This window comes from Esox lucius, chromosome 3, assembly GCF_011004845.1.
Source record: "Esox lucius isolate fEsoLuc1 chromosome 3, fEsoLuc1.pri, whole genome shotgun sequence".
NCBI classification, from domain to species: domain Eukaryota; kingdom Metazoa; phylum Chordata; class Actinopteri; order Esociformes; family Esocidae; genus Esox; species Esox lucius.
The window spans coordinates 15,462,319-15,750,676 of NC_047571.1; the positions used below are offsets into that span (position 1 = coordinate 15,462,319).

Sequence of the window (288,358 nt, forward strand, 5' to 3'; positions counted from 1 at the left end):
CAGAGCTGGCTTGCTAGCAATAAGCGCCAGTAGCATTTCAGTTGGTGTCACTCTGAGAGCTCCAAGTAGTTGTTTCCCTTTAAGGTGTGAGGCAGTTGTGGCACAATGTTAACGATGCTTCATGGGCAACCGTTCTCTGTGGGTTCCAAAGAGGTCTGGTTGACGACTCGCACGTGTTGGACACATAGAGGAGGAAGCAGAACTGTTACATATGTATATGTTCCTGAGTGTAGTGTACATGCATGAATGAGCAACTGTGTGTGTGTGTGTGTGGTGGCAGGGTAGTCACAGATAAGTTAAGTAACTGGTTGGAATGCCAGAGCATACATGGTATAAAAAAAATGTAATATGTTGTGGTGCTTTTGGGGCAAGGCACTGAACCCAAAATGCTCCTGTAAGTCATTCTGGATATGGTTGTGTGCTAAATGACTAACATGAAGGCCATAAATGCTTAAATGGTTATTTATAGGCCTGTGTGTTTAATTCAAAGAACGAGTGAGGGAGGGAACATTTTCATTCAAGGCTATGTTGTCTTTAAAGATAAAAGTAGTCATGTCTAAAAGAGCAGGAGAGCATTTTAGAGAGATCTGGAGAGGCAGACTAAATGCACTGACCTGATTCCAGACCACAAGTGGAGCAAAATATGAAGCAGCCAGGCAGTGGGAGGCATGAGCACAGGGCCAGGTCTAGGCTCTTAGGGGCCCTAAACAGAGTTTGATTTCAGGGCCCCCTCTGACGTCATAAAGATTTACGTCATAAACGTTTGTATGATGACAACATGTTTAACCAAACATACAATGTACAAATAAACAAGTAAAGAGAACATTTCTACAAAAGGCCCTGTTACAGGCAACATAATCATATATTAAACTAGAGAGTAAAAGAAGTCTGGAACATTATTGTAACACTCCCTATACATGATGATGTTTAACTTTTAAGAGGCCCATCACCTAGAAAAGTTATGTGACTAATGAACACTACTGAACCAAGTAATTACGCTGTTAAAACTAAATTTTTATTAAAACTTAATTATCTAAACCCTACTTATAATAACATTAAATAACAAGATAGCTTATGGTCCTCATCAGGAAAATACAAAATATTTTCAAATAAGTCATTTAGCAATGTATTTAGTGCACTTTGTTGCTCTCTGACAGTTTGCAACAGGGCTGCCCAGCCCTGTTTCTGGAGATCTACTGTCCTGTAGGTTTTCTCTCCAACTCTAATTCAGCACACTTGATTCTAATAATTAGCTGGATGAAATGCTTAATTGGGTTAGTCACAAATGAGTTTGAAGAGAAAACCTGCAGGACAGTAGATCTCCAGGAACAAAGTTGGGCAGCGCTGGTTTACAACATCAACACAACTTTCCCATGCAATTAATGCAAAAAGGCACAGAGGGACTTGTGGGCAGCAAATATCTCTCTTTCTAACCAGCATCACTGGCAGTAGCAATAGAAGAGGTAGTCTGGCTGTTATCTCCAAAGATGTGCTTTCATTGCTAGCAGTGGAGTTAAAGGATAATGAAATACAAAACTGTTATATTCTGAATGGAAAGGTCTCTCACTTTGTGTGGCATGCTTTAAATTTGTCATTAGAAATAACGTTTTTCAAGTGCTGGATTATGCCTGTGTACTTGCAGTAAGAAATCTCAGGGTTTGTGGTATATGATTATATGATATATGATGTCGCAGCTTTATGATGTCACAGCTTTATGATTTAACATGGATAAGGTCTGTAACCAGGCACTTTAGCGTGGTACCACACTTCTTGTCTTACGCAAATGCTAGCTATTTCATCATACCCACATTATATAGGGTCTTATAAGCATTCTGGATACAAACCGGGTGGTTTGAATCCCGAATGCCAGTTGGCTGATAGCTGTAGTATATGCCACATATATGTTTATTGGAACCTGAGGATTAATAATATTTCACACCCAAATCAATTATAATTAGACTACTTGAATTTTAGGCCTGTTATAGCCTAGTTCTCTGCAGGAATAATCTACCTTATTACCATAGTATCAAATAAGATGGCAGGATATTCATTCAAAAAATGTGTTGCTGTTATTGCTATCCATGGCCAAATACAATAACAAGGGATATGCTGTCTAAATTACATAGTAATGGTTAGAAGTATTCGACAGGGGATTTCTGTTGGCCCAAAAAAGCAAGTGAATGCTTGCACTGCATGCTGGCATCAGTGCGACTACGAAGCTGGAAAAATGAACATTCTACCTGCCAATTCAAAATATGGCAAGGGTTAATTTTAGACACTGGTTTTCATAACAACAGCACTTAAGCGTGGAACCACACCTCCTCATATCGATTTGTCCAGTAGAGCACCTGGCTTTCCCCTCTGCCTAATTTCAACGATATAAACCAAGCAAAACCAAATAATACAGTACCTTTCCATTGCTGATGATTTTCTTCCTCAGCTTCCTCTCCTTTATCGCTGTCCTCATGCAATCCTCTATAAAAGACACTGACTGAATATTATGTTTCACCCCAATAGTCAGATTCATTGTCCATCATAATCATGGTGTGAGGTTCCGTTTGTTTTTTAGATTTTGAATGTAGACTTGTTATGTTATGTTTTTGCTGTTTTTCCTTAATGTAGTCTGTCCTTTTTGTTCTGATTGTTTACACCTGTTTGTTGTTTAGTCTTCGTTAGCACGCTATTTAGTTTGCCCTAGTCCATTTGCCCTTTGAGTCATTCAGTCTTTTTGTGCCTGTATCAGTCTGTGGTTTTGCCTGCCTGCCTGTTTTCCTGCTGTTTTTTTTTTTTTACCTGTCTCAGTTCCATAAGTCCACACTTGGGTCCTGCTAAACTCAAAATGTGACACATGTCACTTCTGAACATGTCAAAATCTGTAGACCTTCATATTGACTACCACTTTGCACTGTGATCATATATGAAAATAAACTGGAAGATGGCCCCTAAGAGCCTGGGGACCCTAAGCGACTACTTATGCCTGGAACCAGCGCTGATAGGAAAACTAAAATATTGCTTTGTCATTCTTCCTCTTTGGCTCTCTCCACTCTTGAACTAAAACAGACTCAACATTGTAGAGCTCACTTAGACCGAACCCACAGATTCTCCTGTAAAACAGTCCAATGTGTGGCTATCTTTAGGTCATGCACATTGACAATCCTACACACATAATAATTCATATGAAACATTTTGTAAACTCTCGGTTATTTACTATAAATACGGTATATATATAAAGCCTTCTGTTTCCACCATTTCTTAGACACAAGATCTAATGCATAACATCAGCCCCCCTTACAGTCTTCCTCCTGCCCATCTCCTTCTCTTCTTTCCCTTTTACTCTCCCTCTACCCTCATGCTCTCCCTATCTGTCACCCTGTCCCTCTCTCTCCATCTCTTCCGCTTGGCATTCAGATGGTAGCTTCTCCTTAGTCATTACCAGGAGAAGATTAGTCTTTCCGCCAGGCAAAATGACGGCCGCACATAAACGTGCCATGACCTGTGTGTGCCAGGGAGAGGTTGCCGTGCCATGGTTGTGAGATAGCCAGCCTTCATAAAGCAGAACTCTCAATGTTTTCACCAAAACCAGCAGTCCACTGACTACATGGCTGGTTATCATCAAAGGAGTGATTATGCCACAACAAACACCGAAAGATGGGAACTGTTATGCTACGCTAGATGGAAGAGAGGAAACAGTTGTTTTATTTGTAACTGTACTGTACAAGGATGGGGTTTGTGTAACATTGACATTTTGATTAAATCCCTCCACTGACAGTAGTTAAATGACATTGACCTTAACCCAGGAATATAATACATCACAACCATTATTCAAACACTCCCATAACCATGGTCTATTTGTGGTTTGCCATCAAGCCTCAACTCCTTAGTATGCCTGTGAAAAGCCTTTGGTGTGTCCCAGATTGTACTAAATGACCAGATGTACAGTACAAAGTAGAACCCAACATATATATCGTGTTGTGATTTGGGATAGAACCAGAGTGTGTATCTTGAAAGACGTCAGTCTACAGTAAGCCTCCAGGCTCCTTTCCCAAAAGGGCCTAGTCTTGGCCTTGCTTTTCATCAGTGACATTTCAACATCTAGCTAAACCAACGGGGGGGGGGCACAAAGTAGGGGGACACAGGATGTAGGCCACATATCAGTAAGAGCCTGAAATTCACTCTTCTATGTCTTGACCATAGTGTTGCTCACTAGTGGCTACTCTATATCCTCCTTTAGGGTATCTTACTGACTCATACAAGAGAGGACAATAGACAGACAGGCAGGTAGACAGAAAGCCAGGTGGGAGCTAACGGGTAGGGGAACGGCTGCAAAGAGGAAGATACCAGTGAAAATGAGCAGTTTGTTGCGGTGTGTCTGCTAGATGATTTACTTGGCTGTTTCTGATCTCAGTTTCTCATTTGAGATTGGCACCTGGATAGAGACATACATGAGAAACTCCTTCTGAGAAAGGTTTTTTATTTTTAGGCCGACTAGTTGTCTGAGCTGCCTGTCACAGTCCCTCGAGCTGACACTCTGAAAACATCCCCCGCACTTGAGTAGGCAGGAACACATGCGTACACACAAACATTTTATGTTTTGCCATCTTTGTGGAGACCTCAAACATTAGTTCCATTCAAAATCCTATTTTCCCGAACCCAAACTACAATTTTAACTGTTAACCTAAACCTAACAACCAAGTCAAAAATTGCCTTTTTCTTAATGGGTGCTGGCAATAATGTCCCCATGCACAGACAGACTGACCCCACCCACAGAGACAAACACACAGTGAGGTGGGAAGGAATGAGGAAAATGGAATACTAGGAATAAAGCCATGACAATAGTACATTTGACCGTGGGCTAACTCTGTGTTTATGCTAGCTGTCATCAAGTGATCATCAGTGATTATAGCAGAGCAGGATACATGTCCCACTGGTGTCCAGGCAAGACAGAAGCAGAACTAGTCTGTTTCTATTGCCTACCTGTTGCAGTACTTTTCATTAGAGCCAAAATGGATGTGGTTAGCAGTAGTAGAAAATCGGGTTTCCATTGGGACACAGCTCTGGCGTAATCCAAGACAGCTTTTCTCAACACTATCTTTGTGAAATAGTGCTGGAAAGAGAGAGGGTCTGAATCATAGTGCAAATCAGCCGATGGCAGCCATTATTAGATGGTGGTGAGTTAAAACCACTCTTGTTTTGGTTCTTTCTGTCATCTCAGTAATAGTAAATGGAAGACTTGAACAGAGAGAGAGAGAGAGCTCAGTGTCACAAAGGCAGAGGAAAAGCAGCATGATTCAGCCATGCGCAACAAAGGGCTCTAAAAGCCAGATGCAGAGATTAAAACCAACTGTCATTATATCTGAGAAAGAGCACTAACACAGCCAAAAGCCTAGGTTACTGTATTCTTAAAAGATATATTTTCTTGACAACCGTGAAGTCTTTAAGTGTAAATACAAACTGAAAGTACCTGTCACAAAGTCTCCCCAGTGTGAATGTCAGAGTCTTCAAACTTGTCTGAAATTAATATACATTTTTATTAAAGATGCCATTTGTAAGATTTCCACCAAACAAACAGAGAAAAATGCAAATTATAGGAGAAAAGGTATCGGGGTAGGATGTTACCTGAAATGTTCTTCATAAATAGTTTGTTGTCGGTGTCCTCAAGCTCAGAGACTCTACATCTTCCCGAATATTTTCTCTAGTTTATTTTGGTCCTGTCATTGTGTAGCTTTGCCAGTCTCAAAGACACTGGGATAAATCTCTAGAGACAGCTCAAATAAACACAGGCATCACATTCAAGTGACAGAGGAAAACACAGCCTGGTTGGACCTGAAATGTGAGCTGTTGGCTATATTTCTTCTGTAGGTAAGCATTCCATTTAAGAAGCAAGCTAGCTACCTAGTAGCAAGCTACCCTTACATATATGTATGGTGCTGCAACAATAATAAAAAAAATTGTTTGTTCACACAGCTATTGAAATGCTATGGCCAGGATAGGCTACAAAAATGGGAATTCCAAACCACACGTTGTATAAGATTATTTAAAATGCCAAGCAAGCTAGCTGTTATCTAGTTAGCTCCTATAGGCTTAAGAAAGGAAACTTTGTCTCTCCTGTGCCACTACAATAGGACACATATAAAACAGCTTTGTTTGCTCACTTATCATTATACCAAGCAGTATAGGCTATAAAAACAGAATTTTACAACCAAGCATTGTAGCTAGATAGTTTTTATAAGTTGCTAAGACTATGTTAGAAATATTTTATACAGCGCATTTTCCTAGAGGAAGGAGCTTACCAATTTTGACTTTTATATAATGAAATGTGTGTGTCTGCTGAACATATACTATCACACCAGAATAGTGTTATATTTCACATAAGTACTGTACCATTTATTTACCCCATATCCAAAAAAGTTGAAATGCTGTGTAAAATGGAAATAAAAACAGAATGCAAAGATGTGCAAATAATTGTAACCCTATATTGAATAGAAAATAGTACAAAGACAACATAAAATGTTGAAACTGAAAAACATTAATGTTCCCTGAAAAACATATGCTGATTTGGATTTTGTTGGCAGCAACACGTTCAAAAAAGCTGTGACATGGGCAACAAAAGATTTGAAACTTGTGTTATACAAAAATAGAACCTGGTGGAAAATCACACAACTTTTTAGGTTAATTATCAACAGGTCAGTAACATGATTGGGTATAAAAACATCATTCCAGAGAGGATGAGTCTTTCAGAATTAAAGATCGGGAGGGGTTCACCACTCTGTGAAAGACTGCTTGGACAAATAGTGAAATAACTTAAGAATAACATTTCTCGACGTAAAATTGCAAGACTTTGGGGATCACATACCCTACATAATCACATACGCTATAATTTAAATATATTTAGAGAATCCGGAGAATTCTCTGTATGCAAGGGTCAAGGCTGAAAAACAGTATTGGATGGCTGTGATCTTTGGGCCCTCAGACGGCACTGCATTAAAAACAGACACAAATCTGTAGTGGAAATCACTGCAAGAACACTTCGGAAAACCATTGTGTGTGAACACAGTTTGTCACTGCATCCACAAATGCAAGTTAAAACTCTACCAAGCAAGCAAGTTTATTTATATAGCACAATTCATACATAGAAGCAATTCAATGTGCTTCACAAAGGAAAAATAAAACAAATAAAATTGCAATAGAATAAAAAAATTCAGATTGTCATAAAACCACCTGCCAGGGGGACTCTTCACCCCAGTATCTCAATCCTTGGACTCCAGCGCTTGGATGAACCTTTGTGAGATAATCTCTGCCCCGATGTCTCCAGGGGGACATTTATGGCATGTCTTTCCATGAATTTTAAATTCATCCTCAATAAATTACTGTTCCAAAAACTGTTTACTGCACCACCCCGGTATCTCAGTCCTCGCCCTCCAGCGCTTGGATAAACTTGTCAGTCCTTTTGTGAGAAAATACCCTGCATCAATGTCTTAATTACAGCAGCAGCACAAGAACCTGCATTATCCATCATCAACAGATTGTTACATTTACACAGAGGTTATTCTTCTGACAGCACCAGAACTTGCATTTAAGAAAAATATTTTAACGATTGGTAAAACATAGAAAAAGTAAATAGAAAAAAAATTTAAACCAAATAAAACATAACTGGTCGATTCCGTAGTAGATTCCATGAGGAAGCTGTAAAAGCTGTACAGCTAACAGTGTGGTGTTAAGTTTAAGCACTCAGTCATAGGAATGTGAAAAGAGATTTAAAAATTGGATTGTATAATTTTTTTTACTCAAATTGGATTGTATACATTTTTTACCTGGATTAAAAAATTGATGCATTTAGATTACGTCTAAGATCTTCTGGTAGTTTATTCCAGTTGTGTGTAACTGACCTGAGTTCATGGATCTAAGAGCCCTGCTCGGTTTATAATCTTCAAACATATCGGAAATATATTCTGGGCCTAAACCATTGATTAAACACCTCTTTAAAATATATTCTGTAACTGACTGGAAGCCATGTCAAAGATTTAAGAACCGGAGTGCTCTTGTCACGGTCGTGGGAGGAGAAGGACACAGGCGCAGAGTAGAGGTATTGAAGATAATCCATCTTTTAATGAAAACAAAACTCAAACAAAACAAAAGGCAGCAACCAGTGACGTGGGTTTAACTGAAAACATGCAAACCAAAATGAACCACACCAACCTGGCCAACAAACTGAACTTAAATAGGGTCCCCAATTGGAGACAATAACCAACACCTGCCTCCAATTGGGGAAACCAAAAAAAAGGATGGCTAGGGGCACAGCCAGGACGTGACAGCTCTGTTCTCTTGGTCCTGGTTAACATTCTAGCAGCAGCATTCTAAATGAGTTACAGCTGTTTTACAATCTTTTTGGGCAGTCCCAGTAAAGAGGCCATTACAGTAGTCAACCCTATTAGATATAATAGCAGGGATGGGCTTCTCCTAGTCTTGAGCCCTTGATTCTGGCTATGTTTTTATGGTGACAGAATGCTGTTTTGGTGACCGCTTTGACATGACTGTTGAACGTGAGATCTGAACACCAAGATTACACACTTGGTTCCTGGTTTTTAGGGCCTGATAATCCAGCTCTTTACTAATACTAGTTCTATCTTGGTTTAATTGTAGACAATTTAGGTTTATCCAGGCATTTATGTGCTCTATAGAGTGACACAGTTAGTCTATTGAGCGGTAGTCATACGGTTCGAGAGCCATATATATTTGAGTATCATCTGCATAGCTATGGTAAGTAATGTTGTTGTTCTGTAGAATTTGGCCCAGAGGTAACAGGTAGAGATTGAACAGAAGCAGTCCGAGATCTGATCCCTGGGGAACTCTGCATGTCACTGTCTAAGAGATCCGCTGGATTTCACAAAATTGCTGAGTTGATTGAAGACAACCTTTTCAATGATATTGGGTATAAAAGGTAGATTTGATACAGGTCTGTAGTTGTTCAATATAGATGCATCCAGTGTTCTCTTTTTAACTAGAGGCTTAATGGCATCTGTTTTTAGTGATGTTGGGAAAATGCCTGATTGCAGAGAGCCATTAACTATTTGCTGTAGATCCTTTGTTATAGTTTGAAATAGTAAAAAAATAATAATTCAGATGGCAGCGTGGAGGCTTTAAGATGTCAAAATGTTTCTTCTAGGATTTTTGATCAGTGTCAATGTTTGACTGTGTAGTTCTGATGGTCCATCTATTACTTTGGATTTTTCAACGAAAGAAAAATTAATTACATTTCACAATGAACAAGAGTTCCAATCCTATCTGCTTTAGGGGGCTTGTAAGCTTGCCATGCAAAGATGAAACCATATATAAACTAGATCCCAAAACGCTTTTGTGTTCTCTAGTCCTGAGCTCGTTTAAGATGGGCTGAGGCAAAGTGGAAAACTGTCCTGTGGTCTGAAAAATCTGACAAATTGTAAAAAGGTTTTAGGAATCATGGACAACGCATCCTCTGGGATACAAAGGAGAGGGACCATCCAGCTTGTTATCAGCGCACAGTTCAAAAACCAACATCTGTGATGGTATGGGGGTGCATTAGTGCACATGTCATAGGTGACTTGCACATCTGTGCAGGCACCATTAATGCTGAACAATATTATTCAGGTTTTGGAGCAACATATGCTGCCAACTTTTTCAGGGAAGGTCTTGCTTGTTTCAACAAGAAAATGACAAACATCATTCTGCACGTGTCACAATAACATGGCTCAGTAGTAAAGTCTGGGTGCTAAACTGGCCTGCCTGCAGTCCAGACCTGTCACTCATTGAAAACATTTGGCCAATTATGAAACAAAATATATGACAAAGAAGACCCCGAATTGTTAAGCAGCTGCAATCCTACATTATTTTAAGCAAGAATGAGAATACATTTCACTTTCAAAACTCCATCAATTTGTCTCCTCAGTTCCCAAACACTTAAAAGTGTTGTTAAAAGAAGAGATGTAACACAGTACTAAACATGCCCCTTTCCCAACTTTTTTGAAATGTGTTGCTGGCATCAAATTCAAAATGGGCATATATTTTTACTATATCTCATAGAGTTATGTGGCATTGTGATGCAATGGCATGTGGGTAATATGTCGGTTATCCGACCGCCAAGTCATTACATTTTATTCCGTTTGCCAGACCCTTTTGTAGAAATCCTGACACAACCAGGAATTCATCCGTACATCTGAAGGTATGACTAAACTAGGAATTCGTCCACTTAATTATATAGGCCTATAATGTTATTTAACGCAGTTATTGATAATTATTTATTCATATTTATTAAAAAGCACAGTATTTTCTTTGTCATTCTTGAAATATATCTTAGTGAGGATGAATGATTTAGAACACAGTAAACGTACGCTGACGTACTTAATATGAATGATTCAAACACAACATGTCACGCAAACAAGATGGTGAATTTGTTTTGGTCAGGATCGAGGAAAGATATGCAAAAAGCTGGGGTCAAGTATCTTGCTCAGGTCTGTGCCAGCCGACCCCTCCAGGTCCACACAAGTAGCATAAAAAATTCTGTTGACTAATGCGTTCACGTATTTACATGTAAGTAACAAGCATTTGCGTGCATGTGGGACGCAGATCTTAAGAGTTTGCACAGATTTTTCCAAAATCAATAAAATTTCTCTGGTTCAATATTTGGTCATTGTACTTTCAATTAAATAAACGGATTCAATAATGAGCATATCATTGCATTATGTTTTTATTTGCATTTTCTGCAGCGTTTTTTGGAAACAAGGTTGTATTTTGTAACTTCATTTTCCCAGGTTAGTCTCAATGACATCAATTTGAATCACAGAGACACCTGGCACTTTCGTTTAAAACAACAACAAGTTTTACACTACTGTTCTGAGGTAACATGGGACACCTTTCTGACAGATACTCCCTGCAGTCACTGAGATCAAAATACGATATCTTGCTCAATGTGTTTTCAAGTGGAATGATCGGTTAAGTAGGTATTGCATTGTGCAGAAAAAAAAAAAAAAACGTCTCACACTGGGACCAGAATTTTTTTCCTATCACCATCAAAGCACTTGTTCAACGGAGAGAGCCATGTTAGTTACCAGGTAAACTGCACAGTAATTGAGTTTATACCCCGTCCAAGTCAGGGGACAAAAAGCCGCCCATACCTCCACTGCAACAGGGGTTTCTTGTTGCTAGTGTGAATAGGACATCTTTATTTACATATTATGTAAATGTTATCTAAATTAATTCATTGCCACAAAATATTAGTCTAAGCAGGCATTAACGTAATACGTTACACATTGAGAAAGACAAGATTCACTGGAGAGGTGTTGTTCACTATGTGGTGGAAACTGCCAACCCACTTCATTGAGACAAGCTTATGTAATGTGATGCCCTCTCACAGTTAGTTCCAAGCAGAAGGGCCAGAAAACTGGATTAAAAAAATAATATATATATATAATACCCAACACAGTATGTGTCTTACACACAGACAGCAAAATACAGGTAATCGTTTTTTATTTGTCTGCTACACAATAGGTACACAGATAAAGCAGTAGCTGGCTCAGTATCGCTTTATAAATGAAGATTAACAAACGTCTCTGTAGAACTAAGACAATCCACTTTTAAATAGAGTGAGAATTTGTGAGTTTTTAACAAACTCCAGCACATATGTTAACAAACAGGTTGTGTCTGTAATCAATTACAGGCAAAAAGGTTGCTAAAACAGGTCTTTCCATTTTAAACAAAAATATCAGCTTTGTCTTCTCAGTATTTAAAAAACATTTTCAGCTGACAAAGCTTAGCCTGTACAACAGTGTAGGCACAGGCTTTCACATGACAATAACTTACCATCTCATCAGCATAAAAATAAAATGCATTGGTCACATTTCTCCCGACTCTGTTTATATACTGCAGGTCAGTGGTGTAAGAGTAATTCCACATATGGGGTATTGTCTGCTGGTTTCAGATTTTCAAGACCTAAAAAAAGAGATGAGGGGAGTTAGTAAATAATTAGTGACCTTCAGATTTAACCAGGTACAAGACACTCAGCCCTTCATGGAATAAATTTGACACATGCTCTAGATAGTAAACAACAAAGGCCCAAGTACAGAACTTTCTTCTGGAGAATTAACATGACAAATGTCTTTCCATCAAAGTGAACACACTGAGATCTATCGGACAGGTACTTGTGAACCATAAGACTGCCTGACCATATAATCCTAAATTCCTGTATGGATCAGTCTTTACAACATGATGTCATGATCAATGTTGTCAAAAGCCTTAAACAGATCAATAAAAAGGGAGCCCCAGTAGAGTTTCTCATTTATAACATCAATTTGATAAATCACAAGTGTTATTCTTCATTCTGTTTCATGAAAACTGTCCGACACATAGAACAATGTCACATACATGCAAAAACCCTTTCAACTGAGTACAGCACTAGCCTAGAAACTGTTCTTTAGTTTTGAGGGTGCATCTCCATTAAACAGGGCTAGACAGTAAGATAACTTCCAACACAAGGGGGATTAAATGGGTAGATCAGGGGCTCAGTGATGAAGTCAGCTGCAAGTTTCAAAAGACATAGTCAGGATCAGTTCCTTTAAAAAAAAATCTAAACTCTAAGAACCTAATGAACACCAGGAACAGAATAGGGGGAAACAAAAACTCCAGCCATTTTCACTTTGATATCAACAAAGGTATGATTTTGATGCATTCTTTTTTTTTCAGAAATCCAAAAGAAACAAAAACATTGAACAAATAACTTCTAAATTAACATGCAGCATCTTGATCGCAATATATTACAGTACTATATAATACAGAATGCTCTAAAGGGTTGTTATTTCTGGTAAGACAAGTGTTGGTTTATAATACAGTGGATATAAAAAGTCTACACAACCCTGTTATAATGCCAGGTTTTTGTGATGTAATAGAAGGAGATAGAATGAGAAGATAAATCATGTCAAAACTTTTTCCACTTTTAATGTGACCTATAATGTGAACAATTCAATTGAAAAACAAACTGAAATCTTTGAGAGGGAAAAATTACAAATAAAAACCTTACAATAACCTGGTTGCATAAGTGTGCACACCCTCTTATAACTGGGGATGTGGCTATGTTCGGAATGAACCAATCACATTCAAACTAATTTTAAATAGAAGTCATTACACACCTGCCATCATTTAAAGTGACTCTGATTAATCACAAAGTTCAGCTGTTCATTTACACACCTGCCATGGTCCACAGAGAGCTTCCAAAGTATCAGAGGGATCTCAATGTTGAAAGATATCAGTCAGGACAAGGGTACAAAATTATTTCCAAGGCATTAGATATACCATGGAACACCTTGAAGACAGTCATCATCAAGTGGAGAAAATAAGGCACAACAGAGACATTACCAAGAACTGGACGCCCCTCCAAAATTGATGAAAAGACAAGAATAAAACTGGTCAGGGAGGCTTCATTAAAGGAACTGCAGGAATTTCTGGCAAGTACTGGCTGTGTGCTACATGTGACAACAATCTCCCGTATTCTTCATATGAATGGGCTATGGGGTAGGGTGGCAAGACAGAAGCCTTTTCTTAAAAGAAAAACATCCAAGCCCGGCTTAAGTGTGCAAAAACAAGTCCCCCAAAATGTTTTATGGTCTGATGAAACCAAAGTTGAAGGTTTTGGCCATAATTCCAAAAGGTATGTTTGGCGCAAAAACAACACTTCACATCACCCAAAGAACACCATACCCACAGTGAAGCATGTTGATGGCAGCATCATGCTTTGGGGCTGTTTCTTCAGCTGGAACCGGGGCCTTAGTCAGGGTGGAGGGAATTATGAACAGTTCCAAATACCAGGCAATTTTAGCACAAAACATTCAGGCGTCCGTTAGAAAGCTGAAGATGAAGAGGAAGTTCACCTTTCAGCATGACAACGACCTAAAGCACACATCCAAATCCACAAAAGCTTGGCTTCACCAGAAGAAGATAAACGCTTTGGAATGGCCCAGCCAGAGGCCAGACATGAATCCAATTGAACATCTGTGGGGTGATCTCAAGAGGGCTGTGAGTGCTTTTGCAAAGAAGAGTGGGCAAATATTGTCACGTCACGATGTGCCATGCTATTAGACTACTACCCAATTATGACTGAGTGCTGTAATAAAATCAAAATGAGCTTCAACAAATTAGTTTAAGGGTTTACACACTTATGCAACCAGGTTATTGTTGTTTTCAATTTTTCGCCTTCAAAGATTTCAGTTCATTTTTCAATTGAATTGTTCACATTATAGGTCACATCAAAGGTGGTAAAAGTTCTGACAGGATTTATCTTTGTCTCTTTCTTTCACATCACAAGAACCTGGCATTTTAACAGGGGTGTGTAGGCTTTTTATATCCACTGTACATTAAATGAACCCACTTCGAATACAGCTGTATCCAACATGAAGTCCTGAACTAGTGTGATCATACATGTCAGTCAGCACCATAGAATCAAGACCCCTTATTAATGACATGGCCTATTCTTAATATGTACTTGCACTTGTGTTCTCTCACTTATGAACATATACACACAGTTTTTTGACAGCACCTTTTCCACTCATATGGACGGCTGTCTCTAAGGGCTGACTGATTAGTTACTGTTGTAACTCCTGAGCTGTTCACACTGGGCTTCTTCTGTGTGCTCCATTCTAAGCACAGCCCCGCCTCCTAATTCTGCAGGACATCTGTCTCATCAAGGCCCATTATTCATAAAGCATCTCAGAGGAGGACCGCTGATATACCATGCAGTCACATTCGTTATTCTACAATCTAAAAAGCAAAATGTGTCCCAGGTAGACACATAGTTTATATGAATGCAGGCCCAGATGTGCACTCTAATATGGACACAGTGACTTATATTACATTGAGGGTATACAGGTGTTGTATAAATGTACGGTTTTTAATGTATTTTACTTATTTATTAATACATGTCCAAAAAAGTTGTGACGCTGGTTAAAATGCAGATAATGCAAAGATGTGCAGATCATTTAAACCCTATATTCAATAGAAAATAGTACAAAGACAACATATGTTGAAACTGAAAATGTTTATCGTTCCTTGGAAATACTGTATATGCCCATTTCGAATTTGATGCCAGCAACATGTCTCAAAAAAGATTGGACATATACACGACTGGAAAAGTTGTGTAGAACAAAAAAAAGAACCTGGTGGAACATCTCACAATTTATTAGTTTAATTGGCAACAGGTCAGTAACATGATCGAGTATAAAAAGAGCATCCCAGAGTGGATGAGTCTTTCAGAAGTAAAGATCTGTGGAAAACTGTGTGGGCATATAGTGCAACAATTTAAAAATAACGTTTCTCAAGGTTAAATTGCCATTGCAAAGAGTTTGGGGATCTCATAATGTATGGTACATTATTAAATTCAAAGATTAAAAGAACCCCGAAAATGTCTGTATGCAAGGGACAAGGCTGAAAATTAATATTGGATGTGTATGATCTTCGAGCCCTCAGGTGGCATTGCATTAAAACAGACACGATTCTGTAGTGGAAATCAGTCCATGGGCTCAGGAACACTTGGACAATGGAAGACCACTGTCTGTGAACACAGTTTGTTACAGCATCCCCAAATGTTAAAAATCTCTAGAAAAGGAAAAGGGTTTGTTATCAGTGCACGGTTCAGTTCAAAAGCCAACATCTGTGATGGTATGGGGGTGCAGTAATGCACAAGGCATCACATCTGTGAAGGCACCATAAATTTTTTGGAGCAACAAAATGCTGCCGTCCAGACAAAAATTTTTTTACGGAACATATATTGTTCATTAATGCTGATACAGGTTTTGGAGCAACAAATGTTGCCATCCAGACAACAATTATTTCAGGGAAGGCCTTGCTTATTTCAGCAAGCCAATGGCAAACCACATTTTGCATGTTTTACAACAGCATGGCTCAGTAGTAAAAGAGTCCAGGTGCTAAACTGGACTGCCTGCAGTCCAGACCTGTCACCCATTGAAAACATTTGGGCATTATGAAACAAAAAATATGACAAAGGAGACCACAAACTTTTGATTAGCTGAAATCCTATATCAAGCAAGAATGGGAAAACATTTCACTTTCAAAACTACAGCAATTACTTTCCTCAGTTCCCAAATGCTTACAGAGTATTTTTAAAAGAAGAGGATATGCAACACAGTGGTAAACATGCCCCTGTCCCAATGTTTTTGAAATGTGTTGCCGGGATTATATTCAAAATGGCCAATGTATTTTTCCAAAAACATGGCAATTTTGAATATAATCCATGTATTTTTCATGTATTTTTCATGTATTTTTCCTGGTTGAACATTTCATGTGTTGTCTTTCTACTGTTTTCTATTAAATATAGTAATTAAATAATTTGCACATCATTGCATTTTCTAAATAATTGAATTTTATGCAGTGTCCCAACTTTTTTGGAAACAGAGTTGTAGATGATGCAGTGAGGTTATCATGAAGGAGATCAGTGTGTAAACAAAGTGACTAGCTAAAGACTTTAGAGGGGCTAAATAAAGCTGCAGTTTTTCTTTCCAGAGAAATGTTTGTTCCTCATAACAGGCTGTAGATTAGTGACTGCCAGGAGAATTTCAGTCCAAAAAGCCATTCTTGTGTAACAGCCAGAAAACTGGAGTTATTAAAGTCAGCCTTTTCTACATCAGTCTTTGGAATTCCAGACCTAAAAGCAGTAGGCTGTTTCCAAACATATTTTTGTAACTACTTAACCTATTAGTACTTGAGTAAGTGTAACTGAGAGAACTAAGCTCCATATAATTACACAACATCTTCATGGTTACTATAATTTTATTTGATGGTCAAATATGCCCTGCCTCTTTGTCTCTTTATACACATATAACTATACATAAACTCACCTAAAGGATTATTAGGAACACCTGTTCAATTTCTAATGAAGAACCTGTGCACAAAAAAATTTATGTTGCTGACAGAATTATATTTGAAGCAGATTTCATCAAGTTGCATGAGAGCAAAAACACAGAGTAGCCACAAATTGTTGTAATAAAAAAGTACAAATACAATCGTAATATCGAAGTACATACTACTTCATTCAGTATACAACATTTTCAGCAACAAAGTGATTGTGCGTGATTAGGCAAAACCCTTTTAAAAGCTGGATATACACTCACCTAAAGGATTATTAGGAACACCTGTTCAATTTCTTATTAATGCAATTATCTAATCAACCAATCACATGGCAGTTGCTTCAATGCATTTAGGGGTGTGGTCCTGGTCAAGACAATCCCCTGAACTCCAAACTGAATGTCAGAATGGGAAAGAAAGGTGATTTAAGCAATTTTGAGCGTGGCATGGTTGTTGGTGCCAGACGGGCCGGTCTGAGTATTTCACAATCTGCTCAGTTACTGGGATTTTCACGCACAACCATTTCTAGGGTTTACAAAGAATGGTGTGAAAAGGGAAAAACATCCAGTATGCAGCAGTCCTGTGGGCGAAAATGCCTTGTTGATGCTAGAGGTCAGAGGAGAATGGGCCGACTGATTCAAGCTGATAGAAGAGCAACTTTGACTGAAATAACCACTCGTTACAACCGAGGTATGCAGCAAAGCATTTGTGAAGCCACAACACGCACAACCTTGAGGCGGAGGGGCTACAACAGCAGAAGACCCCACCGGTTACCACTCATCTCCACTACAAATAGGAAAAAGAGGCTACAATTTGCACATAATTGGACAATTGAAGACTGGAAGAATTTTGCCTGGTCTGATGAGTCTCGATTTCTGTTGAGACATTCAGATGGTAGAGTCAGAATTTGGTGTAAACAGAATGAGAACATGGATCCATCATGCCTTGTTACCACTGTGCAGGCTGGTGGTGGTGGTGTAATGGTGTGGGGGATGTTTTCTTGGCACACTTTAGGCCCCTTAGTGCCAATTGAGCATCGTTTAAATGCCACGGCCTACCTGAGCATTGTTTCTGACCATGTCCATCCCTTTATGACCACCATGTACCCATCCTCTGATGGCTACTTCCAGCAGGATAATGCACCATGTCACAAAGCTCGAATCATTTCAAATTGGTTTCTTGAACATGACAATGAGTTCACTTTACTGAAATGGCCCCCACAGTCACCAGATCTCAACCCAATAGAGCATCTTTGGAATGTGGTGGAACGGGAGCTTCGTGCCCTGGATGTGCATCCCACAAATCTCCATCAACTGCAAGATGCTATCCTATCAATATGGGCCAACATTTCTAAAGAATGCTTTCAGCACCTTGTTGAATCAATGCCACATAGAATTAAGGCAGTTCTGAGGGCGAAAGGGGGTCAAACACGGGTATTAGTATGGTGTTCCTAATAATCCTTTAGGTGAGTGTATATATCTCTTCCGCTGTCATTTCCTCTTTCCTTTTTTCTAAATCTGTGGAAGAGATATGCTATGTTCCGTGGTCTAGAAAAGTATCCACATCGATCCAACATTGTAAAGTCCACATATTATGTATCATATTGCTACACTATCTGTGTTTTGTACTTGTTTATTTGCACTTGTACTTGAAGTGTGAAATATTCCTGGAGACAAAGATTACATTTACCGGTGAAATTGTTAGCATACATTAGCTGGTTATGAGTGGGTTACGGTTAAACTGGCTCACAAACTGCTAGATTAAAGCCTTCTATAACTGTCTTTCAGTGAGATTGGGATTGCAACTTTTAGCATATTACTCACCAAGAAAACAGTGTTTCCATTATCATCAGAAATAAACAAATTCCAATCGAGTCAGCCATCCTCAGAGTTGTTTATCGAACAGCATAATACAGATGCAGAAACCGACCAGTTACAAAAGGACTCCTGGGTGAAGCACTATAGTGCTAATATTTATTACCCAGTAGAACAAACTCCATGACCAGTTCCACTGGCTACACAGTGGGTGATCCACATCCATGTGTACATTTTGGGGACCTGTTGTCCCCGCAAAGATAGTAAAACCGGAGAAAATTGTATGATTCCCCACAATGCAATTGTCATTTATGGAAATAATAAATGTTGGGTGCAGTTTTAGAATAAGGGGTAAGTTTTAGGTTCAGCCATTTTTAGTTTGGCATTAGGACTAGGTTCAATGTAGGCACACAAGTTAGGTCATTGATGTGTTAAGATTAGGTTAGGGATTGGGGAATAGGAAACAATGCAAATATACAGTACGTGTGTGTGTGCATGTGTGTGTGTGTGCTCCAACAGGTTGGATCAACAGCCAAGGGTCCTGTGAATGTTAAGAGTAGTATGGACAGTGGAATCCTTTTAATGCTGCTGATAGTAGTAATATGAGAGAGGCCAGCAACTAACTGTGTGTCTGTCTGTCTGTGTGTGTGTGTGTGTGTGTGTATGTGTGTGTGTGTGTGTGTGTGTCCATGTTCCCTATCAGCTCACTCCAGGGCTTTTCTCTAGAGTCTCACGTGCCCTCTGCTGCTGGACTAAAATACAGAGTACAAGGCTGGGTTTACCCTTAACATTGGCGGCTACACACTCAAGCACCCCCTCCCCCCAAACACACATACACACACACATACAGTGGGAACTATTTGATACTTACAAAGCATGTAGTAATTTTTATCATAGATGAACTGTGAGTGACGGAATCTTAAAAAAAAATCCAGAAAATCACATTGGATGATTTTTAAGTAATTAATTAGCATTTTATTGCATGACATAAGTATTTGATACATCAGAAAAGCAGAACTTAATATTTGGTACAGAAACCTTTGTTTGCAATTATCATATGTTTCCTGTAGTTATTGACCAGGTTTGCACACACTGCAGCAGGGATTTTGGCCCACTCCTCCATACAGACCTTCTACAGATCCTTCAGGTTTCGGGGCTGTCGCTAGGCAATACGGACTTTCAGCTCCCTCCAAAGATGTTCTATCGGGTTCAGGTCTGGAGACTGGCTAGGCCACTCCGGGACCTTGAGATGCTTCTTACGGCCCCTCCTTAGTTGCCCTGGCTGTGTGTTTTGGGTAGTTGTCATGCTGGAAGACCCAGCCACGACCCATCTTCAATGCTCTTACTGAGGGAAGGAGGTTGTAGGCCAAGATCTCGCGATACATGGCCCCATCCATCCTTCCCTCAATACGGTGCAGTCGTCCTGTCCCCTTTGCAGAAAAGCATCACCAAAGAATGATGTTTTCACCTCCATGGTTCACGGTTGGGATGGTGTTCTTGGGGTTGTACTCATCCTTATTCTTCCTCCAAAAACAGCGAGTGGAGTTTAGATCAAAGAGCTCTATTTTTGTCTCATCAGGCAACATGAACTTCTTCCATTCCTCCTCTGGATCATCCAGATGGTCATTGGCAAACTTCAGACGGGCCTGGACATGCGCTGGCTTGAGCAGGGGGACCTTGCGTGCGCTGCAGGATTTTAATCCATGATGGCGTAGTGTGTTACTAATGGTTTTCTTTGAGACTGTGGTCCCAGATCCCTTCAGGTCATTGACCAGGTCCTGCCGTGTAGTTCTGGACTGATCCCTCACCTTCCTCATAATCATTGAAGCCCCATGAGGTGAGATCTTGCATGGAGCCCCAGACCGAGGGAGATTGACCTTCATCTTGAACTTCTTCCATTTTCTAATAATTTGCACCAACATTGGTTGCCTTCTCACCAAGCTGCTTGCCTATTGTCCTGTAGCCCATCCCAGCCTTGTGCAGGTCCACAATTTACAGACCTCTACATGCTTTGTAAGTAGGAAAACTTGAAAAATCGGCAGTGTATCAAATACTTGTTCTCCCCACTGTACACACACGCAGAGTGAGACAGAAAGAGAGAAATTGGGGGAGATAGAAAGAGATAAATGGAGCTGAAGCAGAAAGAGAGAGAAGGGGATACTTGTCCATTAGTGTCTGATAGAACAGGAGAGGTAAAACCTAGGAGTCAGACATGGGTTATTTATACAGTGGATTTACTGTGGACCTTGACCAGGGAGACAGAGGAAAGACTGTGCAGTTAGTTCTAATACTTACATACATACAGCCGTGTCAATAGTCATCAAGACCCTCTGAGAGGCAGCTAGACTCTGTTTTGCATTCACTAAAACCAGATAGCAATGAATGCATATAGAATATAATAAAAATATATTAATACATAGTGTTATTACCCATTTATTTAGTCAGGGGTGAGACCATGGTCTTATTCTCAACTGTGCCTTGAGGGGAACAATATAACAAACACAATGATTTAAAATTGATTACCGCTATAAAAAATAAATAAACAAGTTAAAACAATACAACATCTACACCCAAACCAATTATCCCCATAATCAATCAAAACCATTCTCAGCTGTCATCTAACACCACAGAGCTTCACAGCCCTGAAGACACCGGGCATCAAGATGGAAGGAGCACTGTATGTTCCTGCAGATGTGAGGAACATTAAAACTAAAGACCTAACCTAGATATAGGGACCACAGGGACCTCAAGAGTTACAGGTTTGGTGCCTTGTGTTTTTAAAACTTAAAAGTGGAGTGCAGCAGCTTGTGCAAAAAGGGAGGGGTGAGGTAATCTTAAGGACTTTAGTAAGGTCCAGCCGACCTTCTGGTAGAGGATGCAGTGATAAGTACTACATTTGTCACCTGTGATAAAGTGTTTTCAGAGCAGTGGCTGCTGCATTCTGATAGGTGGTGTCACCACAGTGTAGAACTGCCAGGGAGGCTGATGGTACCATCTGCTTCCTGCTGTTTAGAGAGGAGCATGACCTACTTCTGAAAAAGAAGAACACCTGAAATCTCAGCTTCTGAACATCTATATACTGTAGTTCATCTGTATATTTTTTCAATTGAAATAGCCAAATAATAATAGGTAAGAATTTGATAAATGACAGAGCCAGACAATGTATGACCGTGTTGTCCATCTCAAGACATATTTTGAGTGAATGACATACATTTTATATCAAGTTTAATATCAATAAGGCCTGTCTGTAAGGTAACAATCAAATACCTGACGTAGAACAGCCTGGTCATCAGAGGGAGCAATGGCATTACTGTAGGGTCTGCATACATATATGCATGCAGATTTTAACAGACAGATAAATTGTCATCATATACAATAAAAAGCATAAAGAACAGGTGTCACCGTGCTTGTTGAGAACTGTGAGAGCCCCAGTCGGTACAGAGACGAGAACAGATCATGTACAAGTCCTTTCGAACCCGGGCATTTTATCGATAACAGGTGTCCTGTGTTCTCCTCTTATCATGTCTCCGGGCTGTGCCCGAGGCAGGCCAGGGCATGTGGCCATGATCAATAATCAGGTGAAAGTTGCTGCTAGCCTTAATCCTAATTAGCCTATCTTTAGAGGAGATTAGCCTGCACCTGATCCCCATTCTCAGCCTGTCTTAAAAACAACTCCCTCCCAATCAGCCTAGCCTCACTACCCAGAACGCCTAGCAGCAGCCTAATACAGGGAAAAGCATCCGGGTGGGCAGGGACAAGACACCATCTTCTTCCACACCAAATCACTCTCCTTCTCTCTGTGCCTGTCACCCTCAGTTTCTCTCTCACGTGCCTGCTGTGTTTCCCTCTCTCCCTGCCATCTCGCTGTCCCTCCCATTTTGACACATGGAAGAAGACAACTAGAGGACAGTAGAAAACCCCTTGATGTTTCTGGCTGGTAAATGTCATGTAAAAAAAATTGCCTCCAAGGATAAGTAATATACCGGGTTATTGTTACCTGATAGGGTGTACACTAAAAACAAGGAAAGGGTTCGAGCAGGCAAACAAGAGATATTGCAGCATTTTTCTGTGTGTGTGCGTGTGTGTGTGTGTCTCCCTGGTAGAGAGAGATAGACCGGACACAGCCTCGGCTGCACAGTTGCAAGGCTGATTGATAGTAACTATGAATAGAAAGGAAGTACATAAACTTCATCATGTCTGTCAGGATAGTTCACAGCAACGTTGAAATGTAGTTCATTACCCAGAGTCACTACTCATGTAGTTGATTCAAATGAGAACTATCTTTACTCCATATCTATGGGCTGTTGTTGCTGACCTGGATAGCTCCAAGAGTCCTGTCAGTCTGCATAAACAGAGACATGACTGGTCCCCCTCCTTAACAATCCCTGGCAAAGACACATACTCTGGTATCCACTCATTCACACACAAACATTGATCCCAAAATGCCACATTTAATGATCTCAAAACATACATTAAACTAGATATGTAAGTCAAGTCAGTTTTCTTCACCTGATCATACATGCTTGGTTTGTCTCACACACACACACACACACACACACACACCCTTTCAGATCACCCTGTCCCCTGATCAGTATATTTCTTTCCTTTCAAAGAAATACTGACACCTGCAGAACGGATGGCAGTGATGATGGCTCTAATAACCTACAGGTAACTGGGTCAGACATGTACCCCTGATCCCATCCCACTTGCATTCCTGCACAAGCTCCAGTCCCTGCCAAAAGAACCTCTCACATCAGGCCGGCTCGCTTGGGGCTTCAACCCAATGTATAATACTACATCAAAGCATTGAAAATGTTATCTTCTCCACTATTCATGGCTTATATCTGTGATGTGAAAAATGGAAGCGTGTTCCCTCACCTCTATCTGCCACTAGACACACGGTTTACAGAAGAAGGTAGCGAGGACACACTGAAAGGAAAGACGGAAGGATAGTAGAAGAAAGGTTACGCTGTTATCGTCATCATCAACATCATCAGTGGATTAAGTAGAAGATTCAATGTGGTGGCCACCAGGAGGATGTCATTTGGCCTTTAATTGTGGGTAAAGAAATGAAGCAGAGAAAAGCCATGAAGAAAAGGGAATTACTCCTTAATGAATGGGAAATGGGACGGGCTATTTTTGGACTAGATGAGTCTAGACAGGATTGGGATGTATGTGTTTATTGTATTTTGCTCCCTCCATTCCGTGTTCGCATATATCTGTGTTTGTGTGTGTGTGTGTGTGTGTGTGTGTCAGACACTAATTTGATGAGAGTGGAGGAAACACAGTGGGCATGATATGAGCTGGCCGTGGTTGAGTCCCTCGAGTCACCAATGATGAATCACCTGGCCTACACACACTCACACACACACATACACATATAATATCAATGTGTTTAAGATAACAGCCAGCCTGTTCAGATTAACATGTTAGGAACATGAACCAGTGGGGCTACAACTGCATTATAACATTAGTGATTGTGTTTGATTTCATGGAGACAAAGCCAAACAATGAACATTGCTATGCATTTGCCAGGTTTAGCTAGTAATCTCAGGAACAAACATTAAATTTGTGCTTACACACACAGTAATGCTTTGTCATCTCACCACATCAATGTCAGGTTCTGCCATGATAACCATTTGTTTCAGATAAATGATTATGTATCTTCAGACCTCTTTCAGTCATGATTATAGAATTAGAAGCAGTACTAGAAGTAGCATAGGATTATTATTAGTAGTAATAGTAGTAGAGGCCGTGGTAGTAATAATAGTAGCAATAGTAGTGTTAGTAATACTACTAATAGTAGCAGTAGTAATACTGAAAGCAACAGTAGTGTTAGACATACAGATGGGGACTCAACTTTAGCAATCAAACACCCAGTCAAGTCTCTCTGAGAAGCCAGAGAGACTCACCTGTTATTATGGAAAGAGGTGTTGTTGTTTTCTAACTGAGGTCATGCCCTCTGCACCAACATTTGATCTTGAGAAAGGTGTCTTGCTTGGAGCTAAGTAACACAACCCAGAAAGAAAAAAATCTATTTGGTGAAAGCCTAATGGTGGTCCTTCTGTGAAATTGTGTGGTAAAACATCGTAACTATATATTCTTGTGACTGAAGATGGGAGATAACACGATCACTATCATAATGCTTTGAAATTGTTACCTGCACTTTGCATCACCAAATAAGCCAGTAGGGGATATGGGCAGACTTTTCTAGAACACATCCATCTACAGGAAAACTTACATACTTTCTTAAAATTTCTTTAAATTACACACTGTGTAAAAAATGGTTTTAGAGCATTTTGACCAATTTATTGAGGTCAAGTAACGTTTGTCTCATTGAAATGCTTACTTTGAACCTAACCATGTTGATTGATGACAAAGAGTTACCTTATATTTGAAACAGGAAGCCACTGATGACCAGTTAAAAGTTCCTAATGGTTCAGATTTTACTTGAAACAGTGTCCATGAATTCCTTGTTGTTGCTTGCTTATAGGGGTTTAAGGCTTGGTATATTTGTATTTATATATATATTTATATTTGGTCTTTACAAAATAAATAAGATTTGTATATACTTCAGTTAGTTTGTTCTATAAGAGCATCTAGGGTTACCAATAATTTTGACATGTTTCTAACAAATACTGTTTTTTGATTAATTGATTCGTTTCTTCTTTGAACTATGTTATTAGTGTAGATTTTGCTCCGATCAAGCTGTATACACTGTACTATATTTGTTTTATTTACAATGTATCATTATAAAATGATTTTTTGGGGTTTTGGGTGTATTACCCCTTTAACAGCAAACTCCTTCCCTCACGTCAATGCCTCCAACTATTGCTCTCTGGTTTTATCCGTTTTCTCAGTCACTCAATAGATCAATACAATACGGAGAATAATTAGAGAATGTATAGAGGACCAGACAAATAGCTAAAATAGCGATTATTTAAGGATCGGTTATCTAGTCACATATCTACAGCATTGCTGCTGGTGTTCCCTTCATCTCAGAATGTTTGCCGGTTGTCTGTGCATCTTTATAGATGTTTGGTATTGAATCTACAGTTAAGCAGGTAGCTATATACTGGCACCTACTGTCAGCATTAGAAATTCACACTCTGATGACTCATAGCATATTATGAAGAACCTGTGCACAAAAAAAGAAACTTCCATAATGATACCAATGTGAAGTGAAAAGAGGAAACAAGTAACACAAATGTATTCATGTTGCTGACAGTATTATATTTTGAAGCAGATTTCATCAAGTTGCATGAGAGCAAAAACAGAGTAGCCACAAATTGTTGTAATAAAAAAGTACAAATATAATCGTAATATCGAAGTACATACTACTTCATTCAGTATACAACATTTTCAGCAACAAAGTGATTGTGCGTGATTAGGCAAAACCCTTTTAAAAGCTGGATATACACTCACCTAAAGGATTATTAGGAACACCTGTTCAATTTCTCATTAATGCAATTATCTAATCAACCAATCACATGGCAGTTGCGTCAATGCATTTAGGGGTGTGGTCCTGGTCAAGACAATCTCCTGAACTCCAAACTGAATGTCAGAATGGGAAAGGAAGGTGATTTAAGCAATTATGAGCGTGGCATGGTTGTTGGTGCCAGACGGGCCGGTCTGAGTATTTCACAATCTGCTCAGTTACTGGGATTTTCACGCACAACCATTTCTAGGGTTTACAAAGAATGGTGTGAAAAGGGAAAACATCCAGTATGCGGCAGTCCGGTGGGCGAAAATGCCTTGTTGATGCTAGAGGTCAGAGGAGAATGGGCCGACTGATTCAAGCTGATAGAAGAGCCACTTTGACTGAAATAACCACTCGTTACAACCGAGGTATGCAGCAAAGCATTTGTGAAGCCACAACACGCACAGCCTTGAGGCGGATGGTCTACAATAGCAGAAGACCCCACCAGGTACCACTCATCTCCACTACAAATAGGAAAAAGAGGCTACAATTTGCACAAGCTCACCAAAATTGGACAGTTGAAGACTGGAAGAATGTTGCCTGGTCTGATGAGTCTCAATTTCTGTTGAGACATTCAGATGGTAGAGTCAGAATTTGGCATAAAAAGAATGAGAACATGGATCCACCATGCCTTGTTACCACTGTGCAGGCTGGTGGTGGAGGTGTAATGGTGTGGGGGATGTTTTCTTGGCACACTTTAGGCCCCTGAGTGCCAATTGGGCATTGTTTAAATGCCATGGCCTACCTGAGCATTGTTTCTGACCATGTCCATCCCTTTATGACCACCATGTACCCATCCTCTGATGGCTACTTCCAGCAGGATAATGCACCATGTCACAAAGCTCGAATCATTTCAAATTGGTTTCTTGAACATGACAATGAGTTCACTGTACTGAAATGGCCCCCACAGTCACCAGATCTCAACCCAATAGAGCATCTTGGGATGTGGTGGAACGGGAGCTTCATGCCCTGGATGTGCATCCCACAAATCTCCATCAACTGCAAGATGCTATCCTATCAATATGGGCCAACATTTCTAAAGAATGCTTTCAGCACCTTGTTGAATCAATGCCACATAGAATTATGGCAGTTCTGAAGGCGAAAGGGGGTCAAACACAGTATTAGTATGGTGTTCCTAATAATCCTTTAGGTGAATGTATATGACATGAATGACAGGACATTCCCAAGACATGTAACCACAGTATCTTTAATAGACATTCAGATGGTACATTATGTTGCCACAGGGAGGGAATTCAACGGTGCATGTTCAAACTCGAAAACTAAACTCTTGTCCTATCTAGTCCCGCTCCTTCCCCCAGCAAAAGCCACCTCAGTCACCTTGGTTGAATCCCTCTCTGAGTCGTTGCAATGTAGTTCAGGTTTAAAGCCTCCATTTGGTCATGGTTGTGTGAACGGTTTACCAGGCCCAGGGATTAGGTGTTGTACTGGGTTGTAGTTCCCATAGAGAGTAAGAAAAACATCTGGTTCTATGATTTGATTACTACACATACGTGATCTGACACACAAGATTAAAGATATATTAAATACTAGAATCTCTTCTCAAAAGACACACTAACAGGTTATGATACACTGTACAGAGCAAGGACACCCTGAAAGCTGTCAAAGGAATATCCACTGTGATAGACACTGCATACAAAGAGTTTCAACCAATCTCAATGCTTCTTTCAACCAACCATTGGAATTATGGTCCTACTTTCAGCTGAATAAGCAGTTAGTCCCCCCCATTCTGCTTTTAAAGAGACAATAACCTAAAAACCATACTTCCAGTTTAGTTAACCTAGCATATCAAGTATCCAGTCAGACGACCTCTCTACTAATCAATTTTTGGCAGCAGGCCGCAACACTTTTCACAACCCTGCATTCCTAGTTCATCAACATTATACTTTTTAGATAAGGGAGTAATGACCATGGCACTGAACAGCCCTGGAACGGATATGGTAGCAGCCCACTAGGTGAAACTCCATCAGACCTTAGTCCCCAACCCTCAAATGACTTCAGACTCATGACGTGCCAAAGCAATGGGCAGCGTGGTCCCACAAGGCCCCGGGAAGTGGTACCTGCACAGGAGCATCACAGACACACAAACACCAGTGTAAATCATCTACATGCTCCTGACTGGTTCTAAATGTGCATACATACACATATATATATATATGTATGTATGTACGCATGTATGCATATATTAAAAAACACATTCATAAAAAAAACAATGTACATTCTTCACAAGCGTTCGAGTGTAACTTACGTGAAGCGCGTGGTTTCGGGGGTGGTGTTAATATTAAACTCTGCCACTGGGACGCCCCTGGACGCCACCTGGGGTGCAAACATGGCCGCTGGGTAGACTATGGACGAGGTGCCGACCTGGGGGGTGGAAGGTGGACAGTCAAATCACTGACGTACACCGGGCAAGCGGCCATCAGTTTAGCCGGCTTGAGATCAGACACTACCTGCCCTGCGTTACAACACCTCACTACGTCATCAGATGCGACAATGACCGAAGATGCACCAGGCCGACGCTGAAGGAAACTTACCACCAGACAGAGATCACAAGTGTCCAGCACCGTCTCTACCTTGGTCAGGACGTGTGAGTCCAGAGTTTCCCCAAACCAGATGACATTGGGCCTTAGCAGACCGTGACAGTCATTTTTCTCACACCTGTCATATGCAGGAAAGCATTGTCACACACAGCAGGAATGAATGATTAGGACTGAGAAGTTTGCATGGAAATAACACTCTACTGCCACCATGTGGAAAACACTACAACACTTGGAATGTCTGGATTTTTTTGAAAAAATAACCCGGCAAACCTTGGCAGCTCCTCCGGTGGAATCTTAGCATCACTGGCATCTGTGTCCGGTGACCTGCAATAAATTAATAGTTAATAAAAAATGAACACAATAATACATTTTCAAAAGTCAAGTCACAGCCAATGTTCCCTCTAATTCTTTGAGTTACTGGGCAAATATCTGGTCTCCTGAGGGGAAACCTGCAAATTGGGAGAATTCTGTGCAATTACTGCCACTCAACGATGAGGTTTTAAAAATAGGCTATATTTGACTAAACATTTCAAGACAGAGTAAGGCATTCTCTGCAGAATAGATTGACGTGGTTCAATAAATTATGAAGATAATTCACCAATAAATTGCTAGGTAATCAAAGAAAAAGACATCAGGTTGTAAATAAAAGTCTGGTACATTTGCTGCCTGAAACTAGGGATTGTACACAATTCGTAACTAAATCACAAAAAAATTAATCTGAACAGTAATGCTTATTCATCAGTAATAACGCGAGTAACAGATTACATAGCTAGCTAAAAACAGAGCCCAGCTAGGAAGAATCAGGTTAACATTTGGATGGAATACTTTTTCTTCCCATATCTTTTTTGGTGGCTATAGCTAGTTGTGGTAGGCCCTAATATGCTGCGAGATCTCCTAGAGCGTAGTCTAGATAAGCAGGTAATATTTGGTTAACTAGCGAAATACTAGATTTTAGCTATTTGCTCTGGCCCCCAACTGAGAGAGAGCCTATGTCAAGGCAGTTATTTGATCAGGACTGATAAGTTCCAAGATGTAAAAGGACTTGTGTGGTATTAACGTATTTGCAGTGAAACAATCAAGGGAATTTTGTGGTTTTAACAATGGTCTTTTAGACAAGTATCGAAATTAATGTCTTCTTTTGCTACTGCCAAATGGCATATTTGCCTATAGCCCTACTGTAGCTCTTTATGTACTACAGTGAATTCATCGTTGATTATGTTGAAAGAGAAAGAGGAATGTTTCCACTGTGAGCGGCTGATTCTACTGTACCGAGGGCCTGCAGTGCTGCAGCTTACCCTTTCCCCTGTAAGGCATCACATATGGGGCTGCGCTGATTCACAGTCACATCTCCACAGCTTACACAGCGGGTCTCAAACAGACTTCCTGATGATTCCAGGGGAGGAAAACAGAACAAGAGTCGAGTAATTTCAAGAGAAACCATCCATTTCTCTATCAAAACACACCGATAACGACAACATCTGTCTAAGAAGAATTTCCTTTCAGGACCCATAAAAGGGATTCTCTGTTAATTTACCTTCTTTTGACTGTGGCAATGGCAACCACTACTTGAGCGATGGCTAATTCTCTGACTATGGCGTAGGTTTGTATTTTCCAGGGGGGGTCAAACTGACCTGTCTGTAATATTGGTGGGTTGATGACCCCCAACCCATGTCTTCTAAACTTAATCATGGACAATACAGCCTCTCTCAAACATACTGACCCCTGTGGCCATGTCTACACCGAGCCCCACAACTCCATCAAAGGCCTCTCCCAGCCCCACCCGGTCGCCCTCACCATGGATTTTGAGGACCTGTTTGGAACCAGCTTGGAAGTGCAAGTCATCTATGACCTGGGTGATGACTACGACAGAGCGGCCCTGCTTCCTCAGCCGAGCCTCGCACTCTGCTATGGTCAGATGAGCAGCGTTGGGCCTCTTACTCTGCATGATTTCTCTGCGGTAGTGATAGAACTCCCACACCAAGGAAGGGTTCCGGAAGAAGGCCTCAGGAGTGGCCAGGTCCTGAAAAGAGAGATGATGGGGTTAGAGTTCACAGTTCACAGGGCAAGAGGTAGAGGCTAAAGACAAAGGATTGAGAAAGAGGGGTCAGGTCAACAGCGTTAGTGACAGGATGGGTTGTGTTATTATTGTTAGGGTCAGGGTGGGCTGTGTTATTATTGTTAGGGTCAGGGTGGGCTGTGTTATTATTGTTAGGGTCAGGGTGGGCTGTGTTATTATTGTTAGGGTCAGGGTGGGCTGTGTTATTATTGTTAGGGTCAGGGTGGGCTGTGTTATTATTGTTAGGGTCAGGGTGGGTTGTGTTATTATTGTTAGGGTCAGGGTGGGTTGTGTTATTATTGTTAGGGTCAGGGTGGGCTGTGTTATTATTGTTAGGGTCAGGGTGGGCTGTGTTATTATTGTTAGGGTCAGGGTGGGTTGTGTTATTATTGTTAGGGTCAGGGTGGGCTGTGTTATTATTGTTAGGGTCAGGGTGGGTTGTGTTATTATTGTTAGGGTCAGGGTGGGCTGTGTTATTATTGTTAGGGTCAGGGTGGGCTGTGTTATTATTGTTAGGGTCAGGGTGGGTTGTGTTATTATTGTTAGGGTCAGGGTGGGTTGTGTTATTATTGTTAGGGTCAGGGTGGGCTGTGTTATTATTGTTAGGGTCAGGGTGGGCTGTGTTATTATTGTTAGGGTCAGGGTGGGCTGTGTTATTATTGTTAGGGTCAGGGTGGGCTGTGTTATTATTGTTAGGGTCAGGGTGGGCTGTGTTATTATTGTTAGGGTCAGGGTGGGTTGTGTTATTATTGTTAGGGTCAGGGTGGGCTGTGTTATTATTGTTAGGGTCAGGGTGGGCTGTGTTATTATTGTTAGGGTCAGGGTGGGTTGTGTTATTATTGTTAGGGGCAGGATGGGAGGTCTGGGTTAGAGGGCGGGCAGACAACGGCACGGCAAAACGAGAGAGAGAAAAATAAGCATGTTATTTTCAAATATTTAACAGAGTAGGAACAAGCTCCTGTATTAATTGAATGTCACCAATAAATATTTGGGGCACTCAAACTTGGTTTGCCTTTGTTTTGATTCTCTCAAAGGGAATCTCAACGGAGAATGTCCTAGTTAGATGAACTGATACTGGCTCCAGTTACTTTGCTCTTTCTGGGAACCGCACAGAGTAACCGTGGTAACGCAAGTCCACCCCCACCGTTGTTGTCAAGATAGATCCGTTGACAGGGATACGGCACAGAGCTGTTTTATGTAAAGAAAATGGACAGACCACTCCTACCACAATGACCCGGGGGTCATCCTGACACTGAGATCAAAACTAAACTTAACCCACAACAAGAGAGAAAACATGTGTACAGATAAACATGCACACACCGGACCAGTGACTACATTTTCTAGATGACCTATTGGGTAACGCATAATGTGAAACAACCACAATGCATCTATGAGTTTGTAGAGACACAAGCTTGATGCATTGAGCATTGTGTGGCAGGGATATGGGAATTATGCCCATGAGAACCTACTGCGGCCTCAGAACTACTTGGACAGCAAACATTATTTTCTTCTTCTGGCTCCCTACTACAAATGTATGGAGTTAATAGACTGAGCTTTTAACTGAGGATATTTTTGGACTGGTTTCACCATTTAAAAATGACAATTGCATACATTGACCCCCTATATCAGGGCACCAAAGGTTTGAGATAATGTTCTAATCATGCCCTTACATTTAGTGTTTGCTTGCATATCTTTTGCAAGCAATAACTGTGAAGTCTGCCACCCATAGACATCAACAGATGCAGGGGGTTTGCCCTGATCATGCTCTGCCAGGCCTGTACGGCCCCCATCATTCAACATGTTTCTTTTGAAGTATTTTTGCCTTAAGTTTCCTCTTCGGTGAATTATTTTACAATTAATCCGAAACAGGAACTCCCCTCTCTACCAGTCAATGTTCGGCAAGCAGGCCGAACACACAGTGGAGATTGACTCATCCAGTCAAGAGCTTTCCACTTTCTCGCCCTGAGAAGCCCCCTAGCTGCCACGGCAGCATGCTTGGGGTCATTGTCTCACCATATGATACACCGTCCAATAACTCTGGAGGCATTTGCTTGTAATTCAGTACACAATATGTGGCTGTACACTTAAGAATTCATTCTGCTGCTACCGTCAGCAGTCACATCATCACTGAAGACAAGTGAGTCAGTTCCAGTGGCAGCCATTCATGCATGAGCCATAAAACTCCATTCACTATATTTTACAGATGAGGTGGTGAGCCGCCTATCTTAGGCAGGACCTTATTTCGCTATACTTTCCTCTTGCCCGCAAGACATTTTCCTCTTGTCCAAAGACTGCAGGCTTATTATGTACTTTCTGGCAAACTAACCAGGACAACTACTGTGCCTGTTGAAACTAACCAGGACAACTACTGTGCCTGTTGAAACTAACCAGGACAACTACTGTGCCTGTTGAAACTAACCAGGACAACTACTGTGCCTGTTGAAACTAACCAGGACAACTACTGTGCCTGTTGAAACTAACCAGGACAACTACTGTGCCTGTTGAAACTAACCAGGACAACTACTGTGCCTGTTGAAACTAACCAGGACAACTACTGTGCCTGTTGAAACTAACCAGGACAACTACTGTGCCTGTTGAAACTAACCAGGACAACTACTGTGCCTGTTGAAACTAACCAGGACAACTACTGTGCCTGTTGAAACTAACCAGGACAACTACTGTGCCTGTTGAAACTAACCAGGACAACTACTGTGCCTGTTGAAACTAACCAGGACAACTACTGTGCCTGTTGAAACTAACCAGGACAACTACTGTGCCTGTTGAAACTAACCAGGACAACTACTGTGCCTGTTGAAACTAACCAGGACAACTACTGTGCCTGTTGAAACTAACCAGGACAACTACTGTGCCTGTTGAAACTAACCAGGACAACTACTGTGCCTGTTGAAACTAACCAGGACAACTACTGTGCCTGTTGAAACTAACCAGGACAACTACTGTGCCTGTTGAAACTAACCAGGACAACTACTGTGCCTGTTGAAACTCCCTGTATTATAGCCGCTGCATTTCTGACTTTTGGTATAATTAAATAAGGGAAGAATATCAAAAAGTGTTGCATTCTAAATGGTTAAACTAATATGTAAACACATTCTCAAATAAAAGCACTGTACTTGGGGAAATTGTATTTATTTGGTAGTTATTTTGGAGAGCCGATCCTCATGGTTAAATTTTGCCACCATAAGCCTTGCTCTGGTCTAAAAAATTTAAACTCAATGGAGAATAATCATTGAGCATCATCTTTTTGTCCTGGACTAGGCTTTATCTTTGTCTGTGAAACCAGACCCAAAAGTATATTAGGTAAAATTTGCATTAACCATAAATTTTGATTTAAACTTTGAGCCTGTGTAAAGGCTGAAAAGAAAAGGTGTTTAATAGCTACCTATGGACAAAATAATGTAGTTTTCCAGTCCTTTAAATTATTAAAGCTATATTTACCTGTATGTACCTATTACTAAATGTGATGCCCATTAAATTGTAACAACCATGTCCCTATACCACCAGCAGGCGACCATTTTGGAATCCGTCACCAGGTGACAATGGTCAAACAAAAGAATCTTCAAAACATGTCCTAGCTTTGTGTGACATTTGTTGAATCTTTAACAAAGTCCAAAATGTATAAATGTAACCTACGGACTATGATCAAAATGACCTCAATAAGACCCACATGATGGTCTTGAGAGTATTTGGTTTTATGAGTAGTTTTTTTCTAGATTGTCTTTCAGGGTTATTTAGACATTACAAAGTCCTTTTGGTATTGTTCAGGATGACCTTCCCATATTTTATTGAAATGGCTGCCTGGTTGGCTGACAGCTTGCCAGACTGCCTCCCATCTTCAAAAAGTTCCTTACAATTTACACACCTAAAATGTACAATGTTCTGTATATTTAAAAGCATCTGAATAGCTCAAGTTTTCCTAAATCACAAAGTAAATTCACTTTTAGAGATTTGACGCATTTATATATTTTTTTGTCCATGCTGTGAGACACAAAAGTTATGATTATGCATGCATAACACAGATCGCCTGTGAAATACTTCCTGTAACAAATGTATTTCATTTGATCATTTCAAAATGACACTGATCACTTCTTAACTCAGGATCATAAAACAAGGATGTGTTGAGGCACGAAACTATGTTCACAGAAATGCATGACTATAAAATGAATGTTTGTTGTCTCTTTTACATTACCTGAGATTGCCATTTCCTCCAGTAGCCTGCAGAACCCCTGAAGGTAGGGATTCCACTCTCAGCACTCACACCTGCCCCAGTAATAATGGCAATGTGCTTGGCTTTAGAGAAGACATTTCGGAACGCAGACATATCTACAGAAGAGAACAATTTATAAAACATGAGCTACACTGTTCAATGACCAGCTACTTAACCCATTCATTTAACCATAGACATCATGCAAGCCATGCCAATGTGTGCGGAGTCACGTGCTGGTATGGATGTAGGTATTTTGAAAGTGAAGAAAAATATAAAAGCAACATGACAATTCCAAAGATAGGTTGCAGTTCATATAAGGAAAACAGTCAACTAAAATACATTAATTAGGCTAATCTAATCTACAAATGTCACATGGCTGGGAATACAGATATGCATCAGTTGTTTACAGACTCCTTTAAAAGGAAGGGTCATGGATTAGAAAAAAACAGTCATTATCTGTTGTGATCAGCATTTGCCTCATGCAGCGCAACACATCTCCTGTGCATAGGGTTGATTAGCATATTGATTGAGACCTGTGGAACATTAACCCACTCCTCTTAAATGGGGCCATCCATTATCATTCAGAAACATGACGTCATGGCAGCGACGAGTGGCACGACAAAGTTGAAATTAGCAAGGCAGCGACGCTTGATATTATTCAATATGTCTGGTACAGCTGAAGCTGGTATTGAACCATGAAGGGCCTACTTCTACTGCGTGCCAGGGCAATGCCAAACTGAAGTCAGGTCATGACAGTGGTGAGGATGATGACCCCGCAGGTCATATAACCGAGTTTACGCAGAATTTCTTCTGACCGGTCTTTTGTCAGAGGGTCCTGCAAAATGTTTATGAGGCTGGTTGGCTTTTATGACAATTTCTCTAAAAATATGTTGGAGGTGGCTCGTGGTAGAGAAATGAACATTGAATGCCAACAGCACACTTCCTCAAGAAATCAGTGTTGAGGTTGTGTTGTGTGACAAAAATGCACATTTTATGTGCAACCCTGTTTCCACAAATGTTGGGACGCTGTGTAAAATGCAAATGAAAAAGAATGCAATGATGTGCCAATCATTTATCCCTACATTTAAATGAAAATAGTACAAAGGAGGCATTAAATGATGAAACTGAAAAATGTTATTGCTTTGGGAAAAATACATGGCCATTTTGAATTTGATGCCAGAAACCTGTTTCAAAAAAGTTGGGACAGGGGAATGTTAACCATTGTGTTGCGTCACCTCTTCTTTTAAGAATTCTCTCTAAGCGTTTGGGGGAAAAACAAATATAAATGTATTTGTCTGACTATAGTCAATATGTTCATATAGAAATCTGACCAAACACTGCTTTTTTGTCAGAAAATACAGATTTCCCTTTAAGGGGCGTTTTCCCCCAAGTTACCCTACATGCAATAATCATGCTGTTTAATTAGTTTCTTGAGATAACATACCTATAAAGTGAATGGATTATCTAAGCAAAGGAGAGATGCTGATTAAAACTGATGTAAAGAAAATTATTTGTGCAAAAAATCTTTTGTGCATTTCGAACATTTCTGGGAACTTTATTTTAGCTAATAAAACAAGAGCCTTTAAACTTTTTGTTGAGTGACCAGTGTCGCATGCACTGTAATTCGCTTTGGATAAGAGCATCAGCTAAATGACATTTTATTATTATTATAATAAAACCAAAGTTTCAACATCCATCTATGAGCTTAATTACCTGAACTGGCAGACCTGGTCATTTCTACCAAAGGTCCACGAGTCACTAGAGATGATACGCGCTGACCAAGTCCAATAGCAACTAGCTGTCGAAGAATCATTGTTGCTTCACTTCTGTAAAATAAAAGGAGACATATAAGATAATGATCTACATGATATAATTACATTATTTAAAATGTAATAAAAAGTCACATTTGTACATTAGCCAATCACTAGTCTACAAAAGTTGAGCTATCTTTGAAAAAATCCGAAATGTTTATAATATGTTCGATATGACATACACTAAACAACGCTGCTTTTTGAGAGACACTGCCCCTTTTCTCAGCAACTTCTAAAACTGACAAACTTAAACTCTAAGAGTATTGTCGACGATACTCTGTACAGTTATACTGGTTCAACAGACTGCCATATTTAACGCAAAAAGTCAGGATAAAAACTGACATACGGTCAAACAACTTTCGCAACGATCGCATTGCACTAAACAACTTTAAGAAACACTTCAGTTCATACATACGTAAAACTAATATCACGTCCATACCAGCAGTAAACAGATACTAAAGTCGACTATTCCGTTTTTCTGAAAGAATACAGGAACCGAGATAGCCACTCCGAATCTCTAGAATGTGTTATGTTTCCATGGTGGGCCACTCTGGTCTTCTTATTGGCACCGCCCCGAAGAGGGATACTCTCTCCCACTGGCTAGTTGTCAGGCCGAGAGCTTTGGGACGACCGGAAAGGGGACTCTGTTCCGCTTTTCACCCTAACGTGGTGGCTCCACCCGGATGTAATAAAACAATTGAGGAGTGTTTTCAAGTGGACTTTCTCAAGGAGACTACTGTCTCTGCCTACAGATTTAAAAAACATTTTAAACCCGTAAAGACTTCCTTGCTGTCGCAAATTTTAGATTTTTTTTAAATCCGATGTAAACTTCCGCTCTAAAATCGAGAGATGTTTTACCATCATACTTTATCTTCATATTGTTTTTCTTCATTTTCAATTTTCATATTGTTAGAACACTCCACATAGCTAATAATATACCATTTAAAATAACTGAAACGTGTGCGTAAATTTAGGATTTCCAATAATTTATCTTTGTTAATTTTCATTTGCTTCAACAGTGTAAACAAATATACATATTGTCATACCAATATGGGTACATCTAATTTAAATTGTATCAGTAATTAATATATTGATGAGTTCTTCATGTCTCAGTTGTCATCAGTATTAGATACTCTTCAGATTTGGCGATGGGAATATCATATATACATCAATAAACTCGTAACAACCTAAGCATCACCAAATTTCCATTTGGATAAATAGACACAGTCACTAACCCCAATACAAAAACGAACCACTTGGGAGATCTGCCAAAAAGCTATTCGAAGGTTCTCGCTCCGCCTCTTCCTCTCGAGGGTTTTACTCTTGCCTGCTTTAATGTATAGTGCCCTCTAGTGGACTCAACAAATCTAGTAGCGTTCAACCCACCTACCCTTAAAACAGTTGCGATTCTTTCTTTCCACTTTGCTGACATACACGTAAAGTAGCCTTTTAATCTCCACATAATCTGAAATTAATGGACCGTTGTAGGACCATCTGCCATTTTGGTTTGAAATAACTTGCATAATCAAAAAAAAAATGCTAATGTTCTCGTAATGTTTTCACATAGTCATCAATAAGTTCGTACAGGATATGCGCTCACTGGTCTGATATTTCTATTTATTTGATTATTTATTTTCATTCCCCTCTGTATGCTGTTGAGTTAAGGAGCTCTGTAGGAGCGGCTCCACACCTCGCTACGAAAGTCTCAACATCTCCCTCTCCCGTTCTCCGCGTTCCATTTTTCTCCCCAACAATTACTCCCCGTGAGCGGCCGTGGCTCTGTGTCTGTCCCAACCCGCCAGTCGTCACTGGACGCTGCTGAAATTGATGGCGGCATCTCCGGAGGACAATTTAGACCGTCGGCCGATCAGGAGAGTCCGGTCCAAGAGCGATACCCCATACCTCGCTGAAGCCAGAGTCTCCTTCAACCTCCACACAGGTAATTGCTTCTCACGTGTGGCCATTGATTCCTGATCGAGGATTCGCTGCATTGTGCAAACTAACATTTTTGTGAAACTGGCTTCTATTAGTCTGCAAATTGTTTTTATTATTAAGATGGTAATCAATCTGTTGCGGTGAGCCTTTTTAGCGCATGTAGAATGTGGAACTTTTGCATTACCCATTTGCAATTGGTGTGTCTTTGGACCTGAATTGTCTTGTTCTTGAATTAATAATTTTCGAGTATGCTTTAAAATATATTAAGGTATATGGTATTTCTTGAGAGATTCTTGAGAGAATGGAGCTCCGTTTATTCACTTCAGTTATATAATAGATAGAGCATTCGAAAGGCAGTCAGAGCCCAAGGGATCGGGATTACACAAGAGATCACTGACAGAGAACAGATTCGGTGCTGCCTGTTATGTATGCTGCAACCAAGTCATAACATATTGTATGGGATATTGCTTTTTTTTAGTTTCTGGGTTGTAAGAAACGTGCACAAATTGCTCCCCTCGGCGCGTCTAGGTCTAGCCTATTGCATCTCTTGTTACCATGGTGACTTAGCATAATTTTCGGCCTGAGTCAGTAGCCCACGAGAGGCGTCTTGCAGGATTCAAACTAAAGCAAATTATGTTATTCATATTTGGTTATCATGTAATTATGATCTGTGCGGTTGCCATAGGCCTACTGAATAGAGAAGTGTATAGCTTTGTAGGCTATCGCGTGTTTTTAGTTGGAATTTATTTTATTATAATCAACGTATATCTTTTTTTTGTTGCAATGTTTCTGTTAAGCGGCCGGAGAAGCATGTGGTCATGAATCGACTATAGGTACACCTTTCCTGCCATTGCTACGTGGAGAGACTTAGAATAACTTAAAGTATCATGCAGTCTTTGTAATTAGACTTAAATCTTCAATTTATCACAATTCATGTTTAATAAAGCATTTCAGTGCACCTTATTTGGCCCATAAAATACTTATCTGATTGTGTGTGGGCATTAGGAAAGTCATTTGAAGGACTATGATTGGCTGGTAGGATTGTATGGAACTCACCCCCACCAGTAAACCATCTATTATAATAAAATATGCTTTTTCTGGCCATAAGTTGGCCTATCATCACTCCCAAAAAGGTTTTTCAAACAGCACAAAAAAGAGCGTTGTAATCATCTTTACAATATCAAAGTGTTATTTCAACCTTATATTGTACTTTATATAGTTCTTGAACCAAAATATATTGTTACATTTCAGTCATCCTCATCCATTTCCCATCCAGCAGAATTGCAGTTATTGGTTGAGTCCCCCCACTGTGAGTATTCTTCTGTGACTAAACTGCAGCACCCGTTCCTAAAATGTTTAAATAAACTTTACTGTGATATTTATTAACAATATTGACCACCCTCTTGTAGTAATATGTATTGTTTTGGCATGGGAATAAATACTGTGATGACTTGGCACATTCCTGCTGGGTTTATAATCTTTTGACTATATATTTACATGCTCTTTGTAAAGTATCAATATCATTCATATTTTACCATTAAATTCAAGAAATCTAAAGATGACCATTGGAGCGAGTTACTTTATCCCCTCCATTCTAATACAGTGCCCTCAATCAAATAAGATAGGCTAAAAATATCGTATGTGTTGTGAGAGGTGGTGAGTGGTGGAGGAAGAGAGAGATGTGGTGAGTGGTGGAGGAAGAGTGGGTGAGAGAGAGGTGGTGAGTGGTGGAGGAAGAGAGAGATGTGGTGAGTGGTGGAGGAAGAGTGGGTGAGAGAGAGGTGGTGAGTGGTGGAGGAAGACTGGGTGAGAGAGAGGTGGTGAGTGGTGGAGGAAGAGAGAGAGGGGGAGAATCAGAGAAAGACAGGGACGTAGTGTGTCCGTGTGGTTTAAAAGGTCAGCAGGAGGCCAAGCAGAGCTGTTATGCGGAAACAAGGTCACCAAGTAATTATGCCCAGATGAGCCCTGAGGTAACCTGGACCTGATTCACACTGTTGGTTCTACTGAGCCTGTCGCTTTGTGGAGGGGAGCGTGTTGTGAAGGGTATGACTTTGGGCGTCCCAGTCCTCCATTTCTGACTACTGGGAGGTGAACTTGCTGGAAAGGGGACATGAGAATGGGGACCTGTTTTACTGCTGCTCCTACAGGAGTCCTGGTACAGGCCTGAAGCATTCTGTAACTGGATTTGATCACAGTCAGTCTGCAGCAGACACCACAAATCCCAATATGGTGTCAGATATCACACACACTCACACACACCTCAAATCTGATGAGCTGTCGGCGGGTCACAGACACAACATTAGAGGGGTCAACAGCTCAGTTAGGTGAGGACACAGTTCAGAGTTTGATGCATTGATTCAGGGTCAACGTAGAAAATAATATCCAGAACTTGCAGCATTTGAAGAAAGCCCTATGTGATGTGCTCTGCTGCCATTTGAGCCATTCACCATTTTGTGCTGCAGAAACTGCATCAATGTTCTTCTAGGATTTCTTACAGGTTCCGATTAGGTTAGTTTCACCCTGCAAGGCTATGGTGCTTTAGCATACTGACACATTTTTTAAATATATATAAATGATCCCATATTGGATTTAGTAATGAGCAATAAGAGGTCAGTATGACAAGACATTGAACTGGCTTGTTTATAACTGTGTGGCTAATTTGATTTATGTCTTTGATTTGATTGCAGTGAGTAGAGTCTTTTTGCTTGCAGCCATGTGAGTCCATCCCAGAGGGATGCTTTGTGTGGTTGACTCTCACTTCATGTGATGAAGCACCGGGTGTTTTGTCTCTGAATGACTCACAGACCAGGGTTCTATTTCAAAGTAATTCCAAATACTTTGACTCAAAATAAAAAGTTAGTTCCTAACCAACGGTACATAACCCCACTTCTCCAGCTACGGTATTGAGCCTACCTAATACAACTGAATGAAGTGGTGTCCCTATTCTCAACTGGATTACAAGGATCTGTGGTTTTTTGTTAGGTGAGAAGTGACATAAGGATCAGGACTGTAGCAGTTTCTGATTGGTTTGTAAGTCATAGGAGTTGTAACTATGGAAGTGAAGGTAGACTAGCTGAATGGTGTAATGGTACATAGAATCTCAGATTCATCAAGGTGAAAAATAAGTTGTTCTGTCCCTGAGCAATACATTTAAACTTAATTGCACCCAGGTTGGCCCTTACAATGAAATTGTTTTACAAAACTCATTTCTTTTCCTCCTTTCATCCCCCAAACTCTCTCTGAACTACCCTTCCTCCCTCCTTCATTTGACATTTGAAGTCATTCAACATTTTGGAAACACAAACCCCTATCCCCACACATACACTATCCTGGAAGTTATTTCAACAGACATCTCTCAACGTATTCTGTATACATTCAATACCGTTCAAAGTTTAGGTTCACTTCGCCATTTACTTTTTTTTCAAAAGAAAAGTACAAAGTCCATTAACGTAACATATTGATCAGAAATACATTGTAGGCATTGTTAATGTTGTAAATGACTATTGTAATTGGAAACGGCTGACATTTAATGGAATATCTACATAGGCGTACAGGGGCCCATTATCAGCAAACATCACTCCTGTTTTCCAATGGCACATTCTGTGTGCTAATCCAAATAAAAAATGTTATAACACTATGTTAGAAAAAAGTTTTGCATTATGTTAGGAAACTTTTGTGCTGAATAAAGAGTCAATACAACTGGCCTTTAGACTAGCTGAGTATCTGAAGCATCAGCAATTGTGGGTTCGATGACAGGCTCAAAATGGCCAGAAACAAACAACTTTCTTCTGAAACTTGTCAGTCTATTCTTGTTCTGAGAAATAATGTGAGAAATTGGCAAGAAACTGGAGATTTTGTACAATGTTCACAAAACAGCACAAACTGGATGTCGGCGGGTCACAGACACAACATTAGAGGGGTCAACAGCTCAGTTAGGTGAGGACACATTTCAGAGCTTTATGCATTGATTCAAGGTCTAACCAGAATAGAAAGAGGAGTGGGAGGTCCCGGTGCACAACTGAGGACAAATACATTACTCTAGTTTGAGAAACAGAAGCCTCACAGGTCCTCAACTGGCAGCTTCATTAAGCTTCATCTTTTTTATAAAAAAAAAATGTAACCAGGAGAAAACCCCTTGAGGTTAAAGATGTCTTTTTCGATGGGGACAAGTCAGCAAGAAGTAGCAATAGTCAGCATGTATATACAATACAAGCCCACAATACTTCAAATTAATTGAGAGATACCAGGTCCTGCTGCTTAAAATATTTGCAGCTCATTCCAAGACCAAGGATTGTTATGGGAAAATGATCATCCCGGACGGAGCCCCTTCACTGTTGACATTGAGACAGTTTTTTTGCGGTTATTGTTCAATGTAATGAATACAACCCTATTTCCAAAATTTGGGGCGGTGTGAAAAATTTAAATAAAAACAGAATGTCAAGATGTGCAAATCATTTAAACCCTATATTCAATAAAAAATAGTACAAAGACAACATATCATATGTTGAAACTGAATTTTTTTATTGTTCCTTGAAAAATACACTCACCTAAAGGATTATTAGGAACACCATACTAATTCTGTGTTTGACCCCCTTTCGCCTTCAGAACTGCCTTAATTCTACGCGGCATTGATTCAACAAGGTGCTGAAAGCATTCTTTAGAAATGTTGGCCCATATTGATAGGATAGCATCTTGCAGTTGATGGAGATTTGTGGGATGCACATCCAGGGCACGAAGCTCCCGTTCCACCAAATCCCAAAGATGCTCAATATGTACTGCCATCTAGACAACATCTTTTCTAGGGAAGGCCTTGCTTATTTCAGCAAGCCAATTTTCTATTATATATGGGGTTTAAATGATTTGCACATCATTACATTTTGTATTTACATTTTGCGTGGTGTACCAAATTTATTGGAAATGGGGTTGGAAATACTTTTGGATGATCTTCCCAAAGACCCCTTGGAGTATCTCCTAGTTGAAGAGCCCTAATAACGGTTATTCGGTCGGGCCATTACTCAGCCAGGTCTCTACTCAGTAAGGATGGAAGTAGATGGAAAAGCAGATTTAAAAAAATCCAAACAGAAAATCACCACTAATCACCACTAACTTGACTTACCTATCTTTCATTTTACACTTTATACAAACTGAGTGAATAGAATCCAGACCCATCTGTACCAGCCAATGGAGGATTAGACAACGTAGTGAATGAGCTGTGTTCGTGGTCAATTTGCACAGCCAATGCATAGATAAGAAAAGCTTATCTATGCATTCGTTTTCTCCAGAATGTATTAGAGGCATGCAGTATCTGGGGCTCTGTCTTGATTCAACCATTGTGTTCTGACCCCCATTGGCTTCTTGTCGCTATTTAACTCACTTTTAAATTCTTGTCTCCAACACTGTAAATGGCATGAGATCTGCCAACCCATCACACCTACTCTTCCGCTTTAAACCTCCACACACCCTACGGTCAAGCCAAACCAAAATGTTTAATAATCCAAGATCCCAGCTCCAAAAATGTGGGGATTGTGCCTTTTCCACCCATGCACCACTCCTGACAAGCATAGGGCTAAGTCATTTGACTTTTGCAATAACTATCAAATGAAAACTGAAGAATGAATTACTGTTTGTCTGTGCTGATATACTTTGTTCAGCAAGAGGAACCATCGATCATTAAAATTATTCTTTGACGGTTAAACTTTTTTTGAGAGGTATTTCACATGCATTTAACCTTAAAATCTGACATAAACTAATGCATGTGTCAAATACATTATTAGCTACATCACTATATAATTTCAATTAAATTGTGCTAACTCTAAACATATTGCAGTACATAGCACTTTTTCTAAGTCTGCATCCATGCCAAGTGCCAATTGGTGTCAAAGTGCCTATATGTGCCAATGTGTCAAAGATTCTAATTATGCCCAGTATCCTTGAGTGAAGAACATATGCATGGAATTAATTATGATGATTTTAAATTGTTGCTTTATGTGTCAAATAATAGAGAACATAATCTGTGTCAATCAGATATAGACTTCTAGATGGATATATTTGATCTTACACAAAAAAATTGAGATACAGTAAATCTAACCTTTAATTTAAGTTACATTTTTCAAAGATAAAAACTAATTCCTAATCTATAAAGTATATTAATTAGTCATTAGGACATGTCACCTTGGTTTTTCCTGGGGACTGAAATGGTGTTCTCTTTTAGCCACGTTGCGACTACAGGTTAGGACAGGATGAATATACATGCCAGCTGTTTGGCAAAGACTTTTAAGATGCACACAGGGATGCCATCTGGGTTGACAGCATTGTGAGTAGTCATTCCACTGAGTGTCTCTCATATTTTCTTTAGAGAGCTAGAGCATCTGATCGTCAGGAGCAACGAGAACCTACCAAAATTGCTCATCAGTGTTCACCTGGAAGCAAGTATAGAATGTGTTGAGCCTGCCTAGGAGGGAGGCATTGGTTGGCACTCAGTTTGCCATAATGATAGATAGTGTAATCCTTGCCATTACAAACACATTTAATGAGACCCTGATATACATACACTGAACAAAATTATAAACACAACACTTTTGTTTTTGCCCCCATTTATCATGAGCTGATCTGTGATTCTGCAGACGTTGTAAATTACTGTCTCAAAACTGAGGTCATAAAATTATATCATGATATCTAATTATCTAATTAAATACTAAGCATTTACATATGTGTACATATTGTAATATCTATGTATTACAAAGTAAGTGCTTACACACCTATTTTTATTGTTCCTTTATTTTTAGAGGTAAATTATTCCTTATTCCTATGTAGGTACATATTAATTACAGATATCACTACATAGTATTAGAAAGGTTTTTATGTTTAGTTTCACTATCTCAAAAGTTAATTAGTCCTATCTCAAAAGTTAAGGTTTTTATGTTTAGTTTCACTAAGTTAATTAGTCCTAGGTAAGTAAATATGAATTACAAATTAATGACATTGTTCTTGTAATGTTGGATTGAAGAAAAATTATAGCCAGGCAATAAGCATGGGAAATTTGCCTGTAGCATGAGTTAATTAAAGATGCATTCTGCAATTTTTCACAATTACCAAACAATATTTTAAACATATTTGGTTTAGTTATTTATGGTGCAACAATGCCGAAATTTTTAAATTCCAGTATGTTTTATTTACATGTGTAACAAGACCTTGTGTAATTACTAAAACAAAAATAATGTGCAATTACACACTTGGAATAACACCTAACAGGATGTGTTGTAATTACCTCTTGTTTTTCCACAAGTGTAATAATCTAAACTGATAAATCATTATACTATTGTAATTACAATGTAATACCTATGGTAATATATTATTGTTAATACAGTTGTTAATATGTATTTACACAACAGTTACATAGTAATTAGTATCAACTTAAGGGAAAGTGATACTAGATAGTTTGTTCATTAACATTTCCAAATGTATTTTAGTTACAATGTAAGGTTTTGCTCTCTGTCTATTGACATCTGTGATTCAAGTAAAACATTTTTTTTTTACTGATACTTGATAGAAATGCAAAAAAGATAAAGGTGCCCAAAATGCAACTGGGAGGCACTGCTGCTGATGTTAAATCAACTATACCCATTCTTTAGAATCAGCCAATGAAGGATGAATATTAGATATCAGCATCTTAAACATAATACAATGAACAAAATTATAAATGCAACACTTTTGTTTTTCCCCCATTTATCATGAGCTGAACTCAAAGATCTAAAACTTTCTCTATGTACACAAAAGGCCTATTTCTGTCAAATATTGTTCACAAATCTGTCTAAATTTGTGTTAGTGAGCACTTCTCCTTTGCCGTGATAATCCATCCCCCTCTCAGGTGTGGCATATCAAGATGCTGATTAGACAACATGATTATTGCACAGGTGTGCCTTAGGCTGGACACAATAAAAGGCCACTCTAAAATGTGTAGTTCCATCACACAGCGCAATGCCACAAGTTTTGAATGAGTGTGCAATTGGCATGCTGACTGCCGGAATGTCCACCAGAGCTTTTGCCCGATAATTGAATGTTCTTTTCTCTACCATAAGCCGTCTCCAAAGGTGTTTCAGAGAATTTGGCAGTACATCCAACCGGCCTCACAAACGCAGACCACGTGTAACCACACCAGCCCAGGATCTCCACATCCAGCATCTTTACCTCCAAGATCGTCTGGGACCAGCCACCCGGACAGCTGCTGCAACAATCGGTTTGCATAACCAAAGAATTTCTGCACAAACTGTCAGAAACGTCTCAGGGAAGCGCATCTGAATGCTCGTCGTCCTCATCAGGGTCTCGACCTGACTGTAGTCCGTAGTCGTAACCGACTTGAGTGGGCAAATGCTTACATTCTATGGTGTCTGGAGAGGTGTTCTCTTCACGGATGAATCCCGGTTTTCAATGTACAGGGCAGATGGCAGACAGCGTGTATGGCGTTGTGTGGGTGTGCAGTTTTCTGATGTCAACGTTGTGGATCGAGTAGCCCACGGTGGCGGTGGGGTTATGGCATGGGCAGGCGTGTGTTATGGGCAGGCGTGTGTAATGGACCACGAATACAGGTGCATTTTATTGATGGCATTTTGAATGCACAGAGATACCGTGACGAGATCCTGAGGCCCATTGTTGTGCCATTCATCCACGACCATCACCTCATGTTGCAGCATGACAATGCACGGGCCCATGTTGCAAGGATCTGTATACAAAGCTGAAAACATCCCAGTTCTTGCATGGCTAGCATACTCAACGGACATGTCACCCAATGAGCATGTTTGGGAAGCTCTGATCTGCGTATACGACAGCGTATTCCAGGTCCTGCCAATATCCAGAAACTTCGCACAGCCATTGAAGAGGATTGGACCAACATTCCACAGGCCACAATCAACAACCTGATCAACTCTATGCGAAAAAGATGTGTTGCACTTTGTGAGGCAAATGGTGGTAACACCAGATAGTGACTGGTTTTTGGACCCCCCCAGACCCCCCTCCCCCCAATACAGTGAAACTGCACATTTTAGAGTGGCCTTTTATTGTGGCCAGCCTAAGGCACACCTGTGCAATAATCATGCTGTCTAATCAGCATCTTGATATACCACACCTGTGCGGTGGATGGATTATCTCGGCAAAGGAGAAGTGATTACTAAAACAGATTTAGACAGATTTGTGAACAAAATTTGATAGAAATAGATCTTTTGTTTACATAGAGAAAGTCTTAGATCTTTGAGTTCAGCTCATGATAAATGGGGGCAAAAACAAAAGTGTTGCGTTTATTATTTTGTTCAGTGTATTATGTTTAAGATGCTGATCTTTCATATTCATCTTTCATTGGCTGATTCTAAAGAATGGGTAGAGTTTACATAACCAAGGTGGAGTTGCTTAAACAGCAGTGCCTCCCAGTTGCATTTTGGGCACCTTTATCTTTTTTGCATTTCTATCAAGTATCAGTAAAAAAAAAATGTTTTACTTGAATCACAGATGTCAGTAGACAGAGAGCAAAACCTTACATTGTAACTAAAATACATTTGGAAATGTTAATGAACAAACTTTCTAGTATCACTTTCCCTTAAGTTGACACTTATTACTATGTAACTGTTGTGTAAATACATATTAACAACTGTATTAACAATAATATATTACCATAGGTATTACATTGTAATTACAATAGTATAATGATTTATCGGTATAGATTATTACACTTGTGGAAAAACAAGAGGTAATTACAACACATCCTGTTGGGTGTTATTCCAAGTGTGTAATTGCACATTATTTTTGTTTTAGTAATTACACAAGGTCTTGTTACACATGTAAATAAAACATACTGGAATTACAATTTTTCTGTTTGCATTGTTGCACCATAAATAACTAAACCAAATATGTTTAAAATGTTGTTTGGTAATCGTGAAAAATTGCAGAATGCATCTTTAATTAACTCATGCTACAGGCAGATTTCCCATGCTTATTGCCTGGCAAAAATCTTTCTTCAATCCAACATTATAAGAACAATGTCATTAATTTGTAATTCATATTTACTTACCTAGGACTAATTAACTTAGTGAAACTAAACATAAAAACCTTTCTAATACTATGTAATGATATTTGTTATTTATATAATGTATGCCCTCAATTTGGAGACAGTAATTTACACAACGTCTGCAGAATCACAGATATGTTATTGTGTACATACTTTAGATTTCCTGGGTAAATGTTCAATCAATGCAGCGACTTCACTCGGGCAATCCCTTGTGAAGTGTTGTCGCCTTAAAATTCATAGACAGAGCTATAGATGCAAGGACAATAAAAAATGCTCCACTACTAAGACATGGGCTGAATGTAAAGAGCCTAGACCCTGCACAGGGCTGCATTGCAGGGGACGATGGGTGAACAAAATGTAGTGTTCCCCCCTGGCCACGCGCCAGAAGACTGACTTAACCCTTATAGATCTTGGCCGAGTTTAATAGACTTGGATGGCAGTACATTCATACACAAACACACATGAGGATGCAAGAATATTTTCACATTCACATTTCAGTTATTTAACTTAGCGACTGTCTGCAAAGTTAGTTCTAGAAGGAGCAGCAAACGAAATACATTGTAAGCATTAGCACATGTGAACGCGGGCACACACACACACGCATGCATGCACGCACGCAGGCACACACACACACACACACACACACACACTTACAGTAGAAACTCTCAAAAACAAACACACATTTTGTCTCACACATGCATGCCCGGGTATTACTACCATTTAACATATTCCCCTCCACTGCTCCAAACATTTTCTGACATCCACTTCATAATGTTACAAAAGCGTTCATCCATATCCCCGGCATGCGGCGGGAACATATTGCAGTTGAAGTACCATAGTAATGCTATTACTAGAGTTCTCCCTCTGCCTCACCCTCTCCGTCCATCTTTACCTTCCTCCTTCTCCCTCCTGTTCTCTGTAATCACTCCTGTACCAGAAAGTAGAATCAATACGGCCAGACAGGTGGGGGCGGGAAGTGGGACAAAGCCTACTGAGCAGTGCTGTAGCCTCAGGGCTCTACCTGCCTTGCCTGGGCCTTTCTGGTGGGGGGGGGGTGGAAGCCAAGGATGCAACTCTCACAGCCGCTGACCACACAGGCCCAATTGACCTGCTGCCAGGCAGGATTTGATCTCTGGTTGCCCTGAGCATACTTTGCTTTTGTCAGGATTCTTGGACTGCTTTGCAGGGTGGGGTTTCATACAGTGGTTATGGAGTCCTTGATATGGGCATCTACTTAACTAACACATGACAGTTTCAGTTTAACACCAGTTTACAGATCAAGACATTTAATTACTCTTTAAATCAGTCGCAAACCCGGATTAAGAGTCCTGCCACAACCAGATAAGATTATCCCCCCTTTTTTTAGCCCCAGTATGAGTTGAGTCATATAATCTGTGGAAGTGTTTGCAAGGTCAATATTGTTAGGGAGCCTTTGCAGGTGGTCGTCAGCCCTAACAAGTGGTTGTCTGTATCGTTTATTTACAGCATCTGAAATCGATTGCCTTGGTAAGAAGGGTAGTCTTAACACTTTGGCTGCAATGCACAAGGCTGCTTACTCTCAACACGCATAGATCTTTTCTATTGTAAAGAGACAAACTGTCATCACACATTAACCTCTAATTTAAAGCACAACGTGAGCCTCAGGACTTGTCTTAAAGGGAAATTTCACCGCTGCAAATTTTACACAAATAGTGTTTTGCGGTCAGTTTTTCCTTTAAGCGACACACTTGTTGTCAGAGCAGTCCATGTGGACCAGGGCAGGTTGTACCCTGTACCATCACTGTCTGAATAAAACATGAATATCATACAGTATTAAAAATAGCTGAATACTGTAGATGTGCTGCAGAGAGGCGACTGATGATGCCACCATTCCGTTCAGCTCTCCGAACCAACCACCTGACCGGGAAATCATCCTCAACTTCAGACCAGAAAATCATCCTCAACTTCAGACTGAAGAAGGAGACAAGCAGGTGTCAATGATGAAAGCCCTGAAGAGATGGCACTTCCTTCTCCCCATCTCTCATTCTCTGCCCCCCACCCCTTTCCTCGCTTCATCTAAAAGTGTGGGAATGGCTCTAGCTCTAATGTGCTTTCCACGTCACTCCACCCCCCCACCACTCTTGTGAAATAACGCTTTCAGCAAAAGCTCTCCAAGGTGGAAAAAGCTGCGTGACAATGCGGTTATTGATCATATTTATAGTCAGTGTGGCAGAACGTTGGGGAAGGGGAAGGGGTTGGGCTGGTAGGAGGGGTTGAGAGTCACTGCATCCCAGTGACAGCTTCACCACTTCCAAAAGCCAATTTGCTGCCTGGAGGAGGAAGGCGATATAGGAAGTTAACTCTAGTACATTGCAGAGTCTCTTTTGTACACTGCTTGTTTTATTTGATTCTATCTGCAGAATGCCTGGTGGAGCACAACGTATTTTCCTTTGAGCTGATGAAAGACAGGCAGAACAGGCTGTCTGGTCGGTAGTATCACGCTACAGTTGCCACTGCTTACCAAAGCCAGTTCTCCATGACGTTTCTGCTGACTAGCAGACAAGAGCTTACAGACTGAACTGGCATCCCAATTCCAATGCTAGTGTACAGCAGTCAGTGCTTCACTGCAGTATTTACACAGTGCCTTTTTGTTGTTGTTGGTTCAGTGATATCCAGTTCCAGATTCTGGCTTTGGCGCGTTGCAGTGGCTCCACAGCAGGTACGGGAGGGAGGTTTGAAACGTGCTTTCTCCAAGCACATCTTGCCCAGCCGGTCTGATTCTTGTTGCACTGCTCGCTCAGCCCGGAAACCTACAAAGCTGGCGCACGCATGCTGAGGAAGTGCATTCTCCTCAGTCATCCTCCACCACAATTCAGTTTGCAGTTGCCCAACATTAACACATGGCGTCACCGCAGGGTAATGTGAGTATCCACCCGTTTGCACCTGGGCAGCTATGTGCTTATTTGCAGCACCCTATGCTGGAAAAAGTACAGTCCGATTTTTAGGTAAATGATGTTGTCTGAACGAATAATGTCAATGGGTATTGCCGTGGTCATATGTAGTCATTGCCCACTGTCTGTCAGAACGGTGAAACCTTACCGCATTTATCCCAAGTAGGCCAAAGAGTAAATTCCAGATGGGTTTTAATTGGAACAAAACTGGAACCACCAATGGTTTCTGTAGCTCACCCATCCAGAAAGACAGTTACGGCAAATTAAGTCTTCACCATTCATATATTTATGTAAGCCTAATTTAAGCAAGGCCGTAGAAGAGGAAAAGATTGACTGTAATAAGAGGCAAGAGAGGTTGGATTAAGTGCTTATGTTTTATTCATTTTTCCGTATGAGGCTCTTACCTGGAGCAATGCATGAATCAGGGGATGGGCTACACTGATATGGAATTCAGCCCACGTACATTACTACTTCACTTCCCCCATGCAAGGTTGAAATTGCTCCATGCTTTACAATGTGTTGCTAGAGCTGTGTCAGCATTACATTGGGAGTGGTTACAGCCATCTAACCCCACCCCCACACCCCCCTTTCCCTGATCCCCTTGGGACCTTCGGGGACTGGAGTACTGTTCGATTAGCATAATTGTGGTTGGGACTTGGCAGAATGTTCTGTCGTCCATGAAAACTCCTGGGTTTAAGCAGTTCCATAAAGCAATGCCACCCGCCCATGAGATCCTGAGCAGAGCTGCGTGTATACTCTCTAAACTTTAGCTGAGTCATCACAGGCCTGTGGAAATGACCGGGCTCCAAGAACCAGCAATCCATTCACAAAAAGAGAGAGTGGGGGTGGGATTTAGAGGAGGTAAAAAGAGATTGTAATATATAAATGAATGATGTTTAAGTACACATCGTGTGGTACACGTTGTGTTTGTGGTGTGTGCGAGAATATGAAAGATATGATCGATAGAGCGAGGAGGCCCAGCTATCTGTTATGCACCTCCCAACTGGCCATGGTGTACCAAGCTGCTGTCAAGATTTGAGCCTACATACGTATATACCTGAGAGTGGTGTTGCTATGCTTTTCTAACCAGTGTCTTTCTGCTTTCCCTCATCTGTCTGTCCGTTCTCTCATTTCACTGGTGTCTTTCTACTCTGTCTCATCTCAATGCCCACATAGCAACAGTGCACTGAGAACAGATTTTCTGGAAGAGTGTCAAGCTGACAAGTATAGGTTTCTCATTCTCTTTTCTTTCAAATGTCAAACACACTTGGCTCCTTTTGTAGAACTGGTCTGAGTGTCACTTCAAAATACTTTTACACCTGACAAATACACCGAAGAATGAATTAAAAGGAGCACCCGAAGTACAAGGAACGCTTTCGCCAAGCGTACCACAGAGGAAGCGAGATTGCACAATGGTATAATTAAGTGCACAGTCATTTCATTTATTTTCATGTTTGGGTTTTAGCAACGCCGAAAATGCCGGAGACAGCCTCTAGATCTACGGTAACGTAACGCGGGTAGATTGTTCCGGCTGTGTCAGCTGCTGCTGTAAACAGCTGATCGATAGCATAGCAGAGACGTTGACCTATGGACTGTCCTCTCTCCCCTGTGACAGGATGACCACTGTGACATGGTATCCGGAAAGCATCGTACAGGATGACAATATCATCAGTCAAAGCCTGCAGTCCCGCAGGTCGCCTGGCACATCTTCAATATGTCTTCATCTTTATTTCTCGCTCTTTGGATGCCACTACCATTTCAGAAGAATATTCAACGCGCAGAGCGGAAGAATATCATATGATCTGCTGGTACTGAACTGAGAAAAATATAGATTTGTGACCCAAAGAGTTGCAGAAGGTTCTCTGACTATGGGGGTTAACACTTTACTGAACCTGAATTAGGACTGAAAACTTTTCCTCCAGCTATGTACTGTTCCTTACACACAAACACACATATGCACCCACACAAACACATCCCTCAAACACCCACCTCACACATACAGAACACTCACACAACTGTAGCGCATCCTTGCGCACACACAAACACGCAAATACACACCTTTCTCCTTGGTTATTAAATCTTTGTTAGTTTAAAGCTGCCTTCTGTCTGTCAGGGTGTTGTTTCTTCATTAGTCCGTAACGATGTTTCTTCATTAGCACAGTAATGGAAAAATCAAAAACAGAGCAATTCGGCTCTGACTCTGCTGAAGATGCAGTACTCCATAGGCAGACAAATAAAAACACAGTGAGTAGACAGGCTGATTATAATGGAGCTGGTCAAACTCCAGGTGTCATGAAAACTAAAAGGGTTATAGGGCCCAGAGTTGGACTAAGTTCAGAATCTTGCTGTTGTGTCCACTATGTCCTAGCTTGGTTTAGACTGATTGATTCTCATTGTTCCCTGTTGGCCTAAGAATCCTCGGTTTCCCGGATGTCATCCACCTGTCTACGGCAACCGCTATGGTGCAAAGGCCTGCTGTCCCACAAGCATGGCCAGACCCAGGAGCCATGACCCCATGGAATATCTTAGTGGCCCCTGAGTGGGCTAAACATTCAGAGAGGCCTGCCCATCCAAAGGTTATTTGGCATTAGATGTTATTTGAAAAGGGTTACTTTGGTCCTGGTTTTGTGTGTCACCCCCTTACCCCAGACCCTCCATGTTTGATACTGGCAGCGCCCGTCACCTACTCTACACAGATCCTGCTCCAGCCAAACCATCAACAGTATGATGAAAGGGAAGTCTCCAACTCTCACGTTGGAGCAGTACTGTGCAAATGTTAGAGCAGTACTGTGCAAATGTTAGAGCAGCGCCGCGCAAAGTAAAATAAATTGTGACCAGTTCTGAAGAAAATGGGGGAAGGATAATACCTGGGAGAAAACCTGAATATAGAGCTTTAACCTAAGCTAACCTCTATAACAAAACAGGTTTTGACAAACCCTAAACCCAAACTATAAGCTTACCACACTACTCTGTTTAGGATCACGTTTTTCACTCACAAACCACCCACATGACAACATTCATTAGATGAAGCAGATACTGTATGTCTGCAGACTATGGTTGGGATTCATCCGATTGAGCTTTGTTAGCTACGTGCCTTTCACGGCATATGGGGCATTCACGGCATATGCTGCGTATGTTGGCTCAATTGAAAATTGCCTTTAAATGTAAAGGGTGCGACAACATACTGTTGATTGGTTTAAATCTTGGAGTAATACTATACAAGCACTGTTTGTGTCGAGGCAGACATGGTGGACTGTATTCTGAGCATTCTGAGAACTTAAAAGGAAAACCAATTTCAGGAAATATACTGATGTATACATACTGAAGTAACTACACAGACCAACCACTACTGCAGTTCAGTTTAGTTGTCTGCAACATTGAGAACAGTTGTCATAAGTTTATTTGATACTTTCCCCAGCCAGTAATTGTCTGATGACCTTTACAACCCTTTTTCCTGATATGCACTCGTATATATACAGGGCACTGTGTATCTACAGTGGATATAAAAAGACTACACACCCCTGTTAAAATGCCAGGTTTTTGTAATTTAAAAGAATGAGAAAAAGATAAATCATGTCAGAACCTTTTCCACTTTTAATGTGACCTATAATGTGAACAATTCAATTGAAAAACCAACTGAAATCTTCTAGTGGGAAACATTTTAAATAAAAACCTTACAATAACCTGGTTGCATAAGTGTGCACACCTTCTTATAACTGGGGATGTGGCTGTGTTCAGAATGAACCAATCACATTCAAACTCATTTTAAATAGAAGTCATAACACACCCGCCATCATTTAAAGTGACTCTGATTAATCACAAAGTTCAGCTGTTGTAGTAGGATTTTCCTGACATTTTCTTAGTTGCATCTCAGAGCAAAAGCCATGGTCCACAGAGAACTTCCAAAGTATCAGAGGCCTCTCATTGTTGAAAGATATCAGTCAGGAGAAGGGTACAAAATAATTTCCAAAGCATTAGATATACCATGGAACACAGTGAAGACAGTAATCATCAAGTGGAGAAAATATGGCACAACAGAGACATTACCAAGAACTTGATGAAAAGACAAGATGAAAACTGGTCAGGGAGGCTTCCAAGAGGCCTACAGCAACATTAAAGGAACTGCAGGAATGTTTGGCAAGTACTGGCTGTGTACTACATGTGACAACAATCTATGTATTCTTCATATGAATGGGCTATGGGGTAGGGTGGCAAAATGGAAGCCTTTTTTTACTAAGCCCGGCTGAAGTTTGCAAAAACAAACATCAAGTGCCCCAAAAGCACGTGGGAAATGTGTTATGGTCTGATGAAACCAAGGTTGAAGTTTTTGGCCATCATTTCAAAAGATATGTTTGGTGCAAAAACAACACTGCACATCACCCAAAGAACACCATACCCACAGTGAAGCATTGTGGTGACAGCATCATGCTTTGGGGCTTTTTCTTCAACTGGAACCGGGGCCTTAGTCAGGGTGGAGGGAATTTCGTAATACCAGGCATTTTTGGCCCAAAACCTTCAGGTGTCCGTTAGAAAGATGAAGAGGAAGATCACCTTTCAGCACGACAACGACCCAAGGCACACATCCAAATCCACAAAAGCATGGGTTCACCAGAAGAAGATTAACATTTTGGAATGGCCCAGCCAGAGCCCAAACCTGAATTCAGTTGAACATCTGTAAGGTGATCTGAAGAGGACTGTGCACAGGAGATGTCCTCGCAATCTGACAGATTTGGAGCGATTTGGCAAAGAAGCGTGGTCAAGATGTGCCATGCTAATAGACTCCTACCCATAAAGACTGAGTGCTGTAATAAAATCAAAAGGTGCTTCAACAAAATATTAGTTTAAGGGTATGCACACTTATGCAACCAGGTTATGTTTATTTTTTTTCCCCTCAACCATTTCAGTTAGTTTTTCAATTGAATTGTTCACGTTATAGGTCACATTAAAGGTGGAAAAAGTTCTGACATTATTTATTTTTGTCTCATTCTTTTACATTACAAGAACCTGGCAATTTAACAGGGGTGTGTAGACTTTTTATATCCACTGTATGTGCAGTTTAGTGGAGCAGTCAAGGACAGGCTTTGGTTTTTAATGAGACGTGAGTCCTGGCTATGGCTTTCTTTCTTGTGCACCATCCTTCTAATTTGCATATCACTCTTTTGGACACTTATGCACTCGGTCATTTCAAGGACACGAGGGGGATGTGTATGTGTCCTAATGTTCAGTAGAGTCCACAGAGTTCCAAGTTACACTGGTGTTGGAAGGGCTTAGGAAAAATGTATCTGGTCAGTATGATAAGAGCTTACAGCCTAATACTTTTCTCCAAGAAACTGATTGGGATGCATAAAATGTTATGAGCCGTAGGACTCTTCATTACCATTAGGACAATTAATAGTTCTTCATTTTTATAATTTGAAAAACACGTTTTTGGATTGGGTGAGTATCAATTTTGTTGGGTTGTGAACATCATTAAGAAAAAAGTATTGAACCGTTAAAAGATGTGATGGGGTTTCACAAACTTAGAGGAGAACAATCACACCTGAAACCTCTGCCACATCTAGCCGGGTCACCAATCTGTCTGCTCCCACCAAATCCATTGGTCAAAACAACCATAGGAGTCAGCAAACAGTACAAACAAATCTGGGACCTGGCTATCTGCCACACTGAAGATCACGAGAGACTGGATCACTCGCATTGTTTGATCATCTTGTTCTTTATTCAAAATGGATTGAATTTGATGAAACACATAATGTAATACTGCTGCCACCTGGTGGGGAATGTGTTGACACTGCAACATCAGTGCAGTGAGAAAAATGCAGATGCCTCTATGACTAATACATGTTATCACTGGACCAAGCTTAGAGCTAGTTGATTTTGAAGTTGTTCCATTTAGTAAGTGATTCCAATTTGTGAATAAACAGAGTGTAGTAGATGGCCTAATGGGCAAGAGTGTTAGGTCACTAACTGAGAGGTTGCTGATTCAAATTAGAGCTGACAATGTTTTTACCCTAATTGTTCCTGCAAATTGCTCTGAATAAGACCATCTGCTAAATGACAAAAAAAATAATTTAAACAATCATACTGTTATTTTGGCACAGATCGTTAGATGAATAGTGCGTAGCTTCTCCTTTTTGCTTCATTGAGAAATCACTGAAAATGTTTGCTTTTTTTATCAATGCATTCTATTTCATTTTATCTCCTAAATTAAACTGGCGTTAGTTCCAGCTGACCCCAAATCTGGACTGGACAGGTATAAAACTAAACCACAGAAAATGGTCACAATGACCATAAATATTTGAAGTCCACAGATTAGGAAGGGGTTGATGGAGCACTAATTAGAGAAGGTCATGACAGAGATGGATCTTTTTTAATATATTTTTTATTAGGTTGGTCTTTTTGTCATTTTTAGGGTATACCCCGACCAACATGGTGCTAGAGACATTCAGGTGAGTTACATATAAAATGAATGGCACCCTTCAAAAACATACAAAAATGGCATAATGAAGGGTTGTGTAAAAAGGTTGTATAACACCCCCACTCCCCAATATGGTCTGTGTTATTGTTCACATTTATTGTTATCCTCGAGCCATGAAATCAGAAGGGCGGTGTAATGGGCTCGGCCTGTTCCTTCATTCATGTGTCACAGGCAGTGTCTCCGGTCCTACTGTGACTGTTTGACAGAATCCGGGTGAATGATGTATCCTACTAATCCAAGCTGCTGTGAGCTCATTGGTCAGAGCAGTCGTCTCTGCATACAAAGGTTGTGAGTCTACGGCTGAAATGAGCCAATAGAACGGTGCTACTCATTCAAAACAACACTTTCGAATTTAAGAAGATCTTAAGATTTAAATGTATTTCCCCATTAATCTTATAGAGATGGTTACCAAGCTACTATGGAGAGTTATCATTTATGAGCGAATGCATTGATGTTCTTGTTATGCTGTGCTATACTACAGTATGCTATTCAGTTTGGTTCTGTAATGTAGCACATTGTGAAAATATTTTTGGTGAAAGATGTGTCTTGTTGTTAAGGGATGGTATTTTCAAAAGTATGTTGATTGGCATAGATAAAATTAATCCAACACGTGTGCTTATATGTTTGTATATGGAATATAAGCATTCCGCGCCAAGCTGCTGCAAAGCTTAGTGGCCAGCCTTTTTCTGTACTACATTTTGCAGCACATAAAAACCAAGTCTGTCAGTTTGTTTTTATGTACATCTCATTCTTGCAGAATTTTATTGTGGCCTTCCATGACTTCCTTTTCACTTGGGTATGTCATCTATCGGCATAGGAAAGGAGTTGCCAGAAGAAAAAGAAACATATTTATAGGACCCTGGAGGTGAAGCACTGTTGTCACTTAAACTAAAATCGGGTGCTATGGTCAGATAAGACAGAAATAGATCTCTTTGGCAATGCAGAACCGCGGTGGATTTGGCTCCCTTCCAATGTGTTCTTCTCATGAAAAATGAAGGGAAATGGTTTGTGTTGTTTTCATTGTGAGAGGACGACACATTCTGTATTGAAAGCAAGTATCCCAGTAATATTTACACAATGTTTGGGAAAATATATTTATCATTTCAGAAATGTGTATTTATAATATATATATATATAAAAAAGTTTACTTTGAATCTTAAATTAAGTACAGTATATTTCATGTTGGTAAATTTGCAGTATATTTTGTTTTGGGTAACAATTAGTTGTATAGCATATATATATATATATATATATATATATATATATATATATATATATATATATACTGTTTTGCAGACTGACAGACAAATTAAAACATTTTGATTTGGCTAGTTATGGCTATTTAGTTTTGAACAAAAACATTAACTCATTGGTTTCTCTCTGCACAAGCATGAACGGTCTCTATCCTTAGTAAAGTAGAAAGGTGTGTGTTGTTTGGTTAACAACAGATGGTGTGCAGCAGCTAATGTTAACATGTGTCATCTACTGTATTATCCCACTTCAAACCAAAGCTGTCACTGAGACCGCACTGAAGGAGCTGCATAGAGAACATTACGAATATCACATCCAGAGTGTGAATCCTTTTTGCCAGAAACTGTAACATAAAAACTGACATAGGTTTAGTCTGTGTGCCCAATAACTCAAAGACACATCATCCACTAGTACTTAAACCTCTAGCCAAGAAATACTTTGCAATGTTAGATCGACTTTGCACCTAAAACATCCACAGAGACAACCCAATCTTCATTCTGCTCCACAATGAACCTTTCCCGCTGGACAAACTGAACATTTTGTAGCTCAGCATTCAACACCATAATACCCTCTGAGCTTATCACTAAGCTCAGGACTCTGGGATTAAACACCTCCGCCTGGATCCTGGACAACTGTCACCCACAGGAGGTGACAGTTGTTAATAGCACATTGGTCAGCCTCACTCTTGACCGAGGGGCCCCTTTAGCGGTTTCGGCACTCCAGAACTCATGCACGTGGCTGTGCACCGTTAACTTGCAACACCACCACGGTAAGACCGGACCGCCGATGACAACAATGCAGCTTATGTGTATGAGGTCAGGGACCTGGCGGTGTTGTACTGTGACAGTAAGTCAGATGAGCTGATCATGGAATATTTGGGTATTCCCCCATCCACTTCGACAGGGCTGAAGTGGAGAGGGTGGAGAGCTTCAAATTCCTCAATGTCTTCATTGCCAATAAACTAACGTGGTCCACGCACACCCAGACAGTTATGAAGGTGCCTCTTCCCACTGAAAAGATCTGGCATGGCCTCTCAGATCCTGAAAATGTTCTACCGCTGCACCAATGAGAGAATCTTGACAGGATGCTTTACCATTTGGTCTGGCAAATGCACCGCCCTCGATCACAAAGCCCTTCAGAGGGTGATGAGAACGGCCATGTTCATCACCGGAGACAAGCTCCATGTCTTCCTAGATCTCTACACCAGGTGGTGTCAGGGGAAAACCCAAAATATAGTTGAAGATTCCTGCCATAGAACCCATCTCTATAGGCATGCATGGCAGGCATGAAATCTGTAACCAACATATTTTTGCACTGCTTTTACCCGCAAGCCATGAGACTGTAAACCAAGACTGACTCATGATTATTAAAAGACTACAGCTACTCTGAACCCTTTTTGCACATCTCTTTAGTGCTGAGTCTGTTCATACACACTAAACACTACCCACACACACAAACACACACTCCAAACACACACTTTCATACATAACAGTAAAACATAATATACTGAAGCCACACATCTTGAAAAAAGTAATCACATATGTTCTTACTGCTACTTTTAACTATCCACTTTTACCCCTACCAGAATGTAAATTATCCATATATTGTTTGTTAAACATGCTTGTGAAGCTTGTTATTCTGTGAAAAGCCCTGTAATAAGTTCTTAAGTAATTCATCATAATCATCATCTTCCGCTTATCCGGGGCCGGGTCGCGGGGGCAGCAGTCTAAGCAGAGATGCCCAGACTTCCCTCTCCCTAGACACTTCCTCCAGCTCTTCCGGGGGGACACCGAGGCGTTCCCAGGACAGCCGGGAGACATAGTCCCTCCAGCGTGTCCTAGGTCTTCCCCGGGGTCTCCTCCCGGTGGGACGGGACCAGAACACCTTCCCAGGAAGGCGTTCCGGAGGCATCCGAAACAGATGCCCAAGCCACCTCAGCTGACCCCTCTCGATGTGGAGGAGCAGCGGCTCTACTCTGAGCTCCTCCCGGGTGACCGAGCTTCTCACCCTATCTCTAAGGGATCGCCCAGCCACCCTGCGGAGAAAGCTCATTTCGGCCGCCTGTATCCGGGATCTTGTCCTTTCAGACACTCTCACCTATGGTCATGAGCTATGGTCTTAAGTAATTATTTTCTATTATCATGTGAATGATGTGACCACTAGATGGCAGTGTTAAGCCAAACATTGAAACACATTTCAACATAGCGTTTTCACCATCGATCTTTTATGTACTGTACAGTAGACACCAGGTGGAACCATTTTCACATTGCTCACAAAGGATAATCTGAAGAACAGTTTACGTCAGCTGCTTTGTTTGATTACATGTATTTCAGTCAGAAAGTGTATGCTGTAATCGTCATAGTACACTCCCACAGGAAATCAATATGTCTTGTGTCACTCCATTCATGTTTATCTCTTTGTGTAGCCAAGGACCTGCCTTATGGTCTCATATGGGCCGTTAGTTGCTGTAGCTACAACAGTTTAATAGTTTTCTCTTGGAATGTGATAGTTAACCTCTGTGGTGATCCTATCAGTTCTCCCCTGTATCCTGACTCTGTGCTAATTGAATTTCCACCTCACACTGGGTCCTCAATGCTCTGATCTGTTCCTGATTCCAGTCAACTACACCTAGTACTACACCTAGAATTAGTTCTATTCTGGGACACTTTGCTGTGTGTTTTGTGTGTTTGTGTTTGCATATGTCTGTGCATACCCCAGTTTCAGTTTTTACTATTGAAGTGGGGACATTTTGACACTACGGTTATTCAGGCTTAATCCAGTTCTTAAAGTTTAGGGTTAGCTTGGCTAAATAACTAGGTGGCGAGTTACAATAACCTAGTGGGTGCATTCAAATCATTGCTTGCTTCTATCAGATAACTCATTTGAAATAGCTGTACTTTACTTAGTCAATAGAGACACCATCTATTGGGTTGAAGTTCTTATTATTTTAGTCAAGTCAATCTGGCCAACAAGTCTATCTGGTCAACAAAAAAAGTATAAACTTTTTTTTTAGGGTATGGGTCCACTCCAGATTCCATGTGTGTGTGTACGTTTATGTCTGACAACTCAATATGGGCACACCAGCCCAGTCCAGATATGAATGGGTCCAGTTAATTAGCTTGTCGCTGTGGCTGCTTGAAGGAGACTAAAGTTTGTGACAGAGTCAGAAGGATGGGAAGATGACCGGCGTTCATGCCTATCCATGTATAAGGGTACCTGACAGCAGAGGTCACTGGGAGTTTAAGAGGCAAGTGTATGGTACCCCTTCATGTACAGTTGGGGGTTGGGTGGTGCCAACTACAAAGGTTAAAAAGCTGTGTTTGAGTCACGGGCAGGGATTTAAACAACAGTGTGTGTGTGTGTGTGTGTACTGAAGGTATTTGTACATACACATGTATCAGAACAGGAAGGGCTTAAGTCTCTGGCTGAGACCAGAGACTTAAGGGGCCTTGTTTATCTTTTCATTCATCTCAGTCAGACTTTACAGAAGCGATTAACTTATGTTTTGTGTCTTCTCAAGGGGAAGATTGAGCTTAGCTTCCAGGGAGGAGCCAATAACTAGAACTAAATGGAGGACAAATAAATTCCTCCCCGATTATAATCAAGTAATTATTCAACAGCACCAAAGCGGAGGATGAGAAGAGAGTAAAAAAGTAATCTCGCCTTTATAATCTATATTTTCTTATCTTTAAAATGTATGGGAAGGGAATAAAACTAATCTGTCCCTTATGGAAAAAACACGTTAATTTCACATGTGAAAGTTTTCAATGTGTTTTTGGAACATTTCACATGTGCTTAGTAGCTTTAACATGTGGTTTCTCGTGGACATTTTTGGGCATCATGTGCAGATTCTGGCATTTTCATGTGATCACCTGATTCACATGTCAATGTGAAATTAGTGTTTTTTTTTCTGAAAGGATGTGTTACCTGTCGGTGTGTGTGTGTGCGTGCGTGCATGCATGCCAGCCTGCTTGTGTGTGTTGGAATCTTTGTGTTCGTTAATGCACATGTGAGAAAGAAGGAAAGAGAATTAGGGGATAGGAGGTTAAACATAGGGAACTGGAGTAACCAGTGACAAGTAGTAATGACATTTCTCCACCCTGGTGGTTGTCTGCATAAGACTCGTGCCCCCACAATGCCCTTCTTCACAACACAGCAACGGGACTCCAGACAGCATGCCTAGTGGGCTGTTTCAGTACTACAGTAGCAGTAGTACAGTAGCATCAGTACGAGGTCAACCCAGAGAGGGAGAGGACTGTTTTCCTCTTGAACAGTTCATGTACCTCACGTTCTGGATGAGTGACTATCCAAGGCACTGCAGCACGTCTCTACAGAACAGGAGGTTTTCTAATACTGATGGTTTTTGGAGGGAACATATTGGTAGAAACCTTTCACCAGTAATCAGTTTAGGGAAACTAAAGAAGCTGGTAAGAAATTACAATAACACATTCCTGTGAGGTAAAAAGGAACAGAGACAATAAACTGTAATATTCGACCATTATTTAACTATATAGACCACGCTAAATAACCAAACGTAGACTAACATGATAAATAATCTATTTCACAAAGTTACATAGGTGTAGAATATTGGAGGCTTTAGCTGTAATGTTGTACCGCAGGCTGAGAGTGAGTGAAGTCCGGAAAAAAAACAACTCCATACTGCTTTCTGTAGAAACATTGACCAAATGCAGAATTCCCCTCGGGTGAAATAAACATGGACCTTGTCTACAGCCCAGTAGAAAATGAACAGTAAAGGGTAAATCTAATCCTAAAATATTTAAAAACAAATGTGTGTGGCTAAAGAAAACACTGACAAAAAACCAATCCCCATGAATGAGCACATGTAATGCTGCAACCTGTAGTTACATAAGGAAGCGGGTTCTCATCATGTGAGCCAACAGCTAATGCTGGAACTGCCCACATTGATAAGGTCTGGCATGCAGTTTTGAACATGTGCTGCTTAAACGAATCATTCAATCAAATGTATTTATAACGCCCTTTTTACATCAGCAGATGTCACAAAGTGCGTTTACAAAACACTTGGCCTTAAACCCCAAGGAGCAAACAACAGTAGTGTTGAATTTCAGTGGCTTGGAAAAACTCCCTAAGAATGCCACAATTTAGGAAGAAACCTAGAGAGGACCCAGGCTCAGAGGGGTGACCAGTCCTCTTCTGGCTGTGCTAGGTGATCTCATTAAAGTTCAAAGTAGGGATGGTATGCGGTACCTTGTTTTCGCCAGATGTAGAGCTTGACATTCAGACCCGTAGTTTGATTTTGATGTCATCAGACCAGAACAATTTTCTCCTCTTGTTCTCAGGACATCATATGCTTTATACTCAGGAGTGGCTTTTGCCTATGCACTGTGTGTACCCCAGGCCTTGTAATCCAGACCAAGAACCTAAAGGCCACCATAAAGGCCTGATTGATGGAGTGGTGCAGAGATTTTCCTTCTGGCAGGTTCTCCCATCTCTGAAGCTCTGTTACAGTTGCCATTAGGTTCATGGTCTTATTGCATGGTCTTACACTTCAAATGTGAGAGACGGAATCAAAAACTAAAATCCAGAAAACACATTGTATGATTTTTTTTAATAATTAATTAGCATTTTATTGCATGAGATGAGTATTTGATCACCTACCAACCAGTAAGAATTCCGGCTCTCACAGACCTGTTAGTTATTCTTTAAGAAGCCCTCCTGTTCTCCACTCATTACTTGTATTAACTGCAGCTGTTTGAACTCGTTACCTGTATAAACGACACATGTCCACACTCGATCAAACAGACTCCAACCTCTCCACAATGGCCAAGACCAGAGAGCTGTGTAAGGACATCAGGGATAAAGTTGTAGACCTGCACAAGGCTGGGATGGGCTACAGGACAATAGGCAAGCAGCTTTTTGAGAAGGCAACAACTGTTGGCACAATTATTAGAAAATGGAAGAAGTTTAAGATGACATCAATCTCCCTCGTTCTGGGGCTCCATGCAAGATCTCACCTCGTGGGGCATCAATGATCATGAGGAAGGTGAGGGATCAGCCCAGAACTACACGGCAGGACCTGGTCAATGACCTGAAGAGAGCTGGGACCACAGTCTCAAAGAAAACCATTAGTAATACACTACGCCGTCATGGATTAAAATCCTGCAGCGCATGCAAGGTCCCCATGCTGAAGTTTGCCAATGACCATCTGGATGATCCAGAGGAGGAATGGGAGAAGGTCATGTGGTCTGATGAGACATAATTTGAGCATTTTGGTCTAAACTCCACTTGCCTTGTTTGGAGGAAGAAGAAGGATGAGTACAACCCCAAGAACACCATCCCAAGCGTGAAGCATGGAGGTGGAAACATAATTCTTTGGGGATGCATTTTTGCAAAGGGGACAGGACGACTGCACCATATTGAGGGGAGGATGGATGGGGCCATGTATCACGAGATCTTGGCCAGCAACCTCCTTCCCTCAGTAAGAGCATTTAAGATGGGTCGTGGTTCTGTCTTCCAGCATGACAACGACCAGAAACACACAGCCAGGGCAACTAAGGAGTGGCTCCATAAGAAGCATCTCAAGGTCTTTGAGTGGCCTAGCCAGTTTCCAGACCTGAACCCAATAGAAAATCTTTGGAGGGAGCTGAAAGTCTGTATTGCCCAGCGACAGCCCCGAAACCTGAAGGATCTGGACAAGGTCTGTATGGAGGAGTGGGCCAAAATCCCTGCTGCAGTGTGTGAAAACCTTGTGAAGACCTTGTGAAAACGTTTGACCTCTGTCATTGACAACAAAGGGTATATAACAAAGTATTGAGATTAACTTTTGTTATTGACCAAATACTTATTGTGAAGCAATTATAAGAAAATGGAAGACATACAAGACCACTGATAATCTCCCTTGATCCGTGGCTCCACACAAGATCTCATCCCGTGGGGTCAAAATGATCACAAGAACGGTGAGCAAAAATCCCAGAACCACACAGGGGGACCTAGTGAATGACCTGCAGAGAGCTGGGACCAAAGTAACAAAGGCTACCATCAGTAACACACTACGCCGCCAGGGACTCAAATCCTACAGGGTCAGACGTGTCCCCCTGCTTAAGCCAGTACATGTCCAGGCCCGTCTGAGGTTTGCTAGAGAGCATTTGGATGGTCCAGAAGAGGATTGGGAGAATGTTATATGGTCAGATGAGAACATGGATCCGTCATGCCTTGTTACCACTGTGCAGGCTGGTGGTGGTGGTGTAATGGTGTAGGGGATGTTTTCTTGGCACACTTTAGGCCCCTTAGTGCCAATTGGGCATCGTTCAAATTCCACGGCCTACCTGAGCATTGTTTCTGACCATGTCCATCCCTTTATTACCACCATGTACCCATCCTCTGATGGCTACTTCCAGCAGGATAATGCACCATGTCACAAAGCTCGAATCATTTCAAATTGGTTTCTTGAACATGACAATGAGTTCACTGTACTGAAATGGTTCCCACAGTCACCAGATCTCAACCCAATAGAGCATCTTTGGGATTTGGTGGAAACGGGAGCTTCGTGCCCTGGATGTGCATCCTACAAATCTCCATCAACTGCAAGATGTTATCCTATCAATATGGGTCAACATTTCCAAAGAACGCTTTCAGCACCTTGTTGAATCAATGCCACGTAGAATTAAGGCAGTTCTGAAGGCGAAAGGGGGTCAAACACAGTATTAGTATGTTGTTCCTAATAATCCTTTAGGTGAGTGTATATATATCCTATCATCCTATTGCAAAACCATTGGCATTAAAATGGAGTTGTCCCCCTCCCCGTTTGTTTAACAGCCACCCCTCTTCTGGGAAGGCTTTCCACAAGATTGTGGAGTGTTTCTGTGGGAATTTGTGCCAATTCATACAAAAGAGCATTTGCAAGGTCAGGCACTGATTTTGGATGAGAAGGTCTGACTTGCAATCACCATTCCAATTCATCCCAAAGGTGTTCAGTGGGTTTGAGTTGGGATCCTGCGTTAAATGTAAATAAAAACATAATGCAATAATGGGCAAATCATTTATCCCTAAATGTAATTTAAAATAGTACAAAGACAACATATCAAATGTTGAAACTGAGAAATGTTGTTGTTTTTGGAAAAATATATGCCCGTTTAAAATTTGATCCCAGCAACACATTTCAAAATAGTTGGGACAGGGGCAAGTTTACTACTGTTTTGCATCACCTGTTCTTTTAACAATGCTCTATAAGCGTTTGGGAACTAAGGACACCAATTGCATTCTTGCTTGATATAGGATTTCAGCTGCTCAACAGTTCGGGGTCTTCTATGTCGTATTTTTAGTTTCATAATGTGCAAAATATTTTCATGATTCCATTATGTGTCCATGATTCCCAAGAATAATTAAACATTTTGATTCGTAAGACCACAGGACAGTTTTCCACTTTGCCTCAGAGTAGGGGGCAGCATTTCTGAATCTTGTTTATTTTTGGTCTCATCTTTGCATAGTAGAGTTTTCACTTGCGTTGTGGATGTGGCGACGTATATGTGTTCACAGACAATGATATTCGGGCGTGTTCCTGAGCCCATGCAGTGATGTCCACTACACTTCCTGTCTGTTTTTAATGCAGTGCTGCCTGTGGGGCCAAAGATTGGTATTGGTCTTGTCTCATACACCCCAATTTTTTTTGGAAAGAGCGTTGTAAAACAAAAAAACAGGACATGCTCCTGACTGTCGGTCATGTTGGCGAGTGTGTAGAAAACCTTATTGTCCACCCACCCAATGGCCAGTGGGAATAATAGATGGTGACATTTTGTAATCGTAAAAATGGCCAAGGGCACTGACTCCACCGCATTGCGCTGTGGCGTCGGTTGGAAAGACAGACGCCTCTGTCCATGATTTTGGATTAGACCTTTGATGTCACTGGAATAAGCCGCAGCTCAGTGAGCAAACATCAAAGGCACCACACAGATGCCAAAAAATATGCTCTGTTTAAAAATATTAGCACAAAAAAAATCATAAAGACCTTCTAATATCTTCCTTATGTCAACTCCTCAGCCTTATTACTGCCACGACCCTCTGTGGGGATGGAGAATCGGTGTACAATGGGAGAGACCGAATGGCTATGGGGTGGCTTGGATAGTGGTCAGCCACATTACACCCAGCCTGCCTATTGACAGTCCACCCAGATCTTCGTCATGGATATTTAACTAGTCTCCTTCAATTATCATTTAAAGTCACGGACGCCAGTGGGTGGGTAACTGTATTGGCCTGGCTGTACTATAAAGCTACAGATATACAGCTCTCCAGTCCCAATAAATATGCCGTTGTCACCAGAAATCTTAATGATGCTGTGCTGCAACTGGGCTTGTAATGACTTGATTGTTCCCATTGCCATTCTTCCATGACTAAGCATCATGAATAATGGAGCAAAGGTCATCTTTCATTGCTATCTACACCTAACTCTCTTAAGTGATAGGCTTCCTCAGGAGGAGAATCTTCAGGAAGTGATGTTGCCCCAACCTAGGAAGTGAGCTACTGGTGACTATTTTATTGATAAAAAGGATGAGGTATATTCCTATTTAATATTCTTGTCAGACCCATTAGGACTATAACCATCTCTTTATGCATATTAGAAGGATAGTTAGCACATGGCAGATAGATTCAACAATTAAATCAGGCTAACATTAGTAGATTAATTTCCCCCTAAAATGACAAGAAAATTGTGCTCATGCATAAAAATTGTCGGATCTCTATTCACAGTGTTTGTTTAGCTTTGAGGGCAAGACGTATTACCATCCTGTAGGATGAGTTTTTGACACTACAAGGCTGTAAGAGCAGACGTGAATTGCATTCGCAGCAGTCTATTCAGAGTCCGTAGTGTTCAACTGGTGTTCTGTTGGCTTTCTTATCCAGCTCTCTGTCTAAACCATCGTGTAGCTGGCCCTATAACAATTATGTAATTGTCAGTCTAATGCCTGCCTAAACATAAGACTGTTACCATGGTTACTTGATGGATTATCACTTTCAAAGACTTCCTCTACAAACCGTGTTAAACAAAATATTTAAATTAGCCTATTGTTTTAATATTTAGAAGTCAGAACTATTTATTTCTACAGACAGGCATATATTATTGAAAATGTATTATTGTACTAACTGTCCAGTGGATGTTTTATGTCAGATTACATCCTAAAGTCAGAATTGGTGACGACAGGTGAAGCGCGTTTTAATTACATGCATTTGACATTCTGTCTTGTGATTGAACTGTTTGCATAAAGCAAAATATGCCTCTAGACCAGAATGACGTCTTCCACTATATTCTAAACGGAGCTATTTAATTTGACGTGCGCACTGGGTAGCCAATCATATACCATATACACATTTGCTGAGAATCCTAATCGCGGATTAATTTTGCAGACGAGAATTGAGACCAAGGGAGAGGCGGAGGCGCTGCAATCCGTTCACTCTATTTCCGTCAGTCCTTCATTTGGGACAGGCTGTGAAGTAGCCTGGTATCACTGGTACATCATCATAGCGTAATAGCCTGGGTTTCGACTTCTGCCCTTGGCATTGCGGAGGCAGCCTGGTACAAGGGAGCCGATTCTCAGGTGCAGCTGGGGAATTGACAATCTTCTATTTTACGTCGCTGGTAGAATAGGAGGTTCAGCCATCCGGAGCGAAAGCCTCCTGATTGGTTGAAGTGGGGAGGTCAGGTAGAAGTCTGGAAGCCGTTTCTTTAAAACCCCCACCCGGTATGCCGTGCCTATAGACGCAAATCCACTTTCGTGTCTCTATGTTCAAGACGGCCAATTACCCTATGGCGGCGGATCCCACGCCTACCATCATGCATGGGAGTTGGTTTAACAACACGGGATACAGGGAAAACAATATACCCGTAGTGGTGGAGAAACCGAAGAAGGCGTTTTACCTGGTCAGAATGATGTCTCTCAACAACAATAAGAAAGAACAACAAACCAACCGTCAACATCAGCAAACCAATCATCAGAATAATATGCCCTTCATGATTCACTGTCACATCGGGAAAGAGATCAAGCACATTTGCAGCAACTGCAGCCGGGGGAACGATACCCAGGACGGTGAGTAGCGGCATATGGATATGCATGCACTGTGTCACACTTATTTTGGCCATTATAATAATTGCATAATTGACCACTTTCAGTCGTGTTCCATGAGTTCGCTATTCTTATTTGTCCATTACGTGAATATGTCCTGAACTGTCCTACGTCTATGAGATCAAATTTGTTTGATGAATTAATCATTATAACCATCTGAAGAGTTTACTAATAGCCCAAATCATTCCACCAGAGGATTGACTCTATATGTTTAATATATAGTCAGAGCCTACACAATTGTAATGATGTGATACCGTCCTTCCGAGTTAGGCTCCAGTCAGCAGTAGAGACTGACGGAGAATTAACAAAAATGTGCGAGTACTTAGCGATAGGCTAGTTAATTCAGCAAAATATGTCAATTTTAGTTTTCAGGTGGTGCGACAGAATTGACTCAAAATGTTTTAATCCAGTTTGTGAATCGCGCAAGGAGATTCCTCAGCCAATTTAGCTGCCACACTTCTAGCATTTCCTAGAATCTTTGCGATAGAATTATGATACACAAACTTCGTGGATCACAACATGATTAAAACGTTTTCGTCTTCTCTGGGTATTTTTTAAACTATCTGCAATTGGACTTCGCAGAATCGAGAATGGAAAACATTGTCAAATCGAGGTTAGATGCATAATCTCTGGCACAGTTTTCAATTTGTCAGTGGAACTGGAATTTGAAATACAATGTAACTTAAAAGCAGTACAATTAGAATCTATTGCAATTGTAGCTCTACAATCTGCTACACTATCACTTTGTATTCCCCTAATGGCGTACGATCCAAAAGCTACTTACCATATTCTTAAAAAAAAGTACAAATTTAGGTCATTCTGCTGTATTTGGTGATACACTTCGCAATTAAACAATTTGTAAACATCACTTCGTTTGGTATAGGGTTAATGGACCACTTAATTAAAGGCTATATCATGGTAAATACAGTATAGCAATGTAATTGGTCAGCTGTTTGCTTGAATTGAGTTTTATGTTCCCTTAGTCACTGATTGTTGTCTCAATTGACCTTTCTATAATATTTTAGTTTCAGACTACCATAGTGACCAGATATACAAATGTAAATGTTTACCAAGTTGAACATGTTTTAAACTTCTTAATTTTAGTGCAGTGTAAGCAATTGTACAACTACACAAGCTAACCATTTTACATACTGATAATGGGTTTTGGATTATTGTATTGATCTGATTCTAATTACCTATATATATTTTTAAATAAAACATAGTGGTTTTGGGTGGAAATCGGTTAAGTGGGGTGTTTAATGAGGTGAAATGGAAACTAGAGGTGGAATCTGATTCTGGGTAACTGACCAGAGGAGTACAAAGTGTTCACCATCTTTTGACTTCCACATTTTATTGTGTTACAACATGAAATCAAAATGGTATTAGTTGGGTTGATCAGTGGAAAGAAAATCCTAAGTCCATAATGTCCAAGTGAAAAATAAAATCTACTATCATTCTAAATTATTTACCAATACAAAACAGAAAATAATTGACTGCATATGTAATCACTTCCTTTAGTCAGTATTCAGTAGGGACACCTTTGGCAGCAGATACAGCCATGAGTCTACACCAGCTTGACACATCAATTTTGGCTTTCTGGCAAACTATCCAAAATGTGATATGAGTTCTTTTCTTTTTGCCTCTCTCCCATAAAGGCCACCCTGGTTATTGTTGCAGTGTGGTCAGCGTCTCCCAGCTCCACCATGAGAGAATGTAACTTGTTTAAAGTACCCATAGGCCTCTTGTTGACCTCCCTGACAAGTGCCCCTCTCGCCTGAAGGACCCCCTATTCCAGACAAATTTACAGTCGTACCATATTCTCTCCATTTCATAATAATGAGCTTTTTGCTCCATTTCAATATCTTGGAAATTTTCTTATATCCTACTCATTAATGGTGCTTTTGAAGAAATATATTCCGAATTTGCTTTTAATATAGTGTTTGTTAGGAATTGTACTAGCCAACTGTGGGACCTCCCAGAGACTGGTGTACTTAACTAGAAATCATGAAACACCTTAAATGCACACAGGTGGACTCCATTCAACTAATTACGTGTCTCTAAAAACAATTCACAGCTCATTCAGGTGTTTCATAGAAAGGGGTTCAATACTTATGCAATCATTGTTATTAATTTATCCGATTTCACTTTTGACATTATGGAATTTTTGTGCTGAACATTGGCAAAAACTCATTACTGAATTCATTTTGTAACAGAAAATGTGGAAAAGACTAAGGATGTGAATACTTATTAGACCCAGTGTATGTGTATATCCATGACTAGCCTTCATGCTAGCAAAGAAATGTAGTTCTGTAATAGCCTACCGTCATCCCTTCTGTGTTTCACAGGCTTTATAGCTTTCTCTAGGGTATGTTGGGTTTGGAAATAGGTATGTAGGTTTGCAAGTATGTTTTTATTTATTTGGCTGCTGATCACGCTTGATGTATTCTAAAGGATTTTCCAGATGTTTGTCTTCTTTCTGCTATGGGACTAGGAATATCTTTCAATGAACTCGAGCTGGCAAAATGAAGCATGTCACTTCTAATTTATATCTCTGTCAACAAAACTATAAGTGTGTGGCTGTCTGTCTTTGTACCGTACCATAGCAGTGGAATGTGCTTCAAAATAGATGTTGCAGATATTGTTGCATGTAATAATGTAAAATGTTTAGGTTCTTCCATTAGGTAGTGTTGTGGAAATTTCTCTAACCAATGTATTCTCACTGATTAAAGGACTGAGTACCCTTGTTCAAATTAGAAAAGGAATGTGGGGGATCTGGTATTTGCCTAGGGGGCATTATTGACTGGTATCAGCAGATGAAATGGTTACTTTTTATCTGTGCATCTATATAACTCATCAGGGCATCTATTGTCTGTCCATATGCTGTAAGAGCTCTTTAGAATTCTATAGGTTACCCATGTGTGGGGAGGACAGTTTTCCCCTTGTGTGAAGACTAGGTAGTTACAGAACAAAGGGAATGTGTTTTATTGACATAAGACAGATGGGCAACAACTTACCACACCCCTTTAATTGTAATAAATACGGACTGTTCGTGTATTAAGTTAGAGACTCCTCTGACGTTTATGTTTGTAAGCGTTTGACGCGTCTCTTATTTGCAAATAATAATAAATGGTTAGATAATTCTGTCTCTGTTCTTACTCCTTAAAGAGTTCTGATCGACAAAATTGCCATCACAGTAGTCTTACTTGTCACAGCCCCAAGGTAAAAAAAAAACCCCAGCTGGGATTCAGTACTTCATGGGGTCAAATCTTGCATCTGACAAAAATCCCCAAAATATTATTGTCTTTGTCATCCACATACATGTGCTTTCACAATTAAGGAGGCATAACAATTTCACATTTTAAAGAAAATGTAAGCGACACATCTATTTGAATGGCTGAATATAATGGTTACTGTCACTGTCAGGTGGTTGTACAGCACTAAGGACTGGGTTTGACTGAAACCTGGCTCATACCTTTGTTTATTCATAAAACGGTGAAGCATACATATCTATATGTCTGTAGACCAAATAACTTAATATTTGCAGTGGACTGAAAAGGATTCAGATTCTCAGAAATTGTACAGTATTTTGTTCAAAATGTTTTTGAGGCACTGATTGTAAAACAAATTAAAACAGGATGGAAAATGCAGCATTCCTTCAGCTATAGGTGATTAATCATCTTCTATAGTGTTTTTTTACCATATTAAAGTCCTTAAGGAGGAAAAACAAGCATCAAATCATTAGCATAACAGAATATTGGTCTGAACTTTGATAATCGTCAGAGTTGAGTGTTGGGTGTTTTAAGCCTCAAGCAGATGAGGGGCCAGAAAATATTTGTTATGGTTTTAGTCTGTGGTTAAATGGCATCAACATGCATTAGCTTGAGCAGAGGTAGGAGTGGATCAACATAGTAAAACTGTGGCTGGAAGGCAGCCCTGTTAGATGCTTGGTAACTCGGGTCAGAAAGTTGGAGCTGTAGGCTATTGGTAGAGCTTCCAAGTAGGAATGCTGAGGTGGATGACCTTCAAAACAACTTTTCCCAGTTAGAGCTGGTTCTTCGTCAACTCCAAGAGGCCTTCGTCAACATTTCTGTTGGTTTATGCAGGGTTTTTCCAAGGAAGCAGTCAAATTCCTTTATGGTTTTTAGCATAGATCTTAGTTTCCTGATGAGAGTTGTGTCAGACATAGACAGGTTTCCTGATGATAGCAGCTCAAATGTAGCAATGTATGTTTCAGTTACTACTTTCTGTTGATTGTTTAGGGATTGTAAGGCAAATCAAGTACTCTGTGTCCTAAGGCCTGGAATTCACAACTGATTTAGTGGATTATCCATGAATGTGTTTAATTTCAGGTGTTTGCTCCCCTTTACCACTCCTGTCTTCGTTTTGTTTTTAGACTCTATTCAATGAAGTGATTTGAAACACCACTGGATTGAATTAGCGTTGATTCTATTTATAGCCGGAGCTGTGGCAGAATTCCTAAGATGGTTGGCCGTGAGAGGCTGCCGGCAGTGCGTTTGAGTAATGGTTTGTGTCGCTGGTTTCACTGCATTTTCCATCTTGGTTCACAAGATTCATCATGCTGTAGCGTGTTACTGTACTCCCATTGTCCAGGCTGCCTGCCTGCATGCAGAGTGCTGTGTGCACGTCACAAGTATGGTGCATGTCAGCCATCATGACGATGACGAATGCGCTGATGTAATTTTATTCGGAATGCTGTGGTCCGTGGTGGAATGACACAGACACACTGCCACTCTGTCTATAGTCGTAAATCTGTTGTCATATTTGAGCTGAGGTAGGAGTGTAGTGATAAACTGAGACAGCAGATTTCATGGCCTGTGTCATGGCAGACCTTGGCTTATATTATTTGTATAAGTATAATTATCACTAAGGAACTTTTATAGGGCAAAGACCTAAGTTGGATATCTGCGGTCTCAATTATCAACTGCTTTTGTAGCCTTTTCTGTGTGGCTAATCTGTTGTAGCCCTAACTCCAATTTTTTTTTAGATTTGCTAAAGGCTATTCAATTCCGGTCCTCGAGGGCCGAAACATTTCTGGCTTTATCCTCTACTAACAATATGGGACTGATTCAGACCTGAGATGCCAGGTGAAGGCAATCGACTAGCAGGTAGAACCAAAAACCATACGTTTTTTGGCCCTCAAGGGCCGGATTTGAATAGCCCTGGCATACTATATAGGCTGCTGGCTCCCAGTGGCAAGATTTCTTTTGGATGTTCCATATTAAAGGACACTTCCCTGCATGCTTGCTGGGGCTACATGTTGCGTCCTGGTTTTCTGAAGGGGCTGAAAACATTTTGCGAAGTTTGTTCATATGGCAGTTGGTAAAATTGCAGAAATAAAATGGAAACTAATCTGGATGGAAATGACACAAGTCAGTTGTACTAGGTGTGCTCTAAACACATTACTTTCAGCTAATTGATTGGTCAAGATTTGAATGAGCTTGTCTATTGCTTTTAAAGTGCATTGAATAATGATCGCTTTGCATTTGTCAAATTCATAATCTCATACAAACACTTGCAAGACGTCAAGTTAAGGCTGCTACAATCTTTCAGCCGCAGTGTTCAGTGTGTGATTTAAAAAATAAATAAATGTGCGTGTGCATGGGATGCTCTTCATCAGGATCCTGGCATCTCGCCCCTCCTGTTGTGTTGAAATTAATTTGGCATGCTTCTTGAAAGCCTTTTAAGTGTTTTTAAACATGCAACTTGCACGACAGGGGAATTCTGGCCCCCTCTGAAGAGTTGTGACATAGTTACTGTTCTGTCTTGTTTATGTATTTATTTCCCCCCAGAAATGTGATACTTTGGATTTTTTCGTAAATGTTTGTTTACGCTCATAGCGGTTTAAAAAAATCATCCTTATACCCATTTTGTCATCCCAATTTTTATACCCATATTGTCATCTTTTTTGCTAATTTTGAAGCCTCTTGTGTACTTAATTGACATTTCCCCAATTTAGCTTTTACATTTGTGAACTTACGACTACTCTTTGTGAACATATTACTTGTTTTAAACCACATCTTTCTGTGTAATGTGAGATTTTGTCATAGAAATGCGTGTCATGTCATGTAGGTGGTGTGTAATGACTGTCATATATTGGAATACTTGTTACAGAGCAGGCTATTCCTAACCCCTGAATGCAGAGTTTACCAGTATGCCTCTGGACAAGTTGACCTGCTTTCAGAAATGCCATTGGGTGTGTAACCCCAGAGGCTAGACTAATCCTGGTCAGAGGTGATACCTACGGATTACTGAAGTCGCACATGTCTACTCTCTCATCAGGACATGAGTCTGTCATCGTTTCTACATGCATGTGTTGTCACGGATTCTTTTGCTCTTAGATCCTAGATTTTTCTCTTCAATTTCTTCTGTTGATATGAAGAATTTCATGGAAGGAGAAGAGAAACCCTACTGACTATAAAGAGCTAGTAGGCTAAAGGCTTCTGCCTGGTTTGATATGTGTGCCTGTTCCTGGGCAAGCATGTGTAAACTAATCCCCAGCATGCAGCTTCCTGCTGTTCAGATCCTGAATATATCCTGCATTATGCTATGTGATAATACTTAGGTCTATGCCAGGTCCATGACTGAGGAAGGCCAGTTACCACAGATGTCTTGGCTTCTACCCTGGATTCCTATCAGTGTCGCTTCACTGTGGCTATAATGTGGTTGAATTTGATTGTTGAAGTAGCAATGGGCATGGTTGTAAAGGTTAAAACATATTTTCTTGGGCAATCGATCAAGATGCTCTGTTTGTTTTTTTTAAGATCTATAACGTTGCATGTAGGAGGCAGGACACAAGCGAAGGGAGACAAGCATATAACAAAACTGACACTAAAACTCAAGCATTAACAACGTTAAAATGGAACAAAACCAAACGATGACCGACAGTACCCTAGCAAACTTGAATAGTGACAATGATATGGAACACAGGTGAAGACAAATGAGGGAGAGACTGTGTGTGTGTGTGTGTGTGTGTGTGTGTGTGTGTGTGTGTGTGTGTGTGTGTGTGTGTGTGTGTGTGTGTGTGTGTGTGTGTGTGTGTGTGTGTGTGTGTGTGTGTGTGTGTGTGTGTGTGTGTGTGTGTGTGTGTGTGTGTGTGTGTGTGTGTGTGTGTGTGTGTGTGTGTGTGTGTGTGTGTGTGTGTGTGTGTGTGTGTGTGTGTGTGTGTGTGTGTGTGTGTGTGTGTGTGTGTGTGTGTGTGTGTGTGTGTGTGTACCAGGTTATTGTAAGGGTTTTCCCCCTTGAAGATTTCAGTTTGTTTTTCAATTGAATTGTTTACATTATATGAAACATTTCTGACATGATGTATCTAATGTATCATTATTTTACATCACAAAAACCTGGCATTTTAACAGGGGTGTGTAGACTTTTTATATCCACTGTATATATACAGTATCTCTCAAAAGTGAGTACACCCCTCACATTTTTGCAAATATTTTATTATATATTTTCATGTGACACTGAAGAAATAACACTTTCCTACAATGTAAAGTAGTGAGTGTACAGCTTGTATAACAGTGTACATTTGCTGTCCCCTCAAAATAACTCAACACACAACCATAACACCAAATTTAACACACTGCTCCCCATTCACACCTGAGACATTGTAACACTAAGTCACATGACACCAGGGAGGGAAAATGGCTAATTGGGCCCATTTTGGACATTTTCACTTAGGGATGTACTCACTTTTGTTGCCAGCGGTTCAGACTTTAATGGCTGTGTGTTTGTTATTTTGAGGGGACAGCTAATTTACTGTTTACACTACTTTATATTGTAGCAAAGTGTCATTTCTTAAGTGTTGTCACGTGAAAAGGTAACATCAAATATTTATAAAAATGTAAGGCGTGTGTGCGTGCTCTATACACATTATAGATACTGAATGATGGCATAATATTCTGTATTCGCTAAGACAAATAATGTGTAAGTTCAGGCGTTTTGGTTGGGATTACATGTTTTACATTATTGTAAAATTGTACTACATTAATGCAGTTCTATTTACTGTATACACAGTTAATATGAGTCGATTATTGTGATTTGTGGATGATTTGCATATACTTTGGATTTATTTAGGGCTGTAATGGTACACATTTGTAACCATACCATAGAGTATGGGAGCCTTTTTCACGCTTTAATATTATTTCATTTTCAAAATGCCAACTACACTGTTGAATCATTTTTAAATACATCTTAATTAATAGTAAGCTTTGCTGTGTTGAATAGTTTTTAAATAGATTTGATTAAGCTGATTAAAACATGAGGCTGTTCGGGGTAAATGGCAGCCTTTACAAATAGAATCAAAATAATAATACATGTTGCCAAATTTACAACTGTTGTATCAAAGATGAACAGTTGGTTCTACAGTGGTGAGTGGAAAGTGTTGATATTGTAGAATTGATGTTGTCCTGGACCTTCAGCTTCTTACAGCATTTTGGCATTCCAGTAGAATATAATAGCTATGGACCAAGAGGTGTTGGTAAAAACACCTGTAAATTGCCACTGCTTGACATAAGTAGACAGACATTTCCTATTCTGTTTTCCAGACCGTAATGTGGTTTTAACGCGGTTGTGCCCAATAAATTGCATTTCTCATGTGTGATCAGTGATTTGTGTGAGGTTTGACCAACCTAACCAGTCCGTCTCGCGTCCTTACAGCAGAGGAGGTTGAGAGGCTGTCCGCCATGCGTTCCGAGTCCCTGGTCCCCGGTACGCACACCCCACCGATCCGCCGCCGCAGCAAGTTTGCCACTCTGGGCCGTCTCTTCAAACCCTGGAAGTGGAGGAAGAAGAAGAGCGAGAAGTTCAAGCAGACCTCTGCAGGTATGGGCCCGAGAAGTGAGTGCTGCATAAACACACCACATAGCCTGCTGTCCCCAAATAGCGCTGAGTGTCTGCTCCCTTCTCTACCTCCCTGTCATCGCCCTAGTTTTTAAAAACGTTACAGATAAAGTTGTAAAGATGGTCAGATATGCTTCTCTCCAGCTGTTATATATCATTTGTCTAAATGAATGAGGATATTTTGGTTTCCCATTTCTGCTTAGGCCAGTCTAGGAGACAGGAGGTGTCGATTGAAACAGTGGCTGATTCTACACCAGCAGGAGCAAGAAATATTTCTGGTATCTCAGATCGTTCTTTGGGAGGACAGGATTCTTTTTTCATTTGTGTCACCATTTATTTACAAAATAATTTGAACCTGCATGTGCCTTCTGTAAGACCCTATGGTCTGTGTATTGTTAATAAAACAGACCTCTTTCTGTCCTTTAAGTGAGCTTTAAAGTAAATGTAAAAAACGAATTCCGTTTATTCAACACAAGCTCTGGGGGCACAAGTGGTTTTCGTTTTATAATATTTTTTCATCAATAATTCTCGCAGTAAACTATTTATGTTGTCCAAAATTATACATGGTTCAGTCATATAGTATTGTTTTCATGCATCTCTAGCCTATTTCTGCTTCCTCACTTAACTAGCAATTAACTTAAAAATACTGACTTGAGTAAGGTTGGGCTTGGATGGGGGTCTGTGTGTTAACAGACTGGCTGGACTTGTGTACTCAATTTACTGTGCATCATTTCAAAAGAGATGGCTAATGTAAAATGGACTCTGAACACAGCTTCTTTTTCCAAGTTGTATTTGCAAATATTATTTGGTGTATTTCAGAAAGGCAGACCACCAACAAAGGTATCAGAACTAAGGAATCTTAGGGAGAAAGGAAAGATTGTTGAAAAAGGGCCTTTTTCATAGGGCTAGGCATACTGTACATAGGTTTTCCTCACAGTATAACTCAAAGTAAAAAAATTCTGTCCAATTAGGAAGCATAAGCAATTGTGAATCAATGTCACCTGTTTAATGCAAATTAAAATGACAACATGTGCACTGGAGAGGCCACAGCAAGATACCCCCAAAAAGGGAATGGTTTTGCAGGAGGTGGCCATGGTTAATTGCTGTCTCCTTATCCTTTCTGACTGATTATTCCCTAGTTTTACCTGCACCCCATTCAGGTTGCACAGGTAGTCCAGCTCCTCCAAGATGGCACATCCATACGTGCCGTCGCAAGAAGGTTTTCTGTCTCCCAGTACAGTCTCAAGAGCATGGAGGAGATACCAGGAGACGGGCTGTTACAAGAGGAGAGCTGGACAAGGACGTAGAAGGGCATCAGCCCAGCAGCAGGACCTGTATCTGCTCCTTTGTGTAAGGAGGAATATGAGCAGCAATGCCAGAGCCCTACAAAATGACCTCCAGTGGGCTACTGGTGTGCATGTTTCTGTCCAAACTGTCAGAAACGGACTCCATGAGGGTGGCATTAAGGGCCCAACGTCCTCTAGTGGGACCGGTGCTCACAGCTCAGCACCGAGCAGCTCGATTGTCATTTGCTAGAGAACACCAGAATTGGCAGGTCTGCCATTGGCGCCCTGTTCTCTTAACAGGTGAGAGCGGGTTCACACTGAGCACACGGTTCAGATGCCGTGGTGAACATTATGCTGCCTGCAACATCATCCAGCATGACCGGTTTAGTGATGGTCTGGGAAGGCATATCCTTGGACGACCGCTGTTAGGTACTGTGATTTAAATCAGACCATATACGCTGGTGCAGTGGACCCTGGGTTCCTCCTGGTGCAGGACAATGCCCGGCCTCATGTGGCCAGAGTGTGTAGGCAGTTCCTGGATGACAAAGGTATTGATACTGTTGACTGGCCCTCACGTTCCCCAGACCTGAATCCATTTGAGAACATCTGGGACGTTATGTATTGTTGCATCCGACGCTACCAAGTAGTGCCACAGACTGTCCAGGAGCTCACTGATGCCCTGACCCTCGTCTGGGAGGAGATCCCCCAGGACACCATCCGCTGTCTCATCAGGGGCATGCCCAGATGTTGTCAGGAGTGCATATAGGCACGTGAGGGCCATACACACTACTGAGTCACATTATGAGTTGCCGTGATTACATTTACGGTGATTTTGGTTTCCATTGACTGTTGTTACTTCATCCTGTTCTCAACGAATTACACAATGTACAGTAAAGATTTTAATCTTTAATATTTTCCTTTTATCGGGACCCGATGTGTGATTTAAGTGTTCCCTTCATTTTTTTTGAGCTTTTTATATAGTTGACCTAAAATTGTTTCCTTTTAGAAATGGCAGGTTAAGCTGCTGTTAAAGGATTGAGAAATGGTTTCATCCAATTATTATACTGTGTAGTCCATGGGCTAATCAGTGCAGTAGTGGTTGTAACTCAGCTATTGGATCCAGGGTTGTGACTAACAAGCAGTATTCTCTGTGACTAAACAGATAATCAAAATATGGGGAATTTATTATTTGGGGAATAACCTACATGCATAAAAGGCCAAATGTAAAAATGGGTGAACTTTTCATAGTTTACCATTGGATTTAAAAAATATTGTGCATAACAATTACTAGAGTGGGCTCTCATACTTTTGAAGTTATGATCCATTTAGGAGCACCACCAACACTGTGAATGCTTGGTAATTGCTAGATATGCAATGCTAAAGGAAGGTTGTGATGGGTTATTAACCAACGTCAATAGGGATCACATGAGCCCCCACTCTACATTTTTAGCATCGCATTTCCACAACATTACCGGTTATTGGGCTTGAAAACATTAAATGGGTAAAAAATTATAATTGCCAAATTATAAAAGATATTAGGAAATATATGTGCGAAATGTTTTGTACTTTAAACTTCTCCAGGTAGTGTTTGGGAATAAACCTGATTTAGCCTCTTAAACGTTTGGAAGCACGTAAACTAGTGGTTGTGTAAGTGTATGATAATTATTAGTCTTTCACTGCTCAAAATCATAATTGCTTAAGTAAGGCAGATGTCAAATTATTTGTTTTATTTTGAATAATTGACTGTGCAGGACTGACATACTCCTTAGTGTGCTTTATGTAGTAAACTGTTTTTGTACTGTTTATGGATCATAGGGTCTTACAGGCGACATGCTATAGAAGCTTCAGTGGAAAGAATGATGTTTGATAGGCTTTTCCTACTTTTATCACTGTATTTTTAAACGCATTAAGAAAGTGGCTATTTTTGGCTTTGCTTACGTTTTAAGTAATGCCTAAAATAGCCTCTTTCGTTATGAGTTCATGAAAAAATGTGATGCAGTTGTGAGAGGCTTATCAAACATCCTTCCAATGAAAAGAATTCCCAGAACAATCTGTGATAACAAAAATGTTCCGCTCCCTCTGGCATGGAATTGCCATAGTGGTAAATTGATTGTGCTAAAGTGCAGAGTGCGGTAATTCGGCAGCATGAGTTATCTTTACTCTTCTTCTGATCCGGGAGTCCATAACAGTCAGGGCTAGGTGAAGGGCACACTGACTTAGATATTCTGCACACGTCCCTGGTTTGTTATGGCATTTATTTACAGCTAGCCTTGGTGTGAACTCCCTTGACTATCTCACCTCCTCCCCTGACAATCTACTGCCTTTGCCTGACTATCTACTGGACATAAAGAGATTGAAAAGATGTCTTGTCTGAATCAGCTTTCTCACTCTGACTTTACTCTGGGCTAGTGAGGGAGATGGCTGAACTCCTGTGTCCTGTCTATATTTATGTGCGTGCTCCTCCAGGCCATGCTGACATTGTTATTGTTAGCCCTTTTCTCTGTTCCCAAGTGTTGTCTTCCCTGTGCTGGATATTGGAGGGTTTGATGGGGGCATTCTTTAAGTGTCAAACTTCCTATGACTGCAATTGATCGTTGATCAGTCAATGTTTTCAGTAATTTAGCTTCACAATTGTCTTTTTTTTTATCTTGATTGCTGCTTTAATCTGTCACCTACTAATGCAGTTATCTTAACGTTGGGTCTGGGTTTTTTTTTACTGATGGCCCAACAATTGCCTCAAACCCTACGACCTTCGACCAGCGGTTTGGCTTTGTGGGATTTGTACACTATTATTTTAGGATGTAGCTCAGTCTGAGTTGTAAACTGAACCAAACTGAAATAAAATTGGACAAGTCTGTCACATCTGTTGGAAGTCCCAATCATAGGTATTAAGTAGATTTCACTGTTACTAAATATTTTTTCACAGAAAAAGGAATTTTGATTAACATATTTAGGGTTTTTACTCAATAAGCTCAGGTGATTGATGTTGCGGGGGCCGTAGCATTAGGCAAGGTTGGCCTGTCACGCTGCAGAATTGGTACACATTTCTCCATGAAGTTGTCAGAAATGTTTGCCACTTTATGGCTAATTTTCCTGCAATTCAAAAAATATTCCCACGGACCTGAGGACCATGGCCCTTGAAAAACATTGCACACGTTCTGCATTTAAGATCACCTCAGCTATCCTTTGAAACTATTTATGGAAGAAAATGTTGTGACAGTAGCATGTCCCAATGTGTTGGATATGTCCGTTTCCTATGATTATTATGATAAATACATTAAGTAGTTCCCAAGTATAGGTCAGTTCATCATTGAAATACCAATCATGCCAGCTGACAACCAGGGCTGGATTGATCGGGATTTCATAAAACAATATCCTGTCTAGCTGACCTAATAGGCATAGGCATAGGCATCCTATCCAGGGGAGAAGTTTTCTGTGTTTATGGAATGTTTGTGGGATCTTTTTATTTCAGCTCATGAAATGTAGGACCAACACTTAATCATATGCATATATATATTTGTGTGTTTTTAAGTGTAGCCAGGGTTAGCCTTTAATTAGCCTTTAACTAACCATCCTGGCGAATGTTCTTAATAGTGACAGTGGAAATATGAAGGCCATTCCAATTAATCCAAATACAGAAACCCTCTATACCCTATTGCTCTACCAGGTATTAGTCACTACCAGACACTTCCACCCATGCATCTGGAGACGAGGTTGGGACCATGTTGGTTGTGGATTGTCAGGCGTTCTTCGGTTGTGTTTTCTAATGGGGAGATTACAGTATTTCATCAAATGCATGCCTGTTTTCTCAAAGTAATATTTTCATGTTTTTAGGGATTTTAATTCATTTTTCTCATTGGGTGGTTCAAATGTATTTGGTTGCCCATCTACGAGTTTCTGCGGTGGAAATCCCACTTTGATTTGATTAGGTGTTACTTTGATATAAAATGTTCTGCTGACTGAACACAACTCTGTTTGGCTTGACTGTGTGTTTTCCTGTGCTTGTTGTTTGTGGTTCTCATCATGAGGCAGCCACTAGGCAGGCAGGAAGGAGACCAGCTGCTGGGCAGGCAGATGTTCCAGCCAGGTAATTGTGAATGTGCACAAGAGGATTATGCTCCATAGTCGGTCAGATGAAGGCCGACGCTCGGGGAGGGGGGTTTACTCGTAACTCCTGGAGTGAGCTAGCTATGGTGCTCAAGAGTTCTGGAAGCACATGCAGCTGTGCCTCCTGTCACACCTGTCAGTCCTGTGGTCAGTCTTGTCACCATGTTCATGTGACACCAGAACAACCTAAGAACTATTGTAACGTTCCCAAGACGAGTTTTCAGAATGAAGCTGATTTGAAGCTGTCCGTTTTTGATACCACTGAAAATACATTGTGTGCTGATACATTTGATTATTTCGTTGTGTATGTTCACTTCTTTCTTAATGCTTTATGCAATGTCTTTGGTTTGTGCTTCGGATGAGCACTGGTACTCAAGTTGTATTTTAATAAATACTCTGAATGAGTAATAAAGGCTAGTTGTATCAAAGATACCAAGAACTAAAGGTAATAACGCCAAAGCGATACCTTAACAGCCTTATTTAAGTCATGGGTGTACAAAAACCCTCTCCTGCTCTTCCTCACAGATGCTTGCCTTAACTAGATTCCAGATGTGAGTGCCAACATCTGTCTCCCAGTGATACTACACCATATGAAAGTCTTACTGCAGTTTTGTGAGGCTAACGGGTGAGTGAATTGCCTCTCTTTGTAGATCCCATGCTTGATGCCCGGGGCTTGTGCTGTAGAGAACGTTCTTCTCCTATCTGGGTCACTTCACAGCCGAGTAGATTTAACTCTAAAACTAAGTGCAGCATTTTCAAGTCTATGCAGCCAGTGTGTTCAGCAATGCCAGTTTAATTTAGTATGCTTTGAGAAAAGTCCCCCTGAATTCATTCATAATCTCTTATCTTACTGACTAAATTAAAATTGCACATGTGCTTACTTTAAGTCATGTCGCCACAGCAGTATAGGAGTGTGTGGGGGGAGGGGTGTTTTTGAAGTCTCCTGCTCAGCAAATGAAAAGCTTGTTCTATTGGAATAGAATCTGTACATTGACTTGGCCAGGAACTTCCACGTGTTGGCTGCAAACCTCCCTAGTTGTTATGGGAGTATCTTGACGGTGCATGTTTTCATTGTCATGGTTTCCTTTACTTTCTTTGATACCTTTGGTCATCATGTTGACCAAAGAGCCCAAATGCAAATCCTACAACTAAGACTAACCATTGACTGGTTATTATGTGATGGATGTACCAACAGTGACCTTTGTCCAAGCCAAACAGGTCGGTATAATTATACTTTTTTCAATCAATATTGGGGTGAAACCCAGTACCTCAGTGTTGCATGGTTATTCACACCCTTTCTCTGCAGGTATACATTATTTTGGGAGTCAAATCCCATGCTACATTGACTCACAGTGTGAAATAATAGGGATTCAAATGTATTTTTAAATGACTACCCTTTTCCAAGTCCCCCATACATCTGTACATTTCCAGCACATATTAATCTACAAAGATTGTGAAATGGACTACAGTATGTATAAAAAAATAATTTCTAAATGGTGAAACCAATATGAACAAATCTCTTCAAATACACTATGAGAATCTATACTTTACCCACTTAGTAATTGTTTTTTTGAATCAAACATTTACAGTGTCCCAATAATTAGAGGACACTGTAATTTCTGAAGAATGAAAAAAGAAATCCACCTTTTAAGCGTGACAATATTTTGGTCATGTTAATGTAGAAGGTGTCATACAGGAAAATAGAAAGGAAATTAAGGTGTCAGGGTCAAGTCCAGTATGTCGAACAATCTCATAATCCAACCTCCACCTCCGATTAGGCCATGTGCTCTGGTGATGACCTCTCTACTTGGCAGCAGTGTCATCTTCTCTCTAGCGACTTTTTGTGGTGTGTCAGGTGCATGCATGCTAACTGGTCATTAGCTGTAAGTGTTCTCCAAGCACATTGGTTCTGACTGACTTCCTGATTTAGCAAGCAGGGTTATCAGATGCCACCAGGCTTGGTTTCTTCTTAGGTTTCATCTCAACTAGGGAGTTTTTCCTAGTGTCTGTAAATCAATTTGTTATTTATTGCCCCTTACGGTTTTCAGGCTGGGTATCTGTGTAGGCACTTTTTGACAACTGTTATAAAAAGGGCTTTAAATTTGATTAGCATATTGAATGTCACAATGTAGTATAAGGAACCTAAAGCCCAAATTTCTTGTAATTATACATGCTGTATATGTTTTATCTAATCCTGGTGTAGATCATCAGTAACTAGCTCTGCCGTGATTGCTGTGGGATTAACTATTCTGACTTCACAACACCTGTTCACAGTTGCTGTTTTAACTGTCCTGGTGGACCTCTATTGCAGCCTAATGTTGAATTTCAGGTCACAATTCAATTCTGGCACAGAATGGAGTGACCGGTTGTGATTCACAACCTGCCGTGGTTTTGTTTCCAGTGAATGCTATAAACATCCTGGAGTCTAATGTCCATTCTATTTTGTAGAACAGCATGTTTGTGACAAACCTGAAGACATAGCTGGTGGAGGCTTAATGCAAGTCAGTGGAATTATTGCATAACTGCGTAGCTCATCGCGGCGTTGCAAACATAGTTATGTCATAAACCTTTTGGTAATTACTTTTTCATTTTGATCAAATTGAAATGCAATCTCAGAGCACGTTATGACATTCTGACAAACCGCAACCTTCTGAACCTATTTATCTTCAATATTCAGCGACTTTGAATCATGGGAAATAATTTGTTTTAGCCTTTGTCTCCTTGTTTGTTTTGACTTACATTGCTACTCCGATTAGTACAAGATATCTGTTGAAATAATTTAGGTCTTAAGGAAAAGAGAATTTCCAATGAGGTCTTAAGGGAATTTCCAATAAATTGTATTGTGCTTTTAGGCTTAGTTAATCTGACCAGGCAGACATTAAAGACATCCTAGAAAAAAAATCCTCTGTACTGATCTTGAGGAGACAAGGGAAAACTATTGTGAGGTTCACTTCTGCACTGTTCAACCAATCCTGTAAATGTGAAGGAATTGTCACCTTGTTAATGTCCAAAAAAGAAGTTGTTACATTCCTACACACTTTTTGGTGAGCCCACACAGGGGGTGGCATAGTTGGCAAGAAAACAATACGGCCACCGGCCTTTTTAATGTAAGTTTTAATGGCTTTGAATTGAAGGGACATGATTAGTGCTTTTATTATGAGGCCATATGGAATCCGAAGTCTTCTACTCCCCTGGCCCCCTCATACCAGGAGAGAGGAGATTATGGATCACCACCTTCAAAACACACTCACAGACATGCAGCATCCTTCTGAGTATTTGGAGTAGGGTTTTGGAGAAGGTTTTTTAAAAATCAGCTTTCCTCTTTGGCCAGACACTTTATTAGTGATGTAGGTGGATATCCTGGATAAAGCACATGACGTTATATCTTTGTGTAGTGCTCCAGTTCTGCAGAAGCTCCGGCAGACAGGTAATGGCGTAGGGAGGTTTTGTTCCGGTCTACTTCCTGAGCTACCTCCAGTTGACTTTGCAGCAGCCACGCATGGCTTTCAGCCCATCAGCTGCTTCTCTGTGTAGCATTTGAAGTTGAGACGGTGTATTAAAACTCTAGGAGTTCCTGGAGGAATGAAGCATAATGAAGCATAAGGTTGAGATGATAACCTTATTCACTGTGACATTTTATAACACCGGGGTTCGCTCTAAATGCCTGCCCCGGAGGCTTCCAACAGTTTCTGACATTTGAATGATTCATATGTATGCCTGCGTTCCTTCCCTTTTCAGTTTCAACCATTAGTTATAATCCAGGTGGTTTATGGACTGAGCCGAGGGGATGGAGAAAGCCCCCTGTGGAGGTGATTGAGGAGCCAAACTAGGACTTTGACTTCTATTCATTTTGGCCAAAGTGTAATAGCACTGGCCCTGGGATTGGAGCCGCCATGTCATGTTTTTGAGCATGCCGTATTAGCCGTTTTGATCTATGAATATTGCTTGACTTTCAAATGTTTCTGTTCAAAACATTTTCCCCAGTTTTTTTCCCCTCACCTCTCGAATTTCATTATTTCCTATTTCCAATGACGCCCTTGATTCATCTGCATTAACTCACACCTGCTTCAGGCGAGTCTAAGAGTGAGGCATGTTCTCCGATATATATCTTGCCAAGCTCTTCTGCTTCGTCACACTTCACCCAACCAGGCATTTGCCAACCTTAATACCATGGCCTCGACCGGGGTTAGAACCCTTGTCACGATGAACAAAGCTAAACTGTCACCCTGAACAAAGCTAAACTGCCACACAGGCGCCCTGAATTCATTTTCCCCCCCAACCACACTAGGAAAATACTCAAATGTATATTTTTAGCACTGTATAAAGACACTGTTTTAAATATGTATTAAAAAAACACTGTTTTTAAGGTTTTTTTTTTATAACTCCATGTGGATCTATATCATGTCCCCTTTTGCGCGCGTACACACACACACACACACACACACACACACACACCTACCTCACTTCAACAAGAGTCTGTGGCCTGCAGGGAAATTGTCACGCAGTACGCTGCTCAAGTCTTGCTGATCCTCATTTCACATTCTTAATTGGTTCTTTTGCAGGGGTAGATTTTTAAATTACTAACGTGATTCTAAACTGCCTCTGTTCAGCCCAGCGATAGGAAACGTCCCTCAACTGCCGAGATCTAAAAATAGAAGTGTTAGCTTTGGGACATGCCTGCACCATGGGCTGGTACATAATGCATTACCATAGCAGATGTTGTTGCATTACCTTTCTATTGTTATACTAAAATTCTTGCAATTAGGAGCTTACAGTCCCCCTTTTTCCCTTTGACAAGATGTCTTGGGTTAACTTACTGATTTACAACTGCATTTCTTGTTGGAATTTATCTATTTGGAGGACGTGCAATTTAATGCCTTACTGTATTTGTCTTTAGGCTAATTCCTAAAATATTAGACTTGATCTTTAATGGGCAGTTGGGAAGCGATTCACAATCTCTTATGTTGTTCCTCAGGTCCACACAGAGAACAACTATCCTATGGGGGAACATAGTGTGACATACTGGAACCATGACCAAAGTGCTCCCCAGAGTGGTGTCTAGTTCCTAGTGTGCAGATTACTGTTTTACATGGATGACACTAATCCCAATATAATCCTCATCCTGCCTTTCCTAATGTTATGATTAGCTCTACAACTACAATGATCAAGGATTACATTTGAATATGATACATGTTCATTAATACACATGCTGCTGCATATCAACATCTGAACCGTTGTTTCATTCCATAACCCTTTGGCGTTCTGTGTTTTTTCTTTTAGCGTTGGAAAGGAAGATGTCCATAAGGCACAGCAGAGAGGAACTGATCAAGAGAGGTGTGCTGAAGGAGATCTTCGAGAAAGGTGAGAGGCTTTTCTAATTAACCAGACGAGAAGAATCAGACCAACCTCATTCTGTGCTCTTCATTTTTGGCGTAAAATCATGAAATGAAGTGGGATGATTAGGTATTGAACAATGTTATTCTTGCAAGTCTTATGGGATCCCATTAGTTGCCCCTTCATGTCTGATTCAAAGTCCCTCTCACTCAACACTGTCATCTTAAAGGAAAATTTGATTAGAGAATCAATTCAGAATTGAATAATCGCACCAGTCCCCGCCCTGCAAAAACAGGTTGCTAGGGTATTATCTGTTTTTTAACTGGCTGACGCTGAGGATTGGTCCGGCATGTGTCAGGATTTCATAGAAAACACTAACTGTCCAATTCCACACCCTCCTGCACTTGTACCAACAGGAGGCTGTTGTTGGTTGATGAGAACAAGACATGTATTGGAGTAAAGCTGAGAGGGACTACAAAATCTTGGATTGTGGAAATCCTGATAATGTTACAACCGTTGTTCACTTTAATATGAACATGTGTTCTTGTATTAAAACAGTGGTTCCTCAGACTGCTTTGGCATGCCCTAGTATGATGTAGGTGATCATAAAATACTCTACTTTAAACTGGAATTTGGCAATAATTCAGGATCTATGACATTCTAGGATCGTGGGTGAATCTGGACGTCGTTGACCAAAACGTTATAGGTTGCATAATGTGAGCTGCTAAAAGAAGTGTAGTTCTCTTAACCCACATATCAGGTCCCTATTTATAAAAATAAAAATGTTGGTTGTGTCTTTTGTAGTTATTCATTCACAATGAGAGTGCCCTCACAATGTGAAGATTGTTTTTTTTGTTGTTGTGTAAAACCGATTTCCCTTAAGGAGCAATGAAATTATCTGAAGGTGCATGAGAAAAAGTCTGAGTATTGCAACTTTTCTTGGATGACTGTCTGCTGTCAATTTACGGTGACAAAGGTGATATGTGTCAGACATCAGTCTTTGTCGCTATGGGGTTTCCCAGCTACACCTCCAGGGACTTCATGCAGTGCTTGTCATTATGCAACCATTTTATAAAATTTCTGATGTGTTGAGGAACTTGTCCATAGACTCCATCTTATAGAATGTCTTAGGATTCATGAGTCATTGCTTCTCTCTCGCTGTGGCCTCCTGAAGGGTATGAGGTGCTACGGTTTGTTTGAGTTCAACAGAAAATGTGTGCGTACCATAGTTGTCAGGTTCCCACAATGCATCACCTCTGTAGACCTGCCGTTTCATTTCATGTCTTCTGTAAATGTATAGACAAGTTGGTGTTTCTGTCTCTCTCCAGCCACAGTGGAATTCCGGTCCTCGATGGATAGTGGAGTCTGCGCTCAGGAGAGCTCTAGTATGAAGTCGTCCATGAAATCTGTTGGTTTCCCCAGCGACGTTCAGGACAACCCATCCAAACCCCCCGGGTACCACAAACAGCCTCCCGCGCTGCCCCCGAAACCTTTCAACAGGATCCCCAGCCACACAATCCCCAACTACAGCACAGGTAATCCCATACGCCCTGTCACTGTCAGGTCGGACTAATTCAAAAGCCAGTGTGCCTAACACGTGATATCCCACAACCAGATTTTCTGATCAGCTTCAACAAAGGGAATTTGGATTTGCATTCAGATTTGCGTCGGGTTATTCTCTCCCCTGAGGGTGTTGAAGGACACCGTTTTTTGTCTGAGGCTCCGATGTGTTACAGGGAAAAGTGGTTTATATACAGAATAATCATGTTTGGCACTCTGCATGCTGAGCACCGACACTCGGATACAGACACGCGGAGAACATTCGTTCAGTTACTCAGAGTTTAATAACCCTGAACGTGTTGTCAGTAGACACTTTGTCCTGTGTGCAGAGGGTGAATGGAGAGATTAGTGTCATTAGGTCTCAGTCTAGCCAGTTAAGCTGTACTCGCTCTCCCCTTTTGTCTGTCAGGGCCCAGTTGTCAAACAGCTAGAAGTAGCAATAGAGTAATGCAGTTATTTTTGCGCAATCAATCTGGGGCTCAATCTGGGGCTTTTACTGTATACTGTATCTGATGGTCATATGTGTCCTCCAGTCATGTCATGTTGATTGAGACCTGGGTTTCCCTGGCCAGGAAGTTATGCAACGCCCAATTTGTTCTGATCCCTTACCAGGTTTGACATGGTGGAACATTTAACTATTCAAAGACCCTGTACTCCACAAAACATCTTAATACCTCTCTGCTACTGCTATTCAAATGAAGTGACATTGATATTTCGCTGTTTCTGTCTCTTTGTCCAACTGTGCTCCCTGGTCCCTGTCCAGACTCTTGCCAGCAGATGAAGCTGCCTGGTATGCCAGGCCAGGGAGGGAAGCTCTCTCCTCCACTACCTCCTAAGAAGGTGATGATATGTGTGCCTCCAGGGGGGTTGGACACTTCCTGCTCCTCGCCCTCCCCGCTCAGCAACTTCTCCAAGCAGAAGTGCCCCTCTCAAGGCCACCCCCCCCACCACAGTTCTCTACTCCCCTCGCAGCTCGCAGCCCTGGCCAACCTCCACCAGGGGCTCCTGGGGGGCGGAAACCACCATAGCTACGGACACACCTACAGCCACAGCCACGGCCACCCTCTCCAGCTGCAGTACGGTTCCATGCAGGGCCACACCCCCAGCCGCATCATTGAGGAGCTTAACAAGACGCTGGCCTTCAATCTGCAGAGGCTTGAGAAGTGAGTGGTTCAGAATATTGCATAAAAAAAAAATGTAGCCTTCTTCCTGGACATTACTGGTATAGATGTTATAGATGGCACTACATAATGATGGAAGTACATCAGTAACAGTAACATCAGTTCTGTCATTACATTTACATCTTATACACCCCATGTAAAACAAGAAAAGGAACCAGGCAAGCTTAGATCAGCCTACCCACGATTAGAAGGAAGTAATGTTGTTGCCCTCGCTAGCTTCAAACCGGGGTCTCATATGTGACAGGCTGTGACTTTAACCACTACGCCACTAATCTATTTGTGTGCAGAGTGTTCTGCATTGTTAAACCAATTAGTTGAAACTCCACGGTTCTCAAAAATGTTTCCCTACTTTAGCTGACATCCAAACCAACAGCAGGTATAACAGTGATACACTATATTCAATACGTTAAATTTGAAAGATATTACTGTAGGGACCGATTGGGACATACTTCCTCGTCATAAGATTGCGCCTCGACATTAGATAATTTTGTCATGCATTAACGTCATGCAAAATTTGAATATTTAGCTGGACACTACTAAGTATTGTGTTAAAATGACTAATGTTCCTTATTAAGTTTACTTCCCCCACAATAGCAATCTATGAAATGTATAGCTTTTGCCACTGGCCATTTTTAACAGCTTATTAACCAGTAATAGGCCTACTAGTATCTACTACCTTACTACTTGGAGTAGAATTTAGCAATTGCTAGCAAGACTGAAGATGAAATTTACACCACCAAAGCAATTTCATTTCATGGCACAACAACATTTGTTTTTCTTTCATTCGTGAATCTGATACAATAACTATCCATATGGGTCACGATAACTGACTTTTTTTGTCTTAAGAAAAGATGAGAGATTTGTGGAAACCTCTCTTACTGCGCAAGGGGTTGTGGTCTATTTTACTCCAAAAAGCATGTACCGATGCACAATATAACTGTAAACAGTAACTACTAAAGCTTGTAGCTAGAGAAGTTTTTGCCTATCCTGAACAAATCCTAATGCATACATTGTTCTGTCACAGGCGAGGATCGAACACTGGTCGCCCACATGGCAGTCTGCATCTCTAACCACTACACCATCAATGGGTAGTCAGGCAGGCGCTCAGAGACATTCGCTCTTGGTCGGCTCTGCTTACTTGGTCCGGCAAAAAGCCATATGGAGACCTATGTGTTGATGTCTCTTTGTGTCCACTATGAAGTAAATATAAGGTCTATGCAGCCTTATTGTGTAGGGGCAGCTTTTGTTGATGTAAAGGCTGAAATCAAGACAAATCCTCTTATCTAGACACATTTTCAATAAGATTGTAACCAACCATATTGAAAAGAAATGAATCAAATCTCCGAAGAAAAACACTAATTGCCTTGGTTACATAAGTGTACATGTCCGTAATAATGGGGTTTGTAACTGTGTTCCGATTTAACCCATTACATTCCAAACAAAAGCAATTTGCTGTCAGTTGACATCAATTGAAGTGATTCTGACTAGCCCTAAATGGAATCAACAGATAGCCATGGTCTACATTGTGCTAATGAGGAAAAAAAGTGAAAGCTCACCAGTGAGGCTACATCGAGGTCAATGGCAACCTTAAGGTAGCTGCAGGAATATCCAGCAAGAACTGGGCACTCCCGGCATGTTCCAACAATTGTACATATTCTCCACTGAGCTATTGGGTACAGTTGCATGTTGAAAGTCATTTTCACAAAAAATGATATCCAAGCTGTATACATTTAGCAAGAATACCAATTCAATCTCCCAAAACCGTGTGGGAAAATGTCTTCTGGTCTGATTTATCTATTTGGTACAAAACCAACCAACAAAACCAACAAGGCTCATCATCCAGGGTACACACGTTGTGGCATCAGGTTTAGATTTTTTGGTTTTGGAGAAAAGTTTGGTTACAAAATCTTATTAAAGATATTTTTTTTCATTCTTTGCCTTTACATCAACATGTAAGCTGCATTTTTAAGAAGGTGTCTAGCCTTTTGATATCTACTGTATGTTCGCTACAGTATGTGTTTGGTGTGGCAGGTCTAGCTGTTTTGTAGGTCATGTCACCTCTGCCTGGTGATTCAGGTCTGGGTACCCCCATGTGGCTCTGTAGAAATCTGCCCCAGCTCGCCCTGCCCCACTTTGACATGTGTGGTGTGTGCACAACCTGGCCCACTTTGAGGTGTGTGGTGTTTGCACACAACCTGGCACCCAGACCTCCTCTGGAGACAAGCCTGTCACAACTGATGCCACAACTGATGCCACAGTCTGTCCTCGTTCTCTGTAGCTTATGTAACATTTTACTGCAGAAATCGCAAAATGGAACAAGAAAAACAAGAGTTAGACAGTCTTTATCTCCCTTACAATTAAAAAAAAGTCAGTGATATCATTTGTATAGACTGGATTCCAGTGTGTGTACTAGGGCTGCACAGTATTGGAAAGAACTAACATTGCCTTATTTAGTTTTTCTGCGATATATATTGCGATATGAAGAAATATAGGATGTCTTCAGAAAGAGCTTTGGCTATCAACCTGACAGTGTGTATCCTTCATTCTTCCCCAGGCCCATCCTCTACAATTACAATTTATGAAACTCTTAATTATATTTCACAACAGGTTGCTAGGTATTAATATGTAATAGTATAGCAACTGTAGTAAAATAGAATGCGCAATTGGGCATAACTTCCAAAGCACTGCAATGTGGTCCACTTGTTCAGGTGCAGCCTTCACCAAGTTCCCAGCATCGTCTGTTGTAATACACACTAGATGACTCCTCTATTGGCTGCAATCAGCTAAAGCTTCTGGGAAAATGTAGTTTGCAAACAGCGACATTTCAGGTGGAAGTCCTCATTAATAAAGTGTAGGTCAGACTTATGTAGGGCTCCGTTGTCCGGCTGGAGCACAAGTCTGTTGTAGCTGTGTAATATTCCACTTGTGACAGCTCTGTTTCAACTTGTGTCTTGCATTTCTCGTACAGCTCTGGGATGGCAAATTGAGAAAAATTGTTGCGTGATGGCATTACATACCGCTTGTCAAGCAAACGGATCATGTTTTTAAAACCCTCTTTGTTTACCGTGTTAATTGGTGTCTTGTGAAATGTTATTGAATCTGTGATTTCTCTCTTCCGTTTGGAACCTTTCTCGTACGGTGTAATACTGGCAAAGGCATTGAGATGCTTTGCAACAATTGCAAGGCACTCTCGACAAAGTACCTGTTTTTGGTCAACATTATCCTGTCTAGCCAAAATATTTCCATGTAATTGATGATGCATTTCTTTTTGCAACCAAATTCTCCATTTCAGTCTTTTTTGCCTGTTCATCGCTCATCATTTCGTCACGGGCAAGCAGAGCCTACATGTCAACCAAGTGCCGCAACAAACCGTGTTTATAATAATAATAATAATAATCTGTGTATCCAGTAACACATAAATCTGAGTAAATTACCTTATATCAGACAGATATAATGCTAGTTTTCCATTTGATAAAATATAATATATATATATATATATATTGGTGTATACACAATTGTTGTTACTTAACCCCCTATTTGTGTGCATGAGCGTGATCCAGCCTCAGCTGGGGTCCTCTGAAGCAACCCCACACACAGCCTCTGATTGTTTGCTTTGAATGTCTCTTATGATGTCCTGAATGGTCCGAGTGGGCTCTCCCAACAGCGGCCTGTTTTGAGTCAGTGTCACAACTGTGAGCTGTCTAATATTTGGATTAAACCACACTTTGTAGAGTTTTTTTTTTTTTTTGGTTTGTTTTTTTTACTCGCTCAATAGCTCCAAGTAAATGCCCATGATTTAGAAAAAGATACTGCTAGCTTCCAGCTTCACACTTGCACCTCAAGTGTGTTGAGGCAGTTCAAGACAGTTTGGCATTTCTCAGAGAAACACACAGGAAATGGAAATGAGTCAACCACTTTCAGATTCGTGGTCATCGCACATTCAATGCACATTCAATGACGGAACGGTTCGTTTCAGACTATGAAGAAGATGCTGTCTTATCCACTGTTAGCACTAACCCCTGCTCTTTCATTCTGCTGCACGCAGCAATGCAATGCATTCCGGTCAGTGTAGTCTGCTGGACAGAACTCAAACGCCCTCTGTGGTCATCGATGAGGATGACAAGGAAAACATGCCCAATGAGTCTGATTACGAGGACCTCCCCAGCATGTACAAAGACGAGGAGGACGATGATGATGAGGACGATGACGAAGATGACGACGATGACTCACTCTTCACAAGTAAGGGGTTCCCATGGCATGCACGGTAGAATAACGGTTCCCTTTCTTGGAGGGATTGCGAACATCTATTGTGTGGCTGTCCACCTAAACCCCATGGCTCAGAGGGTTCAACGGATGGCATTTCTGCACTGCTGGCACCCAGGGATCCGGTCACCCTAACTATTGGTATGTGTGTAGGTACACTGGCTCTGAAGGTGCTGAGGAAGGACTCTCTGGCCGTCAAGCTGAGTAACCGGCCATCCAAGAGAGAGCTGGAGGAGAAGAACATCCTGCCAGTGCAGACAGACGAGGAGAGACTGGAGTCAAGGCAGCAGATTGGTACCAAGCTCACACGGTGAGAGGACATACTTTTCATGAGCTTTCTCGAGATATGAATGTTGCCAGGTAGACCAGGTTCTTCTCATTAGTGCTGTTCCCACGGTCTTCGGTATGTTTTCATGTATCGAGAGCGGTGTCCAGTCTGTTAAATACCTATACAGCATCTTTAATGTACCACTCATGTTAGTATACCATTAGACTGCTGCAGTGCCAACAGCTCTCTGATTTAAAAGGCATGTTAATTTCCCTTCCACAGTCTGTTAGAGCTGCCAGGTTACTGTTGTTAACAGCCAAATGTGGAGCACTTTTGGAAAATGGTCTGATATCCCTCCTAACATAACTAGCTATGACTCATCGTCCTTAAGTAGTTAGCTCCCTTCTGGTGCTTTTAAAAGCACAATGTAAATCTTTTCCATCATTTTAGTATTATTGTCTTTCCATCCGTTTAAAGATTAGCCCTCCATTTCGGCAGGAGGGGTGCTGAGAACTGAGCTGACCTAATTTCAGCAATGCATCATGGCTCCGTCTCTCTCCCTCACTCTTTCTTCCCACTGCCTGCCATCCTCCCTCGCTCCCTGAATCACCACATTGATATGTGCCAAGCCATTACCACCCCACTCCTCCACTCCTTCGCAATACTTTCCCTCACACACCGATCATAGTACTTTGTACTATCCTTGTGGGGACCACAACGTTACTCACATTAGTCAATATCCTTTCTGCCCGAATTCTTATCCCCAAAAAACAAATCCTAACCTTCGCTCCTGTTATAATCTTTAATGTAAACCACTGCTGAAAATAATATTTTTTGTTTTGTTTTACGGGAACCGGAAGAATTTACAGTATCAAGCTAACACTTTTTTTTTATTTTAATTTTATTTTTTTACTATCCTGCAAAATGGGAGCATACACACACCACATTGGTTACTGGCTGGCCCATACAGAGTGATATCAGAGCAGAAACACTCAGTGGATTCATATTGCATTTGAACATAAACAGAGCAGTTCTTTTTATTTCAAGGAGAAAATGGCCTTGCCCTGTTTTTCAATTCTGTGGTTTGAGTGACTGTGCCATCAGTGAACCGGATGCTGCTTGGATCCGACAGAATAGGGAGTATGGCAATCTTAAAACAATTCTGTCCATTATCTCACTACTTACTGTGACAACTTTCCAGGGGATGTACTTGCATACAGTCATGAGACAGAAGTTTGTTTACATTGAGTATAGTTGCATCTTTAGTTGATGGTTGATACAGCTTTTCACCATTAGCCAAGTAGTGTTTATCAGGGATTTTAAAGCATGTCAATGTATTCGATTTGTATTCATCACGCCACAACTGGCATTTGGAATGCAGCATTAAATAAAAGGAACATCATGGTTTGATGTGAAAGAGAAGGCGTCCTCCGTTGCTGTTCCCTGTTGGTGATTGGCACATTGTTGTCCCCAAGACATGTTGCCGTGTTCCCAGAATTCTCCCTGTCCTTTAAGCAATGTCATTGTGAGTCCCAAAAGACTCCTAGATCCTTTAGTGCACTACATTAGACCCACACTCATGGGGATTTGGTTTTGTATAGTGTCTTACATGAAAGATAGGGTACCATTTAGGAGCCAGTCTGCATCTTAACTCCCAATTTCATGCTATTTGCCACATGTGTTGTTTTTCTCTGAATCGGGCTCTGTGGCAGACAAATGTATGGTTGTAATCTTGTGCGGTTGGGGTCATGATGACCTTTAGCATCTCTGCTGTGCTTATTGTCAAGGACACCAGGAGAGACATCCTGTAATAAAAATGATTGCTCATCATTGTACATTTTGGTCATTTTGGAACTATCGTAATTCAGTATGTAATATCATTACAGTTAAAGCGATGCATGGAACAGTGTACTATTAGAATAAGGATTATGACAAGGACAGTGATGAACATAATTATGATGGTTTGGGGCGAGCGTGAGGTCATTCATTGTTGGGTTGAAGTCAGCACTGTGCGAGTCTGGGTGTCATCAGAAGGCTGTGAAGAAGAGACTACTGTTGTCAATGACAAGACCTCAGTAGACAAACCAACCAGTCCCACTAACTTGATTAACTCTACGTAAAAGAAAGTATCCAGTTTTTATTTTATTTTACTTTTTTTGAATCTTACATCTTATTTTTTAAGCAGGCAGGATATTCTGATATATTTGATAATTTGTCTTTTACCCAAATAAATGCTATTCAGTTGTTAATAGTATGTCTCATTCATAAAAATGGATTTAATACACCGGAAGAAGTGGAATAATAAAATGAGTACACTGCAAAAACCATTCTTTAAAAAGAAAATGAAATATTCAAGGCATATTTTCTAAAGCCAAGCACTATTATCTAATATAACTTTAGCTTGTCAATTTTTTTTTCTCCTTCTTTTAAGGTGGGTTAGATTTTTAACCTGAAAACAAAGATAAATATACCTGACATTGTTTACAGTGTATAGGGAATAACAGTGGTTTTCTTGCTGACAAGCACACCATTTCCCATATATTGTAGCCCATTGGCAAAGAATAAGAATTATTCTACTGAACAAGATATAGTACATGGATAAAAGACAATATTGCATAAATATGCCCCGACACCATAAGGAAATCCCTATTGTTTTTATTATCCCTGGCTTGAATCATACTTTCATTTTGTTTGGTTCAAAATATGTTGAACAAAACAATTTTCAGATTTACAAATGAGTTCTCTGTCAAACTTCCCCACTGACAAGCAGCAGGGTTTGCCACACTCTGCTGGTTTAGCATAGGAAATGCCAAAGTGTGGATTAAATTAACTTTACTACTCTACATGCTGTAAAAAGGCAGCATTTGCAATAGTAATGGGAGTAACAGAAAACCATTTTGTGAGATTGATTCATGCTATAGTATTATACTGTATGTATTAGTTTTAGCCATCAGTTCATAAGTAAATGTTATCTCAGTGCAGAATAAGAAGCTGATATGTGTATTCTGACCTTGAGGAGACTGGTGCTGCTCTAAAGAATATCACCCTGAGAAAGGAATGAGCACAGCACACAGAATATTCCTGAAATGTCTCTGCTCACTGCTTTGAATTCAGTCACTTTCTATTAATGTCTGGCAGAGACTAGATGTAGATTTCTGTACTGACTGAAATGCCACCCGTCCTGACGTGCCAACTGGTCCATAGCGATCAGCCTGGCACTAGCGCTGTCAGTCAAACTGTCACTTAGAAAACACTGGCTGAATGGAGTCTGTTAAAAGCAAAGTGACAGCATGGGAGTGACTAACTGGCTAGACAGGTATGAAAAGAAACTAGCCTTTTTCTTCATTTGATTTGGCTCATGTCATTTCAGGCCTTTGCCTTGCAGTACACACGCTTATCCATGTTTTCACTCGTATCTGTAGAATGATGATTTTTCCTTGAAGTCATTATGCATAGTTTTACTGACACCATGTAGGTTGACACTGATTGGGGACAGTTTGCTGCTTTTGTTGCACAGGTGGCTTATCGTGTTTGGGTTTGAAGTTGACTTAGTGTCTGCTGTACGGTTGACCTGACGATGTGTGTCGGGTTTTGTCTGTGTCTTTGTGCAGGCGATTGAGTCAGCGACCCAGTGCTGAGGAGCTGGAACAGAGGAATATCCTGAAACGTGAGTACTGTATGTACCGCTCTTCCCTAACCCATCATTACAACATCCACATATACACATGCACTGATGATGATCACCTCAGTGATGGTTTCCATGTGACTGCTTCTGTAACTAACTTGAAACTTGAACCCCTTTGTAGTGTATTATTCAACGTTTAATACCAGTGGTTTACGCAAGCTGCCTCAAACCACAGCTACCCTGGTTATTTCAGAAGCCTACTTATTCCACAGCCAGTGGCACACATCTGGCCTGTTTTCCTTCCTTCCTGTGAGGAAGGCGAGGCAGTGTGGTTCCCTCAGGGATCTAGCCAGGCCCAGAGAGGCTGATTTTCTCAGCTCAAACACATTATCCAAGAGAAGCAGGCAGTAGAGACCGGTTTGCCACCAGTGCCTTGGTCCCCCAGTGGTGTGCGTGTGCGTGCGAGCAAGTGTGCGTGTGCGTGCGAGCAAGTGTGCGTGTGCGTGCGAGCTTGCGTGCGTATGCCCTGCAACTATATGGATCCACAAATGGAAGCCTTGAATTCTCCCCAACAACACAGTACTGCTGGAGATTAGATTAATAAGGCATGCCTTTTTCAAAGCAACATTCTGTTGGGAATGTTCTCCAAACCAAGGGTAGAGGGGCATAATACAGGCGATGAGGAATCTCTTGTGAGATGGCATCATTTCTTCAGAGTAACACTGTATGTGATTTTTAGTATGAATATTCCAGATGTTCCGTAGAAGCAAGCCATTTGTTATTTTAATGTACCTTAAACGAGCCAACCAAACCCACGTTAACGAATGAAAAAGAATGAGCCATGTGGGAATAAAGGATAGAGCAAAACACAATTTCCCATCTTCCGTTTCTGCAATGCAAATAGTTTGATATTACAAACTGGCAAAGATATTAAACAGTTTAACACTTTGAGAAATTTGATGAGGTGGAAATTCAAGAAGCTGCATTTTAATCTTCTACATTATGTAAATGAGGTGTTTATTCTCCTTCCAGTTATGCTGAATTGTTTCTTAAGCAGCTCAGCCCACTCACCATGTGTGCCCTGAGACATGGGCTGAACCCTGACCTCTTGTTTCCCACAGCGCGCAATGAGCAGGAGGAGTTGGAGGAGAAGAGGGAGATTAAACGACGGCTAACGCGAAAGGTAATGCAGGAGAGGGGAGGGTCCAAAATGTAAGAGCTGTGGATCTGTCCGTTTCATCCAGACTATGAAAATAGCTTTAGAAAAATGCTGCATTCCCCTGTGGGCGCACAACGCGCCAACTGCCAAGTCTCATTTTGGTTCTCTTAAGTTGTTGGGACAGAATATTCACACAGCAACATGAACAGCACAACAATGACTCAGGGAGAGGGGAGAGGAAACAAAGGTGCGAAAACAGTGGTGTTCACTGCCACAGCACTACATATCCCAGGTCACCCCAGGAGAAGATTGTGTTCTGTGTCCTTGGCCTATCAGTGGCCCAAGCCAGATTCTCCGTCCCTCTGTGAGGTGTTGGGTGTGTTCCTATCACCTTAGATTGCAAAGCAGCGTTGCCTCCTGTGCCTGCTGTCTCTACAAACACCTTGCTGTTGTCCCAGAAATGTGCCATGGCAGCTATAAAGTATACATTCCTGTACTCCTAGACATTTGTGAACATCCACAACTCAACGACACATTTTTCATTATGTAAGCCAAAATGAAACCATATACATATTTTGCATACGGGCCCTGAAATCCATTTTGCATACTGATCATTTGTTCCTTTGTCTTGTTCCAGCTGAGTCAGAGGCCCACAGTGGAGGAGCTGAGACAGGCAAAGATCCTGATCCGCTTCAGTGACTACGTGGAGGTGTCTGACGCACCAGAGCATGACCGGAGGGCAGACAAACCCTGGACTCGCCTCACAGCAGCCGACAAGGCATGTTGCTGAATTGATGTTTACTCTGCGCTTTGCCGGGCATCAAATGGCCTTTATGAAGCTGTGTAGCAGTTATGTTATATGTATAGCTTCTTCTGAAGTCAGTCAATCCCACAGAGAAAATCGCACAAGGCTTCTGTACATACACACAGCCCAGGGGAGCACAACTTGGCCTCACAAAGCTGATCTTCACATCACTTATTCCTCCATATCTATTAGTCAGTCTTCTTTGTCGTGGAATGTAAGGCTTCAGCATAGCACCTGCCGATGTTTTTTTGGAAATGGTTTTCCATGACTGGTTACTTTGTGTCCGTTTTCGTCTGGATTGCTGGTTGCTAACCTTGCTATCTCAGTAGAGAAATACTCCCTTTCACTCTTTTTTTTTTTTTGTATGTATGGTTTTCTTTTCATACCATTTTAAAAACAATTGGGAGGGATGTGTTTGCCAGAGTCAACCTTCTCTTGCATGACAGATTGTCTGCTGGAACGTATTGGGTGACGTGACTTGCGTTATCCAGGTCTTCCAGGGTAAAAGTGCATTTGTCAGGGTCCTTCATAATGCCAATCAATAACACAAAGTCATGCAGTAGAACTGGCAAATCCATGGCTGTGGTTTTGGGGAAACATACGTTTATTTCAGTCATTAATAGTAGACTCCACAACAAAATGCAGACCAAGTAAACTTTTTTCACTGTTATATTTTTTTGCTCAATGGCGTAGAGTTCTGTGCCACCAGTCAATACTGTATCTAAAACATTGGCTATCAAACATTAGCTAGCTACTGTACTAATACTGTACAGCTAGATTACTAAGAGATGTCTATTGCTGGACCCACTTGTGCATTTAAGTGAATGGGTAACTGTGTCCAAAGTTCTCTGTCAGGGCGACGGGCAGCAGCAGTAGCTGGGACGCATCATTGTCAGATTTGTATTAAATATCTAGATCTCTTTGTAGGACGAACACACTACCCCTTAATGGAATGAATAATGAATAAAGTGAAAACACATTTGTAGAAATTTAGACAAAATTTGAGAAAATCATACACATACATTCACATCTTTTTCAATTAATAAAAAGCGGCCAGTTGCCAAATATGTCTAAAGCCTACAATTCCCACTTGGACAGCTTTCTGCCATTGTCGTCATCCTCATCATTACTAGGTAAGTGGTGTGAGTGTGTCACAGTCACACGCGCACGTCATGGGGTCTGAAGCCAAGGGTGCCAATTCAAGGTTATCATCCATGGAGAAGTCCATAGGTATTATTTTGATCCCACACAGTGGAAATCCACTGGTCTGAGGCCTGCAGGTTTGTATTGCTGTACACGCCCCTCTGCTGTGCTAGCAGTAACTACAACTGCATTCCCGTCAGCAGCCCCTCTCTGCAGATGGCCCTGGATCAAAACCCTTCAGTTCAGGGCATCAACAAAAGCATTATGCAGGAGTATGATGCCAGGAGATACATTCTGATCTCCTCACAGCAGTTCCAGTGCTGCTGTTTGTTTTCCCCTGTTTTTTATATTTTTATTATTTTTTATTTAGTTTTTTAACACTCCCAAGTGATCCTAACGTACTGTCTGAATGTGATTGTGACTTTTAATGAGCACCGCCTTTGAGAAGAGCTGGCAATTCTGTCCCTCCTTCCCCACTGTGACGACACTGGCAGGTCCGGGACCCAAGTGTCCAGTGTCAACACGAGGACCATTTCAAGCAGGGGGGAAAGAATGGCAGCTAATTAATTATAATGATAGAAATGAAATTGATTTATATAGCTTGTTCCTACCAACTGGGGTATTGAGAGCACTTTACGCACATGGCAAGGTGGGAATTTACCTTATCGCCACCAATGTTTGGCACCCATCTGGTGCCAGACTGTTCACCAGACATTAGGTATGAAGTGGAGAGGTCTGGGAGTTATATGCTAATTTGGAATGAGGGGAATTATTCTGCCTTCTGTTACACAATGGTCGCTGTTGTGAGAGATAACAAGGAGATGGGCAGATGGCGCCTGAGGACCCCTCACCCTTAACTAACTGCTCCATTGACATTACATTTGTTCTCGATGTCTGAAGATACCAGAGGTGAAGGCTTTTGTGTCACCTTTTTCAGGTTCGTTGCACTCTACTCTGCCCAGGGGACGAGACAATGGGACATTCCCGCGCCATCCCAACTAATTAGATTTCACCGGCCTGTGTTGGAGGGGATTGTCCCAAAGGCCGAATACTCCCAATGTTGTTACTGGCGATGAGAGAATTTGAAGCGTTTATATTGTTTAATCAGAGGGGCTTGTTCCAAGGCTGTCCGAAGCGTTATACGTGAAATAACTTGAATTATTAACGTGAATTGAGTGAAATTCTTGTATATTGAGTTTTGTGCAACAATGTAACATGCCACTGGCCATGTGTCTTGTGGCTCGACTACAACAGCAGGGCAGGGGCACTAGAAGGCCACTGATGCTCCGGCACATCTAATACCAAAGGCCAGGGAGAGGTCTAGACCTGTAGTAAACTTCTGATTGAGACACTAGTCGCAGGACAGGCCGTCATCAAAAACCGAGAGATGAGGGCGCCAAGAGGCCTATGGCAACTCGAAAGGAGTATAGCCCAGTCAAAGCCCGTACCTCAATCCCGTTAAGAATAGTGTGGAAAACGTTGGGCCAAGAAGAATGGGCAAACATTGCTTTGTCTAAATGTGCAAAGCTGGTAGAGACTTGTACAAAAATCTTAATGGCTGTCATTTCTGCCAACAGTGCCTCGAACGAATATTGAATTAGGGGTAAATACCTATGCAGTACATTTTTGGATATGTGTTTGTAGTTAATTTAGAACAATTTGTAGATTTTATTTTTCTATTTGAAATGATGGACATTTTGTGTTGATCAATGGCAAAACCTGCCAATTAAATCCATTTTGATTTCATGTTGTAACATAGAATGTGGAAAGATCCAAGGGGGTGAACATTTCTGAGGGCCACTGTGGGTGACTTTATATGCCTTGCCAATAACCCTCTTTTTCTTTACAGGCAGCCATACGGAAGGAACTCAATGATTTCAAGAGCAATGAGATGGAAGTGCATGAGTCAAGTCGCCATTTAACCAGGTAAAAATATGTTTTAGCATGTTGACCAGAGCAGTATGCATAACAACATGCCTGAATGTCAGTGTGAAAACAACTATTCTGACTTGGAATTCTTTACATGACCTGTAATAATGGAATTTGTATCTTTTGGAATGGGTACAAACCGCATTCTTTCTGCTCTTTTCTCACTCAGGTTTCACAGACCGTAGACCATCACTGTCTATTGGAGCGCCAGACAAATTGTCTGTTTTCCTTCACTGAGAACCATAAGTGCTGGACAGTAAATGGTGCCCGTTTCTACAATAAGGCCATGTCTTCTGATCTGAAATGCCTTTTCAATACCCTGCAACTGAGTCGATCGGTAGCTTCCCCCCAGAGAAACAGTAGATGGACACCTGATTTAGTAGCACATAATGTAAGCCCCAACTCTCATCCGACCGTCTTTAACATGCATTCTCTCTGTGCGACGGACTAGCTGGCTCCTCCCACACCCTACTGCTGAGCTCTCAGGAAGGCACTCAGTGCTTCGGGGATGGTGGTAGTGGGATGGGCTGGTTGGGATTGGACATCTGCCATCTTCATCAACTGGCTGTCATGGTACCTCTGCCCCTCCCTCATGGTGTCACTGTTGGATGTGATTGGTCTGTTGCTCCTGGTGGGAGGAGCCTCCACTTCCTAGTGCTCTTTAAAAGGACCGCGTTAACCCATCTACCTGATGGACCTTGGGAGAGGTGGACTTCATTTGGAGAATGTTATCCTGGGTCTGTTAAGATGAACCTATTGCTGTTTGGAGATTCATCTGAAGTGTTTGAATGGTTAAAGGGAAAAAGAGGTGACCGATCCATGATAAAACACTCCAGAATAATGTGCAATATATTTCCTCTGCTCTTCTTGGGTAATAGCGCCCTCTGGGGCTCACCCTGTGTCATTACCATGTAATTCTACCTTCTGCCCAACCTGCACAGTTCAGCTCCTGCTCAATCGACAATGTTGAACTATTGTTAACTGTGAATTTGAGAGTGCATACCATAGAGCTGGAAAGAGTTATTTAACCTGTTGGTGGACATTGCCATTGAGTGCATGTGTCTTTTTAAAGCAGTTACCTGGGGGAGACTTCCAACTTGACTGACTGAACGTCCGATGACCCTGTTGGAGTCATGTCCAGCCAGGTCATCAGGAGGGATCACCCAAATGCGAAGAAAATGGAGGGCCTCAATTGCGCTGCCCTTGTCGTGTCTCATGTGACCCCCATAACGATACGGACACGAGACATCTTTCCATTTCTATGGTGTAGACAACGTTTTGTTTACACTCTCTCCAAATATACATTGTGTTTATACAGAGTTCTAAAAGTACCATTTTGAGAGCATCACGATTCCGTGCTGTCCATTTCATGTTGGGATCCTGAAAGGGTACATTTATTGAAAAACGCAGCTGGCAGAAAAAGCACTGACTGTGTACATGTTACGGTTGAACAGCTTTTTCTATACTTTTTACAAGTTTTTGTTTTTAAGTGTCACTTTCATTTGAAACTGTGGGTTATGTAGCTTTAGGAGATACCGCAGGGCTCTAATGTTGGAATGTAGAACCCGTCAGAAGAGCTATACTGCTTTCCAAAAAGGCACAATATTTCTTATATAGAACACCATGTTTGACCTTGCCCAAAAGTAGTGCTCTAAATGGGGAATAGTGTGCCATTTATTATGGAACCCTTGGCTCACCATCCAGGGATACTTTACGGTTTTTATTATTTATTGTTGAGAATCAAGCTTCTTATTTTGCACTTTTGTTTATTAAACTCTGCTAATGTGGGTGAACTGCACTTTTTTCAGATTTCTTTCTATCTATATTTAGGAACAAGCAATATAATTTTTTTTGCTAATTGTCTGAAAGAGTTGTCTGTTTTTGTTTTCTTACTGTGGATATATAATACCAGAGTATTTTTATTTTTTACTTTGCTTGTAAATGGACTTAATTTCTTATTGGGATTGGATTCTTAAATGCCTCCATTTCGAGTTTTTAAATGTTTAGCATTATTTGTAAAGTTGCAAGAGGAAACTTTTTGGTTGTCATAAGATGTATATTAGATATGGTGAAGAGCCTAATTGGCCAGCAACTATGTTTATGTACCTGCACATGAAAATTCACCAACTAAAAGACACTCATTTTGAGTTCTAATAGAAGTTCTAATAGAAGATGCCCCAATGAAATATATGAAAACATTTTGGAACATAAAAGATATCGCACATATACAGTACCAGTCAAAGGTTTGGACACACGTACCCATTCACATGAATGGATAAGTATGTCTAAACTTTTGTCTGGTACTGTATTTGGTTATCAGGTAATCATAGGCCATTCTTTTATTTAATATTTATTTAGTGTTTGTTAATTTTTTTTTTACACTGGTTGTTGTCATTCACATTATTGTTCCAGTTTGTCCTCATTTCATTGGGGTACCTATAAGAAGTAGAACCTTCAAGACATAATGGGTTAATGGTTTCTGCTAGAACAAACTTCCTTTTTGATTCCAGCATCATGCCACCCATATCATGTTTGCTTTCAACTTGTTTTGGGCATTGTGAAGAATTTTAAAGCTTTGGTCAATCGAGGTGGCCCCTCTTTGTGTACTTATTGACAAACCAATTAACTGCATAGCATGAGGGTGGTGTAATGTTGAAATCAAGGAATATGAATTCAGCAATAAACAGTTACATTTATGTGGAGAGAATTGATTTGAATAGAAGCTTTTTCCCCCTCTAATGTGTAAATATGAATTCCTTTCAATTTACCATGAGTGTGAAAGATTGCCATGTTTCTATTTAATGTAATTGTCTTGCCATCTGTGTACTATAATTTATTAAACATGTCTTGTCTGGCAATATTACCATCAGAAGCGATTGGGTCTCTTACAGCCACCCAAGGTTTTTAGTTGTCCTTGCTGTTGGTGTGTGCGTGCAGGTTTTACTATCCTAGTCGGGACAAGAAATCCCCACAACGTGCGTAAAACATTGAAAAATGTGACCTTTGGCTACTTTAGGTTTAGGTGTTAGGTTTAGGGTAACAATTAACATATAAGTAAGAATCAGGGTTAGCAGTTGAGATTTGGTGTTTGGGGGGGGGTTAAGGTTAGGTGTGGGTGTGGATTAATAACTGATTTCAAGCACTTGCTTTCCTTTTCGACATGGTATATCGATATGGTCATAATGGCCCTGTCACCACATTGGCAATGTGGTCTATTCTTTCCATGTACATGTTCACGCTAACTTGTTTAAATATATATCATGAGTCCTATGTCTACTTCAAGGTCCCCCGTTACACTAATAGTCATAACTACCTATGTTCAGAACTACAGGATTCTCCAATAGCCTAACCTCTGTCATGCTTTACTTTGCACATCTGGGCAATGCATGTAACGGGTAGACTGATTTGTATATGTCTAAGAAATCTTATTAAAATGGTTTTTCCAGCAATCGGCTTTCACTGGTGTATATTATTTCAGTACTTCATTCTCCATTCGTATCCAAGGATTAAACCTGGAGGGATGTCCAGGCAGAGATAACAAGAGCAGAGTACTACATGGAAGACATGTCCCTTGTGAGTCTTAAGTCATGACGTTTTATTACGTCAAGCTTATTTATTCCATTGTGGCCCGCACACAGTTGGGTATAGATTAAGGGGTGGGGTTAGCATTAGATACAGTGGGTATAGAAAAGGATTGCCCCCCTTTAAAATAATCACATTTGGTTGCTTTGCAGCCTGAAATGAAAACAGACAAAAAAAATGTTTTATTCAGCTGTATTTACATCTTATAACATTCAAGTGAAAGATATAATACCAACTTGTCAGATTCTTTTTACAAATTAAAACACAGAATCACTGAGTTGGAAAAAGACTGAAGAAAACAATTAATTATGGGTGGCAAAGTATTGTCAAAAGATCTCTGGGATAAAGTTGTGGACAGGCACAAGTCAGGAGAAGGATAATAAAAATGTCAAAGGCATTATCAGTGCCTAGAAGCACAGTGAAGTCTATCTCCGAAATTGGAAGGGTGTTCCATGATAATCATGGTATGCCCTTATCAGTTAACGCCCACTGGACATAAGCCAGTCAGACCATATTCAGTCCCCATGACCAGATCATCACAAATCCAAGAGAAAGCTCCACTAGGTGGCAGAATAGGACAGTATAATATTATTGAGGACAGTTGGCCGGTCTTCGTGGCCTTGTGAAATGGCGTCCTGATGAGATGGTGCTCAACTTATACCACCCCCATCGTCACCAATGATTGTTCCTGCATAGTTTATATAGTAGGCTATAACAGGTCGTCAAGGACCAAACATTATTTCAACGTATAGGCCTATAACTAATGCGCATATCCTAATAAAATTAATTGGCTGGCAATTGCTGATATATATTGAATGCCCAGTCCATTAATATTGGGAACAATGTTGTGTTCTATTCTAGCATGCTGACATAAACTTAATGATTTTATGCTTGATACACACACCCGATAATTTAATTTTTCTGGTAACTTCCTACTTGCCTGCGTAGACGGAAGGTTGAACAACGCTTCAAGCGGGATTTCGAATGGTCATTACATATAGAAACATCGTCAACCTGAAAAGGACTGACGAACCTAAATTCTTTACCAAATAACAAGAGATTTGTTTCTGTTTATTACATATCTATTTCCACAATTCGGATCCTCGCCCCTTTGGTCTTTCATGGGTGTTGGACTTTTTGGGATATGTAGTTCTTTACACTGCAATTTAAATATGACAGACGTGTTCGCAAGCCTACATTTCCCACAACGCTATACAACGGTTGTTGCGCCCCCATTTTGTCACCTCATGAATATATATCGTTCTGTATTTGCCTAAGAGGTCGGCTGACGTTCATTTCATATTCGACCATAGTATTTTGATCTAAATGAGACGTAGGCTATATAGTCACGTCTCCGCCCTTGTAAAGATCTCTCATTTCGAGTCCGGCCTCTTTTTAGAGGATTTCCTCGGTAAAATGTTTTCGGGAACGGCAGGAGAGATTCCAATTGGAGCAAAGGCAACGAAGTGAATGAATAGCGGGATACGTATAGCCTACCGCCCAACCGGCGGATATATAGTGCATTGGGTTAATATTTGAGATTTTTAATGTAGAAAACTGATGCCGAGCCAAGTACGCACGGAGATCTAGTGTACTTTTCATTTGTCGAAATGGAAAGTGCGTGGGCTGTCGTTGACGAAGGCTTGGCTGTTGGAAGTGCGACTAAGTTTAAGAAGCCTATCGGACTCTCTGTCGCCCAGGGGACGCCAGTTGATGATGGCGGTGGACATTTGGAAGCCTCTCGTCTAGATATTAGAAATGGGAACGACATCTCTCAGGCTGCGGTGGGGTTTAGTGCTTCGGATAAAAGTAATGGAAACACGAATGAACGGAGTTTACCCAGTAACTCCAACGCGCTCTTGTTGCGACGGAGGAGGCTGAAGAGGAACCTCTCGGCTGCAGCTGCAACCACTGCCACCTCAGCTGTCACTGCCGCCTGCGGCGCCAAGATGAACTCGGCCCTCTCCTCTGCGTCTCTGCATACTCGGAGTCTGGATAGGAAGACGTTGCTGAGGCATCGACAGAACATGCAACTGCAGCCTTCAGATAGAGAGTGGGTACGGGGGGATCTTCACAGGGGATCCATACATGTCCATGACAAGCTCACATCGCCATCATATCCTAGGCCGGTGTTGTGCACGATGGATACGACGGCCGGGGAGATTGCGCTCCGTATGAGCAAACTCTGCAGTAAGTCGAGCTCTGTATTGCGTATATTTTGCAAAGACAACAACCTAAAAACTGATCAAAATGGCAACTGTAATGTTAAATATACGTATGACACCCAGTGCAAACTAAATACGGATATTACTGTCAAGTGCAACCAGTCGGAACCCCTAGAATTCAGGAGCGGCCTATCGGATCAGCCAAGTGACAGGTTGAGGCTACTTCTCATGGAGAACGGCGACGAGAGGCAAAAGCAACAGGATTTAGATGGAAAACTTTTTACTCCGGACTCAGAGTCGCAAGATAATATAACTAACTCATCTGACCTAAATTCGAACTCCAACCTTAATACGCATAACGACGATGATTCAGAAACTAGGCTGAACGGAGTGGACAGTTACGGGCATAATTCTGGCTCGGACGTGGAGAGCAGCAGTGCATTCGATGACCTCAGCAGCTCAGGTGCCCGGCTCAGTGAGCACCGGGACTCCCTCAGTGACGACATGATCCTGGGCACCGACGCATCCATCCTGAGTCCTACTTTTGACAGCGCTACGGAGGGCCACGACACTTATGGCAGCTCCTCAGATGAACTGGAACTCGACTGTCCTACCACTAGTATTGACCCTATTCTCACTAAAGGCAATACTGTTTCTGCCAACTACACGTTTAGGAACGGTGGGCATTTAAACAAAGTGACAGATGATACAGGCTCAGGTAACGGACTCGAATCCCTCTGTCTGGGCAGCTTGCCACCCAGCAGTAGCGGTTGCTCATTGTCCCGTGCCTGTTCGACAGTAATTAATATGCCGGACATCCAATTACCCGACAATCTCCCAGGTGCTTTGAAAAAAGGGTCAGCTGCGGTCGATCACAACAGAGACGCTGCAGATGACACAAATCCCACACTTTACGTTCAGTTCCACGGTGAAGCGGTCAGGAGGCTTGGTCAAGACGAAAGGCCGCTCCAGATCCAACATGACTTTCTCTTTAAACTGGGATTTAAGGACCCATGGCGTGTGCAGGAGGAAGGGATGAATACGGAGATTGGGTCTCTGTTACGGTTCTATGCAGGTAAAAACCCACTTGTTGAATTCCTTTCATGTGGTGTGAAAGATGTACGAATGTTGTTAAATCAGGTTGACGCTGTCGAAGTTGCTTACCTTGATAAATAGGTTACAGTGTATGTTGTGTTCATCAAGACAGTGGGGCTTATATTTTTGCTTTGGTGTAGACCTGTCAAAAAATCTTCCCAAGCCAGTGGGGGATTTGCATTAGTCTACATGGTGTAGCCTATAATGACAGGTTTGTTATGTAGTTGTAACAATGAATGACAATACATTACCAGACAAAGTTATCCAGAGCTACACCCCTTGCCTTGCTGGATGAATAATTGTCAATCAATTCATTTTCATTTTCTTCCTGTTAAAATACAGTTTATGTCAAATGACATATGAATGTATGAAACACAGACTAAACCCCAAAGAGAAAGTGGTATACTAAGTATTATATTGTAACTAAGATTTTTTTTAATGACACTCTTGACAATGAGATGTGCTTTTCAAGAGATTTCAGACACATTTTAAATAGCTAGTTAAATGTAGAAGCCCATACAAAAAACTCCTAGAGTCAGGAACCTTGCAGAAACCTAGAGGGGAACTGGGCTCAGCCTTGGTGGCCAGGACTCTTCTGGCGAAGGCTAGGTGGAGATTCTAAATGGCCATTATTCCAGATTGTACCATGGATGATCTTTCAGGGACGCACAGTAATCCAACAGTTCATCACCTTTGAAACAAAGGGGTGCACCAAGCATTTAGATATGATAGCAGGTCTATGCCAAGGTAGCACCTGGAGTGACCAGGTCAGGACACCTAAACAGAACAGCCAAAAGTGGATCAGCGGCAGGAAGAACCAGGTGGGCCGAGGGCTTTGATAATTAGCAAACACTTCCCATTCACATGAAACGTGTTGAGTTGTTTTCAATGGGGTGATCTTTAAGTACCGTACTGTACAGTACACTACTACAGTAGCCAGCAGGTGCAACTCACTTCTCCTCATCCCTGCCCAGTGTAGAGACCATCTGGTTATGTCCGTTGGCATTATGGCCTGCAGAGTGTCTTAGGCTGATCTACAGGTCTACTCCACTACCTTTAGGGCACCTCAGTATGCTCTATACTGCTGCTGTACAGTTTGGGATTATTTCTGGCCCACTGCTATTTCAGCACCATATCCTTATCTTTTCCTGTGTGTGTCCTCCATCAATAAAAGCCTATACTGCCAAAAACATACATTTTATAATGTTCTGCGAGTTTAAATATAACACACACATCCGTCCATGTTTGACAGGTAAACTCACCACACAATAACTTTAGAAAAGCTCCCCGTACAGTAACTTTGAAAGGTAAGCTCCCCACACAGTGACTGCCTGTCCAATATGACATAGTGCCCAGAGTGCTGACGCATTTTGAACACCGTCCCTTATCATGCCTAGGCTTGCAGACAAGCACCCATATCTGCAAAGCATTTCAGAAATGTTCCTAGGAATCCTGTTAAAACCTGTTTTAAGACAAATAAAACTCACAGCACTGACTAGGTTTCTAGACAATTTTAAGACACTGCCCTGACAAACACTGAGGCAGGAGTAAAAGTGGGAATAAGAAGTTTCTCGCCTGGCAACCCCTACAGTTCAAGGTCCTGCAAATGGAAGATGTTGATGACTTTCAATGACATTGTTACAAACGATGGTGAAAAACCATTCGCAATGAGGCATCACTGTCTGCCAAGTTATGTACCCCACGTTATGCAAAGTATTGGCATATGTAACCCTTTTACCAGTTTGAATCATTTGTATGGTGTTAGATATGCGGCATATGGGCAGTGAAGTATAGTACTATTTTGACACTGCTACTGTTATGTCAACACTCTTGCCACACCCATTTTAAACTGTAAATGGCTTTGACACAGTTTGCCTCAAGTCACTTGCCATTTATGTTTCAAAGTGTATATAAAGGGTCAATATTGTATTAGGCTTGTTGTAAGTGTTTAAGCATGTTGTGGGAATTAATGGTCAAGCCAAAATCATTGTCAAAAGTGTGAGAGATTCTCTTGGTCATTGCTTGTCTATGGTGAAAAATCCCCTGAATTACTGATGTTCTCTATTACCAAGACATGTGCTGGCAACTCACAGGTAAGGACATCTCATCAGGTGTTCTTGATACAGTGTTTGTTGACTGGTGGATGTCATATGACTAAAGTTACTTAATTCATATAATTTATTTTTGCCTATAAGACTGTTAGTTAGATGTGTCTGTTCTCAGTACTTGAGACCCATTTTCTGCTCAGAGACTCTTTGTGGATACAGGCTGTGTGTACTGGAATGGGGTAGGCTGGGATTTACTGAGAAGCTGTGGAAGATAAAGATGCCTAACTGAAGGCAGTTGGGACAGTCTTTTGGATTTGTATGCATATCTTTTCCCTCCTCTAAGTCCATATTTATTGAACGATGGCAGCATGCTCCACTCCCATGGACACACATATGACATGGCCACAAAGCCAGCACCACAACTTATGGTGCACAGTTCCGGCTTTTGTCCCATTATCATGGCAGTGAAAGGCCTGAATGCCTGTGGGTGGATGTTGGGAGGGAGATGGGGAGGCATAGGGGAGTGGGTGGGTAGAGAGAGGGATGTAAGGGGGTTTGGGGGCGCATAAAACCCCAGCTCTTTAAGTTATTCAGCGAATTCTGGTCATTTAGATGCTGCACAGGCCTTGTTCTCCAGGCACCCCGCATCCTGGTCTGTCACACTAAATAACTGCCTGCCAAGCTGGGTTTGCATGCTCCTTTCCCTGTCCCAATACCAGCCACAGTCCCCTGTCCCATCCTCAGTCTCCAGTTCCAGCCTCAGTCCCCTGTCCCAGCCTCAGTCTCCAGTTCCAGCCTCAGTCCCCTGTCCCAGCCTCAGTCTCCAGTTCCAGCCTCAGTCCCCTGTCCCAGCCTCAGTCTCCAGTTCCAGCCTCAGTCTCCAGTTCCAGCCTCAGTCCCCTGTCCCAGCCTCAGTCCCCTGTCCCAGCCTCAGTCCCCTGTCCCAGCCTCAGTCTCCAGTTCCAGCCTCAGTCCCCTGTCCCAGCCTCAGTCCCCTGTCCCAGCCTCAGTCCCCTGTCCCAGCCTCAGTCTCCAGTTCCAGCCTCAGTCCCCTGTCCCAGCCTCAGTCCCCTGTCCCAGCCTCAGTCCCCTGTCCCAGCCTCAGTCTCCAGTTCCAGTTTCAGTCCCCTGTCCCAGCCTCAGTCTCCAGTTCCAGCCACTGTCCCCTGTCCCAGCCTCAGTCCCCAGACCCAGCCTCCAGTCCCAGCATCTGTCTCCAGTCCCAGCATCTGTCTCCAGTCCAAGCCCAGTCCCAACTCCATCACAACTGGAAGCTACCTAATAATACTGTCTGTGCTGTAGTCAAAACCCCACCACCACTGATTTTGCTTAAGCGGGGTGAAGAGGCTTCTGGGTGGGCAGTGGATGATAGCACAAACACTTCAACTGTCTGTCTGCCTGTCTGTCTGTCTGCCTGTCTGCTTGTCTATCTATCTGTCTGCCTGTGTTTCTGTCTGTATGCCTGTCTGCCTGTCTGTCTGTCTATCTGTCTGCCTGTGTGTCTGTCTGTCTATCTGTCTGCCTGTCTGTCTGTCTATCTGCCTGTCTGTCTATCTGCCTGTCTGTCTATCTGTCAGTTTGTCTGCCTGACTCTTCCTGTTTCTGTAATGTTTGCAGGGTACGTGAAGGTCTTAGAAACGTGAAGGTGAACTTTTTAATTTAGGAGCCTGATACTGTATGTGACCAGAGGCCAGCACACACACACACACACACACACAAAAACTCACTGTGTCTGTCATCCTGAACTTGTCCTCTGTCCTTCCCTGACTGAGAGCTTATTGTTTGTGAGGGGGCTGTCATGTTGTTATAGTCGCATTCACCTTCACGGTCACATGGGCCAGTCTCAATTGTGTTTTTGTGTGTGTGTGTTTGAAAGGCCCACAGTGGCTTGAGTGGACACTAGAATTAGTTCATTCAGATGCTTTTATATGATAGGGTAAACAAGCGTGAATGTGGGCAGTTTATGAGGCGGAGAGAAAGAGAGTGCGAGTGTCTGGTTGAAATTGTCGATTAACTGGCCGGCGCAGCCGTAAGAGGCAAGCCAGTAAGCCAGTCTGCTTCTTCTCTGTTTGACCCCACCGCCCACCCCCGGGGCGCATCTCAACACCCAGGACTGGGGTCTAAACACCTAAATCAGCCCCGGGGTTTAAACACGTGTCGTCAGAGTAGCTGCATGCAACAAGGACGTCAGTAAGAGGGCACAGCCCATATCCCCTTTTCAGGGCACTCCCACTCCTGTCTGGAGGCATGTGGTGAATGTACAGCGGCTCCTGTAGAATGTCAGGCATGTCTACTGGGAATGTAGTGGGGTCAGGGTCAAGGGGTTACTACCTCTCTGTAGTGCCCGTTGGCTGTCGGTCTTTGAGTGATGGTTCATTTCAGACAGCGAAGAGTAGGGGATTGACTGGATCCGGGTGACTTCAGGCTGCTGGGTCACAGAAGGACTTTGTGTGTTTTTCGGCGTGTGTTACAGCAAGTCCAGAAGCCCAAATGTCTCTACTTCCTTGCGTTGATGTCTCCACAGGCCTGTCACACAGCAACAACTGTTTCACCTGAGTAATATGCCTGTTATAGAAATAGGCCAATACGTCGTTTAGGAGAAGTGAATTGAATATGCGCTGTGAAGATAGCAGTTACAAAGAAGAGCCATATATGGACACAAGGCTATGGTATGCTTGGCTGGTGACATTTATTTGGAGAATCACCACTCTAAGCCTCTGGTTTCATTGAACCGGAGGCTTTGGTTGTTGACAGGACATTGGTCAGCTCAGAGTTTTTTGAATAGGTCAGGTCAAGTCCCTCTCTTCTTCAATGACAGAGGAGTGACCAGAGAGATCACACACACACACACACACACACACACAGCAGCATGGCAGCTCAGATCATAGAGTGAGGAGGAGGAGCTCTTTGATGGTGTGCAGAGTCCTCCAGCTCAGGCCATTTCTATAACATGTCAGCCGTCACTGATGGCCTGCCCATCTCCCTGAGTGGACCAATGGGAACAGAATAAATCGTATGTTAATAATTGTTAGTAGCAACACTGAACTAGGATCAGCTCTTAGTGCTGAGCTACAGGAATAATGTAAAAAGAAATGATTTTCACGGTTGTGTAATTGGAGCAGGATAATTTTCACTGGTTTGCATGTACACATTTCACTTTGCTGGACAACCACACACTACATATATGGTGGAAGTGGCCTCTACTGCTCTCTAAACACCCTCAAGATCAGATGGGCTGAATGAGAACTGAAACCTGGAAACTGACTAGGTCTATATCCTCTTACATAGCCTACTCTTAACTCCTAGAATGAAGCATTTCCTGAAGTAAAATTATAAACCAATTATAGTCAGGAACAATAGTGGAGAAGTACAATTTCTTTACCTCAGGCCATCAGTGGTTAGAGACCCTTGGCTATTTTGATATACATCATAAAAGTGTGTAGTATTTCAACCATATAAAATAAGCATCCAAACTGAACTATTATCAGAGAAAGGTTGTAGTTTTCCCAGCTGTTAATTTCCTTATACTGTACTGTAGTCTAACTTGTGAAATAGATGTCATGAAGTTTAAATCCATGCAGATGCAAGCAAGTATCACTTCAAAGGCGTGCCACTTCTGCTTTCAGCGTAGCATGTCTCATTGATCGCGGTGTGTTGGTAAACTGCCACTGACAATACAGTGCCGTGATCACATGGCTCTAGCTTGGGCCTTAGATTTCCCAGGAGAACCACCGAATGAAGTTCACCCCTACCAGATGGAACATTTTCCCAGCCAACAGCCTGTGTGTGAGTTTATGTGTGTGTGTGTGTGTGTTTGCATCAGCAGTCCAAAACCCAGCAAACAGGGATTCCCCAGAGATTGAGAAGCCAGAGTGCTTCATACAAACTCTAAATTATTTACTTTTATTAGCCTACTTCTTAGCTTAGCAAAACAAACACCATACCCTACAAGTTAGGATTTTATATATATATATATATATATATATATATATATATATATATATATAAACACCTAACTCTGTATTTTGCAATCCTTTTCTCAGAGTTGAACGACATGGTTTAGTTGAGTCAGCATCTACATTTAGTTGCCTGTGAATTGCCATTTTAACAGAGGTTCACTGTCATTACATTAAGTAAATAAGAATGTGAAGTATTAAGTCACATAAACAATTCATTGCTTGCCTTGTACTTTTCGGCTTCTGCTGTTTCCACGTCAGACAGTAGATTAGTACAGGTAACTATGACTACATGAGAAAGACAGGGTTAAGAACCACAAAAGCTTTTGGAATGTTGCTTCTTCTTCTGTGTTTAAGGCAGCATGTGTTGGTGAGGTGCAGAATGGAAATGTGTCGCTCATACGGAGCTGAGGCCACAGATATATCTAACGCAGCCAGCCAGTGTCAAAGCTGAAGGACCCCATTGTACACGACACTTAGCAGGCAAATACATGCCCGTTCAGAAAATGTCACATGACCATTGTAAGTTTGAAATTCAAAGACTAATCAGTCCGACTTAGCAGTCGTAAAACATTTTAATCCAAGCAGTTCACACACACACACACGCACACACATGCACGCACGCCTGAATGCCTGTGGAATGCCTGAATGCCTGCACACACATGCACGCAGGAAAGAGAATGCTTTCAGGTGATGCTCTTGGTGATATTTGCATAGAACATTTACCTTACATTAATTCATTTGATTAGTTTGTGCATAGTCCACACACATTTAAATACAATTAAAATTCTTCCCTGTCACATAGCTGGGTAGTGAGCAGGAATGTGGCGTTGTGGTGACTTTAACCAGTCTGCAGCTAGCTGGAGGTTTAAAGGCTTAATGGAATTCTCTGAGGTCTTGATGACAGCCATCAAGCCCATGCAGTAGGAGTCTCTCCAGTCTCTGTCCTCCTTGCCACTCAACACACCAGATTCAAGCTTCTACAAATATTTTACATTGTATGTGTCACCTGGTTGTTGTGGCTACAATTCAGTGCTGTCCAACTCTTACACAATTGCAGCTAGTGCATTTGATTTCAGGTCATAGCATAAGTTCCAATACATTATCTCCAGGCACAGTATGTTATCTGATATCCATAATGTAACACTTTTTATGACTCAATGGGATTAGAACAGGTTCAATATGATCTTAAGCATTTTTTGTAACATATTCTCATAAATAAAAGTCAACCAATACTAAGGATAAGTGCTCTTCTCTCCCGCCTGGAAGCTAGTGATGTGTTCATAAACAACCCGTCGGTGAGTCATTATGTAACAGTGTAATCAGATTTCACACGTTCCGCGGCTCAAATCAAATGGATTGTGTATGTGCACCCAAGGAAAGGCAGAAAGGGGTGCGGGGGGCACTTAAATAATGTGTTGTGTTGTCTCCTCACAGGAGAAACACACGGTTACATAAGAGGTGTGTGTGTGTTTGTTGGGTATGCTCTGGTATTTCAGGATAGTGGTTCTTGCTCAGGCTGGTGTGTGTGTGTGCGTGCATGTGTGTGTGGATAGTGGTATCAGGCTTCAGAGCCAGAGGACCATGTCTGTTTTCTTTCTAGTATAGATCTCCCTCTTGGCCGACATCCCTCCCTACATTTCTCTCTCACTTTACTTTATCTCTCTTTCTCTCCCTCTGCCTCCCTCTCTCAATTTCTCCTTCAGTCTGTCCTTATCTTTCTCCTCTCGTTTCTCACATTTTCTACTCCCTCGGACCATCTGACAGATTCTATTTATCCCCGTATCTCTGTATCTCCCTCCCAAGACCGGCTTTCTTTCTTCTCCATCGATTCCACTCCTTCCTCTCTATAGGCTGTCTGCTTGTCCCAGTCACCCCTGGTCCTTCCTCTCTATAGGCTGTCTGCTTGTCCCAGTCACCCCTGGTCCTTCCTCTCTATAGGCTGTCTGCTTGTCCCAGTCACCCCTGGTCCTTCCTCTCTATAGGCTGTCTGCTTGTCCCAGTCACCCCTGGTTCTTCCTCTCTATAGGCTGTCTGCTTGTCCCAGTCACCCCTGGTCCTTCCTCTCTATAGGCTGTCTGCTTGTCCCAGTCACCCCTGGTCCTTCCTCTCTATAGGCTGTCTGCTTGTCCCAGTCACCCCTGGTCCTTCCTCTCTATAGGCTGTCTGCTTGTCCCAGTCACCCCTGGTTCTTCCTCTCTATAGGCTGTCTGCTTGTCCCAGTCACCCCTGGTCCTTCCTCTCTATAGGCTGTCTGCTTGTCCCAATCACCCCTGGTCCTTCCTCTCTATAGGCTGTCTGCTTGTCCCAGTCACCCCTGGTTCTTCCTCTCTATAGGCTGTCTGCTTGTCCCAGTCACCCCTGGTCCTTCCTCTCTATAGGCTGTCTGCTTGTCCCAGTCACCCCTGGTTCTTCCTCTCTATAGGCTGTCTGCTTGTCCCAGTCACCCCTGGTCCTTCCTCTCTATAGGCTGTCTGCTTGTCCCAGTCACCCCTGGTTCTTCCTCTCTATAGGCTGTCTGCTTGTCCCAGTCACCCCTGGTCCTTCCTCTCTATAGGCTGTCTGCTTGTCCCAGTCACCCCTGGTTCTTCCTCTCTATATGCTGTCTGCTTGTCCCACTCACCCCTGGTCCTTCCTCTCTATAGGCTGTCTGCTTGTCCCACTCTCCCCTGGTCTTTTTTCTTTATAGGCTGTCTGTTTGTCCCAGTCACCCCTGGTCCTTATAGACTCAGATCACTGCTGTTCCTCCTCCCTCCCTGAGTACAATAATGAATCCTTTATCTCAGCTTCCATCGATCAGTTAATCAGTCTAACAGTCTAGTCTTGTGGCCAGTAGACAAGAACAGGGCTGTTACTGCTGCTTGTTTAGATGGACCCTTCCCTCCCTCCCTCCCTCCCTCCCTCCCTCCCTCCCTCCCTCCCTCCCTCCCTCCCTCCCTCCCTCCCTCTCCCTTTCTCTCCCAGTCTCTTCTCCTGTGCTTGTGAACTACAATGATCAGTGATGCCCAGTACTCATGGTGACCATGGAGATTGAGTTTAGCCCCAGGTGAAACTGAGAAAGGCATGGGGTTTTCAGACCAATACTCTGTCCCTTGTATACCAAGATGTTTTCCTCCTTTTGCACCAGCCATGGTTATGGTTGTGATAATGTTCTGCCTACACGTTGGTATGAACTGTAGAAATACTACTGAACCATGCATTCAAGGCAAACAATTTCTCACTTCAAATATGCCACTCATGGCATACAGTTCAACTAAAGTGTGCTCTCTAAAAAGAAGACAATGACACACTTGTTTAAAATGGACCTTATCTTGAAGATCCCTCGTCCTGCTGTGCCATAATGGCTCAAATATGTTTTCTCTTCAGGTGCTTATGTATCACAGTCACGATCCCATGCTGATTTAGTTTTTTTGCTGATTTTGTGGTCATTTGTACTTACTTAGTATAAACGTATTCCGTAATTTAGACGACTTGGGTCATGCACAACTTTGCCAAAGGTCGTACACATCTTTCCAAATCTTTCCAATACCTTCTGCTAAAACATGAATCTCTTACTTACATTAAGAGTACATACGAAAAAGTATCTGGGAACAAGTATATGGGGCCAAGTTATGCTGCAAAATCGAAATTGACTCCCAGGAAGTAGTAGCACTTGGCCAATGAAAACATATTAATGGTAGGCTAAATCTGATTAGCTTAAAATAAAGAGTTACATAGATGAAACAAACAGATCGGTGGGTTTAATAGTTACAGTTACCCTGCATAATGTGTCAGTGTGCATGCTTTTGTGTGTGTGTATGTGTGTGTGTGTGAGAAATAGAAAGAATGAGAGAGAGTAAGGGGGGGTGAACATAAGAGGTAAAGAGTAAGTGTGTGCATGAAAGCCAGAGGGAGAGAAAGGCATGTTTTTGAAGTGAAAACTGCTTTGTGGTAAGCAGCTCAATCTGGACTAAAGAATGTCATGCTGATATGTCATTTTTCGTCTGGCCTGTCAGCATTTGCCTGCCAAGGGGGTGAGTGTGTGCATGTGTTTTTATGTGTGTGCGTGTGTGTGTGCGTGCGTGCGATCGTGCCTACATTGCCGGCCTTCTCAGCTGTCTATCCAACTGGCCTGTAGGAAAAGCGCTTTTGTCAGCATAGCCTTGGAGGAATGGGAGGGGTGCTGTAGGTCCACAGGCACTAACATGGCTGGAAAGGGACACAGGGGCTAACATGACAGGGAAGGTTGGTCCACAGGGGCTAACATGACAGGGAAGGTTGGTCCATAGGGGCTAACATGACAGGGAAGGTTGGTCCACAGGGGCTAACATGAATGGGAATGGGCGGGAACACAGGGGCTAACATGACAAGGAATGGGCGGGACCACAGGGGCTAACATGACAGAGAAGGTTGGTCCACAGGGGCTAACACGACAGGGAAGGTTGGTCCACAGGGGCTAACAGGACAGGGAAGGTTGGTCCACAGGGGCTAACATGACAGAGAAGGTTGGTCCATAAGGACTAACATGACAGAGAAGGTTGGTCCACAGGGGCTAACATGACAGGGAAGGTTGGTCCACAGGGGCTAACATGACAGAGAAGGTTGGACCACAGGGGCTAACATGACAGGGAAGGTTGGTCCACAGGGGCTAACATGACAGAGAAGGTTGGTCCACAGGGGCTAACATGACAGGGTAGGTTGGTCCACAGGGGCTAACATGACAGGGAAGGTTGGTCCACAGGGGCTAACATGACAGAGAAGGTTGGTCCACAGGGGATAACATGACAGAGAAGGTTGGTCCACAGGGGCTAACATGACAGAGAAGGTTGGTCCACAGGGGCTAACATGACAGGGAAGGTTGGTCCACAGGGACTAACATGACACAAACAAGTTTCTTTATAAAGTTGTGATTTCATTCCCCTAAAACATGCCTACCTGTCAGCATGTTTACTCAACAATAGTTCCTTTTGATCAGCTGTGTACATTCCAGCAGTAGGGAGATTCAGTTAGCTAGCTAGCTAGCTTTTCGTTGCAAAATTATACTTTTTATGCTGCACTGGTTATACCTAATACTTTTTTCTTTGTTTAATATAAAGAGGGACTGGCTGGCTTAGCTACATTGTTAGCTTGCTACTTTTCATGACAGTCAAACTTATTAGAAAATATAGCTGCTTGTCGATGGAACAGAGTTTTGTTTTTGTTGTCCAATAACACTATTTGACTTGTCATTTAAGTTTTTTATTTGATTTGTGTATTATCAATGGGAAAAGGGTGGCTTGCCCACTTCAGGTTGGTGGAGAGTGCCTGCCTCAAGTGGAGGAGTTTAAGTATCTAGGGGTCTTGTTCACGAGTGAGGGAAGGATGGAACGGGAGATTGACAGACGGATCGGTGCAGCTTCTGCAGTAATGCGGTCGATGTATCGGTCTGTAGTGGTGAAAACACGACAATCGATTTACCGGTCAATCTACGTTCCTACTCTCACCTATGGTCATGAGCTTTGGGTCATGACCGAAAGGACAAGATTCCGGATGCAGGCGGCCGAAATGAGCTTTCTCCGCAGGGTGGCTGGGCGATCCCTTAGTGATAGGGTGAGAAGCTCGGTCACTCGGGAGGAGCTCAGAGTAGAGCCGCTGCTCCTCCACATCGAGAGGGGTCAGCTGAGGTGGCTTGGGCATCTGTTTCGGATGCCTCCGGAACGCCTTCCTGGGAAGGTGTTCTGGTCCCGTCCCACCGGGAGGAGACCCCGGGGAAGACCTAGGACACGCTGGAGGGACTATGTCTCCCGGCTGGCCTGGGTACGCCTCTGTGTCCCCCGGAAGAGCTGGAGGAAGTGTCTGGGGAGAGGGAAGTCTGGGCATCTCTGCTTAGACTGCTGCCCCCGCGACCCGGCCCCGGATAAGCGGAAGATGATGATGATGATGATGACGTGTATTTTGTCAAATGACTACAATCGATAATAGAATGTTGTCATATAATATCCGTTATAGATGTATGATTGTGTTATCTTTTGCCTGAAACTGTAGTCATTTTCAATATGCTTAGGATTGATTCTAATCAATGTGACTGTATTCACTTGTTCTACTGAGATCAAACTTCAGTTCATTAAAATACCCAGTCCTGTAGACATGTTGACCTCAAGTTAACAGATCATATTTTGTCCTGTCATATTTTGACAGGACAAGGAGCTGTGTGTACATGTTATCGACAAACTTTGTGAACGGAACAATTTTTTCCGTACATTCAAAATTGTTCTATGTAATATCATGGTAATGTCATTTAAATGTAATTGTTGTAAAAAATTGTAATCTGAATAGGCCCGAAGTCAGGCCAGTCCTTCAATCCCCAATTCCACCTGTATCGACTCCCGGTCTCTCCTTCCACATCCCCAATATCTACTGTCCTCAGCCCTCCTCTCCTCCCCGGCCCTCACCACCCTCTCCCCTAACCCCTCTCCTTCCCAACCTTCTCCTCCCTCCTCGGCGGTGCTCCTCAGACTCACGGTCAGCAGGAGCTCCCTCTCTTCAGCTTTGATCAACAGCAGTCTGGCCTAATGTCAGCCAGCATCTGCAGTTCACAGCATTCAGGCAAATGAAAAGCCCAAACCAGAACCACTCTTATTTGGGACACACTGTTGTATATCTGCCTGCCTGCTCTTCTGACTGCTCATTAGCTTTCATCTTTAGAACTGATACATTGGAGATCTATTGGATATTGTGGGTTTAAATTAGATTTCATCTTGGATACATATTTGTTTGACTAGTTATCAATATGTGGCTGGCATTCTAGCGGTTAGAGCTGACCAATAATTGAAAGGTTTCTTGTTCAAAACCCTGAGGGGGCAAAACAAAAAATATGATGTTATGTCCTTGAGCAAGCCAATTAACCTAATTTGCTCCCTGGTTGTTGGTGTAAATGACAATGTGTTCTTAGTCAACATACGTGGTACAAACAACAAACATGATTGTTTACCATATGTTGTGGACTGAGTGATGGTTGCTATGGGTTTGTTTGGTCCAGAGGGCAGTAGATAACATGGGTTTGGGTGGAGTTCAGACTTCTGTCTCGGTTGAACAACTAAGGGTCACAGTGACTGATTCAATGACTGAGTATGCTAACTTCCTTATGTGTGGCCTTGGACTACATGACCCAGCAAATAAGCTTTTTGCTTACTGATAACAAGCAGGTATCCTAAATAAAGGTGCTCAGCCCTGCCCAGTCCTGTTTTTCTTTTCCCAGCTCTGCACTGCTGCTTCTCCAGTGTTACGGCTCAGGGCTCTGCTCAGTGGTTAGTATTGATGTGCTCGTGAAGCAGTTCAAAGTGAGAAAGAGTGGAGGGTCCCTAGATGGTCCTCTGCCTTCCCTTTCCTCTCTCCACAGTGGAGGGGCCCTAGATGGTCCTCTGCCTTCCCTTTCCTCTCTCCACAGTGGAGGGCCCTGGAGCAGTGTGGAGCTTGTCTGAATCATTCCAGCGCGGCAGGCTTAATTGTTCTCAGCTGTGGCCTCTGATAATGAGCCATGCCATAGGAAAGGAGAACCGGTCACCTGCTGCAACAGCATGGAGCAGGAGGTCCCTGTCTCCCTAACACTCTCCGACTCGCTTGGTTTCTTTTCTCTCTTCCTCTCTGTCTCCCTTCTGTCTCTCCCTTCCTCTCGTTCACTCTCTAGATTCACCTTTTCTCCCTCTTTCTTCTTTCCCTCTTACCTTTGCTCTGCCTTACCCTCACTCACTCTCTGTTTCTAGCTCTCTCACCCTCTGTCTTTCTCTCTTCTGCTTTGACTTCCTTTCTCCCTGTGGCCCTCTGGTTAAAGACTTCCCCTCTTTAGTTATTTTCCCCCTCTCTCTCGCCCTGGTCCCCCTCTCTCCCCCTCCCTCCCGCTCCCTCTCTGCCTTTGCCACTGTGTTCCCATGGCGCCAGCATGTGACAGGGATCTGAGCCAGAACACCCCGGATGCCACACCTCCCTCCCACCCTCCCTCCCTCGTTCCGACCGGGCCTCGTTAATTTTTAAACGAAACAAAAGAAGGAACGACCGAAAGAAAGAGAAAAGAGAGAAGAAAGCGAGCGAAAGAGAGCGAAAGCGCCCCAGAGCACGTGTGTCCCACAGAATGTGCACCAGCATCACAATCTCATTCATTCACTCCTCCTTGGGTTTGGCTAGCCTCATTGCCACATCTAGAGAAGTCCTCTTTTTAAAACTCCTTCACTCGCCTCCTCTTTGTCTATTTCTCTTTCGGCCTGTTTCCCTCTCTCTCTCTCTTTCTTTCTCCCTGTCTGTCTCTATTTCTGTCTTCCACTGTCTCTGCCTTTTCTCTCTCTCACTCTCTCGCTTATGTGAAAGTCTTTCTGTTTCTGCTTTTGTTCACTATTTCTCTTTACCCCATGTCTAAGATCAGATTACCCAAGTCTTCATCTCAACCTGTAGCATTATCTGATCCTTTGTCAGTCAGCCTGGTCCCTGTTGAATATGCAAACAAATATTTAACCTCTTTACTGCCAGCTCGTGACAAAGTCCTTATGACACCCAGGGTTGAGACAATTCATTTAGGGCAAACTGTTGCAAAAACATTTTGCAACAGAAACATTTCCTTTAGTACGTTTTCCCAGCCAGTGTTTCATATGGTACGTCTTCCCAGTTTGAGCACGTTTTCTTCCGTGTGATGTCTAATGAATGTGACCCTGATGACTCCAGCTATCCCCTTCCCTGCCTCATCCTCCAGTCTCATCAACTGCTGCTAATGAAAACCATTAGTGGAGCTCAAATAATGCCGGCCAGCCAGACAGACTCTCACATACCGGCACTTTGAGATACAGTGAATAATGGTTTGGGAAAGCTGTCGCTCGCTTGTGATTTTGATTGAGTCAATGGGTCTGTGTGACACGCTGCATAATAAGACTCCCAGGGTTTGTATGGAGAGTGTTGTGGTTACAGTATTAATACTACAACGGTAGGCTAGGCAACGTATTCCAGTGTATCTCCTTAAATAGCAGACTTAGATACGGTATCAGTGCCTTAATTAACCTTTAGATATGCGACCTCCTGCCGGTCTGATATCGCACACCCACACACACACAAACTCACACAAGATAGAAGATTGGAGTGGTTGGGAGCAAACTGACCTCTACTCCCAGATCAGAGAGTTCATACAGTAGTAGTTGGTTGTACTGTGGTACAGTGTGTGAGTTCGACAGCCTGGAGGAATGACACACGGGCAGAAAGACACAGACAGACGGACGTCTCGGCAGAAGTAGGCCAGTGTCGGCAGCCATTACTAACGCTGCACCGCTGAGTAAACCGAGGACTCTAAGACCACTAACCATTGCAGACAGTGTGGAGTCACCCAGGGCAAGCCTGTTTCATCACTGAGCACACCCGCACAGGGAAGGATGTCCGCACGTATAGACACGCAAACACAGGCGTGCACGCGGGCACAGACACTGCAAAAAGTGCTTCCTCATAAAGGAGAAAAACATGCCTCAATCAAGCAAAAACACGTCCACCAATGGGTGATGACCATTTGCTTGTAACTAGACCCACACGGAAGTATTATATATTGACATATCTTTCGAAAACATGTATTTTCAATATGTGCCTATATATATTTATTTTTTACATACATTAATGTACACTATAATATGTATTATATGTATTACTAATGTACGGCCATATATGTCATACATATATTTACATAGATTTTGGCCGTTATTCAAATATGTTTGAATGTGTCTTAAACACATGTAAATATATTTACATAAATGACAAAATTATAGTTGGTAATATGCATTTAGCATTTACATCTAACTGATATATTTCCATATTTTTATTGTTTCCTGTCATGTGTTTATTATGTTATTTAGTCGTTTCTTTGAAGTACTTTTACAGAGAGGAATAGCATTCATTATACTGTGTTAAAATGGATATTGTTTTCATAATGAGTCTCTTTTTCTCTGGAAAATAAGTTAGGTTAATTCCATGATGTGTTGTTGAGAAAGGTAATTTTTATCATAGGTACACTTTAACTATGAGAGACAGAATCTAAAACAAAAATCCAGAAAATCATATTTTAAATAATTAATTTGCATTTTATTGCATGACATAAGTATTTGATCACCTACCAACCTGTAAGAATTCCAGCTCTCACAGAGTTTTTCTTTTTTTAAGTTTTTCTTTAAGAAGCCCTCCTGTTCTCCACTCATTACCTGTATTACCTGCACCTGTTTGAACTCGTTACCTGTATAAAAGACACCTGTTCATACACTCAATCAAACAGACTCCAACCTCTCCAAAATGGCCAAGACCAGAGAGCTGTGTGAGGACATCAGGGATTAAATTGTAGACCTGCACAAGGCTGGGATGGGCTACAGGACAATAGGCAAGCAGCTTGGTGAGAAGGCAACCAATGTTGGTGCACATTTTAGAAAATGGAAGAAGTTCAAGATGACGGTCAATCTCCCTCGGTCTGGGGCTCCATGTAAGATCTCACCTCGTGGGGCATCAATGATCATGAGGATGGTGAGGGATCAGCCCAGAACTACACGGCAGGACCTGGTCAATGACCTGAAGAGAGCTGGGACCACAGTCTCAAAGAAAACCATTAGTAACACACTACGCCATTATGGATTAAAATCCTCGAGTGCACACAAGGTCCCCCTGTTCAAACCAGCGCATGTCCAGGCCCGTCTGAAGTTTGCCAATGACCATCTGGATGATCCAGAGGAGGAATGGGAAAAGGTCATGTGGTCAGATGAGACAAAAATAGAGCTTTTTGGTCTAAACTCCACTCGCCGTGTTTGGAGGAAGAAGAACACCATTCCAACCGTGAAGCATGGAGGTGGAAACATCATTCTTTGGGGATGCTTTTCTGCAAAGGGGACAGGACGACTGCACCATATTGAGTGGAGGATGGATGGGGCCATGTATCGCGAGATCCTGGCCAACAACCACCTTCCCTCAGTAAGAGCATTGAAGATGGGTCATGGCTTGGTCTTCCTGCATGACAACGACCCGAAACACACAGGGCAACTAAGGAGTGGCTCTGTAAGAAGCATCTCAAGGTCCTGGAGTGGCCTAGCCAGTCTCTAGACCTGAACCCAATAGAAAATTTTTCGAGGGAGCTGAAAATCCGTATTGCCCAGCGACAGCCCCGAAACCTGAAAGATCTGGAGAAGGTCTGTATGGAGGAGTGGGCCAAAATCCCTGCTTCTCTGTGTGCAAACCTGGTCAAGAACTACAGGAAACTTATGATCTCTGTAATTGAACAAAGGTTTCTGTACCAAATATGAAGTTCTGCTTTTCTGATGTATCAAATACTTATTTCATGCAATAAAATGCAAATAAATTACTTACAATGTGATTTTCTGGATAAAGAAATTGCAGCGAACATTCTTTGTAGGTGGGAAAACCTTCAAAATCAGCAGTGTATCAAATACTTGTTCTCCCCACTGTATGTGTTGCATGTGGGGACAGAAACCTCTGAAAAAAAACAACATACAGTAGTCTATTTCAGGCACGACTTGATACTTAAAATTAACCAAGAAGATTTATAAGTCTGGAAACAAGAAAATTAGGCTGGTTCGATTTTTGTTGCCTGTATTAGACTATGTAGCTTTTTTTCAGAATATTCTGTATTGTTACAATCAAAAAAGTTTCACACCATTTCTTTTCTTATTTTGTGATTTGTTCAGTGTTAACACAACAAAAAGTAGAGGAAGTGAAGGGGTCTATGTTTGCATTAGGGACAGTGTTTGCATCAGGTTTTCGGATGACCTGTTAGATACTGTAGGTTATCTTATATAGGGATTGGAAAGACCGGTCTGGCCATCCTTCTCCCTCATCGCTCTCAAATTACATCCTCCCTTGGGGGTTTGATGCCACTGGGGAGAGCCATGACCACCCTGTGCAAGGGCCAATGTAGGGCGCCACTAAGGCTGCACGATATATCGTTTCAGCATCAACATTGTGATGTACCCATCCGCAATAGTCACATGGCAGAACGTGCAATTTTTATAAGGTAGAACATTTATCAGTCTACAATATTTTTTTTTTCAAATGGAAAACCAGCATTATATCTGTCTGAAATAACGTATTTTATTGGTATTTTCTTTATGGGTCATTGGATACACAGTTAATTATAATAATAATAATTAGTTTGTTGCTGCACATGGTTGACATGCAGGCTCTGCTTGCGCATGACGAAATGATGAGCAAACAGGCAAAAATGGCTGAAATTGAGAATTTGTTTGCTTATTAAATGCGTCAATTATTTGGAAATATTTCGGCTACAGACATGATGTTGTTGACCAAAAACAGGTAGTTGAGAGTGCCTTGCAATTGTTGCCACAACACGAGGCAACATGACCAATTTGTTGGATCATTTAAGGCGGCACCATCAAATCTTTGTATGACGAGTGCAAAGCATCTCAATGCCATAAGTCTGACCGTACACTTTATTAATGAGGACTTCCACCTGAAATGTCACTGTTTACAAACTGCATTTTTCCCAGAGGATCCCAGAGAAGTGAGAACATCGCAACAGAGATGAGAGAAGCTTTAGCTGATTGGGGCCTAGAGGAGAGTCGTCTAGTCTGTATAACAACAGACAATGCAGCAAACATGTTGAAGGCTGCCCCCCAAGTGGACCAGATTGCAGTTCTTTGGCCTGCATCTTGCAGTTGGGAAGTTATGCCCAATTATGCATTCTATTTTACTACTGTTGCTGTTGCTATACTATTACTGTTACATATATTATTACCTAGCAACCTTTTCTGAAATATAAAATGTTTTGTAAGTTTCATAAATTTAAATTGTAGAGGATGGGGCTGGGGAAGAATTAAGTATACAGACTGTCAGGTTGACAGCCAAAGCTCTTTCTGAATACATCCTCAGTTTTTTCATATCACAATATATATTGCAGAAAAACAAAATATCTCAATGTCACTTATTTCCAATAACGTGCAACCCTAGGTGCCACCCACTCTGCCTGACAAAATGTGCAAACATTTTAAAATAAAACATCAGACGTTTCATTAACATTATATCCAAAAAGGATATTGTAAAACATTCAATAATAAACTCTTAGTTCTTCCGTCAGAGTGGTTCAAGTTTCTCACAGCACTTTTTTTTATCATTTGACATATTATTTTTTTTCAGTCACCAGAAGCTTAATCAGCATGGCACAAACTAAGTTAAATCTGAAAGGCTTTAAACATTTTCAAAAATGGCACATGCTCATCTGGTTGTTTTTGTGTGCTGTGTTTGAAAATGAACAAACTTTTCGAATGAATATAAAAAAGCATTTCATAGAAATTTGCAAACCTGTCTCAAATGTGATTTTTTTTTTTTTCTGTACTATGCTGTTTAACTACTATTGGGACTGTTGAGTGACAGGATGTGGATGGCGAGTTGACATAGGACCACTGCTAACTAGTTGCTGAGGCTGAATGGTCCAAATGGCCTGTTGCGTTTCAGATCCTATGTCAATCAGATGTTCTGAAGGGAACCTCATATATATATACACATATATATATACACTCACCTAAAGGATTATTAGGAACACCTGTACAATTTCTCATTAATGCAATTATCTAATCAACCAATCACATGGCAGTTGCTTCAGTGCATTTAGGGGTGTGGTCCTGGTCAAGGCAATCTCCTGAACTCCAAACTGAATGTCAGAATGGGAAACATTTTGAAAAGGAAAGTTTTGAGTGAGGAACAGAAGTGTTCAATTTGCAATGGTCTCTTAATTTTAACCCTTCTGTTCCTCACTCAAAACCTTGAGTGAGGAACATATTATATACCGATCAGCCATAACATTATGACCACTGACAGGTAAATAACTGATAATGTGGTTTTCATGGCACCTGTCTGTGGGTGGGATATATTAGGCAGCAAGTGAACATTCTGTCCTCAAAGTTGATGTGTTAGAAACAGGAAAAATGGGCTAGCTTAAGGATCTGAGTGACTTTGACAAGGGCCAAATTGTGATGGCTAGACGACTGGGTCAGACCATCTCCAAAACCGCAGCTTTTGTGGGGTGTTCCCAGTCCGCAGTGGTCAGTACCTATCAAAAGTTGTCCATGGAAGGAAAAGCGGTGAACCGGTGACAGGGTCATGGGCGGCCAAGACTCACTGATGCACGTGGGGAGTGGAGGCCGGCCTGTGTGGTCCGATCCGACAGACAAGCTACTGTAGTTCAAATTGCTGAAAAAGGTAATGCTGGTACTGATAGAAAGGTGTCAGAACACACAGTGCGTCCCAGTTTGTTGCATATGGGGCTGTGTAGCACAGACCAGTCAGGTGCCCATGCTGACCCCTGTCCACTGTTGAAAGCACCTACAATGGACATGTGAGCATCAGAACTGGACCATGGAGCAATGGAAGAAGGTGGTCTGGTCTGATGAATCACATTTTCTTTTACATCACGTGGATGGCCGGGTGCGTGTGCATCGCTTACCTGGAGAACACATGGCACCAGGATACACTATGGGAAGGAGGCAAGTTGGCGGGGGCAGTGTGATGCTTTGGGCAATGTTTTGCTGGGAAAACATGGGTTCTGCCCTTCATGTGGATGTTACTTTGACACGTACCACCTACTTGAGCATTGTTGCAGACCATATGCACCCTTTAATGGCAACGGTATTCCCTGATGGCATTGGCCTATTTCGGCAGGATAATGCACCATGCCACAAAGCAAAAATGGTTCAGGAATGGTTTGAGGAACACAACAAAGAATTCAAGGTGTTGACTGGGCCTCCAAATTCCCCTGATCTCTATCCAATCGAGCATCTGTGGTATGTGCTAGGCAAACAAGTCTGATCCATAGAGGCCCCACATCGCAACTTACAGGACTTAAAGGATCTACTGCTAACGTCTTGGTGCCAGATACCACAGCACACCTTCAGAGGTTTAGTCGAGTCCATGCCTCGGCGGTTCAGGGCGAAAAAAGGCGGGACCTACACAATATTAGGCAGGTGGTCATAATGTTATGGCTGATTGGTGTATACATGTGTATATGCATATAAATATACATACCCTGTTCTCCACGGCGTATGAATGGTGCCTGCACGCTCTGTTGTACCCCCAAGGTTCTCTCCATATTCATATTACGTTCTCTGTGCAGTGTTTCATGTTGGTGTATGTGTATGTCCTGCATCATTCATGAGTGTCAACCTCTCCCTGGAGTGCAGTGACCCATGACTGGCAGCAGCGTATACTGGGCCCTGACACTGCCTGAAATTGTGAAGAAACAGCTGAGGCTGGGAGGTTAGGACAGAGTCTAGGACAGAGGCTTGGACTGGGACAGAGGCTAGGGTAGAGGCTTGGACTGGGACAGGCTAGGATAGAGGCTTGGACTGGGACTGAGTCTGAGAAAGAGGCTTGGACTAGGACAGATGCTAGGATAGAGGCTTGGACTGGGACAGAGGCTAGGATAGAGGCATGGACTGGGACAGGCTAGGATCGAGATGTGGATTGGGACTGAGTCTGAGATAGAGGCTTGGACTGGGACAGAGGATAGGATAGAGGCTTGGACTGGGACAGGCTAGGGTAGAGGCATGGACTGGGACAGAGGCTAGGATCGAGATGTGGATTGGGACTGAGTCTGAGATAGAGGCTTGGACTGGGACAGAGGCTAGGGTAGAGGCTTGGACTGGGACAGAGGCTAGGGTAGAGGCTTGGACTGGGACAGAGGCTAGGATAGAGGCCGGGACTGGTTTGCTGCTGCTGAGAGACGGGAGCAGTTAGAAGAAGAGGACAGAGAGAGGATAGGAAGGAGAACGAGAGGATAAAGGGCAGAGAGAGGAAGAAGATGTCAGAGAGTGGAGCAGGAATAAGGACAGAGAGGAGGAAGATGTCAGAGAGTGGAGCAGGAATAAGGACAGAGAGGAGGAAAAGGGCAAAGAGAGGAGAAAGAGGGAAGGACATTTGTAGTAAGGTAGCAGAAGGAGGGAGGAAGATAAAATGGGTTCAAGAGATAAATGAGAGAGAGCTGTAAGAAGTGAGTCCATATGTTAACACCCCTCAAACACTTACTCCTCTAAAATATGCAGAGACACAATCAGGGCTGTTTCTCAAAGCCAGGAGGTCTGCTACTGGAAACCCAAGGATGTTTAAACGCTGTCCTGTGAGTGTGGTTGTACCATTTATATAGTTGAATGAAATGTCTTGGCCTGTACTAGCATGGGATTGCTCATCCCTGTGACCTTACACGTCATACATGTTATGACACACTCATACACACAAACTCATATGACTGTTCACAATGAATCGGACTAGAGCCTTATGGAGGATTTAAATTCGACACAGAATTCACCAGGCTCAGTAGCTCTATCATCTCAGTAGCTTTATCATCTCAGCAGCGCTAACATCTCAGTGGCTCTATTATGGCTCTATCATCTCAGTAGCTATATCATCTCAGTAGCTCTGTCATCTCAGTGGCTGTATCTTCTCAGTGGCTGTATCTTCTCAGTGGCTCTATCATCTCAGTAGCTCGATCATCTCAGTTGATCTGTCATCTCAGTAGATCTGTCATCTCAGTGGCTGTGTCATCTCAGTGGCTCTATCATCTCAGTAGATCTGTCATCTCAGTGGCTGTGTCATCTCAGTGGCCTTGTGGTTGTTTTACCCTTAGATGGAAATGTTGGAGTTCAATCCTCATACCGAAGGCAGTAGAAATGTCACCCAATGAATTCCTTCTTGGCAATCTGCAATGAGGAATATTTTGCATGATACACCTGATTTTCCACTTCTTTTACAGTTGTAGCATGAGTCAGACAAGATGTTTTTCAAGCGTAAAGGGTGCATAGTTTGAACTGTGTTTATGTCAATCGTCCATCCATCCATCTTCTTCCGCTTATCCGGGGCCGGGTCGCGGGGGCAGCAGTCTAAGCAGGGATGCCCAGACTTCCCTCTCCCCAGACACTTCCTCTAGCTCTTCCGGGGGGACACCGAGGCGTTCCCAGGCCAGCCGGGAGACATAGTCCCTCCAGCGTGTCCTAGGTCTTCCCCGGGGTCTCCTCCCGGTGGGACGGGACCGGAACACCTTCCCAGGAAGGCGTTCCGGAGGCATCCGAAACAGATGCCCAAGCCACCTCAGCTGACCCCTCTCGATGTGGAGGAGCAGCGGCTCTACTCTGAGCTCCTCCCGGGTTCTCACCCTATCTCTAAGGGATCGCCCGGCCACCCTGCGGAGAAAGCTCATTTCGGCCGCCTGTATCCGGGATCTTGTCCTTTCGGTCATGACCCAAAGCTCATGACCATAGGTGAGAGTAGGAACGTAGATTGACTGGTAAATCGAGAGCTTCGCCTTGCGGCTCAGCTCTTTCTTTACCACGACAGACCGATACATCGACTGCATTACTGCAGAAGCTGCACCGATCCGTCTGTCAATCTCCCGTTCCATCCTTCCCTCACTCGTGAACAAGACCCCTAGATACTTAAACTCCTCCACTTGAGGCAGGCACTCTCCACCAACCTGAAGTGGGCAAGCCACCCTTTTCCGACTGAGGACCATGGCCTCGGATTTGGAGGTACTGATTTTCATCCCCACCGCTTCACACTCGGCTGCAAACCGTCCCAGTGCATGCTGAAGGTCCTGGTTAGAAGGGGCCAACACGACAACATCATCTGCAAAGAGCAGAGACGAAATTGTGTGGTCCCCAAACCTGACACCCTCCGGCCCCTGGCTGCGCCTAGAAATTCTGTCCATAAAAATTACGAACAGAACCGGTGACAAAGGGCAGCCCTGCCGGAGTCCAACATGCACTGGGAACAAGTCTGACTTACTGCCGGCAATGCGGACCAAGCTCCTGCTTCGGTTGTACAGGGACCTGACAGCCCTTAGCAAAGGACCCAGGACCCCATATTCCCCAAGCACCCTCCACAAGATGCCGCGAGGGACACAGTCGAATGCCTTCTCCAAATCCACATGTGGATTGGTTGGGCAAACTCCCATGAACCCTCCAACACCCTGTAGAGGGTATAGAGCTGGTCCAGTGTTCCACGGCCCGGACAAAAACCACACTGTTCCTCCTGAATCCGAGGTTCTACTATCGGCCGTATTCTCCTCTCCAGAACCCTGGCATAGACTTTCCCGGGGAGGCTGAGAAGTGTGATTCCCCTATAGTTGGAACACACCCTCCGGTCCCCCTTCTTAAAAAGAGGGACCACCACCCCGGTCTGCCATCCCAGAGGCACTGTCCCCGACCGCCACGCGATGTTGCACAGGCGTGTCAGCCAAGACAGCCCCACAACATCCAGAGACTTGAGGTACTCAGGGCGGATCTCATCCACCCCCGGTGCCTTGCCACCGAGGAGTTTCTTGACCACCTCAGTGACTTCAGCCCGGGTGATGGACGAGTCCACCTCTGAGCCCTCATCCTCTGCTTCCTCAATGGAAGAAGTGACAGCGGGATTGAGGAGATCCTCGAAGTACTCCTTCCACCGCCCGACTACATCCTCAGTTGAGGTCAACAGCTGCCCACCTCTACTGTAAACAGCGTTGGTAGGGCACTGTTTCCCTCTCCTGAGGCGCCGGATGGTTTGCCAGAATCTCTTCGAGGCCAGCCGATAGTCCTTCTCCATGGCCTCACCGAACTCCTCCCAGGCCCGAGTTTTTGCCTCCACAACCACCCGGGCTGCAGCCCGCTTGGCCTGTCGGTACCCGTCAGCTGCGTCAGGAGTCCCACAAGCCAACCAGGCTTGATAGGACTCCTTCTTCAGCTTGACGGCATCCCTTACTTCCGGTGTCCACCACCAGGTTCGGGGATTGCCGCCTCGACAGGCACCGGAGACCTTACGGCCACAGCTCCGAGCGGCCGCTTTGACAATGGCGGTGGAGAACATGGTCCACTCGGACTCAATATCTCCAGCCTCCCTCGGGATCCAGTCGAAGCTCTGCCGGAGGTGGGAGTTAAAGATCTCTCTGACAGGAGACTCGGCCAGACGTTCCCAGCAGACCCTTACAGTACGCTTGGGCCTGCCGAGTCTGTCCAGCTTCCTCCCCCGCCATCGGATCCAACTCACCACCAGGTGGTGATCAGTTGACAGCTCCGCCCCTCTCTTCACCCGAGTGTCCAAGACATACGACCGCAGGTCAGATGAGACGACAACAAAGTCGATCATCGACCTGCGGCCTAGGGTGTCCTGGTGCCACGTGCACTGATGGACACCCTTATGCTTGAACATGGTGTTCGTTATGGACAAACTGTGACTAGCACAGAAGTCCAATAACTGAACACCACTCGGGTTCAGATCAGGGGGGCCGTTCCTCCCAATCACGCCCCTCCAGGTGTCACTGTCGTTGCCCACGTGGGCGTTGAAGTCCCCCAGTAGAACAATAGAGTCCCCAGTCGGAGCACTTTCCAGCATCCCTCCCAGAGACTCCAAGAAGGTCGGGTACTCTGCACTGCCGTTCGGCCCGTAGGCACAAACAACAGTGAGAGACCTATCCCCGACCCGTAGGCGCAGGGAAACGATCCTCTCGTTCACCGGGGTAAACTCCAACACATGGCGGCAGAGCTGGGGAGCTATAAGCAAACCCACACCAGCCCGCCGCCTCTCACCATGGGCAACTCCAGAGTGGTGAAGAGTCCATCCTCTCTCAAGGAGTGTGGTTCCAGAGCCCAAGCCGTGCGTAGAGGTGATCCCGACTACCTCTAATCGGAACCTCTCAACCTCACGCACTAACTCAGGCTCCTTCCCCGCCAGCGAGGTGACATTCCACGTCCCTAGAGCTAGTTTCCGTGTCCAGAGATCGGGTTGCCTAGGCCCCTGCCTTCGACTGCCGCCCGATCCTCTTCGCACCGGCCCCTTATGCACCGGCCCCTTATGTCAATCAATCAATCAAATGTATTTATAAAGCCCTTTTTACAACAGCAGTTGTCACAAAGTGCTTTAAACCCCAAGGAGCAAACAACAGTAGTGTTGAATTTCAGTGGCTAGGAAAAACTCCCTAAGATGGCCGAATTTTTGGAAGAAACCTAGAGAGGACCCAGGCTTAGAGGGGTGACCAGTCCTCTTCTGGCTGTGCCGGGTGAGATTTTAAGAGTCCAATTGGAATAATTAATAAATTTCTCTGGGCTAAATCCAGAGGCTATTTGATTTTAGACTAGGTCAGACGTATGACCAGGTGGACAAGGACAGGGACAGCAACGGGCCCCCCAAACCAGGTAATCCGCAGGTGTGGACCAGGACCTCATCTCCTCCTAAAATTTAAAACTGGAGGAAACTGAGAAAAGTTAGAAGTGCATTCCTCATATCCCCCAGCACAATAATATAGCAGCATAACACCTTGGAACTGAGACGGGGGAGGTCCGGCGACACTGTGGCCCTACCCGGGGGATGTCCTGTTTTGCTCTTTCTTTTGGATAGTTGTAGTTATACAGTACACATGTAATAGTGGAAATAGTGTTTTCACACTGTGTGCATGTCCAGCCGGCCAACAAAAACATGAGACGGCTGTACGGTTTCTTGTGGGGGAATTTTTTGTTGAGCACATTCCTGTGTGCTTCTTTGTGACTCCTTCTGCGACCACTAGTATTACTTATGAAAGTCTCTGTACCAGACAAGATGCTCAGTAATGGAATCTGGGAGATGCTACAGAGCACTAGAAGTAGAACATGAGGTTTTAAAAGACCCTAAAAAACATAATCTTTAATACCATACCCTCATTAAATCGTCTTTGGTTTTATCAAAAGACTCGTGCTCCACAGACAATGTTTTGCTTATTGTTTTATCAAAAATATCACTTGTGCAACACACCTTCTTTACTACTTGAAACATTTTAGATCCACCCTTATAAATCTATTTTGCTTCCTCAAGTGTGGAGAAACACAACTAAATTGATCAATGCTCATTTCTGTCCACGTGGACTGACCTCAATGACCTCAGAATCTGAATTGCCTGAACTCACTAGACATACTTACACAGAGTCGGATTTTGTGTTGGTGGAATCGTGCTCCTAATTGCAGATGGTGTTCCAGAACAGAATGCACAAAATGTTATGATTGCCATTTAAAGCCCGTCTGCCTTTTGCCTGCTGGAGTTGAGTGTATTAAACGTGGCCCTGGAGTCATGTAGAACCTTGATGAGGGGGAGGTCGCAGCCGATGACCCTTTCTGCAGACCTGACAGTGGTGTTGAAGTGTACATCTGTGACATGCAGACACAGACCAGATGGGCATGGGGGAAGTGAGGAGGGTCTCTACGATGGATGCTTAAAGCCAGATCAGGACTCACTCTGAGGTGTTTCTGTTTTTAGATGCTGAATGTAGTGCTGGTGTGTCTTCTTGATTATTGTGGGATATGATGGTCCCTGGGAATTTGACTGACTCTTTTGGACAATGTCACGGGTTAGAGGTGTGGACTATGTCTTCAACCACCACTTTTAGGTTTTTGTCAGTGTTAGGTTTCAGGTTATTTTGACTGCGCTGTCCACGGTACGTGGGTGTTAGTGATGGGTCCGGCCAGAGGGGTGTGTCATCCGCGAACTTGTTTTTTGAACAGATTCATTGTCACAGTCGTTGCTGTAGAGCGAGTAGAAAAGGGGTGCCTTCTCAAACTGATCAGGTCTGAGGGAAAAGGGGTCAGATATCCACTTAGCCCACCTGTCTGCTTGGTCAGGAAGTGTGTGTTCCACTGACAGATGGAGTTGGACACATTCAGCTGGAAGGGTTTGTCTTGTATTTAATCTGGTGTTTAATGCGGACCTAAAGTCCACAAACATTGTCCACGTCCTCAGGTTGTTGAGGTGCTGGAAGATATAGTGAAGGTTCATGTGGACAGCGTCATCTACAAATGCCCTATAGGAAACCTGTGTAACATGTTGGCAGATGACTGATGCACATTCACATACATTTAATGTTCAGTACTATTAGCCTAACTTGGGACTCATTTTCTTTAGGCGGTAAAATGCGACTTTACCTCGCTCTCAAACACATGCACATGCACACACACACCTGTTTCTCTCAAATCAATTGCTTCATTGGCTTGACATAGAATGTGTTGATATTGCTAACATTAGCAGGGTATTTGTTGAGCATTTCATTAATTGCATTACATTACAATAAAGACAGGTTTTATACCTTTTTAGTATTTTCTCTTTATCCCATAGTTAGTCTTTCCCTCTGCTCTTTGCCACTTAATCTCCTCTCTCTTTTCCCTCTCTGACTCCCCCTCCCTGTATCTCTCCCTCTCTGCCTCCCCCTCCCTGTATCTCTCCCTCTCTGCCTCCCCCTCCCTGTATCTCTCCCTCTCTGCCTCCCCCTCCCTGTATCTCTCCCTCTCTGCCTCCCCCTCCCTGTATCTCTCCCTCTCTGCCTCCCCCTCCCTGTATCTCTCCCTCTCCGCCTCCCCCTCCCTGTATCTCTCCCTCTCTGACTCCCCCTCCCTGTATCTCTCCCTCTCCCCCTCCCTGTATCTCTCCCCCTCCCTCTCAGTTCTCTGCTCACACTCCCACTTCAAGACGCAACAACCTTCTCTCCTAGTTCTTGACGCCCGTACTCACAAACCCACTCCCTGTGCATTGCTTGTACTGCCCTTTCTATTCCACACAGATGGACGTCCATTACACCCTGTCGTATAGTAAATACACCGGCCGTGAGGGTTTGTACACACAGGCTTCTGCCACTGAAGACACTGTTTCAAACAGTGTGTGCATGTGTGTGTAATTTCCCTGGCTCTGGGCAGGCAGATCAAAAGAGCTCGTGTTCCAATGTAAGGTTTCGTAACGTGTGTGTTGCATAACGGAGGAGAGGGGAGCGCACACACACACACACACACACATCAAATACGTCAACCTCCTACAGGAAAATCCTGTTTCTCCATTTCTTTCATTGTCTTTCATTCCCTCCATCTCTCTCCTAGTCTGTGTGTCAGGCTCCGTCTCTCTTCTTCCTTCTTGTTCTTTAATCTATGACATCACGCATTTAATCATGTAGCATCCACAAAAGTATCAGACAGATCAAAATATGTGTTATATTGTTGATTCTTCAAAGTAGCCACCATTTGCATTGATGAAAGCTTTCCAAACTCTTTGCAACCAGCTTCACAAGGTAGACACCTGGAATGCATTTTGATTGAATACTATGATGTAGCTGCCTCTCATGAGGATGGCCACATAAGTTCATAAGAGTTACCAGCCTCAGTAATCGACATTTATCTTCACCTTAGATTGCAGATCTAATAAATGCTTCACAGAGTTAAAATTGACAAACACATCTCAACATCAACTGTTCAGAGGAGACTGCGTGAATCAGGCCTTTATGGTCAATTTGTTGCTGAGAAACCACTACTGAAGGACACCAACAATAAGTGACTTGCTTTGGGCAGGAAACACAATAGATGGACGTTATACATTAGTGGAAATCAGTCCTTTGGGCTGATGAGTCCACATTTGAGATATGTGGTATATAATAACCTCATTGCTATTTTAGACTGTGAGCAACAGTAACACGTCAAACTTGTGATTATACAGTCTGATATACAACAGCTATCAGCCAATTAGCATTCAGAGTTTCTGACACCCAGTTTGTAACACTATATTCACCTAACTTTCAATGGAACTATGGGCGGGAATTATTGTCTATCTCTCTTTTTTTCCTCTTACACAAACACACGTAGAAATACACTCACACCTGCTGTCCCAGTTGGAATACTGCACATGGAAAGCGCGGCTATGTCAGTTTCTCAGAACATTTATCCAGTCCACATGCAGAACTGTTTCAGTTCAGACCCTCTCAATTAAAAATGACTTAACAATCTAGATGGATGGTTACTGAGGTCCCCTTAACACTTTGGAACCTAGCCCCAGTCCAAGCCTCTATCCTAGAATCTTGGGACCAAAGCTTTAGCCATAGGCCTGTCTGAAGTGGGTCTGAGGTGTTACTGGTTACTAGGTTTTTCCATCGATATTCCCTCCCTCCATGACATTTCTCTATGACATTTTCACATGGCATTTCATGGTAACCCCTCTCTGTGTGGAATGGAAACCCATGAGATGTCTGCGTTGTCCAGTTCAACTAATCCGTCATGATTCCTAGTTTGACTTGGCTTTCTTCTGTCTATTCCTTGTAAATGGACATAAATGGTTACACACAATGTCATGGAGGCTGTGGCTGTGTGCGTGTGTTTGCGTGCGCACGGTAGGCAGCTGCTTTGTGCCCACTGCTGTGTGTTACCCTTGCTGTTACATAAACCCACAGAACAGTGTGAAAGTGGGCCAAACACTGGAGTCAAACAAAGATTATTCAGCACTACACAACACTGACTGGCTGTTCCTCCAGGTCCTGCCCCAAACTAAACCCATACTGCCCCTAGTGGTCGTGGGCGCTAATGCGCTGACTTAGTGGGAAACCTTGACCTCGTGCAGTTCTGTTCTGTAATGTTCAGTTCAGTCTGTTTCTATTTTCGAACGCCGTCTGCGATATCTTGATCAGTTGACAAATAGGGTATCTACTTCTGAAATGCAACATGGATGGTAACAAGAGATGCATTTTCTGGTGGGTGTGGCTTGTCCGTGCCTAGTGTTGTGTGTTTTATCGGTGCCAATGTTTGGATCTCGCTTCCTCATCAAACGCTGGAGCTGATTCACCAGGATATAACCTGGGTTAACACCAAATCCTCCCCCTCAGACTCACCTCAGTCCTATTTTACATGGAGGTTTCATGGTCACCTGTGCTATGGCGGCAGATTGTCCCTCCCCCCAGCACCTGTGGTAAATGATCAGTGGCGTACAGGGACAGGGAAACGTTGTTACAGGGATCATTGACCAGTGATCCCTGTAACAGACCCAGACTGAGAGCTGGTCTTTGTATACTGATGTTGTCTGGGTGAAAGTAGTGATATTTCACAGCCTGGAGGGACTTTGTCAGCACTCTCAGAACTCTCCCCAAAAATATACACAAAAACACACTCTCTCTGTCTCCCTCTGTCACTCACACAGACGCACACACACACACACACAAACCAAATCCAGAAGATAGCACTAGTGGCAACCCCCAGTAAATCTTTGTTTTAGGCCAAGAACATCTGGGAACTTTTAAAGAGGATGCTTAAGGGATTAAGCAGCTACTAATGAAGGATTAAGCCTTTCAGAAACTGTGAAAGTGTGGATTTAAAGGTTTAAAGGCCTTCAGACCCTTTTGAAAGTCATTCCCTATGTAAACAAGTGTCTTCCAAACTGTTGCTTGTCTGCTTACATACATACACATGTATAATATGTATGTATATATGTATGTGTGTGTGTCACACACATACATATATACATACATATTATTAGGATTTGGATAAAAATATTTAATCGTGATTTTTTTGACAAATATTGCAATTATGATTTGTGATTTTCAGACATGGTTGTAAACAACGTAAATAATCTCACTTAAAAATAAATATAATCGACTATATAATGTGCTATTAAACTGAATAAAAATTGAGTTCAGTGTTTTCTATCTTACACTTTTTTTACTACATCTATTTTACACAATATCAATTCGAAGGTGCAGCCTGTGTCAAACTATTAATTTAACTGCTCAATTAATGCAATGGCATTTGCTATGTTTGTGCCATTGTCATAGCTGGTTAGGCAAAACCTTTCAACCCTTGGTATATTTTTCACCTTATTAAGTTCGAAATGTTTAATAATCATGGTGTTTTGTAGGCTATGTGGGACAATATCTTGGTGCCACTCAATCATTTGAAGCAGACGACTCCGCTAGCAGTTGCAGTGTTAACTCAAACTAACATTGAAAAACCATCAAGTATTTAAACAAAATTTGTCCAGGAAAGTTATCTACAAAAATACCTACATCAGCCGCAAGAAAATCAATTACGGACATACGATGCATGCCCGTTGCCTCGCGCGAAGCACATATCACCCCAAAACATTTTTAGACCTGAAAATCACGTAAATTGGCGATTTGGATATTGCACATGTCAATATTGCAGTTTAGATTATAATTTGATAAATCGTGCAGCCCTAATATATATGCAAAAGACATGGTAGCACAGAGTATGGAAAGGCTGTAACATGGTTGTCAGGAGGTTGTCATGTGGTTGTAAGATGGTTGTCACATGGTTGTTGAAAGGTTGTAATGTTGCAGAAGCCAGGCCCGCAGATGGGAGGAGACAGCATACTAATTGTCCCCAGCAGCAAGTCACCATGCATGGTCCTCACCGTCGGTCTCACCTACTTTAGAGGACACACATTAACATACTCCTGTCACCATGCATGTTCCTCACCGTCGGTCTCACCTACCTCAGAGGACACACATTAACATTCTCCTGTCACCATGCATGGTCCTCACCGTCGGTCTCACCTACTTTAGAGGACACACATTAACATACTCCTGTCACCATGCATGTTCCTCACCGTCGGTCTCACCTACCTCAGAGGACACACATTAACATTCTCCTGTCACCATGCATGGTCCTCACCGTCGGTCTCACCTACCTCAGAGGTCACACACATTAACATACTCCTGTCACCATGCAAGGTCCTCACCGTCGGTCTCACCTACTTTAGAGGACACACATTAACATACTCCTGTCACCATGCATGGTCCTCACCGTCGGTCTCACCTACTTTAGAGGACACACATTAACATACTCCTGTCACCATGCATGTTCCTCACCGTCGGTCTCACCTACCTCAGAGGACACACATTAACATACTCCTGTCACCATGCATGGTCCTCACCGTCGGTCTCACCTACCTCAGAGGTCACACACATTAACATACTCCTGTCACCATGCAAGGTCCTCACCGTCGGTCTCACCTACCTCAGAGGACACACATTAACATTCTCCTGTCACCATGCATGGTCCTCACCGTCGGTCTCACCTACCTCAGAGGACACACATTAACATTCTCCTGTCACCATGCATGGTCCTCACCGTCGGTCTCACCTACTTTAGAGGACACACATTAACATACTCCTGTCACCATGCATGGTCCTCACTGTCGGTCTCACCTACCTCAGAGGACACACATTAACATACTCCTGTCACCATGCATGGTCCTCACCGTCGGTCTCACCTACCTCAGAGGACACACATTAACATACTCCTGTCACCATGCATGGTCCTCACCGTCGGTCTCACCTACCTCAGAGGTCACACACATTAACATACTCCTGTCACCATGCATGGTCCTCACCGTCGGTCTCACCTACCTCAGAGGTCACACACATTAACATACTCCTGTCACCATGCAAGGTCCTCACCGTCGGTCTCACCTACCTCAGAGGACACACATTAACATTCTCCTGTCACCATGCATGGTCCTCACCGTCGGTCTCACCTACTTTAGAGGACACACATTAACATACTCCTGTCACCATGCATGTTCCTCACCGTCGGTCTCACCTACCTCAGAGGACACACATTAACATTCTCCTGTCACCATGCATGGTCCTCACCGTCGGTCTCACCTACTTTAGAGGACACACATTAACATACTCCTGTCACCATGCATGTTCCTCACCGTCGGTCTCACCTACCTCAGAGGACACACATTAACATTCTCCTGTCACCATGCATGGTCCTCACCGTCGGTCTCACCTACTTTAGAGGACACACATTAACATACTCCTGTCACCATGCATGTTCCTCACCGTCGGTCTCACCTACCTCAGAGGACACACATTAACATACTCCTGTCACCATGCATGGTCCTCACCGTCGGTCTCACCTACCTCAGAGGTCACACACATTAACATACTCCTGTCACCATGCAAGGTCCTCATCGTCGGTCTCACCTACCTCAGAGGACACACATTAACATTCTCCTGTCACCATGCATGGTCCTCACCGTCGGTCTCACCTACCTCAGAGGACACACATTAACATTCTCCTGTCACCATGCATGGTCCTCACCGTCGGTCTCACCTACTTTAGAGGACACACATTAACATACTCCTGTCACCATGCATGGTCCTCACCGTCGGTCTCACCTACCTCAGAGGTCACACACATTAACATACTCCTGTCACCATGCAAGGTCCTCACCGTCGGTCTCACCTACCTCAGAGGACACACATTAACATTCTCCTGTCACCATGCATGGTCCTCACCGTCGGTCTCACCTACCTCAGAGGACACACACATTAACATACTCCTGTCACCATGCATGGTCCTCACCGTCGGTCTCACCTACCTCAGAAGACACACATTAACATACTCCTGTCACCTTGGGCCTTGCAGCAACGACAACATTACCCAAACAGAGAGGGGGTGAAGGAATGGAGAGAGAAAGACAGGGAATGGAGGGCGGGATAGAGAGAAAGAGGGAAGGAGGGAGAGGAGGGCATGTTAGAGGGACGGAGGGAGAGAGGGAGAGGATGGCTGGATAGAGAGATGGGGAAAGAGGGAGAGAGGAGGAGAGAAAGAGGGAGATAGGAGGATCGGGTAAAGCATAAGAGAGAGGACGGTGGAGGTTAGTGAGGCAGAGTAAGACAACACAAAAGCTGTGTGTAAAGCTGGTTGCTATGACATCATTTAAACAGCTGTTAAATATCACATTAATACAACTGGTTGAAATTGAGTTGTATGGACGTCATTGTCAGACAGTTTTTCCAGCAGGGATGAAAAAGGATTTGGATTGATGAGGAGAATTGAAAAAGGTCAGATCTCGTTGAGACGGGTTGACAGACATCACTGGACTGCACGCATTGTGATGGTAATTCTATCGATCGACACTCTTAAATAAGGAAGTACAGAGACGAAATTCTCTAAGCACAAGTTAACCATTTTAATATTATTTGCAAATAAGAGAGACGCGTCAAACGCTTACCAACATAATCGTCCGAGGAGTCTCTGACTCCGTACATGCACAATCCGTATTTATTACAGCGAAAAGGGGTGTGGTAAGATGCTGCCCAGCTGTCCTATGTCAATAAAACACATTCCCATTGTTATGGTACTACCTAAGCTTCACACAAAGGACAAGCTCTCCTTGCCCCCATAGGTAACTTCTTCAATTCTAAGAGTTCTTACAGCATCTGGACAGAAAATAGATGCCCCCTAGGCAAATACCAGATCCCCCACATTCCTTTTCTAATATGAATAAGGGGCTCTCAGTCCTTTAATCAGTGAGAATACATTGGTTAGAGAAATGTCCACAACAGCATACACACACACACACACGCACACACGCAGTTACACATTCACAATCACACATCATCAGGCAGGTCTGCTGCCACATCTAGGATGAGTGGGCCTACAGGAGGACAGCTATTTACAGACCACAGTAACAGCTGGATCCCTCTATTTCTAGCTTTCTCCTCTCTCATTCTTTCTCTACCTCTCTTTCCATTCCTATCTCGCTCTTTCTCTCTATATTTCTGTCACCTTCTTTCTCTCTGTGTAGGCTTTTACTTACTCCTTTATTCCTTTATTTCAATAGCTTATTACTTCTTTCCACTGTTAGTGGTGGAAAACATCATGTTGTAATGGTATATGAAGTCATGTGAAGACAAAGATGTTGTAATGATTAATAAAATCCTGTGAAGACATGTTGTAATGATAAATAAAGGCCTGTGATTACAAACATGTTGTAATGCTGAATAAAAGCCTGTGAAGGTTTATACAACATTGGCATATCTGTGCAGCAACTCAGTCGGGAGATAGGCTTGGTTACAACATTTCTTTTTTAAACTGGACAAAAGACAGACACTGAGTTCCGTGGCCCCTTGGCTCTGTAGTGAATTATCCTTAGGATTGGGGGTCTAGCACCCAATTGGGAGACAGGTATATCCTCCACACTACTCCAGCCTTACACCCGTCTCATCTGGCCTAGGACCAGAACATTCATTGCATTGTGGGTGACTGGGCTCTTTCCCCAATCTGCTCAGTGTATAATATGGGTCAGAGCCCTGAGGTGTAGTGTGGAAGGGGTGTGTGTGTGTGTGTGTGTGTGTGTGTGTACAATACATGCTGCAGTGTCATGGTATTTTAATACTGATACCATGTGTGTGAGGAGAAGTGGTGGTAAGGGAAGTGGCCTGGTTACCACAGAGGGAGGGGCTTGCCCTAGTAAAGATGGGGATATGTTGCTGACACAGATCTAGGATCTGCTCAAAACTCCCCCGCAAACCCGTTAGGATTTTGCTGGACCGTGCTGTTTGCCAATAAAATGTGGGTTTTCCAGTCAGTTCCTCTTTATGCATGTGTGTTGGGTTGGACAAGGGAAACTGAAGCCTGTTAGAGAGGGGGAAGGAAGCCATATTGAGAAACAGACAATTAATATCCCAGAGCAAACACATCACTTCTTATTCACTTTCACACACACATTTTAGCTTTTAATTTAACTGTGGTAACCAAAATGTCTTCCCATTCAAACCCATTTTTCCTAGCCTATATCAAATTGAACTGTTTATATGGATCTGAAAAAAAAAAAAAAAAGTTAACATCAATAAAGGAATATAATTATTTAAAATAAAACAAAATAAAATGTTATTATAACTTTTTTTTAGTATGGCTAAGACAAATAAAAGCACCATTTACCATCTTCAAGGACAGGAGGACCATAGGGGCCAAAAGGCATCTCACCATACATGTTGGTTCTGAAACAACATTTTGGCCAGTGCCAGAACATCTGAAGGACCAACCAGGCACATCTTATTTTAGGAACCAACCAGACACACATCTTATTTAAGGACCAATGAGCCACACATCATCTTTATGGACCAATCAGGCACACATCTTATTTAAGGACCAACCAGGCACACATCTTATTTAAGGACCCACCAGGCGCACATCATATGTAAGGACCAAGCAGGCACATCTAATTTAATGACCAACCAGGCACACGTCTTATGTAAGGACCAACCAGGCACACATCTATTTTAATGACCAACCAGGCACACATCTTATGTAAGGACCAACCAGGCACACATCTAATTTAATGACCAATTAGGAACCAACCAGGCACACATCTTATATATGGACCAACCAGGCACACAATTCACACAAATCAATTCTAAAACACAATATGCAGCAAACCCCTACACCTGACCATAACCCTAAATCTAATCCCTTAGCCCAAACTAATTTGTTTCTGTAGGGTGGGAAAGCCATCCAGCTGGTCAAACCAACGCCTAGGCTTTTTTAGGCCTACTGTTATCATTAGGGCTTCCTGCCACACCAGTCCATATTGTTCTTCTTTTAAACACTTTGTTCCTGTTGTGGCCCATCATCGTCCAGCAGCACAATAAAGCTCAGATATAGAAGATATGAAGGAGCTTTGTCACGGTCACTTTTCGGTTTGTGTGAGCACGTGCAGCGTCTCTGTGTGTGTGTATTGCATGGGTGTGTCTAAGAGAAAGTGTTATAACAAAGCCCCAAATATACTGAGATTGCCAGTGTGTCATTTGTCTTTTACAAGAGTTTCTCACTGGACTCAAACTCAAACTCATTTCCTGAGCTGTATCACAGCTTTGGGCCCAGTAGCCCCCAGCTCTTCAGCTACTTACCACCACTACTGCTTTGTTTTTGACCAGCCAGGCAGATGTCCATTTGCCGAGTAGGTTATTGATTTGATTTCAGATTGAAAATGAGACCATAGCCGTGCGTTGAGTAAAGGTCACTGCATATAGTACTGATGCTGTGGGGAAAATGCAGATCATCTAAGGCCACATTCAAATATTGCCTTTGCCCTTTCCTTAGATTCAGTTTTTAACAGCATAAGGACTCCTCAGTGAATTAATCTCTCAGCCATAGTTTGAATATGTTAACAGCTCCCCTTTGATCTCTGATGGTATCAAGCCTACTTCAGAGCTACCCAGAAACGAGCATAGTCCTTGCGACAGTAGCCACCAAACTGAGCAGGTTTTGAGGGGAGCGAGGGAATCAAGGGAGGAGGACAGGCAGACGTTGTAATGGGTGGTGAGTTCAGAGAGGGGCAGGGAAACAGGACGGGGAAACAGGACGGGGGTATGTTTCAGTCAGGGTTTTGAGATCATTAGGGTTTATATTCTTTATATTTCTAAATGTGATGTTACGGTTGACATGTTGGGTGGAAGGGGTCAAAGATGTCTAACAGAACAGGTTTGTGGTCAGAAATTGGGAGATGGCCATCAACAATATTGGAGGGACAGACACCAGTGGAACAAACTAAGTCTAACATATGACCTTTCTTATGAGTGGGGAAAGTGACATTCTGTGTGATGTCGAAGACTGTCAAGTACGGACATGAAATCTGCAGCAAAATTACAACTGACTCTTTTGTCAACATCTGTAATGTCAGCAATGAAGAAAGTTCAGTTAAGAGTCCAGATGGTTTTGGGGGGCTTTAAATGGTTAAAACGATCATAGGTTGAGACCCAATGGGTTTACGTGCAAGATATTCAAATGAGATGTGTTGAGATAAACTGACAGATTTACAGATTTACATCCACTGTAACTTTGAGCTCCTCACGAAGCAGTATAGCAACACCACTTCCGCACCTAGAGGTTGGAGACCGGCTGATGTTTGTGTAACCAGTAGGTATTGATTAAGTCCATAAAACTAATTTGGCTGCTGTCGGGTCTCCGTGAGGTACCATTATGTTCAGTTTATTGTCAGTGATGAAATCATTCACCAGTAAGGCTTTGTTAGTGAGAGACCGAATATAAAACAGTGCAAATTTTATACAGGCTATTGTCAGGGAAACCGAGGTATGCTTAGTCCTATACATGTATAAATGAGATGCAACTTGTTTGTGTCACAGACATTGTTTTTTCACAGACTGTGGCCTGCACTGTGGCCGATTGTGCGGAACAGTACATTGACTGGACCGAAATGAATGAGTGGCGGAATTCTTACATTGTGTGAAGGTTCGACGAGATCCATGGTGGATCTTGGTTGGTGGAAAATGGCACTGTTAGCAAACAGACCTGGGGGAGCGCTGTAGCTCTGGGAGTTCAGACGTAGCAGCTCTGCTATTGAGTGTTTCAGCGAGGCACTAGCATTGATGACTAAGTCGAGAGTAATCCACCAGAAACAGACATGGATCCACTTGATGTCATTGAGAAGCCCTGGTGGTAGAATGGCAACACACAGTTAACATATCACAAAAGAAGCAAAATATGGAGGAAAAGTTGAATTGTGTTTTGGAAGAACTGTGCTCTATTCATTACATAGTCAATAAAGCTATTACAACATATTTTGGTATCCGGGGTTGAGACTGCCGCACCTTTTCATTCGGAATGATGTTGCCTTTTCCCCTCACAAAACTTCCAATTCCTTCTACCTCATACATTCTTCTTGTAGATTTTAGCAGAAGACTGCGACAGAAGACACATACCACTTTAGAAATCCCATAATTCAGTGTTACCAGTCCTATTATATCTTCTAAAGTGAGTGTGTAGTCTGGTCACAACTTCGACGACTTACTGTACCTAGGAAAGGTTTGTTTCTCAAAGTCTGATATGGTTCACCACAAATGCGACATACATTCACAGATTTCAATGGGATTTCATTTGCCGGTTTTGCTGCCATCTTCTCTTAGCTTGGTACTCTTCTTCTTCGATGCCCGCGGTGAACAATTGAGTTAGAAAATTAATAGATCAGGTTGGAGATCAAACTTTAAAATCGCTAGTAATTGTTTGTTCTCCAGTTCCAATTTTTTTTTGCCAATCCTTCAATTTAGTCCTGAGATCTGGCAGCTATCAGGCCTGCACCTTTTCCCAAACACATCCCATCCACATGGCGATGTTGGTAGGTTGTACACTTGGTACAACAGAGTAGGGAAACCAGTGTGCCTGGTGAGCTTTTTTTTTGTGGGGGGGGGGGGGTTAAGCAATGCTAAACGCATTAGCTCTGGGCCCATGTCGTACAGCAGTCTCCTGTGTTATTCTAACAGTAAGAGACCTGAGGTGAATTATTTAAAGCTGTAAGAGCAAGTCCTGGTACTTACCCCGTAGTACAACACCAGCTCCACTCTCTCTATCCCTCTCTGACTTGGAGTGGATGGGAGACGTGTAGAGGACAGCAGGGATGTAATGGGGTTTAGAGTCATATAGACCAAGCCTGTTGGGGACAGTAGTAGTAAAAGACAAGAACTATTGTACAGGGAGGCAGACAAACTGTTCACAGACCGACAGACCTAGGATAAGGAAAGGAAGGACTGACAGACAAACAGAAACAGACTGGCAAAGCAACAGACACAGATGGACTGACAAACAAACAGAGGATGGCATGACAGCTCCATGACAAAACTCCTCTGCCCTTACACCCCAATGCATGTCCCGCTTATCACAGAATCTTTTAGGGGAGTTCGAAGTCTGTTCCCAACTATACTCACAAATGACATTAAATATTTCTATGAATCAGTATAATTCAAGCATATTATTATACTACATCTTTTTAAATACAGTCTTTTTGGCCTACGTTATGGTCAAGTGGACCATTGGTCCAAAACGTATTATCCTGCAGCTAGTCTCGGGAGGCCACACCTCCAATCTTGTCTGGCCTCTTTGAAGTCTGGGCTGAATCTCAAATTGCATGCTACATACAGTATTATGTACTGCAAGTACGTATTTCGTGGGTGATGTTGAAGTATGTACTCTTTCATATATAGTAAGCCAGTAGTGGGACCGATTGGGACGTACTGTCTCGTCATAAAATTGCGTCTCAACATTAGATCATTTTGTTGCACATTCAAGTTGCATTGGGTAAATTGACCAACGTTTCTTATGAAGTTTACTTCCACTACAAATAACACCTGTATGGCTTTTGCCACTGGCTGTTTTAATAGCTTAGAAGCCAGCAATACCAGTATTTTACTACTTGGAATAGTCATAAGTATTAAGTCCATGCTGGCGAGACTGAAGATGAACTATACGCCAGCTATTTCATTTCATGGCACAACAACGTTAGTTTTTTATTTTATGCATGAATTACATTGATGCAATAACTATCAATATAGATGTCGATAACTGACTTAGCCACTGTCGAAAGCACTGAAAGCATTATTCTCTTGAGCAACTGTTTAAGCCCCTGCCAACCAATACATTTGATTGGGTTAACATGTTTTGAGGCGTTAGCCCAAGCAAGGATGATTGGATTGACAGGTTTTGACACATTACTGAAAAAAGCGTTTTCCCCACCCCTTTGAAACAAAAATAGGTATTCCCCAGGCTTAGCGACAAGCCAGGCTTGGTTAAGAGGCTATCCTGTAGCCAATAGTCTTGTGTTGATTTTGTTTGCTAAATGCTAACTCGCTAAATCCCTCCATCCCTGTGAATTTAGTATTACTAGATGCTAACAATGCTAATTCTTGCCCTCTCCCGGGGTGTGTTACAGGAAAGCCCCACAGCATCGAGAGCTCTGAGCGTGTTCAGCTGTCGGGAATGTATAACGTCCGCAAAGGGAAACTCCAGCTACCTGTGAACCGCTGGACAAGACGCCAGGTCATCTTATGTGGCACCTGCCTCATCGTCTCCTCCATCAAAGACAGCCACACGGGCAAGATGCACGTCCTGCCCCTCATCGGAGGAAAGGTAACTTTACCGTCGATTATTTTCCGTGGCTCCAACGTGGCATCCGCAAATCTCCCTTGTCAAATTGTCAAAATTGCACATCTCTATATAATTTCCAGATGGAAATTTCTCTTTTTAATTTCCATTTATCTTTGTTCTATTTGAATATCTATCATCACAGTGTAATCACGGAGATAAATCCACAGTCTTTAATCAGCTCACTGACGAGTCCTGATAAAGGGCCAGTAAGCCAATATTGCAAATCCACAATTAGGCCTCCTCCTCCAGTTTCTTATTTCTTGTCAGCTTTCCTCACATTAACTGCTATATTCTGTTAATACATATTCAGCTTTTATTCACTTTGTTCTCTATTTCAAATAATGATCGTAGTTCTGCCACATTTAGGCATCTGGGATTTCCCATTGTAAAGATACAGAGCTTTTGGTTAATGACTGCTCTCTCTTATGGCTGTGTGTGAGCAGCAGAGGACTGGCAATATGCCTTGATGTCCCCTCCTGAAAGGATCTATCTACTATCCTAATACTGTAGCTATACAGTGGAATGGGACTCTTCAAATCTCACCCCACATTCACAGCTCAAACATCATCCATCTTTGGATCTTTAGATTCCCATTCATCTCTGCCGTGCATGTATTTATATGTGTGCATGTGTTTGTGTCTGCCCATGTAAGCGTGGATCTAGATTTTCTGCATGTGCACACATGCATGTATGTGTTTGCGTGTTCATACATACTTGGGTGTGTTTGTTTATACGCTTCACCAAATAATTGCAGCCTGAGGCCATTTGAAATAACCATCTTAACACGGTAGCGTGTGCTGCTGACATCAATAAACTGAACAATGATCTTTAATGTCGAAGCAATTGGAATGCCAGAACTCTCGTCTTATTTAGTGAAAAAGTCCCTGGATTTTCTGCGTTATTTGGACATGTACAACATGGACAACATATTTGAAATATATTAAAATCCTTGGCTACAAAATCCCCATGGAAGGGAATGTCTATATATCATTTTATGAATAGATGTTCTAAGTAAATGTTCACACTTTTTGGTGATTCTGAAAGAGTGATCACCCCAGCACTGTTTTGATTTACTGAAGGGTGAGGCTGGCAAGATGTTACCACAAGGTGAAATTAATAAACACAGACAGATTAAGTACAGCCCGACATCCTATACAGCTGTAGAGAGGCTTTTCAGCATTGAAGGCATGTGTTCAAAGCAGATTGCTGCTGTCTGTCCAAACAAGCTTTTTGAGACCTTTTTAAATGTCTTGTGCTTTTAAATAAATACTGCTTTCGGAAATAGTATTTGAACAGAAAGGTCTGTTTATCTTCAGTCTCTTAACATGGAGCGGTGAGCGGATGTGTTTATTCTGTCCCTAACTGAGTGTGTCTCACAGGTGGAGGAGGTGAAGAAACATAGCCACTGCTTAGCGTTCAGCTCAGCAGGTCCCCAGAGCCAAACCTACTACGTCAGCTTTGACAGCTTCACGGAACACCTGCGCTGGCACCGACATGCAGCCAAGGTACTTTTGTGTATTAGTGTGTGTGTGAAGACAACGTTTGGAAGTCGAATAATAAACCTCTTTCTCTTTTAAATGCACACACAAATGAACATTCTCTGAGCTCTCCTTTCTCTCAGCCTAAGTGAACTAGGTCAAAGCCAGGAAACCTATTTTCTAATTATTATCAGGGACGAGTATGTCATGGAAGCCCAGGGGAAAACTCAGAATAGAACCTGGGACTGGAATGGGAGGAGGAAGTAGGAAACAGACTGGAGAGTATATAGTTGATCATGTTGAGGGAGATAGTAGAGAGTATAGTAGATTATATATTAGTATAGTAGATTATATAATGGATAGTATAATAAACAGTACATTGGAATATGTAGTACATAATTTAATTGACAGTATAGTAGATTATATAGTAAGTAGTTTAATGGACAGTATAATCGATTATATTGTATTTACATTGGATATATAAAGTCTACACACCCTTGTTAAAATGCCAGGTTCTTGTGATGTAAAAGAATGAGACAAAGATAAATCATGTCAGAACTTTTTCCACCTTTAATGTGAACTATAACGTGAACAATTCAATTGAAAAACAAACTGAAATCTTTGAAAAAATAAAAAAACTCACAACCTGGTTGCATAAGCGTGCACATCCTTAAACTAATAGTTTGTTGAAGCACCTTTTGATTTTATTACAGCACTCAGTATTTTTGGGTAGGATTCTATTAGCAGGGCACATCTTGACATGGAAATATTTGCCCACTCTTCTGTCAGATTGCGAGGACATCTCCTGTGCACAGCCCTCTTCAGATCACCCCACAGATGTTCAATTGGATTCAGGTCTGGGCTCTGGCTGGGCCATTCCAAAACGTTAATCTTCTTCTGGTGAAGCCATGCTTTTGTGCATTTGGATGTTTGCTTTGGGTCGTTGTAGTGCTGAAAGGTGAATTTCCTCATCATCTCAAGCTTTCTAACGAACGCCTGAAGGTTTTGTGTGAAATTTGCCTGGTATTTGGAACTGTTCATAATTCCCTCCACCCTGACCCCGGTTCCAGCTGAAGAAAAAAAGCCCCAAACATGATGCTGCCACCACCGTGCTTCCCTGTAGGTATGGTGTTCTTTGGGTAATGTGCAGTGTTTTTTTGCGCCAAACATACCTTTTGGAATTATGGACAAAAAGTTCAACCTTGGTTTCATCAGATCATAACACATTTTCCCACGTGCTTTTGGGGGACTTGATGTTTGTTTTTGCAAGACTCACTGTTTGACAGCATGTTTGTTTTTGTTTTTGCACTTCAGCCAGGCTTGGATGTTTTTCTTTTAAGAAAAAGCTTCTGTCTTGCCACCCTACCCCATAGCCCATTCATATGAAGAATACGGGAGATTGTTTTCCCATGTAGCACACAGCCAGTACTTGCCAGAAATTCCTGCAGTTCCTTTAATGTTGCTGTAGGCCTCTTGGAAGCCTCCCTGACCAGTTTACTTTTCGTCTTTTCATCAATTTCTGAGGGACGTCCAGTTCTTGGTAATGTCTCTTTTGTGCCATATTTTCTCCACTTGATGATTAGTCTTCACTGTGGACCATGGCATTTGCTCTGAGATGCAACTAAGAAAATCCTACTAGAACAGCTGAACTTTATTTGTGATTAATCAGAGTCAATTGAAATGATGGCAGGTGAGTAATGACTTCTATTTAACATGAGTTTGAATGTGATTGGTTAATTCTGAACACAACCACATCCCCAGTTATAAAGGGGTGGTGGGGGGGGGGGGTTATGCAACCAGGATATTGTAAGGTTTTTATTTTTCATTATTCCCCCGTGAAGATTTCAGTTTGTTTTTCAATTGAATTGTTCACATTATAGGTCAAAAGTGGAATAAGTTCTGACATTATTTATCTTTGTCTCATTCATTTACATCACAAAAATCTGGCATTTTAACTGGGGTGTGTAATCTTTTTATATCCACTGTAGTATAATGGACAGTATAATACTGTAGGTGATATAGCAGAGGTGGGGGACTCAAGTCACATGACTTGACTCCGAGTTACAATTTTCAGGACTTGTGACTTGCTTGATTAAAGTATGAAAATGACTTGACTTGACTTTGACTTGAGAACAAGTTACTTGAGACTTGACTTGACTTGAAGTGGAAGACTCGACAATGACTTGAACTTATAATAAACAAACAGCAATAAAATGATTTTACATGTTGTGACATCAGCACCACTAATCAGCGTATGTGCCTTTAACGCTGCACAATTCAAACCGCGCAAAACATGGCAGACAGTAACGTTAGTCGAGCTCCACAAATTGTATCGTTTGGATACAAAGACGTTGAACTGGACCGTGTGAATAAAAAAAGATTTGCCAGATGCAAAATATGCAACAACGTCAAATTTCATTCATTATTTTAAGAACCACAAGGAAAGGTAAGAAAGTAATCTCTTTATATTCAGTTTCACTCTATTACGATTAAGTTACTAATGTAATTAATTAATCTTTTGTTTGTCATAATTTGGCCTTGGTTGCATATTATGTTTGGGTTTTTATCATTACTGAATACGTCTGGTAAATAGGAAATTTGACTATAACAGTGGCATAGCCTGAATTTTAATGTTGATGGGCATCTTAAAATGAGCGGGCATGTATATTATTACACGTAGGCTATAATGTCTGTATTAAATGTGGGCATTTTCAAGTGTTTGTGGACTGCGTGTGGAAACTAAAAAGCATTAACTTTATTGTATGAAAGGCTAACATGGAGGCGCAAATGTGATTAGCACCTAAACATTTCGAAGAGGTTTTTTTTTTACTCATACAGACAAGAATAATTACAACGTAATTACATATTAGGCAGTTTTTCAGTCACAATAATTAGTTTATAAGGTTGTTGTTATTATTAGCCCTTATTACATGGATTGGCTGAATTCCAGTGCAGAATGCGTGTTATTTCTTGATAACAGACCGTTGCCTTGAAAAACAGCGCGTTGCAATTGACGCAGCAGGATTCTAACCAGAGACGGAACGGACTATTTTCTTTAGAGGAAGCAATACAATCGTTTTTAAATCAATAATTTCCTTTTGAAATCAATATTTTGTGTCAAATTATTGATTTATTTGGTATGTAGCCATGTAATAAGCGGGATAAGGTATAGCGAGGCGGTTGTTATAGCGAATACAACCCCTTCAGGCTGATTCAAGATCCTTCCGCTTCGTCCCCCCAAAAAATTGTACCGCGGAGGAGAAAAATATTTGATTTTGAAATCGAGCTTCGCACCGAGCGCACATCAGAAACAGAGGACAGTGTGTGTGTGTGTGTGTGTGTGTGTGTGTGTGTGTGTGTGTGTTCATTTCTTTAGTACTGTGACTTGACTTGACTTGACTTGAAACTTATAAGGACTCGACTTGACTTGCTTAGGGTGAACCCTTGACTTGACTTGACTTGCTTGATTTATCTGAACTGTGACTTGTGACTTGACTAGAGACTTGATGGTTTAGACTTGAGACTTGCTTGGACTTGACCATGTGTGACTTGTCCCCATCTCTGTGATATAGTATAGACAGCATATGAGATTAGTATATTATAGACAGCATAGTAGATTATATAGTAGATAGTGTGTAGTAGAAAGTATAGTTGATAGTAAATTTAATAAATGACAGTGTATAATTTGAATTTCCATTCAGTGCAGTTGGCTAGCCATGGATTAGAGCTTACACACACATCCTGGCAAAGTGAAAGACTCACTGTTTGACAGCAGGTTTTCCTTTATCTGTCCCCTTCTCTGCTGGGTCAGATGGTGTCCCAGAGGATCAACTCGGTGGACCTGTCCTGCTGCAGTCTGGAGCAGCTGCCTCCTAACCTCTTCTATAGCCAGGACCTCACCCACCTCAACCTGAAACACAACTTCCTCCCCACAGACCACCGGTTACACCAACTACAGAGGTAGGTCTGCCAGGGAATGAGCCTGTCAGGCGGCTGAGCTAGGCTAACTGGTTTGTGTCTTAAGAACGGCTGAGCTGGGCTTGGCCTGGTTAAGTGCTCTGCATGGAAACACCAGGGCATGGCATGGTTAGGCTTGGTTAAGTTGGCATGTTAAAAAGGGGACTTGGACACCGTTAGGATATGGCTGGACAACACGACTTGATTGTTGTGGACCTGGTAGAATAGTTCTGCTCTTGACATGAATGAGTGTCAGTTGTCTGGCCAGTATTGGAAGGACCCAGTGCTGTCTGACTCTACAGGGAGGCTTTTAATATGGCCCGCCTCCCTCACTCTCCCTCTCTGTTGGGACCATCTGGCCCCTGATTAAAGCACACCACAAAGACTTACTGTACATTGTGTATGTGTGGGTTTGTGTGAGAGGGAGGTTAAAGGCAGAAATTAGGAATCTTGAAGGAGTCTGCAATCTGAAATGAACCTCCTGTACCACCCAACCACACCAAGGAAATAATTTTACCTAAGTTTTGGTTCTGGGTTGAGTGCTGTTTCTAATAGCTTCCACTTTATCCATCTGTGGCTGAACTTCCCCTTATCCCAGCATATACCCTAGGTACTGTACTTTATCTTGTTTTGCCCACTTACATTACAGGATGTTGAGTTCTGTTCTTCCTGGCGTTTGACCAAACAGGGCAGGATACTCTCCAAACAACTGCATCAGTTTGTCTTGATTTTTAGCCTCCAGATGACGCTGGGTCATTTCTCCTTGTCCCTTCTATGCCTTGGTGACCCCCTCCGAATCATCCTCTTCTCCCACATGCCGGACAAGGAGCGACCTTCCTTTGGAGAGTTCTTCCCTTTCTTCGCGGGCCTTGAGTAGGTTGACAGGGTATGTTTAGGTGTTCCTTATCAGGGTGCAACACTTCATAGGTCAATGGTCCCATCTTCCTTCCAGTCTGGTATGGTTCTTGCCACTGGGCAAGGAGCTTATGCATTAATGAGGGATGAAGCAGAAAAACCTTCTGCCCTGTTTTGAAGTCTTGGTGGCGTGCCTGCTGGACATACCATCATTACTGAGCCTGCTGCGCTTGTTTACCCTGGCTTCCTCTTTATCACTCTAGTTTGTCACAGATCTGGAGAACCTACTGCACAATCCCCTGTGCTGATGGAGATGTTTGTGGACCGCCCCAGCGCTACTTTAGCAGATGCAATGGTTGTAATAGAGAATGGTAATAGAGAAGTTCAAACGGCATGAACCCTGTTGAAGCTAGCGGGGAAGGGTAGAAATGGTTACCACTTATCCCAATCCTTACCCATCTCGGATGCAATTTTTTCAATATTCTCTTCAGTGTTTGGTTGAATTTCTCATCAGTTTGTGGATGGTAAGGTTTGGTCTTCAAGCCTTTGATCACCAACTGTTGATGGAGTTGAGCCATCTATCGCAAAGTGAAGTTTTTCCCTTGGTCTGTCAGGATTTCCTCTGGTATTCCTACATGAGGGAAGAGCTGAACAGGAGCAGTGATTATTTTGAGATTGGTTATGGAATGGAGTGGGAACGCTTCAGGGTACCGGGTTGCGTAGTCACAGATCACCAGTATGTATTAATTGCCTGTACTACTCTACAATGGTCCAACAATGTCCATAGTAATTCTTGTGAAAGGTGTAGAGATAAGTAGCAGTGAACATGGGAGCACCGTCTGACATACGGACAGCACTGGCTTTCTGGCATGTAGGGCGCGTTCTGCAGTATGTTTGAACATCAGTAGACTTAGAGGGCCAAAAGAAAGGAGAACCTATCCTGAGGTAAGTCTTGTGTTGCCGTAAATAGCCTGCCCATGGAATTTTGTGTGCCATGTCAAGAACAAGCTTTCTACAACTAGAAGGTACTACTAACCTCCTAGTTTTGGAGTCTGTCCTGGAGTAGATTATGCGGTTGTTTACAGTGTACCCCCATAGCAATTTCTCACTGTCCCCAGCTATAGCCTTCTCAAACCAAGTTTTCAAAGTTTGCTTAGCCTTCTGTAGTTTAGCAATGTCTTGGGGACATATCAAGAAAAATGGGTTCGCACAAACTTTTCAAGGCGCCTTTGTCGGCGTGACTTTCTGGGACCTTTGGTTTCCCCCTCGCACAGACCGACACAAAAGTCAGGCAGAGGTTTCAAACCAGCTTTAGAATGAATAATAACCGAACATGCCACATGAAAATCAATCTGATCATTTCAATGCATTTATAGCTCACTTCAGTTCCCAACAGATCAGAAAGTACTGGCACATCCTTTATGAAATGGTAAATTCTCCACTACCCCAACCTTGAGAAGCTACTTCTGACCCCTAATCTCCACAGTTATCTCAGCTGTGGGATACTGTGTCTGATCACTGTGGACACACTGGATCAGTGCATGGTGACTGTAGTCCATGCAGGAGACAAGTACATTATCTTTCCTAATCAAACACAGTGAGCTACCAGTGTCAAGTATAGCGGGTTAATTTATGACCATTCACTTTTACTGTTAGCAAGACAGATTCCTCCTCACTCTGGAATCTCCTGTATATCATCCCTTTCTCTGGGCAGATGGCAGTAACCAGCAAGCTTGGACTTACGTAGTGGACACATTGAGGCTATATGTCCCTGCTGCTGACAGTGAAAAACAGATAACCTTTCCATCTGGACGAACCGCACGTCCCGTACCGCTCTCCTCCCAAAGACCAGCCTCCCAGCAGTACCGTCTGACTCCTTTGTGTCTCTGGTGCTCCTTAACATGGACACTGCAGAACGGGTTGGGTCTAATCTTTGAGCATTTTGGCACTGAAGTGCCATCTTGAACGCTGTAAGCCCATCCCAGTGTTGTGGGTCAGGTCTTGTAGTAGTTGCCCAAGGATAATGACCTCACTGATCTCCTCTGGTGTCTTCTCCTCTGATCAAACCCATCGGCGGTAGAAACCTTAGAGAAGATGATACGTCTCTATTGGCAACTCTCCTGAAGGTGTAGATGCTACTCTGAATTGGCGGTGGGTTTCTGGAGAAATGTCAAACTTCACCAGCATTGCTTTCTTCAAGTCATTGTATACATTTGACAAATCCTGCTGCTTAAGCCTCTAAGGCCTGAGTAATGGAATCTGTCCACAGGCCTATTCTTCCTCTGGCCATCACCAGGTCTTTGCCAGTCGCTCATACCTCAGCAGATAGTTTTCAATGTCCTCCCATTGCTGATATGACGGCATCTTGTCCCTGACTGTGCTTAGGTCTGCCCCCAAACTTTTCAGAACTGACGTCTTCTGCCAATTACATGGTATTCTAAACTGTGTCACCTGGAGGGTCTGTTGTGGTCATTTGCAGTTCCTGAGAATGTTATCCAACGCCCATCCCTTTGTTGTTTTATTTGGTAATCACAAGTTTGCAGGGCGCCATCCCACCCCTGCCACCATATGTCATGTAGATTCTGCCCAGAGGCTATACTTCCCATACACTTATCCAATAATTGGCAGAAAACGCAAAGGTTCTTTGCAAAGATATTCATTTGCACAATGATCAATAAACAGAAATATGGCAACATATCACTCAGGGCCTCACCCAGCTAGTGGTTGTCCGTCAACATCCCACAATCTAAATGGCTCCACCCTCCCTTGAACTGACAGAGAGGATCCTTTTGTAGTGGAAGCTCCTCCCATCAGTACATACCGTGATTAATTACAGTAATTAAATCAACCCAATGCACATGAATACATTGGATATTCTTCCATTAAATAAGACCGACAATCAATTACAAAAGTAAAGTTTAGAATCTTGCAAGTCACAAATACCTTTTACTCAATTATCATACACTTTCCCAATACCACCCCTACTGTCATGGTATCTTCCAGAAAAGGCCAACATATCCAAAGGGATTGAAACAGGCACTGCAAAGCCCACTGTTGTAGTTCAGATCCGTCTGGAGGCTACTGAGAAACCAAAAAAGAAACTACACATACAATAATTAAATCTACACAGAAGGTATGTAATTGTGACCACCTGCCTTTACATAGATTTAAACAATTCACATGAAGGAATGTATGGATTATGTAATACTGGAATGCTAGGCTAACCTGTGTGTGTGTGTGCATGTGTGCGTGTGTGTGTGTGTGTGTGTCTATGTGTCTGTGTGTGTGTGTCTGTACCCAATGTCTGCACGTCACAGCGAGTGTCCGTCTGACTCGCTTTGAATGTGCCAGGACCAACAGGGTCAAGATTATACGAGGTTCTAGCAAATCCTAATTATGTGCTACTTTTTATTCCTTTTCTTGGCTAATGCCCGGGATAATTACCATTTAAATGACAGACATGACAGATGAAATGCTGCTAGTTTGGAGCTAAAGGGGTAGGAAATGATATAAGGTTATTTCAGAGAGTTTAATTGGTTCGGAGTGTCCCTGCTGGCCAACACACACACACTGTGTTGTGTGTTACAGAGTATGGACTAGAGCCAGGATGATTAACCAAATATCATCTACACCAACCATAATGACCACATATTGGAGGCATGTGAATAAATAAGCAACCTATAAAATTATAAAGTTGACATTGTTTTAAAATTGCTTAATGTGGGTGATTTTATATTGGGACAGTTGATGGTTACAACAGAGCAGGACACTACTAAATATTTCCACTGGTGCCACTGTGTCACTCACTTGGTGGCACCAATACATGAATTGGTCACACCCTCCAAAAAATAGCTTAAATTATAATTGGAATAAAATGTATACCTGGCTTATTGGTTTTTTTTCTACTGCAACCTTTTTAAAATGTTGTTGTGTTATAGTCTAAATGTATGTTTATTATTATTTATTATTTTTGCCATCAGTCTAGACACACTACCCAAAAATGACAAAGCAAAAGCACTTTTGCCCAGATCGATGGCGCGACACATTTCTATCGGAGAGGTCTGTGGAGTTCCTTACACTTCATGGCTTGGTTTTTGCTCTGAAGTGTACACACAGGGACATGTGTGCCTCTTTAAATCATTTCCAATCAATTGAATTTGCCACAGTTGGTCTCCAATCAAGTTCTAGAGACAGGATGATCAAAGGACACATGATGCGTCTGAGCACAGTTTGGACTGTCATGGCAAAGGGTCTAAAGACTTAGGTACATATAAAAAAGAAATATTTTCAATAAAATGACACATTCTAATACCAACCACGATTGATGTCAAAAAATGTATTGGGTCTATTGTAAATTCAGTCTATAACACAGCAGATTGTGGGTTTTTCTGAAGACTTGGTAAATAAAGATGAATTCATTAATTTAATTTGGTTGTTTGTTTAGACTGCTGTGTCTATGATTATGCTAACCTTGTAGTTGTTAAAAATGCAATTATGGCTCCACTTAATGAGACATTTGTAGCATTATTTTACGAGGTTAGTATGCAAAAAACACATTTTAATTCACAGCAACAACATGTTCGAGAACATAAGAGGTTTGTGAAAATAGATTTTTGGGTTGGTTTAGCCAATATTATCTTACATTTTAGTAACTGCCTTCTAAATGTGTGGTTAACATAAAGGACATTCATTACTAATAGGTATTAAAAAAAAATTATATATATGCATTTAATTCATAAGAGGTCTAGTTGCAGCTTCAACACAATTATATTGAAGTGCTTTACTTGATAGTAGGGGGTGATAGTTTGCGAACAGCGGAGCATTTCTAAAAATAACTAATTGTTCACAAACTGCACATCACTATTAGGGCCATTGACAGTTGTCCTCTCCCTCATGATGGCGCCTGACTTTAGTTCTGGTCTTTTATTCTGTTCTGTCTCTCTCTATCTGCATCTCCCTCTTTATCGCTCCCTCCCTACATGTTTTTCTTTTTCACGTCCGAGTCTTTTCCTTTATAAATTGCAGGTTACAATAAATATGTCAATAAATAGGGTCAAAGGTTTCAACATGCATGGAACCATGCCCAGCCCTCCTCTCCCTTTGTGGTGACCTCTGTCAAAGAACAGTGCATTCTGGGATTGTGCAATGGGATGGGCTAGTACCCTTGACAACTGGGCGGGGACAGTGAGAAGGAGAAGGAAGGAGACACACCGAGACTGACGGAGAGGGAGTTGACTTGATAGGGACTCTGGGAAACGGGGTCAGAGAGGCAATGACATGGGGTGTATGTGTGTGGGTTCACGCTGTGCTAACCTGGTAGGGACCCAAAATCCCTCCAAGGAGAGTTAAACAAGGAACAAATGACCCCCGTCTCCATGAGAACAAAACACTGGCTTAGGGGTTCAGTTTACGGTAATGCTTGCAATTGTGGTTTGAATTAGGGTTCGTTTTTTGGGGTTAAAGTCAGGATTAGCATTAGGGAAGGCTAGAGATTTTGGAAATGTGTGTGTGTGTGTGTGTGCTGGTGCGTTTGAGAGTGAGACAGAGTGACGGAGACATACACAGCCTTTCCAGACTTAAGGCAGCAGACTTGTCTGTGAAGTTATCAGCTTTGATGCTAACATGGCAAAGGGCCCTTGAGGGGTGGGCTACGTGCCCTCTCCGCTCCTCCTACCTCATGTCCCTGTCCCCCGTAGGGGTTCAACCGACTGAAGGTCGCTGCTGGACCATAGGACACAGACACATTTTGAAGTGTTGGTACTGACAACACGTTATACGCGCTGCGCGTTTTCCCAACCGTTTAAAGGTTTCCTGGTTTCCACTAGGATGTCCAGCGTGTTGTTTGTATTTGCCGTTCAACCGTTGAGTCTAAACACTGACGGAGCTAACTTCACCGCAGCACCGGCGTAGGATATTGAACGCGCCGCCTCGTGGTGACTGACCACCCTAAAAATGGCGTAGTGTTTTGATTGGCTATTAGTTTTTTAACTTTGGAAGAATTCTAACAGATTGCAGCGACTCTTCGCTGTGACACTGAACCTGTGGATATTTATTGGTTATTCATGCAGAAGCAAACTACCCTTGAACAAACAACACTGAATAATTTAGTTATATTGGCTTTAGGGTTGTGGGTTTGATTTTCAGTACAGAAAAGGTATGAAAATGTGTGCACTTGCTATTGTGTGTTGCTCTGGATAAGAGTGTCCGCTAAATAATTACTCAACCTGGATTCAGCCCTTAGCACTGCCGTATCGGTTATAAACCACAAAGCCCAAAGGTGTCGTATCACTATGATGAACTACATACTACCTAATTAGAACAGTAAAGAAAAGATATTTCGTAATACAGTGCATAACACTGATAAATCACACCTTTCAGCCAATCAGCAACTACTGTTATAACCTCACAACCTCCCTCTCTCCGTCTCTGTCAGGTTCTCTGGTCTTCGTAGCCTCAACCTGTCCAATAACCAGCTGGGTCAGTTCCCTTTGGCCATCTGTGATATCCTCACCCTGACAGAGGTCAACCTCAGCTGTAACTACCTGACCAACGTGGACCAAGCTGTGGGATCCATGACTAAGTAAGAAATTAGTGGTGTGTAGGGGTCAGAGGGCATACAGAGACACAGGTGTGAGTCCCAAATGGCACTCTATTACTTTGTAGTGCCCTGCACTTAAACACAGCCGTAGGATTTAGGCAGACACATGAGTGTGTGTTGCCCCTGTTTGCAGTTTTTGTTCTTTATTTAAACTCAATATTGGGGGGAACTGAATACCTCACCCTGTATCAGTGGCCACTGCTGGTTTCTACCTGCTCCAGACAATCAAGAGGCGTAAGTTCTGAAATGTCATGTATAGAAAATACACTTAATATTTAAGACATTATCAGCTAAACATTATCTGATGTGAATGTAGGTGTACTGATAGTAGTTGAGGATGGCTTGATAATCTAGGACAGAAGTAAGAGGCTATGATTAGATGATGCGTGCCATGTCTGCTTTCATCTGATAGAAGGATCTGGAATGAAGCCTCTGAATTCCTCTGTAAGCCCACTGAGCTTTAATACTTATGCTGCCACCTTCTGGTTGAAGAGAGATAGACCTCAGTGTTAGAATGTGGTGAAGAATGTTGTTTTAAAAGGACTTAACAGTTGGAATTAAGCTCTTTTGATAATGCTTGATCACTATGGATAGAGATTCTTGAAAGTACAGAGAAATGTCATAAAAATATGACCATATGCTTCATTAATGTGCTGATGTGAAGAGTTGATCTTATGCAATAAAAAAAGAATCCCACAAGTTTTGTGATGTCTTCTCAATATACCCACTCTCCTCTGTCTCTCTCCTCTCTCTCTTCAGTCTGCAGACATTTCTTCTGGACGGTAACTGTCTGAGTGAGCTACCCAACGAGCTGGGCTCTCTCCAGAGACTGAGCTATCTGGGCCTATCTTTCAATCAGTTTACCCACATACCCCAGGCGCTGGAGCGGCTGGCCTCCATGGAGAGGCTGTGTATGGCTGGCAACAGCATGGACCGGCTGGTGCTGCAGAGCTTCAGGTTGCTCCGGGTCAAACACGTTGACTTACGGTACGCACAGACAAACAAGCAGGCAGGCAGATGAACAGTTGTCATTGTGCAGGGCCTTTGTTGGTTTGAGGGGTACGTCTTTATTTGATGTTTTAGTGACCTATAATGGAAAAAAGGGCGTTGTTCGTCGGCTTGATCTCACACTAAAACCAATTTTTCAAAGAGATTAAAATTACTTTCTTCAAAAACCCGCGTGCCACAATCATTGGGACCTCAAGAATCTTATGAACAATTTCTTATAAATTGTTTATTGCAACTAAGATCTAAAATCTTAATGCTAATCAAAGTCCTTGGGAACTCTTAAGTGGTCCTCCATGATATCCTTTTTCGCTGGGGTATAAATATGAGGTGACACAGGCTAACCTCTTGTAGTCATTCATCGATGTTGGAAAGGCCAATGAACACACCAATGACAAATGGTTGTTGCCCTTCACAAATCAAAAACATGCATCATATACCTGAAAGGACCCATCTCCGCTGTTAGGGAAATAATTAAGAAAAGGACAAAACCAGTCTTCCTCTGCCAGAAGGCTAAAATTGGGTCGACACTGGATCTTCATGCACGACCAGGATCCATAACATACTTCCAAATCTACATAAAAATGGTTCACTGACCATAATATCAAGCTTTCTCCAGTGGCCATCACAGTCATGTATAGGGTCCACTATTAAACACATTCCTGCTTGTGGTCTATTTAAGCTAACTCAATAATCAATCATTCAACAAAATAGGGGCATTTTTCAAAAGTTAAAAACGGGCAATTTCTTGAGTGGGGGACTCAACAGTAGAACCAGGCTAAACAGTCAGCATGCAAAGTGACTTAATGGTTAGTAAAGCGCTGTTCTCCTCCCTGGTTGGTAAATTGCAGGCCTTGAGTGACTTGGCTTTATTTGTCTAGTTAATACATGACTCTGCATCATGTTCTCAAGACCAAAGATCACACTTGAGTGTTGCTACATATGTTCCTTTCTCAGCCTGGGCAGCTTTTTCCAGTCTTTAGCTAGAAGACAGAACTAGAAATGTAATGAGTGTCAAATGACTTGGCACCTATAAAAGTTAATGAGTGATCCTGGAGATCGGCCAGGTTCAATGAGGTCAGGTAACAGAAAGTAGACATTCATGGTTCCGGTGTTTCTCAAGTCAAACATTTTAGAAAGCGTATCGGACATATGTCGAAGATGATTCCTTTTTCATTCATTTTTAGTAACAATTCAACGCAGCTTTCAAACACGAATCGACGACAGCAGTTCAAATTTAGTTTGATTCCAAATTGAAAACACTTTAGTACTGTTATTCATGTGTCAACATAACCCCCTTCAAAACAGCCCACTTTAAACATTGAAATTCCATGGTGTATTTAGGTAGGCGGATAATCATATTTATAGATTCTGCACATCTGAACAACATATTATACATCCAGACCAAAAATTACAGAGTTTCTTATTCACAGAAGTCCAAGACTGCAGCTTCAATTGGTTGTTAGTTCTCCCACACCAGGTTCAGGTCTACTTTAATTCATTTACTGTATATGAGGGATTGGAATGTTCTCCTCCAATCTGCTCTGGGATGCCTACAGCACCTCCTGTCCAGTATGAATGACGTTTGTCTTCTGCTTTCTGTGTCACCAGACTGAATAAGATCCGTGTGGTGGTTCCAGACGAGCCGGACCTCATGAGACACGTGACCCAGCTAGACGTGCGTGATAACGGACTGGAAGGGCTGGATGCCTCCCTGTTTCCGTGCCTGGAGGTGCTCCACTGCGAGAGGAATCGTATCACCAGCCTCAAGGCCAAGGGCTCTGTGCTTAAAGCGGTCTACGCACAGAACAACGGTGGGTCTCAGTCCGCAGCTTGGGGCAGTCTGTGCCTGCTGTTCTTGCTGTCCCAGATCTTGGGTCAGTTTAACATTTCCCCCACCAATGGTTAATGTGTGGGATCAGGGAGTTGATGCTGGTCCTAGATCTGTCTATAAGGGACACTCCTCCCTGGGGCCCATCCAGGCTCAATCTCCGTTAGTGCGTTTCTCTGTCTACCTATAGAATAGTAGCTGCAGTATATGGGGTCTGCTGGTCTTGTCACACACTGGTGGTTTTAAGGCCTGTCTCCTGTGTGTTGTTCTACAGAGCTACAGGAGCTTAATGTCAGTCCAGTGCCCTCCAACCTCACCTACCTAGACCTCTCCAGGTGAGACCATTAACCTTGTATTAACACTCAACAACACCGAAAATATACCATCTCTGAGCGTTCACAGAGCCTCTTCGAACCTGACCTTTCTTTCTTACTCTCTCGACTTCTCTTTCCTTTTTTTGTAGAAATCAAATGGAGGCCGTCCCAGAGTGGCTGTGTGACATTAAAAAACTAGAAGTTCTGGACATCAGCCATAACCTCGTTACTGAGCTCCCAGCACGGTTAGTCCCTCTTTCTTTCTCTTCTCTCACATTCTGTCTTTCTCCATCCCAGCACGGTCTCTCTTTCTCCATCCCAGCACGGTCTCTCTTTCTCCATCCCAGCACGGTCTCTCTTTCTCCATCCCAGCACCGTCTCTCTTTCTCCATCCCAGCGCGGTCTCTCTTTCTCCATCCCAGCACGGTCTCTCTTTCTCCATCCCAGCACGGTCTCTCTTTCTCCATCCCAGCACGGTCTCTCTTTCTCCATCCCATCACGGTCTCTCTTTCTCCATCCCAGCACGGTCTCTCTTTCTCCATCCCAGCACGGTCTGTCTTTCTCTGTTTCTGCTCCCAATGGCACTGCACTGGCAAATCTACCAGCCGAATGTCTATTTACTATTGTCTCAATGTCTCTTCACTTCCTCATCTCCGATCCTTCATAACCACTGATAAGCCAAAGCACTGGATGGGATTCCCCCCGGTATTGTTTCTACCTATAATATCCTGGTCATTTAGGGAAGGATGCAAATATGCTAGTCCAAACTGTTGAGACACAGCAGTTGGTCTCATTGACTTCCTCCGGCCACACAGGAACAAATGTGGAACGAGTGAATGGAATGTTCCGTGTCTGTGTGGCCAGTCCTGCTCATGAACACCCCCCGCCACCCCGCCCACCAAGAACAATGAATCAACCAGATAGCCACTCACTACTGTGACATCTTCTCTCTCTAGAAGGTCAATCAGGATGCTCTTTCCTTCCTCCTTACTCTCTCCCGTCTCTCTCTCTCCTTATCTCTCTCTTCTCTCCTGACTCTCTCTCTCCTCTGCCTCTATCTCTCGCTCGATTTATATTTGACTCAGTAAGTGTCAGAATGATGAATCTCAGCTGCAGGCTCCACTAGAGGCGAAGATATTTTCTGTTTTCATGTCCTCGCCCCATCCCCACCCCCGTCCCATCCCATGCCTTCCAGTACGACCCAGTTTAGACACACGCACCGCCCCCAGTCGACCAGCTGTACTGTGACAGTGTGTGTATGTGTGTGGGTGAGTGTCTCTCTCTTTGAGCTGTGTTAAGCCTGAGCCACATGTCAGTTCATCTCAGTTCCCTAAACACACATCTTCTTTCAGAAGAATACTTGCCTTGTCTTACACACCACCTTTCTTGTTTCCACTACATATTCCTAACTGGAGAGGAGAGAATGTGAGACTGCTCATTTGTCCTGTTGTGAAGTTACTCTTTGTGGTACTGATGTCTCTTCTGCCCCCTACTGGCAGGTTGCTGTGTAGCATCAGTCTGAGGAAGCTGAGTGCAGGACACAACCACATACAGAAGCTCCCTGAGAGAGTAGAGCGCCCACTGCTTGAGGTGTTGGATGTACAACACAACCAATTAGCAGAGCTGCCCTACAACCTCTTCCTCAAAGCTGATAGGTAAAGTGACAACATCATCAAAAATGTACGCATACAGGACTCTACACTGTCAATTTTTACAAGGAGCACTTGCTACTAAGCTAAAAAAATCTATTAAAACTTTTCATTGAGTTTTATCTGCAGTGCTGATATGTAACCACAGTAATGGAAAAACAGAAGTCAACACATATACATTAATGTGTGTTATGATGTTCTAAATTTTTCGGGTATGAGAGCCACTTTAAAAAAAGGAAACACCTGGCAGGGAAGCTACTATTTGTTTTTTGCTTTTAATCAGGCACATTCTTCTCTCCCCTGCAACTTTCCCCCTAGGTCTTTATTGTACAAGAGAAAACACTGCTCTACGATTTCTGTCAATATACCTGAGTTTATAACTACTCCTAAGGAGGCCATATAAATTATCTAATTCAGTTTCTGTATTTTTTGGGGGGCGGTGTTATTTAGTAATATTACAAATATTAATAGACAAAAAACTAAATGGCAGCCCATTTGAATGATTCAGTCATATCAGAATAAAATAAAATTAGGTCTGGAAAATTTGATTTATTGGTGGACAAAAGAGGAATGTGTGGTCTTTTAAACAAATAACAGAACAAATAACAGAACTTATGTTCTGAAAATGAATTTGTCAGACCTTTTAATTCAGTAATGACTAGAATTTTTTGTTTCATATGCGATCAAAGTTGTCGCACTGTAGAAACTGGAATAGGATGTGAAACACACAGTCAATATGACTACATGCCAGTTACAGTCATTCAGTGTGTTCAAATAGGTATGCGTGATATGGTTGTTCTGTCTGGGTTGTTTGTATGAATACAAACACGATGATAAGTTTCCTTCTCACCCCGGGCAATTTATATTTTTACATGTTGTGACACTGCTAGGCAACATTTTCCATGAATCTTCCTGTTTCAGTTTGCGGTGCCTGAATGCCTCTGCCAATAAACTGGAGCACCTGCCTCCCTCCAGCCTGTCAGAGGATAGTAAAAGCATCCTACAGGAGCTGTACCTCACCAACAACCGGCTGACTGATAAGTGTGTTCCTTTACTGACGGGACACACACACCTCCGAGTACTACACATGGCTTACAACCACCTTCAGACCTTCCCTGCCAGGTGGGTTGGTAAATGTACCACACACACACACACACACACACAAACCAACACAGGTAAAGGAACCTTCTTCTCGTTACCACTGTAAGGTTTTGAACATACAGAACATACTGTGCTCCCTGTAGTAAAATGGCCAAGTTGGAGGAACTGGAGGAGGTGGACCTGAGTGGGAACAGGCTGAAGACAGTGCCCACGACCATCATGAACTGCAGACGCATGCACACACTCATCGCCCACTCCAACGCCATCGAGGTCTTCCCCGAGGTCATGCAGCTCATGGAGATGAAGGTGGGATATGCCGACCGTGTGACCATGGACTGTGTGGATGCGTGTGCAAACATATAGATGTGTGTGTGTGTGTTAACCGTCTCCTCTATGCTCAGTGTGTAGACCTGAGCTGTAATGAGCTGAGTGACATCGTCCTGCCGGAGAACCTTCCCCCTAAGCTCCAGGAGCTGGACCTGACTGGCAACGCCCGTCTCAACCTGGACCACAAAACCCTGGAACAGCTCAAGTCAGTTTCTATTGATGTAGACAAAATAGGATTTTGACAGAATCAAATTAAATTCTTTGTCTGTGTAATTGTGGGTGCTGATTTCTTTTTTTTAAGACTGGTATTCCTTGTAAAAAATACCAATATCAATGTTTACAGAGTCTTTCATTTACAATATTCATGCCATGTCCATGCACTACTAACTATGGAATTGTAATTCTAATAAATGTAGAAAGTATTTTTTTTACAGTACCCAATGCCTGTCTGGGAGATAATTTGACCATTGAATGAAGAGCTACGGTTTAAATAATACCATGAGGTTTGATATATAGCCTCTCTCAATTGCAGTAACATTCGCTGTTTCCGCATCGACCCACCTCCAACCTTCTCAGCCAATGAGGCTTCAGGTGGGCCGGCCGTGTGGAGTCATGGTTACACAGAGGCCTCGGGCGTCAAGAACAAGTGAGTACAACGAGACACCAGGCTGTATTATGTGCGAACCGAGCTGGTCGCCATGTGAGAGCTAGGAAAACACTGGCAACGTTACCATGGGAACGAAGTCGAGTGAGTGCGAAATGTGGGCAAGAGCGGGGCGGGTGCTAGCGAGCGACATGGAAACGACGGGGAGCAGCGAATTGCCTTGAACTCGGGACTCCTCCGGAGGGAAGTGAATAATGACGGGTGTTTTCCCAGGCTCTGCGTCGCCGCCCTGTCGGTCAACAGCTTCTGTGGGAGCCGCGAGGCGCTGTACGGCGTGTTCGACGGCGACAGGAACGTGGAAGTGCCCTACCTACTGCAGTGCACCATGAACGATGTCCTGGCCGAGGAGCTGCACAAGACCAAGAGCGACGAAGATTACATGACCAACACCTTCCTCGTCATGCAGAGGTGTGTATGGACCGACGCCATGACACGCGCCTGCGTGGTCAGACGGCATCAGGTACTGAGCCTTTGGTTGTCTCCTCTGTGCCACAGGAAGTTGGGCACGGCGGGGCAGAAGCTGGGCGGCGCGGCGGCCCTCTGCCACATCCGACACAACCCCACCGACCCGGCCAGCTGCTTCACCCTCACAGCCGCCAACGTGGGCAAGTGCCAGGCCATCCTGTGCCGGGACGGCAAGCCTCTGGCCCTCTCGCTGCTCCACAACGTAGGCCTGGAGGAAGAGTACCGACGCATAAGACAGCACAAGGCCATAATCACTGAGGTAACCACGGTGGCGTCTCTGTGTCTGTCTGTATGTGTGTCTGTGTGGTCTGTCTGTCTGTATGTGTGTCTGTGTGGTCTGTCTGTCTGTCTCTCTGTGATCTGTCTGTGTGGTCTGTCTGTCTGTCTGTGTGGTCTGTCTGTGTAGTCTGTCTGTCTGTGTGTGTGTGGTCTCTCTTTGTCTGTCTCTGTGTCTGTCTCTGTGTGGTCAGTCTGTGTGGACTGTCTTGTCTGTGTGTCTGTGTGGTCTGTCTGTCTGTGTGTCTGTGTGGTCTGTCTCTGTGTGGTCAGTATGTGTGGACTGTCTGTCTGTGTGTCTGTGTGGTCTGTCTCTGTGTGGTCTGTCTGTATGTCTGTGGTCTGTCTGTCTGTCTGTGTGGTCTGTCTGTCTGTGTGGATTGTCTGTCTGTCTGTCTTTGCGGCCTGTCTGTCTCTGTGTTTGTGTGTGGTCTGTCTGTCTCTGTCTCTGTGTGGTCAGTCTGTGTTGTCTGTCTGTATTGTCTGTGTGGTCTGTCTGTCTCTGTGTCTTTGTCTGTGTCTGGGTCTTTGTCTGTCTCTGGGTCTGTCTCTGGGTCTGTCTCTGTGTAGTCTGTCTGTGTTGTCTGTCTGTCTGTATTGTCTGTGTCTGTCTTTTTGTAGTCTGTCTGTCTCTGTGTCTATCTCTGTGTAGTCTGTCTGTCTCTGTGTCTGTCTCTGTGTGGTCACTCTTTGTGGACTGTCTCTGTGGTGTGTCTATGTGTCTGTGTGTGTAGTCTGCCTGCCTGTTTTTCTGTGTGTTCTGTGTGTTTTTGCGATGGTAAGAATGTCTGAGAGCATAAGAATGTGAATTTAATTGAAGCAGTGCTCCAAATGAAATAGTCCTGATATCAAACTGCCAATTCACTATATCAGTCAGTTTCACTCCAGAGCTTGTAATACACCTCAACTGTGTTTCATTTGAAGTTGTGTAATCATTGCTGATACAGCATGTGCCGTTTACTTTTCTTTTAATTGAACGCCGGTTTTCATTTCAACCTGAGTTTTAATCTGTATGTGAGCATTGAGGTGTTAAAAATTCGAACTAATCCCACATAATGCTAAGTGTGTGTGCGTGCGTCAGAGTGGTAGGGATAAATGAGGCAGCACGTTGGACTGTAGAGTAATGTTGTTCTACCCTCCAGGACAACAAGGTCAACGGGGTCACTGACTCCACCCGCATCATGGGCTACTCCTTCCTGTACCCGGCGGTGATCCCTCAGCCCTACGTCTGCACCGTCACCCTGACTCCCCAGGACGAGTTCTTCATTCTGGGCAGCCGGGGCCTGTGGGACGTGGTGTCGCCGTCGGAGGCCGTGGAGGCGGTCCGGAACGTCCCCGACGGCCTGGCCGCGGCTAAGAAGCTGTGCACGCTGGCCCAGGGTTACGGCTGCACCGAAAGCCTCTGCGCCGTGGTGGTTCAGCTGTCTGTCACCGAGGACTGCTGCTCCTGCTGCTGTATCGACCCTCCCCAGCCTCCGCCCAGCCCCGGCCTGGGCGTCTACCCCTCCTCCGGGGGATCCTCCGTGAAGGAGCGTCCCGTGGGGGACGGCACCCTCCCCGTGCCCCCGTCCTCCTGCAGCGAGATCAGCAGTGAGATCAGCACCAGCGAGATGAGCAGCGAGGTGGGGTCCACGGCCTCATCCGATGAGCCGCCCCTGGTGCTGCTGCACGAGCAGCCCCACCACCACCAGCTCCACCTGCACCACCAGGCCCACCAGCTCTCCCTCCAGGCCCAGCACGCCGCCCAGTTCTGTCCCTACCCTCACCCAGGCTTAGAGGTGCCTGCCCGGGGCTGCTGCGCCCTCCACCCCGCCTGTGTGACCGGGTCCTTCCAGAGGCAGCTGTCCAGCGCCACCTTTTCCAGCGCTCTGTCTGACAACGGGCTGGACAGCGAGGACGAGGAGCCCATCGCCGGGGTCTTCTCCAACGGGAGCCGGGTGGAGGTGGAGGCCGACATCCACTGCCTCAGGGGCGAGGCCTCGTCGTCCTCGTCACCGCCGTCATCTTCGGGCCAGGAGCACCTGCTCGCCCCTTCTCCGCCACGCACGCCGGAACCCCCGGGGGAAGGGGCGGAGCCGATCCTGGGGGAGGACAGCGAGGAGGGCTGGTCACGGGGCTGCGGCAGGCAGGGCGATGAAGGGATCCCCCTGGGGAAGAGGAGAGGCAACGGCTCCGTGGCCCTCCAGGAGAAGAGCCACAACCTGATAGAGGTGGCGGCAGACGCCCCGTCCAAGAAGGGCGGAGGTTACTTCACAGCCCCCGCCCAGCCCGACCCGGACGACCAGTTCATCATCCCTCCGGAGCTGGAAGAGGAGGTCAAAGAGATCATGAAGCAGCATCAGCAGAAACAGCAGAAACCCCCTGGTTCCTCAGATCAGCCTGCAGACTACTACGACACGCCCCTCTGAACGACACGCCCCTCTGAACAGCCACACACATGTAGTCTACAGCTCACCATCACCACCGGGAGTCAGTCCCGCTGCTGGGAATAAGCACTGCAGCTTTCAAAGGCACTTTGTGAAGCCTACACACACAAGTGTGTACCGTGAATGGGATCTCTGGGAACGCGGAAACATTGCCTTTTAAAGTCTACACTGCCGTGGCAAAACATCCCAAACACCTGGCCCCACCTACAACCCTTGATCAGACGAAATCCCGGCCTGTGGTTCTGCAGACACTGGGACACGAACCCCAGTCAGTAACACGTCTGCGGACTATCCCATGAACCCATGTACAGTACCAGAAAAGCAGCACCTTGTCGGGCAGTCAACAGACTACAAGCACTCAATCCCTCCCTGCAACCACATCACTGGAGTACCATGCACTGTAACCTGCTCCACCCCTTTTCCCAAAGTGGCCTATAGGATAGGACATGCAAATGAGCCCTTTAAGATTACACAACCCTATTGGGTATTCTGCTTATGGACCGACACACCTTTTATGGTCCTGAGTAGTTTTATTACTACTCACAGACTGTACAGATCGTTGTTGTTTTTTTAAAGTTAGACAACAAAACTATGTAATCAACACTAGTCTCTCTGCAATAGGATTAGTCTACCACATTACACGGTTTATATGGATCAAATGATTCCATTGTTTCTTTTTTTTTTTTACTTACCATATCTTTTAATGTGAAGCAATTGAAGTTGATGAGAATAACTTTTTAAAAATGAAACACAGAGACACAATCTTTTTATTATCGTTTAAATATGTTTGAATGGTACCCACCAATAATACCACGCTTAACTGTTGTAGATAGGGCACTTCATGATACTGCCTTTCTGCAGTCAATCATGGCTCCTGGCCTGTAAAAAGGCTGAGCATTTTTATGTAGACATTTGAAAGACTAACTCCTAGGAGTTGTATACTCTTTATGGTGACCTAGTCACTTCTACTAATCTTCTCTGAGAGAAACTGTGATTTTCGTTTTCAAATTATTGTAAATAAAAGAAATGTTGTATACTGATGCTTTTAAAGGAACTCTGTGCCCGCATGTCGGTTGATGGATTTTGTGGTGTGGAGGGGGTGCTGATCAGTTTTGCAATTGTGGAGATCTCTTCTTCCGTTCTCTTTTAGACACTCACAGTCAGACACCTGATTTATATCATGGATATTCACCACGGATCATCTTCTGATTTGGATTAGTGAACCCTCCCTGTAGCGCAGGGGCAGGCAACTAGATTCAGCCACGGGACAGTTGTTGCCATATCGTAATTATAAGATGTTTTATTTTTATTTTTTTATTGTACACTGCAAGTTGACTTATCCCTGTTAGATAACAGTTGAAAAGAAAGATAAATCCGTACGTTGATTCAATTCAATACGATCACAGTGTCTCCTATTTTTATGATTAAAAATAAATGGTTACCCAAGTTCCTGGACATTTTCCAAATCACCTCCCAATAAAGTGAGTGTCCCGTGGGTCACGTGTTGCCCACCCCTGCTAGTGTGATTCCAACACACACACTACAGCACCTCTACAGGTCACACCGTATTCTGTCCCACCTCCCTCCTGACAGTTGTCACGGGCATGACTGGTCCAGTTCAGTAACGCAAACAAATATATATCCACATGGAAACTAAACCACACCAACGGCCCTGTCTTTGCTATAATAAATCTTACATTTGTGAATATAAGCTTTGTTGTTCTGGTGGTACTTCGATTTATTCTTTGATCAGTCTTCAATGTGCATTTGACACACGTGTGTGTGTGTGTTTTTCTGTCTTTCTGTCTACCTGTCTGTCTTTCTTATATAATTTCTGGCAGTATTTTCCCCTTCCCCAGTTTCTGTGAAAGTATATGTGTAATTGTACTTTGCAGGTACAAATAACTATAAAGGGCTTACATTTTTTGAATCATTATCTGAGGTCACTATTAACCCAAAAATGTCCAGTTCAGCTGACATTCAAAATTACTATAATTTAAAATTTATAAATGCACTTTTTACAACATGTTACTCATTGTAGGACATCATCTCTTTATTCTTGCACTGATGTGGCTGGTTTGTCTATATACACACAAGTGTATGTGAACTTTATGACCAGGAGAGGGCGATATTGTTCAATATTAGCACCATGTGCATTTCTTACCACACAGACTGTTATTAGGGTTAAAACAATCGCTAAAACATTCCATGACAGCAACTGAATAATATTATTATCTGCATTTTAAATTAACAGACTGCTATGATGAAAATGACACGACAGTTACACTAATGTAGCAGCAGTGCAGGTCCACCTTGTAGCGTTATGTATCTGTCTAACCATCTGTCCTTCATGTTCTGAATGCGACGCAGCGCTACATCTCTGTCCTGATGTTTGACATAGTGACGCCCAGGTCTCCTCCAGCGGCAATCTTCTTATACTTCCTCTTAACACACACCACACTGACCGCGGTTACCACCAACATGGCTCCCAGCACCGAGAAAGAGGCTATCAGCGCTGTGGTCATTGTGTCCTGGGCGGAGCCCCGATGCTGACAGTACTCTCCATAGTACCACCAGTCCTCTCCAACGGCACATCTGGAGAGAGAGGATGAGAGAGTCAACTACCCACTGCCCATCTGGAGAGAGAGGATGAGAGAGTCAACTACCCACTGCCCATCTGGAGAGAGAGGATGAGAGAGTCAACTACCCACTGCCCATCTGGAGAGAGAGGATGAGAGAGTCAACTACCCACTGCCCATCTGGAGAGAGAGGATGAGAGAGTCAACTACCCACTGCCCATCTGGAGAGAGAGGATGAGAGAGTCAACTACCCACTGCCCATCTGGAGAGAGAGGATGAGAGAGTCAACTACCCACTGCCCATCTGGAGAGAGAGGATGAGAGAGTCAACTACCCACTGCCCATCTGGAGAGAGAGGATGAGAGAGTCAACTACCCACTGCCCATCTGGAGAGAGAGGATGAGAGAGTCAACTACCCACTGCCCATCTGGAGAGAGAGGATGAGAGAGTCAACTACCCACTGCCCATCTGGAGGGAGAGGATGAGAGAGTCAACTACCCACTGCCCATCTGGAGAGAGAGGATGAGAGAGTCAACTACCCACTGCCCATCTGGAGAGAGAGGATGAGAGAGTCAACTACCCACTGTCCATCTGGAGGGAGAGGATGAGAGAGTCAACTACCCCCTGCCTATCTGGAGGGAGAGACGGTCAAGAATCTTCTCCGCTGTATAGCTAGATAGATTGATAGAGTGTTGGTGAGAGAAGTTGGGTGGCTTTTCCTGGACATCAGAGGGTTGTGACATGGTCCCCTTGGCATTACTGGCATTCATTATGCCTTTTGATACAGTTTTCCCCGCTGGGCTATAAAGGGAATAACCATATTTGCACAGCTAAAACGAGATAAGCGGTTCAATACAGAGGGAGAAAAGAACAAAAGAACAGAGGAAAGGACCTGAGATTAATGCAATTCAGAATGACTGCTTGAATCTTAGACTTTTTTTGTATTCAAGCCACAATCCTTAACAATAAAGTGTCCTCTACCTGCACACAGCTGTTCCATCGTCCACCAAACAGACTCCAGCATTCTCACATATGATGTTACTGCAGGTGTCAGGTGGCAGCATGGTGGTGGTAGCTGTGGGAACGGGTGGCACAGTCGAAGGGGGTATGGGCTGGGTCACTGTTAGATGGGCCACATCTATGGAGAAAAGGTCCAGTCATTAGTGTGTGGTGCTGACAATGCCAGGGTTGTGTTGAATTCCAAAGGGGGTGGGGGGACCATGCACTTAGTATTTTATGTCACTCAGGTTGGCATAGTGTAAAGGACTTAAATGTAATAATTTCAGAGTGTGTATAACATGTTTCTTTTCAGAAGGCTTAGCCCTGTTCTTTACATGCAATCTTGTCAAACATGACTGGCCACTGGAGACGGAACGAACAGACATGACACCTGGCACCTACCTTCCATGGTGAGCAGGAAGATGGCATCTCCGCCCTTGATGAAGTCCCTGCTCTTGGCCCTACCATGGCTGAGGTACGTGGGCGTCCCGGCACCTGGCCCGCGGAAATATTTGGTCCCATCCGCCTGGGAAACCTCAACGCCCACCTTACGGGGGTCGTCCCAGAAGAACACCTCTGAAGTCTCTAAAGGTGCCAAACACACAAATCTTTGGAGTTACAAGAAGGATGCTTCATATCACTGCAAAATCACCCCGAGAATCATGGTAGAAAGAACAGCACTTTCATTCATGTCAAATCTATGCGTCTTGGTCCATATTTAAGACGCTTTTCAACAACTGCAAATCTAAGACCAGTTCATACTGAACAAGGTCCAGCATCAACACTCCGACTCTGAGATGCTTAGTTCATACAGGCCCTGGACTGACCATTGACTTTCTTGGTAGGGTCGGTTGTGACGCTGCGCTGATTGTTCATGCGCCTCATGATGTCCGGGTTCTGGTCCAACAGCGTCATGGTGATCTGTTTCCATGGGCACGGCCACGCCCGCCCCTCTGTGTCACCGTTGATAGTCACCAGGTGGGCGAAGGCAGAAAGCTCCTGCGGGTAACCCTCTTTTCCACTGGGGTACAGCCCCATCTGAAAGGTGTAGCCCTCTCTGGACTTGAACGGGGGGCTGTAGATGGCTGTGTCATTAGGAGTGTTGTCCATGAGGTCGCTGAAGTTTTTCACACGCCACACGTGATCAGGGCAGGTGGTCTCGGAGAGATTGATGTCGTCCAGAGAGAAGCCACCTTCGGAGGGCACGTCGCCCTTGATGCCCTCAAACACCACCCGGAACTTCTTTGCCACGTTCAGGCTCACGTGGTACAGCTCCCAGACGTTTTCTGTTGGGGCTGCGAGAAAAGGGAAACCATTAAGTTATTGAACGCGTCTTTTGGAGATATATTGATGTGAAGTGACATGTTATTTTTGTTATACAAGTTGAGATGCTGTTGTAAAATGCAGATAAAAACAGAATGCAATGATGTGCAAATAAATTATCCCTATATTTAAATGAAAATAGTACAAAGAAAACATATCCAATGTTAATATTGAGAAAAAAAATTATTTTTGGAAAAATAAATGCCCATTTTGAATTTGATCCCAGCAACACATTTAAAAAAATAATGGGACAGAGGCATGTTTACCACTGTGTTGCATCACCTCTTCTTTTAACAATACTCTGTAAGCATTTGGGACCTGAGAAGACCAATTACTGTAGTTTTGAAAGTGACATGTATTCCCATTCTGGCTTGATATAGCATTTCAGCTACTCAACAGTTCAGGGTCTCCTTTGTCATATTTTCCATTTCATAATGCACCAAATGTTTTCAGTGGGTGACAGGTCTGGACTGCACCCAGTTTAGCACCCAGACTCTTTAACCGCCTGAGGGCCTGAATATTGGCCATCCAATATTGGTTTTCGGCCTTGTCCCTGGCATACAGAGATTTCTCTGGATTCTCTGATTCTTTTAATGATATTATGTAACGTAGATGACGAGATCCTCAAACTCTTTGCAATTTTACTTTGAGGTACATTATTCTTAAATTGTTGCACTATTTGCCCATGCAGTCTTTCACAGAGGGTGAACCCCTTCCCATCCTCACTTCTGACAGATCCATCCTCAATGGAATGATAATTGAATGCCCAGTCGTATTACTAACCTGTTGCGAATTGATCTAATTAGTTGTTTGATATTCCACCAGTTTTTGATTTTTAGCATTGCACAACTTTTCCAGTCTTTTGTTGCCTCTGTCACAACTTGTTTTGAAACGTGTTGCTGGCATCAAATTCAAAGTGAGCATATGTTTTTGTAGAAGCAAAAAAAAATCTTAGTTTCAACATTTGTTATGTTGCCTTTGTACTATTTTCAGTTGAATATAGGGTTTAAATTAAATTTGCACATCATTGCATTCTGTTTTTATTTACATTTTATACAGCAACCCAACTTTTTGGAAAGGGGGTTATACATATCATACACGTTTAGAAAAAGAATATGATCATCATATTGCTTAAATGAATAACAGATTATTTATTTGAATGTCAGTTTGTTGATGTTAGATGTTACCATGTACATCCTGAATAACACGCAGAGTCCCATTTGGATGCTCTTCATCATACTCTCGGACCTGGATCACCAGCCGATCATTGGCGCCTCCACTGTTGTAGAAGAAGAACTGCAGACACTGGTATCCTCTGTTGGTCTTGGGGTAGAGCAGTCTGCTCTCCAGTCGGGCCGTGTCCCCTGGTTTGCCTGTGGCAGTACTGAAGTGCATGAAGTAGCCCGCGCCTGTGGACAATGGACGTCAGCATTTCCTCTCCAATGTCAAGTCGAACCGGCCTATTACTCGAGCTCAGGGTGTTTTCCGGTCCAGGTAACGTAACAATTTTCAGAACCGCAGTTTTAATCGCAGTAAATCCCTTTCAACTGTATGATGAGAATAAAGCTGAATATAAAATATGGATCGACCCTGTCAGACAGTAAGGATGGAAGATTGGTGTTGTTGTTTGGGTCAGGTGGTGTGGCTGAGGTGGGGCTCACCTTTGCATTTGCCCATGTTGGAGTAGTCTGTGTCGGGTCCCCCGGCAGCCTGGGTCACCCTGGTCCAGTCGGCCTGGTCTTCCGGCCCCTGGATCATACCACAGATGTTTTCCCTCTCAAAGTCACAGCTGTCCAGGAAAGTGGAGGAGCGTGCTAGATCACAGGTCACATTCACACATCATCAGTCAAACACTCATTATCAGTCATACACTCATTATATTTGTTTATTGGTTCTTATTTATGTAGTTGTCTGTATATTACCCTCCCCATGCAACTGAATGTCTTTGGCCAGGAAACCATAAAAAATTTGAATTTGTCCTTAATTGATTTACTGGGTTGAATAACGGTTAAATGAATAATCTACGATATAGAAATCACATGTACTTTGGCCTGCTGTAAACTCGACCTACACCCACTTACATGTGCTGTTTGAAAGCTAGTTCAAAAAGAAAGTTCACCAAGGTCTTGAATACTCAACACTGAAAGACGTTCACAGCATTCAAAATAATGTATGAAACATTTCTGTATGCAAACCTGAAATGTAATTTGTCAGATCGACAAATGTGTAAACATACTGTTAAAACACAAAATAAATCTATGTAATGACAATCAGATCTGGTGTAAAAATAAAGGAAATAATTGCTTACTTCAACCCTATTTTGTCTTTTTGACAAAAAGTAGTTTGTAGTTCTAGTTGAACTACATGTAGTTTACTACACCACAACACTTATTTTTTGATGTACAGTGGATATAAAAAGTCTACACACCCTTGTTAAAATGCCAGGTTCTTGTGATGTGACCTATAATGTGAAAAATTCAATTGAAAAACAAACTGAAATCTTTGAGGGGGAAAAATTAAAAACTCACAATAACCTGGTTACATAAGTGTGCACCCCCTTAAACTAATACTTTGTTGAAGCATCTTTTGATTTTATTACAGCACTCAGTCTTTTTGGGTAGGAGTCTATTAGTCTTGACGTGACAATATTTGCACACTCTTCCTTGCAAAAGCGCTCCAAATCTGTCAGATTGTGGGGACATCTCCTGTGCACAGCCCTTTTCAGATGACCCCACAGATGTTCAATTAGATTCAGGTCTTGGCTCTGGCTGGGCCATTCCAAAATGTTAATCTTCTTCTTGTGGATTTGGATGTGTGCTTTGGGTTGTTGTCGTGCTGAAATGTGAACTTCCTCTTCATCTTTCTAACAGACGCCTGAAGGTTTTGTGCCACAATTGCCTGGTATTTGGAACAGTTCATAATTCCCTACACCCTGACTAAGGCCCTGGTTCCAGCTGAAGAAAAACAGCCCCAAAGCATGATGCTGCCACCACCGTGCTTCACTGTGGGTATGGTGTTCTTTGGGTGATGTGCAGTGTTGTTTTTGCGCCAAACATACCTTTTGGAATTATGGCCAAAAACGTCAACTTTGGTTTCATCAGATCATAACACATTTTCCCACATGCTTTTGGGGGACTTGATGTTTGTTTTTGCAAACTTCAGCCGGGCTTGGATGTTTTTCTTTTAAGAAAAGGCTTCTGTCTTGCCACCCTACCCCATAGCCCATTCATATGAAGAATACATAGATTGTTGTCACATGTACCACACAGCCAGTATTGCCAGAAATTCCTGCAGTTCCTTTAATGTTGCTGTAGGCCTCTTGGAAGCCTCCCTGACCAGTTTTCTTCTCGTCTTTTCATCAATTTTGGAGGGACGTCCAGTTCTTGGTAATGTCTCTGTTGTGCCTTATTTTCTCCACTTGATGATGACTGTCTTCAAGGTGTTCCATGGTATATCAAATGCTTTGGAAATTATTTTGTACCTTTCCCTGACTGATATCTTTTAACAATGAGATCCCTCTGATGCTTTGGAAGTTCTCTGTGGACCATGGCTTTTCCTCTACGATGCAACTAAGAAAATTTCTGGACAATCCTACTAGAACAGCTGAACTTTATTTGTGATTAATCAGAGTCACTTTAAATGATGGCAGGTGTGTAATGACTTCTTTTTAACATGCATTTTAATTTAATTGGTTAATTCTGAAGACAGCCACATCCCCAGTTATAAGAGGGTGTGCACACTTATGCAACCAGGTTATTGTAAGGTTTACATTTTTTATTTTTCCCCCTTGAAGTTTGTTTTTCAATTGAATTCACATTATAGGTCACATTGAAAGTGGGAAAAGTTCTGACATGATTTATCTTTGTCTCATTCTTTTACATCACAAAAACCTGGCATTTTAACAGGGGTGTGTATACTTTTTATATCCACTGTATGTCCCCATTTGTCAAAAAAAGTCAAAAAAATATAACCCATGTAAAATTCCAAAGCTAATTTAAACATTAAGGAACTGACAATGAAATGTGATTAAAATGTCAAGGGGGTTTAGACTTTCTACCAGTGCAAGTTTTTTTTTGGCAACAGGTATTGCACCAGTTAAAAGGGTTAGTAGGGCTAGTATCCAAAAATGGGGTCAGATTACAGGGTAAAAATAGCATTTTCACCCAAATTGCTCTAGGGCACAGGGCAGTATAAATTATGGCTGTGACTCCCTCAGGGTGTCTCGAGCTATTTGGAAAAAATCTGCAAAAATTAAATTTGTAATTCACACATGCATTTGACCATTTATTTGTGAAATAGGACAATTATAAGCAAATTATTATTATTATTATTATGTGTTACTACTGGCTAGTTCTGTCAGTTTGACAACTGTTTGAGGTGACTGATGCTAATGTGTAGACCTTATCGGTCTGTGTCTCACTACAGCGGATCTATCTTACTGCAGCTGTAGAGGCGCCCGAGCTTGAGCAGGTCATTGTCACTGAACTCCATGCGCTGCCCAATGACATTGGCGAAGGCAGAGATCTTGGTGACGATGGTGGGCTCGGTTCCATTCCTGAATGCAGTCTTACTGTAGTGCATCACAGAACCGTAGTCATAGGGAACACCCAGGGAACTGGATGTGGTGTCATTGTACATGTTGAAGTTGTTTTCCTTGCCTGGAGAGGGAGGGAGGGAGAGTTTAGCCAGGTTGGATATTTGGAGGGTAAATCTCTTAGAATTGAGGATTAGGGATTCACATGGATTGACACAATGCTGACTTGAATCTTCTAAATCATGTCATGGCTTCTTTGCCTTCAAAGACATTTCTGATAAACCATGCCGAACACGAACATATCGCTTCTTTTTCTCTAAATGCATGGTGCTCCTGTTTTTCTGAGAAGGTTAGGCATTCCATCCATGCAACAAGAGCTGTTGTCCATGACTGTGACCCTAACCAAAACCCTAACCCTAGCTTAATGTCCTTATCCTGCTTCAACCCTGACTCACCCTTACTACAATCCTAGTCACACAAGGCTGTATCTCCAAATCTTGTCACGCCTCAGTTGAGAGTTAATATTAAGTTAATGATCTCCATTAAGATAGGTTCAGTAAGTAAGGCTCTACCCTCAGAGATCCTGTCCCACATGATGGTGACATAGTCATCACGATCCGACCGTGACTGTTCATGCCAGAAGCCCAGCGCATGGAGGAACTCATGTTCAATGGTCGCAATGCGGTCACAGTTGGTCCCGATGGACAAGGGTTGTTTCCCCACATGCCGGTTACCCACAGAGGAGAAACAGCTGTAGGAGAACCAGAAAACCAATCAGATTTAATTAGTTAAACAACTCCAGTGAACATTAACATTTGAAAAAAGAACTGCTGTTCATAACAAATTTACAGTCTACCCGTTCCCTTTGAAAACTGAAATGTAATTCCGCTCTCCATTCCAAGGCTTGAAGTCGATACAGGTCTTGAGGCGGTACTGTTCAAAAGCCTTCAGGATGACACCTTTGGCGTTGATTTCTGCAGGGATAGAGAATATGTTTTTTGAACATAAAATCACATTCCATCAAATGCTACACTAAATGAACCTATTCATGTCCATAATGGGAATGCAATTTCAACTGAGAGGTTTCTCATGATGCACAAATCACAATATTCTTTTAAATAATTGGCCAAAGTGCTTATCTGCATTGTGAGTGTTTGAAATTATATTAAGTTGGACACGTGGAATACTATTTTTACCTATCTATGAGACAGGCACTCACACATAGACACACTCCAGGTGTGTGTGTGTGAGTGTGTGTGTGTGAGAGTGTGTGTGTGTGTGTGAGTGAGTGTGTGATTCATATTAAAATGTTGAAAATCTAAAGCTGTAATAATTATCTGTATTGTGTGTCTGTCTTCAAATATTGTTATACTGGTCTTTTAATCTAAACATACAGTATATTTACATGAATTGTTGAATGAAAGACAGTTACCCTCGTTATGTGTCCAAGAGCTAAATAGACCATAGAACAGTTACAGAAAGTACAATAATTCTGAGAGTAATTATGTTTAATTGTAGTACAGACAACATATCAAATGTTGAAACTGAGAAATGTTATTGTTTTTGGAAAAATACATGCCCATTTTATATTTGATGCTAGCAACATGTTTCAAAAGGTTGGGACAGGGGCATATTTACCACTGTGTTTCATCACCTCTTTGTTGTGTTTTGGCAACGTTTTGGGACAGTTTGAAGCATTTGGGAACTGAGGAGACCAATTACTGTAGTTTTGAAAGTGAAATGTATTCCCATTCTAGCTTGGTATAGGATTTCAGCTGCTCAACAGTTCGGGGTCTCCTTTGTTGTAATTTTGGATTCATAATGCGCCAAATGTTTTGAATGGATGACAGGTCTGGACTAATTTTGGATTCATAATGCGCCAAATGTTTTGAATGGATGACAGGTCTGGACTGCAGGTCTATGATTCCCAAAAATAATTTATAATTTGGATTCGTCAGACCACAGGACAGTTTTTCACTTCTCCTCAGTCCATCTTAAATGACCTCGGGCCCAGAGAAGGCCGGCAGCCTTAATTTTTCTTAAATAAGCATCTCTACATTTATGGCAGGCATTCCATTGCAGTGTCTGTTAAATTCCAACACAGGCACACCCCATTTTACTTAATGAGGTACTGATTAGGTGATTACCTGAACCAAAAGGAAAAGTATAAAAATACTGCTGTGGTCATCACTATCCTCTTGCAATAGGACCAACTGGATGGCAAAAAATAGGGCAAGTAGTACCTAAAAGTAATTTGAATTAAAAAAAAGTGAGGAAAAGAAGGGTTAAATTCTGGCTTTACTGGCAGTGGGATAACGTGAGTGTCAGGTTGCTTCCATCCAGAAAATTTCAAAAACGGCGGTTCTAAAGAACAAGGTCAAGCAACAGACATTGGGGACAACAAAGCTACAGACTGGCAGAGGGCGAAAATGACTGTCCACTGACCGAGATAACCGTCAACTCATTGAAATGTCACTCAAAAACCGTAGGATGACATCAAGTGACCTACAAAAAGAATGGCAAACAGCAGCTGAGGTGAAGTGCACGGCAAGGACGGTCCAAAACAGGGTTTTGAACATCAATGAGAAGTAAAGAAGAGCCAGGCTGAAATTTGCAAAAACCATAAGGATTGGACCGTAGAGGAATAGAGTAAGGTCATCTTCTCTGACAAGTAGAATTTTCAGATTTGCCCAACACCTGGTCATCTAATGGTTAGACGGAGACCTGGAGAGGCCTACAAGCCACAGTGTCTCACACCCACAGTGAAATTTGGTAGAGGATCGGTGATGATCTGGGGATGCTTCTGCAAGACTGGAATCAGGCAGATTTGTGAAGGATGCATGAATCAAGCCAAGTACAAGGTTATCCTGGAAGAACATCTGCTTCTTTCTGCTCTGACAATGTTCCCCACCTCTGAGAATTGGTTTTTCCAGCAGGACAATGCTCCATGCCACACAGCCAGGTCAATCAAGGTGTAAATGGAGGACTACCAGATCAAGACCCTGTCATGGCCAGTCCAATCTCCAGACCTGAACCCCATTGAAAATCTCTGGAATTTGATCAAGAGGAAGATGGGTGGGCACAAGCCATCAAACAAATCCAAGCTACTTAAATTTTTGTGTCAGGAGTGGTATAAAGTCACCCAACAGCAATGTAACAGACTGGTGGAAAGCATGCCAAGATGCATGAAAGCTGTGATTAAAATATCTGGGTTATTCCACCAAATATACATTTCTGAACTCTTCCTAAGTTAAAACATTAGTATTTTGTTGTTGAAAAATGAATATGAATTTGTTTTCTTTGCATTATTTGAGGTCTGAAAATAATGCATTCCTTGTTTGGTTATTTTGACCAGTTGTTGTTTTCTACAAATAAATACTCTAAATGACAATATTTGTATTTGGGAGTAATGTTGTCAGTATATAGAATAAAACAAATATGTTCATTTTACTCACATAGCCTACCTATGAATAGTAAAACCAGAGAAACTGATTATTTTGCAGTGGTCTCTGAATTTTTTCCAGAGCTGTATGTGGTTTCTTCTTTGCATGGTAGAGTTTTATCTAGCATTGGTGGATGCAGTGATGTACTGTGTTAAAAGACAATGGTTTTTGGAAGTGTTCCTGAGCCCACCAGTGATTTCCACTACAGAATTGTGTCTGGTTTTAATGCAGTGCCGTCTGACAGCCCGAAGATCACGGCCATCCAATATTGTTTTTCGGCCTTGTGCCTTGCATACAGAGATTGAGAAACAATAAAAAGTCTCAGTTTCAACATTGGATATTTTTCCTTTGGAATAGTTTCTATTGAATATAGGGTTTAAATGATTTGCACATAATTGGATTCTGTTTCTATTTACATTTTACACAGTGTCCCAACGTTTTAGAAACAGGGTTATATGTATATTCATTGTTATGTCTCTTTTCAAAATCCAATTTGACTGATACTGGATATATCTCAACAGACACTTATACAAATAGTTTATTAGCAGTATTGACATCAAATGTAATCTACATGGGCTTACCCAAGTCGTCCTCAAAATAGTAGGGGATGGTCTTAGGCCAGCGGTATTGATCCCCTATTATAGAATTGCGGCCTTGTTTCTGAATCAGCATTTGATGAAATGATACAAAAAAACAAAAACAAAAATATATTATTTGGACTGTTAAGCCTGGGCTGTGAGTTGTTCTTATAGACATACTGTAGTGTTAACATGAGAGTGCATGAAGCTATACAGTCTGAAAACAAGGGAACTTCCCTGTTCTATTTCTTTGCAATACCTGGCTAACACATCTTTGTTAAAAGTGTAAAGCAGCAGAGACAATGAATACTGTAACTCACATGATCAAGCACAATATCACCCTCCACCAGGTTTAACCCAGCCTCTGTATAGACCAAGAACACACACAGCACAGTTAGAAAAAACCCCTGCTGATCTAAGACACTAGATGAATACGGCCATTTAGAAAATGTTGACTGCCACACCTTCATTAATCTCAAAGATGTCATGCTTCCTTCCACCTTCCACGTCGTATTCTGTAGAATAAAAGGATAAACAGCTAGTACGTTTGGAATGGATGACATTATTAGAAGGTCAATTGCAGCACCATCACACCAATTGATTTATAGTATGTTTACATGTCTCAGCAAATGAGGGTAATTCGGATTAAAAAAAACTCCACTTGCCCAAAACTCTTGATGTAGGCTGAAGGGAAAAGTATCGAAGGTGAACGACAATGGGGAAAAAAATCTCAGTATGTGAACAATATAGAAATGAATATGCAAATAAGATAAAGATGATAATAATTCATACATATTGCAATGACACAGCAGTGTTAATAAAAAATATTGCAATTACACAGCAAGTTTTCAAACCCAGTAATAAAACAATACTTAGACAGGAATAACATTTTCACCAGTATATATATACATAACACATTACACATAAATGACCTTACCAGAGATAAGACATTTTGAAATAAGATCCATGAAATATGGAGACTGAATAAGTATTTAGTTCCCCCCATGTTTACTTCTATAGTGACTGTCCCATTGTGTGGTTACTGGGTACGCGTAGCCTTTGCCTCTCAGAGTGTTGTAAAAGCTGTTAAGTACAGATTAAAGTACATGAAATTGCAATATCAATAATTAACAGAAGCCTTGATTGTACCTGATTCTAACATGGGTATTTTGTCAATAATTTCTCCTGATCCTGTCCTGATTTTATCATAAACTTGTTTGTTTAACATCTGATCACAGTTTTACTATTCTAGACCTGTCAAAAATCTGGGCCCACTCAGAATGTGGATCAGGACAAAGAAACACATTAGCACCAGGTATGAACCAGGCTGTTGATTCAACAGTTTTGTATAAACCTACCTATGGTTCTACAAACACCTTTTGACGACCTACTACCCTCAATGATTGCAATTAACAATCCTTATACTGGCCCTGACTGTGACAAAACATGAAAATATACAGCTCAAAAAAGTCGAAAAGGAAGGTTTTGAATGAGGAACAGAAGGGTTAAAATAAAGAGACCACTGCAAATTGAACCCTTCTGTTCCTCACTCAAAACCTTCCTTTTCAACTTTTTTGGAAATGAAAGAATAAATCGGTCTCTTAATGTTTTCCGGAGCTGTATATATTTTTTATCTGCATGACCACTTTATTGACAGTATTAGTGACCTTTGTCGATTTAGCTACGCTGTTCTATTTCTTCCAGGATTTCGGTATACTTTGCTGCCACCACTTCCCCCCTTTGTCACGTTGTCGGATGCAGAAGCAGGACGCAGGGAGAACAGAGGACATTTGAAAAAAGAAACTAAAACATGAAGAAAACCAAAACTGAAGTACAAGAGAGGAACAAACAAAAGTGGCAACAGTGCAGGAACTTGCGGCCCCCTCCTCACGACCAGACAACCCAGTCACTGTACTCCTCTAGCAGATGCTGGGGCTGAGCGCCCTTCTCCTCTCGCTCCCAGGTCAGCGTCCTAAACAGCGGGCACCCCTCACGACCAGCCATCCCGGTCACTGCACCCACTGTCATAGCTCCCCCAAAACACAATTTAGGGGGGGAACTATGCACCAGTCAAGTACCCTCTATCCCAGGTCCTCCATTCACCCGCTGTGTCCTTGGTGTGGTCGGCCTTTCTGTCACGTTGTCGGATGGAGAGGCAGGACACAAGCGCAGGGAGAACGAAAGACATTTAATAAAGAAACTAAAACATCTAAAGTACAAGAGAGAAACAAACAAAACAACGTAACATATGGAGACCATGAACAACAACATATAAAACCAAAATAAAGTCAGACAGGAAACACTGGGGAGGCTTGATCTAAAATAGGGTCCGTGATGAGGGAAAACAGTTTCAGGCAAAAGTCAACGAGACAAGGTGTCAGTGATGTGAGGGAGATAGGGTGTTGGATTCACTGGCACAGCGGGCTGCCATGCCAGTATGTGACACCCTTTATTAAAGTTTTCCAGGCCCTGACACAGAGCAGTAACCCTGTTGATGTTTTGCTTTTTTGATTTTGGTCCTAGAAATCATGTTAAACTAGCCATGACAAAAAAACAAATACTAAAGACTCATTTCTACAGCATGGTCTACGATTAAATGTAGTCTGGCCCAGGGGTGTGAAGGTGACCAGAAAGGCTTGATACTGTCCACCCTTGCTGCCTTGCCTGGTGGGCACTTATTGCCACTGGGATGCCCTCCCTCCAATGCCATTCGGGGGTGGAGTCACTGGCTTGTTGTTGTCTCTCTGTTGCACACTTGTGTCTCTCTGCTGGCAATTCTTGGCCCTCATTCACGGTGGTTGTGGTTGGTTGGGGTCCCTTTGGTTGATGCTTGGCAGTGTGGGTGGATTGATTTCCAGCCTGTTGGGACCTCTCCAGGGCCTCCCCCGGATAGGGCCACAGTGTCACTGGATCCCCCTGTCTCAGCCCCAAGGTCTTGCGCTGCCATATTATTGTGCTGGGGGAGTAGGGTCAGTTCTCCTTAATTGTAAGTCCTTGTTAATCTAAGGCACAGGTGTCAAACCGGTTCCACAAAGGGCCGAGTGTCTGCAGGTTTTTGGTTTTTCCTATAAATTGGTTCCTAGTTCATACCTACACAACCAGGTGAGGGTAGAAACTAACCAATCAGTGACCTAATTAACCAATCAAGTACAAGGAGAGAGCAAAAACATGCAGACACTCGGCCCTCCGTGGAACCGGTTTGACACCTCTGATCTAAGGAATGCACACTCAAAATGTTCCTTATATCCTGCTACGTTTAAACTTAGGAGGATATGAGGTCTTGGCCCATACCTGAGGAGTACCAGGCTTGAAAGACTCATTGCTGTCCTTGTCCAAAGTCCTCCTGGTTGAGTTGCAGATCAAGACGATACCTGACGATTTCAGCTGCCACTCTGCTGACCCCCCCTCCCCCGTGTTGTCCCTGTCCTTGTCCATCTGGTCATCTGGTCTGACCTGGACTAGGTTTAAATATACTCTGGACTCAGCCCACATGCATTTATTAATTATTACAATTTGTACTCTTAATATGTTCACCGTGCACAGCCAGAAGAGGACTGGTCTGATTCCTCTCTAGATTTCTTCCTAAATTTCGGCCTTCTTAGGGAGTTTATCCTAGCCAGTGAAAATCAACACTACTGTTGTTTGCTCCTTGGGGCTTAAGGCCGGTGTTTTACAAAAGTGCTAATGTAAAAAGGGATTTATAAATACATTTCATTGATTGATTGAAATACACAATTTAAGTCCTAACTACATGTACTTTGTATACAGTTAGATCCTGAAATAATTGGACACTGACACAAGTTTTGTTATTTTTTCTGCTTACCAAAATATTTCAGTTTCAGTTAAATAATGAATATGGGCTTAAATTGAAGTCTCCCAGCTTTAATTTGAGGGTATTCACATCCATATTGGAGGATGGGTTTAGGAATTACTGCCTTAAGCAATTATTGCCTTCATTTTTGACAAAGTATTACAAATGTACATTTTGTTTATGATTGTGTTAATTTGTCCAATTACATTTGAGCCCCTGAAATAAGTGGACAGTGTATGAAAATTGTTGCAATTCCTAAATGTTTCATACGATATTTGTGTTCAACCCCTTGAATTAAAGCTCAAAGTCTGCACATCAATTGCATCTCGGTTGTTTAATTTCAAATCCATTGTGGTGGCATACAGAGACAAAATTATGAAACTTGTGTCAATGTCTAAATATTTCCTAACTGTAGTTGGCATTTGACTGCTTTACAGTTATTACTCATAATGAGTAAACTGTATGACACAGAAAGGATAGATCACTATCTCATTCTAAAGTAGGAGCTGAGGGGAAAGTGCAAATATGCAATAACTATGGCAAACAACTCACCCTTCTGTGTTGCAATGCAAAACTATTTGTTCTCGTGCAATTATATTGTTCCTTTCAACCATTATGTAACCCATGTTAAAATATGACATGAGTAAGAATAAATAGTTTAAAATATGCATAAATATGTTGGAAGGTAAAAGTGATTCATTTAATGTAAGTTAATTAAAATGTTTACAACAAAAATGTTATGTTTAAGATTAAAATAAAATGAGTGTCGCTGCCCCTTTAAGGGTCTAGTGACGCTAGACGCAGCACCTGATTGACGCTGCAGTAGAGACTTGAGAGAAAGAGCGGGAGGAAAATCGGAGAGATCGAGTGGTGTCTAATAAGCAGGGAAAAGAGTAGAAAAGTTGATTTTGCAGTTGAAAAACATAACTTACCTGGTCGGGAATTGACAGGGATTTTATGAGAACTAAGCCACGCCGGTTTTAGTCAGGTTTTTTTTGGTGTTGAAGATCGTCGGAGCGAGGATTGGTCTGCAGCTTGCAGGCGTGCACGTGCATATACGGGATTCAAGATGGCGAGCCAGACCCAGACCTTCAGTTCATCTTCTCCATCGCACCAGTGAGGAAATCTCCAGTGTATGGTGACTCGCTGCCAGAGTGGTAGGAGTGTCAAGAATTGTTTTTGAACTGAACCGGGAACTGATTGAATTATTATTTCTGGACTGAAGCGAACTGAAACGTTTCATTGAACTGAATAATTGAACTCACATTTGGACTTGGAACTTAAGGTGTTATACTTTTAATTTCATATTGAGTTCATATTTTTGAATGAGATCCGAAATTGTGGTCCACTTTGATTGATTGTGTAATTGAAGGTATACTTTTACCCTTAAAAGAAAGGAAAAAAGGAGTTAACTCAGGAAGAAAAATAGGAATTCTAAATTAGGTGCAACCTAGGAAAAAGAGACTGGTATAACTTAGATTAGTTCGACTAAAACTTTGAACAAAAAGAGTGAAATACCCTTTAATTTATTATACTTACCTCAATATTAAGAACCTGCAGTGTATTTTTGTTTTGTGTACTCTATTTAATAAGTGTGTTTTGTGTTCAGTAGATTGCCGGCCTTTTGAATTTAAAGCAACAGTCTCTGGTGTAATTATTTTCTTCTCCCCACTCCTTAGAACCTAGAACTGGTCCAGTGGCTCTCTTTGAGGTCTAACCAGAACGTTTGAAAGAGGAATAGGATGTTGTAAATCATTGGATCCTTACCTGTAAAACAGAATTGTCAGAATTAGATCTTATATGTCTCATATAATACCTAGCTGTATCCATCTAGCCTTTAGGAGTTATTCATGAATATAGGCTACTTTCTAATGCTGATTCATCATTAAAGAGCGCCATTCTTTCCTCTTTCTAATGCGACAGTCTGAATATGTCCTGTCCCTGATTAGAGGTTGTAACTGGGACAAAGTACTGATCAAGTAATCAAAGCAGAATCAGCTAAATGCAGACCCAGAGTAATTTCAGTGTTGTCATATCTAGGACTGAGATGATTAGTTATTGATATATCCTAGACGCTGCTTTGTTTTTCTTGGAAAATATATGATCTTAGGGAGATGCCCTAATGATGCAGAACTGATTTAGTCTTAGTTCTGCCCATTCACTCTCCCTCACTGAATTGTGGATAGCCACAGGCACTATAGCTTCTGGAACACTGCCACCATAGTAAGGCACCACTTACAAGACAAGATACGTTTTTTTAAACAATACTCTGCTGCTGCCTTTGGCTCTAACCAGCCTGTGGCTTGCCTATCCAATCTCTCACTACTAAGTTCTGAAGTTCCCCTAGATTGGAAAGCTCTGGTCATTCTTCTGGTTGAAAGGAGGTGAAAACATAGACCCAAACTCTTACAGACCAATCTTTAACATGCCCTGCTTATTGAAAGTATATTAAAGTTCGGTAAACAAACAGATAGAGGACTTCGGCAAGACCAGAGGAGGTGGGCTGTGTATTTATGTAAACAAAACATAGTGTACAAACTTTACCGGGTGTCACTGCTCATCCAATCTGGAGGACCTGATGATTAGATGCAGGCCTTTCTTTACTTACATCTATTTTACATTTATTGTTGTTATGGCAATCTACATACACCTGGATGCTAATGCTAAACTAGCAATGAAAGAACTGCAGGCTGCCATTAGCAAACAGCATCACCCGGATGGTGTTTCTGTGGTCCAGAAATTCCACTAAATTCCACCAAAATGTCTCCTGGTCCACCAGAGGAGACAATACACTAGACCACATGCATACAAGCATTCCAAAGGCTTACAAAGCCATTCCCTTACCAAACCTAGGACGGTTGGATCATCTTTCAATGTTCCTACTCCCCAAATATTTAGCCCTCATTAAATGTGTGAAATTATCAGTGAGGACATTCAGTGTGGCCAGAGGGGTCAGACTCACTGCCACAGTACCAGTTTCAACACACAGACTGGAGTTTGTTCGCCACTCAAGCCACCCTTGGCTCCCATACGGACATTGAAACATATGCTTCCTCCATTTTGGATTACATCAACATCTGCACCAACAATGTCACCACCCATAAATGAATAAAGAACTTCCTCAACCAGAAGCCGTGGATGAACAGAGAGATCCAAAAACTGTTAAAGGCACACGATGCTGCAGATCTGGCGATGTGTAGGCCTATAGCACATCCAGGGCCAACCTGAAAAGGGGCATCATGATGGCTAAAAATGACCACAAATAACTCCGGACCCCATTGCGTGTGGCAGGGCATCCAAGCCATAACAGACTACCGGCCAAATTACCCTACCCCCACAGCCAGCGATGTCTCCTACTCCGACGAGTTAAACCAGTTCTATGCCCGCTTCTACAGGGACAACAAAGAGCCAGCATGCCAGCATTTCAACATGTCCTTGGCCCATGCGGTTGTCCCAACGTGCTTCAAGACCGCAACCATTGTGCCAGTGCCGAAGCAGTCAATTGCACCTAGCCTGAATGACTTCCGACCTGTCGCACACCTCCACAATCATGAAGTGCTTCGAAAGACTAGTTCTGGCCCCCCTTAAATCCTGCCTTCCCCCAACACTCGATCCCTACCAGTTTGCCTACCGGTCAAACAATTCTACAGAGGACGGCTTTCCACAGCTTTACACTCTGCCTTGACCCAACTGGACAAAACCAGCACCTATGTGAGAATGCTATTCATAGACTTTAGCTCAGCATTCAACACAGTCATCCCCTCTAGGCTGGGGAACTAACTCCATGACCTGGGGATCAGCCTCTTTCTCTGCAACTGGGCGTTGGACATCTTAACCAACAGTCTGTCTGGTTAGACAACTTCACCTCCTCCACCCTGATCCTGAACACTGGTGTTCCACAAGGCTGCATGCTGAGCCCCCTCCTGTACTCACTATTCACCCACGACTGCGTTCCTGTACACAGTGCCAACACCATAGTCAAGTCGCAGATGACACCATGGTGGTAGGACTGATCAGTGACAATGACAAGTCAGCCTACAGTGAGGAGGTTAAGTGCCTGGTGGCATGGTGCGCTGACAACAACCTGGCCCTTAACGCAAAGAAGACCAAGGAGCTCATTGTGGATTACAGGATGTCCAGAAGGAGTAGTCATGCCCCAGTTCTCATCAATGGTGCTGAGGTGGAGCGTGTGTCCAGCCTCAAATTCCTGGGTGACCACATCTCCGAGGACCTCTCCTGGACCCTCGACACCTCAGCCCTGGTCAAAACGATACAGCAGCGCCAGTATTTTTTGAGGAGACAGAAGAAAGCCCATTTTTCTTCCCAGATCATTGTTAACTTCTACCACTGCACAAGTGAAAGCATTTTGGTGAACTGTGCCACAGTGTGGTTTGGCGGATCATCAGAGACACTTCACACCCAGGCCACAGCTGTTTGCCCTCCTAACATCAGGCAGGCGGTACAGGTTTCTTCATTCCCACACCAGCCGGCTCAGGAACAGCTTCTTCCCATCTACTGTAAACCTGCTGAACTCTGTGACCCATCCCATCACTAATCATACCCACCTGCCCACTCGGGAACCTAATTGCTGCTATCCCTGCATTTTGTTTGCACAGACTAGCTTACAGCTCCAACTTTGCACAGTTCGAATGCACAGTCAGAATTGCCATTTGTACTTGCCTGTACCTCATTGTGCAACTATTCATTCCCACTTGCACATACAAATACTTTATACTTTTAAATGTGTACATTTTCTGCCCTCCCCTATTTGCCTTCATTGCTCATTTAGAATTGCCATTTTGCACTGTATTTCCCTGCATTGCACATCTATACACCGATCAGGCATAACATTATGGCTTGCCTCTTTTGCCACCAAAACAACCCTGACCAGTGGTCCAGTTCTGATGCTCACATGCCCATTGTAGGTGCATAGTAGGTGCTGACTGGGGTCAGCATGGGCACCTTGACTGATCCGCGGCTACGCAGCCCCATACGCAACAAATTGTGATGCACTGTATGTTCTGACACCTTTCTATCAGTACCAGCATTCACTTTTTCAGCAATTTGAGCTACAGTAGCTTGTCTGTTGAATCGGTCCACATGGGCCGGCCTTCACTCCCCACGTGCAGCGATGAGCCTTGGCCGCCCATGACCCTGTCGCTGGTTGACCGCTTTCCCTTGGACCACTTTTGATAGGTACTGACCACTGCAGACCAGGAACACCCCACAAGGGCTGTAGTTTTAGAGATGCTCAGACCCAATTGTCTAGCCATCACAATTTGGCCCTTGTCAAAGTCGCCCAGATCCTTACGCTTGCCAATTTTTCCTGCTTCTAACACATCAAGTTTGAGGACAGAATATTAATTTGCTGTCTAATATATCCAACCCACTGACAAGTGCCATGATAACGAGATTATCAGTGTAATTCACTTCACCTGTCAGTGGTCATAATGCTATGGTTGGTTGGTGTACATTGCACTTGTAACATGCACTTTACTTAATACTCACTTAATATTTCCTGCCCTCTCATATTTGCGCTTCTGGTTAGATGCTAACTGCATTTTTTTGTACTGTACTTGTACTGTTCAATGACAATAAAGTTGAATCTAATCTAAAGATAACCCATAATTTTGAGTGTCCATCGTACTCTCTCTACTGTACTCTCCGGTTTCAGAGTACTTCAACATATACTAAAGGTCTTAAATGACATCAAAACTGCAAGAAATACTGTGATGTGGTTTTTACTGACCTGGACAAATCCTTTGATTCAGTAAATAAGCACATCCGATTCAGAAACAACTTCTCTGACCATGTACTGCTCATCAAATCTGAGGGCCTGCTTTCCAGCCCACTGGCTGTTACAATGGTTGGTCCTCTGGGTTGGTTCATCAGATACCCCTTATTCTCCATATCCATCAGTATGCACTTGCTCCTGATGACCCTCCAACTTTAAACTGAAAACATTCTTTTGTGTACATAGAACCTCATAGACCTTAAACTCCCATAATTCTTTGAATAAAACAGATCAAATGGACCTGCAAAGGGGAAAAAGAATCATACGCACCTAATCACTTAGTATTGTTCAATCATGCATTTATTTACCTTGTAGTAGCATTCATTAAAATGCTACTAATACAAAATTGGTATTATAATGGTATGGATTGACTAATGCTTCTCTAGAATAATATATAATAGGAAGGCAAAACTCACCTCATCCTCCACCATTATGGGGAAATTGTTGAAATAGCTTTAAATAAAATAGGGAGAATGTATTGTTAAAATACATCTCTATTTAAATTGTCTTAATTATTTAACAGTGACCAAACGAAAAATCTTCATACACAACATACAAAGAAGGATTCTTTAACTCATTACCAGTAAACATTTTAATGACGGCAACTAGCTAAACTACCTGGCACCAGTATCACCAATAGTTACTGTGAACTTTTGCTATGGTGACAGCAGTGTCCCATTAGTCTCTTGTAAATAATAGTTTTAAATAGATGTAAAGAAAAGGAGTTAGCTATTTGAGGAAAGAGGTACACGTCTACATTCACTGTATCTCCTAGCACCCTTTTTGAGCAACCACCCTAAAAAAATGCAACAGATTCATTGCAGTTGATGATTTAAAACTGTCTTTTCTCTTCCTGTTGGCAAAATGTGTAAAATTGGTTCATTCAGTTGTCAAGAGGTCGGCATTTAAAATGTTTCCCTCAGAGGACCCAAGACATGTTTCATTCAGCCTTGCAATGTTGAAGTCATGGTATATCTCCTTGTATGCTATTTTTGTGTCACCAGAATTAGATTTTGATTATGAAGTATTTCCTGATGAACTTGTCGTCACAAAAGGGTTGACGAGCCCCAGAAGGGATGACAGAACACTACAGACAAGTGACTGCTAAACCACTCTACATTCACTAGCTCTACACTGTCTGTATGAGATGTCCCAGCATGAAATAACCACCCTGACTGATTTCAGAGAAAATATTATACAGCTTGAGCTTAGTCTTGGAGTCAGTATCTGGCCATCAAAGATATCATTTCATGTATATTAATAACATCTCTTTCTGCAGCCTTTTTTTTTAAAGGAGATGTAGGCAAATGAACTGCTGTATATTTTGGAAATTGTTGCATTTCTTTTTTTTAAAGGAGATGTAATCATCCAAGCTGCCATGTGCAAATGTTGTCTCAATGACAACTAGCTACAGTTGTACTAAAATAACATAGTGTGAATTCCAACAAATGCCTGAGTGGAATAGCCTACTGTACATTCACAGTCTTGACAAGAAGGAGATAACAAATGCATTGTTCAACCAATCCATTAAATGTCGATGAAAGCTTCAAGTTAAGCCTCACCTTGCTAACGTATAAATGTGGAGGTCTCTTCACAGTTCTGTCTTTCTGTTTCTCCTGACAAACAGGATTTCCTGTTTGGGAGCTTGATGTGGGAGCTGGAGATGTGAAAGCTGGAGATGTGAAAGCTGGAGCTGTGGAAGCTGGAGCTGTGGAAGCTGGAGCTGTGGAAGCTGGAGCTGTGGATACTGTACATTGCAGGTGTTGGAACAGTGTTGTACTGAAACTTTGGAGCAATAAGATGGATTTTCAGAATCCAAACAATACTGTTGAATTAAGATACAGAACAAAGGTTTTTCTTCGACATTGAGAAACTTGCTGACAATTAAAATCTCCCTCTCCCCAGTGCAAAAGCTAATTCAACTTTTGCCGTTCAAAATATGGTCATAATGGGAATGTATTAATATTTGTCCTCTTTTAACAGTTTTGATACACCTTGTGCCTGTGGGCTGCCTAAAGTAATGAAGCATGTTTTTTAAAAGTAGGATCCTGGAGGAGGAAAGTGCTGTAGTTAATTTACCGCCTGAACAGGTATATGACAGATTAGCACCAACATTGTCAAAAAAGCAAAACGCTGACTTACTCCTGTACATTTCAGAATTCTTTTTTACTGTAGGATTCCTCAGAGAGTAGGGGGTTTTATTGACATTTCTGAGTTGATGTATTAATGAATTCTATAAATGTATAGGGCAATAAAGAATTACTAGTTCTAATATTGGGCTTAATGGAAAAGTACTGAGTCCTTGTGTTTATATAAGAAGAGGAATGCCAAAGGTGCTGATAGTGTCCTAAATGTGGGAGAGGGGATCTGGTCTTTGTTCATTTGTTTGTGGCACACATCCTTGGATGGTATGAGTAGATCACAGGGTCTTCTGTCGATCTGTTCAAGTCATCAGTGTATCTATTCTTTGTTCTGGAGGTACAGTATGTGGCCATTCTGAGTTGAAAAGTTTGCCTACAGTTCCATCAAAAAGACAAAAATAGGTTTTTGTGACGTTTAATGTCTTAAGCTATTTATCTGCCTGTTACATCAGACTTGCCATCAATAAGTTATGGATGTCTAATAATAAGTTATGGAAGTGGTAATATTTGCAGAAGACTTTATTGTGTAGAAGAATCTAATTTTTCATACATGTTTGTGTACAAGTACATTTACTTAACGTTTAAGTAAAAGATTGATGTTGTAAAAAGCAAATGTAAAAGAGCATTTACATTTTACTTTAATTTACCTGCCGTCAGTTGAAACACTTGTGTTGCAATGTTTACACCAGTTTTACTAACGGACGTTTTAAGTAATCCCATCAACCATGTAGGCCTACGTGTTTATGGCACATTTGTTTGGACAATCTTTTTGTAGCAACAGCACTTGGACTTGCTGTCTGCAATACTTGATCCCGTATTTTTAGTCATTATAAGACAGGGTTTCATTTCAATTTGGAGCTGAGTGAGCACACAGCAGTGCCTTTTGTGAGCTGTGAATCTACTTCATTAGAGAAATGGAAAGATAGTAGCACATAAACATGTATGGATAATTTACGTCTGTTGCAAGTGTTTCATAAGATCATTAAACATTTACTAATTCCATTCTCCAAGAAACCTTGTTACACAGCCCAGTTATAAGTCAGATTATTCTAAAACTATTCTAAAACCTCCATGATCCATGTCTTCCAACTTCGTCCCTGCCAATAGCAACATTCACTCCAGTATGCCAAACGGTCAATGCTCGCATGCAATTACCATTCACTTACTTAGTCAATACCGAGATGCCTGCCAGAGTGCCATAGTTGAGCCTCCATTCGCAGTCCAAATGTCTACTGCAACAACCAGCAACATCCTTTGTCCATAAGCTGCTTCAATACCGCAAAGAGCAGACTCATAGAGAGAAACTAACCACCCTACTCCTAAAGTTTCAAAACATGAAAAACGAATTAAAGAATATATTGCTGAAAGTAAATGTTGATTTGACCACCTGGAACACTTCAAAGGCGGGAAAGTAAAATTACGTTTTACTGAACAACTTTTTAATTACATATTTCATGAAGTATATATATCACACAGAGTGGAGACCCACAGTTCAGCTGGTGTAGGGCCTACTTTTTCATCTTATAACGAGCTTAAACGTTTTAAATGAAAGGCTAAGACTCAATCAGGGGGTGGTTTGAAATTACACTGACATCATTATACAGACTCCATTAAAACAACTCTATAAACAGGGCCTGCTGTGTGCTAAATAAATGACTGAGCAAAAGCCTTCAGGATGGTAGGAAGCCTATTAATACCTAACATGTATGCTTAGCATGCACAGATACAGACGGGGACACAATATGAAGCCTGTTTGCAATGAGGCAGGGTTGTACAGTGGTTAGTTTTACATTATGTGATGAAACACCATGTAAAACATAATCAAGCCTTAACAAAGCATTAACAAGGACACCTACGTGAAATATGTGATTATTGCAAGGTTTTTAAGACCACAGATTTAAGGTAGCGCTTTCATCGTATTTGTTTTATTCAAATCCATGTTAATGTTTGAGAAGTTCCCTTTGTCCTTGTGATAAATCTCCATCTCTTCCTGATTTTGTTTTTCAGGAAGAACCATTTCACGACCAAGCAAAACCACTTTGCGTCAAGGCTTTTATTACCCAATAAAAAGTCTGTTTTTGAAGAATACAATTTGAATTTAGGTTTCATAATATCTGACTTTCAACTTTTCAATTAATTAAAGTTAGTACAAGCCCCTGAAAATCCTCAGCATACAGACACTTGTGAATCACCACGGCAGTTTGAATCAATGTTACTGGACATGAAAGCAGGCCATATTATAGGGTATTGAAAAAGATGCCTAATTGATTGTCTGAGGTGAATTGCACTGCTTAAGACTTCCTTATTACATTTTTTTACCCCTTTACTCCTTAGGTTTGTATCTTAATCAAATGCAATATTGCAGACAGCACTGGCCCGATGTTAACGAAACTTGGGTGAATTTCTTTTCCACAGACATTTGTAATTTGATGTGCAAAATTGGAGCGAGGCATTATCAGCATCGTCCTGTGAAAATATCTGCAGAAAAGACTAAGATATAGTGGATATATACACTCACCTAAAGGATTATTAGGAACACCATACTAATACTGTGTTTGACCCCCTTTCGCCTTCAGAACTGCCTTAATTCTATGTGGCATTGATTCAACAAGGTGCTGAAAGCATTCTTTAGAAATGTTGGCCCGTATTGATAGGATAGCATCTTGCAGTTTATGGAAATTTGTGGGATGCACATCCAGGGCACGAAGCTCCCGTTCCACCACATCCCAAAGATGCTATATTGGGTTGAGATCTGGTGACTGTGGGGCCATTTCAGTACAGTGAACTCATTGTCATGTTCAAGAAACCAATTTGAAATGATTCGAGCTTTGTGACATGGTACGTTATCCTGCTGGAAGTAGCCATCAGAGGATGGGTACATGGTGGTCATAAAAGGATGGACATGGTCAGAAACAATGCTATGGTAGGCCGTGGCATTTAAACAATGCCCAATTGCCACTAAGGGGCCTAAAGTGTGCCAAGAAAACATCCCCCACACCATTACACCACCACCACCAGCCTGCACAGTGGTAACAAGGCATGATGGATCCATGTTCTCATTCTGTTTACGCCAAATTCTAACTCTACCATCTGAATGTCTCAACAGAAATCGAGATTAATCAGACCAGGCAACATTTTTCCAGTCTTCAACTGTCCAATTTTGGTGAGCTCGTGCAAATTGTAGCCTCTTTTCCTATTTGTAGTGGAGATGAGTGGTACCCGGTGGGGTCTTCTGCTGTTGTAGCCCATCCGCCTCAAGGTTGTGCGTGTTGTGGCTTCACAATTGCTTTGCTGCATACTTCGGTTGTAACGAGTGGTTATTTCAGTCAAAGTTGCTCTTCTATCAGCTTGAATCAGTCGGCCCATTCTCTTCTGACCTCTAGCATCAACAAGGCATTTTCGCCCACAGGACTGCCGCATACTGGATGTTTTTCCCTTTTCACACCATTCTTTGTAAACTCTAGAAATGGTTGTGCGTGAAAATCCCAGTAACTGAGCAGATTGTGAAATACTCAGACCGGCCCGTCTGGCACCAACAACCATGCCACACTCATAATTGCTTAAATCACCTTTCTTTCCCATTCTGACATTCAGTTTGGAGTTCAGGAGATTGTCTTGACCAGGACCACACCCCTAAATGCATTGAAGCAACTGCAATGTGATTGGTTGATTAGATAATTGCATTAATGAGAAATTGAACAGGTGTTCCTAATAATCCTTTAGGTGAGTGTATGATGTAACATAACACAAGCGTCACGTCTTATCTGAAAAATGTACACTAACAGCAGTAATTAAAACAAAGGGATGCCACTCCTATATAGATCCTATCCTCGTTCAGTGTCTAGTGGGTGAAGGCGTTGAAGTCTGTTTAATTTTGTGGGGCTTTGCTTTGTGATTGTGAGGATTTTGTTGTGCAAGCGCTCCTTTGTGTGAAACTGCAGACAATTAATAATTGAAATAGTGAAGAAGGAAAGAAGCTGATTAACTAATGGAAGACCGTGAAAAGCATTTCACTTAATTAATGGTTAATACCCTTGTGGTACAAACTTTTCCATTTCTCCCAGATTTGAAGGGTGCCTCCAAACTACTGTTTTCAGATCTCTTCACAGGTTTTCAATAGGATTTAGATCTGGACTCATTACTGGCCACTACAGATCAGTCCAGTGTTTTGTCTTTAAACCATACCTGGATGCTAAAGCAACCCCGAACATCACTGATTCTCCGTGTTTGACTGTGGGGAAGGTGTTCTTTACTTTGAAGGTTTAATTTTCTATTCTATAAACATGGACATGTGCCCTTTCCAAAAAGCTGTGGGCTCATCAATCCACAGGTTATCATACCATCACAACAGGAGAAATGCACCACAGAGGAGTTCAATTCCAAAGTAAAGGAGAATAACCTGCTTGAAATCTAATTATTTCTACTTTTAGAAGGTGCAAATAATATTGCCATTTTAGGATTTATTTTTGCGTAACAAGCTAATATTTTGTAAATTATTCATATTTGTTGGTTTTGTTAAACAACAAACAAAATGAATGGCCACAACTATGTCTTCATTCAAAATTACCAGAAATTCTTATAGCATTTTGAAAAATACTGTTCTACAGATAAAGGTTGTAAACAATGTAAAATAGCACACATAACATTTATATACATTTTTGGAATGCTTGTTCAGGGTTTTCTGCTGTTCAAAAATACAGGAGACGTATGCTGTTGTTTAGAACACAAACTCTTACAAATTACTTGAGAAAAGGCTATAGCATTTTAGAATTCATAGACAGGACAACAAACACTGCTTAATGGGGCTATCCAATATAAAATAATGTCCTTACATTCTTACTTTCAGCCATTTAATGATTACATAACTAACCTCAGAAAAAAATTAAGATATAAACAGCAGATGTATTTTAGTGGGTGTATAGATGGTAAAAAGTAAATAGTCCTTTACTTCAATAAAACATTCTCTTTGAAACATAGTAATTTTGTTTTCCCCAACAAAACTTGGATTTGGAAGAATCTACATTGCCTTGGGGAAAGTATGGGGAGCTCTTTTAAAACCACCATCTCATTGGGGAATCTACAGTGTAGACTGAGGGGTTATAAGCAGACTCTTCCCAGAACACTCACCAGCAGCCTCATGGATCAGCCTGTCAGGCCTGCAGGAGGTTGTTTAAACTAGCAGCATATCTCATCTCGAAAAGCCTTGCATTGCACATGATGGTACCATGTAGGAGGATGTGCAATTATCCTAAGGCATGCATGAATATGTCAAAATGTAGAAAACGTAGCCCAGGTAGAAAAAAAGAGAATATACTGTAACTGTGCCAGAGAACAGAGCAAAAGATTATTCCTCATTGATGTAGCGATTGATGAGAAAGTGCTAGAAGAGCAAGTGGAACGGGAACTAATATAAATGGATAAAAGTTACTCTAATCAATAGAGTTTGAATATTTGTCTTCTCAGATTCAAATTCGGATACAACCCAAAAATTCAACTGAAGAATATAGACACATTTAAAAATGCACAAACACTGTTCAGTTGATATATGCTAACTGAATGTGTCATGATCTTTGCTGGGAATCTTGGGACATTTTGATCAGCTATATGATTAACCATCATGCTGCAAGAGGCAATGCTGCATTGTGAATGGCAAGATGGGATACATGTCATTCATTAAATGTTTTATATGGAGATGTATACATTACATTATTTGCTCTAAACACTTCTTCTGGTTACATACTTTTTCTTTTGAAAATTCCAATACATTATTTAATAAAGCCCAGTTTTTTTCCAAACTCCTGATAGAAAATATGAAGGTAATGGACAATTAAGTATAATCTTTAAGCAATCTGAAAGTTTTTACAGGCATATTTCAGTAAAAAAAATATATAATAACACCATTCAGGATTATGTCCTGCATGAATATCTCAGACCCTTAAAACTTTTTTTACTTTTTGAACTAGAACAATATGTAACTTCATTTTTACTTTGGTGGAATGCCATATCAATGTGCAGATGACAGTAGGCTTTGTGCAAATGTTAAAAAATGTCTCTGTTGGCAAAACAGCTTTCACAATGCACACTGCACGTGAGCAGTCCCCTCTATTGTTTTGTCCTAGACTAGGCGTAATCTTTGTCCATGAAACTGCCCTTTAAACACAGAACCTCTTAATGCCTAAATTGTATTGAAAGTATATTTAAATACAGGATGGTTTATCAGCAGACATGAATGAGAGGCACAATCCAATACCCCAAAATGCTGTTATGCTGATGGAAACTAAGCATTTTAAGTGGATTGAAAATGGATCCCAGAGTGAAGTATCCTCCTTCCTAAATGAAACCTATGTTTATGTTCATGTATATTTAGGAATATAAACGTTCTTCCCTGAAGGAGGAACCACTCTAGAGGAAAGAAGCATTGCACATGAAAAAGTGATAGCAAATGCAATCACGCCTAATAAGGGCCTACTCCTGTGCTATAAGTACCCAACAGATACCTGCGGTAGAAACACACAAAGGTCAGTGCAGATGATTACACAGCTGTTGCACAAATATCAGTCACAAACAGCTCTATAAAGTGGTTGCCTCACATTGGGAAGCAGAATCTGACACTTGTTAACACAAGCCATAGAAAAGGGACAGACACCACTTGGAAAGAACACAAAAGACAAGAAAAAATATGAATTTATTCACAGACACTACCTTTATATCTTAAAGATAGCTTATTTTCCAAAAACACGGTCTTCAACATTAAGTGAAGAGAATGGAAGCCTGCGTAACTCTGGTGAATCTCCCATATACAACGAGACCACCCACACATCTGTCCGCCCTACGGCTCCCATGCAGGAGCCGTAAAAGTGAACTGGTTATATTCATATGAATACTGTCAAAAATAATAATAATACACTCCGGGAGTATCTGATTTACACCATTAAATCCACACAAGACTGCGATGAAATATTGAATATCAAACCAACTTTACCTCGGTAGTTCACTGTGGTGAAATTAGCTTTATATTCAAGATTCGGACATTGATCTCATTAATGAAACCTTCTAAAAAGAAAGCATTTACATTTTCTTAATCTGCTGTCGATAGTGACAAACATGCAGTTTCTCCGCGTAGTCTCAGATAAGGGAGCGTTTTAAAAGTGCTTAATGAATGTAGTTTTTTTTTTGCATTGCAGCTAAAAAATATAGATCAATCAAAACATCTATAATAAGCTCAGTGTCAGGCTTCATTACAAAACAACAGCAAAACAGAACCTTACACTCAGAGTTCTGAGCCCTACCATTTAAAGGATTATTGTTTTGCATAATTGTAATTTGTTAAATTAAAAGTACTTTTATTGAGTTTTATTAAAATAAAGGTCAAAAACTCTGATCCAATGTAACTTTTTTACTTTTTTAAATGCCATAGTGTCAGTGACAACTGCCCTACCATGAAAATCATTCACTTTTATAATGTTACAATTTAAAAATGATTACTTGTAAAGCATTTTTATCTAAAGAAATGGATCAGAACCAAAACAAAATCATCAATTGATATACGCTCAGGGACAACTGCTCTACCACCATTATCCTTTAGAACCCAAAACATATTTTATCAAAATGGACAACTGATATAGCTTCAAGGACAGCCATCAACATCCTTTAGTTTTTGTGTTATAGCTTCAGGGACAACAGCCCTACAATCAACATCTTTTGCCTTGTCAGTTTTTCAATTTAGGAATTTATGGATATTTTTAAAGCATTTTTCCATCAAATATTGTTAATAGCTCAGACCAAAAATTACTTATCAAAATAACCAACTGATATGTCTTGAGTCCTACCATCAACATCCTTTAGTTTTGCAATTTTACAATTTAGGATATTGTTATAGTTTGTTAAGATTGCGGGTGTCTGGGTTTGTGCATGGGTCTGAGAGCTGGGAATTAAAAAGTATATCAGGATTTTGGAACAACCATAACCGCAGGGAAGCCCCAGACCCAAAGGTTACACATCAACCCTTTATAGAGAAATGTATGTGGTGCATGTTGGTGTGTATTACAGGCATTATGGTGAAGCTTTCGGCAGATTCGGAAATAAAATTGTTTCTTTCTGACAGGTTTCGTTGATGAGGTATTGATGATCAGAGTCCGAATCGTGGATATATAGCTACCGTCACCACAGTGAACTACCGAGGTTGGTTTGATATTTGATATTGGATATTCAACGGTTATTGTAAACTATAGATCAGGTTCTGTTTTCACGGACTCAGCCAAGCAATTGTAACCCGGTCTCCTATGGTTGGGGACCGTCAAAAAATTACATGCCTCGAAGTTATTAATTCAATAGCTCTTAACCATGTGGCTTAGAAAGCCCAAGCCACTTTCAGATTGTTGAGAGAGCACACCCACTTGTTGCACAGCTTTTTGTTTTTGAAAAAAAAGTTTTGAATTTCTTTTATGAACATTTGAAACTTGGAAAATCCAATAGCTTTTGTGTTAAATTACTTAGGAATCTCAAACCACTTTAAAATAGTCCAGAGTGGACATGCACATGTTGCACAGCCTTTGGTATTTTAATTTTAAAATATGTATTTAAAAGAAAATCATAGCTTTTTGCAAAAACCAAAGGCATGAAAAAAACTGAGGCATGGAATTTATTTACGACCCCTAACCACAAGCAGACCGCTGTATAAGTCGTTTGATACACGGGTGTGTGGCTGAGTCCGGGAAAACAAGACCTGGTCTCGGGTTTCGAATATCCGTTAAATATTTAATATCGAATATCAAACCAACTTTACCTCGGTACCAGACCGGTTGGAAATAATTTAAATTACAAGCAAGCTAGATGGATTATATTAATATAGCATTGTTATTTGTCTTACAGTTTTTAAAAAATGTCCCAATTCACTTTATCCATTTCTCACATGAAGCTAGCATAATGTAAAATCCTGGGTCTCCAACAGGCGCGTGATTCTGTAGACTCATTCAGTAAGCCTATCTACAGGAGTTATCTTTTTTTTTTTTTTTTTTTTTTACAAAGCGATGGTAGGCTGGAGCATGGTTGCACAGGGACCGTGATAGTTTCACTAGATTGCACATTTACCGGGACACTTCACAGAGCGCTAATTTCTTCACCCTTTCCGGATGCCTTCATTCATCTTGGACAGCGACGTTCACAGAACTCATTCAATCATTACAGCACGGTTGAGCTTGATAGAAGTGATATGAAGGATTAACTGAACAAAAATAATTTCCCGACGCTTTCCTAGAAGTTGTCAAGCAAAATAACTGGAATCCTGCAGGTCATTGACAAGGTACGACCTTTTATGTACGGGAAATTATGTACGCTAAGAGAGCGCAGAAAACTGTACATTATTATCTTTCTTGTTACACTTCTGGTATCAAACCTGTAAAATGTTGGAGTAATCATCCAGAAAGAAAAACTGGAAGGCTGGGGTTTCAAACCTGTATCAGGTGCATTACCCACTGCTCCAATTAGGAACTTCGTATTAGGGGTGGCGATTAGTGGTGTTGCATGGTCAATCATTTTCAAATGATATTCTTTCTAACCATAACCCAAACCATTAACCCCAGTGCTGTGATACCGAACTCTAACCAAACCTTAACCTTAAAATGAACCCCAGTGCTTTGATACCTAACGTTAACTATCATGTTAAAATGCATTTATTACATATTGTAGCGACCTTGATGAGGCTATTACTCCTCTCTCCAAATCTGTTATCTCTGTATGGAGCAGTGGGTAGGATGCCCATCTGCAGAGCTGAATGTTGCCGGTTTGTAACCTGCCTTACGTAATATTAACACAAACAATCGGATGGGTGCTCAGTTGGAAGGTCATGGCGCTTGCACTGCCAGTGTTATGCATTTGATTTGCAAGGGGGATGTCAGTATAAAAATCTACACACTCACTACACCCTTTGGATAAGATCAGTTTATTTTGTGAAATGTAAAGGCCTATTTAGCAAATAGACTACCTTTCAGAGTTAACATGTTCTGCTTCTGAACTGAGTGCAAGTAAAACACATTATTGAATTAGGCCAACAGTAAGAAATGGCATTAAAGCTGAACATGCCCCCATGATGACTGTTTATTAAAGCACTGGTGTTTTAAATTGTTATCCACAAATCTAAGTAGAACCCAAAAAGTAGTCTAAGTAGTCTGAACCTCTCATTGAGGTTAAAGCAAACTGCACACAGGTTGAAATCTGTTCAAGTGGTTTAAGAATGTATTCATAGTCTAGGCTAATTACTGTCTTGTACATAATGGGCCTTTTCACACTGCATTGTTCTAAGCCCAGGCTATGATTGGCCCTGAGTTAGTTTAGCCTGTGTTCACACAAGAGTTTGTAAAACCTGGACTACGGTTTAACCATAGGCTAAGGATTCACACTTGTTTTCCTAAGCTCTGGGCTAACAGACAAATACGACAAAAAACATTTTACATTAATTGATAATCTACAAATGTTATGTTCTCTCTGGCATGCGAATATGTTACAGTATATTACTGACACACAATCCATGTTACACTACCACGATTCAATTAACGACTTCAATTTCTCTGAAATTTAGCACGTATAATGAGACAACAAAACTTTGCAGAGTGAAAGGACTGAAAACAGAATTACATTGTAGCTGTTGGTAACAGCGAGTATCAAGAGCGTATGTAAATTCAGTGAAAGGGCATGTTTTGTTATGTGATTGGACAATAAACATTCTATGGTTTTATTCTTGACCCCGTTTCACACTGGTTATTTTGTCACCGTGTTTCTGGGGCTAGCCCTGAAAAGTCATGCTAACTCTGCTACAGAGAAAGGCCAACTTGCCCTTGGCTAAGGGTGGTGCTAGCCCACTTCAAAATATGCAAGTGTGAACACTTGCTTAACCCAGGGCTTAAGAGGTGCTTAGCCCAATGCAATTTGGCCATATGTCAGTTCTTGACAGACACTCAGTCATGTCAGCCATCCCTGTTTGTTTTTTTATCCCAATATCCAATTTGACGCTGCTTGCTCAACCAAAAAGACTAGGCAGGAATCATTACGGTCTGGAACGGACAATGTCTCCAAATGTTTACCTCGATTCACTCTCAGATTCTCCGGCCAACACAAGGAATCTCTAGAGGCAGCCATGTTTGATTTCTAAAACCTCAAATTCAGATGGTGCTGGCAATTGCTATGCCTTTTGTGGGACTCCTGGGCTGTTCCGTAAACATGATTTGAACACTAGTCTCAGTGACGCCACTAACTGTGAAGGAGTGAATTCACTCTGTTGCCTTTCTGGGCCCTGGCAAAGATATTTGGCTTTGTAGTTGTTCTAAGTATCAAACTTTTGATCAAACAATTTGATTCCCTATTTTAAAAGTTTTGCCTGAAAAACACTTAAGTTTTTGTGCAGGTACAGCAAACTAGTACAAAAATTATATTGTGACAGTTTTTTACTGTATCGATATTTTCAAACATCAGTGTATACGATTTGAGTGTCTTTTCTCCAGTTTCTCTAAAATGTTCTGTTTATTTGAGATAATGTTTTAGACCAAGAAGGAGGCAAAAAACAAAACCTTTGTTTTGCACTCTGTAGCTAAAGTAGATAGTAGCTAGCTAGCAATAAAAAACTCTCTTACTGTACTTTAAGATGCCACACAATTACTTTAAGAGATAACTAATAACCTGGAAACCTGTACTGTATGTTGAACCTCACCATAACCTTTCCTACATACTGTTGTATAGAATGCATGTATAGAACTATTACATGCATTTGATTTAGCTGAATTATTGTAGCTAGTAAATGTAAAAACTCACAATTAATTCGTACAGAAGTACATTTTCTATTGATTTTCGATTAATCTAGAATCATAGTGGGAAGTGGCCAGTAGGCTATTCTATAGCTATGGGCTGATCTTACGCACAGCTATATGCACTGCCTGAGTGCTAGGGTACTGCTTGTAGCTTTGGTATATTAAGTTACAGCATTATTCCAAAATGTAACTTTTTTCCCCCCTCAATATACAGACAGTAGCCCTCATTTATGAAAGGTGCGTACAATAAAATTTGACTTTAAAATGATCATATGATGATCATTTCACAGACAGCTGGTATTTATCATTATAATCTTTGTTTGTATCCTTGAGCGGAAAGCAATATTTTGGAAAGGGGGCCATTGAGGTGCCCTTGGGGGCCATTTATTTAAAGGCGAGGTTTACACCGAGGATTCACAACAATACAAGTTTAAAGTTTCAACTACTTGTAAAAAACTGTGGTCTACAACATTAAAACCTGCCAGTTTACACCACTGCGACTGGACGAGACAGAGCTTCGTAACTCTTCTTCTCTTCAGTGTTTCTATCAGCTTCTTGTGGCGCAGCTCCATGCTGCCTTCACAGGGACGGGTCGTCAGAGTATCATCTATACAATGTCACCCACATGGTTTTCACTGTGTAAACTCTGGATAATGGACGCGCTCTTTCTTGGTATTACCTGTGGAATAATTTATTTCTCTTAAAAGCGTTCATTTCTCTGAGGGATACACCGTGAACGCCTTGTTATCGCAGTGGTTACACATTTACAAGAGGGATATTCCGCTGTCAGACCTCCCCTGAAAGCAAATTAGCGTCCAGCATCCAGACACATTAAAACACTATTCAATAAAAGTGTTTCCACCTCCACGGTTCACAGTTGGGATGGTGTTCTTGGGGTTGTACTCATCCTTCTTCTTCCTCCAAACACGGCGAGTGGAGTTTATACCAAAAAGCTCTATTTTTGTCTCATCAGACCACATGACCTTCTCCCATTCCTATTCTGGATCATCCAGATGGTCATTGGCAAACTTCAGACGGGCATGGACATGCACTGGCTTGAGCAGGGGGACCTTGCGTGCGCTGCAGGATTTTAATCCATGACGGCGTAGTGTGTTACTAATGGTTTTCTTTGAGACTGTGGTCCCAGCTCTCTTCATGTCATTGACCAGGTCCTGCCGTGTAGTTCTGGGCTGATCCTTCACCTTCCTCATTATTATTGATGCCCCATGAGGTGAGATCTTGCATGGAGCCCCAGACCGAGGGAGATTGACCATCATCTTGAACTTCTTCCATTTTCTAATAATTGCACCAACAGTTGTTGCCTTCTCACCAAGCTGCTTGCCTATTGTCCTGTAGCCCATCCCAGCCTTGTGCAGGTCTACAATTTTATCCCTGATGTCCTTACACAGCTCTCTGGTCTTGGCCATTGTGGAGGGGTCGGAGTCTGTTTGATTGAGTGTGTGGACAGGTGTCTTTTATACAGGTAATGAGTTCAAACAGGTGCAGTTAATACATGTAATGAGTGGAGAACAGGAGGGCTTCTTAAAGAAAAACTAACAGGTCTGTGAGAGACGGAATTCTTACTGGTTGGTAGGAGATCAAATACTTTTGTCATGCAATTAAATGCAAATGAATTATTTAAAAATCATACAATGTGATTTTCTGGATTCCGTCTCTCACAGTTGATGTGTACCTATGATAAAAATTACAGACCTCTACATGCTTTGTAAGTAGGAAAACCTGTAAAATCGGCAGTGTATCAAATACTTGTTCTCCCCACTGTATTCTTGTATTATGTTACTGACTGATATACTTACAGGCTATACACCTATATAGTGGAACAACAATGGATGGATGAAGATGGTGCATTCTCTTGACTACCTCTCTCTTAAAAACCCATGAGACCAAAGAAAAAATTTACCTTTAACTCTCTTCCTGAGACACAGGAAGTGAATACAGTAGCCTATAACCAAATTAACCAATGATAAATTCAAGGGAAGCCCAAGGGAAGCATATATAACAATTATAAGATAGGGCCTAGGACAGAGCCTTGAGGAACCCCACAGGTGATTGATGCAGAGCAGGAGAAGAAATTCCCGATGTTTACAGAAACTGTCCTGCCTCTCAAATATGATGTAAAGAACTTAAGGGCAGTACCCTGAATGACAACTTGTAGCTTAAGATGATCTAGAAGAATGGTATGATCAATCATGTCAAAGGCAGCACTAAGATAAGCAGAATTAAAATAGCACAACTCCCATTGTCCCTCAACAACAATAAATAATTTAACAAGTGAACAGACTCAGTACTATGGATGTGGATTGGTCATTACTTAATTATCGGAATAGCATTTGTTATTATTTAAATAGTATTTGGTGACCCGGAAAATACCAGTTTTAAAAAAAAACAAACAATACAAAGTGGGCGCTGCTACATAATGCACAAAGTAGTGGGTATCGTTCTAATGTAACGTCGGCACAATGGCCGTTTGTGTGAGAAAATAGTGAGTGCACATTTGGAGGAAGCAGTGTTGTACACTCGTAAAACTCGGCTATGGAACTACAATAGAAGCCAAAATGTTTATTGGAGTTTATTGGACGCCGAAGTCATGAGAACCTAGCCAGCTATAAGCTATTTGCTTGAATCACTATTTTCTGCTCTTCCAACAGTCTTTTGATTATTTAGCTTCACTTTACATAATGTTTTGAAGCCAAATAATTTTGATAGGTCACAATTAATTCCCATAATTATTACATCTTCACCTGAATTTGTACACGCTTTCATCCAGTTGCTAACTGTCGACTACGCATATAGAGACTGGGCCACCACACCACTATGGCTCTGACAATTGTAAACAAAAACACATGTGAAAGAACGCATGCCGTAAAAATGAAATGTATAATTTTTTCATTGTTAAGCAATATCATCACATGTATTGAGGAATTTTAATAGTATTTAGAAAAATCAGGTAGGGTAGAGATCTATTAATTTAAACAAATAAAATCATAAATGTAAAATGAATACACACACAAGTACTCAGACACTAAGGTTATTACAATATTCGACTAACAGTGGCCATACCTATTCTATGGTGTGCTGTACAAACTGACTGAAATATGTCCAGAATATGGTTTTTATTTAAAAAGAAAGAAAGCTGGGAAAAAATAAACTGAGACCAATAGCACTTCTTTTAAGAGACATGAGGGAACAATATCCTTTGGGCAGGTAGGAGGCTTCATGTGTGAGACTATGTCTATATGTGAAAGAGATACATGTTCAAACTGGTTAAAAAGAACAGAACATGTGGCTAAATCAGAGGGGTCATGATCTGGAGGTAAGATGCAAGATCAGTCTTGCCATCTTACTGAACAAGACTTTAAGATTATTAGAGTTTGAGATAAATTCAGGGAAATACTTAGCTCTTGCTGTTTTAACAGAATGCTGTTATTGAATTAAACAATCTCGCAGAATTTCATATGACACGTCCAACCTTTTTCCATTTTCTCTCTAAGCCCTCTTTCTGAGTGCAGAAGGCAGCTGCTCCACGTTGCCTCTATTTGGGGACCCTATTTAAGTTGCTTTGGTTTGCTTCAGTTTGTGGATCATTGTGTGTCTCAGATCATGTTTTACCTCTCCTTTTGTTTGTTGTTTTGAGTGAAGTCGACAAACTAAAAAGGATGTATTACAGCTCTGCGCCGCATGTCCTGCCTCTCAACCGTGACAGAATGATCCACCAACCCAGGACCAAGCAGAGCTGGGCCTTAGCTCTGGATCCCGTCCAGGATCCAGGGTGGGGGTCATGTTGGCAACCCTGCAGACCCATATGTTTTTTCTTGGGGACGGGGGGGCATGGGGCCACTTGACTGTGGAGGAGGCAATGGCTAACTGGGCCTCCCATTCCTGCCCACCGGTTTCCAGTCAAGTACCTCCAGTGCAAGTACCTCCAGTGCTTCCGGGACCGTCTGGTTTGTTATCAACGCACAGTTCAAAAGCCAGCATCTGTGATAGTATGTGGGTGCATTAGATCACATGGCATGGGTGACTTGCACATCTGTGAAGGCACCATTAATGCTGATCAATATATACAGCTTTTGGAGAAACATATGCTGCCATACAGACAACGTTTTTTTTTTCAGGGAAGGCCTTGCTTATTTCAGCGAGACAATGCCACTTTCTGCGCGTATTACAACAACATGGCTCCATAGTAAAAGAGTCTGGGTGCTAAACAGGCCTGTCTGCAGTTCTGACCTCACACTTCTCTGCCTTGGTGAATAGATTGTAGCAGGTGGGTCAACACCTACCTGACATGTTGCATGTGGGATTCAGCTGTGGTGAAGTAGATCAAGTTATAGGCACTTCGTAGATCTCATTGAATAACTTGGCTCCCCGTTGCTGTTCCAGGGTGGTCAGGAACCAGTGGTTATGGATATTGGTACTTTACCATCACGTCGTTCAGACCCCAGTAATCAAGGCACGGGCATAACCCCCCATCTTTCCTCTCCACAAAGAAGAAACCTGCTGAGGCCGGGGAAGCGGATGGATGAATAAAAACCCTGCTGCAGAGACTTCTCCACGTACTCATCCATCACCATTTTTTCCCCTGTACAGACAAAGGAAACACTCTAGAGTGTGGAGGTGCCATGCCAGCCAACAAATCTACTGCGCAGTCACATGCGCGATGTGGAGGCAGTTCTGTGGCCCTTCCCTTGCTAAATCCCTCAGTCAAATCCTGGCACTGAAGGGGAATCTCATGTGTGGGTGCTTTGGTTACAGTATCCACTGACGTGACCCCACATTGAACCTCCCGGCACGAGTCACCACATGTGGGTAACCACTGCGTACGGCTTAGAACAGATCACCGGGTTATGTTTCCTTAACCGGGGTAACCACAACAGTAGCTGAGAACTGGAAGAGGGGATCGCAAACAATGAGATAAACTTTCCCATCACGAACAATGAGTTTCATTACCGTTCCCATTCCCAAGAGGAGCCTGTCAACAGCTGGCGGTAGACTGTGAGTAGTGCTCTCTCGTTCCACCCGCTCCCAACTGCCAACGTAAGGGAATAGTCAGCCGCAGTGTGGTTTCCCTGTAGACGTTTCAGTAGCGCCTCTGCTGTCTCATGACCTGCCTTGGGGTGGTTGAAAAAACACACCGTGAACAACTGATAATCCTGTGTCTCCTCTCCAGATCCCAAATTGCACTTGCCCATTCGAAAGCCCCGACCGCTTAATAATGAGATTGAAAAAGTTACTTTAAAGGCATCCGTCCAATACAACGCCTCCTCCTGTGCGAGGCATAATGAGCGTTGCAACAAAAGAATTACTGCACGGCCTCAGGTGAGCCCGAGTATCGTTCAGGAAAAGCCAACCTGCCTGCTCTTGATTGTGGGTCTGGTGTAGACTTGAGCCCCACATTTGGAGAGGGAACGGCAGCTCCAGGATTAGCGGGTGATTCCCCCAAGGAGTGCGATACTGTAGGAACACAGTGGAGGAGTTCATTCAGGGCCTAGCCAGCTGATTGATTTATATTTATGCCAATATCTATGCTGAAATCAATTTCACACTACCAGCAGTGGTCCCAGCTCCATGCATTGATGTGACTGCTGTGCTAAGCACCTCATTACACATTGTTGGCAGGAGGATCAGATTCTACCATAAATGTAATCTCATTTATTTCTTTCTGATACATGCACAGAGAATTAAGAATACTCTCCATGCATTGGAGCACAAATGGTTCATATTCATCTTTCTGTTAACATAACAAAAGACAGAAACATAACTGTATCTCTTGTTTTTCTCTGGCATTTCAGATGGGAGCCTACACGGACATGGATGACATGGCATTCCATTCAAACATACCTCCGGTGGCAGATTTTGCAGTAGCTATAGTGTATGCTGTGTTTGGTGAGTTCTTTCTTCACATGTTTATCTAAGATTCTGATACGAAAGGAGCCCATAGAGCATTTTTCTGTCAATGGATGGGTTGTATGTAGACTGCTGAGGTGATAATGCTGTTGAACCCAGATTAGCCAGCAATTCTTCCATCAAAGGCTTTGTTCTGAGAATACTCTCTGGATGGTGTGCATTGGTAAAACAAGTTATATCACCCTGCTCTGAAATAAGAAGATTAACAGGCACACTTCTTCACCTTTGGTGCATCTTCCTCATTTAACACAGGTAGGATAACCACCCAGGGTATATGTCCAAGAGTGTTGCATGCTCTAAGGTTGGGAATAAGACATTTAGAGTGGAATTTTAATAAAACGTGTCTTGATGAATTCCCCACACTCTTCTGTATGGATGTCAAGTTCTGTAAATACAAGTCTTGGTGTTTCTGACAGTAACTATTTAAGATGTGGCTCTCTGACAGCCTCAAGCTGTCTAGGCTAACTGTGATGTTAAGGTGGGATTGAGCAAATGTTATGTTAAGTCCAGAGGAATAGATCTTAAAGCTACACTGCAAGGGGATCTGTGCTTCCTGAGATATTCTACAACTTTTTATTTGAATTGAAAAGCTGTTCTTGATGTTTTGTATTGTCCACAGATCAACATTTGAAAAAAAATTTATGACTCTGTTCGTACTTCTGTCTTTCTCTGGTCTGCAGGTATCTGCTCTCTTTTGGGCAACAGCATTCTGCTCTATGTCTCATACAAAAAGAAGCACCAGCTAAAGCCAGCAGAGTTCTTCATCATCAACCTGGCCTTCAGTGACATGGGTCTGACCTTGGCCCTCTACCCCCTGGCCATCATCTCCAGTATCTATCACAGGTACTGTACACTCATATTTACACCCATGTAAGTATAGGTTGTGAACAAACGTGCTACCTTGTTTGACTCTACAGAGTCTAGACAAGCCAAGTTGTTCTATGCTTTTCTAACCTGGTTACTCATCCTCTGGAACCTCCTGGAATGGGTCAGGTTTAAAGGTAATTTCCAGGTCAGCACAGTGCAGGTCAGTTCAGGAAGATACTCAGCTAACAGAAGTTCTTTCCAGGAACGATCTGCTGCCTTTTTTGGGGTTGTGGGATAGTTTCCTGAACGATGCAGCAATGTTCCCAAAGGGATTGCGTGACGGGTTTTCTATATGTTCTTAGAATATTTGTTGGAGGTTGTGAAAATGTACTGGGAAAGGTTACATAGTTAAGAATGTTCTGTAAATTGTTCTCTGAAAGTTACAAAGTGGAGAATGTTCTGGGAACATTTCCGGAATGTTTGCAAATGTTTTCCACCAATGTTTTTCATAACCTTTTTTGAGCTAATGCTTCTGAAGTTAAATAACGATGTAAGAAAATAGCCTAATTAGTATAATCATGTATTTTTTAAATTTGATACTTTTTTTGCTGCAGTAATTAGGTCAGTTAGTTCTCAATTATATTTAGCCCTGCTACTCCTTTATGTTGTTGGGTTTAGAAACGGTGGTGCCTCATTATGTATCTGTAAAAGCAATAATGGTGTGGTGAACCAGTATGTATCCAAAAATAGCCAATCGACAATTAGCCTATCAACAAGCTACTTACCTTTTTACACTTCTGACATTTGTTTTCGCTATGGTTTATGATCAACTCTGGGCCTGCTAAACATCTTGACAAAATGTTCTTATTGACAAGGGCTTAATTGAGGTCCCACTGTCTCAGAAGTTCTTTACATATGTCTGTTTTCCTTTTGTCTAAACTATTATAAGAGGTAAAGAACTGTAAGCTTCCCAGAAACACAGTGGCCCTCATTTATCAAAAGTGCATACACCAAATTTCCAGCGTACACCTGGCTTACACCCAAAACCACGGTGACTTTGAGATTTATCAATATGGACGTTGGCGTACGGCACTCTCAAATCCTACGCCAGCTCAGGAGGTGGTGTACGCACGTTTTGAGTTAGTGCGGAAATGCGCAGAAAAAAAAATCCTAACGCACTGACAAACTAAAAGATATGATATATTATGACCCACTGTAAAAAAAACAACAACATAATTATAAACTTCAGTGTTTATTTTTGTGCAACATGGACTTAATTTGTGTGACTTTACCAAAGCATTTGATTTATATGTATTCCTTCAGATGCGAGCCTGTGCGCTTTACATGACGTTTCAGGGTTAGGCCCGGCAGTTGCGCACGTACTGGGTTCAGTAATAAAAGGCTTTTAATGACCAAAATATAATTCAGACTGACAAAATAATAAAAATGACATTCTTTTAAATAATAATAATAATAATAATAATAATAACGACATTCTTCTTCTAAATAACAATAAACGTCATTAATAATAAAAATCATAAAATAATAAGACGAATATTACAAATTGTCATGCAATTATTAATGTGAATGAATGGTACTCCACATCACATCATCATCACTATTGAACACCCCAATACATGTGACGTGATACGAAATGAAATGCTAATTGTTTCAAACGCGTGCTGTAAAATGCATTGTGATCATTTGCTCATCCAAACAGCTTTATAAGAACAGCTTTATAACGCTCCTCGTTCGGTGTCAGCTGGAGACTTGGATCCGGTGGGCCTCCCCCAGTCTGACTCTGGCTCCTCTTTAGTGCCGAGACGCGCCTCTTTGTGGCGATCTTTGAATCAGACCACTTTTTTTCACCTACAATAAACAAGAAAACTCACGCTTAACTTGATCGGTCTATATTAAGCAATAAAGAAAACTCATGCTTAACTTGTATTAAGCAATAAAACATTCTTACCTCTGCTGGAGTGTGCTTCTCAACCCCCACACTATTAACAGCACTCGTAATTTGGGTCCATATTTTGTTTTTGTGGGCGCTTTTTATTCCACTTTTTAAACTGCCAAAGAAAACAATTTTATTTCTTTCTATCTCCCTGGTGATCGTCTCAATGTCCACGTCAGAGAAGTTTCTCTTTTTTGCCGTCTTCCGTGTGTCCATGGCGTAAAATGAGGTCGTGGGGGAAGCAGATACTTGAATATATAGGGGCGTGTTATTCTAATGACGATCGTTTTCAGCCGCGGCATTTATCAAGGGCAGGTATTGCTTACACCTGGATTTTAAAGGTACGCACAGCTTCATAAATCAGGCGGTGAGAGGAGTGTAAGCAAAATCTTACGCCAACATATACACCCGTTTCTACGCAAGAATAATAAATGAGGGCCAGTGTAATCCCAGTATTTTACTAACCTTATTACTCCTCTTACTGCAAGTCAACCAAAATCCATTGCCTCCACCTGGCACTGCAAATGCTGATCCAGTGGTCACTGGATTCTTTGAACCTTACATCATGGGTAGAACATCACTAAATTTAGTATGCCCATGACTACAGAAAAGTTCAGCCAACCCTGCGCCACCCTGTAACATTTCCTGTTTGAACATCAATTGAACATTTTATGAAACAGATAAAATAGCTTAGTTACTGTATGTGGATTTAATGTAGGTGTAGTGTGATTTTGTAACTCATTACCTGTAAATATTATATTATTAACAACTAGCTAAACTGTCTGACAGCAATTTCTTTCAAGGGTATGCACAGCAAAATCTGCACTTTTACCTAATTTAATTAACATTTGAACTTATGCAGGTGTATTTAGACACTGCTAAAATTTAAAATGTACAGTATATACAGTAAGTGATGTGACTGTACAGGCCTATCTGAAAATCCTATCACGTAAATTGAGTCAATCACTCTGTTAAAATGTTTGCAGAATCACCGAAGCCGAGCCGGCCAGGAAGAGCCTGACTGACTGACTACCCATTGTTAAATAGCGTAGTGGTTATAGAGACGCGGCAGCGGACTGGGGTTCGACCCATGCCACAGACCAAACAAAGTAGTAATTAGGATTTGTCCGGGATAGACAAAAACTTTGCAGGCTCCAAGCTTATGTAGCTATGTTTTATTAAGCCTAAATTAAAACTTTATGGTTATATTGCTACTATTTCTTGTGGATTTTTGAAATAAGCATCTGTGCATGCTTTTTGGGGTAATATAGAACCTGGGCTCAGGGTCATATGCCATTGTGGGCATCCCTGAGTTTTGTGTCTCTGGGTAAGCCCAGGAACACATGCCATTGAGGGCATCCCTGAGTTCTGTGTTTCTGAACAGTCTGGGTGGACCCAGAAACACATTACATTTTGATGTTAGGCTCGTGACGAAAGAAGTAGCTAACCTTTACTAAGGTCTTCCAACATATGGTCATTTACGATAACATATATTTACTAACAATATGGAGTCAGATTATATATTTATTTATCACTAAGGTTACATTCCCTTGCACACAATACCTAGCTGTCCCACAGTAACCGTCTAAGTGGTGAACCTTTCAAACCACTCTCTCACATCCCTCACTATACAATATTCCCAGAACATTCATCTACTAATAACCAAATGGAAACCACAGGGGAACTTTGCATAAAGGTTCAACATTTCCGCTATAATTGTGGTTATTTGTACATTCTCAAAACCCTAAGTGTTCTTTTTTGTTCATATGGAAAAGTAATTGAAGGACCATTACGGGAACGTTCTTTGCTAGGTGGGTAGTGTGTCAGTTGTAGAAAAGGAAACGGCGACACTCTTCCCAGACAGGGTTTTGAATGTTCTTGAGGAAAATGTCGATGTACATGCTAGCAGCCTACATGTCTACATTGTCATCAGGGGCTATTTATTTATTTTTGTCAATTTGAGATCCAGGGCTATTCATATAAGACCTGCGGCTATAGGCCCTGATGCCCAGGCCTAACGACGCTACTGTCTCTTGCTGTCATAATTTTTGTTCATTTACCCACTCTCCTTTTCTCTTTCTCACTTAGGTGGATGTTTGGAAAAACGGTGTGTTTGATCTATGCGTTTTGCGGCATGTTGTTTGGGCTCTGCAGTCTGACAACTCTAACCCTGCTGAGCATGGTGTGTTTTGTGAAAGTATGTTATCCTCTCTATGGTAAGCTATCAAGGATACTTATTCAGATTTAGGTATTATTATTAATAACAACATTGATATTAACATTAACATCCATTAACTGTTATCATTGTTAGTGCTTGACACATCTAATGAAAAAAGTTAGGATAGGTAGCGTTGCAGGTGGACAGTTGGGTGTGTAGGAGGTTTGATGTGGGTGAGGGAGCAAATTATGCTTGTTTTTTGTTTGGGGTTAGCTTTTCAGTAGTGCTTAAACCTAGATGGAATTTTAAAGTGTCGCTGTTTTATCACTGAGAAAAATCGGACAAACAAGATAATTTCACGGTGACCCAACAATATAGGTTACACAGTTTTGATGGCTGACCTGTCCACTAGCAACTAGCCAAACATTATTTACTACTATACTGCTTTATAGTTTTGTTCTATGAGAGTACCTATTTTGGCAATGTTAAAAAAGGGCTAAATGTGTTCTGTCATTAGTATAATAAACGTTGGTATATTCAAACGTAGCCTAGTATTTAGTGTGATTGTGTAGTTATCCATATACACTACCGTTCAAATGTTTTGGGGTCACCTTGTTTTTGAAAGAAAAGCACATTTTCTGTCCATTAAAAAATCAAAAAATGTATAAAAAATACAGTGTAGACATTGTTAATGTTGTAAATAACTATTGTAGCTGGAAACATCTACATAGGTGTACAGAGCCCCATTATCAGCAACCATCCCTCCTGTTTCCCAATGGCATTTTAAAAGGCTAAGTGAGCATTAGAAAACCTTTTTACAATGATGTTAGCACAGCTGGAAACTGATCTGCTGATTAAAGAAGCAATAACACTGGCCTTCTTTAGACTAGTTGAGTATCTGAAGCATCAGGCTCAATATGATATGGATATGAGGAATGCACTACTAAATTTTCTCAGTCTCCTCCAGTTTTAAATTTTAGGAGGAGATGAGGTCTTGGTCCACACCTGCGGATTACCTGGTTTGGGGGGCCCGTTGCTGTCCCTGTACTTGTCCAACTGGTTATATTTCTGACCTAGTCAAATATCAAATAGACTCTCGATTTAGCCCAGAGAAATGTATTTATTATTCCAATTGGACTCTTAATATCTCAACCGGCACAGCCAGAAGAGGACTGGTCACCCCTCTGAGCCTGGGACCTCTCTAGGTTTCTTCCTAAAATTCGACCTTAGGGAGTTTTTCCTAGCCACTGAAATTCAACACTATTGTTGTTTGCTCCTTGGGGTTTAGGGCCGGGTGTCTCTGTAAGGCACTTTGTGACAACTGCTGTTGTAAAAAGGGCTTTATAAATACATTTGATTGATTTAAAATGGCCAGAAACAAATAACTTTCTTCAGAAACTCATCAGTCTATTGTTCTGAGAAACTAAGGTTATTCCATGTGAGAAATTGCTATGAAACTGAAGATCTCACACAATGTTGTGTAGTACTCCCTTTACAGAACAGTGCAAACTGGCTCTAACCAGAATAGAAAGAGCAGTGGGAGGCCCCGGTGCACAAATGAGCAAGAAGACAAATACATTAGACTGTCTAGTTTGAGAAACAGACGCCGCACATGTTTCAATGTCAACAGTGAAGAGGCGACTCTGGGATGCTGGCCTTCTAGGCAGTAGAGTTTCAAATAAAAATAACTATTTTGGGAAGAACCTCAGCTAATTGACAAATAGAATGCCAAAGGTTTGAAAGACTGTAATTGCTGCAAATTGAGCATTCTTTGATTAAATAAAAAATCCTTATCTATAACCTTCATTTTTCTATATTTCCTATTCAAACTAATTTCATGTATATTTCCATGGAAAACAAGTACATTTCTCAGTGATCCCAAACTTTTGAACGATAGTGTACTTAGCCAATTACATCAGGTGTAATTGGCACCACTTACCAGGTGCTGGTCATCGATAAAATTATTCTGGAAGGATTCAAAGCAAGATGTGTCAAACTATTTCTCCATGAAATGTTCACTTTGAGTGTTTTGATTATTATATGTTGCTCCCTAAATCCACTCCAGTACGTTTCAGAGTCTCTCATAGTGACCAGGGGACATGCTACTTTATTAAACCGACTCTCCACATCAATCACCCAATCCATCAAGGTAACCGGTTTAATCAGGTCCACGGGCGTCTGCTGATAGCCTGTGCATGGGCCTATGCCCTGGTGTTTGCTTGCTCCCCTCTGGCCCATTGGGGGGAGTATGGTCCGGAGCCTTACGGCACAGCCTGCTGCATCGACTGGCGCTTGTCCAACCTTCACCCAGTAGCACGCTCTTACACAGCGGCACTCTTCGTCTTCTGCTACATCCTGCCCTGCTGTGTCATCCTGGCATCCTACACGGGCATTCTAATGATGGTCCGGGCCTCGCATAAGGCCATGGAGCATCATGTGGCCCGGCCGATCAAGTTGAGCAACATCCAGGCTGTTATTGTGAAGGTGAGTGCTGAGTGGAGTCCCACCAGGCTGCTGTTCTGGAAGCCTAGTGTGACAAGTGTTGCTTACAAAAAAGGGATAAACACATAAGATCGTAACTAGGGCCATTTCACATATTGTAACTAGATTGATAGTTGGGTAGGGAGTAGGATGACACGTATACAGAGGTATTCTTTTTGGTGTTGTCAGGGTAATGTCACAAACAGGAAGCTCAGTACTCTTCCATGAAACCCTCTGATTAATAATACAGTTAAATGACCTAAAACAATAGAATCCTAGCCAGTAATGCGTACTGTATGTAGTGCTCCTTTGTAATTACACAACACACACCCAAATCGTATTTTCAGGAAATACCCTAGTTGGGGATACATTTCAGACATATGATTCCAATGTTATTGTTATTTTTAAAAGAGAGGGTCCAGGGTTAATAACTAATGGCCATCAAAATAAAAGGAAATCCTTGAACATGAAAGTCTCCCTTCAGCGACTGTTTACTCTCTGAAGAGCTCAGCTTTCTCTCTCTCTTTTCCTCTCTCTTCAGTCCTCTCAGCTATTGCAGGTGGCCTCAATAGATCCCATATTGATGAGGTTGTCATAAGAGGAAATTGAATACAATTACATAGGAATACATTATGATGGATGTGGAGTCTTATAACCTTTGAATCAGTCAGTAATATATGGAGTGCTGAGTGCACTAGAACACTATCTGCCAATAGTCCTAGTTCAGTTAAACTGTCAGAAAAAATGTAAATGTGCTCTCTCACTCTTTCCTTCCCCTCTTTTCTATCAATTGTTATCTTCTCCAGCTGAGTGTTGCTGTCTGCATCGGTTTCTTTACAGCGTGGAGCCCGTATGCCGTGGTGTCTATGTGGGCAGCATTTGGACAAAATGAAAACATTCCTCCGTTGGCATTCGCGCTGCCTGCCATGTTTGCCAAGTCCTCAACCATCTACAACCCCATCATCTACCTGATGCTCCGACCCAATTTCCGCAGGGTGATGTACCGGGACTTAGAGAGCCTACGCAGGGCCTGTCTGAAGGGGTGCCTGTGCTTCTCCCCCCTGGCCCGGATCGACATCCACTCTCTCCGCAGGCGACCGCGACACAACCAGTCCTGTACCATCACCTTGTCCCCCCGCCAAGCCCTCGCGGGTTCCAGAGGTTGCAGTGGGGGCTGCGACGTCTTTGAGTGCTTCAGTCACTACCCCAGAGGTTGTTGTGGTGACACCAGCATTAAGGCTCCTCAGGGTCAGCCATCGGTAGAGCCCCGACGGCGGCGTAGGACCCCAACACGGAAACCAAGGCGGCAGCTGACAAGGCAGGAGGCCTTTCATAAGAAGTCCCTTCGAGTCACCATACGTGGCAAACATACCTCAGAGATCGACAACTTTCAGAGGGAACTGGAGATGGTGCCAGGATATGCCAAAGTTGCCTGGCCCTGAAATATATGCATTCTCGAGTTTTACATTCTATTTTTTGTTCTGTTATATGTTGTAAGTGATATCTGGACAGTTTTAATGATTCCATATTGTTTATTTGTAGACCTGGGTTCGAATACTACGTTTCAAATATCACAGTTGTTTTCATATGCTGTAAACTCAAAGTGAAAGTCCAGTACAAACGGATCTGAAGGGTAAACATTACATAATGTATGTGAATATAGAGCACTTCATTAGTGTATGTTACATTACATTAGATTCTGTTACATTAGAATTTGCTAAATGTATGATGATGTGTGTTCCAAATAGCTAAAATGTATAATTGGTTGCATCTGCCATTGTTCAGATGGGTTTGAGGATGGAGAAGAGGATTTAGCCAATATAAATTCAGTATTTTAGGAATTAATTCAGCATTTTTAGGATATAATTTTGAAAAATGAAATATTTCAAGTTGATGTTTGAAAATACTTTACATTCCTGTAGCCTACTTCAACTAATTTCATTATTCCAAAGTAACTGGATCGGGCTGTGTACAATATATGAAAATATTCTTACAGGTACAGATAATAGTATTTTAATTATAAGGTATTCAAATACACATTTGAATACCTTATTTGAAGCCTGGTCTGACATAGTAAAAGCCACATTAAAAAGCTGTGTTGTCTCTCAAGGTATCTATCATGGGATGAACCCCATAATTTCCTAACCGATAGGGAAAAGATCACAATTACATACTCCCCTCATCTTCCATGGAACCCATTGAAGAGCAGAGAGGTCTCGTTTTTTATCCAATGGGTTCTGGGAAGGAGAGGATGTGAAGAGTATGTTACTGAGATCTTACTTGGGACAGAAATCTCAGGCAAAGATGGTGGCTAAATACAGATAGTTTACTCTCAGCTTTACTCTTGAAAGAAATGATCACTGTTTCTGTCTTTGCAAGTTGTGTGTGAGCATGCTCTCCCATGTGAAATAACATTTCTTCCAGAAAATCTGGAATGCTCACTGGAAAGCAGGAACTTCTGGCTCTTGTGTAATTATTGTCCCTGCCCAGCCCTGATCAGATAAAATGAGGGGATGGGAATGTCTCTGTCTATCGTCTCTAATGCAGGTTCAATACAGTTTCCTGTGTGCAGCAATAAATGGTTGAACACAACCATGGAGAACAAAACCCACTCCAGTTCCACTTCCTTTGCACCCCAACTACAACCATTATTCACGCTGTTAATGCAGGTACATATGTTCTGGGTTTGTAATGTACGTTTCATTGCATGGCTTACTCAGTGACTCTTCCTCCTACAGGCAGGAAGCGGGGCCTCTGGAAACTTTTAAGTTTCAGTTTAATGTGAGGTATTAGGAAATACACAGTGCAATGTATAGCCAGCAATGAAAGCAGTGCTGTGGCAAAGAAAATATTTCATTTTGACACCATTTAACCATATTCACTTACCGTTGTCCTACTGTAAACTTGACATGAGTTTGGTTATGTGGGTTATTGTTAGGTCAATTATAGATGTAAAACTGCAGCTATGTTTTCTCAACCTCATTGCAAAAAATGACGGAAATTGCTTTACAACTGCAAAGATGTATGTGCTGCCATGAAGAAACATCTGACAACTCTTTGAGAGATGATAATAGACATCCACTCCTCACTCAAAAACAAAACAAGTTACTTTTCAATAGGCTCAATAAGACTGAATAACTTAAAAAAGGTTACAAAAAATAAAGGATTTGACGCAGTTTGAAAAAATCTATAAAACTGAGCAACTGTACAGTACATCATCAAATTCAAATTTAGGGAGTGTGTCAAAAAAGATACATTTTGTTATTGTTGTTATTTGTGTTTAACAGTATTGTGTGTGAAAAACAGTGTATAATATGCATGGAAGTCATTGGCATTATGGGATGTTCTCCATTGCAAAGGTCCAAAAACAAAATACTCAATCAGAAAGCTGTCAATTCCCTCAAGACCTGTTCCAAATCAATCTTTCTCCCATTTTCTACAGCTGGATTCATATTTCTGTGGCACATTGCCTACATCTGCTACATTCTCTCCCTGTGTAACTGTTTTGAAACCTGTTGTTTTCATAATTAACTCGATTAATAACATTCTATTTGAAGATATTCTGATAAAAAGTCAATTTGGATTTCAAAACAACCTTAAATCTGATGGCTGTAATTACAGGGTGGAAAACAGAAACTAATCCCCATTTGCTCTCACTGAGCAATTCATTATTAATTCATGCAAATATTAATTGTCTCCTGTTTGAGGAAGGGATTCATTTAAGCAAAAGACTTCAGCCGTGATAAGAAGGTTAGCATTACGATATGGAAGGTTTACATAAAACATCTTATTGTCTATTCATCTCTGATCATTTTCAGAACATGCAAATAAAGCTGTCACAACAGCAGCCATAAGCTGTGTGATGATAAGACTTGTTGCTGGAGTTTGAACTGTGATTTGATTGGTCTTACTAGGAGAATATTTCTGAACACTGCTGCAGATCAATTGTCTTATCGGCATCTGGCCTCACCAGATTCCTGTTGTTGCCTGGTTCATCATGTCCCCTACCCAAATTCCTGTTGTTAACAAAGTCCCCTACCCAAATTCCTGAAACCAGATAGGTCCCGCGTTCAAGACTCGTTACACTCAGAACTAATTATGCATTTGTTTCCGGATAGACAAAAACTTTGCTGGCTACATCCTTTAGTAGCTGTGTTATAGTAAGCCTAAAATAAAACCATTAACGGTTATATTGCAACTATTTATGATGGATTTTAGAAGTATGCCTCCTTGCATGCTTTTTGGTTCAGGGTAGACAAAAACCTTCAGGAGCTACGTTATAGTAATTTGTTACAAAAAATAAAAAACTTCTCTTGAACATACTTTATTTACAAAGGCAGTGAAAAATGCCAACATCAGCTCTCGAGACAGGTCACTTTAATGCACACAAACATTGAAGTGCTGTTGTGCGCACGGACGCACACTAACTGCATTTGTCCACATTACCGGAATATTTAACAAAAAAACATGCACCGATACAAATTCCCATTTACATAAACATCCATAAGTCCATACAAACATTAAGGCAGCTGAGAGACCTGCAGAGCTTGACTGCTGATCTATATCACAAACATAGAACAACATGTAATTTAAACTAGCCCAGAGAAAGGGGTTTTAATAACAGAGGAACATTGATAACAGTTTCCCTGTCCAATGGGTAATTGCCTCTTGTTAATATGAGTTCATGTTTTGGTTGCCAAACACTTGGGAAACCAAACTGTTAAGAAATGAGAAGCATATTTCTTAACATGCTTCTCATGCGATAAAGAATTTCCAAGAATCTGTGCTCCATGATTACTACAGTAACACAGTCTGCTGACCTCTATTGGATAGCTTGAGAACCGCAATAATATGTTGGTCACGTCACTGCTGGTTGTACAAATAAAGCTGTCTCTTTGTTCTGACCTTACGGAGCTATACTGACTGGGTTTTTTGGGGATAACTAATCTTAACTTTCTAATAATGAATGGGTAAAAAAATAAATGATTAATTGGGATTCTTGTTGGGACAATCTGAAATCGATTCTTAAAATCAAGAAATATTAATTTCTTCATTAGAGGTGTTAAATTAGTGGAGAGTTTGGAAAGAACCAGACATAAATGCTGTACAATGCTGCTAATATGATACATGTTGTATTATCATATTCCACCTTTTTTTCACCATAGCACTACGGCCAACCATATGCTTAAAGAGAAGCAGAAGTTGCAAACCCTGCCTTTTCACAAGAAATCTCTGAATCTCATGTGTCACTAGTGATGTGCAGTTCGTGACCGATTCTTCCTTTTCGTATGACTTTTTACAGACTAGAGAGTAACAAGTCTATTTAGCGACTAGTTCAACTGTATTGATCAGTCTAACGGTTTGCAGCGCGATTTCTACAATGGTCCTTCGGGTGATTGGTCCGAACCATGGCTGTTTACCTTCGCATAGAAAAGTAGATCAAGCCAGGCGGAATACAATGTTTATAACTGATAATTGGATGCAGGCTGCAGTAATGAATGCAGGTAATTGATATTGCTAGTGAAGACAAACACACATATGAAAACATTAAAAAAATACCCCAACCCCCTATCATTGGAACAGTTGGCAGCAGGAGTCCTACACATTGTCACTTGCAGGGTTCATACTCTGTGCTCCAGCTCAGTGTTTTGTCAAACCGCTTTTAGTTTTTTACGTTCGCTAAGAAAAGGTCAGCATTATAAAAATATATTTAGAACGGAGAATTTGATGCAGGTCACATCAATGAAAGCAGTGCAACAGGGCCGGTTCTAAGCGTGAGCCACATATGTGGTTGCTTAGGTCTCCGGAATGCTACGGGGCTCCGACCGCTAGGGGAGGGGGCCCCAAATGACATCTTCCTAAAAAGGTTAAAGCTGGCCCTGATGATAAACACGTATTTATAGTAGAACAGACACAGAGGTTAACAAATCAATTAGATGTAATTGTTCATTTGAATGACTTTGGTTGATTCAAAAGGCTAGGAGCTGATTTCTATAATGTCATTGACTATGTTCATAAGCAATACAAATCATTTTATTCATTGTTCTTAAAGTTCACTTTACTGGAACGACTTGCACCATTTTGAAAGACAATTTACCATTATTCCATGGAAGTTAATAAATGAGGTTCATTTAGTTTTAAGTTATTAATATAAAAAAGAAATTATTTGGTTTTTTATATTTTTGAAATACAAAGCAATTCAATGTAATGTTTCGGGCCTATTTGTTTATGTTTAACATTCATATTTAGTAATCTACCATGTTATACAAGCTAGAGGGTTCCCTGTGCAATCTTATAAGCAATATTAAATCAATAGCTCATTCTTTTTCCATGTGCAGTGACCGCATATAGAAATAGGTTGATTATATATAATGGTACCAGCAGACTTTTACGAGGTTGAGTGTTTGGTGATGGCTCTGTAATGTTGAGGCACTAGAACTGTTCGAACGCTCCAACATGTTAAAAGTCAAAACTTGAACTGGGGTTGCCACTGTGTCTTTGAGATTACACTAATATCTTATGGCAGGAAAATTCAAAACAGATTACCTCACAGTAAGTGGTTCAAAGTCAGTGGGGGAACACAGATTGTGTATCGTATCTATGAAGAGTTGGCAGTGGTCCTGCACATGTGCAGAAGCTTCTTCACCAGGTCTACTTTAATACAGTTTTCCAGGGCTCTGCAGAGCCGGCCCACGGTGCAACCCACGCAGCCCTCCTTCATCCTCCAGAGCTCCAGCATCTGGTGCACCTTCTCAGGCAGCCCGTCGCGAAAGTAGTCGTGGTCGATGGTGTCCACCTCCACCTCGCTCAGGCCCAGGCGCCGGGCGCAGCGCTTCCACTCCTTCCCGATGTTCTGCCGAAGTAGTTCAAAGTGCTCCTCAGTCACTGCATGGTCCTCTGAGCGGGGACAGGATATGCCATTAACCGTTAATCAAATTAGCAGTCTTATTAGCCATCATAGCGTCTTACTGTAGCGAGTGCATACATGTTCACACGTATGGACCCAATTAATGGTCAGTCATCAGTATCGATGCAGAAAGGCAGAGGACAGGGAACACATATCCACACAAGTATTCAAAATGCATTTATTTATTCCTGTGTGTTGTTGGTGAAAATGGATAGTTATTGGTTATACAGTCTAACTTGTGCTTAAACACTATAGGGCGTGCTTCCACCCAAAAAATTTATCGACCATAATTAGTGTTCATACCACAAAACATATAAGGCCATTGTGGCTAAACTGAACAAAATATATTATACTAGAATTTGGAAATATCAATAACAGTAAAAAAACTAGGAAAAAAAAGGAAAGCTGAGGAGTTATTTGAATGAGGTATGCTCTCTGCGTCATTTATTATCATATTCGTACCATAAAACTGCAGGGTCTCTTTGAACAGAGACTGTGGGCTGTTCCCATTGGTGAGTGAACTGCTTGAGCTGCTGTAAGACTCACGCCCCCCGATGCTCAGTGTGTTGTTGCTGCCTATTTGGATCCCACTGGCATTCTGGATGAACAGGCCTCCTGCAACAGACACACACCGATACACATTCTCAGAGAGGCTTTGCGGACTGATGTGATACACAGTAAAAAGCCATGCTGAATCTACAGCAGCTGTGGTTGCATCATGTGGTTAGTGGTATCATCCCTACCTGAATCTTGTGACGGTCCAACCTTGACACCTGAGTTCAGGTGCAGCCCGGCAGTGAGGTCTGGGGCAGCCGACTCTGACACTGGGTAGGCTGTCCAGGACGGGGGGTGGTCGTGCTGGGTGAAGGGAAACAGCTGAGGGGACGACAGGCCCTGGATTTGGGAGGGGCTACTGGAAGACTCCGGCAGGTGGCTGGACAGCTGGCGTCTGGGTGTAGCGGCGGAGGGAGCGGCTGCAGCCTCGTACAGGCCTACGTGAGTGAGAGAGGGGTAGGGTTCCATCTCCACGCTGCTGGGCTGGACGGGAAGGGCTTTGCTCCAGGACAGAACAGAGGACGCCGGGGACGGGAAGCACTGTGAGAGCCTGTTTTCCTGGAGGCCTCTGGCAGCGTTGGGGTCCTGTGAGCTGAGGCGCTGCGGGGCGGCCGGGTGAGGGCAGGGTCTGGAGTCAACCTGGTCCACACGGCTGTAGCTACCGTGTTTGTGGTACTCCCACTCTTGGGTAAGCTTGACATCCAGGTCTGAGGGGCGGCGGAAAGGTTTTTGGTCTAAGCACGAAGGGCTGAGAGCAGGGACTAGGCACCGGGCATCTGACTCAATTATGGAGGGTTCACAGGGGATGAAGAGGAGGTCATCAATGCTGGCCTCCACCGGTTCAGCCTCGATATTTACACCCTGACCGTCTGAGCTCACCAAGGGAGCTGGCCGATCTACAAGGAGAAAGAGCACAGATTTCATTTAACCGCTACGTAGAGAATGCTAACAATGCACCAATCCATCAGGATCCTCACTCCAGAGATCCACAGACAATACATTGATATTTTTGTGTGGGGGGCAGATAGATCCTTGCATATTGTGTATGCTGTTGGATCTGTGTTCTTAAGCTGTAAATTAGAGTAAACAAGACATCCCACAGACGGTATAGAAAGGCAGTGAGTGGGCAGTGAGTGGGCAGTGAGTGGGCAGTGAGTGGGCAGTGAGTGGGCAGTGAGTGGGCTAGAGGTCTGGAGGTGTACGGTATGCAGAACAAATCAGCTAATGAAGGAGGGCAGACAGTGCCGTCGCTAGTATTAGGGACCCAAGGCAATATTTGAATGAGACTTTGCTATTACATATGCTATGTTCTCATGGTATCTGAGTGAAAATGACTGACAAAATCCATATCCATGTCCCCGGAGTAAAGGGCCTGGCTGCTGTCCGACAGGTTTGAATCCCTAAACCTTCTCCTCTTTCCCTCAGGGGAGTACCTGTGATAACTAGATGCATAAAGGCTGCCTCCTCAGCCCTTGATTTAGCTTGAGGGGACAAGTGAACAACTTCACTTGCATGCTGGATGTCACCCAAAACTCAATGTAAACTGTAGTCACAACGCAGGTGGCCACAAAGTGTCAAATGAATCAGCAAACTACATCTTCTGCCAGAATCATCGTGAGGTGCCAATAAAACGTGAGGTGCCAATATAACTACGCTCACTCTTCCTTGTTTGGGCACCCGGATGTGACAATGAATAACATCATTCAAGGACTAGGTGTGCTGCGCCTATGGCTGTTTACTTCACCTATCGGTCTGTTATTCGGTGATGAGAATTACTGCAAGGTTTAGATAAGACGGCTATCATAACTGACAACTACTTGAGTGACTGTCATCACAAGAAAACCGCTGTTCAACTGCCAAATGTAAAAAAATCCACTGTGTTTATTCTACTTTTCCAGTTCAGACCCTTGGTGGCTGAGCACCAACTCAGAGGCTTTGCGGTAACTTGGTCTGTGCACAGGAAGCAGCGCCACTGTGCAGAGGCGTATGTAAGGGCACAGCTGGGAAACATGGCTTAGACTACCCACCTGCTCTGTCGCTCTCAGTGGACATGACAAAGCATTTTATCTTCTCCACCAGCTCCTCAGGCCCATCATAAAGATCCTGTACGTAAACAGAACAGATCACAGGACTGAATATTCTGGCAATACCAGACGATTATATCACGATATCTGACATAATATTCTGCTGTCGAATAATTATCTACCATACAGCTGTTAATGTTTCACTTTACTGTGATTAACTGTGTTTACTTCTGCACTTCAATTATTGACTGTACTACTGGGAATTAAATCACTTTGTTCATGCATACAACTTACTCTGAGGCCCTGAGAGTCCTTCTCTACATCAGACTCGAACTTCTGTCTGTAGACAGGAAGGAAGAAGTTGTAGCCCTCTGGAAGGAAAAAAAGGGGGGGCTGGGTTAGAAATCTAATTAAATAAAAAATGTCATATGACTAACATAACAAAAGCCTCACAGTAGTATCTGTGCAGTAGACCTTGATACAACAAGCCAATGAATGCCAAAGGCTTTCTTGAATTAATGCTTGCTAAAGTACTAATGTGTTCATGGTTGAAGTCTAGGTTGACTTTTGATCAGGAAACAGCATATGAACTCCTACTTGTATGTGCTGCCCTGTATATCAACTTTAATTCCATGTAGTTCCAGCTGGCCAGAAAGTTGTGCGGACAAGAAGCTGCTCCGTCTCAAGGTTTCTTCCATACCCAGATTTGGCTCCACATGTCCCAGAGTGACCATGTTGGGGGAAATAAATCTGTGGCCCAAAGCTTTTTCTGATCTGCTAACCTAACTCCATGATTTAGATGTTAAAGGCAGACTAACAGAATAGTACCTTCAAGGTTCCCTAGAAACAGACACGAACACAAAGCAACAGCTTGCTTCATGCAGGTTTGGGTGGGTAATATTTAGAAATGTCCAGGATTCTGGTGTTTTGCAACACACATGCACACACACCTTCAAATGTTGGGCGTAGTTGTGGATCCTGATGCCAACAGTTCCTCATTAGCTCTATGATCTCTAAAGGAGTGTGATCAGGGATCAAGTCTTCATCAGGACGATCTCCTTTACGGACACACTGGCAGATGTGGTCCTCACCACGGGCATCTGAAATCCAGTCATTCCCAACTTATTCAATGCATTCTAACATGAACAGACATTTAAAACTCTTACTCGAAAGGAAAATTAACCAAGAACATCTTAATAACACATAGTTTAAAAAATGACAGTATATGGTCTAAGGTGACTTTCAACCCACTTTCATACGGCTCTCTGCCGGCAAGTATGACCCAAACGACAATAGCGAAGCTGTAGACGTCAGACTTCTCAGAGGATCGTGTGTTGATGCTGTCCAGGTGCTCTGGAGCCATGTAGCACAGAGTACCGGCTGCCCTGCCCCCCGAGGCCCCGGTCCGCCCCAGCCGGCTCTGCCTTCGAGACTCCTCCTTAGTCAGCCTGCTCCAGTTCTGACAGGTGGCCAGGCCCAGGTCTGCAATCTGGAGCACAGACACACGCTTTCATATGCATACACACACACACACACACACACATCCGAATACACTAACAGAGACATTAATACCCACGCAGACACAGACACGGGAGCACACACGTCCAAGCATGCGCCAGGACACTCAATGATAAAGGAACATTAATAAGGCTTAGAAATGGAGTTCTAGAATGTACATTCATTCCTGAAGTACAGGACAGCCAGGGTGTCTTCAGGACAGACATATGGACACCTAGAATGACGTGAGCAGTATAAACACCTCTGTTCGTTTGATTGTTACCTTTGAAAAATCTACTTCACAAAGGGACTATTTCCAAACAAAATGTGCACAAAGTTGGTGTTCATCCCAAGAAAATATGGTGCGTAGTGTACCTTGATGTGAAAATCTTTGTCCACCAGTATGTTTTCTGGTTTAAGATCTTTGTGTATGACATGGTTCTTCGTAAGGTACACCATGCCCTCCAGAATCTCCAATATGATCCTGCCCTTAATTGATATCGGCACAGTGACCTTGAGAAAATACAGGAATATACAAGTTATATCAATTTACACAGACAGAAGTGTGATGTCCAAGTACAGATCACTTGAATGGGCAAATGTGTCCACATTATTGACTGAAACAGTATGTCTGAAATCTCCCTACTCTCCAGTGATAGGAAAAACTGTGTCCTGTGAGTCCGGTGCCTAATAGTGATCGTGTCGACTAAGCTAGCTAAATTTGTTGTGATTTCCTCTCACCCGGTCCAGCATAGCCAACAGATTGCCTTTAGGGATAAGCTCCATCACCAGAGAGTAGTCCCCATCCTCCAGGATCACTCCCAGGAGCTTGACCACCCTCTCGTGGTTCAAACTTTTCATCAGGCTACCCTCCTCTAGCAGTGATTGCTTACTGCCACTGGGGAAGAAAATAAGGATTTGTGGTGTAGTGTAATGTCCATCTAGAGTTTAAACACAGACAAATGTCTGCAAACAAGTTTCAATGGTTTTATATCCTCGTGTCACTGAAAAGAAGAAGTGTAGGCATTCCACTTCCACAATGAAATAGAACCATGTCTTTCCTGAACTGACTATTTGCTGCTGTCTCAAAGTAATATAATTTACCCGTGCAAACAAAGCTGCCTATAAGCTATTTACAACTAAATGTGATTTATCCAATGGAACATACACAAAGAAACGTAATCTGAAAAAAATAAACATGTTAGAGTTCACATACGCTTATACACTGGGAATTCCCCACCAACAATCACAGATCACACTCACTCATTGCGCGGTGGCCCGGTGTAGACGGTTTTCAGAACCACTTGACCTAGGGTTTTGTGATAGCAAAGGTACACGGTACCGAAACCGCCGTAGTCCAGAGGCTCCTTTTTAATAAGGTCAGCGGATTTCATATTGATGGAGTTCAGCTCAGAAGTCATGGTGTCTGGTTACCTATTCCTCCGTCGGGTTTTTCTTTACTAGGAAGAGACCAGTGTATATATTGTTAATAATCCATAGTAGATAAATATCATAACATAAAAGTTACAATATTTGATTTCCGACCGAAAGAATCAGAAGGTTAATGAGATCCAGCGGCGATACATTTAATCTAAATACAGAAAAAAATGTAAACGTATGACTTCAATAGGATAGGTTGTATAACTTTAACAACGAATTTAGAAAAGTTGTCAATACATAGCACATACAAAATAATGCATGTAGTTTAAGATCTGAGTTCTGTAATATTTTGAATGGAATATAACAAAACTGTAAGCCAAAACTATATTAACAAATTACTTTTGATACCCTACTTTCACATTCCACGAGTAGTTCCGGGATATATCTTCGTTAAAACAGAAACATTAAGCGTCCAGGTCGCGCAAACAGCTTCAGAACAAAAGTCGTCAGTTCGCATGAGAAATTCCAGTTGCATTGAATTGTCAGTACTTTGATTCTTCCTGTATGTTTAAAATGCTATGATACTAATATAATGTTTGTTTGTTATAATAATGAGTAGGATTCTCTGTTTAATTTTATGTTTAAAAAAAATACTCACAGAACACAGGTTCCATGAAGAGGTAAGTGTTCATACTCCATACAGTCATTCAAGAATTTCAGAGAGTTGCCTGCATGAAATTCAAAATGGGCCTGCCTTTTTCCAAAAACAATAACATTTCTCAGTTTTAACATTTGATTTGTTGTCCTTGTAGTATTTTTTTAAATATAGGGATAAATGATATGCACATCATTGCTTTCTGTTTTTATTAGCATTTCACACAGCGTACCAACCTTTTTGAAAACAGGGTTATATAAGCCCCCCCTCCACTAGTTTACAGTTGTTAGACTTGCCTAGCCGTCAATCATGGAACGGAGATGACAGTCTCCTTTAATAATAATAATAATTAATATATATTATTATTATACAGTTGTGCTCAAACGTTTGCATACCCTGGCACTATCCACACCACATTAATCATTGTTCAAATCCTTTGGAAAAAAGATTTTATTTTATTTGGAACTGCAAACCCGATAAAATTAAGAAAACATATTTATACTACAAATATGAAATGGGAGCTGTAAAACTACTTTAATTAAAGGGCCCTGAATCAATCTCTCAAAGCGTCAAACATAACAAAACTATGCCTTAATCCCAAGTGGTTCTTAAGCAAACTAATAGGACAAGTTCATCCCATCTTTAAAAATGGACTCTTTGCCATGTTTCAAATAAAAACGTCACAGTTTAAATGTTTAGACAATGGTCAACTATTTAAAACCTCCACCTTTTTGAATCAAGCAATACAAACCTAGTTACAGTTTCAATCCAATCCTCCAGAAGAACCAGAAATAATATTAGTTTATAATATTAACCAGAACTAACTTTTTTCTTTCTTTCATTCTTGAATGACATTGATACAATAACTATCAAAATAGGTGACGATAACTGACTTAAAGTAAAAAGATGAGACAATCCTGGAAACCCCTCCTGCTTTAATGCCCAGGGGGTTGTGATCTAACCTATATTACCCCAAAAACCATACTTCAAAAATCCACCAGAAATAGTCGTAGAATAACTGTAAACAGTTTTATTTTAGGCTTACTATAACGTAGCTACTGAAGGTTGTAGCCAGGGAAGTTTTTGTCTATCCACCAAATCCTGATACATAATTAGTTTTGTGCTATTTCATGGCACAACAATGTCGTTTTTCTTTTATATGTGAATGACATTGATACAATAACTGCTCCACCAAAAAAGCCAGTGTAGTTCTGGAACAAGATCCAGTGGACAGTTGAGACAAAGATGGAGAATGAAAGAAACTGCTAATGATCCAAAGCATACTACGTTTCATTGTACTGTACCTGTAGTTCGATGACAATAAAGCTGAATTTTATCTAATTATACCAGCTCATCTGTGACGCATTGTGGTGGTAGTGTTTTGGTGTTTTTGGCATGTATGGTTGTCAGTGGAACTGGTTCCTTTGTATGTATTGATGATGTGACTGGTGACAAAAGCAGCAGGATGAATTATGAAGTGTTTTGGTCTATGTTGTCTGCTCAGATTCAGCCAAATGCTTCAAAACTCATTGGGTGGCACTTCACAATACAGATGGACAATGAAACCGAATCATATTGAAAAAGCAACCCAATACTTCCTTAAAGTAAAGAAGTGGAATGTTCTGCAATGGCAGAGTCAATCACCTGACCGGAATCCAACTGAGCGTCCTTTTTACTTGCGGAAGGCAAAACTGAAGGCAGAACGCCCCAAGAACAAGCGGGAACTAAAGATAGCTGCAGGGAAGGCCAGCCAGAGCATCACCAGGGAAGAAACCCAGCATCAGGTAAGGTCTTTGTGTTCCAGACTTTAGACAGACATTGACCACAAAGGATTTGTATAAAAACTATTATAAGTGTAAGTTTAAGTTCCTCCTTCCCCTTTTTTTGTTGTTAGTCAACAAACACTTGCAACGCCTGTGACAAAAACCGACTGGGTGTGAAAAAACATAATCAATGATAATGTTATTTTCTCCACAGAAGATCATACACAAACATTGCCTGGTTTTTAGTGGAATACTGGCTGCAGAATATGGCACTTTTTATACATTGTGGGATCATGAAAATGTTTTGATGTCAAAATGATCTGTCTGTCGATGTGTAGGCACACACCCATGTCACAGGCATAGTATAGTACCTTATGTCCCCCCTCAGTTATCCTATGTTCAGAACAGTTTACCCACTAGGGGTCATTCACTCCACTTTCCTGATGCTGCCTGCTGGCCAAAGGCTTGGAGGGCCCCAGAGTTTCGAAGATATTATATGAACAGATGAAATAGCTACTTCTAGATGAAAAAAGTACGTGTCTTTGTTCAGGTAGCAAATCCTACATCCCAATCCAGGCTGTTCCTTAAAATGCCACTTCTAGGCTTCTGGGGCGTCCCTTCTCTTTTGGAAAGAAAGCCCCTGGTCGGCCCAGTAGCATTTTCTGTGTTCTGACACCTTCCAGCTTCCCTACAAGGCCAGGTTAGCAGGGTGAGTTACCGATCATTTTCAGAAAACATCTGAAACCATTTTCAAATTATTAAACCTCATCCATGTTTGATTGGGGTGAAAACACTTTGAAGGCTTCATTTTGTTTCTGTAAATATAGTGTACTGTAAATTGCGTAGAGGAAAGAGTCCTAATTTGGTCTCAAATGTGAGATTTATGTGAGATTCCCATTCCCAATAATTCCTGTATGTTTAGATGTTCTGGCAAATTGTAGTCATACTTTCTTATTTTGTTTTCTTTCTTTGTCTCTTACCATACAACCCACTGAGTTGGGGACATTTGAAACTATTGTGCCTTATGTCCGAAGATCAGTTTGAATATATGGCAGTTGATCGAGGTAATTTCTCCAGCATTTAAACAATCCTTAGCTTCACTCTTCATTTTGTTTCTCTTGAAGCCCAGTCCAGGCATGTTGGCTACAGTGGCATTGGCCTTTCTTAATAAAATTAGCATTATTTGCATAAAGTGCAAGAATTTCAACCTTAAGATGCTCTGGATAAGAAATTATGCTTTATTAATGAAATGTAGAATAAAAGTGGAAAGATAAAAGCCCATCAAAATAGAGATAGCTCATAGAGATAGATAGCCCAGTAAAAATAGACCACTATCACCACCTACTGGACACATACTCACAGTTCATCTACAAATAAAGAGAACATGCCCCACTTCATATTCACAACCAAACATCTTGAGACAACTATTTTCCCCCAGAGAATGATGGGTATTCTAAATATCAATGTCTGTATAGTATTTATTTATTCCCAAATAAACCAGTTGGTGAGAGTTAGAAATTCGGATTGCCTGAAAGCCATGGTTATATAAGACTAGATACAAAGTAAAAAAATTTTTTAACTGCTCTAATAACATTGTTGGCTGGTTAACAATAGCCATTAGGCATATTTGCGATGTGTCACATCTATGAACAGCCTTTAGCTGTTGTTTATTGTATATAAACCACACCCCCTCATGCCTTATCACTTTACTAACAATCCGCCTCAGGCCCTGGGGTTAAGATCAATACCATCCATAGGGTGCTGTCTTTCCCAGACACTAATTGTAAGAGTAGGGTTGCCAACCCTGTTGTCACGTCTTCATTTCTATCTTGGCCACCAAATCATCCCCTTCATTCCCTGATTGAAAAATAAACCAATCAGCCATAATATTATGACCACTGACAGGTGAAGTGAACAACAATTATAATCTCGTTATCATGGCACCTGTCAGTGGGTTGGATATATTAGACAGCAAGTGAACATTCTGTCCACATTGATGTGTTATAAGCAGGAAAAATGGGCACATGTAAGGATCTGTGTGACTGTAACAAGGACCAAATTGTGATGGCTTGATGACTGGGTCAGAGCATCTTCAAAACTGCAGCCCTTGTGGGGTGTTCCCGGTCTGCAGTGGTCAGTACCTATCAAAAGTTGTCCACGGAAGGAAAACCAGTGAACCAGCGCAGGGTCATGTGTGGCCAAGGCTCACTGATGTACGTGGGGAGTGAAGGCTGGCCCTTGTGGTCCGATCCCACAGACTAGCTACTGTAGCTCAAATTATGGGAACAGTTCATTCTGGTACTGATAGAAAGGTGTCAGAACACACAGTGCATCCCAGTTGTTGTGTATGGGGCTGTGTAGCACAGACCAGTCAGGGTGCCCATGCACACTGCAGACAGCACTTACAATGGGCACGTGAGCATCAGAACTGGACCACGGAACAATGGAAAAAAGCCTGGTCTGATGAACCACATTTCCTTTTAGATCACGTGGATGGCTGGGTGCGTGTGCGTAGCTTACCTGGGGAACACATGGCACCAGGATGCATTACGGGAAGGAGGCAAGCTGGCAGAGGCAGTGTGATGCTTTGGGCAATGGTCTGGTGGGAAACCTTGGGTCCTGCCCTTCATGTGGATGTTACTTTGACACGTACCACCTACCTGAGCATTGTTGTAGACCATGCGCACCCTTTCATGTCAACGGTATTCCCTGATGGCATTGGCCTCTTTCAGAAGGATAATGCAACCAGCCACAAAGCAAAAATTGTTCAGGAATGGTTTGAGGAACACAACAATGAGTTCAGGGTGTTTACTCAGCCACCAAATTCCCCAGATCTCTATCCAATCGAGCATCTGTGGGATGTGCTGGACAAACAAGTCGGATCCATGGAGGCCCCACCTCGCAATTTACAGGACTTAAAGGATCTGCAGATACCACAGCACACCTTCAGAGGTCTAGTGGACTGTAGCTTTGTTGTCCCCAAATTCTGTTGCTTGATCTTGACATTTTCAGTATGGAAGCAACCTAATGCTCACTGTGGTCTCTTAATTTTTTCCATAAATACATATATACATATATTTCAACAAAAAAATGCCAAATCACATTCTGCACGTATTACAACATGGCTCCATTGTAAGAGTCTGGGTGCTAAACTGACCTGCCTGCAGTCCAGACCTGTCATCCATTAAAAACATTTGGCACACTGTGAAACATTATATGACAAAGGAGACCCCGAACTGTCGAGCAGCTGAAATCCTAAATCAAGACAGGGAAAACATTTCACTTTCAAAACTACAACAATTGGTCTCCTCAGTTCCCACACACTTACAGAGTATTAATGAAAAGGTGATGCAACAGAGTCGTAAACATGCCTCTATCCCAACTTTTCTGAAATGTGTTGCTGGCATTAAATTCTAAATTGGCCATTTGTATTTCTAAAAATAATACATTTTCTCAGTTTCAACATTTGATATGTTGTCTTTGTGCTATTTTCAATTAAATATGGGATAAATGATTTTCACATCCTGGGTTGTACTGTAAATACACTGCACACAAAAATTTAGGTTACACTTAAATCACACATCGGGTCTCAATGAAGCAAACATACTAAAGATCAAAATCTTTACAGTACATTGTGTAATTAGTTGAGAACAAAATGACTTAACAAGCCAAAATCACTTTTTGAGGGCTGGATTCAAAGTCACACCGAAAATCTAAGTAAACATTTGAAATGACAGGATGTTCCAACATGTGTGAATTTCCTCACAGCAACTCATAATGTGACTCAGTAGTCTGTGTGGCCCCCACATGCCTGTATGCACTACCAAAAACGTCTGGGCATGCCCCTGATGAGATGGCAGATGGTGGAGATCTCCTCCCAGACCTGGATCAGGGCATCAGTGAGCTCCTGGACAGTCTGTGGCACTAATTGGCGGCGTCAAATGCACCAATACATAACGTCCCAGAGGTTCTCAATTTAATTCAAATCTGGGGAATATGAGGGCCAGTCAATGGCATCAATGCCTTCGTCATCCAGGAACTGCCTACACACTCTGGCCACATGAGTCTGGGCATTGTCTTGCACCAACAGGAACACAGGGCCCACTGCACCAGCATAATGTCTGATGATGGGTCTGAGGATTTCATCAAGGTACCTAACAGCAGTTAGGGAACAGTTGGCAGGCACATGGAGGTCTGTGCAACCCTCCAAGGATATGCCTCCCCAGACCATCACTGACCCACTGCCAAACCGGTCATGCTGGATGATGTTGCAGAAAGTATAACATTCACCACAGCTTCTCCGGACTCTGTCACATGTGCTCAATGTGAACCAGCTCTGTGAAGAGAACAGGGCGCCGATGGTGGACCTGCTAATGCTGGTGTTCTCTGGCGAATGTCAAATCAGCTGCATGGTGCTGGGCTGTGAGTATAGGTCCCACTAGAGGACGTTGAGCCCTCATGCCACCCTCATGGAGTCTGTTTCTGACAGTTTGGACAGAAACATGTATACCAGTAGCCTGCTGGAGGTCATTTTCTAGGGCTCTGGCAGTGCTCCTCTTGTTTCTCCTCGCACAAAGGAGCAGATACCAGTCCTGCTGCTGGGTTGATGCCCTTCTACGGCCCTGTCCAGCTCTCCTTGTGTAACGGCCCTTCTCCTGGTATCTCCTCCATGCTCTTGAGACTGTACTGGGAGACACAGCAAACCTTGCAACGGCTCGTATGGATGTGCCATCTTGGAGGAGCTGGACTACCTGTGCATCCTGAATTGGTTGCAGGTACCGCCCCATGCTACCAGTAGTGACAAGGACAGTAGCACAATGCAAAACTAGAGAAGAATCAATCCAGGTAGGAAAAGGAGAAAGCAATTGTCTATGGCCACCACCCCCAAAACTACAATCACTTATGCTTCCTAACTGGACAGATTGATATGCTTGAAGTTTAACTGACATGTACTATATATGCCATCCATCCATCTTCTTCCGCTTATCCGGGGCCGGGTCGCGGGGGCAGCAGTCTAAGCAGAGATGCCCAGACTTCCCTCTCCCTAGACACTTCCTCTGCTCATATAATTTGACATATACATATGTATGTGTATGTCAAATTATTGTTATCACGTCTCCAGTCAGCAGTAACACAGAGCATTATGTGGCACATCCTGTTATTGCAACATCATTTTGTTAAGGGGCTGAGAAGACTTAGTTAGCCCTAGCCCTGACCAAAATGACACTTTGTGTGTCTGTGAGTGAGAGAAATTAAGCCAGTGAGAGAGATAGAAATTGAGAGAAGGAGGAACAGTGTCATGTTAACCAAATGTAATGTGAAGCATGCAAGTCACTAGCACTTATAGCCTGGGTGTAATCTTTTGTAGCCTTGCTGTTTCAGGACGTTATGTACGGATGGACAATGGGCTAAGTAAGAATGTGGGAGGCCTATGTCAGCCGTGGCATTTTGCAGACTGCACTACGTTATTAACATCAGGTTTTTACCAGCATGATTAGTTTGAGGACAAAATCTCAGTTCTTTCAACTTTTTGATGTGTCAAGTAATGAAATTGGTATGAGAACTATGAGAGTGAACCCACAAGCTGCACTGCCTCTGGAACCTGAGTGCACATTACAGTCTTCAGTATCTGAGCACACAAGACTACATGCTATAGTAATTACATAATGGATTAAAAACGCTACCCGAAAAATAACAGTCCAAATTTGTATTTAAAAGTAATTTATTGACAATAGAAAGGAAACAACACACTTTCACTTTCCTGACACAATGACTCAACACTGCCACACCACACTGAATTCAAAAACACTGACAAAAACCAAAGCAAATATGATCCATTGATAAAAGATTTTCTGTGAAAGCAGGACGGGAAACCACCTGAATTGTAACGCTGATGATGTGGGTGGAATGTGACTAGTTTACAATGAAACATGCATGGTTAGGCTTCGCCCTTTAAATCTGGAGTACATTCTGTAAACGCCCCCAACCTTTCGCTACAATCTTTGCCTGTACCCACACACCAAAGCCACAACAATGTATTGCACATCGTTACTTGCCTGTTGTCACGATTCATGGTCATTACAGTAACCCTGACATCTGATGTTTTACTGGATCTTGTTATCTGTTTCTTATTGTCTGATTTGGTTTATTAATAATTGTATGGATGTTAGCAATGCACTCTTATCGGACCTGAAATTAATAATAACAAATATGTTGCCTGGCTTTGTTGTTGTGTAGAGTACTTAGGTTTTGACAAAATAAATTACATTTTTGATTTGATACCTTCATTCTGGACACAGTCTGGCCTCCCAATGTTAGAAGAGGGTAAATTAACATAAAAATTTATATTGAAGTGTTATTTTTAAAAAAAGAACCCACTGCAATCGAGGTCACAACCCCGACATTCAATAATTCTGGCATTGAGTTTATGAAATAGATAATATAAAACCATATGGACATACAGATGCTATATATACATTTGATCGTTTCAGCAATGTTCTTGTACGCTTGGAAATGCAAACTTGACTTATAGTTTATTTAATGTCTAAAACGGTTTTTAAAGTTTGACACTCAACGACGGTTGTTTGGCAGATAATTCCCCACACCTGGATAAAATCAAGGTACAGCATCCGTAACTTCGTTCGTGTACCGTGAGATTGGCTTTTTTGACAAGGTAAAACGACATATCCCAGGAAGCATTGAACACATTGGGAGCTAAGGACGCACTGCGCGGCTGCAAACTGTGTGACGTCGTCTCTCGCAATTTTGGGAGGTTTGGGGAAAGCCTTCGGAGGACTACTTCTCGAGACAGGAGTACTACAATAAATGCCGTAATTTCCATACGTTGGTTTTGAAGACGTCTTCTGTTATAATGGGTAATGGGCTCAATAAGGTATGTTTTAGTTGATATGATTGCGCTCCCGGCAAACTTTACACACGGTCTCTGAGTATTCTACTGTAGTTCTAGACAGGTTGTAATTAATTACACAATGTCAATCAAGAACGAGTGTAGTCAACTGTTTTATGGGTTAGTTATTCTGGTGCTATAAGCACGAACTGTGTCATTTATATTGAATTAGGCGCATGATTACATACTTATTTCACATAATATTACAAGCTATATGATTGTCCGTTTGCCGACGGAGCACAGTACACATTCATTAACAGATTGTAATGAAAGCAGTTTACACTCACGCGATGTGTAGGCGTTGGATTCAGTGGACAGATTTCTCTTAAAATGATCGTGGAAAGCAAACCAAGTTTGGTGCAATTCAGTCTGAGTGTATTGCATTGGTCTTTCTTATCACATAATGTAGGATATATGTCATGGACAATAATAACTGACCTTCTTCAAATGTCGCCTTGACACTTTGTGCACACAACGTGTCATCAACTTATTTAAACTTCACCCCTCACTGCTGTTATTCCAGCTACAGTATGTTCAAGATGTAGAGGAGAGTGATGAGGGATAAGGATTATTAAATCAAACAGGCACAGAGGGAGAGGGGTCCTTAGTGAACATTACTGTAAAAATGTACTGTATAGACTGAAATGTGTCTGTTGTCCGAGCTTACTGGTGAAAAACTAATTGTACTGGCCCATTTCCCCCTTTACTTGAGGTTACATATCCCAGGTTTGTCTTGGCTGTCAGTTGCAGTATTACAGGTCTAATGGCCTGTGGTTTGAGTTGTAATATGATTGCTTAGCCTTGACATGCTTCATTGTGTCAGGTCATGTCAGATATAATGTGAACAGTAGTGCATCTAATTCTTCTCTTACCATAGGTCCTGCCTGACTTATACTTAGGAAATTTTAAAGGTAAGTGTTTGAGCTAGGGATAAGAAGAAGAAAAAATCAACCTTTTACTGTATTCCGTTTGAGTACATATTAGTGGCATATTCCTATTTAAGGACATTAGATTTGTACTTTATAGATTATTCATGTGTTTTGACTTAGAATACTTTTTTCCTCAGATGCGAGAGACAGAGAGCAGTTAGCCAGGAACAACATCACTCACATTCTCTCCATCCATGATAGTGCAGCCCCTATCCTGCCGGTAAGAAAACAACTCCACTGGGACCTTTCGCAAAACAGCTAAACACTGCATGACACATTTCCTGTATAATATGAAAGTATTATATAATGTACCCATGTTTTAATAACACCTGACGCATGCGTTTTCCAAAATGCTTCAGTTCCTCACCGTGATATAATAATACACAAACAATGACATTTGGTTAAGGAAATAATTGGCTTCAGTCTGACAATCATGATGCATGTTTGTTCTGGACCTGTCTGTCAGGTTATTCAGGACAGCGGTATGAGACTGTATCTTGGAGTGTATTTTTAGACTAGTCCTTACCCCAAACAAAACAGGGTTACCTTCAACAGACAGAATCAGCTGAAGCCTGTGGAGGTCTGTAGGAGGGTGTAGGTGGAGGAGTGGGTGGCAGAGAGTAGTATTCATTTCAGCTTTTGACCCAGTGCACTGGCTCTAGCTTGTGTGGATTTAGCTTTTTCATATTCTAACTCTCCCTGTAGCAGCTACAGTAGCACAGTCTGTCCTCCAACAGCACTTCCTCACCACAGCTGCACACATGGTCACAAACACAGTCTACGGAACAGGACCTGGTGTGTGAGCTTACATAATGGTTCTTGTTGTTTGCAGAAACACTTCTAAGACTGAGGATTCAGTGTTACGTAATAGTGTGTAGTGAGTGGTGTTCAACCATCCTGTCGGCGTACTCTGCCTATTCGACTGTAATTGTGATGGAGCGTATAACATTTGGCTGTTGTCCTGCAGGAGATGACCTATCTATGCATTTCAGCGGCGGACCTGCCCACCCAGAACCTGTGAGTACCCCACCACACTGCACAGTGACAGTCAACAACGCAGTCACACAGAACACGGCTAAAGCTGAGTAGACCAGTCAGATCCATTCTATCTAGCACACCCGCTGTGTGGGTGTCTCCAGTTCATGTTCTCCAGATCTGAAATTGATATGCTTCACATGGTCACACATGCCCGACTGTGAATCAAAGCACTGAATAAATCAGCAGATGACTTGGTAATTCAGCCTTTCATGTCTGATGACATGCCCGTGGAGGGATTTTTTCTCATTGGGATTAAGACACACATGCAGAAAATTCACTGAGCTCACAGAGATCCAGGTGCAGCAAATCTTGCACAAACGTATGCACACACAGGCACACACACACACACACACACACACACACACACACACACACACACACACACACACATACATATATAATTTCCTCTAGTTGAGTGCATAGAAAGCAGGAGGTTCAGTCCTCCTAGCAGGAAGGAACAGGAGGTCTCTGGTTCAGTGTGACAGTTTTGCATTGTCCGTGTGTACTGTACCGCCTCTATTTTTATTCCATCTTTCAAACACAGACACACACCACACACACAGATGTCACTCAACACCTCTACAACTCGACATCTACCCGCTTCAGCTTAATGTGTGAAACCTGCAGATGAAATGTGAAACTGGCCCAGCAAAGCAGAGGTGGACACAGACACCACTTTCTCATCCTGGTTCTGTCAGAAGACGGATGGACCTAGTAGAGTACACCCATTCCCTCCCACCTCTCACCCACGACCCCCTTATGACAGTTTTACTACTGTTTGGCATGATAACATACATCAATCAGCCATAGCATTATGACCACCTGCCTAATATTGCCAAAACAGCCCTGACCCGTCGAAGCATGGACTCCACTAGACCTCTGTGGTATCTGGCACCAATACGTTAGCAGCAAATCCTTTAAGTCCTGTAAGTTGCGGGGTGCGGCCTCCATGGATCAACATTTTTATCCAGCACATCCCCACAGATGCTTGATTGGATAGAGATTTGGGGAATTTGGAGGCTAAGTCAACACCCTGAACTTGTTGTGATCCTCAAATTTTTGCTTTGTGGCATGGCTCATTATCCTGCCGAAATAGGCCAATGCCATCAGAGAATACCGTTGCCATGAAAGGGTGCACATGGTCTGCAACAATGCTTAGGTAGGTGGTACGTGTCAAAGTAACATCCACATGAAGGGCAGGACCCAAGGTTTCCCAGCAGACCATTGCCCAAAGCATCACACTGGCTCTGCCAGCTTGCCTCCTTCCCATAATGCATCCCGTTGCCATGTTTTCTCCATTTAAGAGAGGCACACACACATGGCCATCCATGTGATGTAAAAGAAAATGTGATCCATCAGACCAGGCCACCTTCTTTCATTGCTCCGTGGTCCAGTTCTGATGCTCACATGCCCATTGTAGGTGCTTTCAGCAGTGGTCACTAGGGTCAGCAACGGCACCCTGACTGGTCCATGGCTACACAGCCCCATATGCAACAAACTGGGATGCACTGTGTGTTCTGACACCCTTCTATCAGTACCAGCATTAACTTTTTCAGCAATTTGAGCTAGAGTAGCTCGTCTTTTGGATCAGATCACACAGGCCAGCCTTCGCATGCATCAATGAGCACACAGGCCCACATGCATCAATGAGCCTTGGCCGCCCATGACCCAGTTGCAGACCAGGAACACCCCACATGGGCTGCAGATGCTCTGACCCAGTCGTCTAGCCATCACAATTTGGCCCTTGTCAAAGTCACTCAGATCCTTACGGTTGCCCATTTTTCTTGCTTCTAACACATCAACTTTGTGGACCGAATGTTCACTTGCTGACGAAAATATCCCACCCACTGACAGGTGCCATGATTACCAGATGATCAGTATTATTGTTATGGCTGATCAGTGTATGTTTCTCAAGGGAATAGATCCTCCATGTTTCATTACATTTTCAATGTCATGACCTGTGGTAATTGACCGGTCATTTATTTTCAGGATGCAGCATTTCAAACAGAGCATCATGTTCATGCACGAGTCAAGGCTGAAAGGAGAGGGATGTCTGGTCCACTGGTGAGATACTTGATGATAAACTATCAAAAACATTTGGTATCTCTTGCTTTATCTTAGGGCTCAGAAATGTGTGACTACAGTAAGCAACATATAAATACCCAGCCAGAAATCTATTCTTGAACTTCCCCAAACAACAATCTGGATTTGAATGTATTGTGTGTTTTAACTATCTAAGGTGTCACTAGTGAGGTTGAGGGTCTTCTGAGTAATACAGAGGAAGACATTCTTTCAAATTCATTTTTCAAATGTTTCCTCAACTCTGACTTTCAATCAAATTTGGTATATTGTTCATTAGTATGACCTAAAAAAAAGTCTAACAACATTAGTTGATAAAGACAATTGAATTTTCAAATCACTCAAACAAACAACAACTTTGGAACCATTTATGCAATTCAGATGGACATAATGAAAAAATAAGTACACTAGGTGTTGCCCCCTTTGGATGCAATAACCTCATGTACCCTTTCTTGTAACTGTCAGCCACTTACATCGATTGGGAGTAATTTTTGCCTACTCTTCTTTACAGTAGTCCGTCATGTTCGTATGCCTTCTTGAATGCATGACCCACTTCAGTTCTCACAACACATTTTGATTGAGACCTGGCCATTTCATAACCCCACCATTTAAAAAAAAAAAAATGTTTGCCATTCTGTTGCATCAGTCCTGTCCAGTTTAATGTCAGCTTTTTGACAGGTGGCCTCACATTTTTCTTAAGAATTCTCCGGTACAATATGGAATTCATGGTTAGTTCAGTGATGTCAATTTTGCCCCACCCTGAGGCAGCAAAGCTGCCCCAAACCATAATGACATCGCCTCCATGCTTTACGGTTGTTATGAGACAGTGTTTTTTTTATTTTTTTAAACACGCCGCCTGGCATTGCTGCCAAAGAATTCCACTTTTGACCCTTCTGTCCAGAGCACATTGTTCAAGTTGTTTTTGTCTTTTCCCAGGTGTTGTCTGGCAAGCGTCAGTCATGCCTTTTAAAGCAGTGACTTCTTCTTTCCTGGTCTACCATGTAGTTCAATTTTCTGCAGTTTCTGACAGTTGACAGATGTACTTCACCATTGATTGTGGCAAGAGAGGCCTGTAGATCCTTTATTGTTACACTGGGGTCCTTTGGTGGGATATCCTATAGATTGCCAGTGACCTTTCTCCATTTGTCTAATAGTGGAATGATATACTTTGTCGGACTCATGGGCATCAGTGATCTTTCTTCTGAGGGCCTCTGATGTTGGCATGATTTGGTAAACATACACCGATATGGTTAAACCAGACCAGGTGTCTAATCTTTATGGAAGGCTAGACCCTCTCAAGTTACTCTAATTAATTTTTTTATAATTATTTGCACCTGTTTTAGTGCATCTGATTCAAATTTTAGCCATTTTATTTGATGGTAAATGTAGGGGTGTACTTTTCCTCATAAGGAAGTTAGATTTATTTTTGTTAAATAAATGGTTTCAAAGTTATTATTTTTGTGTGAGATTTATTGAATTGGCTTTCGTCGATCAACAAATGTGGCTGTAATCTACCTCAAATATCCATGCTTTTGAATGTGAAAAAATAACGTCCACAGAGTGTACTTGCTTGTTCACGTGACTTTATTTTAAGAGCCGTATCCTGTCCTACTCCATTTCTCTTTAACCATCCACGTCTCTCTCCCTGCAGTCTGGCTGGGGTGTCTCGGAGTGTCACGTTGGTGGTGGCCTACGTCATGACAGTAACAGGCCTGGGCTGGAAGGAGACTCTGGCTGCTGTGAGGGCGGCTCGGCCCTGCGCCAGCCCCAACCTGGGCTTTCAGCGCCAGCTAGAAGAATTTGAAACCAACCACGCTGACCAGGTCAGTACACAAGGGTCAGTCTGGGTAAAAAGGTACAGATGTATACATCCACTCACTTTAATAAAAAGTAGTGTTATGTCATTATTTATGAAGTCTTATGAAGTATTAAATCATTCAGAAAGAAAGTTAGGGTTAGGGTTAGAGTTGAGGAAGGGAATGCACCTGCCTCAATAGACAAGACTATTGACACATGTTGTTATGGCTCTTGTAGTACAGGGAGTGGCTTCGGCAGGAGTACAAAGAGAATCCTTTCAATGACCGGGATGATATCCGCATCCTGTTGGCCACCAGTCTCAGACCTAATGGGGTCGATGTGGAAGTGAATGTTGAACCACCCAGCCCTCCAGCAGTACCGGGCACCTGAGATCCCCGTATCCAGGTCTAAAGGCTTGCACTGTGGCCACTATGGCCCTGAGAAGGGGGAGGACATTCCTCTTTGACAGTACACTGTTGGACCAGTCTCTCTTTCTGTTGTTTGTCCTCTTTTGAAGAAGACTGGGGGAGGAGGGGCCAATGGACGCACCAATTTAAGAATGTTTAAGAACACAACTGGTTTTATTACCCCTAATTTATGTATGCCTTGTTCAGTATTTGTACTTGTTTTTCTAAACCTTGTAAATGTATACTACTGTTATGATGCATTGTTTCCACGTCAGTGTTTTTGTGTATTAATAAAATGATTACAGTAATTGTGAAACGAAATGGTTATTAAATAATAGAAATGCAATGGGTTTTGATGAACTCCACTGAACCGATGTCCGTCAAAAAGAGAGCCAAAGTATGTCAGGGAAAAGTCATTTTCACAGCCACAACACTGTTTTATTGTTCCTGCCAAAACACACTGTAATTCACTGTTTTATTGTCACTACCACAACACACTATGGTTCACTGTTTTATTTTCACCACCAGAACACAATATGGTTCACTCTTTTATTGTCACCACCAAAACACACCATGGTTATTTGTGGGTCCATATTCCCTGGTGGGCTTTATAGGAAAACAGGAACAAGTTGGACAGGGGCAATTATATGGGCTGTCCTTTCTCACTCATGCATCATAAACCAAATTTTCCAGGGGTGGATCTGAAAATAGTCATTTTAAAATGTTAATATGTTTTTGCTTATCACCTTTGGCAAAAATAACTCTTATTCAAGGGATGTGTGTCTTCCAAAGCTGCCTATCATGTAAGGGAATACGCTTTCAGAAAAAAGTACAAAGTAAATTGGGCTGTGTTCATTAGTTTAGTGAAGTTCTGCATTAAGACCAAAATGGCCAGGTTAATGGAGTTGTTAACCCGTTGTTAGTAATTAACTCACTTTTACCAGGTAATTTATCTCTTAATTCAGAATTTTCCTTAACTGGTGAACACAGTATAGTATTTTTACTTTGTACTTTTTACACCTCTGCACTCTTCCACTAGCCTAATAAATTGGAAGTATTCCAGTGGCAAAGCAAAAATAGCAAATATGGAAGTCAACAAATATTGTCGGTGAAAGTTTTCTACCACGGCCAAAAGCTGGACAATCAACTTGGCAATGTTGTCACTGTTTACAAAAGTTTTTAATGTTTTAATGTACAATGTTAAAGTAAACTTGTCTCTGTCCCCCATATTAAACATGAAATTGTGTGTGCCAACATGATACAGTCACTTTGAAAGAGGGTTTACTATTGGGTCTCTTCCAGGATGACACTCTGCCCATTGACAGGGCACAAAGGGTCACTGGATGGTTTAGAGTATGAGAAGGATATGGATCAAATGCTTTGGCCTTTGCAGTCACCAGATCTAAACCCAACTGAACACAAATGGGGGATTTCTCACCGACGTATTAGACTGCACTCTGCATCAAAATCCTCAAAACACAAAATGAGAGAATATCTTTTGGAAGGATGGTGTTCCAACCCTCCAGTAAAATTCCAGAGACAACATTCCAGAATCCATGCGAAGGCATATTGGCGCAGGGCTCAAGGCTGGTGGTGGCCCAACATTTTACTGAGACATTTCATGTTGATTTTGCCTTTAATTTGTCACCAGTCAGTGTGTTGGTATATGAGCTTGGTCTCAAATGTAATGTTCATATGTCCATTGTAGTTGTGTCTGTCACAAACAAACACTGGTCAAAGGGATTTAAATCACAGTTAATGTAGTTTTAGTAAATTGGACTGACAACCAGTACATTAAATAAAGCGTTGTTATTTCGCAAGGCGAATTGATTAGTCAGTCCATAGACACAACTGCTGTGTTTACCTCTGTTTCCGGGTCTATTTCCTGTTAGTGTGGCTGGCAAAGGAAGCCTTGCATGACATCAGTAATAACAACCTTTTCAGACACAACTAATTGTCACTATTGGAGGGATAGAGATGGCTGGGCATGAGTGCACCTGGGTTATGAAAATGAAACGTATTTAATTTGTTTGTTACCTTCCTACAGGCTACCTGAAACAGCATAAAGTCAGTGAACATAGACCCAATTTATATGTATGCATAACAGTACCACTGGAGGGCAGCAGTCTTGCCATATTAAAACAAATATAGGTTATGTTGTAGGCAACTTGTGAATGAAAGGGACCCACTCTATAAGATCCTTTTTTCATAGGTTAAATATTCTTATTACAGGTGATTAACTTGTAAATTACTTCAAATTTTAATCCTAACAATCATATAAACTCGATAAATACATGTTTTATGATTCTATAATACTTTTTAAATAGCACATACACCTAAATATAGACGTATTATAACGGAATCTATTACGATTTTAGGGAGTTTCTGTTTTTATAGAGCGCAGGTAGGCTAACTGTTCCATTACATGCCTGTGTTTGCGTCTTGCCTTTGCCACTCAAGAGGGATTCCCCATCCAATTACTGGATACTATTACGGTTCTCGATAAACTTCAGAGAAATGTGGCGCATATTATGGCGCAGCACGCATATCCTATTCAAGTGAAGACGCTACCTCGGAGGCTCCTCCCTATATTTGGCCTAAAGATGTGACAATATTTAAGAATAGGGCATCCCGAGCTCCTGGGGTCAGTGTCAGTGAGATCGATTTCATCTTATCAGAGACGCTCACATGGTTAGAGGTAAGGAGTTTGCAGACAGTTCTGAAGTTGATGCATTGGCGTTGATGCACTTCTTTGTATACATGTAATTATAACTTCGTTTTTCCGATTGCAGATTTAAGCTTACAAAACATGAATATCATTAACGTGACAAATCCATTCGTTTTTTGTTCTTTAATTAAAATATGTTGTTTTACGTTTGCTGTTTTCTTTTGATACAAATACGTAATCACCTCAACGAATTGTTATTTTACTGCGTTTACTCTAAAAGCTTATACTCTAAACTAAGGAGTAATAGACTAATTTCCTGAAAGCATGGCATATTTTATCGAGCTAGACTTCCCTGATAACATGAATCTCTAGCATGAAATGACATTGGTTTCTGTTGCATGGTAAGGGACTCATTGCTTCCCATAACATAATATTTCCATCCTTTTACTGCATGCGCTTTTTGACAGAGATGAACTTAGAGGAGGACAGCGGCGTGTCAGTGAGTTGTGGCAACGGGAAACTTAGACAGTGGCTTATCGATCAGATTGACAGCAGTAGGTATCCCGGACTGGTTTGGGAGAACGACGAAAAAAGCATTTTTAGGATCCCATGGAAACATGCTGGTAAACAGGATTACAATCGAGAAGAGGATGCTGCACTCTTCAAGGTGCGTTAAGAACAACACATCAATTCAACTTTTCCACTTTTTCCCCCCCAAGGCTGGTGGACGTTGAATATAGTGAACTGGTATGCTATACTCAGTCATATGTATTTTGTTAATCTCCAGGCCTATTCTACTTGGCCAGGTGTCATTTACATGATTTACTCGCACAGTATGTCTGATGATCTTTGTTTAAGGCAATAAATGTGTTCAAAGCAAAGGCCATGACATCCCCACTAATGCATACTTATTTTGTTGTTGGTAATTGTAGGCCTGGGCATTGTTTAAAGGGAAACACAGGGAAGGAGTGGACAAACCAGACCCCCCCACATGGAAGACCAGACTGAGATGTGCTCTGAACAAAAGCAATGACTTTGATGAGCTGGTGGATCGAAGCCAGCTAGATATTTCAGACCCTTACAAAGTCTACAGAATCATACCGGAGGGAGCTAAAAGAGGCAAGTTTCATTTAATTTCCAAATTCAAGTCACAAGTGTAAACTGCTGTGGGAAATATACCGTTCTGTAGTACTTTACAATGACCTTATATAGGTGACTGGGAGGCAATATGACATTTAGTCAGAGGTATTTAAAACAAGTTACACCTGCATTGCCATGACAAAAGAGGGCTTCTATTGAGTACACATCTCTAGAACAATCACCAGCTTACGTACAGGATGGCCCTGAACCCACGTAAATGAGCATACACACACACATAACCGGCAATGTTTCGTTTTGCCTCCGTCGTCTGGTGAGGCAGGAAGCAGAGAGGAAGCCGATGCATGTACCAAAAAGGCCCCTGGGCTTTTTTTAGAGGGCTTTGGTTACCCACTGCAGAACACACAATGTACAGACTTAAACCTCCTGGCTTGAATAACGATGGCTGAAGGCTTCACCATCTGAACAACCTTTTGTCACTCTCATATGGCAATCTTAGTTTGGAGTGCCTCTTTGGAACCCAAACTGCAACCGAGGATGGTTTAGACACTTTATGTACAGTATGCTGTTGTTGTATGGATATATGGTCTCTGCATTCTGTTTGAAGGGTTGAAATAGCATTAAGCTCTGTTGAACGGGCTTTCAGCTGGCTGGCTATAGTGACTGTTGTACAGGTCCTCCCAACTGAAAAAGGTATATATAAAAATATTAAGAGAAAGCTAAAGAACAGCTAAATATACTTCACGTCCATTCCAGCTAGTTGTAGTTTCCAAAGGCAGCTGTAAAAAAAGTCTGATTGGTAAAGATCAGATGTGATGGGTGTGGTCAAAAGATAAGAAAAACAAATCTGAATTTGTCAGCCTGTGTAAACGCCACCATTCAATTCTGGTTCAAAAGAGTGCAAAGAAAGTGTTTCCCTCCCCAGATGTTGCTTATATAAACCTTAGAATATCAGGATAGGCATTTCATTTACTAATACAATTATTCGAAGACCTCATATGTTACAGCAGTCTATTAGTTGATGAAACAGTGGATGCAGAGGAAGTCAGCCAAACACACAAGTGGGCCAATTCTGATGTTATTTTTGGTCTTTTGATCACATCAGATCTTTTCACATTAGCACTTTTTTAGAGCTGATCTGGTGAGCAGAAAAACAAATAGTGCAGAAAAAGGGCCACCATCTCAAACTATTGACAGTAAAGGTCAGAATTTGGCTGACTCTGTCAATGCAGCCAATTATAATGATTATGTGTATTCCACAAAAAGGAACATGTGTAGTTGAAAAGGAGGCTTCATAAAAGTATACTTTGTTAAAAAAAATGTTAAAAAGTATTACTTAAATTAAGTGTATGTATGTAAGAAAGAATATGCTACTCCAGCCAGTACTGCCTTGCTAAATATTGTGTGACCTTTGCTGAGAAGATACAGTACCATTGTTAATTAAACAAAAACATTTGTAACATGTAAAGTGTTGCTCCCATGTTTCATGTGCTACCAGAAGTCATATTTCTCTCATGTGAAATCCATAGATATAAGGGCGTAATAAATGTATTGAAATTGACTGATATTCAGTAAAATCTCTGAAATCGTTCCATGTTGCTTACATCTCGTTGTTCAGTGTACTTAAATACCTGAACAAAATATGCTTTAAATATATGTGCATATACAGTATATGTCCTGTATTTTACTGTTGGGTTTTTGAGGGCCCACCATGTAATTAATGCACTGGACAATAACCTGATGTCTAACCATCCATTCATTTCATGTAGGGATCAAGATGGCAGAAACAGCATCTTCACAGATGGGCACGGTGAACAGCTACCCTATGCAATCTTTATACTCATCTCCGCAAAGCCAGGTAAAATACAAAGATCTGCAGCATGTCCGTTTAGAGCTCCTCACAGCTCTCTCCCCCAGAGCCCATTGCTCCCTGACCACAGTCTGTCTCCTCTGGCCTGGCCTGTCCCCAGGTGTCCGGCAGCTACATGGTTCCCCTGGACAGGAAGGACTGGAGGGAGTACGGCCACGTGCTGGACCAGCAGCACCAGCCGGCTCAGCACCACCAGACTGGGCACACTGAGCTGCAGTACAACCAGTGCCACTACCCTCTCAGCCGGCCCTGGCACACAGATAACGGTGAGACCTGACCTGGGAACCGGGTGCTTACTGGTTAGAAACAAAACAACGATGGATATAGTTTCAGTATTTCACTGCGTAAAAAGCCCTTCATTGCAAGGTCACTGGATCTGGTTACATAAGTGCCGTGTTGACACTGTACTGTAGTCATCTGTACACTAGTTCTCATGTAGTTCTAAATAAAAGAGGCTAAATCAGTGTACTGTAGTATGGTATATTTTAAACAGAGTGAGTTGAACCCTGAACTCTGATTGGCTATAAGTTCTGGTATAGGAGAAAAAAGTATATTTGCATGCCTCTAATTGTGTCGTGCTTAAGAACCACCCAACAGCTGTGGTGTACTCGCCATATTCCACAACTATAAGGTACCATACTGCTTATGTGACACAGTAGCAGAGTATAGGCTAAGGCCAATGTATGGCAGAGACGGATATCTTCAATAAGGGGGCTAAGTTATTACCCTTCCAAGTTCCAGAAAGGGAGAAAATGAAAAGCCAGTATAATTGGAATGATTGGCAGCAATGATGCATTTCCTAAAATAGTCATATTTACAGTTTACACAGGTTTTATACACATTTCCTTTTTAAATGGCCTTTAAAATATGTGTTAAGAGACCATAAACAGACTGTGTAATACTATAGTCAAATGTTACAGCCAGTGTATGAATGTGGATTGAATGCAATTAATGTCAGTTAATTCATCAAAATGTTTGAAATTGTCCCTCTAATACTTGCTAGAAAACAAATGTGATGTGCTGATAAACTCTTCAAATTCATTGTTTTAAACTATAACTGACCACAATGACTGACCTTTCACTTCATCATAAGTAAAAGGTCATGTCCTTTGTAATGTTTTCAATCCTAAATCTAGAATTATCACTGGTGGATCAGAGTGAAGAAGGCCTCTCTTAGAGTTCCAGAGGCCACTTTTGTCTTAGAGAACAACACAGTCTTAAAATAATTGTGAATACGCACAAACATGACAGTACTAACAAAAACAAACACACACACACACACACACACACACACACACACACACACACACAGGAACAGACACACAAACACGTACACTAAATGTCGACACTAAAGTCTGTCACTTCTTCAAAAATACTGAGGGCTTCATTTAACGTGCTTCAGTCAGGTTCCTCCTGAGATATATTTATGACAACGAGGTCTAGTGTCATCCATGATATATGTACTCTGCAGTCATTGGTTTGTTTTAACTTGATTCTTTTCATCTTTTCTTTCCAGGTTTTCAATTCACAGGCTCGTTTTGTTCCTACCCCTCCTCAGAGTCCCATCACACAACGTTTACAATGGACCACAATATGTCTAGCATTTCTGGTACGTACATGTTTATTCTACTAGACACTAGAGGCTGTTTTCATAGGAAAATGATTGTATAATCTCTAGTGTGATTGTATATGCTTAGTTGTAACAATTGTGATTATGTTGGTTATTAATGTATAATGAAAGTCCTAACATTTAGTGTTTCAACAGTTTCTTCATTTACTTTGTCCTTGTATACACTCAATACTCTGAATTATATTTTCAGAAAGAATAAAACAACTTTGGCTCAGTGAAAGAGATTTCAACCCCCCCGAGCACAACTTAATTTAAGAAACAGATAGTTCTGCGTTACAACTTCAAAATTTAGAGAACTCACTGTCCATCTTCTATTTGGTATTCTTCAACTCACTCTCTGATTCTCTAGCTAAGGACCTTTTTTGTCTCTCCTCCAGACTTCCGCCTGCATGTATCACTGTTCTACCGCGAATCACTGGTCAAGAAAGTCACCACCTCTAGTCCTGAAGGCTGCCGGATCACCTCTTCTCCCTGTTCTTCTTCCTCATCCTCGTCTTCCTCTCCCTCATCCCCCTGCCCTGAGGACAGGTTGTACAGCGGAGCAGAGACGGTGCTGTTCCCTTCCCCCTACCCCCAGTCCCAGAGGAGGGGGGCTGAGAAGCTCCTTAACGTCCTGGAGAGAGGCGTGCTTCTGTGGTTGACGTCAGACGGGCTCTATGCCAAGCGACTGTGCCAGAGCCGAGTGTACTGGGAGGGGCCGTTAGCACCCTACACGGACAAACCCAACAAACTGGAGAAAGAACAGACGTGCAAGTTGTTTGACACCCAGCAGTTCCTTACTGGTAAGAAACAGTACTTTAGGAAATGTTGTGAGACTGATGATGACACTGATTATGATGGTGATAAGGGGGTCTACTGAAGAATGTGAATACCCTCTTCATGATGGTGTGCTAGTGGGTAAGAAAGTGGGCCAATCTGTGGAGTTTCCATGAAACATCCCCCACCCACCTCCTGTGGTCAACCCCTTAACCTGAAGCTTGTGTTATAATGGAACATACTCCCTTTTCAGACCAAGGACTTTTTCTGTGGACATTTCTTATTTGTGAGACTTTAGAACCCACAGCATAACAGACATTTTACATGTCAAATATATGTTGGCATTGAGCTGGTAAACTCATGGTACCGTACGTGTTTCCCTCCATCTTTCCAGAGCTGCAGGGTTATGCCCACCACAGCCGCCCCATGCCAAGGCACCTGGTGGTGCTGTGTTTCGGAGATGAGTACCCAGACCCCCAACGCCAGACGAAGATGATCACAGCCCAGGTACGCTATAGGGAAGACCCCTTATTATGGTCGAAATCAACAGCAAAATCCCAGAACAGTACATTATCACCAAAGTCCCATAAAAAGTCCTACTGTTCAGATGTCCTTAAAGCCATGCCTAGTTTGCCATGATGTGAAATAAAGCACTTGAGTTTACAACTACTGGCCCTTGTGTTTATTGTTAGTCATGATAACAATCCTTGTTTGGCAGGTGGAGCCGATGTTTGCCAGAGACCTGTTATACATCACGCAACAGAGCAGCAATGCTTATCTGAGAAGCTACACCGAGAGTTCCCCTCCCATTCCAGGCGACTACCAGAGAACCGTGCAACACATGCAGGAGTGACATCAGGCCCCAATAGCCATGGAAATTACTGTAGATAGGCCATGCGATTTACATGACAACTACTGACCAGTTGACAAAATACTCCAGTCTTGGACTGAAATGCCACACTGTCATTTCAACATCTGACTGTATTGCGCCTCCATTAATATTGTCAAGTCTCATATTATTGATACATTTTGTACAGCCTTACAGTTATTTTATGTAGTCAAGAAATAGTTTTATTTTTTATTAAAGAATGTGAAAAACTGAATACTTGAATAATTAGCTAATCTTTTCATTGTACATTGCTGCTGATACTTTTGTTTTAATATACTGCTCGTGATATGGGGATGTGATTTGTTTATTTTCCTGCACATGCCTGTGAATAGCTGTAGAAAATTGGTTACACTAATTTCTCAATATTGAGTTTACTTTTTCAACATTCTTCACACAAAATTCATTCAGTGACCACATCCTTCAAAATGCATGCATTTCCACTCAAATTCTGGCCAGTGTTACAAATGTTTACATACTCTTTTCAAACCTGTTACAGCTACATCAAAATATTACACAAAAACATGATTGCAATTTACTACAAGTTTTATATTTTTTACTTAAACATGCACCCAGCCATGGCCACATCAGATATCTCTCCTGGATGCAATAAATGCTGGATTCATTGAGAAATGTGCAAGGATGGATCAGGCATGTAAAGAGATTCTTTCCCAGTTGCATTGCAAGACAGGACAGGATAAGGTGTGATGTGGATGATAATGTGTGGACAAATGCAGAAGACAGGGTCTGTGTTGCTACAGATCTGTATCGATTGGTAGATATCCTATGTGTATGTAAAGTGCACACATTTGATGTAGTATAGTTCTGGAATAACTAGTTTCATTTAGTTTATTCTGGAATAATTTTGGATTTAAAAAAAGAAGCAAATTGTGGCACTTCTGATTCATTCTTGTAACTATGTACAGTAAATAGATGCCTTTCTTGTTTTGTAAAGGAATGTTTGCTTATTTATCAAATTCAAGGATACATCTTGTATCAAAATGATTAATCTTGTAATGTTATCTTTTAGTTCTTTTTAGGTGATTGTGTTATGAGTGACAGTTTTCTTGTTTTGATAGAACCTTTTTAGTGTTTTGGTACAATGGGTGGATTTTGTATGAAGTGTTTTGGTAGTTTTAGTGCGTTTTGGATGTGAAATTACCTGTTTTGCCAAGATGCATGTTGGTAAAGAGAACTGTGTGAATAGTTTTGAAAAAGTGAACTCAGTATTGGATGTGCGTGTAACCAAAAAACTGTAAATGATTTTGATGCTGGTTCTCTATTTGTCCTTGATATATTGTTTATGGGAATCATCACTGCTCTGTGCATCAGCCTATAAGAATTGAAAGAGTTTGGGAGTCATTTTATTGTGAAGACTGTGGGGGCTGATGCGAAAAGTCCTGAAAAATACCTCCTGCTTTCTGGTAATGGTACTGGAGAGCAGAGGGACTTGCTTTTAATGAGATATACGTGTGTGTTACTGTATGTTAGGGTATGTGTGTGTTAGTGTATTTTAGGGTATGTGTGTGTTAGTGTATGTTAGGGTATGTGTGTGTTAGTGTATGACATGGTGAGAGTATAGAGGATGCGGTTGGGGGCTGGGGTACAGGGACCAATGTGAAGTAGAGGGCGACTGACTGAAGCAGGAAACACCAGAGACAGGTGCACAGGAAGTGGAGTAGCCCTCAAGAGAAATGAATGCATAGAAAAAAAGAAGACCAATTGTATTTGAATGAAGAGTACACGTGGATCATTGGTCTCACACACAGACAATATCTGTGTAGAATCTTATGACCCTTATGTAGAATCTTGTGAATCTTATTTAAAACAATTATTTTGGTTCTATCAGTGTCTTGTGGATTATGGCTAGAGAGCAATTTGCATGACTCAAATTTAAAACTGTAACTTGGGCACCTAGGAATGTTCACTGTGTTCTTGGTAAGCAACTTCAGGTAAACCCAGTGCTGTTGGTTATTGTTCTGTTGAAAGGTGAAATGATCTTCTAGTGTCTGGTGTAAAATACATTGAAGCAGGTATTCCTTTAGGATTTTGCTTCTGCTTAGCTACATCCCATTTCTTTTCTTTTTTTAAACAATCCTAAGTCTTTGCCATTGTCATACCAGCCACCATTATCCTTAAAAATAGGAAGCCAGCTTCTCAATTATGTGTTGGGTTGGATTTATCCATAACATAAAGCTTTGCATTTTGGTCCAAATTCTGTATTCCTTTAATAGCCAAATACAGCTTTTTCCTCATCACTCTGTTGTTCAGGTCCTTATTGTGAAGTCACTACAATGTGTTTAATCCATCCACAGTTTTTTCTCAAAGCAATATTATACCATCACCAACAGCCGCAATAGATTTACATGTTTGTCATTTAGCACAGTGGTTTCCTACTCCAGCCCTTGAGCACCATCAACAGCACACATTTTTGTTGAAGACCTGAACAACCATGCTCAATTCAAGTCAATCAAGGACTGATAATTAGTATTAACATGTATTGTTGGGGGTATGTTGATGAATGGAGTTGGGAACCACTGATTTAGGCAACTTCCAGTAATGAGTATACATTTTCCTACTGGCCCCCATGGGAATCGAACCTAGCACTGTGGGGTTGCAACCACCATGCTCTACCAGCTGAGCTCCATGTGACCTGCCTAAGCAAGTTCCTTCCTGTCCTACAGCTCAGTTCAAAAAGACAATGTGTCTGTGTTTAATAAATGATCTACTGCATGACTATTAACGTGTTCCTTATAATGTTCCTCAACCAATCACTGCCCTTCTTTTCCTCCTTTCTTTCTGGTCTTTGTTTTAATCTCAGTTTGAAATTCAATATACAACTGAGGGTCCCGACATCATGTACATTTCTATATGATTTTCCAGTCAACAGGCAGAGATGCACGTACATCTTGGAGTGGAAGGAAAGCAGGAACCAATGCAACCAGCTTGTAAATAGAGACCTGAATTCTGCATTCTGGGATATCTGGCCACTGGTTGTAATAGTGGCGCTGAGACACCAAAATGGGCCTCGGAAAATTGCCTCTTGTAAGTCACTTATGTACCAATATGTTTCCCATGCCATCAAAACCACTTTGAAAGTAGTTTGGTATGATGCTGATTCCACTTAAAATAATTTATTCACATTCAATTATTCACAACATTATTACACATCAAACCCAAAAGGGGAGGTTTTAAAAAATGTATTGCTATTTGCAGAAATCTCCCTTTGTAATGCAACAAAATATGGAAATGTTCAAAAGAGTGAGTACCTATTCAATCCAGTGTAACTAAATAAAATACAATGTGAGAACATAGCAGCTATATTTATAGGGAGATATAATAGGTGACTAGGTTTTTTGAGACTGTGTTTTACTCCTTTAATGATAAGGTGATGTGGTCAATGAGTCATAGCTCTCTCTCTTTCTGTCAAACATTGAAGGTCAGTACATTTTTCATTATACAGTTTTCTTCTTGTCACACTCAAACAGAATATTTTCCTTGGTCACAATGGGAAAAATTTACATTATTGTATTGCCCTGTGTACATGAAAAGGTAATACACCCCTCCCATTCAAGGAATCAATCTAATCAGTTTTGTATATTGGTGTTGGGGCGGAAGCTGTTATCACAAATGGTTTCCCCTGCAATGAAGGACTTACTTATGAAAAATTATTTCCACTAACTCCACTAGCACAAGCCGGAAAAACAGCTAAGTTCACATCAGCAGCCACTATCTAGACTGTGTAGTCTTGTAGGCAATAACTAGAAAAAACAAGTAAATGTCTTTCTGACAATGATGTGATCTTATGATCAAGCATTAAGCAGAAAGACTGATAACATTTTGAGCAGAGTAATGATTTATTCATCCAATGTGTGACACTGACGGATAGTTAGATATGTGCTGCGTGACGCAGATCAAGATGGCACATGTACAAACAGTAAATGTCAAGATGAGACTGTCAAGATCAGAAAAGCATCAGCATTGTCATGTTTCACTGGTGAGAAAACATACCTGTTCCCCATGACTTGAAACCAATGGCCAGGATAAAGGGAAGGAAAACTACCTGTGGTCTGTATGTAGTGTAGGACCAGGCCAGAAACGGCAGATTGTTTCCCTTCCCACTCTAAGCTACTGGAGCATCTCTTGGTGAGACGCTTCCCTGTTGCATATCGAAACTACTGAGAGTTTGTTGAGCATCTCTTATGGTGGACAATGCTAATTAGCAGTGGACAATGCAAATTACATGACTAGACAGGACTATAAAGTAACATACAATAGCATGAACAGTTCTGTACATCGAACTTCGATTAGATGGCTTTTCACATGAGGTGGAAGGTTAATCTTGTGGTCAGAGTATCTGACCAGAGACCAAAAGGTTGCGGATCAAGTCACTGAGATGATAGGGTGACACATTGTCGTTCTGTCTCAGAGCAACACAGTCAGCTCCAGTAAAGCTTAGTTTGTTGTTTTAAATTTGAACAGGTTCTTAGTCACAAATAACGGTTAAAAACCCAATTAGAGAATTAGACAATTTTCTACAAGTACATCAGTTTGACAGTGCTGTGCTCAACCTTTCAGATGTATTAGATAGCGCTGTACATTGAGGTGTAAGGATGAGGATCCTGTTTTGTTTTCTCTCTTTGTCCAGTTTCGGTCCTTGCATGTTACTTCCTTCACATTTTAACCACGGTACTTTCAGGGTGGCTCCTCAAAACCAAACTCATGGATGACTTGGTATGAAGTAGAAAGCCTAATCCCTCCCTCCTCTTTCAATCGCTATTGCTCATTCTCGGGGATAAAAACATTATTTATCTCTTACTTGGAATATACTTACATGTCGAATTAGCCAGTGATATGAGTGTAAGTGAGCAACAGCTGTTTGACTTGGTGTATACTCCAAACAAAAACATGTAAACAAATTGCATGCGACTTTAATGGCAACTACAATTCAAAGATACAGTTCTTAATCCCATTATTGTCCTACCATGGTATTGAACAAAATACATTGAATACATAGAAATTCTATAGTTCACCATTTATTTTCATTCCACTTCTCTGTTTTTATCCCCATTGTTACGTTTACATTTTAGCTGACTATATACAATGGTAAACAATCAATGGGGTCATCCAGTGGTTTCCAAAATTATCCTCTCAACAATTCAAGCTGTCAAAATTTCATTTACTGATTTAATGCTCTTAACTATGTTAATAGCCAACCATACGCTGCAGTATGATATCATTTACATTCATATCAGTACTAAATCAAGGTTTTCGCTTTGATGGCGCTAAATCATGTCTCAAAGCTAAAATCCTAGTCACCATTTGATTTCTTCTAATCTTCTTTTATTATACCATGGGATATAGGACGCAATGCCATGGCTATTTTTAGCTACAGTGGCAGTCCCATGGTTGTAGTGGTGCAATGGTAAAACTATTGGTGGTTGAACTGTGATAGCTTGACACAATAAAAACTTCTTCAATGCAATTTTCCACAAAAGGTGGGTAAAAATAAAAAGATGGTTGACGGTTTTCTTGTGTTTATCTCCCACTATACTCTTAGTGTACATGGTTGTACCACCAAATTTCAATGATTCCCTGATTTCTGAAGTCCATGTAGACTGGAATTCAACAGCTTTATCAGTCACTCTCCTTACCCGTTACCAATAATTTTTCACATCAATGAAAGCATTTCTTTAACAATTGGAGCTTGGTAAAGAATTGACACAACTGACACAAAATGTCAATTGTGACACTGCTTTGCAAAATGTCAAAATGACACTGCTTTGCAAAGTCTGATATGGATGTTTTCAGCAGCTACATGTACACATCTACCTCATTGCACATTTAGAATTGCCATTTGTACTTGCATTTGCCTTCATTGCACATCTATTGCACATACATCTCACTTGTATACTTCTATATGTCCCACTTGTAACATACATTATACTTAATACTTGATTGTGACTAAATACCAAGACATAACTTGGTTATTATGTCACTATTTAATACAATTGATAATAAATCTTCTTAAAGCTTCCAAATGTTGTCTCGACACGCTGCCTTCAGACTTCTTAAAAACAATTTGTAACTCTATAACAATGGACCTACAGCAAAAAGTGAATAGCTCTCTGCAAACAGGCATTTTCCCAACGTCTCTAAAAACAGCTGCCATTAAGCCCCTATTAAAAAAAGAGAACACTGGATGCATCTGGAAGAGTGCAAGGTCTCTAACATCCACCAGCTCTGTGATGTCGTCATGGAGGAGTGGAAGAGGACTCTAGCAGCAACCTGTGAAGCTCTGGTGAACTCCATGCCCAAGAGGGTTAAGGCAGTGCTGGAAAATGATGGCGGCCACACAAAATATTGACACTTTGGGCCCAATATGGACATTTTCACTTAAGTGTGTACTCACTTTTGTTGCCAGCAGTTTAGACATGAATGGCTGTGTGTTGAGTTATTTTGAGGGGACAGCAAATGTACACTGTTATACAAGCTGTACACTCACTACTTTACATTGGAGCAAAGGGTCATTTCTTCAGTGTTGTCACATGAAAAGATATAATCAAACATGGGCAAAAATGTGAGGGGTGTACTCATTTTTGTGAGATTACATACTACATAGACCTGTACCAAATATCCCTTTTATAGCCAAGATCATTGAGAAGGTTGCCTTCAATCAACTGAGGAATTTTGACAAATTTCAGCCAGGCTTCTGACCTCATCAGTACTGAAACAGCCCTGATAAAAGTTTTAAATGATATACGTCTGAATACTCATCTCATCTCATCTTCATCCGCTTATCCAGTATCGGGTCGTGGGGGCAGCAGCTCCTGCAGGGGACCCCAAACGTCCCTTTCCCGAGCCACATTTGCCAGCTCTGACTGGGGGATCCCGAGGCGTTCCCAGGCCAGTGTCGAAAAATAAAATCTCGACGTGCCTGGAACACCTCCCTTGGGAGACGTCCTGGGGGCATCCTTACCAGATGCCTGAACCACCTCAACTGGTTCCTTTCGATGCAAAAGAGCGGCGGCTCTACTCCGAGTTCCTCACGGATGGCTAAGCTTCTCACCCTATCCCTAAGGGAGAAGCCAGCCACCCTTCTGAGAAAACCCATTTCAGCCGCTTGTACTCGCAATCTTGTTCATGACCCAGCCTACATGACCATAGGTGAGGGTAGGAAGGAAAATTGACCGGTATATCGAGAGCTTTGCCTTCCGGCTCAGCTCTCTTTTTGTCACAACTGTGCGGTAAAACGAATGCAATACCGCCCCCGCTGCTCCGATTCTCCGGCCAATCTCCTGCTCCATTGTCCCCTCACTCGCGAACAAGACCCCGAGATACTTGAACACCTTTACTTGGGGTAACGCCTCATTCCCTACCTGGAGGAGGCACTCCATTGGTTTCCTGCTGAGAACCATGGCCTCAGATATAGAGGTGCTAATCCTCATCCCAACCGCTTCGCACTCGGCTGTGAACCGGTCCAGTGAGTGCTGAAGCTCACAGACCATTGATGCCATCAGGATCACATCATTCACAAAAAGCAGCGATGTGATCCCCAGCCCACCGAACTGCAACCCCTCCCCACCCCGACTAAGCCTCGATATCCTGTCCATAAAAGTTACAAACAGGATTGGTGACAAAGTGCAGCCCTGGCGGAGGCCAACACCCATCTGGACTTACAACCGAGAACCTGAACACAGCTTTCACTTTGGACGTACAGGGATTGGATAGCCCTCAGAAGGGACCTCCTCACCCCATACTCCCACAGCACCTCCCACAGTATCTCCCGGGGGACCTGGTCATACGCCTTCTCCAGATCCACAAAACACATGTAGACAGGATGGGCATATTCCCAGGCCCCCTCCAGGATTCTTGCAAGAGTAAAGAGCTGGTCGATTGTTCCGTGACCAGGACGGAATCCGCATTGTTCCTCTTCAATCTGAGGTTTGACTATCTGCTGAACCCTCCTTTCCAGTACCTTTGAGTAGACTTTCCCAGGGAGGCTGAGAAGTGTGATACCCCTGTAATTGGCACACTCCCTCTGGTCCCCCTTTTTGAACAGGGGAACCATCACCCCGGTCCACCACTCCTTAGGCACTTTCCCCGACTCCCACGTAATGTTGAAGAGGCGTGTCATCCAAGACATCCCCTCCACACCCAAAGCTTTCAACATTTCTGGACGGATCTCGTCAATCCCCGGAGCTTTGCCACTGTGGAGTTGTTTGACTACCTCAGTGACTTCTGCCATGGAGATTGACGATGCTTCCCCATCAGCCTCCAGCTCTGCCTCCACTATAGAGGGCATGTTAGTGGGATTTAGGAGTGCCTCAAAGTGTTCCTTCCATCACCCAATTACCTCCTCAGTTGAGGTCAACAGTGTCCCATCCTTACTGTACACAGCTTGGATAGTTCCCCGTTTTCCCCTCCTGAGGTGGTGGACGGTTTTCCAGAAACACCTTGGTGCCAACCAACAGTCCTTCTCCATGGCTTCCCCAAACTCCTCCCACACCCGCTGTTTTGCCTCTTTCACAGCAGAGGTCGCAGCCCTTCTGGTCTGTTGGTACACTGCAACTGTCTCCGGAGTCCTCTGGGATAACATATCCCGGAAGGCCTCCTTCTTCAGTCGAACGGCTTCCCTGACCACCTGTGTCCTCCAGGGTGTTTGAGGGTTACCACCCCTTGAAGCACCTAAGACCTTTAGACCACAGCTCCCCGCCGCAGCTTCGGCAATGGAGGCTTTGAACATCGACCACTCAGGTTCAATGCCCCCAACCTCCACAGGGATGCCAGAAAAGCTCCGCCGGAGGTGTGAGTTGAAGATCTTTCGGACTGGGGCCTCCTCCAGACGTTCCCAGTTCACCCGCACTACCCATTTGGGTTTTCCCGGTCTGTCCAGAGTCTTCCCCCACCCCCTGACCCAACTCACCACCAGATGGTGATCGGTTGACAGCTCCGCCCCTCTCTTTACCCGAGTGTCCAAAACATGCAGTCTCAGATCCGATGACACGATCACAAAATCAATCATCGACCTTTGGCCTAGGGTGCTCTGGTACCACGTACACTTATGAGCATCCTTATGTTCGAACATGGTGTTCGTTATAGATAATCCATGACTAGCACAGAACTCTAACAACAAACGACCACTCGAGTTCAGATCAAGGAGGCCGTTCCTCCCTATCACAACTCTCCAGGTGTCTCCATCATTGCCCACGTGTGCGTTGAAGTCCCCCAGCAGAATTATGGAGTCCCCTACTGGAGCCCCATACAGGACTCCATTAAAGGGGCTCCAAAAAGGCCAAATACTCCGAACTGCTGTTCAGGGCATATGCACAAACAACAGTCAGAGATTCCCCCCCCACAACCCGTAGGCATAGGGAGGCGACCCTCTCATCCACTGGGTGTAAACTCCAACATAGCGGCACTCAGCCGGGGGCTTGTGACAACTAGGGGCTATGCCCGACCGGGCTCCGTGGCAAACCTGGCCACCAGGCGCTCGCCGGCGAGCCCTCCCTCTGGGCCTGGCTCCAGACGGGGGCCCCGGGCTTCCTCCGGGCAGGGTAACTCCTCCTCTTCCTCGGTTATACATAAGGTTGTTTTGAACCATTCTTAGTTTGGCTCCTCCCCTGAGACCACTTTGCCATGGGAAACCCTACCAGGAGCACTAAGGCCCGGACAACACAGCCCTCAGGTTCATAGGAACACACAAACCTCTCCACCACGATAAGGTGATGGCTCCCGGAGAGGCGTCTGAATACTGATTCTGATTAAATAACAGTTCTGGTTCTATTAGATCTCAGTGCAGCATTTGACACTATAGATCATAGAACACTTCTAGACAGGCTGGAAAATTGGGTAAGACTCTCCGGGACAGTCCTTAATTGGTTCAGATCTTATCTAGATGGCCGGAGTTACGTAGGTGACAGGCTTTTGACAGCCAAGTGTCATCCTTCACTGCTTAGGACTAGAGAATTGGACTAGAATCGTATAAATGTGTAAAAAAAATTGGCTTGATGACTAAAAACCAATTTTATGGTGTAGCAAATAAATAGAGGGGGAAGTGCACCTGGCATATGCTTTACCAGACATTTGGTGTAGCAAATAAGTGCACGTGGCACATGCTTTATTAGACATGCTAACAGTACCTGCTAAAAGTTGCAGCTGCTAAGTTTCATAGCACTGGTGGAAACTGTAAGGCAGTTCGTGTAGCCTAGCTAAGGTCACTACAAAAGATAGATCTATGAGCTTAGATATTACAGGATTAGAATATTATATTTTACATTATGCTATGAATTTTACTGACCGTAATAGAAAGACATAGGCCAACATCCTTAGGAAATTCATTCATCAGCAATTTAGCAGACTTAATCATTCCATAATCTGACATTTCCAATTTTTGTGTGTTTACTTTACTTGTGTGTTTTGGATAATTTTCCTTATGCATGATCCATGTTTGGTTTAGTTTACATTTTTGAAAGATGGCCTCACATTCTCTACAAGAATTCTCTAGTACAATATGGAATTTGAGTGTTGCAGCATTGGTTTTTTACCATATGTTGTCTAACCTACATTGTTAGGTTAGAATGTAACTCAAATCATGAGTCCAAATATGTAAGAAGACACCTTTCTGAGAGATGTTCTTACATTTTCACATGACTGTAATTAATGTGGGACATAGAATACCTGTCAACTATTCACGCTCAGGCTGTCATACTACATAATTTAGATGACAGTTGTTACAAAATCCCCCTAAGTAGCCAGACTATCAGTTGAGAAACTGCTATTTTGTTCCATAAGTTTGTCTTGTCACAATAAAAAAAATATGTTGTTCTCAAAAGTACATTTAAAAGAAATCATAAATATTAAGAACATCAAGGTGTATATCACTGGAAAATATTGGTAATGTTGTACTTATTATTAATGTTGGGTTTTTGAGATCATTGAAGGTAACCAGTAAGAGTTAACAGACTTGACTAAGTTTTATAGAGTTTACCCTTTGCCAGCATTTTTGACAACGTGTTAAATTGAGTCTACCTCATAAAGTAAGTGTTTCCTACCAGAAACACACTACACACAATGCTGTCCAATTGGATCTTGCTGGGTTGTGGTTGGCTCTGCCCACCTCTTGTCCCAGGATCAGCATGTAAGCATCATTAGCCTTTCAATGGAAATGACAGCTTGTGGGCTAACTTGGTTAAATCACATAACATATATTTTTTTTTACATCAAGGCCAATTTAACCAGGTTGGACAAACAAAAAAGCTAAAAAAAAAAAAGGGTTCACATTTCAGGATAATGGTTTAAACCAACAGTTTCAGCAAAATTACACAAGTATGGTGTTCTTGTAAAAGTTTGTGTCTGACCCCCAGTCACTGTTACTTGGTGTGTGAGTGTGTGTGTGTGTGTGTGTTTGCCTGCATGTGTGGGGGGACCACTAGAATGGCTGTGAGGGCTTGACATTTAAGTTAACAGGGGAACACATATGACTCCCCCACCTACACACTCTGTAATAACCCGGTTAGGTCAGTGACTCACACACATAGAAAGGACCGGCTCCTCACACATTTACACACAATTTCATTTACAGAGAAACCGTCCCAAGAGCATGTCTTACTGAATCAAAAAGAATCACCTTTAACCCTTCAGACTACATAGAATACTAGAATGCTGCTGTAGATTATATGGAATTCTCAAAAGTAAATTATTAATTTTAATAAAAATAGACATAAAACCAAGAAGAAATTAAACGTTTACTTTGTTTTACAGAGTACACTCTTTGACACCGCATTCATGTAACTTGGAGTAATATAATTTGTTTTCTCCCATTGTGTGTACAAATGATCCAAAAACTTTTCACACTCAAAGAATTGTGAATAAAGGTTCCCAACCCAGATTCACACTTCTTAAACCTCTCCCTGTCTATCCATCGACCCCTCTTCCTCCACCTCTACCAACTTTTCCTCCTCTTTTCCCTCTGTGAGCATAGCACACCCAAACTAGTTTAGACCCATTATGAGGAGATTAAGCCTGCAATCACTTAAGGCCCATAGCTAATATGATCATAACAAAGTAACCATAAAGCACACAAACCCCAAGACATATTACTTTTTACAGATGATAAGTGAAAGAAGGTAGCACATCGTTTGCTGATTCAGCACGTTATCATGAACAAGTGACAAAGCTGGGAGCAAAACACAATGTTAACACCTTCACCCATGGCTAGCTAGTGAAAGCGACAGCTCATCGCCCCCTCTCAAGAGAAGCAAACTTTAGCAGCCACATACATTTGTAGGTCACCTGGCGGAGGGCCTCAGTTACCTTGCTAATTAGCTATGTCAAGCAGCTAGGGCAGTCTCCATATATGAACGAGATTGGAGGAATCATGAAAACATCCAAGTAGTTTGCCAACAGTAAACACCTAAACCAGGGGTGGGCAAACTAAGGCCCAAGGAAATTCCCTCTGGCACGTGGTGAGTAACGAAATAGTTTTGAGGGGAAGTAAAACTTAACTCACCAGTCAGTCCATTCTTACACATCTGAATTCATATTATTTAGAATTTATAATGGTCCTACTGTAGGCCTTTTCTGGCCTGCAAGGTTTGGACCACCCCCGAACTAAACAATGCAACTCCTTTTGTTTATATTTTAAGTGCTTCTGATGCGAGTGTATCGGATCCCTATTCACATTAAACGCAAGGAGTCTGGGTGACCTGCGATGCGAGCCCAGGGTGGAAAGCAAAGGAATTGGACGGATAATGTTGGACTGATGGGAAAACAAACTGGAATTCTTTCTTTAGCAATCAACAATCTGAACGTGAAAACAGTGACAGGTTTTTAGCATGTTCTGTACATTTTGTGATTTTTACACAACTATTATTGTTAAAGCGACAAGGCCCTTACCGTTCTAAAGGTTAATAACTGAGAATTAGATGATTTAATTAAGATAAATACACCTTACTGTTTTTTTTTTTAATTTTATCGACAACCACATTATGACAATAACATGACTTCAGAACAGACCTGTCCCACAATCAGAAATTCCTTTTAACATAGAACTGAAACTGTCTTTACGGTGTGGGTGAGTCAGTTTCTAACCAATGTCTGTTAATAATGACAGTTACTCACATTTACTCCAATCTAAGAGAAAAATCCTGACTTTCACTTGCTTAGAAATAGCTGTTGATTGTTAAGGCAATGATAAAATTACTTTATTCTAACTATAACATTAGGTCCCTTTTTGTATTACACTGTAATACATTTTTGGCAGGCTACTAAGGCTATTATTATGTAATGACTAATTTTGAAGTAATGTTTTAAGCCACTTGAGAAATAAATTGAAGAAACTCAGCAAGGTTAGGAAGACAAATGCATTGAAAGATGCAAACAACTGTCGTCAACTGATGAACAGTACTTAAACGTCACTTATTTGAAGGATGGAAGGAACTCAAATTAAGTACTTCCTCAGCATCTAGCAGAGTCATATGGTACCAAGGTATTTGCTTCTACTGTAAGAGTTCTTACAACATCTTTGACCATTTTTGACAGACTGGCAAAAACATTGTCTTTCCACATGACAATGGCACCTAACACTGCAAAGATTATTAGTACATTCTTGGAGAGGAAGGCTGCAGAGAAACACTCAGTTTTAGATTTGCCACTTCAGATCCTGATCTAACATAATGTAAGCTGTGTGGGATCACTTGGATCAAAACAACAAAAGCAGCCAAATTCAAAAGGACAGGTATGGCAAATCCTGAATTTACCACATGACGACTTGAAAAAGTCATTATGATTGCCAAAGCAGATTGCTTCAATTTCACATTTTAAGAAAGGCCTTTTTCATTATATACTTCATTCTTAACACTTTCTGCTTTGATGAACGTCTTTAAACAGTTTTCTCATGTGGCCTTTGTACAGTACTGTATTCAAGCTATTTCTAACCTACAGAAAAAAAGATCTACAATGTACTCAAAAAAGTGTCTAAATTAATTACTGATAACAGCAAACATTTTAAAAAAGAATTGGAAGGTGGCACAGATAAATGTAATTATTGTCACATTTACTTATTTAATTTGTGCATTACTGACCTCTGCTGGATAAGGCCTATCATATGATCTAAGTTGTGAAACTGCATAACAGTTTGGAAAACTGACTTGAATGTCCAAGGGACAATAGTGTATGTGTGTGTGTATGTGTGTATGTGTGTGTGTGTGTGCAGCACGTCAATGTGTGTATGAAGAAATGCATCCTACTGGGTGGCTTGGGTCTCATTTTCTTAGCAGCTCCATGGGTGGTCAGAGCAGCACTGAAACACTGAGCAAATCACAGTACAAGGCTGTATAAGGCCACTTTCCCTGCTGGGTCACTTTAGACAATACAGGAATCAACCACATGGATCATAGGTGTGTATAATCAAGAGATATATAGAGAGAGATAAATAAAGAGAGAGCGAAATGAACTGTAGGTAAAACAGTAAACAAGACTTCCATATCAGTTGGCTAATAACCAAACAGCCAAGTGCCTGAACTGTATAAGCTATACCAGCCACACATCAACACACCTATTCACATGCATGCAAGCAAGTACATGTACACACACACACACACACACTCAAGACCTTCAGCCAAGGAAGAGAAAGGTCTGGACCTCATCCAATTGAAAAACTAGACACTTCAACAAAAGGCACAGCTGTTAGGCCTCTTGGTGTCAACTACATTATCAATGTTTCAGAAAGGTCATGACAACAGAACCAAAACATGCCCTGGGACTTGGTCTCCATCAATGTCTTATTCCTAATATGTACTTCCAAGGCTGTGGGAAGATGTTTTGAGGGAGTTTTGAGGGAGTGCTCATAAGAGTTGAGCGCGTGGTGGTAGTGAACAGAAATCAAACAGACATCAAACTCCTCACAGAAGGATGGTGCGTGTCCATTGGTGGAGGATAAAAAAGCTAAACATGAATGGGGAGGGGCAGGAGCACCCCCATCAGCCCAACTTCTAGCTGCTATGTGGACTTCATCCAAATACATGTTTGGGAACAGTTAAGCCCAAAAGTTTTGTTGTGTTGATCCTGGATTGATCTTAATGTTGTTGGGATGATTCTGTATTGATCTTAATGTAGTTGGGGATGATTCTGTATTGATCTTAATTTAGTTGTGATGATTGTGTATTGATCTTAATGTAGTTCGGGATGATTCTGGATTGATCTTAATGTAGTTGGGATGATTCTGTATTGATCTTAATGTAGTTGGGGATGATTCTGTATTGATCTTAATTTAGTTGTGATGATTCTGTATTGATCTTAATGTAGTTCGGGATGATTCTGGATTGATCTTAATGTAGTTGGGATGATTATGGATTGATCTTAATGTAGTTATGTTGTTCCTGGATTGATCGTTATATGGTTGTGTGGATCTTGTATTGATCTTTATCATTTCGGTGGTTGTGGTGTTCCTGGATTATCATTTCGACTGGGATTCTGTATTTTAAATTAACTTCTGCACAGCATTGACAAACCTTGATGTGGTCACAATGCATACTATTATAAGATTGATTGGTGGATTTGATCAAGGAACTGCAAAACACAATTTACAGCTTCAGTGAATGAAATGTAGCCCTAGTGTCACTAACCTGTGTGTTTATGCTTTGCAGGAAGGCCAGACCTTTTCACTGTTTCAGGCACAGTGTGTCGACAAAATGACCAATCCCCTTTAACCGCAGGAATAGTTTGTTTGACCCCAGAGTCAGGGGATTTCGACCTCTGCTGACCCCATTAACCTACTCAGGACCCCGGAGTCTGAGTTTACAAACCCCACTTTCAACACCTACCAGTCAATCAGAGATATCCTGCTGTCCTACTGCAGTGGCTGATGGGTAACAGGATTGTAATGTTGGTTGTTATTTTATTGCCGTTGTCATCAAACGTCACTTTGGGTAACTTTTTTGCGAGCTCAGAGTGGCATGAGAACAGCCTCCCTTTACTTTAATATGAAGTCAATAAAAAACTTGAGAAAATAAACGTTATCACCCCAATCTATCAGCTAGCATTGTTATGCAGGCACTGATTATTTATCTGACCTTCCTCAGATAACATTGAAAGCGAACCCCTATGCTGCAATGGCAGGAAAGCAACAACAGTTGTCGGATGATAATAGGAAACAGTAAAGCAATGGGAAACACGTAAGGGACCATAGGCCCGCATATATACAGATGGAATGATAGTCTAGCAACACAATAGCAGTCTACCTTGCAGAGAGTGGGTCAGACTGGTCTGGCTCCTGCCTGTTTAGGGCTTGGAAAGGATGGCAGGGGCTCCATGGAGGAGGAGAAGGATGTGTCTTAAACACTCTGGGGGGGGGGGGTCAATTGAGATGTTTCTCGGGAGTTACTGGATTTGATCAGAAATGAACGCACGCATGATTTCTCTTGAGGGAATATTTGCATAATGTTAATAAAAACTTCAGATTTAGACAGACACAGAGAAAATGGTTGTATGAAAATAAAATCATAATGATATCAATAGCTGAAACATACTTTCATTATACCCTATTTGGTCAGAAAATATTCCATGCTGCTTTCACTTTGTGATAGTTGCAGTACATCATTACACCAGCAGGGAGTGCTACAGTATGTGATTAGTCATGTGTTGTAGGAGAAACCACTGGAAACAAAAATCCCTGAGAAGAATAACCACCACCCTGTGTGCCGATGCTAAGACCGTTAGAGCCCCATGATCAATTAATTTATACAGCCTCTGATCTCTGCTATTGACCCATAGCCCCGTAGCCCCATTGACCCATAGCCCTGTAGCCCCATTGACCCGTAGCCCCGTTGACCCGTACCCCGTAGCCCAGTTGACCCATAGCCCGGTTGACCCATAGCCCTGTAGCCCTATTGACCCGTAGCCCCGTTGACCCGTACCCCGTAGCCCAGTTGACCCATAGCCCCGATGACCCATAGCCCCGTAGCCCTGTTGACCCGTAGCCCGGCCTCTGCTAACAGCTTGACCTCCAAATCCCTCACACACACACTCTCTCTCTCTCTCACACACACATGCACATAAGCACACGCACACACACAATGTACTGTAATTACTGTAGTAAAATAACTACAACTATTTATGCAATGATAATTTGCACTTATCTATATCTATTTTCCAGTTAGATTTCTTCTGTAAATTACAGTCAATTATTCTTATTTTTATCTCAATTAAACATCTCATAGAAGTAAATATTTTGAAGTAAATTAATACTCATGACACCCTAAACATAAATAGTCCCTTGGTCCACTATTAAAGAAAAAACACTCATGTGACAGAGAGAGCGAAAGAGAATGAAAGGACTACAAAATCAATCAAGGTTGATTAAAACTTTGTGTTCAGGCCTACTAAAACGTAGAAAATCCCATGAACAAGGGTAATACGGACTAATTTATAACTTTTTTCAGACGTGTAATAACCATAGAAATACATATATTGTAGCTATGAATGCAAACACACACACATCTCTTGTGTGTGTGTGTGTGTTTGTATGTAGGTGTGTGTGTGTGTGTGGTGGGGGGAGGTCAGAGTGACAGCTTGCGGAGTGTGTTGCGTGAGAGGGGTTCTGGACAGAGCTCAGACTCTGTGTGGTCTGGCTGTGTGGTCTCCAGCTGACAGGCAGGCAGGCCGAGGTGGAGGATGGGAGAAGGGGAGAGCCCTAGTGTGTGTGTGTGTGTTTACTTTATCCGGAGCGCAGCCCAGGCACTCGCGGCCTCAGCCCCAGTGGAGAGCCCTGCTTTCAGCCACTCAGCAGAAGCAGCAGCCCCTGGTCCTGCTACAGAGGATAAATACACACAGGCATCTCATGACTGTTCTCAACATAGCTTTAATTCCTGGACCTTTGAGGCCTCAGGACAGACACTGTGCTGGACCTAGAGTATTGCATACTGTATGTAGTGTGGAAAGATTCTGAAGGTTTAGATTGATACGAGGTTCAGATGGCGGTCTTACATTAATGGGCTGCATACCTGCATTCCTTCTATATTCAACACCAGTGATAACCACAACTTGCTTGTTTTTGAAAATGCTGTGTGGATTAATGTTGACAGTTTGTTTAACAGTCTCTGCTGTTCCAGAAGTCAGTCAACGGTCTATGCAGGTAAGAAGGATCCATAAGGCTCCTGATACTATTCATCACCTTATTGGCCCTGACGCCCCCAAAAGTCCCTGTCCTGTAACTCCTGGAGAAGCACATCAACCTAATGGACCGCCTCCCCCCCACCCCCCCTCTCCGCTGTGGCATCCCTGGGGGAAGGCTCTGTAATGCTGCACTGCTGAGAACGAGCCATGAAAATATAAATACAACCTCGCCTTTCGCATTTATACTGAGTAAATAAACAGGGCCACCCGTATTTCCAATTAGAGCCAGTAGTGTGGATGGCAGGAAATGGGAACAAGGAGCAAACCACACCCCCTTCTTTACCACCCCACCCCCAGTGTCCTGAGTTAGGGTCAGGGACATGGGACATTGACAGGAAAAAAGCTGGGCAGGAAGAAGTAATCCCTGTCCCTAAACCCCCTCGATCCCCCTTTAAATACCGCCCCACACTTGACCTCAAACATGACCCTGTTGCTCACTGTAGCTAGCAGCTCATGGGTGACGTGAGCCGGTCTCTCCGGACATACCAGGGACCTCTGGACTCGGTCAACACTGGGACCCAGTGACCTGCTTTCAATACACCAGGCAGCTCTGTCAGGATGAACATAACAAACGAAATGCATGCAACGAATGACACATGCCCTAAAACGATGTGAGAGAGGAGAATCCTTTTTCTCCGAATGTTCTTTAGCCTGGATTGGCTGTGAATGAGGTGAAGAGGGAGATCCTCCACTGATCACAACTCCTCTACGATATGGAGTATGAAGCCTGTTCTCATGGCTCTCGTGCGTCGCTTTACCCCTCAGTTCATTTCAAAGAACAAGTCCAACCCATGCCATATCATCCCATCGGTCTGATCAGGTTATCTCTCCGGGTTTTAAATGAGCCATTCTCACTGCTTGTCCACTTGTTCTGGGAACAACTCCACTCCAGCACCATTACAGAGGCTAAGCCTGGGACCACCCAAGCACTGAGACTGAGGTCCAGCTGAGCGATGCAGAGTCAGTCGACAGTGTGTATTGCTTTGATAAGAAGGACAACCGCTCTCCTGGGAGTTTATTGAGTGCTCTCTAATGCTGTTGCCCGGGTTTGTCTGATGGATCAAAGTCAGGATCAGATAGACTTGCATAGCATGGCATTGCATTCACCCAGTGTTAATGTAATGTGTCCGGCCATGGCTGGATTCAAGTAATATTTGAAATCTTTCATGTACTTTTTAGCGTTGCATTATGGCTTTGTGGAGAGACAGGTGGGTGTGGTTTGCACCTTTGCAGACTGTTTTATCGGCTTTGTTCACCCAGGCTAACTCAATCCAACTCAGATGTACTATTAGAAAGAACACATGGTGTTTGAACCCAGGTCTTAGGCAGTTAGTGGAAAGGCATCTTGGGACCAGTTAGTGAACATAAACAAACTATTTAGCACAATGACCCTGGAGAGTCATGTGGCGCTGCCATGAAAGGCACGTTCACACCAAGCATAGCCACTAAATACCAACAGGGGTGTATTACAGTACCACCTTATTGCTTAAAATGCCCCTGACTCACACAAGAGGCAGTCAGGAATCCTTTGTTCGTTTTGGTTCATTTCACCAATGTCAGGGCGAGATAGCTGGGAAGTCAGAGATTTCAACTTGACTGTGTCTTTGCACACAGCAGATTCTAGAGGGACGCTTGGAGCTCTCTAGATTTCCAACAGAGAACTTGTTAATGTACCCTGGCGGGCCCCTGGACAAGTTCAACATGGCCTTCAGTCCAGTTGCTACCAGAAGGAGCTGACAGAGACATGACGTCTGTCCCTGGAACTCCCCAGTGGATTGGGGGGATCAGGGGAGGGATGGGGGATGGAGGGGGAGGGAAGGGGGAGGGAAGGGGGAGGGAAGGGGGAGCGCAGCGTAACCTCTTCATTCCTCTGCCTATTGTTCAGTGTTTATGTTTGATTGGTTTGTGTCTACTGTGTCTTCCCTCCATAGGCTCCGACTCTGACCAGGCAGCCACACAGGAAACAGGCAGCATAAACAGAGTGGACCAGTAAGGAGCCTTTAACCCTTTACTCAGAGCTTCAAGAACACAATGTAAACACACACACACACAGAGGGAGAGGGAGAGAGAGAGAGAGAGAGAGAGAGAGAGAGAGAGGGAGAGAGCAGTATGAGCTGGCCATGTAGAGATTGAGATTGTCAGCCATAATAATGGATTAGATTTTTATATCTTGCATATGTTATTGTGAGGAATTTATCTTTTTTTCGCACTGTTGCTGTGGGTCCACTTTTAAATACTAAACATAAATGGTGTCCAGGCCTAGATAATTGTTCAGTGTAATATATCCAAAAAACATAGATATATTTTGATTGCAACATAAATATGTACACGTAATTAAAGAAAATCGCAGATGATATTCAGAGCTCTGCATCCAAAATGTGGATTTCAGACTGTAACAAGCCTGGATCAAGATCTAAACCCAATGATTAGCCACGGATTGATGAAAGAAACCATTCCAACATGTTTTGGTTTTTGACGAATACAATGGAAAACCTGTGTGGGTAAATGAAACGAATGAAAGAGCCCTTCACATCTGAGCCTGTTACATCTCCCAGAGATTCTATGACTTATAGACTGACCAATCAGAAAGATTCAAAAACTTATAGACCGACCAATCAGAAAGAGCACTAGCCCATCTGGTCTTACGCCTCACATCACCTGTGTCACAGGCAGCTCCGCACACAGACAGTGAGTCCTGTATTACGGATTTAACATAGCCAAAGCAAAATAAGGCTGAATTAATACTTAACTGAACCAGGGAGATTATCTCTCATCGAGGTGTAAAAACGAAACAGCGCTGGCTCTTCTCACTAATATTGACCTTCTATTAAGTGAGACTTATAGCCTCTGTCCGGCTTAGCGTTAAGACCACCTCTAGCCCTCTGGGAAACTTATTTTTCACAGAAACATGGAGGTTTTAACAACCCCGGTTAGAACAATATATAAGCTGGGGCCCTGGTCTGGTATAGTACTGAAAGACCCTGACGGTGTCCCACAGGTTTACATGTCCCAGCTGAAACATGGTGGGAACTTACCTTACACTCGACCCTGACACATGGTCATGGTTACGGGAACACTGAGTGTGTTTGCTTACTTACAGTAGATTCACTTGCAGCATGATAATCAGCTAGATTAGCAAAGAGACAGACTTTCATTCGATGTGAATGGAGTGATTGTGTGGAAAGACATTTGTTATTTACATCAGTTTGTTCTCAATCATCATTTTGTTAAGGAATATTTTCATTTGAATGGCACCTTACAGTAACTGGAGACATGATATGTGTTAACCATTATAATGCAACAATAAATGACAACAACTGGTGAAAAAAAGGTTTGAACAGAAAAAATATGATAGTTGGCTAGCAAAGGAGCACTTAGGAAGGATTCCTTTGCACATCATATGCTTCTTATGACCAGTAGGGGGTGTCTATGAAACAATGTTATAGACTCTTTTCTGTGTTGCACATTGCTTAAAGAGGGCTATTGTATGCATGAGCATCATGGGTACGGAAACACCAGAAAGCTAGCATGGTAACCGATAGCTACTGATGTAACTAAGAACATTAAATGTGATTGTAGCTAGTGAGTAAGAAAGTGAGAGAAAGTTTTAGTTATTCCGTTTTCAGAATATTATTTATTACTAGCGCAGGATTGGGTCCGCTACTCCAGCAAACCTACATTAAATCATGGAATCAGCTTGACAGACAATCATGCACACTGCTGCCCTGTTAACAGACAGACAGCCCAATAAAACAACTGACTATTGAATACAAACAATGTTCTCCCTCCAAAGTCTCAAAACAACATAACCTGTTTCAGTTAGATCGTCTCAGCAACACTCCTAACTATTTTTGAGGCTGTTTCTGTTCACGATGGTCATGTTTGGGCGAGGCCCTTTATAGATATATGTTATGTTTTAGTTTGGACAACAGGGCTGGATATAGCTGGCTAACTTCATTTTAAAAGAACAACAAGCGCCTACTAGTTACACGGACTATTAAATCCTTACGACCAATATTGAAAATACCTTTGTTTCAGTAATCATATGCTGTTGCATTGTCCCTGCGTTCCCTGTGCCACGTCTTTGTGACATCGACTAGAAACCGTCCAGTCAGAATCAGGCATTGAAAAATAAGTACATGCAATTTTGTGCTACGTTAAGACATCACTGTGGGAAAGAATAGCTGCATACTGACAGACCACAGTGCACAGGCTCACAAGGCCATTTCACAGTACCAGTGGAAAGGTGTATGACTGCCAGTCACACTGACATTCTAGATGGCTAGATCAATGGCCTTAGGCTCGGAGAGATTGCTCATTCCCACCCACACTAGTATATACACTACAATCACAGATGTCATGGTAGATTTTTTATCATCTCTCCCACACACCCTGTAAATCATCCACTTATTCTCTGTGACTCCTGACTACATCTGTGTGTGTGAGATCATCTTCATTATCTTTAAAATGGCACCGCTATGACACTTTGATCCTCCCACAGCCTGTCTTGCTCTGCTGCCAGTATCCTCCTTCTGATCTTTACTGGCGAAACTGTCCCTCTCTCCCATGGAACAGCAAAGCCAGACTCACTCATTTAAATGGATTATGGAGTCTTTATAATCCGAACATATTCTGGGCCCCTGTTTGCGTTACAGCATAGAGGTCACATAGAGGTCACACTATAGAGAGGCTCGATCCATTGAAGTAGTAAAGCCATGGATGAACTGGTGGTCGCTCGGTCATTATGATCTCAGGTGGATTATCGTGTGACTGCATTAGCAGACCCATGAGGAGATGTACACACATGACATTGAGCGTTTCGTTCAAACAGCTTTTAACGTCTTTTAAATTGTATTGGCAATGTGTGAACACCACAGTATGCATACTTTGTTTGCTATTATCTCATGACAAAGGAGTTTTATGAAGTGTGACATGAACATCAAATGTAACAGGGGAGGATCTTGAAGCTATAAGCCATTTTGAGACCTTTATATAATTAAATAAATAAAAAATATAAAACTTTTGGAGATGGAGCATGGAAAACAATACAAAATAACAACTATTTTATTACTATGGGACAATGACAAGCGGGTGAGATGCAAAATGAAACACTTATTCAATATGATCTTCAGCACAGATATAATTCAGCTTTCCATTGCCATTATAACACATCTGATACATCAAGATTTTCAATAATCAGGTCTCATGCCGACTCACACATCCCCATTCTAGAAAAAGTCAAAAGGCATGCCAAAATCATGCAGTACACACAAACCATTATAAGCCTAAAAGACATAATGATGGACATTTACTGGCCAATTGGGCATTGAAAATGAAAGCCCTGCCTCCCTTCAGGCAGGTACCTGGAGAGACTCACAATTAAAGGTCATAAAGAAGACATTGTCAATGTTTTATTTTGTCATTATTGGTGTTGCCTGTGTCTCACTATCATAAAGTGCAGTGACTCATTCTACATACATAACTGTCACCGGATATTTCAACAACATAACTCTTCCAACAAAACCTTTCCATCCCTCACTTTCATGTTGCATCATACTAGTCAGTTTAAACTAGCACTGTCAACTGCTTAAAACAATACATTGTGATAATCGATTTTTGGCAGTTAAAACACAAATCATTCAACTGTCACAATAGTAACCATCAGTCACAGGAGTTAT

At 42.0% G+C, this 288,358-nt stretch overlaps 8 protein-coding genes across 22 annotated transcripts; 5 read left to right on the plus strand and 3 right to left on the minus strand.

Moving 5' to 3' along the window:
- Positions 1–27,352: 27,352 nt before the first annotated feature.
- LOC105018639 (NAD-dependent protein deacylase sirtuin-5, mitochondrial) lies at positions 27,353–37,473 on the minus strand. 3 transcript variants are annotated; one of them, XM_010884252.4, is made up of 9 exons: positions 37,262–37,473; positions 36,725–36,837; positions 34,994–35,127; positions 30,525–30,750; positions 30,026–30,113; positions 29,001–29,054; positions 28,725–28,848; positions 28,439–28,554; positions 27,353–28,250 (listed from the first exon to the last, which is right to left on the minus strand). In XM_010884252.4, exons 2-9 carry the CDS (start codon positions 36,822–36,824, stop codon positions 28,178–28,180), a joined length of 915 nt encoding a protein of 304 aa, XP_010882554.1. In that variant the 5' UTR covers positions 36,825–36,837; positions 37,262–37,473; the 3' UTR covers positions 27,353–28,177. The 3 variants fall into 3 exon arrangements, with proteins under 3 accessions (XP_010882554.1, XP_010882546.1, XP_019897112.1); XM_010884244.4 differs by having other exon boundaries at positions 37,238–37,473; XM_020041553.2 differs by lacking the exon at positions 37,262–37,473 and adding an exon at positions 37,005–37,200.
- A 984-nt stretch (positions 37,474–38,457) lies between these two features.
- LOC105018597 (phosphatase and actin regulator 1) lies at positions 38,458–108,942 on the plus strand. 9 transcript variants are annotated; one of them, XM_010884216.5, is made up of 13 exons: positions 38,458–38,761; positions 79,231–79,410; positions 79,617–79,691; positions 90,087–90,167; positions 91,469–91,675; positions 92,464–92,863; positions 96,927–97,120; positions 97,298–97,454; positions 101,024–101,088; positions 102,159–102,220; positions 102,834–102,974; positions 105,994–106,070; positions 106,243–108,942. In XM_010884216.5, exons 1-13 carry the CDS (start codon positions 38,650–38,652, stop codon positions 106,256–106,258), a joined length of 1,767 nt encoding a protein of 588 aa, XP_010882518.3. In that variant the 5' UTR covers positions 38,458–38,649; the 3' UTR covers positions 106,259–108,942. The 9 variants fall into 9 exon arrangements, with proteins under 9 accessions (XP_010882518.3, XP_012988781.3, XP_010882526.3 ...); XM_013133327.4 differs by having other exon boundaries at positions 79,234–79,410; XM_010884161.4 differs by lacking the exon at positions 38,458–38,761 and adding an exon at positions 69,850–70,521.
- A 1,999-nt stretch (positions 108,943–110,941) lies between these two features.
- On the plus strand, positions 110,942–179,047 carry phlpp1 (PH domain and leucine rich repeat protein phosphatase 1). The gene is made up of 17 exons (XM_010884150.5): positions 110,942–112,895; positions 154,176–154,372; positions 155,770–155,895; positions 159,680–159,828; positions 167,114–167,260; positions 168,038–168,265; positions 169,895–170,097; positions 170,389–170,449; positions 170,578–170,673; positions 171,928–172,083; positions 172,999–173,199; positions 173,322–173,484; positions 173,580–173,710; positions 174,038–174,151; positions 174,383–174,577; positions 174,665–174,893; positions 176,053–179,047. Exons 1-17 carry the CDS (start codon positions 111,266–111,268, stop codon positions 177,316–177,318), a joined length of 5,292 nt encoding a protein of 1,763 aa, XP_010882452.2. The 5' UTR covers positions 110,942–111,265; the 3' UTR covers positions 177,319–179,047.
- A 317-nt stretch (positions 179,048–179,364) lies between these two features.
- On the minus strand, positions 179,365–191,891 carry si:ch73-40a17.3 (meprin A subunit beta). The gene is made up of 14 exons (XM_010884136.4): positions 191,729–191,891; positions 191,457–191,475; positions 191,256–191,306; positions 191,112–191,155; positions 190,795–190,873; positions 187,627–187,744; positions 187,343–187,521; positions 186,676–186,894; positions 183,898–184,050; positions 183,424–183,645; positions 181,741–182,208; positions 181,316–181,498; positions 180,896–181,052; positions 179,365–179,931 (listed from the first exon to the last, which is right to left on the minus strand). Exons 1-14 carry the CDS (start codon positions 191,795–191,797, stop codon positions 179,709–179,711), a joined length of 2,184 nt encoding a protein of 727 aa, XP_010882438.2. The 5' UTR covers positions 191,798–191,891; the 3' UTR covers positions 179,365–179,708.
- A 19,701-nt stretch (positions 191,892–211,592) lies between these two features.
- On the plus strand, positions 211,593–230,374 carry LOC105019082 (opsin-5-like). Its single transcript, XM_020043584.2, has 6 exons — positions 211,593–211,838; positions 220,146–220,239; positions 220,941–221,103; positions 225,110–225,237; positions 227,245–227,663; positions 228,467–230,374. Exons 2-6 carry the CDS (start codon positions 220,146–220,148, stop codon positions 229,100–229,102), a joined length of 1,440 nt encoding a protein of 479 aa, XP_019899143.1. The 5' UTR covers positions 211,593–211,838; the 3' UTR covers positions 229,103–230,374.
- Positions 230,375–231,968: 1,594 nt separating this feature from the next.
- ripk1l (receptor (TNFRSF)-interacting serine-threonine kinase 1, like) lies at positions 231,969–240,473 on the minus strand. 4 transcript variants are annotated; one of them, XM_020040983.2, is made up of 11 exons: positions 240,423–240,473; positions 239,907–240,103; positions 239,385–239,541; positions 239,019–239,156; positions 238,398–238,635; positions 238,097–238,246; positions 237,441–237,517; positions 237,150–237,225; positions 235,311–236,018; positions 235,030–235,182; positions 231,969–234,557 (listed from the first exon to the last, which is right to left on the minus strand). In XM_020040983.2, the coding sequence occupies exons 2-11, from the start codon at positions 240,062–240,064 to the stop codon at positions 234,259–234,261; spliced, it is 2,154 nt and encodes a 717-aa protein (XP_019896542.2). In that variant the 5' UTR covers positions 240,065–240,103; positions 240,423–240,473; the 3' UTR covers positions 231,969–234,258. The 4 variants fall into 4 exon arrangements, with proteins under 4 accessions (XP_019896542.2, XP_019896547.2, XP_019896551.2 ...); XM_020040988.2 differs by having other exon boundaries at positions 240,437–240,462; XM_020040992.2 differs by lacking the exon at positions 240,423–240,473 and adding an exon at positions 240,332–240,350.
- Positions 240,474–249,150: 8,677 nt separating this feature from the next.
- Positions 249,151–255,919, plus strand: dusp22b (dual specificity phosphatase 22b). Its single transcript, XM_034291551.1, has 7 exons — positions 249,151–249,333; positions 250,226–250,259; positions 250,415–250,497; positions 251,245–251,294; positions 253,305–253,379; positions 255,046–255,217; positions 255,429–255,919. Exons 1-7 carry the CDS (start codon positions 249,313–249,315, stop codon positions 255,579–255,581), a joined length of 588 nt encoding a protein of 195 aa, XP_034147442.1. The 5' UTR covers positions 249,151–249,312; the 3' UTR covers positions 255,582–255,919.
- Positions 255,920–258,145: 2,226 nt separating this feature from the next.
- irf4a (interferon regulatory factor 4a) lies at positions 258,146–266,764 on the plus strand. 2 transcript variants are annotated; one of them, XM_010884089.5, is made up of 9 exons: positions 258,146–258,296; positions 258,734–258,933; positions 259,199–259,385; positions 261,134–261,222; positions 261,335–261,500; positions 262,751–262,843; positions 263,242–263,646; positions 264,015–264,127; positions 264,339–266,764. In XM_010884089.5, exons 1-9 carry the CDS (start codon positions 258,287–258,289, stop codon positions 264,471–264,473), a joined length of 1,398 nt encoding a protein of 465 aa, XP_010882391.4. In that variant the 5' UTR covers positions 258,146–258,286; the 3' UTR covers positions 264,474–266,764. The 2 variants fall into 2 exon arrangements, with proteins under 2 accessions (XP_010882391.4, XP_012988763.3); XM_013133309.4 differs by lacking the exon at positions 258,146–258,296 and having other exon boundaries at positions 258,314–258,933.
- Positions 266,765–288,358: the final 21,594 nt, after the last annotated feature.

Coding starts and splice junctions, on each gene's coding strand:
- LOC105018639 (XM_010884252.4), bottom strand. CDS start 36,824: ATGATTCTTCGACAGCTAGTTGCTATTGGACTTGGTCAGCGCGTATCA. Junction 29,055..30,025: donor GATGCCTTACAGGGGAAAGG/GTAAGCTGCAGC, acceptor AATTTATTGCAG/GTCACCGGACACAGATGCCA. Junction 28,555..28,724: donor CTTGTGATCTCTGTCTGGTG/GTAAGTTTCCTT, acceptor TCCACCCCCCAG/GTCGGCACCTCGTCCATAGT.
- LOC105018597 (XM_010884161.4), top strand. CDS start 70,218: ATGTTCAAGACGGCCAATTACCCTATGGCGGCGGATCCCACGCCTACC. Junction 92,864..96,926: donor AATCTGCAGAGGCTTGAGAA/GTGAGTGGTTCA, acceptor TGCTGCACGCAG/CAATGCAATGCATTCCGGTC. Junction 97,121..97,297: donor CGATGACTCACTCTTCACAA/GTAAGGGGTTCC, acceptor GTATGTGTGTAG/GTACACTGGCTCTGAAGGTG.
- phlpp1 (XM_010884150.5), top strand. CDS start 111,266: ATGGAAAGTGCGTGGGCTGTCGTTGACGAAGGCTTGGCTGTTGGAAGT. Junction 173,200..173,321: donor CTTCAGACCTTCCCTGCCAG/GTGGGTTGGTAA, acceptor TGCTCCCTGTAG/TAAAATGGCCAAGTTGGAGG. Junction 174,578..174,664: donor ACCTTCCTCGTCATGCAGAG/GTGTGTATGGAC, acceptor TCTGTGCCACAG/GAAGTTGGGCACGGCGGGGC.
- si:ch73-40a17.3 (XM_010884136.4), bottom strand. CDS start 191,797: ATGGGGGGAACTAAATACTTATTCAGTCTCCATATTTCATGGATCTTA. Junction 187,745..190,794: donor CTATTTTGAGGACGACTTGG/GTAAGCCCATGT, acceptor CTATCCCTGCAG/AAATCAACGCCAAAGGTGTC. Junction 179,932..180,895: donor GATGGAACAGCTGTGTGCAG/GTAGAGGACACT, acceptor CTCTCTCTCCAG/ATGTGCCGTTGGAGAGGACT.
- LOC105019082 (XM_020043584.2), top strand. CDS start 220,146: ATGGGAGCCTACACGGACATGGATGACATGGCATTCCATTCAAACATA. Junction 225,238..227,244: donor AGTATGTTATCCTCTCTATG/GTAAGCTATCAA, acceptor AATCCACTCCAG/TACGTTTCAGAGTCTCTCAT. Junction 227,664..228,466: donor TCCAGGCTGTTATTGTGAAG/GTGAGTGCTGAG, acceptor TATCTTCTCCAG/CTGAGTGTTGCTGTCTGCAT.
- ripk1l (XM_020040983.2), bottom strand. CDS start 240,064: ATGACTTCTGAGCTGAACTCCATCAATATGAAATCCGCTGACCTTATT. Junction 236,019..237,149: donor CACTGAGAGCGACAGAGCAG/GTGGGTAGTCTA, acceptor TTCTCCTTGTAG/ATCGGCCAGCTCCCTTGGTG. Junction 235,183..235,310: donor TGGACCGTCACAAGATTCAG/GTAGGGATGATA, acceptor TGTCTGTTGCAG/GAGGCCTGTTCATCCAGAAT.
- dusp22b (XM_034291551.1), top strand. CDS start 249,313: ATGGGTAATGGGCTCAATAAG. Junction 250,260..250,414: donor ATACTTAGGAAATTTTAAAG/GTAAGTGTTTGA, acceptor TTTTTTCCTCAG/ATGCGAGAGACAGAGAGCAG. Junction 253,380..255,045: donor GAGGGATGTCTGGTCCACTG/GTGAGATACTTG, acceptor CTCTCCCTGCAG/TCTGGCTGGGGTGTCTCGGA.
- irf4a (XM_013133309.4), top strand. CDS start 258,718: ATGCGCTTTTTGACAGAGATGAACTTAGAGGAGGACAGCGGCGTGTCA. Junction 259,386..261,133: donor ACCGGAGGGAGCTAAAAGAG/GCAAGTTTCATT, acceptor CATTTCATGTAG/GGATCAAGATGGCAGAAACA. Junction 263,647..264,014: donor CACCCAGCAGTTCCTTACTG/GTAAGAAACAGT, acceptor CCATCTTTCCAG/AGCTGCAGGGTTATGCCCAC.